This window comes from Mustela putorius, unplaced genomic scaffold (assembly GCF_011764305.1).
Source record: "Mustela putorius furo isolate JIRA1106 unplaced genomic scaffold, ASM1176430v1.1 tig00000196_pilon_pilon_pilon, whole genome shotgun sequence".
Classification (NCBI taxonomy): Eukaryota; Metazoa; Chordata; class Mammalia; order Carnivora; family Mustelidae; genus Mustela; species Mustela putorius.
This window is the reverse complement of record NW_025421310.1, coordinates 12,392,662-12,673,789: the sequence shown is the minus strand read 5'-3', so window position 1 is coordinate 12,673,789 and position 281,128 is coordinate 12,392,662. Positions and strand designations below refer to the sequence as shown.

The following is a 281,128-nucleotide window of genomic DNA, read 5'->3' as shown; positions in this document are numbered from 1 at the left end:
TGCTGAGACTTTGACTTGAATGGGCTACCCAAAATTCCATGCATTTAGAAAACTGGAGGCTCAGGAGCTGGGGGGCTTAGTCAGTTGTCTGGCTCAGGTCATGATCCTGGGGTCCTGGGATCGAGGCCCCCGTAGGGCTTCCTGCTCAGCGGGAGCCTGCTTCTCCCTCTGCCCTCTGCAAAGCAAACATATGCTTTCCCTCTCTCTCTCAAATAAATAAAATCTTGGGGGAAAAAAAATTTTTTTTTCCCCCAAGATTTTATTTATTTACTTGACAGAGATCACAAGTAGGCAGAGAGTCAGGCAAAGAGAGAGAGGGAGAAGCAGGCTCCCCTCGGAGCAGAGAGCCTCACATAGGGCTTGATCCCAGGACCCTGAGACCACGACCTGAGCTGAAGGCAGAGGCTTAACCCACTGAGCCACCCAGGCACCCTTGAAAAAAAGTTTTCAACAAGGGGTTGAGTGGAGAATACATTTTAGCTAAGTTCATAGTTGAGCTGCTATTTTTATTTCTTGATTTTGAAGAGTGGGTTGTTGGTGTTTTATTTACCTGAGATTTCTGTGAAGAGATAATTCGACCCACTTTACAGAGAAGAGGTGTGACGATTTGGCAGTTGCGTGCAGCAGTCATTGGAAGTGGGACCCGTGTTACCAAGTTGCATTTTAAGATTGGTCAAGTAGGTGGCCTTGAGTCCTGCCAGACCCTGGGTTGGGGAATTAGTGGAGAAGGGCTCTGTTATGGGAGCACACTTGACTTAAACTTCCGTCAACATTCCTTTGGGGGGTGGGGGGCTTTGTTAAACCTGAGTCTCCTTGGGGGCTGAAACAAAACTGTGTATGCGTACTATAAGTAACATGCAAAACATTTTGATTTTGTACAAATCTTTGCTATTTGGATATTTCAAAGGATGTGTGTAAGCATCTTATAATTTTACCTAAGTAAGTAATCACCTAGGGAAGTGGAGGTTGGGAAAGGTTTGTTTTTTTTCTCTTTTGCCCAGAGGCTTGCTTGTTCCCCAGCTTGAAGTCTGGAACTTTAGGAGCCTGCCATTAGGTTATCTGGAGGTGATTGCTTATAATCATTGAGATTTCTCTTTTGAAAATGATCAGACAATTTGTACTTACCACATCTAGCCACATTTTGTTTCTTCGGAGGTTTTGGCTTTCTGGATTATCAAAGGAAGATAGGGATGTTTGGGAAAGGTCTGCGACCTTTTGAGGCTGTCGTCATAGGGGACAACTTTCTTGTTCTATGCATCTCCCCGTCTTCTTAGAATAATGTATGGAGGTCTGACTTCCTGAGGCTTTTTTTAAGGAGACAGGCTCACAAAAACACTAAGGTTGTGGAAATGCTGGGCTCCTGTTGGGCATGACTGAGATTCAAAAGAAAATTGTTTTCCTTAATTTTGAATTCTGAGTTATCTCAGGAGACTTCATTTGGCTACAGGTTTGGCAGTTGCATGGTCATATTTGCATGTGTGAGTAGACAGCAGTACAGTATAAACAGTAGTTTCTAGAAGACCACTGATGTAGAGACAGCCAAGGCCTATATGTTTTACTTGTGTCGACCAGGAAGTTGCTAAAGACATTGTAAGGCATTATTGTACTATTTCGTTACTTCAGCCCTTTACACTTTAGGTCCTTTATTTTTTATTTTATCTTATTTATTTATTTGAGAGAGAGAGCAAGCAAGAGAGAGGGAGAGGAAGAAAGGGAGAAGCAGACTCCCCACTGAGCTGGGAGCCCAGCGCAGGGCTCAATCCCAGGACCCTGGGACTATGACCTGAGCCAGACACAGGCACTTAACCACCTGAGTCACCCAGGTGCCCCAAACTTTAGGTCTTTTAAGGTGCCACTTTTCAGCCATGTTCTGTGGTTCTCCTAGCCTTTGGGAAAGAATCCAAACTCTTTGAGAGTGGCTTAACCTGATCTCTGTGTACTTGCCAACACTCTTACCCACCTCTGCCCCCCCACACACCTGAGGGACCATGCTTTCTTCTCCAGAGAGGCGTTTCCATGTTGCCTTCCCCTACTTGAGGTTTTTCCTGAGGTGGAACTTCCTCCAGAAAGGCTTTCCTCAGTCAAAGGCTGGATTTGGGAACTCTGTAATATGCTCTCATAGATACTTACTCATTCCTTCAGTTAATATTTGTGTCAAGCACTGGGTCATAAGATGAGGACAGAGCTTATGTCCTTGTCAGGGAAACTACTCCATACTCACACCTCTTTTTTTTTAAGATTTTATTTATTTGACAGACAGAGATCACAAGGAGGCAGAGAGGCAGGCAGAGAGAGAGGAGGAAGCAGGCTCCCTGCGGAGCAGAGAGCCCGATGTGGGGCTCAATCCTAGGACCCTGGGATCATGACCTGAGCCAAAGGCACAGGCTTTAACCTACTGAGCCACCCAGGTGCCCCTATTCACACCTTTTTAAAAAATCTTTTTATTTGGAAATAACCACAAATTTATAGGAAGTTGCAAAAATTAAAATAGCACAAAGTAGGATCTTGTCCAGATTTACCTGTTGTTAACTTTTTACCTCATTTGTGTTCTTTCTCTCAATAGATACATGTTTTTTTCGGGACCAGTCATTATGGCCTCCCCCCGACCCCAAAGTACTTACTTCAGTGTGTATTTCATAAGAGGAGGGCTATTTGCTCACATGGTAGTTATCAGCTTCCTAAATTTACATTAGTAAAATACTCTCCGTTCATAGTCCAGTGTTGTTAATTGACTTAGTAATGTCCTGTATTTCCCATTCTGGTGCAGAATTCATTTTAGGGTCAGATAATTGCATTTACTTATGACGTCTCTTTAGTTTCTCTCTTTTTTTTTTTTTTAAAGATTTTATTTATTTATTTGACAGAGAGAAATCACAAGTAGATGGAGAGGCTGGCAGAGAGAGAGAGAGGGAAGCAGGCTCTCCGCCCTGTAGAGAGCCCGACGCGGGACTCGATCCCAGGACTCTGAGATTATGACCTGAGCCAAAGGCAGCGCTTAACCCACTGAGCCACCCAGGCGCCCTCTTTAGTTTCTCTTGATCTGGAGTGTTTACCTAGCCATTCTTTGTCTATTATGACCATGATATTTTTTGAAAAGTACAGAGTATGCTCTACTCTCCCCCCCCCCCCCCCCCCCCATAGAAACTTGTTCATTTTTTATCTGATGTTTCCCTGTGATCAGGTTGAGGTAATGCATTTTAGGCCATCACACTGCATAGTAATGTAGCCTCTTGGGGGGGACCATATCTGGAGGACCACAGGATACTTCTTCTTCTTCTTCTTTTTTTTTAAAGAAAGATTTTATTTATTTATTTGACAGACAGAGATCACAAGTAGGCAGAGAGGCAGGTGGAGAGAGGGAGGAAGGGAAGCAGGCTCCCCGCTGAGCAGAGTGCCTCCATCCCAGGACCCTGAGACCATGACCTGAGCGGAAGGCAGAGGCTTAACCCACTGAGCCACCCCTGCGCCCCCAACAGGATACTTTTGTCCGTCTTTGGTGGTGATATTTTTCATAACCCACAGTGTTAATCTGGTATCTCTATTGTATAATTGTGGGGTTTTTTTTCTTTTGTTCCTCTTCCCTTTGCAACTGTTTTTTGTTCGTTTTTTTAAAGATTTTATTTATTTATTTGACAGAGAGAGACACAGTGAGAGAGGGAGCACAAGCAAGGGGATTGGGGGAGAGAGAAGCCCAATGTGGGGGCTCGATCCCAGGACTGTGATATCATGACCTGAGGCAGATGTGATATCATGACCCGCAGGCAGATGCTTAATGAGCCACCCAGGTGCCCCCCCCCTTTGCAACTGTTAAGTAGCATATCAGGAGACACCTCAATTCTGTGCAAATACCCTTAGTATTGAGTGATGATTTTTTTCTGTTCTAGTAGTATGAACTCCAGTTCCTGTTTTGTGCTGAGTTATAATTCATTACTGTATTTAATGATTTTTGTGCTCAAATTGTGCCAGATTTTTCCAGTGGGAGAACTTCTAGCTGGCTCCTGTGTCTTTGTGAGGGGCCCTGTCATTTTTTCTAGGACTTCTTTCCTTTCTTGCATAATAGGATGTTCCAGGCTCTCTTTTACCAACTCTGCTCTAGCCCTTGAATCAGCCACTTATTGGAGGAGCCCTCAGACCCTTGTTTGAGCACTCAGCACCCTGCTTGCCTGTATGTCTTCCTCTGTTAGATGTATTGTACCTCCTGAGGGCACAGAGATGTCACTTGTACTCTTACATCTTCTCTCAGCATAAGGCCTGGCAGATTTACTGGCCGGTTTACTCTACATATCTGTTGAACAAGAAAACTGGCTTTTGCTGTAGGTCGGTGATTAAAATTGGGTTCTATAATTATGGTGCTGATGGGTTTTCTTTTTGTCTCCCCCATCTAGGAAGAAATGTTTACTATTTGGCGATGAGAAGTGGTGAAAACTGACCTCGCACTGGTATACAAACACTATGGGACCTGACAGTCTTGCTGCATGGGCAGCCGGCCCCCACTGATAATGTGGGGCAGCCATCAGGTCCATTGGAAAACACTAATCTGATCTTGGAAGTGGCTGATTGTGGCAGGATGTGTCCACGATGATGATGGCAAGAAAGCAAGATGTCCGCATTCCCACCTACAACATCAGTGTGGTGGGATTGTCTGGGACTGAGAAGGAGAAGGGCCAGTGTGGCATTGGGAAGTCTTGTCTGTGCAACCGCTTTGTGCGCCCAAGTGCTGATGAGTTTCACTTGGACCATACCTCTGTCCTCAGCACCAGTGACTTTGGTGGGCGAGTGGTCAATAATGACCACTTTCTCTACTGGGGAGAAGTTAGCCGTTCCTTGGAGGATTGTGTGGAATGTAAGATGCACATTGTGGAGCAGACTGAGTTCATCGATGATCAGACTTTTCAACCTCATCGAAGCACGGCCCTGCAGCCCTATATCAAGAGAGCGGCAGCAACCAAGCTCGCATCAGCTGAAAAACTCATGTACTTTTGCACTGACCAGCTGGGGCTGGAGCAGGACTTTGAGCAGAAACAGATGCCAGATGGAAAGCTGCTGATTGATGGTTTTCTTCTTGGTATTGACGTTAGCAGGGGCATGAATAGGAACTTTGATGACCAGCTCAAGTTTGTATCCAATCTCTACAATCAGCTTGCAAAAACAAAAAAGCCCATAGTGGTGGTCCTGACAAAGTGTGATGAGGGTGTTGAGCGGTACATTAGAGATGCACATACTTTTGCCTTAAGCAAAAAGAACCTCCAGGTCGTGGAGACCTCTGCAAGATCCAATGTAAATGTGGACTTGGCTTTTAGCACCTTAGTGCAACTCATTGACAAAAGTCGGGGAAAGACGAAAATCATTCCTTATTTTGAGGCTCTCAAGCAGCAGAGTCAGCAGATAGCTACGGCAAAAGACAAGTATGAGTGGTTGGTGAGTCGTATTGTGAAGAACCATAATGAGAACTGGCTGAGCGTCAGCCGAAAGATGCAGGCCTCTCCCGAGTACCAGGACTATGTCTACCTGGAAGGGACTCAGAAAGCCAAGAAGCTGTTTCTCCAGCACATCCACCGCCTCAAGCATGAGCACATTGAGCGCAGGAGAAAGTTATATCTGGCAGCCCTGCCGTTAGCTTTTGAAGCTCTTATACCCAATCTAGATGAAATCGACCACCTAAGCTGCATAAAAACCAAAAAGCTATTGGAGACCAAGCCAGAATTCCTCAAGTGGTTTGTTGTGCTTGAAGAGACACCGTGGGATGCCACCAGTCACATTGACAACATGGAGAATGAACGGATTCCCTTTGACTTGATGGATACTGTCCCTGCCGAGCAGCTGTACGAGGCCCACTTAGAGAAGCTGCGGAACGAGAGGAAAAGAGCTGAGATGAGAAGGGCATTTAAAGAAAACCTGGAGACCTCTCCCTTCATAACTCCTGGAAAGCCTTGGGAAGAGGCCCGTAGTTTTATTATGAATGAAGATTTCTACCAGTGGCTGGAAGAATCTGTATACATGGATATTTATGGCAAACACCAAAAGCAAATTATAGACAAAGCAAAGGAAGAGTTTCAGGAGCTGCTTTTGGAATATTCAGAATTGTTTTATGAGCTGGAGCTGGATGCTAAGCCCAGCAAGGAGAAGATGGGTGTCATTCAGGATGTTCTGGGGGAGGAACAGCGATTTAAAGCATTACAGAAGCTCCAAGCAGAGCGCGATGCCCTTATCCTGAAGCATATTCATTTTGTGTATCACCCAACCAAGGAAACGTGCCCTAGCTGCCCAGCCTGTGTCGATGCGAAGATCGAGCATTTGATTTGTTCTCGGTTTATCCGGCCATCTGACCGGAATCAGAAAAATTCCCTCTCTGACCCCAACATTGATAGGATCAACTTGGTTATCTTGGGCAAAGATGGCCTCGCACGTGAGTTGGCCAATGAGATTCGAGCTCTCTGTACAAATGATGACAAGTATGTGATAGATGGTAAAATGTATGAGCTTTCCCTGAGGCCGATAGAAGGGAATGTCAGACTTCCTGTGAACTCTTTCCAGACACCAACATTTCAGCCCCATGGCTGTCTCTGCCTTTACAATTCAAAGGAATCGCTGTCCTATGTGGTGGAGAGTATAGAGAAGAGTAGAGAGTCCACGCTCGGCAGGCGAGATAATCATTTAGTCCATCTCCCCCTGACGCTAATCTTGGTTAATAAGAGAGGAGATACCAGTGGAGAGACCCTGCATAGCCTAATACAACAAGGTCAGCAGATTGCCAGCAAACTGCAGTGTGTCTTTCTTGACCCTGCTTCTGCTGGCATTGGTTATGGACGCAACATTAATGAAAAGCAAATCAGTCAAGTTTTGAAAGGACTCCTGGACTCCAAGCGTAACTTAAACCTGGTCAGTTCTACTGCGAGCATCAAAGATCTGGCTGATGTCGATCTGCGAATTGTCATGTGTCTGATGTGTGGAGACCCTTTCAGTGCAGATGACATACTCTTTCCTGTCCTTCAGTCCCAAACTTGTAAGTCTTCCCATTGTGGAAGCAACAACTCTGTTTTACTTGAACTACCAATCGGACTCCACAAGAAGCGCATCGAACTATCTGTTCTTTCGTACCATTCCTCATTTAGCATCAGAAAAAGCCGGTTGGTCCATGGGTACATTGTTTTTTATTCAGCCAAACGTAAGGCCTCCTTGGCTATGTTACGTGCCTTTCTTTGTGAAGTGCAGGATATTATCCCCGTTCAGCTGGTCGCACTCGCTGATGGCACTGGAGATGTCCTGGACAATGACTTAAGTCGGGAACAGCTGAGTGAGGGAGAGGAGATTGCTCAAGAAATTGACGGAAGGTTCACAAGCATCCCCTGTAGCCAACCCCAGCATAAACTTGAGCTCTTCCACCCATTTTTTAAAGATGTGGTAGATAAAAAGAACATAATCGAGGCTACTCACATGTACGATAATGCTGCCGAGGCCTGTAGCACCACGGAAGAGGTGTTTAACTCCCCCCGAGCGGGCTCTCCACTCTGCAACTCAAACCTGCAGGATTCGGAAGAGGATATCGAGCCCTCTTCTTATAGCATGTTTCGAGAAGACACATCACTGCCCTCTCTGTCCAAAGACCATTCTAAGCTCTCTATGGAATTGGAGGGAAATGATGGGCTGTCTTTCATCATGAGTAATTTTGAGAGTAAACTGAACAACAAAGTACCTCCACCCGTCAAGCCAAAGCCTCCCGTGCATTTTGATATCACAAAGGGGGATCTGTCTTATTTAGACCAAGGCCATAGAGATGGACAGAGGAAGTCTGTGTCCTCTAGCACCTGGCTACCTCCAGATGGGTTTGATCCTTCTGATTACGCTGAACCCATGGATGCTGTGGTCAAGCCAAGGAATGAAGAAGAAAACATATACTCAGTGCCCCATGACAGCACCCAAGGCAAAATCATCACCATTCGGAATATTAACAAAGCCCAGTCCAACGGCAGTGGCAATGGCTCCGACAGTGAAATGGACACCAGCTCTCTGGAGCGTGGCCGCAAGGTCTCCGTTGTGAGCAAGCCTGTGCTGTATAGGGCGAGATGCAGCCGGCTGGGGAGGTTTGCCCGTTACCGGACGAGCTTCAGTGTGGGGAGCGACGACGAGCTGGGGCCCATCCGGAAGAAAGAGGAGGATCAGGCATCTCAAGGTTATAAAGGGGACAATGCCGTCATTCCCTATGAGACAGACGAAGATCCAAGGCGGAGGAATATTCTTCGCAGTCTGAGGAGGAACACTAAGGTAAGACACCAGTTGAAGCATGAGTCACGGCAGTGGTTCACACAGTGTCTCAGTGAGAGCTGACGGATGATGGTGATGATTTTTCAAGGACGGCTTATTCCAGTAAAAAAGAAATTGGTCTGTGTGTATATTTACTCCCTGACTTAGCATGAAATAAGCAGTGTCTCAGATTGCTACTCCTAGCAGCTCGCAAGTAGTGAGGACCTTAGACACACAGCTTGAGTTTGAGTTGTCTTTGTCCAAAACAGTAGTTAGGAAATTACCAAAGTGAGCAGGTCGTGTAGAGCTTGCCGGTATCCTGACAAGTAGCCAGGCTGGTGACGACATGCTTGTTCTTTCTTTATGCAAACACCAGAATCTAAAATTGCAGCTTCAGTCTCCCAACTGCTAAGTAAACATTCACCCATGCGACTCATAAAAGCTCCTTCTTCCTCTCACTGACCTGTAAAGGTTGCTGCATTTTCTTTTCTTTTCTTTTCTTTTTTTTTTTTTTTAAAGATTTTATTTATTTATTTGACAGAGATCACAAGTAGGCAGAGAGGCAGGCAGAGAGAGGGTGGGGGAAGCAGGCTACCGCTGAGCAGAGAGCCTGAGGCCCTGAGACCATGACCCAAGCCGAAAGCAGACGCTTAACTGACTTGAGCCCCCTAGGCGGCCCAGGTTGCTGCCATTTTAGATTAGGAAAAATTGGATGATGATTTTATTTGCACACAAATCAATGAAGGGTCTTAGGTAAGTAAATGAAAAGTAAGAATCTTGCCAGTGTGAGTTATAAACCTGTCCACCCTTCCCACCCACAAAATAATAAACGTGTCCCCTATTTGTAAAATTGGAGTGCCCTCCAGCTGCGTTACTTTGAGTGAGATGCTGCTGCTGCTGTCAGTGATGGCTTCAGATTATATTTAAGGACCAACCAAAGCAGGACGGGCAGAAAGTTAACCGCACATATGAGTGTCAGACCTGCCATCAGATGTAGGGAGAACAGTCCCAAATGCAGCAGCAGAGAAAACCTCTTTATCTTGTGTAGAATCACAGCGTACAGAGTACAGTGCCCTGTTGCCTTGGGCTTAGGCTTAGGCTTTGAGACAGAACAGGTATTTCCTAACTATTTCTTTTTTCCCCCCTTTTTATATTTTTAAAGATTTTGTTTGTTTATTTTGACAGAGACAGCAAGAGAGGGAACACAAGCAGGGGAGGTAGGAGAGGGAGAAGCAGGCTTCTGGCTTAGCAGGGAGCCCAATGTGGGACTCGATCCTAGGACCCTGGGATCATGACCTGAGCTGAAGGCAGATGCTTAACGACTGAGCCACCCAGGTGTCCCTTCCGCCTTTTTAAGATTTTATTTATTTGACAGAGAGAGATCACAAGTGGGCAGAGAGGCAATCATAGAGAGAGAGAGAGGAGGAAGCAGGCTCCCTGCAAAGCAGAGAGCCCGATGCGAGACTCGATCCCAGGACCCTGAGATCATGACCTGAGCTGAAGGTAGAGCTTAACCCACTGAGCCACCCAGGTGCCCCCACCTCCCGCCTTTTTAGAATAGGGGGAAATAGGGCGCCTAGGTGGCTCAGTGGGTTAAGCCGCTGCCTTCGGCTCAGGTCATGATCTCAGGGTCCTGGGATCGAGTCCCGCATCGGGATCCCTGCTCAGCGGGGAGCCTGCTTCCTCCTCTCTCTCTCTCTGCCTGCCTGTCTGCCTACATGTGATCTCTCTCTGTCAAATAAATAAATAAAATCTTAAAAAAAAAAAAAAAAAAAGAATAGGGGGAAATACTTTGTTTGTTCAGAGAAAGATATCTTGGTGAGACCCGACAACAGGACTACGTAGGTGTTATGTGCTAGCCCACAACCAGCGTTGGGTTACACAGAATGATTTCTCTGCATTGAAAACTTTTCATCCTCTCCTGACCAGGAAACAGCAGAGGACTTGTCTGTGACTTGTCTGAAAACATGTCAGTGATCTTTGGAAGAAAGCTTGCCAAAAGTTTGCGTTATTACAAGACACACCAAATCAGAAGGATCTGGAGTCCAGGCTGTTTTAAGAATTTGACAGTTCTGTTGTAAAAGATCACCTGAAGGCTAGTTCTCCAACTTTTACTGGTTAAGAGGGCCCTCTCAACCAGTAAGGAGGAAGGAGGAGTAAGTTACTCCTTAACCAGTAAGGAGATGGAGGAACATGGTGCCATGGCCCCCCAAGAAGAATGTATTCACTCTGTGTTCCCTGAGAGCATCCGTGGTGCTCCCCAATCACTGTTGGCTGGAGCTTCCAGAATTTTCTTACCAGTGTAGTTTCAGAGAGGGCAGGGCGGTATCATTCTGTGTTCTGTTCCTCTACCCCTCTGAATTGAACATTAGTAAATATTATAGGCATTTGATTTCCCATTGTTTTGTTTTTCCACTTGGATTCCTTCACCTGCCTTCAGTATTTTGTTCTGCGAGGGTTAGTAGTGGGTAGACCCATGGAAAACAGTTCTTACTTAAGAAGTCAGAAAGTAGCCTCACCTCCCCCTGTATTTCCTCAGAGCTCCCCTGTTTAACGATACCGGAATCCAAACATTTTGAACGTTTTGACTTTCTTCTCTTCCTCCACTCCTGATGAAGACTGTTACCAGAATAGCTTATCTAAATGCTGATAGTCTTAATTTGTGGGGGTGTTTGCGCACCTGGGAATTAGGAGGGCGGCATAATAGCACACTGAATTATAACTGATTTTCTGGCTTCTAGCTACATTTTTTTTTTTTTAAGATTTTATTTATTTGTCAGAGAGAGGGAGAGAGAGTAGCACAGGCAGACAGGATGGCAGGCAGAGGCAGGGGGAGAAGCAGGCTCCCCGCCGAGCAAGGAGCCCGACACGGGACTCGATCCCAGGACGCTGGGATCATGACCTGAGCCGAAGGCAGCTGCTCAACCAACTGAGCCACCCAGGCGTCCCTCTAGCTACATTTTTAATACTTGTTGAAGATGATGCTTTTAAGACACATTCCCAGACAAGCCATGCTTTAAAGAGCACACACGGTGGGCTCAGCAGAAAGCAGCTGGTGTCTATGTTTTTAAAGAGCCACTTCCTAACCTAGAACTTCCTTACCCGGGGTTGCTGGGTCAGCACGCAAGAAATGATCCACTTCCCTTCTGTTAGTTATGTGGGCCACACCTCTTCAAGTCAAATAAAAATGCTACCTCTGGCCCAAGAGCAATAGCGTGCCAGAAGTCGGTTCAGGAGTATCCTTTGGAAAGTGTGAGTAAAAGGTGAAATTGTCTTTTCCTGCCTTGGAAAATAGTGCTTTGAAGAGAGTGTTGCTGCTTTGTCATCCTAATGCACAGATAAGCAGAGCCTTTATTCTCTTTCCCACTGGGGCGAACCTCCTATTAAAATTGCTGCCTTAAGAAAGCAGACTGACACTTGTTTTACTGGAAAAGCAAGATACCACGGGGCAGAGAATGCCAAGCCAACCTTTACGTGGGGGATTTGGCCTTTGATTTTTATTGGCATGACAAAGCAATACAGTATTTATTTGAAGTGAGCGGGGAGCCAGTTGGTAATGGAAGGTAATGGAAAGCACACTTAGTGCCTCCTGCATGCCAGACACCACAGGGGAAATGGCACAGATCCTTCTTGCCCAGACCAGAGCTCCCAGTTGAGGCAGCAAAATCTGCATAACTACCGAAAACAGGTGGTCTGCCCAGGGGGCACTGTGTTGGGCAGAGCAGAAATCCCAGGCCCAGGCCAGGGCGGTTAAGGAGCGAGTGCAGTGTGTGGAGTGATTGGGGACTCGGGTTCTGGGGTAGGGGCTAAAGTCCAATTCCAACTCCTCTGCTCCCTCACTGGGACTGGGGGTACAGGATTCCCTTCTCCATATCCCTTGGGCAGAAAGGGAGAACACTGTGGCGCCTTCCTCAGACAGCTGTGAGAAGTGGAGTAAGGTCATGCACATGCGACACTGAGCAGCCTGCAGCCTGGGCAGGGGGTAGGCATGGCGGTGTTGGTGTTTAAGGAGAGCTCCAGGGGTGAGTAGTGAGTAGGATTGAAGCAAAGGCCTGAAGGTAAAAAACGGTCCTGTTGTCTTCAAGGAGAAGAGAGTGCAGGTCTGGCCTAGCCGAGGGCCTGGGGGTCCAGCATTGTCCCTCCCTTTTGTGTAAGTTTTAACCCTGTGTGTTACTGAGCTTTCTCGGCACTGACCTAGCAACAGCCCTAACAACAACAACAACAAAAAGCTATGCTCTGGGTACCAGTATGATGTGGAGAAAGAGAAATTGCCCGGCTCCCTTGGCTGACTTGCTAGATTAGCTCTTTACTGTAAAACTGGAGTCAGAGTGTAAGGGAATCGCTTTCATTTCTGTTAATGAAAGTGCAGACTGTAAAGCTGACTGTCATTCTGGGTCCTTTTCCCAGCTGAACCATTTAGCAACCCACCCTCATAGTGGGAGCCTTCCGCACTCAGCTGAATGAAATTGAAAATCTACGATTGCACTTCAGTGGGGCCCATGAATAGCTGCTTTGTCTGGAAAGAGTTGGTGTTGCACATGGTCTCTGTCTCTCAGTACCATGCGTTTGCAGAGATGAGATCAGGACCGGCAGGGTCTCGTTTTAAAACCAAAAAAACAGCCTGGGGAATCTTGCTCCACAAAATGTGCCTTTTGGGTAGCTCGAGTTGCTGAATTTAGTGTGTTTGACCACGGATTTAAAGAGAGGACTTTATTGGCTATTCACCCTTCTATCTGATGTGCTCTTATCTTTGTGTTTAAAAAAAAAAAAAGACAAAACAGAATGATAAAGAAAATCTTTCACTCACTGTAGCTACCACATGACAAGACAACCTATTGAAAAGCAAACCAATTCAATCACGCATTGTTTGGTCTATAAGGCACCAAGTAACCAGTTTGACAGTTTGTGTCTCCCCCCTACCCCCCCAGTGAATTGGCTTATTTCATTGGATTCAGTGAATCGCCTGGTTGTTGTGGCTTTGTGTGGACACAGCTCTCATTTTGTGAGGCCGAGAACGGAGTTAAAGTTTCTAGTGTGAATAAAAACCAGCTGGGGAATTGGACTGCTAGCTCCCCAGGGAGGGATGTTGCATTTTTGACAGACAAGCTGAATGGTATGAAATATGAGCTCAGTGAGCTGTAAGGCCAAATAAATGCCATGGTCTTACAAATGGGGGGGGGGTGCCTACTTGACCTTGGATTTTCTGATTCCTGAAAGAATTGTTATCTTTAAAAGAAATACTTTTGCCTCCCAAACATATGCTCCTCTATTCAGTTTTGGAAAGGAGCACTTAGTGCACATGGTTTCTTGAGCACCTGTGCACCTGGCTTTGTGCTGAGCACTGTGTGTGTGGTGGTTGTGTCCATCCGGTGTACCGTCAAAGGAATGATGGATTTTAAACATGTGTTGACATGCATTTTGGATATTGCCAGATCGGAGTGCAGGGTACTAAGGCCTTGTAGAGTGAGGGGTTTTTTACCTCACCAGGTCACCAGAGTAGCTGGGAAAGGTCCTCACAGAACCAGTATCTGAACTGAGACATATGGGGTGAGGAGGACAAAGGCAGTGAACATGGTGGTTTCGTAGGGAGAGCTGTTGAGAAAACAGTATGGAACTTGGAGCCCGGGTAGGGGGAACACTTGAAAGAAACCTAGAGAAGCTACTGTAGAGAGCGAGGGCTGCAAATACCATGGGGAGGGTCTTACACTTCCCTCAGTGTACTGCGTGCTTACTGTGAGCCGGGCCTGGTACCCGGCATTGTCCGTTGCCACCACCCACATGAGTGTAGTTACTAGATGGAGGAGTGGAGATTTTTGAAGCCGCTCTTCTGACTTCCGCTTTCAGAGGGCTCTGAGAGTCTGGCCTGCAAGGAAGATGGTAGTATGTGATAGCCAGGCACATATTTGGACCAATCAGTCTAGTTAATTTTTCATTTCAGAGGACTGTGATTATTATCTGAAAAAAATCCATTTCCCCACACTATCCTCTAAGAAAGGCCTGGTGCCATTTGTTTCTGGCTTCAGAGTCTAGTTGACTAGAGGACAAAAAAGGCTTGGAGACACTGAAATAGCCTCTGGAACTTTGAGAAATTGTTTTGAACTGGTGTCACGCATTTTCTTGGTTTATTTTAAGCCTGAAGAGCTGCTGTAGTGTGTTTTTGGTGACAAAAATAGACTGTATTTAACTATGGGCCTTAGCTTACAGCACACCTGTTCTTAAAAAAAAAACTACAATAGGCAACCCAAATCTATTTTTCAAAGAGCAGAGAATTGCTCTGATCATCACTGAACCAACTTGTTCTTGTCCACCACCTAGTGATACTGAAATATCTTGGTAGGAACGCAGAGTATTTCAGCTGCAGTGAAGAATCACTTCTGCTTCCATTGAAAAAGGTCTTCTGAATGCATTTGATTCAGTATTTGAGAGGAGGCAAGCAGGTAAAAACTGACATGGAACTCTGAGAAGTCCAAATCCAGTACGTGTCGGATCAGGCAGGATGTGTGTAAAAAACTTTCCTAGAACTGGTGGGCCCTCCTTTCTAGTTAGCCCCTGTCGCACTGGCTATTCAGTCTGAGACAGCGGCAGGGAGTGACCCAGATTTGCCAGACTTCACACCTTTCTAGAGCAAAAAAGCTGTGGTCTCACTTTATTTGGGGCCTGTGAGGGGATGACATGTCTTTCTTCTTCCATCATGGCAGAGGATTAAGGATGCTAGGAAGGCTGAGACTTTGTGCTACTTCCTCTTCTATCCCTAAATAAAGATGCTCCAAGACAGTGCGTGACTGGGTCATAATACTGACTGCCAGCATGATGGAGCCCAAGTCTAGTAAGCATCTGTGCTTTCGTAACGGGCTTTGCCAGTGAGAATAAGAACGCCATCAGGTTTTCTCTTAAACTTGGGCTTAGATTTTTTTTTTTTTTTTTTTTTTGCAGAGCCAGAAGGGGGAGCACCAGTTAACCAAGCATACATTTAGGGCACCAGTGAGAAACTTGATTTGAAAAGGTTCTTTTGAAGATCTATTGGAAATTATGAGAGAATTATTGCTAATCAGAAAGCTGGAATGTTGAATATAGAATGCAAGAAGGTGCTTTGTGGGGAACCTGTAGTAATGTAGTGTATGGAATCTTTTGGTTTTTCTGACTCCTACCACTTAGGTTTAGTCCAGGGTCTCCCACTACACAACTTGGCAAACTGCGGGCGTGCCTGTATGTGTGTGTGTGTTTGTGTCTCTCTCTCTCGGGCTTTGCTAAAAATCACTCTAGAGAGGGAAAATTGTCCTCGTTTAGAGGACACCGTCCCTGTTCCAGACTACATTCAGCATATGGCATTCGTCCTTTATTAAAGATTTTATTGGGGTGCTTGGGTGGCTCAGTTGTTAAGCATCTGCCTTCCGCTCAGGTTGTGATCCCGGGATCCTGGGATTGACCCCGGGCATTGGGCTCCCTGCTCAGCAGGGAGCCTGCTTCTCTCTCTCCAGCTTCCTCGTGCTTGTGTTTCCTCTCTTGCTATCTCTGTCATAAAAAAATAAAATCTTAAAAAAAAAAAAAAAAAGATTTTATTTATTTATTTGAGAGAGATCACGAGCAGGGGTAAAGGGTAAAGGGAGAAGCAGACTCCCTACTGAGCAGGGAGCCTGATGCGGGACTCAGCCCCAGGACCTTGGGATCATGACCTGATTTGAAAGCAGACACCTAACCAACCGAGCCACCCAGGTCCCTGACATTTGTCCTTAAAAAAAAAAAAAAAAGAAGAAGACTCCAAGAGCTTGTGTTCTTTTCTGTTTTTTATTTCCTTCATTAGATGGGTTACCAAGCATTTAAAAGACTGTGCTAGGTGGTACAACTGTAGTGATCATATTTTCGGACTCTGAAGTCTAGATCAGTAATTTTATATGTATTGAAGGTATTTTATAGAAACCAGGAGAGTATTCGAGGTTGTCAGCTTAGGGTCACTAAATAACTACCTGCTATTCCCACAGAAGATAGAATGTTCTTTATCCAGAAAGAATGGCTGACCTCCCCACTGGAAGTCTTGGGAGACTCTCTTTTACTTTGTGGCTCAGTTGTTAACTCATCTGATACCTAGATCGGCTTCATTTGCGAGGGATGTATCTCATCTCTTACTGATTGGATTATAAATTGGTTGAGAGTGAGAGAGGACTTTGGTTGCAGTATTAGCTCTTCTGCTAGTTTGCTGTGTGACCTCGGGCATAATTCATTTAAAAAGAGAAATGCTAAGATCCTTGCTCTCTGGGAACTGACTCCAGCAGGAACATAGTTGTATGTGTACATAAATGACTGTCCTTTATTTAGTGTCCACACAGTGATGTAGGGAATCGATCACCTCGCTGTTTTTTTTTTCCTTAAAGGGAGTCTGGGGTGTACTGTCGCTATGAATAAGACCTTCTGAGCCTCACCTTCTCATGTCTTCAGGAGGGCAACAAACACTATGTTAGGAGAAGAAAAAGCCTTTGTACACACACAGATCGTCCTCATCTCAGCTGAAGTTAAAAAAATATATAAAGAAATATTGGCGCTGTGCATTATTGGAAACTTGTTTTCATTCAGGAAATTTAATGAGTGCCTTCTGCATGTCAGGCCCTGGAACCCACTCATCTTGCAGCCCGATGGAAGCTTCTCATTCTTTGGCTGGCTTCCTAACCTTTTTCTTGCCTCTGTGGACTCGGAGGGGCCATGGAGTGGGCTTGCCACCCCACAAGCAGGTGACAGATGTTTTCCGAGTCCGACAAAGTTGGGAGTTTCCCTTGATGCTCTTTCCTTGTTTCAGAAGCCAAGGGGCCAGCGGCAAGTTCGTCACTGTTTCTTTGCAGTGCCAAACTGGTGTAAACGATTGGTTCATTTCTTTGTTTCCTTTGCCACCTGGGTATTATAAGCCTAAGAATCAGGCATGTTTTTGAGGAAATTGAAGTAAAGAACAATGGACTTTGTCACTCATTCAAAAAATGTATCTATCCCAACGGACAGATGAAGGTGGCTCAGACTGAGCCAGCGCTTTGTTTTGGTCATGGCATCCCATCATGGAGTTCTGGTAGGGCAGAGAGGGGCTTTGGTGTTCATAGATCACTAGGCCTGGGTCCGGGCTCTCAGTGCTGGGTGTGAATCTCTCTGAGCCCATTTTCTTGCCGATAAAATGGTGCTGATAACCCTTACCTAGAAGATGGTGGTGAGGTTTCAGATAATTGTGCAGAGTACCTAGCAGTCGGGGCCACTCCTAGTTAATCACCAGTTTCCGTTTCCGACCCAGTAAGACTCAACTGAGAACTGCAGATGTGTCAGTTATTCTCAGGGTTTGCTTTCCTCTGGCTAGATGCCTTTTTCCATTCAGCCTGCTATGTGAGTGCCCTCAAAAGAAGATTGATATTAGGATGGTATTACTTTCTCCTCTCCAGGGGCCTGCTGCTCTGAGTGCCCCAGGGATTCCATAATGAGCGACCCATGTCTGACCGGGGACTGAGACAGCTGGCAGGCCACTCAAAAGAGTGGCGTTTCCATCTGACATGTGCCCAGTAACCCTTCAGGTGCCTGATGTGTTGTTTGTTACATCAGCAATCTGGCCCACCTCTTCGTGTGCACCACGACGTCTGATTTCCTTACTGGAAAGGTTTAGAACTAGTTGTGCAAGAATTCCCATCCAAATTTTGTGACACCCTGCAGAGCCCTCAGTTACTTCTCGGAGGTGTTTGGACATTTGGTAAATCACAGTTTAAATATGAGAGAATCCATGTCCTTTAGCAAGGTGAGTTGGTGCTGTTGCGACAGCTCACTCTCCGTTCCCGCATTTTGTACGCTGAATAAATAAAAGCACTGAACTAGATCTTGGATTCTCTGGGGTGAGGGGGATAAGGGCAGTTGTCCAATGTGGACTTCCATGGCAGGATCTCCTTGACAACGGGTGTAGCAGGTAATTCGGTTTCTGCTTTGAGTATTTACAGAGCAGTCCCTTCCTTTTTAAATAGCTGGGGATTTTTTTTTTTAAATTTCTTTTTATATTGGCCAAAATTGCCTATCTGTGTTCTCTTCTTATCTCTCCCAACATAACCCTTTGGGACCATATAAAATGATTTCTTTCAGTGGATAGTTCTGTAGCTATTTGAAATAACTGCATAGGTCTCTCTTCTTTCCTTTTCCAGCTTAAAGATCCCTGAGATTTTATGTGAGGGGGGTCTTTATTACCCTAGAAATTGTCAGTGTACTCATAATCATTTATTATGATTGTCAGTGTACTGACAATCAGGTTGTCAGTGTACTCATAATCATTTATTCCTTTATCCGTTTACTCATTCTGCCTCTCCCGGGAACTTTCAGAGGAAGGCAGCAAATCATAGTGACTCAGAACACAGGTTTTGGAGTCAGAACTGACTTGGGCAAGTAACTGAATTTTTTTTAGGACTCAGCCTCTTCATCTGTAAAATGGGGTTCTTAAAACCCACACGTACAGATCTGTTTTGACTCTGGAATGAAACCTAAAGAACGTAAGCAGGGGTCCGGCGCGTAGTACTCAGTTGATGGAGGGTAAATTTTCTAGCTAACTTAGATTGTTAGAACACACCTCATCTTGTCTTAGTATTGAGAAGGTAGAAGAAGTACAAGATCAAAATTTATTATCTGTTTACTAGAACTCTGGTTAGAAGACCTTAACGGTGATTAGAAAAGCTGCTTCTTTGCAGCTTCTCTTAAAGTTCCGTTTTTAAATCCTTTAATGGTTTATTTGGAAGCATCAGTTTTACTGAAGCATGGTGCTGCTGTTGTGTTAGTTTTGACAGGCGAATTCTGCAGGATTGAGATTGATAAAAAGAATGTCGCTGGAATCCAGACGGGCTTCCTTGTATATTCAGATTCTAGAGCTAATAATTTAAACTGTATGGCATTTTTAAGGGAGACCATAGCTTGACTCATGGTTAGCCAGTTGCGACAGTGTGTGATAACAGAAGCAGTCCCCCCTCTCTTTCCTCAAATTATGACTACTGTCTGCTAGGCCCTGAGCCAGGTCCCACACATTTCACCCTCAGACCCCTCTGTGAGGAGGTACTGTCCCTGAGATGCAAAGTCACTTGCCCAGAGTCACAGGACTTGTCTCTCAGGATTCAAACCCAGGTCTGTTAAGATGTCAACCCTTAAATTCTTTCTCTCTTGTACTTCTTCTAAGTAGAAGATGCCCGAGTCTAGAGAGTCTGGATTGGTTAAATTATCTCATGTAAAGATACATCATAAATCATCGATTTGCTTTTCCTTACTACTTTGGTGAAAAGTCTGGGTCAGAGCCTAGAGATAGCGGCAGTCACTCCCTGCAACCTGAGAGACTGTGTGGCTGATTTCATGGGGAGCAGGACAGGGGCAGGGGTAGGCCTTGTGGAGGGCATGGTTCTCTGGTACTCTAGGATCCATTTCCATTGCACTCATCTTCCTGACTGAATCAGTTAGCCAGCTCTGTGAAGACTGGATTGTCTTTGCCTTTGGGTGTTCCTTACAGATAATGCCCGACCCCAGCCCACAAGGGCTTGTTCCTTCTTTCGTGCACATTTTATTCTCACTGTTCTTTTTTTTGCCACTTGTTTGCACAGGAAGTCCTCAAAGAATCTCAGACTAAACAGGAAGTGATTTGTTCCCAGTATAAATAGAGGTACCAGAAGGAATGAGGATGGGCAGGATAAGGAAAGAGAAATGGTTGACCCTGACCTAGGGAGGTCAGGGTCAGCTGACCTAGGGTGGTCAGGTCAGCTAGGTGGATGTCCCCTTTAGTGGATTTTATACAAAGATCCCCTAAACACTTTTTTTATTTTATTTTTTTTTCATTTGACAGAGATCACAAGTAGGCAGAGAGAGGAGGAAGCAGGCTCCCCGCTGAGCAGAGATTCCTGATGCGGGGCTCAATCCCAGGAACCTGGGATCATGACCTGAGCTGAAGGCAGAGGCTTAACCCACTGAGCCACCCAGGCGCCCCTCCCCTAAACACTTTTTTAAAAATTTACTTATTTGCGAGAGAGAGTGCAGGGGAGGGGTAGTGGGGGGGGGGAGCAGACTCCCTTCTGAGGGAAAAGCCTGCGGTGGGGCTCGATCCCACAGCCCAAGCTGAAGTCAAGAGTCAGATGCCCAACTGACTGAGCCACTCAGGAGCCCCACCCCTAAATGCTTTTAAATTATATAGGTTGTATACATTTGTTAAATCTGCTCTTTTTCTTTTCTTTTTTTTTTAAGATTTTATTTATTGGGGGCACCTGGGTGGCTCAGTCATTAAGCATCTGCCTTCGGCTCTGGATGTGATCCCAGGATTCTGGATCAAGCACCGCCTTGGGCTTCCTGCTCTGAGGGAGCCCTGCTTCTCCCTCTGCCACTGCCCCTGCTTGTGTTCCCTCTCTCACTGTGTCTCTCTGTCAAATAAATAAATAAAATCTTTTTTTTAAATGTTATTTATTTATATGAGAGAGAGTATGTGCAAGAGAGAGCACAAGCAGGTGGGGGGTGGCAAGGGGAGTAGCTGAGGACCCTGGGATCATGACCTGAGCAGAAGGCAGGTGCTCAACTGACTGAGCCACCCAGATGCCCCTATACCTGCTCTTCTAATTTGGTCTCATTAACTTGGAGATGAAACTGTATTGCTGGAGCTTCACCTGAATCCATTTACCTTGATCCTCTTTGGTTAACCTCCTCCTCACATATTTTACCGAAAGATGCTCACCTAGCTATTTTACCGAAAGGCCAAAATTTCAGGTTTATTTCTGTGGCTTTTAGGAAATTGACCATTTGTTTAGAGCATTTTTTCCTCATGTGAGCTTCAAAATAAAAGGATTGATCAGTTTGGGAAGAGTATCTCAGTAGTGTTTATGAGCATGAGCTTTGGAGACAAACCCTCCTGGTTTTGACTCCCAGCACTGGCACTTACTAGTTGTGTCATTTGGGCGGGTGTGTGGGACATTTTTCTCAGTAAAGTGTAATGTCCTGAGGTTTAAAAGAAGTAGTATTTGGGACTTGCTTGGCACCTAGTGAGCCCTCAAATCGTAGTAGGAAGGGACCTGCTGGGCAAGGGACAAAGTATTCTTTTCTTTGTCCTGTTTGATTAGTTGGTTTTACCCTTCCCTCATTCCTAAACGGCTGAGGATTAACCCAGGCCAATGTAGCAAAGGAGGGTCTCCCTTGCAGCTTTCAGCCCCAGCTGAATGCATGCTCTCTTTTCTGGAATGAGGAAATTACTCATTCTCATTTCTGTCTTTTATCTTTTTAAAGATTTTAGCCATCTTTGAGTATATAACATTCATTATCCATGTGGGATGTTTGGAAAACTTCCTGTTTACTCCAGGGCACCCCTGATAAAGGATATGGATAGTCATCTCATTGTTATTAACTAAACATGGCCTGCTTCTTATAAACACCTTTGTTTTGATAATGCAGTCTCACACCAGAGGTGTGACTGTGTGTCAGCTTGCTGGCATCTTGTGTGATATTCGGAGGCTAGAAATTACAAAATTAGTGAGAAGAACGAGTGGGTCTCTATCCTGTTCAGAGTCTTTCCAGCAGTTTCCATACCACCGTGAGTTCCCTTCTAGAAGCCTTACCAATGTTTGAGCTGTTGAGTTGATACTCACTCTGTTTTTGTGCTTTCTTTTCTCTTTCCTATACAGAAACCAAAGCCCAAACCCCGGCCATCTATCACAAAGGCAACCTGGGAGAGTAACTACTTTGGGGTGCCCTTGACAACTGTCGTGACTCCAGAGAAGCCCATCCCTGTTTTTATTGAGCGGTGTATTGAGTACATCGAAGCCACAGGTAAGAGTGCCGCTCAGAACTGATGCCGGCTTTCACTGCCTGCGGGATACTTTCTAGGGGCCTGAGCCATTTGGAGACTCTGGGATCATCTCACCTTAAATGTGAGAGGCTTTCTGAGAAGGAGCTAGCCATCTGGACGGCTCTCCATCTGCGCGTGGTTCTGAGGCTGACATATGGGATCTGTTCAACCTTTCAGTGTGCGGAGCCTCTGGTTCTCAGGACTGCGGCTGCGGCTGGTGTGAGGTGCCCCTCTGAGCTCTGTCAGCTACCTGGCACAGCGGGCAGCCCACTGGTGTGTGTCCTTACGGGTCTGTCAGCTGCTCGAGGGCAGAGGAAGTGTCATCATATTAGCATTGTGTCCCCAGCGCCACACTGGACACAAGTGCTAGTGTACTTTGGCTTAATACAGTGCAGGAATGGTGGTGACCGTTACAGCCCTTGGCCATTGAGCAGGTGCCTGAGATTTGTTACTGACAGATTTTTTTTTTCCCCCTGAGGTCAAAAACCGGAGAGGATCCTTGGCCGTCTTCTGGTCAGGCAGCTCTGTTTCAAGTCCACTGACAGCTTGGTGCTAACGTGCCATCCGTCTTCATGTATTCCACATTGTTCCTGCAGTGACGAGATTTTCCCTGTGTTGAAAACATCCATTTTGTTCATTTAGTGGGATCCAGTGATGTGTCTCTTCCGTCTCTCGTTGGAAACCCTTGGAGCTTCCGTTTTCATGCTGTTTCCCTCGGTTTTCTCACGGGTGTGCTTTCGGAGCTGCTGACTTGGAGAAGCCGGTGTCGCAGGCCCATGGTTCTGTGAGCTGTGAAGCATTGACGGGGGTGCTCAGGAACACAGGCTCACACTAATTCGAAACCAGGGTTGGGGTTAGAGCCTTGCTCTGTGTCTCTCTGATTCCAGTGTTCTCTGTGGCGATGCTCAGTACCACGTGTGTCCCAGGTTCTGCACGCAGTTTCAGCGGTATCCTGTTAAGCTGCACGACAGCGTTAATATTTACTTAGGATGTGCCAAATCAGGGAAAATAAGCTTCAAGTTGAAGCCTGCTAAAGACTTTGTAGTTCTTTCCAGAGTTTTCTCTGCAACACACCAGGGCTGAGTCACAGTAAGCACTTCACCTAATCGTAGCACATCTGCAGCTTGGTTTAGTTCATTCTGTTCCCAAAGCCTTTTCTCCCTGTCCTTCTTTTTATTTTATTTTATTTTATTTTATTTTATTTATTTTTTTTTTTTTTAAAGATTTTATTTATCCATTTGACAGACAGAGATCACAAGTAGGCAGAGAGGCAGGCAGAGAGAGAGAGAGAGGGAAGCAGGCTCCCTGCTGAGCAGAGAGCCCGATGCGGGGCTCGATCCCAGGACCCTGAGATCATGACCTGAGCCGAAGGCAGCAGCTTAACCCACTGAGCCACCCAGGCGCCCCCTGTCCTTTTTGACCCTGGTTTTATGTCCATTTCTCTCTGGCACCTCTCCCTTGGGTAAGGAGAAAATCTGCACAGAGATTTGATTCAGGTGACTGAAGCCTGTACTTGTTGACCTAGCACTTCAGAGAGACACTTTGTGTCAGCTTGGGGGCGGCGGGGGGGGGGGGGGGCATTTTTTCCTGAACTTTTTGTTTTAGACTTACTGGAAAGGCATAAAAATTCTAAGTTTAAACAAATTGAAAGTTAGAAAAATTCCCAGGTTCCTTAAAAAGATTTTACCAGTTTCCCCACACTATTCTTTCTGCATATTTATTTGTATCTTTTTTCTGAAATATTTGGAAGTTTGCAAATCTGATGCACCTTTATTTCTAACTGTCTCTGTGTGTATTTTCTAAAAACATTCTCTTCCATAATCACCAAGCAGCTGTCACACTCAGGACATTAGCACCGACCCAGCACTAACCTACCCAGTCTGTGAATATCTTTATTTCATCAATTGTCCTAGTCATGTCCTTCATAGCAAAACACAAATTTATTTTGGTCCAGGACCTAACCCTGCACCACACGATAGGGTTAGTTGTCAAGCCTCCAGTCTCTTTTAATCTAGAACACTTTAGCCTATCTATTTTTCATGGCCTTGATAATTTATTGTTGTTTTTTTTTTTTTTTTTTTTTAAAGATTTTATTTATTTATTTGTCAGAGAGCGAGCGGGAGCAAGCACAGGCAGACAGAGTGGAAGGCAGAGTCAGAGGGAGAAGCAGGCTCCCTGTGGAGCAAGGAGCCCCATGTGGGACTCGATCCCAGGACGCTGGGATCATGACCTGAGCCGAAGGCAGCTGCTTAACCAACTGAGCCACCCAGGCGTCCCTGTTTTTTGTTTTTTAAAGATTTTATTTCTTTATCAGAGGACAAGCAGGGGAGTGGCGGGGGGCGGAGAAGCAGGCTCCCCGCTGAGCAGGGAGCCCGATGTGGGGCTCCATCCCAGGACCCCAGCATCATGACTCAAGCCAAAGGCAGATACTTCCAACTTAGCCCCCCAGGCGCCACATGGGTCTGATAGTTTTCAAGAATACAGATCATTATTTTGTAGTAGGTTCCTCGTCAGTTTGGTGGTTTGGGGCTGTTTTCTTCATGATTAGGTTCGTATTTGCACCTTGGGCAGAAACAGCAGGGAAGCGATGCTGTGTTCTCGATACATCACACCGTGTGGCGCAGCACGTCAAGTTGTCCGTCACTGGCAGCGTTCGCGCTGATGCCTTGGGGAAGGTGGTGGTGTGCACTAAGCTACTCTTTCCCCATAGCGTTACTCCCTGATTCCTTCAGCATGTATTAGTTGCTTTTCTCCTGTCAGGGGGAGCTTTCCCTTTTCTGGGAGCCTCGTGTGAATGATCTCCTCACGTGGCTCACCTGCCGTAGCCCGAGGTGCAGGGACGTCACCCACCTGTCCTCTAGCTGAGCATGTCAGTGGCCTCGACCTGCCCCACCCACCTTGCTTCTCTCACTCTCAGCCCGTGACTCACGGTTTGCTGTCCACGGATGCACTTGGGCCTCTTCTTGCCCTTCTGCCTGTGAATACTTGTGGGTTTAAGGCTTTACCACCAGCCACTACCAAGCTGTTGCTTTTCTTAAAGCTCTGTGAGACTGGGGCGCCTGGGTGGCTCAGTGGGTTAAGGCCTCTGCCTTTGGCTCAGGTCATGGTCCCAGGGTCATGGGATCGAGCCCCGCATCGGGCTCTCTGCTCTGCAGGGAGCCTGCTTCCCTCTCCCTCTCTCTGCCTGCCTCTCTGTCTACCTGTGATCTCTGTCTGTCAAATAAATAAAAATCTTTAAAAAAAAAAAAAAAAAAAAGCTCTGTGATACTGTGCCACTGTCCACCCTGTCACCAAGAAACCTGCAGGGTCATCTCCAATCAGTTCCCAAGTCTATGTCTAAGTCACTTTTGCTTTGTCATCTCTGAGCTCTGTCTCCTCCATTTCACTTCCGTTTCCCCACCATCACGCTCTGCAGTCCCTCCTGATTTCACGAAGTTCTCTACCAAAAAGCTCTTTCTTTTTTTTTTTTTAGATTTTATTTATTTATTTGACAGAGAGAGATCACAAGTAAGGATAGAGACAGGCAGAGAGAGAGGAGGAAGCAGCCTCCCAGCCCAGCAGAGAGCCCGATGTGGGACTCGATCCCAGGACTCTGAGACCATGACCTGAACTGAAGGCAGAGGCTTAACCCACTGAGCCACCCAGGCACCCCACCAAAAAGCTCTTCTTGCTGTTTCTCTGCCTCCCAGTTGCAGGCCACAGTCTTGCCCCCTCCCATGTATAGTACCGTTACGGCGGTCTGCCTGGCCCTCTCCTCTGTCCCTCTCTCCCTTCATTCTTCCTTTCCTCTCCCCCATGTTCTGATACAACATGCATTAATACAACAAGCATTAATTTTTAAATTGTTTTACGAGAATACAAGCTGAATTTCTTTTATCCCCAATTTTTAAAATTTAAGTTAATATATAATGTATTACTGGTTTCCGAGGTAGAAGTCAGTGATTCAACAGTCTTCTATAACACCCAGCGCTCATCACATTACGTGCCTCCTTAATGCCTGTCCCCCAGTTACCGCATCCCCCCACCCCCACTCCTCCAACAACCCTCCGTTTGTTTCCTAGGATTAAGAGTCTCTCATGGTTTGTCTCCCTCCCTGGTTTCTTCGTCTTATTTTTTCCTCTCTTCGCCTATGATCCTCTGTTTTGTTTTTTAAATTCCACATATCAGTGAGATCATATGGTAATTGTCTTTCTCTGACTGAGAAAGTGACTTATTTCACTTAGCATAATACCCTTTAGTTCCATCCATGTCGTTGCAAATGGCTGTCGTTGCAAATGATTGCATTTTTTTGAAGGCTGTATTCCATTCCATAGTATCCCATTGTATATAGATACCACATCTTTATCCACTCATCTGTCTGTCGATGGACATCTGGGCTCTTTCCATAGTTTGGCTATCGGGCACATTGCTGCTGTAAACATTCAGCTGCACGTTGCCCCTTCGGATCACTACCTCTGTAGGGTAAATACCGAGTAGTGCAATTGCTGGGTCATAGGGCAGCTCTATTTTCAACTTTTTGAGGAGCCTCCATGCTGTTTTCCAGAGTGGCTGCACCAGCTTGCATTCCCACCAGCGGAATTTCTTTGTATTTCTCTGCTTTGCGTGTGTTCTTCGTGTGGTATGAACTGTATCCCGCGTTCCTCCTTGCCTCTGGAACTTGTCCTCCTTCTTCCAAGACCCCCCACCACCAGTAGCCCTTTGAATGTGACCTCCCTGGTAGTTCTCAGGCACATTTCAGCTTGCTGGGAGTAGGCTTTTCTGTTCTTCTGAGTGTGGCACACGATATGCATTACTTGTTGATTAAGTAAGTGGTCTTCAACCTGGAATATCTTGATTCCACTGTTTCTTCCATCCCCTCCTGCCTGCCTGTCTGCCCGCTTGCTTTCCTGCCTTTAAATTTTGTTACATACTTCCCCTCATCCCGCATTAGTTTGTACTTAGTAGAATTTTAGGAGAGAAGTATTTTATTTTTATTTATTTATTTTTTTAAATTTATTTGACAGAGGGGCGCCTGGGTGGCTCAGTGGGTTAAAACCTCTGCCTTAGGCTCAGGTCATGATCTCAGGGTCCTGGGATCGAGCCCCGCATCAGGCTCTCTGCTCAGCAGGGAGCCTGCTTCCCTTCCTCTCTCTGCCTGCCTCTCCATCTACTTGTGATTTCTCTCTGTCAAATAAATAAATAAAATCTTTAAAAAAAAAAATTTATTTGACAGAAAGAGATCACAAGTAGGCAGAGAGGCAGGCAGAGAGAGAGAGGAGGAAGCAGGCTCCCCGCTGAGCAGAGAGCCCAATGCAGGACTCGATCCCAAGACCCCGAGATCATGACCTAAGCCGAAGTCAGCGGCTTAACCCACTGAGCCACCCAGGCGCCCCAGGAGAGAAGTATTTTAAATGTGGTATCTATGAATTTAGCGTGTGTGGCAGGGGGGTTGTGTGCTCTTTTCCCTAAAAGAATTTTTTTCCTCTTCATAAAATTGAGGCATGTTCATAGAAATTCAACAAGTGCTAAAAACTGTGAGAAAGAATTTAAAGATTCATTGACCTTCCACTTAGTGAATACCACTGTTGATGGTCTGCTGCGTTCCTGATAGCCTTATTGCTCTGCGTTTGTGTGTTGGTTTTTACTTTTACATAAGTCAGAGTATGCAGTATGATAGTTGTTTTTTTTTTTTTAAGATTTTATTCATTTATTTGATAGAGAGAGACAGCAAGAGAGGGAACACAAGCAGGGGGAGTGGGAGAGGGAGAAGCAGGCTCCCCATTGAGCAGGGAGCCTGATGCGGGGCTCAATCCCAGGACCCTGGGATCATGACCTGAGCTGAAGGCAGATGGTTAACGACTAAGCCACCCAGGTGCCCCTGCTGCAGTATGATAGTTCTTAAAAATTTTCTAGCATAACTTAGATGAGCCGAAAGAGCCCTGACTTTACCAGCTTATCTACTCCTGTTTTCCTGCAGGAAAAGGATTCAGTGACCTAGAGGTGGATTGGAGGACCATTTTTTGAGAATCACTGCTTTTTAAGCCAGACATTGCTTTGTGAGCATGCTCCCTGTCATTAACTACTTCATGAAAATATGACTTTTTTTCTTTTTCTTTTAATTTGAAGAGCAACATGTTTTAAGTATTCATGAATCGGGCAATGTCCCATCTAGCAAGCAGAGGGGATCTCCCTCAAAGAACATGACATGTAATTGCTGCATAATGTTCTAGGAAGTACCTGGATCACAGACCATTTAAGCATTCCCCTGTTTGGGGACTCTTGTGGCATTTTCTCCTCCTGATGGACTTAAAGAAGCAGATTAGCTAGGACAGGCATTTTGGAGTAATGATACTGAGCTTCAGATCTGCAGTTAGACCAAGTCTGGGATCATTGCTCTGCCATTTGTTCATCTGTAAACTGGGGGTGATAACAGGCCCTGGCTCCATGGACTCCCCCGGAGGTTTCGGGAGACTTGCCTGAGGCGCTGCGTGTGGCCCGCAGCCCAGGCACGGGCTTCTTGTGCTGCTTGTTGCGGCCGCTTCGCCAGCACAGTTGCTGCTGCTTTCTGCTGCCCATCAGGCTCTGCCAGTGACTGGAGATACCTGTAACTTGGCTTTCTCCCCCGCTTCTAAACGGAATGTAGGAAAACCCATTGAAGAGTTGAGAGATTGGTATGATAATGACTCAGTGTTCCCTGGGGGTTAACATTTTGCCACATCTGCCCTTTCTTCCCCTAATTTTAATTGAATTTGAGAATAAGCCATGGATCCCACATCACTTCACTCCTAAAAATCTCAGCGTATATCCCTTAGCTTAAGGAGTTTCTCCTCTATAATTGTAGTGACATTATCACTTTCAAGAATGATAGCGTTAGTTCAGTAGTGTTCCACATGCAGTCCGTGTTCAAGTTGACTCAGGTGGCTTAAACTCTCTCTTACAGCTGAGACTTTGCTCTGAGATCCAAGCAGTGTTCACAGTGCATTTGGCTATTGCTTCCTTTGTCCCTTCAGGTCAGAACAATTCTCTTTGCCTTTTGATGTGTTTTGTTTTGTTCTGTTTTGAATGATAACCTTATTTGAGAAGTCTAGACAGTCATCTGCTAGAATGTCACCTCGCGTGGTGTGCTGTCTGTAGCCCTTCAGCGTCCATAGCCCCCTTCTGACACCACCCATGGTTGCCTCATCGTGCGGCTCCTGGCTGAGCAGAGGCCTGGGACTGATGAGACTTTGTGGAATGATTGAATGAATTATGGATTAGGTGTTTTCCCAGGTCTGACTGACTTACACTGAACTTGCACTTAGGAAGAGCCTCTGCTGACACCTGACCTCTCCATCCCGTCTCCCTCTCTTGCTCATGATAGAAATCGTCTTGGGACTCGTTTCCATGTGGCAGTTCAGGCAGTTCATCTGGCTAATTGGAGAGGACACTGCAAATGAAATGTGTTTGCAGGGTCTGTCCTAAGCAGTTCAGTCGAAAGTCATAGTTTTTGTGTCTGTCTCATACACCTAGGCACTTTGCTTGTCCTGGCACATAAAATACTGCATCATCACTTTCAAAGCCGATGCTTGGGAGCTCACACTCCTGCCTACTATGGTGGGTATGAAATCCAGCAAGAAATCCCGAAAGGAGCCCCTCTCCTTGTGTGCCTCAGGGCCTGGGTTGCTGCCCCCGCCCCAGTCTCACAGCAGCCTTGCCAAAAACCTTCCTGCTGAGACCTTGGGTTCAAGAGGCCGGAGTGTGAGCATTGTGAATGGTGAACCATCCTGTCACCTTAATATTTTTTCAAATTACAAGAATCATCAGGTTGCTCACAGTAAAAAGTTACTATAAATACAGATATAAAATAGAAAGTGACAGTCCTTTACAATCCCCATCTCTGAAAGTAATCTGTAATAGTTCAGTTACGTTTTCTGCTAATACTACCCCCACAAGACATCATGTGCCTACCATTCTGAAGCTTATATTTTGTTTTACTTTTACACATATATACCTTCGGCATCATCTTTATGATTCCATCTCCAGGCCAAATTCATTTTAAATTTGACCTGAGAAGAGGGTGGCGAGAGATGGACGCCAGGGATGGGGTGGGGGCACCTTGGAGAGTCTATGGAGAGAAGCTTTGTTTGCCGGCAACCCCACATTCCAGGGGTGGCCCGCGGCAGGTGCCTGTGACTGCCTTGTATCCTCCTCATAGTTTGTGAGTAAATTGCCAGCTCCTCCTAGACACAGACCATAAGGAAAGGATCACTGCTTTCTCACCTCAAAATTTGCTGCTGCTGCTGTTAGGACCCTGTTGGACCTCTCCAAAGCGCCACATTCTTAGGTCTTCTCCAGCACTGCAAATGGGAGGTTCATTTTGGATTGCATCTGCCTCCCCCCCCCACCCCGAGCTTTCTGACCAGTTCACTTACCCTTGTTTCATACTTCCTAAAATTGGAATGTGTTCAAGAAATGGCCAGGAGGTAGAACAGCTTTTGGATTGATTTGCAGATGCCTTGAGCCCAGCGCAGGCTCAGAGACCATCTCTGTGCTTGCTGTGCTAATAGGATCACAGCTTTTCACTTTCTGCTCCAGTTATGGGATCAGGCTGGAAGCGAGCTTGGATCTTCTGCAGCTGCTCTGGGGTCACTGCTGGAGGTCAGACTGACTTTGTATTTCCGGCTAGAACACTTTCTTCCCCCAGTTTCCCTCCACATGGAAAACTGTCAGGGCAGTGGAGCCCCTGCTTCCCTTCTACAGCAGTGTGACTCCTGAGTAAAAAGAGAACATTGGCCAAGTTAATCTGTGCTCTCCTTTGCAAAGCAGGAAGTAGGAATATTCAGTCCTATCCAGAGTTCATCTCGCCAGAGGAGTTACTTTTAGAACCTACTTACAGTCTTCCTGAGAATATGAGAAAAATTTGTCAGGCTAAGTGTGCCATCTATATACCTCACTGTGGTCGCAGAATGGTTTTAAATCCCAGGTCTCTGGACCAGTTTTGAGCCACAGCGTGGGAAGGGGGAAACATCCACATCCTACAGCAGAGAAACCCCCTGAGGGAGCTTCCAAGTGTCCCTGCTCCTCTGGGCGCTACTGCATGTGTTCCGAGGGCCTGTGGCCTCGCTTGTCAGCCATGAACTAAAAATAGCATTCCCTAGGAATGATTTTTCTGAATAATGTGTAAGACTAAACCTCCTTGGCCCCTCGTTCTATGATCTTTAACCTTTTCCTTTTGGCAGAGTGGGAGGGGGTGGGGCAGCAGTAGCAAAAATGATTTCCCATCTAATAGTCCCTTTCTTTATTGCTTGGCTTATTAAGAGGTGACCAGTTCCTATAGCAAGTGCCACAGAGGGCTGAGAAAAGAAATTGTTCCCAAGGAGAAGCAGTTTCATGTGGGCGGAAGGCCCCTCTTTTACATCTTGAATTATAATGCGGTCAGACCATACGGTATAAACAACTGGTAGGCCATGGTTTTGTTAGTGTATCTTAATTTCAGTTTGTCCCCATTGAACGAGAAAGTCCCTGCAGCCAGGGAAGCCTGGCAGCTGTTTAAAATAATAATGCCAAAGATGGCCTGCCATCATATTAACTCTCCCCGCTTTCTGTTTCTGACACATTATGGAGAGCTTGCTATGGTCCAGGCATTGTACTGGGCACTTGGCATATGCGACCTCATTTCACAAGAGATTGTTTTGTTGCTCGAAGAACCCAGATGCAGCAGGAAGCGGGCCCTTGGGAGGGGTCAGCATCTTTTATCAGCCGTAGGGAGACCCCAGTGTCAGGGCTAGTCTGGCCAGAGAGAAGGTGGCAGCCTTAATAGTCTCTTCCACTGCTCTTAGACCGACTCTCACCCAGGGACAGGGCTGGGGCATGGCTTTTGAAAAGCCATTTTTTTTCTTTTCAAATCTTTATTTAAATTCTAGTTAACATTATATTTCTTTTCAAACCCCTTTCCTTCAGGGCCTGGAATTGAGCCACACAACTTTCATTGCCCACGTTAAGCAGGCTATATGTAATGCAAGAGAGGCCTCTGTATTTGCCTTCTGGGGCACTGCTCCTTGTTGGGCAGCAGAATCAGGTCAAGCTTGACCTCTCTGGTTTAGTAGAATATAGGACACAGCACCAAGGGTTATAGAAAGGTAGAAACTTGGGGTGCTCAGTGGGTTAAAACCTCTGCCTTTGGCTCAGGTCATGATACCAGGGTCCTGGGCTCTCTGCTCAACAGGTAGCCTGCCTCTCTCTCTAGCCTGCTTCTCTGCCTCCTTGTGATCTCTGTCTGTCAATAAATAAAATCTTAAAAAAAAAAAAAAAAAGAATGAAAGAAAGTTAGAAACTTCCTGAGAAGTCACTAGTAGGTCTTAAAAATTTTAGCTTACTGTCTTTTTGTTGGGATTGGGGGGAAGTCTGCAGATTCATTCAACAGATAATTTACTGACTTTATATTAATGAAGCCCCTATTATATGCTAGGAACTGGGTTGAACTAAAGTGTACCCCATGATGTTTGGGGTGGGAGAGTTAGACATAATCACACAAATGCACAATTAATTCAGGCAAGGAACATTATTGGATTTTAAAATCACTGGGGAGGGATGCCTGGGAGGCTCAGCCGGTTAAGTGTCTGCCTTCAGCTCAGGTCATGATCCCAGGGTGCTCAGATCGAATGCTGCATGGGGCCCCTTGCTCGGCAGGGAGCCTGCTTCTCCCTCTGCCTGCGCTCGCTCTCTCTTTCTCTCTGACAAAAAAAATAAATAAATAAAATCTTAAAAAAATAAAATCACTGGAGAATTTAATGAGTGACAGGACCAAGTGAGGATATGGAGCAGTTAGAACCGTCATACGCTGCTGATAAGAATATAAAAGGTAGACTCCCTTTGGAAAACTTTGGCAGTTTATTGGAAGCTAAATGTATACTTAACCATCCTACTCCTAGGTATTTGCCCAAGAGAAAGGAAAACAAAACATATTCACACAAAGACTTGTACTCAGCCGTTTCTAGCAGCTTTGTTCATGAGAGCCCCAAACTGGAAACCACCCAGTGTCTGTCAGCAGGTGAATAAACACTGATCCAGCCATCAACTGGATCACTACTCAGGGGTCAGAAGGAAGAATTACAGTTACATACAGTAGCATGGTTGGATCTTAGAAGCATTATATGCTGAGAGTGGTTCAGGCCAGACACAAAAGACTGCAAATTCTGATTCCGTTTATATAAAGCTCTGTAAATGCAAACTAATCTATAGCGATAGCAGACAGATCAGTGGTTGCCTGAGAGCAAGGAGTGGCCGGAGGAACTGATGGCCAGAGGCATGGGAAAAACGTGGGGATGATGGAAATATTCTGTATCTTGATTGTAGTGATGATTTCACGCACATATGCATATTCAAAACTATCAAATTGTACCACTTAAATGGATATAGTTTATCATATATAAATTATACCTCAGTAGTTAATTTTTAAAACCTTAAAAAAAAAATCACTGGGGAACAGTTCTGAAGGAATTTGGTATTTACATAGTCTCAAAATATCACCCGACATATTAATTACCAAGGGGAAATGTGCCTTTATAATGAAGAGATCTGGGGGTTACCACCTTAACAAAGTGACCAGACCTGGCACCCCTACTGTTAGTTCAACCAAACCTTCTGTGTCTCTTTGCTGAAAATGCATAATCTGAATCTTACCATGAAGAAACAATTAGGCAAGTCCAGAATGTGATAGCTCTTAGAAGACAGCTGGCCTGGACTCAATCAAAAAGGTCAGTGGCATGAAAAAGAAAACAGCTTGAGGGCCTAATGTAACTTCAGCATTTATAACATAAACACGTTTCCCATTCTGATAGCCCAGCAGTAGGACCTTAAGCTTTGGTGTCACCCCCTGGCATCCTGACTTCCGTAGGTAGTAGCCGGCCTTCAGCTTGAACTGGCTAAGCTTTGTTTTTCTGTTCTTCCAAATTGGGAATAAAAATAGTTCATTCAGAGAGTTTTTGAGAAGTAAATGCACTCCTGTTTGTGACGTTCTCTCATGATGCCTGGTCCCCAGGAATCATTCAGTTGGTGGTAGCCGGTATCTTGGCGGCGCCTGTCGCTGACTTGCTGTGGTTGTAGAAACCCAAGCAAGACATCTCCCCAGAACAGTTGGGGATGAGACGGGACAGCGACTAGGGACAGTTTTTTTTAAAACTTCTTATTGTAGTATAGCGTTCGTTAAAGCACAGTACACCCGTCATTAAATTACAGCTCAGTGAACGGCCGCAAACCGAGCACCACTGTGTGGCTGGTTCGGGGGACAGAAGGTGAGTAGTTCCCACAGAACCCTTTTGCCAGGGATCACCACTCTCCTGGCTTCTAACAGCATGGGGTAAGCTTGTCTTTTCGTGTTTTGAAAGTAGGCTCGTACCAAATGTGCGGTTTGGTGTGTGGCTTCTGTCTCTCTGCGCCATGTCCGTGAGAGTCACCCGGCCCATGGTCGAATCTGTAAATTCAGCCATGGGATTGGAGACTGTTCTCCTCGTGTGCTTTTCCATCATACGAGTAATCGCTATCTGTTTATTCATTCTGCTCTTTGTGGACATTTGGGTGCTTTCCAGTTTGGGGTGGCTGTGAATAGCGCTGCTGGGAACATTCTTGTACATGAATTTTGGTGCGTGTTTGCACACTCTTGTGCTTCAAGTACAAAACCAAGAGTGAGGCAGCTTTTAATAATTGATTTCAGCATGTTGAGCATGACGGTTTAAAAGACCTTTCAGTCCCTGAAGGGATAATCATCTGTGAAGCTGTGAGCTAAAGCAGTAAGAGTTCCCTTCACTCCCTATCCGTGCCTTTGTGTTTCGTGTCTTCTAAGGAGCGAGTGTTGGTTCTGGCCAGGGCGGGTGTGGGTCCACAGAGCTGTCTCTCATATTCTTTTAGCAGCTGTATCATTTCTGTTTGCAAAGTGGGTCTGGCTTAAAAGAATCTTGAATTCTTCTGGTACCTTGTGACGTCACTGTTGTCTTTGCCGGTGTTCTGTCTGTGGTTTTGAGTTGAGACTGTGGTTAGCACAGATCGCAATAACCCCATGGCGTTTGCGTGCCGACCCACTGCAGAGCATTGCTCTCTGATTCAGCTTTGGCTATTCTGCCCCGCAGATAAGGAGGTGTTCTTGCTGATACTTACCAGTGAGACTCCAAAATGAAAGGTTCAGCCCTGGGGGCAGTTTGTGAGGGGAGGAAAGGTGAGGCTGCACGAGCTGGGGTGGCTGAGGGCGAGTGCCGAGCCCCAGAGCCACGGCTTGAGGGCTGCGGCTGTAATTCAGCTTGTCTGCGTCGTTTGCAGGTCAGAGGTGGCCCTCATCTTCTCCGCGCAAATGGAAGCCCTCTCTAAAAATGATCTTTGACAGATACTTAGAGCTGTGACCTTCCTCCTGATTTAGCTCGTTTGCCTGGGTAAATGAGCAGAGTGCTTTCTGCGTGGCAGATTTAAATTTCACCACTAATTGAGGGTAGCATCTTGGGGGAGAAATGCTTGCCATTAGATCAGAGGCCTCTGGGAGACAGCCTGGCAACAAACACATCAGGGCCGATGAAGGCAGGAGGTGGGGATGGGGAGAGTACAGGACGCAACTGCTAGTAGTAACTATGGGACAGGCCTCAGAGAAGCCAAGGGAGGACTTCTGTCACACACCCGGGGGGACCGTGTGCACGTGTGTCATGTACGTGTCATGTAGGTTTGGGCAGCCCTTTTCCCCCACTTTCTCTTGTGCCAGAATAATTCTCTACAGGATGAACCTGGAGCAAAGTGCGTGCATTCCGATCTCCGCTCTGCTCCTTGGGAACAAATATTTAACCTGAGCAGTGACTTCATTTTCCTGAGTGTAAAATGGGGATGGTAATGCTCTGAATCGTGGGGTTGCTTCAGTAGGTTAAAGACCTTAGGAGAGTTCCTGGCGGGTCAGCGGGGATAATTAGCCTTCGTGGCTGCTCCCGCTGCTGCGTCTTCTGGTGCTGCTGTTGACCCTGTCCAAAGCACACCCTGGTGCACCCTCCACTCCAGGGAGGCCTCCCTTGAGCCTTGTGGGAGCCCTCGTTTGCCAGGCCCCTCTGCCCACTGGGCCTTGTGCCCTTCACCACCGAGGTCTGGTGGAGGCTTCTCTCTCAGGCAGGGAGGGGGTAGCCCAGTGACTCACTCTCCCTTCCGAGATCCTGAGGGCCAGAGAGCAGAGCAGCTCGCGCGTGGACTTCGAATCGCACCGCGCACGGTTTAAAATCCCAGCTCTGCTATTGCTCTTAACTCGACTGCCTTAGCCTCCGAGCTCTGTGCTTCCTGGGTAAAATGCAGCTAATGGTAATACCTCCCTTGTTAGGATTGCCCAGATTGAATGGGATCGTGCATATCAGCTGCTTGGCCTGGCACGTAGGGAACCCTCAGCAAGGAGAGCCCTCCTTGCTCTTTTGTGCTGAAATCGACATTGCTGGCTGCTTGCTTATCCTCTGATTCTTTCATGGGTTGCTTTTGAATCCCTGTTTAGGTGTTCACTCCTCATGGGCAGCCTCTTGTTTTAGATCTTCCCCATGCTTATTTGACCTGTGATAAAGGCTTGGGAATCTTTTTTTCCGCAGAGCTGTCCTCTCTTCCGTTTTACCTCACTCTTGAGGGAGGTAGTCCCCTGTGCATTTATTTCTCTGCCTGGTTCCAGAGTTCCAGGGACCCAGAGTACTTAGAATTGTGAGGATCCTGTCCTCATTCACTCAGCACTTAAATACTGTGTGCCACGCAGTGTTTGAGACGCTGAGGATACGGTGTTGGGCAAGACAGTTAAAAATCCCTGCACCAGGGGTCCCTGGTGGCTCAGTGGGTTAAGTGTCTGCCTTCGGCTCAGGTCATGATCCCAGGGTCCTGGGATTGAGCCCCGCATTGGGCTCTCTGCTCAGCAGGGAGCCTGCTTCTCCCTCCTCTCTCTCTCCTGCCTCTCTGCCTATCTGTGATCTCTCTATTAAATAAAAAAAATAAAATCTTTCAAAAAAAAAGAAACAACCCTGCTCTCATGCAGCAGGCATTTTAATCTAGTGGGGGAGACAGACAGTAACAAATAAAATATATATAATGAATTTTGGTGATTAGTGCTTGGAAGGATAAAAATGAAGCAGCAAAGTGAGATGTGAAATGTCTGGAGTAAGTGTTAAAATTTTAGATACGGGGAGCTGGGGGAGAGTGTCTTATGATGAGAGCCTGATGGAAATGAGAGAGGGAACCATGCCATTACCTGGAGAAGAACCTTCCAGACAGATAGAAGAGCCAGAGTGAAATTCCTAAGAGTAGAACATTTCCTGGTAAGGGCCTTGGCCTCTACTGAGTGAGGTAAGAAGTCACTGGCACTGGAGAGTTTTAAGTGGAGGAACTGTATTTGGCTTTTGCTTGGTAAAGTAACCCTGGCCACTGCATAGAGAACAGTCTTGACCCTTGGGGATTTGAAGGCTCTTGATCTTCCTTTGCTTCTGCTGATCTCCCTGCATTCTGCGCTTCCTTTCTCTGGATATATAACTAGTTCTCTGTATTGCTGGCATGGGTTGACCTAGATCCTTAGTTTAGACCTGAAAGGATGGAGGTATAACTCAGTGTGGGTAGGGGGTGGGGGAGAGCCTGGGTTAGAGCCAGAACTGGGAGAAAGCAGATGGGGCAGCTGCTGAGCCCGGCTTGCCTTGCCAACTTCCTCTTTCTTCACATTTTCCAGTTTTATGCCTCCGGTCTTTGCTAACACGTCCCCCCAACGTGCAGGGGCACCTAATAAATCCCCACTGTTTCTAAAGCCTTCGCACCCTAGCTATGCATCTCTTATAGCACATTTTGCCTTGAATTAGGATTAATAAGGCCATGAGGGTAGGACCCTTGATTTGATAGGATTTGTGTTCTTCTAAGAGAGACACAAGAAAGGTCTCCGGAGAAACCGAATCGGCCAGCACATTGATCATCTTGGACTTCCCAGCCTCCAGAATCATGAGAAAATATGCTTCTGTTGTTCAAGACCTTCAGTCTCTGGTATTTTATCACGGCAGCCTGAGTAGATGAATACAGATGGCCAGGCCTTGACAGAGGCACCAGAGCTCCTAAGATCCTTGAGTTAGGGGCCAGTTCTTTCTTGGGGTGTGCATCCCCATGGGGCCTGGCTCTCCAGCGACTGCAGTCAGGGATCTTTGTGTTCACGTAGCTAGAAGAGAGCAACTAGGTCAGTAAGAATGGGAATTGAGGCATCAGAGAAAGTCAGAAGGCCTAAGACTGGTAGGAGACATGGAAGAGTGCCACTTGAGAATCCTGGTCTGAAAAGATAAGCTCACTCTTTTGTGCAGGGCCTGGCTCTCAGGTGGTTTGTTTGTTTGAAATGGAAGCGGACTTGGGTATCAGGCAATTGAATCCTACTTTTTCAAACAGAGATGGTGTAAAGGCCCCATGATTTCACCCGTTTGCCTTTTTCACTCTTGGCTGGGGTCCTTTGGCTGTTTGAATTTGGTGGCCTCCCAGCAGTTTGAAGAATAACAAACTCACACAATTTATCTTTTCACCTAAGCTGCAATTTGGTTGAAACAAGACCTTTCTAGTACGTAGTCCAGAGCTCCTGATAACTGCGACTACAACCAGTGTTTTTGCTTTGTGATCTTTTTTTTGGTGTTTCAAAAACCACAACAGAAAACTCTTACTTCTGTTGTGGTTGTCAAGAGCCAGCATTTGGGCTGGTGGCAGCAAGAGAGTGTTTTGTACAAACTTAATCTAGAATGAAGTACTTCGCTTCCTAGGCAGAGAGTGTGTATTCCTCTGTAACCAATAAACTGAGTAGAGGACCCCAACTCTGGTAGATGCAAAATTCTTCGGAGTCTTAAAAATGTAGGTTACATATTGTTGCTGTTTTGTTTTGTTTTGTTTTGTGTTAATATCACTAAAACTAGATCACTAAGGCAGCTGAAAATACATGAACCGAACTGCACTAAATAAAACAACTGTTGATTCTAAGAAGCCCCTTGGTTCTCAGCTGCCCTAATCCATGCGAACTAGCTTTGGGGAAAGGATCACGGGCGGCACAGTAGGGTATTAAAGAAAAGTCAGCCTAGTTTGGAAAATGTGGAAACAGGCTGAGATGCACATCATCTGATGGCAGGAATGTGATAGTAGCAGTTTTAACAACAATAATGAAGAAGATAATTAACACTGTGGAGGCCCAGTCCGGACTGGGAGCTTGACTTCATTTCATCCTTGCAGAGCCCCCGAGGAGCCGGCCCTTGCCCACGCACAGGTAGCCTTGCCACAGCCTTCCTGGCAGCATTTATGTAAGGTCAACAGTGTCTTCCTAATCTGAACATCTCTATTTCACATTTCCTGTATTTTAGGTAAGGAAGCTTTCTCTTCCGCATGATCTCGGAGGGAAGATTTATGCATCATTTAAATAATACAAGCAAGATTACAGGGGAGAACCCCTTAAACCACCTGAAAAAGAAAGTGGTCATCTTTTTAATAAAGTGGAAGTCGCTGTATTCCTGTCAGACTTTTGTTCTTGAAAGATCTGAAGTTTTGAAAGTAAAAAGGAGCCTTAATGTTGCCCCACCCAGTTACGAGCATCATTTAACAAGAAAGCGAATACAGCAGAGCCGTCGAGAATAAGCCGCGGGGACCATTCACTCGGGTGCCAGGCTGGGTTCTGCCACCTCATTAGCTCTGTGATTGCGGGCAGGGCACTGAACTTATGTGAGCCTCAGCTTCCTATTCTATTAAATGGGGTTGATGATAAAAACAGTAATTTAATATGTCCATATGTCCTTCTAGATTTGAGCAGTTATTTCTGCACATTTGGCAAATAGAGTACTGACTAACGGCATACCACGGAACATACTAATGATAGATTTTTAGCTCTTCTTAAAAGCAGACCTCCTAATACTGTTGTTCAGATGGTACTATCCCTCATCTTTTTTTCTTAAGTCTGATTTAAACTATCAAATATATGGCTTAGGTTTATTCATCCAAATAGGCTTTCTCAGTTTCTTCAGATTTGGGAAGTTAGACCTAGTAACCATTTTGGTACAGTGGCAAGGTGACCGGTGCAGGCATCAGAACATCTGACTTTTAGTTCTCATGTGTCATTCACTCATTCAGGCAGTGAGTGAGCACCATCAGTAGTCCGGAAGTTGGGGAATAGCACATGGTCCCTGCGCTGAGGAGTTAAGAAGTGGGAATGGGCGAATAGGTCTAGGAGGAGGGACATGTCTTTGTACAAAAGACTATGAGAACCCAAGGGAGAGAGCTAGAGTCATCTCATCTCTCTTATCCTTAATTCTTCAGTGCAAAGTGGAGCTGCTGTCTGCCTTACCTATGCTCCATGACGGCTGATACCAAAGATCAAAAGGGAGACACATGGAGGGGCGCCTGGCTGGCTCCGTAGCTGGAACACGTGACTCCTGATCTCTGGGGGCCATGAGTTCCAGTCCCATGTTGGGCGTGGAGACTACTTTAAAAAAAAAAGGGAGAGACACACACAACACGTTTGTAAATTATAAAACTTTGTGACTATTCTTGTCTCGAGGTGTGTTGGTCTCCCAGTTTGAGAGGTAAGGTCTTAACCTGTTCTTGAACAGGTATGTGCTGAAGCACTTCTAATCAACGGTCCTGCAGGGTAGACCCTGTCCTGACACCAAGACAATTAGCAGTGATTGGCAGCCATGCTTTCCTGAGCAAGGAGCCGGATTACTACAGCTTTGGTCTTATTTCTTGCATATCTTGCCTATTAAGAGGTTGGCCATATAATCATTACCTGTGCTGTAGGGGCTCCAGACTTTCTGATGTAGGGGGCCAGTAAGGTCCCCTCAGCATTTGGGTGGTAATTTAGGTTGCCAAGCATTTTCTGTCCTGCCAGACAAAGACATTAAAGTTTATAAACTGTCTATTAGACAGATCAGCTGAAACTAATATTACTCTGTATATTAACTAACCGAAATTTAAATAAAAACGTAAAAAGCTCATCCTACCTATAAGACCGTTATTTCGCAAAAGTGAGGAGACTTTATCAACCCAGAGTAGTAGAAAAGATGATTGTAGAATACGAGCTCATCTCCTGTTAACTGTTTTATCGTGTGTTTGTTATGAAATGCAGGACAGTGTGCACTGAAGAAGCAAGTCTCCTTCAGTGTTCTGCCCCCGGCCCCCTAAGCGCATGTGCTCCCTTGCTCTGTGTGTAAGCAACAGGGGTCCTTGTTCCTTGTTGGACTGCAGTGTTTCTTCCCTGCAGAAGATAGTCCTCTGTTTGTTTCACAGCTGGATTTTCCCTTGTTTCTTTTGGCTTCTGGACTTTTGATATATTTAGGAAGGGTTACTCCACTCAGGATTATTTTTGAAAGTCTGCCATAACTTTTTCCTAGTACTTTATGGTTTTCTTTTTACCTAAAATTCATTTTGTGGAAGATGCAGCATTATTTCAGTTGTGACGGCATTGTTGGCTGTATTGTGCGTCATCTGTCTTCCTGCCACAGATTGAAAAACCCCTTGTAGTATATACAGATTCTTCTATTTCTTGGGGTTTCTCTCTGAACCCTCTCATCTCATTGATCTAGCTAGCTAGTTACCCATCCAATCCATGTGCCAGAACTACATTATTTTATTTATTGTAGTTTTATAGGTAGCCACTTTGGGATTTTCTTGGCTTTTCTTGCTTTTGTTTATTTTTCCATATGAACTTTAGAACCTGTTTGTTTAGTTTTTTTTTTTTTTTAAGATTTTATTTATTTATTTGACAGAAATCACAAGTAGGCAGAGAGGCAGGCAGAGAGAGAGAGAGGGAAGCAGGCTCCCTGCTGAGCAGAGAGCCTGATGCGGGACTCGATCGGAGGACCCTGAGATCACGACCTGAACTGAAGGCAGCGGCTTAACCCACTGAGCCACCCAGGCGCCCCCTGTTTGTTTAGTTTTAAAAATAAACCTTTTGTAATCCTACTGGGATCTTCGTAGTTCATACATTAACTGGTTTTTTTTTTTCCCCTAAGATTTTATTTATTTGACAGAGAGAGTGAGCCCGAGTGGGGGAGCAACAGGCAGAGGGAGAGGGAGGAGTAGGCTTCCCGCTGAGCGCGGAGCACCGCACCAGGCTCAGTCCCAGAACCCTGGGATCATGACCTGAGCCAAAGACAGAGGCTTTAGCCCACTGAGCCACCCAGGCGCCCTGTTTATTGTCTTCATATTCAGTGGCAGCCTCACCGGTTGTGAAATAATTGGATTCTCCTTTCTTTTGCTGATCACTTAATAGGCACCGCGCTGCTCTCTTCTACTGTGCACCACGCATTGGGGAAATATGAGGGCAGCCTGTGTTTTACTTGGACTTTTTTTTAAGTTCAGTAGGTTTATTAGGATATACCTTACTAGTTGAACTATAAATCACTTTTTCCTGGAACATAGTGAGCCCTCTTAATCTGTGGATTTGAGTCATCTTAACTTCTATTCTGTGTGTCCTGTACTGGGTTTTCAGCAATGACTTTTCCATGTGTTTTTTATTTCCATAATGGAAAAATATTTATTTCTCTTCTACTTCCCTGACCTCGGCCCTTAAATGTTTTATCTACTTTTTTGTTGTCTCATATCTTTTCCAAGTACTTGTAGCTAGCTCTGTTTTACACACTTTCATGGAGGAGATCGCAGTTTTTGTTTTTTTTTAATTCATGGAAATATATTTTATTTACTACATGACAAAATTTTGTGATATATGTTCTTTGCAGTTAGTTTCTCTTATAACTTCCCTGTTTGCTGGTAGTCTTCTTGGAGATCTTAGGCACTTTTTTGGTAAATTGTGGTAAAACACATTTAACATAAAATTCGCTATCTTGACCACTTTTAAATGTATCACTCAATATGTGCTAGATCCTTTCTCAATTGTCATGCAACTTTGAATGAGGCGATTCCTTCCTCATCTAGAGATTTGTAGAAAATCTTTGAGCAGAGGGCTGGCTTAGCTGGAGTTTTCCTTAAATATTCTGGACGTGAACTGCGCAGTAGCCTTCCTTGCCCTCAGACATCTGGACTCTGTGGCTGGGATCCCCCAGGCAGTCCCCCCGTTGCCCTGCCTCCCTGACAGACTGCTTCCTGTAGGTTTGACCCGTGTGTGTGCGTGTCTCCATGCCAGATGGGTCTGCCTCTGTCACCTAGTCCCTGAGCCAGTTCCCACTGGTTGAAACAAAGGATTGCTGGTTTTGCCCCCTTAGAATGAAGGGGTTACTTCTTCAAAAGTAGGCTTGCGCGCTCTGTCCAGCATCTGGGACAACAGGCTTTCTCTTTCATCACTTTCCCACACCCTCGTCTGACCTTTGCAGCATTGGGCAGTTCTTGCTCACATGTTGGGGTTTGGGGTCACACATGTCTCTGGTTTTGTCAGAGATGTGATGTTTCTGTTTCTCATTCTCCCGGTTGCTTTGTGTGATTCTCTGGTAGAGAAAGGGGTAAAGTGATCTTTTTTCTGCCGCTTTAAAACAAAATACAGTTCTAACTGAAAGCAGTTTAGCCTTCTGAGAAGCTTGTTTTTATGGTTCCTATTCTTTACCTACTGATGAGCACTTCCTCACTGCAGCTCCTTGGGAAATTGCGGCTTTTGGGTCATTGAAAGGTGACCTGATCTTGTGGAGGGAGTGGCTGGGGGTTTTCTGAGAGGGGTGTGTTTAGACCCTTTCCTGACTTCTCTCCATCAACCTGGCTCTTTCTGTCTTCCTCTGATTTTATTAGCATTTCATGTGAATCTTTGCCCTCAAGGACCCATTTCTCCTCACTCTGCTGAGAAGCCTGAGGATGGTGTGTCCTGTAATAGCAGGTGGTGTGTGCTGCGGGCGTAAATGGGAACCGTTCTCATCGTTAGAACAGGAGGCTGTAGTGAGCTTGCAGGTGACAGACCTGTAGAGACCTGGGGCTTTCTCAGGCCTTAGAGTATGGAGAAATTCAGAGATTTTCTTTACTGTTTTTTTTTTTAATGCCCCCCCTTAATTGTTTGTGTTAAAGATTTATTTATTCATTTGAGAGAGAGTGTACGTGCACAGGAGCATGCATGAGCAGGAGAGGGAGAAGGGAACAGACTCCCCACTGCACATGGAGCCAAAACTTGGGCTCGATCTCATGACACTCAGATCACAACTGGAGCCAAAATCAGGAGTCAGTCACTCAGCAGAGAGCCCAATGCGGGGCTTGATTCCAGGACCTTGGAACCATGACCTGAGCCGAAGGCAGAGGCTTTAACCCACTGAGCCACCCAGGCACCCCATCATTATCATTATTTCTGCCGCTAAACTTCTCTTCTGCTGGTGGCCACAGAATACCAGTCAGGTCAGGCTAGGTTAAAGTATCAGCGTTAAAAAGCAGCAGACTTTTTTCTTATCCATGATGTTTTTCCTGAAGGCTCTGGCCTGCCTCTTCCTCACTCGGGGACCAGATGATAGGGGAGCCACGCTCTTGAATGATGCAGGGAGCAAGAGGGAAAGAAGCTTGTGGAGAGTCTCATTACAGCCATTAAAGCTTCACTCCTGCTCCCTGACTTTGCTTCTTTTCTAAGGCATTGGTCAGAACTGGTCACATGGCTTCCCCCACATGCCTCAGGGTGGCAAGGGTGCTCACTCTTCTGGATCCCAGGAGAAGCACCGTTGACAACCACATCCACCTGTCCGTTGTATCGGCAGAGTTGGCAAGTGTTCCCATTTTGGGGTTTGTATGTTTTGCTTTTAGCACACCAGTAGAGTGGAATGTCTGTGTCCAGTTCTGCATAGAACTTCCTGGGTGATCTTGCAGAGTGAAAATATTCTGAGCTAATCTCTTTGCTCTTTTCTGCATGATCTTACTTAATCCCCCTACAGTCCTGTGAGATAGAAACTACTATTTTCCTATTTTAATGATGAGCTGGTATTGAGGAAAATTAAATAATTTGCCCAGAAGTGGCTTAAATAATAAGAAGCAGATTCGTCTCAAATGTTTATCTAATTCCAGAGCTCAAGCTCTTAATCTTATTTATTTGTATCTTAAGGCCTGAGTGTCCCCAACTTTAAAATGAGAGAGGTTTATTAGACTAGCTCATCTAGACAAGGGGCTTGCTGGCTTACAGTTTTGCCCACCTTCTGACAGCTGGCGTAGCAGCCTGTTCTTCTGTACTTTGAAATGCTAGCCCTAACAAGGTTCGGCCTTTCCTGGAAGCAGAAACCCAGAACCTGCAACTTAATAATTTTAAAATGGAAATCTTGTTATGGCATAGAAACATGATCCACGGCAGCACAACTTACACTTCTCTTGTCCAGTTGTAGCATGGACCTTGACAACCACATGGTCATGGTGGCTTGATTGTTTCTGGCCAAAATGTTCAGAGCTGGCGTTCTTTGTGAGTGGAGGGATACATGCACAGCAATAAATCCGGTGCTGTCTTTGGCCTTCTAAATAAATTCAGCAATTAGGAGAATTGATTAAACTTAGGGGCACCTGGGCGGCTCAGTGGGTTAAGCCTCTGCCTCATGCTTAGGTCATGACCCTCATGCTTAGGTCATGATCTCAGGGTCCTGGGATCGAGCCCTGCATCAGGCTCTCTGCTCAGCGGTGAGCCTGCTTCCCCATCTCTCTCTGCCTGGCTCTCTGCCTACTTGTGATCTCTCTCTCTCTCTCTTTCTCTCTGTGTCGAAAAAATAAAGTCTTTAAAAAATAATAATAAAATAGGTTAAACTTAAAAAGTGGGGGTTTTGCTAGGTCTTTAGATTTTCATCTCCTTTTTAAAGCTTTTGTTATTTTTGTTGTAAAATGGGTACTCCTTATTAAAAATAATCAAAGGCACAGTGCCTAGAAATTGTTCATTCATGTACTGTTGGTGGGAATTTAAACAGATATGGCCATTAAAAAAGATCATTTGGGAAAAAAAAAAAGATCATTTGGCAGTAACTTCACAATTTCAAAGTCTTACATCCTTGGTCCTAGCCACTGGCCCTTTTGGGAATTTGTCCTATGAAAATGTTTGCCTTTGCCTCTGTCATGTATAAGGATGTCTTGTTAACAGAGGAGAAGAGCGCATCCATCTGCCAGAGTCCTTAGCAGCTGTTAAAAATGAGGTTTATCTGTCTGTACCAACATGGAACTATGTCCACAGTTTATTTTTTAAAGTGAGAACAGCAGTTGTAAAATAAGGTGTGTAGTATGATCCCACTGATAAGGTAGAAGAAGCCTGTATGTGTGTGTTTATGACATGATGGGGAGATGTCAGGGTGCTTGGCCGCCTCAGTTGGAAGAGCACGTGACTCTTGATCTCAGGCTTGTGAGTTCAAGCTCCACCTTGGGTGTAGAGATTACTGAAAAAAGAAGAAAGAAAGAAAACTGTTTGAAAATAGCAAAGATTTCAGGAGTGTCTCCCCAAGTGGTGCTGGGAGAAGAGGGAGATTTTAGATAGGGGAGTGATGAAAAATAGGGCTTTCACTATTTATGTATAATTTGTGTACTCACTGCATTGCATGAAAAGGAATTTTTTTTTAAAGGTTTTATTTATTTATTTGACAGAGAGGAATCACAAGTAGATGGAGAGGCAGAGAGGGGGGGGGGAAGCAGGCTCCCTGCTGAGCAGAGAGCCCGATGCAGGACTCGATCCCAGGACCCTGAGATCATGACCTGAGCTGAAGGCAGCGGCTTAACCCACTGAGCCACCCAGGCGCCCCGTGTGAAAAGGAATTTAACAATAAATCTTGTATTATCTTTTTTTTAAAAGGTTTTATTTATTTCTTTTAGAGAAAGTTTGCACAAGCAGTGGGCAGGGAGGGGCAGAGGGAGAGAAAGAATGTCAAGCAGACTCCACGAGGAGCCCGGAGCCCAGAGCCCAGCTCGGGGGCGGGTCTCACCACCCTGAGACCATGGCCTGAGCGGAAATCAAGAGTCGGATGCTTAACCGACTGTGCTGCCCAGGCACCCCAGTGTTATGCATTACTTCTGAAAAGATCAAACTATGGGTGCGCCTGGGTGGCTCAGTGGGTTAAAGCCTCTGCCTTTGGCTCAGGTCATAATCCAAGGGTCCTGGGATAGAGCCCCACATCCGGCTCTCTGCTCAGCAGGAAGCCTGCTTCCCCCACCCCCTAGCCCCCACCCCCGCCTGAAAAAGATCAAACTGTGTTGAACTGTTTGAAGTAAAAAACTAAAGTCACTGTTTCATTCCTCACAGTTATCTGCTGTTAGGAGTTTGAATTGCTCCTTCACAGAGACTTTCTCCGCGCGCAAAACACACACACACACGCCTTGCTTTTTTCGCCACCTAAAAATACATTGTGGACAGTTTCCCATATAGGCAGGTGTAAGCTACTACTACTACTTCCTCCTCTTCCTCCCCTTCCTCCCCTTGCTCACTGCATGGTGGTTCTTCGTTTGGACAGACTGTATAATCCATCCACTCAGCCTCCCAGTGAAAGAGTTTTCAGTCTTGTATCATAAACAGTACTACAGTGGCTGTCTGTCCACAGGTGTGTGCTTACGCACGTACGCACACAGCTGTTTGTGCAAATGTGTCCGTAGAATAAATACCTCAGAGTGGACTGGCATGTGTGTACATTTTGTATTTTGATGGGCATTGCCAAAATGCTGTCCAGAGTGCTGGCCATCTGCAGCATATAAAGGCAACACCATAGTGTTAAATGGTAACAGGTTAGAATGAGACAGTACCTTAAAAATCACCTGGTTCAAGGGCTTGTGACCTGGGTGGTTCAGGTCCTGATTCCAAGGTCTTGGGATTGGGTTCCCTGTTCAGCAGAGAGTCTGCTTGCCCCTCCCTCCCTGCATTTCCCCCTTACCCCCACTCGTGCTTGCTCTCTCTTAAATAAATAAAATCTTTTTCAAAATCATCTAGTTCAGCTCTGCAAGGGGAATGATGACTCAGCAAGTCATCACGGTGACTCTTGTGAATATGTTGAACCAGAGGAACGGAAAAGTAGCTATGCTCTTAAAAATCAGAATAGTGGTTATCCTCAGTGGGCAGTAGAGACTGGAAGGGGTCTTCTGTAATGCTGGGAATGCTCTGATTCTTTACCTAGGTGCTATTTATGTGGGTGTGTTTGGTGTGTGAGAATTCATCACTCTACACTTCTCCTTAAACTCACAAATTTGGGGGCACCTGGCTGGCTCAGGTGGTAGAGCATACAATCTTTATTATTATTATTATTTTTAAAGGTAGTCTCCACACCCAACCTGGCGCCCACTGTGGGGCTTGAACTTGAACTCACATCCCTCAAGATCAAGACTTGAGCTGAGATCAGGAGCTGGACCTTTAACCGACTGAGACACTCAGGTGCCCATAGAATACATGACCCTTAATCTCAGGGTCGTAATTTAGAGCCCCATGTTGAGTGTAGAGATTACTTAAAAAAATAAAATCTTCTTTAAAAAATTAACAAATGTTGGGGTGCCTGGGTGGCTCAGTGGGTTAAGTTTCTGCCTTCGGCTCAGGTCATGATCTCAGGGTCCTGAGATTGAGGCCCGCATTCTCAGGGTCCTGGGATCGAGTCCCGCATCGGGCTCTCTGCTCAGCGGAGAGCCTGCTTCCTCCTCTCTCTCTGCCTGCCTCTCTGCCTACTTGTGATCTCTGTCTGTCAAATAAAACAAATAAAATCTTTTTTTTTTAATTTACACATTTACACTTCAGTAAAACACTTTTTAAAGCATCTAGTCCAGCTCTTTCATTTTACAGATAAAATCCGAAGAGTTGAAAGGTTCCCTCTCTCTCCTACCGTATGTAGCTGAGGTTTCCTGAGAGCCTTATCCTTGACACCAGAGCCCTTGCCTGTCTTGCCAAGACTGGACTAGTGATGCTCTTGGCACCCAAAAGTGCTGTGAATGTGTGACAGTGTCTCTCACCTTGAGGCCCCTAAAGAACAGCCGTCCGTGTGTCTGGGACGCAGCTGAGGTGCCAAATGGAGTTTCTGGTTCGATAGCTCACACCAGTGTTTGGGGAGAGTCCCAGCCCGGGGCTGTGGATAGACAGACATGCTTGGGAAGGTTTGCTGCCTGCCGAGGAAGTCCAGTTGTCCGTTATGCCAACCTGCCTCTCACTCGGGATTTCTCTCGCTCATTCCATCGTCTCACTGTGTTCTAATCTGTACTCTCCTCTGCTGCTTCCTGATCGTTTTTAGGCCGGTGTCTGTTTCACATAATTGTATCCTCTTCAGGAAAATTATTGGCTCAAAGTAAAAAGGAAACCGATTTCTGTTTTATCCTTCCTGGCCTCCTGTAGGAGGATAGTAGAGTGGAGGACTCCAGGGAATTGTTTGCATGGTGTGTGGCTACGGGGTGGGAGACTTCAGCATCCACAATTCCTTTATTTTGCTGTGGAGATTGTGTCTGGAAACCTTCTGGGAGTCAAAACATAGTTGGATGTTTGAACACTTCCCGTGGTCAAAAATTGTTGCCTTTGACCGAAGATTAAGGTCTGTTCTGAGTATTGCATACACACACTGTTGACTTGGCTAGCACTGGTGGCCTGTCTTTGTGGAAGCCCTGTTTGATCATGAGTTAGAAATAACGGCTAAATTACAAGAGCCAGCCGTCTTCACGTAAGACAGCCTTGTGAGCATGGTGTGTTCCGTGCCCTGATAATACCAAGAGATTTGTGCAAACTTAGAGTAAGCGTGTGAAGTCCAGACTGGCCTCTTAAATCCTAAACATCCTTGAAAACATGGAGGAAGTGTTAAAGAAAGCTCCTGATTTATTCGAAAGGGGCACTAGTAAATACAGTGGTGGGGGGTAGGACATTGTAGATATAATGGTGAAGTGCTTATTTTGAACCAGGCAGGGCCTTCTCTAGGTGGGCTTTCTCACTAGAGAATTCCCTTGTGAAACCTGCTGCAGCCCCTCGCCCACCTCACCGCTTCCTCCCCCTTTTGTTTCCCTTACTTCCTCCCTGCCTTCCTCCCTTCTGGCCGGGCACATCCATCTGTTCCCAGAGGCCCAGCGTGAGTCCTGCCTTCTTGCTGACTGACCCTCCTTACTGTCTTTACGCATGATTTCACTTTTCCCATCTTTACCTTGTCTCCCTAAATTCTGAAAAGACAGAACAGTGCTGTTCATTTTTGTGCCCCCCTGTACATGGAATTCTGTATCGTGTCACCGGTAGTATGCTTTTGGTAATGACCAATTGCTATGATTCTCCATCGCCCAGACGTCCCCCAATGTCAGACCATATCATCAGACACGAGATTACTTTAAGTTGGAAATTCAATTTCTGAGTTATTTTGTGAACTTGAACAAGTGACACCTTTGACTTCCTTTATATCATAGGTCAATTTCCAGTGAAAAACTGTGACAAATAATTTGCCGGATCTGACTGACTCAGCTGGCTGCCTTTGGGATCGTACTTGCCTGACAGGGCGGTTCGGTTCAGTAGAGGCTTGATGTGGCTTGTTAGAGCTTAGAGGAAGAAGCTTTTACCTTGGGTTCTAAGGTCAGTATGGGAATTCTTTAGGAAGAAACAATAGGCGCAAGCCAGTGTGGACCCATTGTGAGACTAAAAGTCTCAAAAGCTCGCAGAAATATGCACAGTCCCAGTGCGTCTCTGGTGGCCTGTCACAACATAAAGCGTGGATTTAAAGGGATTTCTTTCCCCTTCATGTTTTTATCCAGTGATCATAATACCATTTTTTGATATCCTTCCCCTATATTTTGTGTCAATCACTTTACCAACTATTAAATCCTAAAAATTGGGGCTTTTAAAAGATTTTTTTTTCACAGATTTTTTTTTTACACCAAAATCATGTTTCTAAGTTGTTAGTTTATAATGTGTATAGTCTTTTTTCAGTTCCATTTCCTATCCACCCAGTTGCTCTTTTTACTAGTAAATTCTATAGCCTCATAATGTTTAGGTTTTACTACCCTAAGAGAGTAATCAAGGCCTGTTATATACCAGTTCCCTTAGGTGCTAGAGGTTCAGAGATGAATAGGACAGTTCAGATTGTCCTAGAAGGTCTCTCAGTCTAGCAAAGATTGTAGTCAAGGCCAAGTCAGTAAAGGGAGTAGTTGGTTGGAAACCTTCCATCTTCTCCAGCCCCAGTCCTAGCTTCATTTACATACCAAGTAGCCCCCACCCCCACCCCTCCCAGGCCCACCAGGCAACCTTCCAATCTGACCCTATGTGATGTTTGCTTCTGGATCTTCCAAGGATATTTTTACTTTTTTTTTTTTTTTTTGCAAAATATCTATGTGGATTTTTTTTTTATTATTTTGTCTAGTGTATTTTAGCCATTCCGTTGAAGTTTTTATTTGGTTTATGTTTAAAATGCAGTTGAACATTTTGTAACATATGGTCTTTCAATCTAAGATCATGCTGGTTTTTTCCTCTTCCTGTTTTTATATTTAGTCCTTGCAGTTGTTTGTCTTTCTAGGGTTGATGGGGTGGGGTCCACACAATAAATTCATTTATCAGTCTATAAACGCAGGCACCTGGGTGGCTCAGTGGGTTAAGCCTCTGCCTTCAGCTCAGGTCATGATCTCAGGGTCCTGGGATGGAGCCCCGCATTGGGCTCTCTGCTCAGCAGGGAGCCTGCTTCCCCCTCTATCTGCCTGCCTCTCTGCCTGCTTGTGATCTCTGTCAAATAAATAAATAAAATCAGTCTGTAAATGGGGCCTGTCGAGTACAAGGCGATTTTAATGCTGAGGAGATCCTGAGGACTCCAAAGGCCAGGTTCCGTTGGAGCTATAGATGCATGGAAGAGAACATTAACAGTGAATATAGTTCACTGTGAGGGCAAAACTGTGAGTTTGCCCAGTGTCAATGAGGCTGAGGCATCAGATGGAAACAAAATGACGAGGGAGATCAGTTCCTTGAGCTGGCTTGGTACATGTCAGTGATGGTGGCTAGGCCTGAAAGATAACTTGGATTTTTTTTTTTTTTTTAAGATTTTATTTATTTGAGAGAGGGAGTACCAGCAGAGGGAAAGGGAGAAGCAGACTCCCTGTTGCGTAGGGAGTCCAGCACAGGTCTTCATCCCAGGGTCCTGGGATCATGACCTGAGCCCAAGGTAGACACTTAACCAACTGAGCCCCCCAGATGCTCTAGAACCTGGGTTGTGTAGCAGACACTGGGCGGGGAAGAATCTTCCAGGCAGGGCAAGCGGACTGCACAAAATTCGGGTGCTAGAGGGGAGAGGTGCTGTTCACCACAAAGCTGTGTTGCCCTAGAGTCCTTTGAATGTCAGGCTTTTGGACTTGGCCAAGCCCTTTCAGACTCTGTCATGGATCCCTAGGACTCCAAAGAGGTGCATCTACGTGGGGTTGGGGAAGGCAGGCCACCAGGACCAAGGGTTAGTACAAGATTTCAGTTGGAAAATGGATTCTGTCGTTCCTGAGAAAGCTTGTCAGCCCTCATGGTCATCAGTGGGAAGGCAGGGTTTGAAGGTTTCCGTCTGAGAGAAGTTGCTGAACTTTATCAGCATGAAGCGCTCTGAGTCCTCTCTGTCTCAGTCAGTCTGATCCATCGGTCCTGAGGGTCCCGAATATGGCCCCGCTTTTGCATTTCATCTGCCTTCCCAGTTTACCAGCATGACCTCTTGGTACCTGGACTTTACACTCCTTGGCTTGTGTCCTTCTTGGTCCCTTATCCACATGGCTGCAAATGTCTGTCAGTAATAGATGAGATAGCGTCACCTTCCCTGTTTAAAATTCTTCAGTCGTTCTCCATCACCTCCACGGTAAAGTTTTAATGTTGTTGCCAGCAGGATCCAGCCCCTCCCCATCATCTCTGGCCTCACCTCTGGCCATTTCTTTCATCCGCAAAGATAACATTCAGCCACACACATTAGAACTGTATGCAGCTCCTTAAACTTCTGTGATACTTCTCACCCGCAGGGCCTTCACTTGCAGTTCCATTTCAGAAGTCCCCTCCTGGGGCGCCTGGGTGGCTCAGTGGGTTGGTTAAGCCGCTGCCTTCGGCTCGGGTCATGATCTCAGGGTCCTGGGATCGAGTCCTGCATCGGGCTCTCTGCTCAGCAGGGAGCCTGCTTCCTCCTCTCTCTCTATGCCTCTGCCTGCCTCTCTGCCTACTTGTGATCTCTCTCTGTCGAATAAATAAATAAAATAAAATTAAAAAAAAAAAAAAGTCCCCTCCTGGAGTCCTTCTCTTGAGTCAGGACGCCCCAGCCCATCCCATATTCTGTAGGGCTCTGTGCAGCCCTCTGTGACCACTCACTCACACTGAACTCCAATTGTTTTCTTTCCTCAATAGATCCTACGTTCCTTGAGGGAAGGGATAGGGATTGGGTCTTCATCATTGTATCCTGCAAACCAAGGACACAGGGCTCTAATAAATGGGTATGAATGACCAACTAGTATAGAGACATTCAAAAGACCTCCTTCCTCAAAACTCCCATTCAGTGGGGAAATGGAATTGTATGCACAGAAAAGGAGAAGTAAAGGGGTGCCTTGGTGGCTCAGTTAAGCATCTGCCTTCGGCTCAGGTCATGATGCCGGCGTCCTGGGATTGAGCCCCGCGTCAAGCTCCTTGCGCAGCAGGGAGCCTGCTGCTCCCTCTCCCTCTGCCTGCTGCTCCCCTTGCTTATGTTCTGTCTTTCTCTCTCTGTCAAATACATAAAATCTTAAGAAGAAAGAAAGAGGGCACCTGGGTGGCTCAGTGGGTTAAGCCGCTGCCTTCGGCTCAGGTCATGATCCCACTGTCCTGGGATCGAGTCCCACATGGGCTCCTTGCTCAGTGGGGAGTCTGCTTCTCTCTCTGCCTCTCCCTGCCACTTCGCCTGCTTGTGCACTCTCTCTCTCTGACAAATACATAAATAAAATCTTAAAAAAAGAAAGAAAGAAAGAAAAGGAGAAGTAAAAACATACATAGAATAAAAACCTTGAGTGAGGTTCTAACATCGGAGTAGAAACCAATTTCCCTGTGTTCTTAATGTGAGGTCTAGAGAGTATACTTCTAACAGTCCAAGGAACCTCTGAAACTTCAGAGGGTAGGGTGTTTAAGTAGGCAGGCTTGGAAGGAAAGGAGCTGCAAGTTAGATCAGGGCAAGACAGCAGGTGAATCAGGCTGCCGGGACTAATGGGAGACGTGGTGTCCTGAGTGGGGGTGCTGGCCTTGAAGACTCAAACGCATCTTTCCTGGGTTTGAAGAAATGTCTGAAAATCATTTTAGAATTTAGGGTTTAAAATAACACAGAGAAGGCAGCATTACTCTTTATGGGCAAAGAGTGCTAACCACCCAAATGTCCAGTTGACGAATGGATAAAGAAAAGGCAGGCGCCTGTGTGACTCAGTCGTAAGCATCTGCCTTTGGCACAGGTCATGATCTCGGGGTCCTGGGATAGAGCCTCACATATCGGGCTCCCTGCTCGGCGGGAAGCCTGTTTCCACCTCTCCCACTTCCTCTGCTTGTGTGCTCTCTCTCTCTGTGTGTCTGTCTCTGTGTCAAATGAATAAAATCTTTAAAAAAAAAAAAAAAAAAGAAAGAATGAAAGAAATAGAGGAATATTACTCAACCATAAAAAAGCATCTGTACAGGGGTGCCTGGGTGGCTCAGTGGGTTAAGCCTCTGCCTTCAGCTCAGGTCATGATCTCAAGGTCCTGGGATCAAAACTTACATCAGGCTCTCTCTGCTCCGCAGGGAGTCTGCTTCCCTCTCTCTCTGCCTACTTGTGATCTATCAAATAAATAAAATAAAAATCTTATTTAAAAAAAAGGCATCTGTACATACTACAGCAGGGGTGGACCTTGAAAACAATATGCTAAATCAAGAAGCCAGTCACAGGGAGCACATATCTAAGGATTCCGTGTATATGAAATGTTCAAAATAGGCAAATCTATAAAGACAGAAGATAGAATGATGGTTACCAGGGCCTTGAAGGGTATGGAAGTTTGGGGGGGGGGGGAATGTTAATGAAAATGTTCTTAAATTGATCGTGATGATGCTTACAAAACTCTGTAAATTTACTTAAAAACCACTGATTTATATGCTTTCAGCAGGGCCGTCATATGGCGTGTGAATCGTATCTTCATAAATCTGCCATATGATGGCAGACAGCAGGATGTGGAGGATGGCTGGGTGGGTGTTCCACTCTGGGTTTGTGCTTGACAGTCTCAGGCCCCAGCAGCTGGGCTGGTACTAGAAGGTGGGTCCTTCCAGAAGAGGCCTGCCTAAAGAGGATTCCTCACTGCCTGCTGATCTCTCCCACGCCCTGGGGCTGCTGCTCCCTTGTCACTTTTTGGGCCAGCCCAACCAGCAGGGGGCTGTGTAGTCGCTGTTGAGTCCCAGACGCCCAGAGTGAATGACTGAACAGCAGCAGACGGGCCTTCGAAGAGCATGCTTCCTTCACGGGTGCAAAGACGCAGAGTTGGACCCGCCCACCGGATAACTGCCGGGTAAACTGCTTCTGTAGGTGTCATGTGCCTGAGACAGGCAGTGGGTTTTCTGTCCTAGCCCTGGGTCTCTGAACTCATGCCCTTGATCGAGCTCTCTGCTACATGTGCCCGGCTTGGAGCCAGCTTCTGAGATTACCTCCATCTTTGTTTCTCCTTTTCCCTCTCCATTGTCAGGAGTCCTTCCCTGAATACCCCCGGCCCCCGCCCCGCGCGAGGCCAGCGGAGGTGTTCCTGCCTGGAAGCAGTAGGTTCTCGGCCGCGCTGCACGACCCCGCTACAGTGCTAGCACTGGGTGTCGTCCTGCCACTTCCGCTTCCCCGTGTCCTGCAACACTGCTGCCCTGTGAGGAACTCAAGGGCAAGAACGCTCTCTTCTTTGCCGTCCCCTAGCATGGCACCTCACGTGGCCTAGGCACTTCGGGATTTGTCGAAGGAGTAGGTGACATCTCCCTCCTGGGCACAAAGTTGGTTGAATCAGGGCGGCTAAGGGAATCAAGTCACTAGATGCAAGATGAGTTCTTGAGACTGGGTCACTTGGAAATCTCTTACTGGCTAGAGTCTGTCCCCATTTTTGCTTTTGTTTTTCCTTGCGCAGCTCTTGCAGCGCATACAGTTTTGTTTCACCTCTGAAGGCAGTGGGATGCTCTTGCCACGTGGAGTTTGCTGAAGCATTTGTGGGTGGAGGGACTTAGTGGTATTAGAGCAGATAACCTGGGGGAAAGCAGATTCTCGGACCCCTGGAGTCTATAACTTGAAGGACTGTGCGGACCAGGTGTATTTTTCACTTAGAGGTACTTAACCTAGGGCCTGTGGATGGGCTTCTGGAGATCTGTGAGCTCCCAAAAATCAGTGCAGAGATCGTGTGTGCGTGTGTCTGCCCACGTGTGCGCACCGTGGAAAGACCAGAACCCACAGCCTTATTAGCTTAGTGGCATGAGGGCCGTCTCCTCCCAAGAGGTTAGACAGGCATGCAGCCAAATGTGCGGAGTACCTGCCGTGTGACCCAGTGTAAGCAAGGATGACGCACACCCTCGTCCTCAAGGAGTTGATGGTCCAGTAAAAAAGATTTGGCCCTAAACCACTCAAAGCTGACAAAAGAGAACTCTGTGAGGGCTGGGGTGGTAGAGCTCGGGGACTTAAAGGGTGAGTTTGAGCCTAGACCAAACAGTTTTCTCTTTACGGGGCTCCAGGACAGGAGACCTCATAACTTTGCAGTGATTCCGTGCACCGTGGTGGCCACCGCGGGTATAGTCCACCTCCAGCTTCACTATGCACCTGTCCCCTCCCACTAGATCCTTTCCAAGTGGAGAGTCACTCACTGATCACGCTTGTTCCTGACAAGCAGCAGTAATGGCAGCTAGCAGAAGTGTTTTTATGAGGTAAGCGTAGCTCCTGTCTTTATTTCTGGTGTCTCACCTCCACGTTGTAGATTGAAAATAGACGCCGGCCAGGGGTTTCATCCCTCCCCACAGAGAGACAGCCTAGCATGTATCTGTCTCAGGTCTTCACAGTGATGGTGGGAAAGTCTCCCCGTGTTTGGGAGCGCTTTGATACTTGCTTGCCAATTCTTCAGAACGTACTAACCCCTTCTTGCCTGGAACTGCCCTCCAAAAAACCCCACCAAACTCACACATGGAAAATGGCTGCTAAGTGTTTGGAATAAGTAATATGCATATAATTCCCAGTTTTATGACTGAGAGCAAATTATGAAGTTGCCCTGATGGGAGACAGCAATACAAAAGGCCAGACTATTACTTGAGCTGATTTCTTACAGCTGTTGGTAAATTCCAGCTTCTTTAATCTAATTGGGAAATGCTCTCCACTCAGTCCTCGCAGGCAGCCTGAGCCTTTCACAGAGAGGGGCCATCTGTGGGCAGGGTGGCAGCTAGGACCCTGTGTGAGTTCCTTAACTTCTAAGGCTGTTTCCTTGACTATAAAATGAAGACGGAAGCCACGCCCTTGCAGAGGGTTGTGGGTATTAAGGGAGATATTGAGCACTGAGCACTCCGGCCCAGAGCTCACATCACCAGGCTCAGGACTAAGTGCTTCCATGAGTCTTGTTTCATTCTCATGGTGGTCCTCTGAAATGGATGGGATTTCCAATTTTTGGATGAGGTTCTAACCCAGAGCTGCTACCCTCTTGGCCCCACTGCCCCACTTTACTGGGATAATTTGAAGCCCAAAAAAGACAGTGCCCTAGCAACTCCTGGAGCCGTGGAGTCAGGCCAGCTAATCCTGGACTCTGCTGCCCGCATCACGTGTCCTCCTTCCTCTCTGACTGCACGAGAGCTGTTGTGCTCCTCCTGACGCCAGATCTGGGAGGACTTCTCCAGCTCTCTATACTGACTGCCCGGAGTTAGTCACTGGCAGACTCCAGAGGTTTAAAGACTCACTTTCCCAAGACTCTCCTCACTTCAGACACCAGTTGCAAGTATTGGATCCCCAAGTTACCCACATTTCTCTCTGATTTGGCCGCAAAGGCAGGGATTCCCTCAGCCTCCCCTCCAGATTTAATGGCTCGGTGGAACGACTCGCAGAACTCTGGACAGTGCTGTACTTACTCTCACAATTGGTTATTCGGGATGGGACTCCAAATGGAAGAGATGCTGGGACAGGGGACAGGGGAAGGGGCATGCCACCTTCCCCTCAGCTGGATGTGTTCTCCAACCCAGAAGCTCTCCAGATCCTGTTGTTAGGGTGTTACGGAGGTTCCATTAGGCATAGTTGATTAAATCATTGACTGTGGGTGATTGGGCTCGACCGCCAGCCCCTCTCTAAGGGAGGGGGTCTGAAAGTTCTAACCCTTTAACCAAGACTTGGTCTTTGTGCTGACCAGCACCCACGCTGAAGCTCTCTGGCCCCCACACCCCTCTAAGAGTCACCTCATTATCATAAGCTCTGGCAGGTATGGTTGGAGGGGCTTGCTAGGAATAACAAGACATTCTTATCTTTAATTTAAGGAAATTCCAAGGATTTTAGGAGCTCTGTGCCAGCAACTGGAGACAAAGACCAACTATATTTGCTGTGATACCACACTGCCCCTGCCCTTCCCGTGGGGTTCCTAAGGTTAAGATCTTGCCAACAGGCTTCCTCTGCCCCTCTGTGGGCACCTAGGGTTGAGGTGGCAGCTCTCCTCCAAGGCTGGGAAGGAGCAGCAGGAAGAGCTCACCCCGGGCCTGCTTGCCTCTCATCAGCGTGGGGAGAGCCATCTGCCCATGCTCTTTCTTCCCAGATCACCGTACATTCTTTATACGGTATTAATCTCAAAGTACCACTAATCTGTCTTTACAAGAGAGGAAACAAATCCTGGAGCCCCTGGGCAGAGCCACTCACATCTGGTCCGGATGGGAAGGACCCACATTACAGCTCTTTTTTCTTCGTTTTGTTGTTGTTGTTGTTGTTGTTTGTTTTTTTTCTTAAATATTTTATACTTGGAAGGAGGCAGTTACCCTCAAAAGCCTCCACAGTTCTGTCCATACTCGTCATAGTCACTTTCTGGAGCTGTTGTGGAGATTTGAGGGGCTGGAGCTGTTCGAGCCAATCAGCTGTTTCCCTGAGGTGGGCACAGGCCTCTGGGACTCTGTCTCGGGCAACAGGCAGCTGGTTTCAAGGAGACGCTCCCATCCGTCACTGTAATAGTTCAACAGGCGTGGCTGCAGCAGGAGCACACTTTGCGGGAGTAATCGGCGTGCTCATCCCGCTTTGAGCCAATGGCGAAGTGCTAGAATAGAAGTGCGGTTCCGTCTGCGGGGCTTTATGGGGGGTTCTTTGTTACTTAATCTCTCCCTCCCCCTGTAGTTTGGGTTCGTTAGCGAGTTGCTGTCCCATAATCTAAACAGTTGTCAAACAAAGGTCTCTCCACTTTTTTTGATGACTTCCAGTTGCCCGTTTCCCACCACCCTCCGATCTTCTGCTCACTTGTAAGTCAGACGCAAGCCGCTTGCACCCTAAAAATGCCTGCCCACCGTAAGTCTATGCAGCTTGGGCCTCGGCGCTGCTCGCGGGCTTCTTCAGGACCCAGTGCCCTGAGCAGAACAGCGGGCCCTGGCCAGCTGCCGGGAGCGCCCAGCAGCCAAAGAGAAAGAAAGCTTGTTTCGCAGAGTAATCCTACCCTTCCATCCAAGACATAAATAGTCTGGGTGGAAGCCCAAATCCCTGAGACAGTTCCGACAGGCCTGCCTGGCCCGGCTGTTCCGGTCAGGCTTTCCCTCTCAGCACGGAGCTTAGTTAGCCGTGCTGCTCGGTCCTCAGCTCACTGAGGAGGGGTAGTGTTTGCCCCTCCAGTCAGTTGGGCAGGTTGTTGGGGAGAGGGGCTGGGCCCACGGTGCCCACTCCGCGCCTCTGCAGAGCCCCATCTGCCTGTGCCGTTGAACATGACCCAAGGAGAGCTCCTTCAGCCCTCGATCCCACCCTCTCTTTCATGTGCGCGTGTGCGGGTGGCTTTCTGTCCAGCATGTGGGAAGGGGTGCAGCCCCCTGGTGGGGGACCCCAACCAAAGCCAGACTCTGGCCCTCCCCTATAAAAGTAAACAGCCCAGATCGGGAAGCCGCACACACAACAGCACATGACTGACCTCAGTGAGATAATGCATTTATCACTAAGTTCCCAGGAACTGCGCGGGGTATAGTGGAGGCAGGGAATAAAGGAAGTACATAAAGGAAGGTAGAAGTTGGGCACGCTTGTTTATGAAACCCCTTCTCTGTGCCAGCCAGGCCTAAGGCTTTCAGTTTCCCACATTCCAGGGGCTGAGAAGTCCTGCCAGGATGCCAGGAGGCACGAGGCTTGTTGAGAACACACTTCAGTCCACTTCCTCTTCCTCCCTTTCTTCAACCAGAGAAACCGCACTTTTATTTTCAGGAATTTATTTCTCCTTCCCTCCTTTCCGGGGGTAGTTGCTGAATGCCTTCTTTGGGTATGAGCTACTGGGCCAAATCCAGATCCCTGGAAGGGTCGTCAGCAAACCCTGCGTGCTCCCATGGCCTCCTCGGGAGCAAGGGCACAGCAGCCAGCCTTAAAGCTGCACAGGGACTGGCCAGTTTGTTGGTGCCACGTGAGAAAGTGCAGGGCAAGTGGGGTTTGGGGATTTAAGCACAGACTCTGGGGCCAGACGGCCTGGGTTCAAGGGCAGCCCTGCAGTTTGTTTGCCGTGTGGTTCAGTCTCTCCCTCTGGAAAATGGTACTCCTAATAGTGGTATACCATTCACAGGTGGTTGTGAGGCTGTGCCCAGAAGGTGCACATCAAGTGCTTGTCCCTGAGCCTGGCCCGTGGTGGAAGCATCACGTAAATGGAAGCTGTTACCATAACACACTTCACTTAGATCCAGGGTCAAGGAAACCCTCTTTGTGGGAGCGAGGTTTAGCCAGCCAAAAAAAAAAAAAAATGGAGGTAAAAGTAGAAGGAACAACCTGTAGGAAGGCCAGGAAGCAGGCTCAGGCCACGACACAGGCCATGTGTGGTAGAGTTTGTATTTAATCCTGGATGCAGAGCAGAGGATTGCTACGCAGTGGGGACTACAACCCCCTTTTCTGCCTGAAGATTTTAGGCTTTTAACCTATGAAAATTACTCTTCTTAGCGAGGAAAGGGAAGCAAGGAAAGAAAGGACACTGGGCTGTGATTGGTGACATCTTTGTTCCTTTTATGGTTCATTGGGAATCAGGAACCTGAAAAAAGTTAACCTCTGCCCTCATTAACACTTGGGAAGAATCTGCCTTGACCTCAGGGGCCTTTCTACTTGGGGGCCTGTTGGAAAGGGACTTGGCATTATACACATGGGGCTGGTGGTGACATGTGGTACCTGTGTGCTAGCTCGGGCTGTTTCTTTGTTGGTAGCTCTTTGTTTAGCCAGTGAGACCCCTCATTGTGGTGGTACCAGCTTGTCTCAGAGTCACACAGCTATCACCCCTGTGCCATGGGGCTTGTGTGACTGCCGACAGTCACACCCAGAGCCTCAAGGATGCTCAAATTCTTGGCAGAAGGGTCTCCCAGCTGCTCCTGGCTTGAAGCATTGATTGCTGCTTTGCTGGGTATAGTCTGCTCACCTCGATCATGGGTCACACTCTCCTCTTCCCTCCATCGTGGGCTGCCTGAAACAGACAGCATCAACTCTAAGCTGACCTAAAGCTCACTTTGTCAGTGTTTCTTAAACACATCTGTTGGGATGTGCGTTTTCTTGAAAATCGGGAAAAATACAGAGCCCCTTGTTTGGCTCAGAGCAGGGTCCAGAAGCCCTCTTTCACAGTTAATGGCAGTAAATACATGGGTGGCTTACAAAGGATCAGCCAGATGCTAGAGCCATATGATGCCCCAGACCTGGTGTGATATTTTCATCTCTTCTCTCCAGATCTCTCTCTCCTTTCCTCCTCAGCCTTGAGATTTATGGCATGACTGTGTGTATGTACAATAGCATTGGAAATTTATAAAGCCACAGTGCCTACTTGTGGGGCTAACACCCGGTCAAGCAGTCATAATAGAGTGTTAGTGGCATTCTGTCACGGGGAGAAAGGAGGTCTGGCATTGCCAGAAACAGAACTTGATTGACGAGGGAATTACCAAGGGAAGACAGCTAACAAAGGGGCACTGGCGGGGCCAGAGTGACCCTAGTGTTCGAGTAATAGAAGAGCCAGAAAATCATTCCAGGCACATCCAAAACAGGAAGGCAACAGGGAGATCTGGTAGGGATTCTTTCAGGTCGTCAATAGTAGAATTGCATCGCAGGAATGAAACAAGGACACTTGCCATTGGCTGGCTTTTTTCTCCAGCGAGGAGGCAGCATTTTTTTCTGAAGCTCTTCCTCCTCACCCTCAGAACACTGAGTGGGGTGTGAATGAGAGATGAATGCATAGGCTGCACAAGGGGATCGTTCTCAGAGCCCATGATGGATCTGGCATTTACAGGACATAAGCACGGAGGCAAGGACAAGGGACCGGGAGGTAGCGTCCCAGGCGGTAGAGGCGTGCCGTCCTGACGCGGAGCCCGAGTGAGCCAGTGCCGGGCCTGCCCCCGTTGCTCACCCAGCCCGTGGCCTCAGGCAGATGCCTTAGCCTCGCCGAGCCTCCTTTCGCTACCTGTAAAATGGTAATAAAACCACTATTTACCTCAGAGAGTTATTGGGCGGATTCATGGTCCTCGCGAAGAACTGAGAAGAGTGTCCAGCCCAGAGCCAGGCCTCAGCCAGAGTCGCCTCCCATCGCTACTATCTCAGCCTCGCGCACTAGGTGTGCCACCACCAGCATGACTCGCGGTGACACGCGCAGCCTCGCTCTTCACCATGTCCTGGCAAGAGTCGTGAATACGCAACCCGTCTGTGATGAAGAACCAAGGCTCCAAGAGGTGGGGTGATCTGTCCTCAGTCACCCAGCCAGCTGTGAGACAGAGCCAGGAGAAGAATTGAGGTCACTTTAGTGTGAAAGCCCATGCATGTTTTAAAGTATTTTTCCTTCCGACTGGCTGGCTTGTTTTGGCTGAGCCCTCCGTGCCTCCAGGCGGGCGCTGCTGTTGAGGCTTGTTGAGAGTGGAGCAAGGGGTGAAAAAAAGCGCAGGCATTAAGCTGTGGGCTCCGTTCTGCTGAGGTTTCCCAGCTGTCCCTCGAAGCAGCCTGAGAAGGGAGGCGTTCATCCGTTCGGCGGTCAGGTGCACCCAAGTCAGGGGCAGAATTCGAACCCGTGTCTCCCGGACAGCAAAACTCAGGGGTTCCTCCACTTGCCAGCTTGCTCTCCACTCTGATCATGCGGGCGATAGCTGCTCTCTTATCCCTGTGCTCAGGCCTGCCCCTCGGCCGTGGGCTGGGACCACAGAGGGAAGCGCAGCTGCCCAGGGTGGTCCAACAAGCACATAGCTTCTGCTTTTGACCTCAGGGCCACCCGCCCCTGCACCTACCCCCTCGCTGACATCCTTCATGCAGGTGGGGGGCTGCAGTTCGGTGCTCAGTGCTCTGGAGGAGAGCCTACACCCGCTGCTGGCCTTTCACCCAAAAGGAGGGGATCTCACTCCCCCAGAGGTCAGCCCTCTTCCAGACAGTTTAGATTTTATGGTCAAGGGAGTTGCCTTCTCTCCCGGAGTTCTCAGCACCCCTCTGGCCTTGAAATTTTAGCCCCCCTGAGCCTTCTGAGATGCATGAAAGAGAAGAATGCTCCCTTAGATTTCAGCCCCCAGAAAAGTGAAAAAAAAAAAAAAAAAAAAAAAGTTGTTTCGTAGTTCAGGCCTGTCTGGTGTGGGCCATTGTAGAGTGGCGGCAGCACCAAGTAAGGGTTTTTTGTTTTTGTTTTTGTTTTTTTAAGATTTTATTTATTTATTTGACAGAGATCACAAGTAGGCAGAGAGGCAGGCAGAGAGAGAGGAGGAAGCAGGCTCCCCACTGAGCAGAGAGCCCGATGCAGGGCTCAGTCCCAGGACCCTGGAATCCTGACCTGAGGTGAAGGCAGAGGCTTTAACCCACTGAGCCACCCAGGCGCCCCAAGTAAGGGTTTTTTTTAAAGGACGAAAGTGCTGAGTTTTTAATATCTAAATATAGAATGTAAAAACTAAACAAGGAGTTTGTCTTGGAAGAGGTTATCGATTTGTTGTTAGAAAGGAAACTGAGGAGGGATGAGCCCTGGTGTGAACGAGCAGAGGCCAAGCCTTACCCAGGCCGGCTGCGGAAAGACTCCTGGCCACAGACGCTGGTGTGAGAAGTGGTGCTTGGGATCCAGGAATAAAAACCTGTTTGGACATTTCAGAAAATCAGACACATGCCCAGGCAGGTGATTCTCCCTCTTGGTTTCCAAATTCCTGGTGCCCCTTGTGTGCCAAGTGCCAGGGAGGAGCCGGGCTCAGGGCTCAAATGTGCCAGTTCTTGCATGGGGAGCACCTCAGGGCCAGTGGTGCTGGGCCATCTAGCCTTCTTAGGTCATCAAGAGGGGTTTGAGGAAGACCACAACTAAAGGGCTCTGGAAGGGCACATAACTGCCATGTAGGGGCTCAGTGAACATTCAGTGAAAGAAAGAATAAGGCCCCTTTGCCTTTCTCTTTACCCTTATTTTTTAAGATATTTATGTATTGAAAGAGCACAAGCTGGGGGAGCAGCAGAGGGAGGAGGAGAATCAGGCTCTCCACTGAGTGTGGAGCCCGATATGGGGCTCGATCCCAGGACCCCGGGATCATGATGGGAGCTGTAGGCAGACTCTTAACTGACTGAGCCACCCAGGTGTCCCACTCATTTATATTTTTTAACATTTAATGAAAATCATATGTGGCCATGGATAAAGTTTAAATAATGCATTGAGGGAGGGCCTGCTTATATTACAAAAAAGCACCAATTATAATACTTTTTGAAAAAGCTTTGTTTCTAAAGTAGCCGCTGTTTCTCCTAATATGTGTTCCCCACACCACCACCCCACTCCAGTTTTATTAAACATACAATTTAAGAGTCAGAAATCTTAGAAGTCTGGGCCGTCTTCTAAAATAGCAGTTTTAGGGGCGCCTGGGTGGCTCAGTGGGTTAAAACCTCTGCCTTCGGCTCAGGTCGTGATCTCAGGGTTCTGGGATTGAGCCCTGAATCGGGCTCTCTGCTTGGTGGGGAGCCTGCTTCCCCCCCTCTCTCTGCCTGCCTCTCTGCCTACTTGTGATCTCTGTCCGTCAAATAAATAAATAAAATCTTTTTAAAAAACTAAAAAAAAAAAAAAAAAATAGCCGTTATCAGAAAGTATGATTGGTTCCCTGGCCAGCGGCCTCTGGGGATGTGCCAGGAATGCACATTCCTGGGCCCCAGCGCCTGCGTCCCAGCAGCAGGCCTCCGGGGAGTCCAGTGCAGGGTCAGTTTGGAGAACTGATGATTTCGACCACAGTTGGAGAACACAGACTAAAGTCAGACGGGGTTCAGGTCACCACTCCGCAGCTCTCTGACCTTTGCCTCTCAGTCTCTGCATCCCCGTCCATAGCGTGGGTGAGTAGTGTCCTCTCTGAAGACGCTGTGGGGAGAACTCATGTAAGAACACACAGCGAGCACCAGCAGTATGCGCCTCTCGTGTGGGCAGTGTTCAGGAAGGGACTTAGGATGCTCGTTAGCGATCTTCCTAGATCACGTATTATGGTTTTTAAACAGCAACCCTTGACAAATGACTCTCCGGCGGAGAGGGAGTTCAGAAGCTCTGACCGATGCCAGCGAGTGACAGCCAGAGCTACTGACGCTTCCCTTGCTGCGGTTTCCGTTGCGAGTCGTGGTTCTGTTCCCTAGAGCCATTGGAAGGAGACTGTTCTACAAGGCCGTTGTTCAGGTGTTTGAAGACAGTGACCTTGGCCTTGCTGAACATTCTCTTTTTCTATTCCCAAGATTAACTTTAACACAGAAGATATTTGAAGGGCTTTTTCCAGTAGGGCTTTTTGAAGAAAGGAAAGCAAAAAAAGGCCTAGAGCTGAGACTCTGCTTTGGTAGTAGGTCTTTGGAGATTTCTGGTGCATAGAGATGCCTCAGAGTTTAGGCTGAAACTTCTCGAGTGGACTTGTGGATCTGGAAGGGATGTACAGTGGGGGGCAGGGGGAGTGCCTTTGCTTTATGCTGGCAGGCAGGAGCCAGAGTTGGCACGGGAGTGCGCTTCTGGGAGGGCCCTGGGGTGCGGGGCCCTTGGAGGCCAGGCTGGCTGTGTCCGGCACCCTCGTTCCCAGCCGTGCCCCTTGCCCTCTGCCCTGCTTCAGCAGCAGCCGCCTCCGTGGTGAGCGAAATCTGCTGTAAGGTCTTCATTTTTGTTTAGTTGATGTCTGATTAGTAGCTGTGAGAAAGGGTACCGGCCTGCAAATGATACCTTTCCTAAATTATGTTGTGGTGTTGTGTAGGGCAGGGGAAGAATCGCTATTTTAAAACAAGATTTCATAAAATAAACACGTGTCCCAATTATAGGAAGTACTAAGTTGATGATTAATTGACGCCATGGAGCTGGCCTTGTGCTTTTAAATGCTTCTGCTCTTGTGGTCATCCGTCTAGTGAGGCTTCAGCAGGCCCCTGCCGCCGAGCATTTCCAGAGAGCTGATACGCAGCTTGTCTTCTGCCCTCTGGTGCTGCGGGGGCAGCTGGCCACGAGGAGACCCTGTGGAGGACTCCTCTCCAAGCTGCAGGTCCGAAGTTGCCAAAGGCTGGTGAATGGTGAAAGGCGGCTGTCGGGGTCTTTGGTCTGCGGTCCACACGGGTGGTCTCCACACTGGAGCTCAGGTGCTGTGGCCACTGCTACATTCTCGAGGACTTCTTAAGCTCCTGCCATTTGTGTCTTTGTTGTCTTTGTGCTGGAGGGACGGATACTTGGTAAAGGGAAGGCTGTGTAGAACACAGATGTATTTCCGCCCTAGGGGGTGAAGCCTGGCACCTGCTCACACGTACTTGTCAAAATGGGGATGATGTTGTGTGTGTGATATGTGTTACCTGGGATGGGAACTAGGTAGAAAATTTAAATATGTCTAAGACAGTTTGGGAAAGTCACTGAGAAAAGAGACCATCGTAAAACTTCTAGGCCCATCCCTCTGGCCTTTGAGGACTGACAGCAGCAGCAGAAGTGCCATCTCAGAAGCCACCCAGAATCCCACGGGCCTGCGGGCTTCACTCGGGTGCATCGTGTCTTCTCGGGGGTGCCTGTTTCTGGACCCCAGCCTGTTGGGTAGATGTCACACGTCTGTCTCCTAGAGCCGTGCGGAGGTGCAAGCGTGGCAGAGGGCCTGGACCTAGACTTCAGTGTCCATGCGGTTTGGGGCAGGGGGTTCACCTCTCGGATCCTTGCTTTTCTCACCTGTGTCCTCTCTGTCCCGGAGCTCCTCCCAGGTGGGGCTGAAGATTCAGTAAGTGAGTGAGTGGTTGGTGGATGTGGGAAAGCACCTAGCTCCATGCACGGCATAGAGACACTCTGGAAGGGTGGCCTCCAAAGAGAGACAGGCTACATCCGGGCCTTGGGGCTGGCAAGTGTACATACTTCTCCCTCCCTCCAGATGCAGTGAGGGCAGCTCCTTGGTAGCTAGGCAGGGCACAGTAAGATGTCCTCAGGGCTGGCCTATTGTAATACCCCTTTGTGAGGGGGAGGAGGCCTGTGTGCAGTTAACAACTTTTAAGCCAGAGAATTGATGACTTTGGGTTTAATGTTCTTTAAAGGTCCACGTGCCAGTATTCTGGGGCCCCAGAAATAGGCCAACTGCATCTTCGATCTTGCCTGATGAGTGCCTCTCAGAGGCGCTAATCACAGTGACATCTGACGTTGAGACCCTTGGCTCTCTAGAGCTTACTGATCGCCTTGCGGCCAGGTCCTCACTCTGCTGCCCATGCTGCCGTGGATGTTAGGTGAGGACATGCCCTCTCCTGGGCACGTCCTCAGTGCCCTTTCAGCTAAGCAGAATTGCTCGAAACTGCAGTCTCAGAAGGGGCCAGGTTTGGGTTAGCCATGGGATCCCACTCTGGTCTTCACTGTGACTTCATCATGCTTTAGAATTGTGATCTTAGGAGTGCAGCAGTGGGCTCTCCTTCCTCCAGATGGGGGTGAGGGGGTAGGGAGGGCTCTGTAGCCAGGCTGAGCAGTGCTTCCTGGGGTGTGGGGTGAAAGGGCAGGGCAGACTCTCACTTGATACTTCTTCTGTGTTACTTAACTACATTTTAGTATTGTTTTTAAGTGTTGTTTTTTTTCCTTACCTGATTCTGTATACTAAATCAGAGAAGGACCACAGAGCTAATGGGGGGGGGGGATAGAGTATCTGCTCTAAGAATAGGAAAATCTATCCAAAGATAAAAAGAAAGGGAGACCTCATAAAGAAATTGGTCTTGAAAGCCTGAAATTTTGGGGGGCACCTCTGTGGCTCAGTGGTTTAAATAAAGCCTTTGCCTTAGGCTCAGGTCATGGTCTCCGGGTCCTGGGATCAAGCCCCGGTCAGGGTCTCTGCTCAGTGGGAAGCCTGCTTCCCTTCCTCTTTCTTTGCCTGCCTTTCTGCCTACTTGTGATCTCTGTCAAATAAATAAATAAAATCTTCAAAAAAAAAAAAAAAGGCTGAAATTTTTAAGTTATGTACTTTAAAATATCCAATATACAAAATGAGAAGACAGATAACAAAAAGAAGGAAAATGTAAAAGTATGTAACGTTAACATAGTCAGTTCCTTACTCTTCAGAGGCCTCTTTTAAGTACACAGTGAGAGGGACCACTCATAGGGAAATGAACAAAAATGACAAGAACACAAATAGGAAATTCACAAAGTAAGAAACACAGTGCCAAGAATCTGTTAAACTCACTCTAGCTATCCTGAAAACATAAGGAACGTGATTGTGGGGTATTTTAACAGGGAAAACCTAAATAGACTAACAATAGGATTATTTTTAAAATTATTGTATGCTTCGATGTCTTTTAAAAAAGAGTAATGATTAGAATAAACTCACAGCATACTCTGTAAGTGAAAATGGCAGGTTAAAATACAGTATTATCTCCATTTTTAAAAAAAATTAAAATTCAAGGGGCACCTGGCTGGCTCCGTGGTAGAACATGTGACTCTTGATCTTGGGGTTGTGAGTTCAAGCCCCACATTGGAGCTACTTTAAAAAAAAATAAAATTCAAATTCAGAAGTGCATCAAAATGTGGACAGAAATTAGCTGAGGTACTTACATACAATTTTACTTTTTACAAAAAGTATTTTTAAATATTGAAGTGGGAAAGAAAATGGGGGAGAGTGGGTTGAAGCACATGGGAAAGTTGAGAGTGTTTCACCCTGTTCCTCTGGCGGGTGGGTGCCTTGTGGACTCGCCCCATCTTCACTCAAGTCCAGTCCTCCTCCTTCTCTGCTTCTAAGAAACCTGCTTGTTTCTCCTCAGGACTGAGCACCGAAGGCATCTACCGGGTCAGCGGGAATAAGTCTGAGATGGAGAGTCTGCAGAGACAGTTCGACCAAGGTAAGGCCACAGCCTGGCCAAGCCTTGGAGACTGGAGTCGGTCAAGGCACATGGTTTCAGCCAGTCTTGGTGACTGAGAAAGAGAAAACATTTGGCGCCGGCTAGCCTTGCCCCCGTGCGCACACTGCCATGTGGAGGCAGGGGAACGGGCCCTGTCAGCAAGCAGAGGCAGCGTCCCTGCCAGACCCACGTCAGCCGCCCCCCCACACCCTGTCACCATCCACTGACACTGTTCCAGGTCGCCCCAGGCTGCACCTGGGTCACCTCTGGGGGCCTTGCATCCCTTGCAGTGGGCCCGACAAAGGGAATTCCAGACATCTAATACTAAGTGGGGTTGCAGTCATGGTCCTATTTTGCCGGGGCCCCAGGAATACACATGACTCTCCTCCTCGCAAAGTCCCTGCACGAGAAACAGCACAAGGGCACATGTAAGATCAGCTGAGCACTGGGACCCGGTCTCCCCAAGCTGAAATCTCCTGAGTTAGACTGGCTCTTGGCAGGGACTGCTGTCTCCTAAGCTAGGTCTCAGAGGTCTAGAGCCAGAGAGCCAAACTCTTAAGTCCTAGAACTGAGCACACTACAGGATGAGAAGTCGCGCCCACTGCTGCCAGAAGCAAACGAGCCAAAGCAATAGAAGTTCTCAGATGTCACCAGCCAGAAAGGAAAGAAAGCTGAGGATCCAACTAAGGTCCAACTCAGCATGTGGCAGGGCCCGAGGAAACCAAGCCAGACTCTGAAGCCAGGCAGCCTATGGGGGCCTACAGGACAGGGCAGCACCCAGGAACAGGCATCCTGCCCCCGAGCTCCTGGGGAGCCACAGCACTTGGATGCGCCATGGCCAGTCTCTGTTAGCTGGCGGTGGGGGGTGGGCATGCACTAGGGAAGGGAAAGACCTGTGTATCTTGCAGGATCGGAAGCATGAGGTCAAAATGAGGGTGTAGCCACACAGTTGGGTATGTACTTGTGTATATGCAAGAATCTGTTAACAGATCATACCCCCTCAAAATGGAAACAGCTCATGTCTAACAGTAGGTGATTTCTTGTAAACCAGGAATGCAGTGAAGTATTCAAAAAAAAGTGAAGACCGCAATGCCATAGGCTGAGAGGGGCCAGAGAGAGAAAGATGAGTCTACTCAGCCGCTTTAAGGAACCAAGGATAGAGGCAGCGGTCAAAAGTGTTGGTAATGTTCTGTAACCTGCCATGAAAAGTGAGCCAACCTTTCAGGGAAGTCCTTTGTTTTTTCCAGAGGGGAGGGTGTGAGGAAAATGTAGCATCATATCCCAGCCAGACAAGGGGAGTTGGGTGGCACGGAATGACAGGGTGCAGTTACTCTATACAGAGTATGATCCGGACGGAGGTATGGGGTGTCAGCCTTTATCTGCAGATCTCACAGTTTTCCTTTTTTTAGCAGTGCCCAGGGATGGCACCTCCTGTTCGGTCTGTGATAATCCCTAGCCCTGGCCCCAGGCCCGCCCTCGGCAGCATCCCAGGGTCTTCGAGGTTTCTCTGACTTGCCCCAAGCACTGGGTTTTCCTTTGGCTTCTGTCCAGCTTATAATGCCCTCACTCTCCCAACTTCCTTTCAGACCACAACCTGGACTTGGCAGAGAAGGACTTTACGGTGAATACCGTGGCTGGGGCCATGAAGAGCTTTTTCTCAGAGCTGCCGGACCCTCTGGTCCCGTACAGCATGCAGATCGATCTGGTGGAGGCGCACAGTGAGTACCGGCAGCCCGGGCTGGCCGTGGGGTGCACTGAGGCCGCGCGGCTGCAACAGCATCAGACTGCGTCCTGTGCTCTGGGAGCAGACGCTCTGGCTCTCCAGCTGGGGTCGGAAGGACGGAAGGGCAGGGAACTCAGGATGACACCAGAGGGGCTTTCTAAGGGTTCTGTCAAGAGGGTTTCAGGTTTCCCCAAAACTTCATGAGTTAAGAGCCTGGGTTTGTATCAGCCTTGAGTCACATCCCTGCTCCTTTGCCTGTCCCCAGTGGAGGCGTGGCAAGCACAGCCTTCCCTGACCCTTAGCTTCCTCCCACACAGCCCCTCCTCCTATGTGTGGACAATTAGGAGACATCTAGAGGCAGGACTGTAACAGGCCTTTCTTCTCCCCTCAGAGGAAACCAGACTCTGGAGGGAAAGGGATGGCTTGAGTTGCCCCTACCAGATGATCCCTGGGGGCTCCAGCAGGTTAGCCCCTATGGCTTACTGGCGACCTTTGCGTGCCATCCTGCCAGCCCTGACAGCTATTTCCGCCCTGGCCTGCCGCTCTCGGGAGATGTTTGTCCTCAGTATCCGGAGCCTTCCCAGCAGGCAGTTTTTCCCGGACTTGGTGCTGTGCTGCAGCTTCCCACCTTGTGGCACTTTTTCCCTTTTTCCTGCTTTGCAAGCCTGGTGGGCCAAGACCCCCAGAAGGAGCCATTACTGTGCAGCTGCAGAAGGGAGGGTCTTGGCCAGTGACCAGGTGGGGGCGGGGGTGGGTGGTGAAGGGAGCTGCGTTCCTTAGACCACAGGACCTTAGTCTCGGCTCATCACTGCCCACCTCAAAAGAGGGAGTTTTAAGCCAGCATGATTTACTCACAAGGCTGATGGTGTGGGCAGCAGTTTGGGGGAAGTCACAAACCAGGATTTTAAGTCTTGGATCACAGGCTTTTTAGTGACTTTGGGAAATGGGGGTGCTAACAGCAGCCCAGCCCCAACTGCAGAGGCGCCCCTATCGGAACCTGGCTGCTGCCGGGACTGCAGCACCCCCACACACACACCGCGCCACCTTTCCCTGGTCTGTACTCCTGCGACGTCTGGTCCTGCAAGCTGGGCACTGCCTTGGCCGTACTTGATCCCATGGTCTCGGCAGATCAGAATCTCTCGAGGCTCCGGAACTCATCTGAGCCCGTGAGGGCTGGAGCAGAAGTGCAGAGTTCTGGCACAGTCATGGTCATTGATGGTCTGGCCTTCTTTCCTAGCAGGAGTCCGGCTTTCTCTAGACCAGTTGGATGGGGCTCCCGCTCTGCTCCTGCTGGTCAGAGACAGAGCCCTCCCAGTGATCCCTCCTCCCGCAGGCTCCAGGCTGGCCCAGATGTGAAACGCATGGGCACTCTCCCTCTGGAGCCAGCTTGCTTTCCACCTGAGCTCCCTGGGCGGAAGTTAGGAAGAAAAGGTGCAGGCGCTCTAGCGGGAGGATTCCTGTCAGCATTTGTCTTGACTTGGCGCCATCTAGAGGCTCATAGAGTCCTGGTTCCTGACAGTTCCATTGTTTCTGCAGGAGCTGCTGACATAGCATCCTTTTGGGTTTTGGAGGGGCCTGGGGGGGCAGGGGAGGGAGGTGTTACTGATAGGGAATCAGCTGCACTTCCTAGCGCCGTCCCTGGCTTCCACTGCTGAGGAAGGGAGCTTCTTGCTGCTCCTGCAGCCTGGAAAAGGGTGGAGATTTCTGCTTCCTCTTCCCATTGTGTGTTTCCTGTGCCCTAAGCTAGTCAGCTGGAGCTCCTCAGCTGGGGCTGCACTGTCTTGAACCTGGGTTGGGTGGAAGGTGGGGGGTAAGGGGAGGATCTCGCTGACTGGGCACCTTCCAAGGCCACTGGTGCTGTGCGTGTCCTGGAGGGGGCGGTTCACTGAGCCAGGGACACCAACCAGGCAGGACCAGCATTAGTATTAAGGGACGTTATGAAACGGAGATTCTCAAGCCCAAAAGTAGGTATTCCCAGCCTGGCTGGGTTTCCATGGCAACATCAACTTGACCAGCTCTTCCCACTTAATACCTGAGAGCTGTTGTGTCTGTGTGTTCTGGGCTTGGAAATGGTTTCAGATCCTATCACAACAAATATCAAGGTCACTATCAAATTGTTTTGTTAGCTCCAGAATTTCACAATATTGAATATTGCTGAAAATATGCCCACCAGTAGATACTTGGGATTGTTCGCCAGTGATCTTCCTACCGTACTCAAGGTGACGTGTGGGTGATTCGGAGCTGAGTGACAGCAGCAGCCGCCCCCCGACCCATACCGCTTAGGGAGTGGCATGCTGGGTCTTGACCTTCTGTGCATGAACATCGTTTCTGCTCTCCCAGTGTGCAGGCTTCAGTCACCTGCCAGACAGCAGGAAGCCAACTGAGCTAGAAGCGCAGAAAATGCAGTGAGAGGGAACTAGGGGCAAGGGCTTCATGGAAGAGGTGGCATCTGGGCTGTGGCTTCAGGGAGAACTAGGATTTCAGGAGGCAGAGAAAAGGGCTTTGCATTCCCTGTTCCATCTCACCCGGGCCTTCAGCATCTCTTACCATTTATTCTTGCCCCACGTCTTCCCCTTCTCCCATGACACCGCCAACCCCAACACCACCGAGGGGACTCTCTCCAGTCTGGCCAGCCCCTCAGAGGCCTCTCCGCCGTCTTCTATGCCAGAAGGCATCCTAGAGCTAATGCTGTCCCAGACATCCTGAGCCCGAGGACCTTTGGCTCTAGGGCCTCATTAGCCCCATTACCGCTTCTGAAGCTCTGTGCGCAGTTTAGTCTCTGGAGAAGAGCGGTAGCTTTCAATAGCTTGTTGGGGGGGGTGTGCCCCAGGTTGGGGGGGGTGTGCCCCAGGATACTGGCTCACCGTCTCACCATCCCATCGAGAGGTGGCACGGCTCACAGCTAGAGATGATAAACTAGTTCTGAGATCCTGCTTCCTCTTGTCTATCGAAATGACCACGTCAGTTCACGGGGTGTTCCTCGCTCACAGCCTGGCACCTGCCAGACCCTGTGTAGGACCTGGCAGATGGCATGGACGGATGAGTGTGTGGTCCCTGCCGCCTCGGTCGGATGGGGTAGGAGGCACAGAACAGGTGACGGCAAGGTCCTGCCTCCTGCAGAAAGACACCCAGAATCTTCTATTCCAGGCCCAACAGAGTGAAATCTTGGCCTCAGACTTGTTTCACATGTGAGGGAGAGGTGGGGGGTTCCATGCTATACGGGCCTTTGTGCGCCCCCAAGAAAGTGAGAGGGCCTTGAGGCAGGCTTTTCCTTTTCTGCTGATGCAGGTGTGTAAGATGGTCAAAGGCCATCTGAGATTTTCCTCCAGGCCCTGAGTTTTGTGGCAGCACATCGCAGCCTAGATCCTGGACTAAAGGTGGCAGCAGAGTGCCCCAGCCAGGGTGAGAACAGTGTCTGGGATCACGAACCCTGACAGCAGCTTGTGAGACCTTGGACCAGCGCTCTTACTCCTCAGGGCCTTGGTTGATCTGTGTGCCATGAGGAGTGGCCAGCTTACCTCTAAGCCGTGGCCTCTGCTTCCTCCTGAGTTCTGGGGGTGTTGCTAGTTCTGGATGTGTTCTCAGTCACCTGGTCTGTGTCCGGATTTTGCTGGCTTGGAAATGCCTCTCCAGAACCTATCTTGCTCTCTCGGTGGAGACCTCATTTCACAAGCACAGGTTGTGAGCTAGGGAGGCCCTGGCCCTCTGGAGGTGCCCTCACCATCCCACGTCTTCCCTCGGAGAGGGTCCCTGAAGTTGGAGCGCCCCACAGCATGGTGGAAGGCCAGGGACCCCAAGCAGGCCTGCTAGACTGGGAGATGGCCTGTGCCCGCCCGCCATGCCTCTCCCTAGTCTTCCCGTCGGCGGCTCGGCCTCTTGGCATTTTCTCAGCCAGCGTATAGGAGGAGCCCAGTGTGGTGAGGGCTGGAACGACTCTGAAGTTGTCCCTTAGCACTCTGGCACTGTCCAGAGGTAAGAACCTGGTGTCCCGAGCACCTGAGGGAAGGCTCCCTTGCTTGAGGGAGGAGGTGAGGTCAGTAGGATGGGCCATGAGGTTCACGAGACAGAGGCAGGGCTGGGTTCTGCTCTGAGAGGCTTCCTGTTCTTCTTGACGTCCTCCCGCCACCTCCTCCTGCCAGACTCAGGGGTCCTCCTCACTCGTGAGCACCTGCCTCTCGAAGCCAGCTGGAGAAAAGGAGGGGGGAAGCACAAGGTGGGGGACCCTCTAGGGCCTTGCTGGGCACCTTGCTGCCACGCTACGTAAGGAGGGAGGCTGGCATTCCCGGGGACAGCACGTGAGTTATTGTCACAACAGGCCCGACACTCCCTCCTCTGCTTCCTCCTCCGCCCAGGGAAGACAGCAGCAGCAAACATCCCTGTGGCTCGGTGGGGCCCAGCCCCTGTCACTGCCAGCCCTGCTTCCGGCCTCTAGCCAGGAGGACGAGTGAGGCCCACTCTTGGACGCAGGTGCCCCAGGGGTCAACTGCGTAACGAAAACACACAGCCTCGGCCCATCGAGACCTGGGCCGAACTCGCAGCTGGAAGGGGGTGTGATGGTTCTGTTGAAGGAGGTTCTGAGCCCCACACATGCTTCTCGGGTGTCAGGATAGTCACTCCTCCTGATGAGGGCAGTGAACTTACTGTAAGTAAATTTTGTACTGAAGTTTAACAGGAAAGAGTTTTGAAATTCACAGCCAGTGAGAAAGTAAACTCTCGAGGTTGAACCCTTAAAATAAAGTTTGGGTGCAGAGCACTGCAGGTGATAATGGCCCCCCATAATTAGTTCCTGTGGCTTTTTGGTCATTTTCTACCAGACAGCTGTAGCTGTTAGCAAAACACGATTTTTATCAAGTCCCACTCTTGAGTTGAAAGATTCACCAGTTCCAGGCCCGTGAGCCTGTCAGCCAAAACTCGGGGTCACTCCAGCCCTGCCCATCTTTGTGGCCTCCCTTTCCCTCGCATCCTGCCCCTTAGACTGCCTCTAGGTGCTGAGTGTGTGTCTGTGTGTGAGCTCTGGCTCTCAGCATGTGGCCACACCGTCATCAGCTGCTTGTACAGACAAGGAGTGCACATGCAGAATGTCACACAGCCACAATCACACACTGGTCCGCGTCAGAGACAGGATTTGAACCAAGGACTGCCTGGCTAGGGTTTGGGCTTTGACCCGCCGTGCAGCCTCTCCACCTTGCACTTCGCCATCCCCTCCAGCCGTGCATCCTCCACCTGTCACTCCTGGCCTGGCTCTAGCCAGGCTCCTCCCGCGCTTCCCCAGACTCTGACCCTGGGCCCACATCGCGTACTGCAGAGGTTCTTAGCTTGGAGGCCATAGGTTTCCTAAGGAACATGATGAGTTTGGGGGAGTCCATGAACCTCCAGAAGTTGGAGGCAGAGTTGCACACAGCATGTTTGAGGACAGGCTCCAGAGCTTACATCCATCACAATAGAGTCTGTACCCCAGACCAGTCAGGAACTATCATATTTTTTTAGCAACCCGCCCACTCCCCCACCCCTACCCCCGTCAGGGTGGGATAGCTGTTGTCTTTTCCTGGGCTCAACTGTGGTTTCTCTGGGTCCTAGGTGTCACCTTCAGTTCTGAGAAGTCGGTATAGGGAGGTCTTTCATGCTCAGAGAAATCTGGGCTGGCCCTCCCAGCCCAGGCAAGCCAGGCATGTTCGAGAAGGGCCAGGCAGGACCCCAGGGAGCAGGCATGACCGGCCCCACCGAGGCTCCGCAGCCTGTCAGTGGGGTCTGGTTCCCAAGCCCTGCAGTCTCTCTGGGCCTCACCTTCCTTACCCCCTCAGTGGGCACCGACGACCCCCGGCCTGGTGTGGATGAGCACCAACTTGAGTTAGCCTGTTTTCATGTTCCCACTACATTAGGATTCCGTGATGGGCAGAGAGTGGGCGGTAGTGGGGGAAGGGGGTATGTAGACCCTTTGATGAACTGCATGAGAATTCCCCCACTGTTTGCATCAGCTCCTCCAATAGGGAGATGTGTAGAGGGTCCTTGTGTCTCTAGGAAAAGGACAGAGCCCTGGTCTTGTGACAGACTCCCTCCCTAGACAGTCTGTTGGCGTGGGTGGGTGTCGGCGCTCACCCGTCTGGTCAGGAAGCACACAGGCTTTCTGCATTGGGATGCCTGTCTCCAGGGGCAACCGGATGAGCAAAGAATGGTGTTCTTTATGGCGGGTTCTGTGTGGTCCTTGAGTCTCTTGTAGTGGGGGCCAGGAAGCCCCAGGCACACAGTGCTCCCCTTCAGCAAGACCCTGGGACCCAGAGGTAGGCCTGGCTGCTGGGTCAGTGCCCATTGCCAGGTGTGCCTGCCTTGGGCAGAGGCTTTCGGGGGAAAGACTGGGATTGACCTTGTCTGAAACCCCTGGTCAGTGTGTACCCCGAGGCGGCCCGCAGCCCGTTAGCCTCACCACCTGCCCAGGAGCAGTATCTTACTGTCTTGAGCCCATAACACCCACCAGCCATGGCCACAAAAGTCTTTGGTTTTCTCTTTCCTCAGAAATCAATGACCGGGAACAGAAGTTACATGCCCTTAAGGAGGTACTCAAGAAATTTCCAAAGGAAAACCACGAAGTCTTCAAATATGTCATCTCTCACCTAAACAAGTATGTCCCGGAGCTTGCTCTTTGGTCTTCCTCCAGAAATTGCCAAGGGGGGCCCCCTAGCCACAGAATGAGGTGGGGCCGGGCCGTGTTTTCAGCCTGGCCCGCCAGGGACTGCCACACCTCCTCCTCGGGGGCATGTCTGGCTCCCCAGGGAGTACCCTGGTCTCTTGCCACCACCTCCCATTTCCGTCCTGGTCCTGTCCGAGGGTCCCACGCAGCCCTGAGTGTGCCCCAAGTCCTCTAGTATGTGACACAACCCTGGGCATGATGGCAACGCTGGGAAGAACTTCAAGCCTGGCGAGTAAGTGCAGGACCTGCGGGCAGGCAGCCTGTCCATGGACTGTGTCCCACATTCCTTCACAGACAGAAAAGGTGGGTTTTCCAGGCAAACCTGTTCCTCTCTTGGCAGAGTGGTATTGTACGGAGTTCGAGCTCCGGATGTACACACTCCCTCTCTCATCAGCCAGAGCAGCATGACGCATTTTGGTGTCTGGATGAGAGTCATTTGTGGATGAGGGCATCACATGAGCCAAGACCTCAAGAGCCACTCCTCAGGGGATGGCCTGGTGGTGACACGGGAGCAGATGACCGGCCACAGAAGGTCTCAGACCTCAACGTCCAGGCCAGGCCACAGAGACCTGTGCTTGGGCCTTTTCTGTTTTCAGGTTGTGGCTGGGCAGGCAGGGGGAGCAGTCGGGGTAAGGGTGACCAGGAGCACACAGGGGACAGGGCAGCGGCCCTCTGAACTGCTGACCTCTGACCATGAGTCTGGTGTCTCCCACAGAGTCAGCCACAACAACAAGGTGAATCTCATGACCAGTGAGAACCTCTCCATCTGCTTCTGGCCCACCTTGATGAGACCCGACTTCAGCACCATGGACGCCCTCACGGCCACGCGGACCTACCAGACAATCATCGAGCTCTTCATCCAGCAGTGCCCCTTCTTCTTCCACAATCGGCCCATCAGTGAGCCTCCTGGTGCCACGCCCAGCTCCCCCTCTGCCGTGGCTTCCACTGTCCCCTTCCTCACCTCCACACCTGTCACAAGTCAGCCATCACCCCCCCAGTCCCCTCCACCCACCCCCCAGTCCCCCATGCAGGCCCTGCTCCCTTCCCAGCTTCAAGCCGAACACACGCTGTGAGCCACCAAGGCCTGGAGCAAAAGGACACCTTCTCTCTTCCACGGGGTGGCATTTGGCCTTGAACAAAACCAGGTCCACTGGGGTGGGGAGAGTGTCCCCTCTTCCCCCTTACCTTCTGAAGAAGTCAGCAGGAGCACCAGCCCCAGTCTCCCGAGGGCAGGGCTGTCAGGCCCCCTGAGCCCAGCGCTGCAGACCTGGAGCTGTTCACAGGCAGCAGCCAGGGGGCGCCCCTGTCCTTTGACTTGGACCCTTTTGAGGACTGAACTGGCCAGGCAGTAGCCCCCGTGGCCCTCCACACGCTCACTGCTCCCCAGACCACCCCCTCCACCTGTCCCCACGTACCAGCCCTGGGGCACCCACCCACTGCTTGGACAGAGCCCCGGCCTCCGCCAACAGGAGGAGGCTCCGAGATTTGGGCCGCCCCGGGGCAGGGCCGGCAGCCCCCGCAGAGAACAATTCCCGTCCATTTCATCTGTCTGTTTCTACCTTCATGTCTGCACCCCTGCCCCTGTTAGGGGAGCCTCTGTCCAACAGCCTCGGGAACACACAGGCCACAGCTTTGTCAGCCCAAGGTACAGTGCTGCGAGTGCTGGCCCGCCAGGTCAGGACAGGGAGGGCAGCTCTGCGCCTGGACCACAAGTGTGTGGCTTCCCCTCCACTTCCCACATGGCCGTCCCTCATCACAGGTTTTGGGATACATTCCCTTTAAAAAAAACACTGGAAGAAATGTGGAAAAACCCCTACAATAACTTACAAAAGAAAGAGGAAAACACTACAGACCTCAAGATTGACCCTCCCCCCACGTCTCAGAGAGGCACGCAAATGGTCACAGCGAAACAAGGATGCCGGAGGGTGGTGGCCAGAGGAGCTGTGGGGGTCCCACTTTCGCCCTGTCACCAGGTCCCCTTTCCCCAAGAAGACAGTTAAAGCCCTTGGTGGGAAGCGCTTGGGAGACCCACAGACCAGCCTGAATCCTGGTTTGCCTTGGAACACACTACAGTGCTATGGAAACACTACTCTGTGTGGGGGTGGGCACGTGGGGGGGTGTATGCCTGTTGGAGAGGGCACACCTTGGGGCACTCGGTGCACCTGGGGTTCAGTTTCGTGTGTTTGGTGTTGGAATGGAGTCATCATCCCGGGCCGCAGGACATCCCCAGCCCAGGGGAATTGGTGGGAGGTGGGCGATGTGTGAAGAGTGGTCACCTGTGCCTATGCAGGGACATCCTTTGTGTTCCCAGGACCAGGAGGGCCTGGAGGAGCAAAAGTCACAGAAGCTATCAGAGTCACGAGGAGGGTGCTGGGCCTGCCTGTCACGCTGCCTTCCCTAGCCCTTCCCCTCAGCTTCCAGGCCCTCCCACTGACCGCTGGGGAACTCTTTGCGTGCCCCACCTTCTTTCCCCAGACGCAGCGATCGTGCTAAGGCTGCTACAGCTGCTGGCTGCCCCCACTCCTCGTGGCCAGGCTGTGGCCTCTGCCCCTGGAAAGCCTGCCACGGAGGCACCCTGACCATGGGCTTCGGGGTCCTATAGGCCATGCAGCCTCCAGGTCTCTCCGCACTTTAAGCAACGCCTGTGGCAGGTTTGATGATGCCCTGGGTCCCCTCGGCTGGGTGACAGCTGCCTCAGAAGCCCCTCTCGTCCCACTCTCCCGCTCGGCCATGGGAGGGAAGGGAGGCCCTGCGCTCGCTGACTTCTCCGAATAAGCTGGATACCTTACTGCTCGCGGCTCCTGTAAGCCAGAGCAAGGTGCTTGGGAAACTGTCCCTGCAACTTCTACCGCCTCTTTTTAAGAACACTAGTCAAAACACAAACCTAAGGTACCTGAATGGTGATGGGAGTGCTGGGTGGGGGGGTCTCCGTGGCTCAGCGCCCCAATGCGCTCGGTCGAGGTCGGCAGGAAGGTGATGGGTCATTTGTGACTGCCCTTGGCCCCACAGTCCTGGTGGTCCAGCCCCCTCTGCTCTGAGCCCCAGACCGGTGAGGAAATCACTCTGCTGAATGGATTGCCTCCTTCCTCTAGATCATGCTCATCTACCCGCCCCGAGGCAGCCTCTCAGGGTACCGGGTGGGGGTGCTCCGGGACCACCACCCCTTGTATGAACCGAAATAGAAGTAGCCAGTCCCCTGCCCACCCGCCGTCTCCGTGGGGCCACCCCCCACGCCATTGCCTGCATGCCTGGGCTGTGCCCCAGCAACTGGACAAGCCCCCCCAGCTCCCCACACCCTTTAGACTGCAGATGGGCAGGTGGTGACTCCCGAGTGTGTGGGTGACGGCGGGACACCGGCTGCAGGCCATTGCCCTCACGAAGTAATGGGAGCCCGGCTTCCCCGGGATAGCCTCTGGGCCAGCTTTACCCCATGCCAGCCAGCTTGGGAGCCGCAGGACCCATTCCCCTGGCTGGGTTCGGCATCCTGCCAGAGGCTTAAGAGTGCCCAGGGGGGAGCTGCTGGTTCATGCCCCAAAGAGCTGCTGAAGACAGGAAGCACCAGGGGTTCCTCTTGTTTCCATTTCCTCTGTCAAGTCTAGTTTCTAGTTTTCTACTCCAGACTGACTTGAACTGGGGGATGTTTCTCTGTCATTCTGGGTTGGCGCTCCCATTCGTGGTCATTGTAGGCCCTGGCCTTCAGTCCCCAGCGAGGGGTTAGCACCCGGACCGAAGGGGGCGCCTGGTCCCTGGGGCTGTGCTGGGACAGGCTGCCCTAAATGGGACGTTCCCACTCCTCAAGGCCATCCAGCATGCGAAGCTCTAAAGAGTGCGCTCCCCCACGATTCTCACTGAGCTAGTGGCCCCCGCAGCTCTGGAATTGAGGGAAGGGCAGGCAGGAATCAGCCTTGGCCAGAGTGGGAGAGCAGGTCGGCAGAGGTAATAGGTTTCCACGGGAGCTCTCTCCCCGGCCAGTGTTTGACATCCACAGATAGGACTGGCCGTATTCGGTGGAAATGAACAGCCCTTGGTTGGGAGCAGAGGGCTGATGCCGGCTCTGACCCGGGCACTTCCGCCGTGGAAGGGGTCCAAGATCGAGCGGCATGGGCTTGCGAATCAGCTCTGAATTCTTGGCTGTGTTGCCTACTGGGGATCACACACGGCACATTTATTCCTGCTCTCCGTCGAGTCGTTCTTGCCATCATTTGACATTCTGAAGTGCTGGGAAACACTTGGTACTGTTTCCTGTGTTCTCCACCGGGCTGCCACCTTGGTCTTCTGCTGCAAGGTGGGAACGTGCTGCCGGCTGTGATTCTTCTGGCAGAATTTGTTGGTCTTTGCCACGTGGACAGAGGGTGACATCATAGGAGCAGCGTGCTGTCCACGAGGGGCCCAGAGCGTGTGCCTTCCCCTGGCCTTGCGCCTGGGGCCCTGGTCCCCTGGTCTCGGGGTGGGGAGGAAGGCCTGGAGGGCGGTCCATCCCCAGCCCTGAAACTTGAAAACCACGCTGCATTGGTAAAAACCCTGTCCCTCTGTGCCCCCTTCCCACTCCCACAAGGACAGCTACGCTGCTTTGGGGTTTCTGAGAAAGGAGTGGATACCGTCTCGCTGCCACTGGGGGCTCTGCCCTGCTGCTGTGTCTCCAAGAGAAGGAAGCCCCAGGGACTTGGGCGACTTTCTAGGGGCTGGTCTCCACAGTCCTTTGCAGTGGGCACAGTGTGCCCCGGGGACAGGGACAGCTGGCACTGCACTCGCTCCGAGGCCCCCTGACTCCGCAGACGGTGGAGGAGTCGCTCTCCTGTTGCTTGGCAGGTTCAAGCCACTCGTTTGCGCCTAGGTGGAAGGAAGGACGGAGTCGCTTTGGGACTGCTGGCCAAGGCGGGCGTTGTGAGGGCAAAGGCCCTTCTCCCCTCCGCAGGTTCTGACTTGTGGCCAGGAGGGATCCTGCCCTCCCGGGGAGCCAGGTCTGGGCCCACCACAGTGAGGTTACATTTTCATGTAGAGACAGGGCCTAAGTTATTGTTTCCATAAAAATATCCTGTCCCCTGTGTACATAAAAAAAAAAAAAAACAATGTATGAGAATAAAAATTGTTTGAAAATTTGGAATAGTGCTGCTGCCAGCTTATTTTTCTGGTACTTGTATTTTCACATGTTAAATGATCTTTATATATGTTGAATTAACAAATATTTTGAGTTTCCTGAGAAAAAAGCGTATTAATGGTATTGAAATGTGTTAGTAGTCTGGCCGTGTGCCTAAATTTGTTTTGCAGCAAAAGTGGAGAACTGTATGTAAAGAAAGTATAACAATTATTTCTTTGTATTTTAGGGGCTTTAACCAGGACATCTTCTAGTTGGTGTTAGGAATGTTTGCTTCATTTCCAGACTTTTTTTTTTTTTTAAACACGTCGTGGATTTTTTGAGGCTCCAAACTGAGTAGTGCATGGTCAGCTGTCAAGGCTGAGGCATCTCTGACTGAGGTGGTTTTGTTTGGTTTTGTTTTTTAAAATCATGTATTTGCTACAAAGTATTGTACTCGTCTCAATGGGAATGGTGTAAAAAACTGAAAAGGCCTTATGTGATATGTATCATAGTTAATAAATCAATCTTGTAAAAAACCAAACTTGAGAGAGATGAAGGTGCCCCCCCCCCCAGGGCCCTGAGCGTCCTTCCCGCAACGGGCACAGCCTCAGGCCCCACGGGTCCCCTAGCTCCTCCTCAGAAGCCCAGCAGGCAGGAGGAGTCTGTTCTCTGGCCACAGGGCACCAGACTCCCCAAGCACCCCCAGGAGAAGGTATTGGGGGGGGGGTTGCTGCTCAGGTTCTTTTAGCCAAAGCCCAATGCACAGACCCCTGTGGCCACAGGCACCCAGCAGGCGACACCAAAGTCAGCAGCTCCTGCCCTGCTGTCCAACCCCATGCCAAACTGGTGTCTGAGGCCACAGGGGTGGTGCCAGGGGTTTACTTCCTGGGGGGCTGTGGAAGGTTAACTTCTCTTAACCACCTTCATTCAGGACCGCGCCTCCAGGGACCGCTGGCTCCTCGGGTCCATGACCTTCCTGTCCCTAGTACCTCCTTCTGGCCCAAGCCCCAGTTCCACTGATGGGCAGCCCCACAGCCCCCCTGCCCTCAGTCTTGCCCCTTCCCATCCAACTGCTCCATACCCCAAAGTTATTCCAGAAGGAAGACCTGGCTCTGCATTAGCTATGGCAGAAGTGGGCAGTAGTCCACGTACAAGACCCCTCCCCCTTCCTGTGCCCGCGGCAGTCGTGGCTTGATCAGGACGCCATGGAGCTCGGGCCCAGCACCCCTCCCGCCAGGCAGCTGCTGCCAATCAGCAGGGCACCGGGGAGGCCACCTGCTCGCATAGGCTTCTGGTTGGAGGGGGGAGTCCCTCAAAGAGATGCCCACAGGGAAGCAGGCACTCTGACAGCCATGCTGGGACCCTTCGCTCTGGATCCAACGGGTCTCCCACGCTCCTCCCGGCAGATCCCCGGCGTCAGTCACAGTCACTCACGTTCTCTGAATGCACGTGGTTGCTTGCTACATCCAGGCCTTTCCTTGGGCTGTTCCTCCCACCCCCGCCTGGAATTCCTTCTGTCCTCATGCCCTCAAATGTGAGCTCTATCCGTCAGACCCTCTCCACTCCTCCAAGCTAGCCTTCGTCTAGAAATTCTTCTAACATCCCACAATGATTCGCCCAACATCTATCATTTGCTTGCCCTGAGTATTCATGTGACTCCCCATAAATGCTTCTACAGTGTAGAATTCTCTACAGTGTACAGCTGGTACTAAGTATGTGTGCTGGCGTAAACCTATCTTTTTTTTCTCTAACTCTCCGTGTTTAGGTTGTGTGTGGAAGTATACTTGCAGATCTCGGCCTCCATCCCTCCAAGTGGAGCGCTTCTGGGGGCAGGCTCTGTGACTCCCCCCCCACCCCCCACCACCATGTCCTCCCAAGCTGCCTTGAACTTGCAGGTCCTCGGTTTGTAGATCACAGTGGTCTCGGCCTCACCCTTGATTTGCTTCCCCATCTGTAAGCTGACCTCTTCAGTGTGCGTCTGCAGCCCAGACCTCTGCTCCGAAGCCCATGCTGCTCCACCTGCCTGTGGCCCTCCCACAGCCAAAATCCTGACCATCTGTCCCCTGCTGTCCCCTACAAGCCAGAAACCCTGGAACCCTCCGCCTGTCACTCTCCCTTTCACATCAACCCAGACCAACTCCAAGGTCTGCTTTACCTTCCACATAGCTCTCAAGTCTGGCCATTCTCCGCCACGTTCCCTGTCACCATCCTGTTTGAACCTCGCCTAGATGTCTGTCCCAGCCTTGTCCCTGGCCTTCAGCCCCCCACACACCCCTCTCCCATCTCCTCAGGCAGCCAGAGGGAGCTTTTCAAACAGATCTGGCCCTGCCTCCCCCCCCTTACACCTTCCAGGGCTCCCCAAATCTCTTAGAGGAAAGCCCCAACATTTCAGTTTGCCCACCCTCCCGGGGAGCCTCCCCCCCCATGCACTCCCAGCCTTTCTACTCCTCAGGGCCCCCCCACCTCAGGCCTTCTGCAGGGCTGTCCCCTCCTGGAACACTGTCCTCTATTTCAGCCCACCTCTTTCCTCAGCACAGCCCTCCCCAACCAACATGGACCCATTTGCTTTCCATTTGCTTTCAAGGAAAGACACATTGTCTCCTCTAAGAGCACCATCTCGGTTTGCCACTTAACATGTATTTCCTGAGCATTTACTCTGTGCCAAGTTTGGGGACAAAACTGGGAACTGACTGACGTCTAGCGAAAGAAACACAGCAAACAAGCAAAAGAATGTGTGCCGTATTGTCAATCAAGCAGGGATAAGGAGTTAAGGATGTGGATTTGGGGGAGCAGGAATGCCATTTAGGGTGGGCAGGAAGACTTCCCTCTGGGACCAAGGTGAGGTGAGTGAGTAGGCACTGGCTTCAGGTGCAAAACTTAAGGGGCTCCTAAAAAAAAAAAAAAAACCCTTGGTGCTCACAATTTTAGATAAAAACAATCCGTAACCGTGCTGAGCCGTACTGAAGCCTGAGGCAAAAGGAGAAAGCGGTAAGACCCAGGCTGTAGCCGGGAGCGGGACCGTGGAAGGGCAGAGAAGAGGTCTGACACAGCCGGGCATCCGGTCTCCCTCTGTCCCGCCCCCACTCCCACCCCACCACCCCGCGAAACCCAGCGGTCAGAGCCAGCTCCCCAAGCGAGGCCGGCACCCCGCACAGACTAGGCGCTCACGAGCCCCGCGGCGGAGAATGCGGCCTTGCTGCACGCGGCCACCAGGGGTCAGCAGAGCGCTGCCTGCCCAGCCCTGGCCGAGCCGGGCCGCGAGGGCCCCTGGGTTGGTAGCGGCTTCAGGGAGGGGGCAGTCAGGAAACGAGGGTTAGAGGGACCCACGGGGACTGGGGAGGAGGCAGGTTCTGAGAAATGCAGTTGGAAGCGACCCGAAAAGCAGGGGGACGAGCTACTGCCCGTTACTCCATCCACCCACGGATCCGTTTAGTCATTCCGCCGCAGCGGTGGGGGCCAGGCAACACAGGGCCTCGGAGGGCAGGTTAGTGAGCCCCCAAGTGTGTCCCCAGGGTGCTGGAGAGCCAGAGACGCGGTTTGAAAAGGGAGAGACTGGGTTGGAGTTGCAGGAGCGCAGGGGATTGGAGAGATACAGGCTCACAGGCCCCCTGGCCGGTGTTGATGTAACTGCTGGCAAGGCAAATCATAAAAGCTAAGATGGGGGGACACTTACAAGGCAGCAGGCCTGGTTTTAATCATCTTTTATCATTGCAACTCAATTTTTACACAAAGACGCAGTCGTTATCATTAGCCCCATTTTCCAGAGGAGGAAACTGAGGCATAGAAGGGCCAAGTGGTTTATCTGGACTCACCGGCGAGGGAGGGGCGGTCAAGATTTGAAGGCCAGCTCTCGGACCCAGAAGCCCTCGGTCCTTTCCATGGCTGCCCTTGCCAGTGACCAGCAACAGGAATGGCTTCTCCCACGTTTCTGCAGCCAGGAGCCCCAAATCGAGGTGTTGGCGGGGTCGTACGCACCCCTCCGAAGGCCCTGGGATGGTCTAGATCCCTTGCGGCTGCAAGCTCGCTGTGGCTGGAGGTGGCAGCTCTCCAGCCTGTACCTCTGCCCCTTGTGAGGACACTTGTCGCTGGGGTTAGGGCCCACCCGGATGACCCAGGATGATCTCACCTCGAGATCCTTCATTTGACTACATCTTCAGAGACCCTTTTGTCAGTAAAGTCCAGTAAGATCGCTTTCACCGGTTCCAGGGTTAGGATACAGTCAGATCTCTGGGGCGGGGGGCCACTACACACCCCCTGGCCCTCTTCTCCACGATACCTTCTCCCTCACCCTGCTGTCTCCCCAGCTAGTGCTCAGGCTCTTGCCCTCCCTCCGGGGGGGAATCTGCAGGGTCACGGAGAGAAAGTTCCTCTCTCTCTGGAAGGGGTGCCCTCTGGTTGGGAGAGGCAGTCGGCCAGGCGCCCTGAGCATCCCCACACATGCTTGCTGGCTGTGCCTGACCATCCCGGACCCTGCGCCATCTCTGTGGCTGGTCCTCTAGGCAAGTGGGTCCTCCCAACCCAAGGGGCGCACTGGCGTGTTTGCTGCTTGCTACCGGAAGTAGTGGGGGCCCCCGTGGTCTTGCCTAGTGTCCCCTGGGGGCAGAGGACCCACCCAGCAATGCATCTTGTGTCGTTCCATCGAGGCTTGTTGTCTTTCTGCACCTGTGGATAGGTGACAGGTGACAGGTTGGCCCCTGCCATCTTCTTTGAGTTCTTCCCTGACACTTTGGGTGGCCTGAAGCGGCCAATACAAGGGGCCAGGAGATGGGAGGCCACCTGGGCAGCAAAGGGGTTGAGGCAGAAGCAGACACACAGGAGACATCCAGATCTCCAGCCAGGGACACTTCGATGGGGGGCATTTATGGAGTTGGTGGGTGGGGCTTTACTTTCATCCCCAATTTATTCTTCCTAGTAATTGTCAGTACTTGACCAGCCGACCTAAACTTGTGTGTGCTTGTGCGCACGCGCACACACACACACACGCACGCATGCCTGCTTTCTTTGTTTTCTCTAGCACTTAGCTCCATCTGACATTTTTTTCTTGTGTTCTCTATTGTCCGACACCCCCACTGGGACAGGCACTCAAGTGACAGGACTCCCTGCCTGTCTCTTCCCTGCTGGGGCCTTAGAGCATCTGGTACACACTAGGCACTCCATAAATGTCTGTGGACAGATGGAACAAAAGTAGGACAACTCTGGGGCCAGACTGGGCTGCCCAGGTCCCAAACGACCGCCCATCACCGTTAATGTGCGTTAAATTATTACATTCCCTCTCTCATAACCACCTATGACCTTGTCCCCTTGAGGAGCACATTCCTAGGGCATAGCACCCCCTTAGCACCCCTGGGCCAGGGGACACATCTCCTTCAGGGCGTCTGCACTTTCCAGCAACTCCAGTCCAAACCACCGCCTCCTCTCGTCTCCTCCTCTCTTACCTCTGGTCCTCAGGCAATCCCAGCAGCTCTGCCTTTTAGAACTTGACCACTTCTCCCCACTCTGCTGCCTCCTGGCCTTGCCACTGTCACCTCCTGTCTGGACTTTTCCATCCAGTCACCTCAACATGGCCCCCTTTGGTTTACCTCCCCCAATCCCATAAAGACCTGGTCTGTCTGGTTCGCCATGTTTCCCCAGCCCCTGGCACATGGTAGGTATCCATACCTTTTTTAGGATGGAAGAATTGAATGATGTTTACTTATATACTCTCATGAAATGCATCCATGGTCCAATTAAAAGAATTCTGAAAGCCATACGATGAAAAATAAATCTTCCCTTGCAACCGAGTTGCCTCAAAAAAAAAAAAAAAAAAAAAAAGAACCCATTTCCTGAAATCTCCCTAAATCTGGAGATTATCCGTGTTTTGTTTTGTTTTGAAGTCCACCCACAGGCAAAGAAGGATGACTTGTTGGCTTTTTAATTTCAGTTTCTCAGATGACTGTTCTAGTTTTGCATCTTCTCATGTGTTTGTCATGAACATTTCTTTATGACTTGCTTTTGTGTGTATTGACCTTTTTTTCTGTTGAGTTATCAGTATTGGGTCATCTCCCTTTTGTTATTGATTGGTAGGAACTCTTTATTTATGATAAATCTCAATCTATTGTCTCTTAAATAGTTTGCATCTTTTTTTCCCCCCATCCTGGCACTAGTGTTTTATTTAACATTGTTTACAGCCCCTTGGTAGTCCAAGGTTGTTTATTTTTCCCTTTTATTGTACTTGTTCATTCATTAATGTTTGTTGAAAGAATAAGTGAATGAGCACCTTTGGAGAAATGAGGCTGAGGAACACCACGATTTATAGCAGCCCCTTTCTGACATGTCAGGAGAGAAGGCGGGACCCGCCCACACAATAACAAATGCTCAGCTTTGTTAGTCACTTGTCGTGTGCTATGCACACGTCACATGCATGCGTGCTGGCCCCAGAAGGTCTGGGATTTCTGTCCGGATTACAGAGCTCAGCATATAGTGCTGATAGATGCTCATGAAATATTTGTTGGAATAATTCATTGAGTGTTGACAGCACCCCAAAAGGAATGCCTTGTCGTTTTTTTTTTTTTCCTGTTTAGCTTTTGATAAGAGCGTAACTGAGATATTTCACATATCATACATTTTTGCCCTTGTACTTATTTTTTTTAATTTTTATTTATTTTTTAGTAATTGCTACACCCAGCATGGGGCTCAAACTCACGACCCCAAGATCAAGAGTCACAAACTCTTCCATCTGAGCCAGCCAGGCGCCCCCATATTACCCTTTGAAAAATGGTTTCTGGCATGTTGCAGAGTTGTGGGACCATCACTACAGTCAATTTTAGAATATTGTGATCACCCCACCCCCCCCAAAATCCTATACAACTAGTAGTTGTTTCCCATTCCCCCTATATTACTTTGCTACAGCTGCTTTAACAAAGCATCACATATCTAGGGGCTTAACCTACAGAACCTGTCTCCCGGTTCTGGAGCCCAGAAATCCGAGATCAAGGTGTCGGTAGGGATGGCTCCTTCCGGGGCTGAGCCAGAATCTTCTAGGCTCTCCTCTAGCCTCTGGTGGCCTGCTGGCCATCTTCCTTGTCCCTCGCTTTTGCATACATGTCACCCTGATCTCTGCCTCTGTTCACAGGGCAATCTCCCTGTGTGCACGTCTGTGTTCCCCTCTCCCTGCTTCCTACGGACACCAGTGCTACTGGTTTAAGACCCGTGGCATGACGGTATTTTAACTTGATTACCTCTGTGAAGACTTTGCCTCCAAATCAGGTCACTTCCCCAGGTACTGGGGATTATAGTCCAAATGTATCTTATTGGGGGAGGAATGCAAGCCGACCCATAATACTTCCCTTCCCCACTTCCTAATTGTTATTGTAAACTAGATCGTACAAACGAGAGATTACACAAAACGCAGCTGCCTTGTTGTAGTAATAGTAACTATTACTATTCTCGCCGTCTCCCGTCGGCGGGGAGACTCGTTCTACTGCCCCCCACCCCCGGGCCAACGGTGTCCTCTTCCTCCAGAGTCTTTGGAGAGACTGGGATACCTCCCAGAACGTCACATTCATCGTTCTCTTGATGTATTACTTGCTATTCTCATAGGGCCCGGGATCACGTCCCTAAGTAATAGGTTGTGTCTTTTGCTTGTGTGTGGACCTTCTAAAAATGGGTTCATTCTGCTTTCGTTCTTCTAGTAATTATTTCTTTCACTAGTATTCTAGTTTTGAGATTCATATCAATGTAGCAAGGAGGGTTTGTGTGGTTCATTTATTTGGTAAGGACTGTTAGATTATCCCCATTTTACAGATGAGGATAGTGAGACACAGGGAGGAAAGAAGCTGCCCAAGCTACACAAGTGGAGCCAGAATTAGAACTTAAGCCCACTGAGTCACCTCCTTAAAACTACGCTCTTTGGGCGCCTGGAGGCACTCAGTTGGTTAAGGGTCTGCCTTGGGCTCAGGTCATGATCCCAGGGTCCTGGGATCCAGCCCCGCATCGGGCTCTCTGCTCAGCGGGGAGCCTGCTTCTCCCTCTCCCTTTGACCCTCCCCATGCTCATGCTCTCTCTCTCTCTTTCAAATACGTAAATGAAATCTTTTTATTTTTCTAATTCTTTAAAATTTTTTATTATTTTCTTTAAGATTTTATTTATTTGATAGAAGACACAGTGAGAGAGGGAACACCAGCAGGGGGAGTGGGAGAGGGGGAAGCAGGCTCCCTGCCGAACAGAGAGCCTGAAGCGGGGCTGGATCCCAGGACCCTGAGATCATGACCTGAGCCTAAAGCAGTTGCTTAACCAACTGAGCCACCCAGACACTCCCTAAAATCTTTTTTTTTTTTTTTTTTTTTTTTTTTTTTAAGATTAAACCTATGCTCTCCACTTTTCCACCTCCCACCTGGGAAGAATAAGAATGTTTAAGTAGAAGTCATTAGAACACACACACTTGGGATGCCTGGGTGGCTCAGTCAGTTGGGAAACTGCCTTCAGCTCGGGCCATGATCTCGGGGTCCTGGGATCAAGTCCCAAATCGGGCTCCTTGCTCATCAGGGAACCTGCTTCTCCCTCTGCCTGCTGCTCCCGCTGCTTGTACGTGCTCTTTCTCTTCTCAAGTAGATGAACAAAATCTTAAAAAAAAAAAAAAAAAAAAAAAAAAAGAACACACACACTACACTCTCAGTGCCCACCAAAATGCTTGTTCCTCTCCTTGATTTTCCCTGGGGACAGGGTGCTCACTATCTCCCAAAGGGGCATACTATCCTTCCCATCTCTTCTACCCAGCTGCTTTGAGAAGTGTCTTTAAAGTGGAGTTGAGGCCATGGAGAGCCATACAGATGCAACTAAGTGGTGGGGAGGCCAGGTTAGCAGAGGTGTTGGGTAGGAGACCACGAGGGTCTCAGCCACCGCAGTCTTGGGATCCCCCACCATCTTTTCTCCCCCTCCTTCTTTAGGCCCCAGGTGCTAACTGCTCACTGCTCTGCCTACCCTGGGTGCTGCACCAGCCCTCTTGGTTTTCCCAAACCTTTGCCAAGAGCCTTTCATGAAATGTTCAGTTCCCAGTTGGAGGGCCCCCGCCTGAAACACACAGCCTGGCCCAGAAGCTGTCCTGTTTCTTCCCACACGTGTCCTCAGAGCCGCCGAAGGGTGCAGATACTCCAGGGCCACTCACCCATTTCACAGATGGGAAGCAGAGGCCCTTAGTGGTGTGCATGGGAGTCTATCAGTGACTCTGTGAGTGGTACAGATTTTTGGTCTCAGGGCTTCTCGACATTCTTAGGGAAGACCAAAGAGCTTTTATTTTTGATTGATAAGCCTTATCAGATGTTAAGACAGAGAATTCTTTTTGAAGATGACATTTATTTTTAAACAGAAATCATAAACCTATTACCAGTTAACATTAATCACATTTTATGAAAAATATATTTTCAAAAAAAGTCTTTTCCAATCCACAACGATTTAATGGGAAGGGGCCATTATTTTACACTTTTGCTAATGTCCATCAGGTCTGGTATTCTAGAAGACAGCCGGATCCTCAAGGCTGCTCCTGCATTGAGTCTGTTGTAATACCCTATGCTATGCGCCTTCTAGAAAACTCCACCAGACGCTAGTGCGAGAATGCAGTGAAAAAAGACAGAAAATATCTCCATATGAAAATCTGACCTAGCGGACCCCCTGAGAAGGTCTCGGGAACCAGTCCCCAGGTCATGCTTCAAGAACTTCTGTATAAACTTATTTAATGCTTACACCCGTGCTATGAGGTATATACTAGGTAGGAATCAACTTCATTTTACAAAAAAAAAAAAAATACTGAGGCCCAGAGAGGGGACGTTCTTTGCTCTGAGTCACACAGGAGCACGTGGCAGACCTGCAGCTTGAACCTCAGCAGTCAGGCCCTTCCCTTGACAAAATCTGTGTGTGTGTGTTCTTAAATCAATTGGGTCGCATGAGTGTACCTCTCACGGCCTGGGAGAGCACCAGTCCAGACCATAGAGCCAGGAAGTGAGGTCAGGAGACAGAAGCTGCTAATCTGATCTGGAATCCCCACCCTGACACCCCATCCAGTCTCTCTGGGGATAAACAGGAAAATATTATTGGCTGAAGAGACCAACAATAACCAAGCTATGTATCTCTCCAGGCCTCAGTCTCCCTAGATGTAAAATGGGCTTCATAATAGAACCTTGCTATGGAGAAAAGAATGAGGGAAACAAAAGGGATTCCTGAGCTGTTGGCTGTGGTTGTCATGAGTGGGTTGAAGAATGTTCCTATCGGGGCACCAGGCAGGCTCAGCCGGTAGCTCACGGAACTCTTTTTCCTGTGAGATTTTATTTGTTTATTTGTCAGACAGAGAGAGAGTACAAGCAGGGGAAGCGGCAGGCAGAGGGAGAAGCAGGCTCCCTGCTGAGCAAGGAGCAGGATGCCAGACTAGATCCCAGGACCCTGGGATCATGACCTGAACCAAAGGCAAGTGCTCAATCTACTGAGCCACTGTGACCACACTTGCAGTTGCCATCCCGAGTAGAGAGCTTACTTTAAAAAAAAAAAAAAAAATTAGTTTCTATCAGCCAGTGCACAGGACTGTTCAGAAGTGTGTGCCTCAGTTTCCCCATCTGTCCAACCAGAGGCAGAGCCATGCCTGGTTGCCCAGGCCTCTCTTCCTGCCTGGCTCTCCTAAGACCCCATCTTCATGCACTGCACTGGGGTCTCCTAGGAGGAGCTCAGAGGTTGGGGTTCCCGTCCCTGTGGTGGGATGAGGGGAAGGAGATAAAGTCAGCAGTGAGCTGGACAGTGCGGGAGTCAGGGCCAGGGTCCCCAGCAAGAAAATACGGAAGTCGGGACAGCTAAGACGAAACAGCTCCAACATCCTGTTTTGTAGCTTGGAGAGAGGACCACTCTACCATTGTGCTTTGCAGCCTTTGCAGAAACTGCTTCTGCAAAACGTCCTATATTAAACAACCACAAAGAGTTTGCTATTATCACCAGCAAGGGGCGGTTATGAGATAAGCCCCCAGATGTCAGCCCCAAAATACCGTCCCCACCTAAGCATTAAGCTCGGAGGTAGACGGATAGCCATCAAAACCCTGATTGGCCCCACTGAGCACACCCGGTTGCTTAAGATAGTTCCGCGAAAGAGCTCATAAAACCCCCTACACACAGAAACTCCAAGGGCAACCCTCTCGGGCCCCCTCCCTCTCTGGGAGCTTTTTGCTATACTGCTCAATAGCCTTTGCTTTGCTCCCCATCACTCTTCGTCTGGTCTACCTCTCCTTTTTTGGAAGCTGCGTGACCAAGAACCGCGGGCACTAGAGGAATAGAAATCCTGTAGCAGTAGCCAGGATCCTGATCTCCGGAGGTCTGGGTTTCAGTCCCTAAGAGAGGATAGGTCCGGACGCCAAAGCCTGGCCTTATAAGGGGAAGGGGTCTCGGGTGCGGGGCTTCCCTTCTTGTCGAGGGCATGTTGACACCCCGAAATTCTCTCCTGGGAAAGGAGGGTCTCGAACGCCTGGATTCGCATCCCTTGCGCGGGTACTGAAGGCTAAGTGTCCGCCCCTACAGGGAGCTTGGGTGCGTGGCTGCGCGCCTTGTCCCGAGGGGCCGCTGGAGCACGGGGTTATCTTGGGGGACTAAGGTGCTAGTTCCTCCGGATGGAGTATGGAGACTCCGGTGTTCCCCTCTCGAGATGCGGAAGCTGCGGCTCCGAGGCTCATTCTGGTGAGGGGTGGGACCCCCCGAAGCTGTCGCCAGGGGAGAGGACTCGGACCGCGGGGCAGCTCAGGAGTCCCTCGCTGGGAACCGGCAAAGGCCGGAGAGGCGGGCGCGGGGCTGGCCCGAGGGGGCGGAGACTGGGTGGGCGGGGCTCCGCAGACACCGCCCCCGCCTGCCGGCGCGGTCCGCGCGTCTACCAAGTCTGCGAGGCCGCGGTGGGCGCGGAGAACCTGCCGCCACAGCCCGCGCGCCCCGCGGAGCCCGGCCTGCCCCGGGGTCTATGGGGCCACCCCTCTGCGCCGCCCGGCCGGCCCCACGCCGCGCCCGGAGCCTGCCCCGCGGCCAGGTAAGGGCGCTGTGGGTCCTGCGGGGAGGGGACGCCGGGAGGCAGGCAGGAGGGATCCTGGAACTACTGGGTCCTGAAGAAACAGGGGGCCGAACTCCAGTGTGCGGGGGGGCTAGGGTAGCGGGACGCGGGTAGCCTGAGGTTGGGGGTAGGGGGACACGGATGTTTGGATCCCGGAGATATAGGGGGCTGGGTACCTGGGCACCAAGGTCTAGGGCATCTGGACACCTGGTTGGAGAGGCTTGGGGGCGGCCTGGTTAAAGGGGGCGGGCGGGGGGAGAGGGTATCTTTAACGCCTAGTCCCGGAGGGATGAAGACCTAACTGAACACGTTCCTGCTTCTGGAGGATCTGAATACCAGAACACCTGGGCCCCGAGTGTTGGGTCCATCCTGCGGGCGTCCTCTGGCTGATGCTCTGGCCACTGCGTCGGGGGCTGTGGCTCGCACGCCCGGGTCTTCGCGAAGGAAGTTGTGATTGCGGATATTTGGCGGCCGGGACACATGGCCACACCCCAAGGGCGGGAGGTGGTGGTCCCTGGGCAGGGCATGGGGTGGGGTCCCTGCCCTTTGCCCCCTTACCTCCTTAGCCTAGCCAGGGAAATGGGCGCACCGCGGATGCGGGCACACGGACTCCTGGGATGGACTGGGGGAGCGGATCCCAGGGACAGAGGGCTCTGGGGGCAGGAGCCGGGCGCGCCTGGGCCCCGACGAGGCGCCTGCCCCCCGCCCGCCTGGCTTGGGCATGCTTGGCACGCAGAGCGCGGGCCGGTCGGATCCGTATGCGCGCCGCGTGCGCCTATTGGTATGCGGGAGCCGGCCCGGCGCGGGCGTGAGGCGGCCGCGCTGGCGGGCGGCGCGGGGGAGGCGGCGGCGGCAGCGGCGGGGCACGTCTTCGCCCCGAGCTTCGCCTGGAGCCGGGCAGGGTGAGAACAGCGGGATCCGTCCTGGGGCCTCCGGGGAGGCGAAACTGAGGCACCATCCAGCCCCAGCTCCTTGCTGGGACCCCGAACCCCGCACGGACCTCAGTTTCCCTAGCAGGTCTCCTGGGGGCCCCCCTCGGGCACCGAGCGCTGCCTCTGGCTCCTTTCCGCGGCAGGAGACGCGGGTCTCGAGTCCCGCAGGCTGCTCTGGGCCCGCCTGAGCCCGCCCCCGCGGAGATGGCGGCCCCCTACCCCAGCAGTGGCAGCGGAGGCGAGGTCAAGTGCGGGGGAGGTCGCGGCCGCAGCGTCCCGTGGGACTTTCTGCCTGGGCTGGTGGTCAAGGCCCCTCCGGGACCCTGGTGAGCAAAGCCCCGCCCCCTAGGACCGTGGCCCCGCCCCCAAGGGCGTCCTGGGAGAATTCACACTCAGTTTGCAGCCCCGCCCTCTGGAGCTCGAATTTCTTACCCAGAGCAGCTCAACCTTTGTTCTACAAACAGCCCCCACCGCGTTCCGTTCCCACTGCCCTTCCTCTGAGTTCATACTCAACATTTAATTTCTCCACTCTTCCAGCTCCTTCCCTCCAGAATTTATTTACACCCCAGGTTCTGTCCCCACGGCCGGGTGCAGAATTCACACTCAGGCTCTGCCCCCATCTCCAATGTCGAATCCACTTCTCACGTCCAGCCCGGTTCCGAGGCCCCGAGGGCGGGGCTCCCCGAGGCCGCGGCCCCCTGAGCTGCGCGGTCCGGCTGACGCCCCCTCCGCGCCGCCCGCCCAGCCTGCAGGCGCAGCGCAAGGAAAAGTCCCGGAACGCGGCGCGCTCGCGGCGCGGAAAGGAGAACCTGGAGTTCTTCGAGCTGGCCAAGCTGCTCCCGCTGCCCGGAGCCATCTCGAGCCAGCTGGACAAGGCGTCCATCGTACGCCTCAGCGTCACCTACCTCCGCCTGCGCCGCTTCGCCGCCCTCGGGGCGCCGCCCTGGGGACTGCGGGCGGCAGGGCCCCCGGCCGGCCTCGGTGAGTGCGCATGCGCGGGGGGCGGGGGTCCCAGGGCCCTAGCTAAGGCCAGACAGCGGGACTGTGAGGTGCCCGCCCGCCCTTGCCTAGTTTCTTGGCTGAGAGGGAGCACCGGGTTGGGAGTCAGCCAGACATTTTGTGTGCCCGAACCCGGAGACTTGATAGTCTCCAAGCCTCAGTCTGTTCATCTGTAAAGCGGGCACACGAGGTAGGGGTGATTTCATACATTCTGGCCCAACTAAGCAACTCCCCCCTCAATCCCCCGCCCCGGGAACACCAGGGATCCGACCACTAGCCAATACGGTTATTTTTATTAGGGGAGATAAATCGTTATTATCACAAAGAAGGTCCGCAACTCCATGGGCCGGATGGGGTTGGGGGGGCCGCCTGGGCCTCCCCATCCACTCATGGACAAGAAACCCCCTCACTCAAACTTGAGGGGCCCCAGGAGGGAGCCCAAGGACCCTGAAGTTTGAATTCCCAGTTTGGGAAAGCAGGAGGGAGACAGTATAAGGGGGCAGGTAAGATGGAGAACTTCAGAAAGACTCCTGGGTCCCTGTCCCTACTCGGCCACACACACACACACACCCACCACCAAGCGTTGTGACCCGGGGCAGGCCGCCTGACCTCTCTGTGCCTCCTGAAATGGGAATCCTGATGAAAGTCCACAAGCATACCCAGAGGGCTGAGATGAAAATCAACGAGGTGATGCGTGTAAAGATCCAGGTGCAGTCAATACTTAGTGACTTCTTAGGGTCAGGGGTGACCTTGCAGAATTGCTGGGGCCTGTGGTTTATTAAACAGCTACTGTGTGTCGGCTGCTGCTCTGAGCAGTCAGGATCCAGCAGAAAACAGACTTGATTCAAACACACACACACACACACACACACACACACACACACACCCGACAGGCTGACACCCTAGTAGCCAAGACCCCGTAATGAGATAAACCGAGAACAGAAATAGACATTATGTAAAAATACAGGATAGGTAAAACACAGACACAGAGAGCTAGCTCCTTTTATTATAATTCAACTTTATCGTTGATAGATGCACAGGAGTGTTATGTTACTGTTATTACTTCTGTTTGACTATTATTGCTTCTCTCAACGATGAGAAGACCGTGAATTGTGTTAATCCGAGGTCGCAGGTGACAGGGCGGGGGCACCGCAGGCTACAGTCCCCCCAGAGGGGACCGGTGTCCTTAGCGTGAGGTTGGAGGGGCTCCAATTCCCCTCCTGCCCCAGTCCCAGGGGAGGAGGTGGGGGGAGAGAAAATAGCATTGATTAAGCTCGCAATAAATCACCATTTAAATTTAAATAATCCGGCTTCCCAGGCGGTAATTAGGCGAATTGACTGGCGCCGAGAGAATGCGGCATTAGGGCCGCTGATTACTGTCATTACCGCGAACAACACGTGCGCAGGCGGGGGATAAACATCTTGTCTATTGTCCCGAACGCGGGGAGAGAAAGGAAGGGAGGGGGTGCCGAGGGAGCCCCTCTGGCAGCGGCCAGCTCCCCCCACCACCACTGCCTGGCTGGGCCCTTGAAGGGGACCGGAGCCTGCTGAGGACACTGCCCTGAGGGGCCAGACCGTGGACTTCCTGGGGGCCCCCAGCCCCTACTCCCTGGAGGGCCCCCCTACCCAGGGGGTACCAACACAGACCGTCCAGGACAGTATGTGTTGGAGGTACTGTATGGACTCCTTCCTGTAGCCCCTGAAGTAGGAATTTGGAGGCGTCTCCTGCTTTGCAGGGTCTCCAGCAAGAGGTCAAGTGCCTGCTTCCTTAGTCGCCCCTGGGGGGGAAACTGAGGACAGCATCTTAGCTAGTCAGAGCAAAGCAGGATGCCTCCCACACTCTGAAGGGCCACGTGCTGCCCTCTCCTCCTCATTTATACCAAAATAGCCAATCCATGTCAGACTGTGTTGAGCAGTATATACAAATAATGTGGAAAAAAACAAACAAACCACAAAACGTACTTAAGCCTCTCAAAAAAAACATCAGGAGGAAAAAGCAGTGTTGATTCCCATTTTACAGAAGTGGAAAACTGAGCCCCAGGAGCTGAAGCTCTTTGCCCAGGGTCTCGTCAACCAAGCTGGGCCCAGCTGAGATTCAGACTGGCTTCAGAGAGCACCCTCTCAGCCTCCAGACTTGGCCTTTTCATAGGTCTCTGGGGAGCTTGAAGGTCCCAGTCTCTGGGCCTCAGTCGGCTGTGGGTGAAACAGCACAATGATGTTGAAGGCTAGCCAGGGACCTCCAAGTGCAGGGAGGAGATAGCCTGGATCTTGTGTCAGTGGTCAGGATTCATTCATTCAACACCCACAGGGCACCTTCCCCCTGCCAGGCCCTGTTCTAGTGACACCCTCGGGGACAGGACAAAGTCCCTGACCTCAGGGGTGGGCCTACAGATCCTTCATGGAAGGCCCACTGCCCCCCACCTCTCTGATCTCATTTTTCTACCCCTCTCAGCTCTTCCACTCCCTCCCACCCCTGGACAGACAGACGACAGACAGACAGACACACACACACACACACACACACATATACAGGCTTCCTTGCTGTTCTTCAGAAAGACATTCCTACCTCAGGGCCTTTGCACTTGCTGTGCTCTCTTGCAGGAACTCCCTTCCCTCCAAACATCAGCTCTTCAGGAAGGCCTCCCCCCACCCCACCAGCGCTCCCTGTCTCCCTTTCCTGCCTTATTTCTTTCCAGAGCACCTATTGTCATCTGACACTATTTCTTCTTTCTCTTGTTCATTGTGTCTCTTCCCCTTGACACCTTGTTCCCTAAGTCTAGAACACTGTCTGGGGGCACAGTAAGAGCTTAGGAAGTATTTGTTGGGTGTCTGTGGAACAGAATGAGGGGAAGAGGGTTGACATTTTCATTCTCAGATCAGGCACAGCTATCTGAGGAAGGGAACTTTGAGCTAGAAGGAGGTGAGGAAGCAATCCTTGAGAAAAGCTGGAAGAAAAGCAGTCTTGGTTAAGGGAATAAGTGCAAAGGCCCTGAGGCAGGCAGAATCAGGTTGCTGGGTGCAGGCCACAATAAGGCAGAGAGGAATAGGTGAGGCAGGAGGTAGACAGCAGGGACCAGGTCCTGCAGGGTCTCATGGACCTTGGTGGGGACTTGACTGTTACTCCAAGTGGGATGGGAGCTGGAGGTGACAGAGGTGGCAGGTGTGAAGGTAGAAGCAGGGAGCCCCGTGAGGAGGTGCAAGCAGAGGCCTGCCCCCAGGGAGCCAAGTTTACCCCTCCCCAGAGAGCAAAACTCTCTCTCCGGCCAGTTGAGAGTAGGAGGTGACTGGATCCCCAAGACCTGGGTGCAGCCTTCTCCCCGTGTCCCCTCAGTCCCCGCTCTTTGATGACAACTGCAACAATTTTCTTCTCCAGCAGTTAGGCTGCAGTGAGAAAGGCAGGAAATGTTTGTTGAATGAGTGAGTGATGGTTGGGGCTTTGGATGTGAGGAGGGGACAGATCTGGGAGCAGTAGAGACACACGTGGGGAATTTGGGGGACAGAGGAGTTGAGGCATTTGCTGGGAGAGGGGGGAATGCAGGGGGAGGAGTCTGGGGAGTTGGGTTTGGGGAGGGGGAGGCTGGGGGATGATAAGATGCATCAGCCCGTGATGGGGACCGACCCCAAAGCTCCCGTCCCAACGGGGGAACAGCAAGCCCTCCCCCTGCGCACCCCCGTCCGACATGCCCATTAAGGCTGTTAATTGCAGCCGTTCAGTCTGACCTGGGCTGATCCTGTGAGCGGGAAAATGAAGGAATTAGCAGAAATGACAGGGGAAAATTGCGACAATTAGCAGGCGGCATTGTTCCTGCCTGTCACCCGGCTGGTTCGCTGGTTCGCGCTGCATCTCGGGGGAGGGGTCCCCATCAACCCCCCCCCCCATTTATTGTTCCTGAAGCTCCAGCCAGGGGTGGGAAAAGGGTGCAAACAGCGGGAGGTGCTCCTGGGAGAAGGAGGCGTGGCCAAGCCGGGGGGGAGGGGCTGGGGGCGGGGCTGGGGGCCGAGTCCCGAGGGGCCCGCGGGGGGCAGGCTTTGACCGCCTGGTGTTTTGATGGTCTGGAAATAACAATAGTAATCACACTATTAATACTAATCCCGGCTCTGCGTCTGGGAGCACCTGCCGCGTGCCAGGAGGGGGCGGGGCCCCTTTCTGTTCCTTAAACTGACTGAATGCTCATCCACCCATGAGGTTAGCGCTCTTTGCAAAGCCACTTGACAGAGGAGGAAACTGAGGCACAGAGGGGCAAAGGGACTGGTCCCAGGGCACACAGCCAGCGAGGGCCAGCCCTGGGGCTTGGTCCCAGACCTGGACCCTTGGCACCAGACCTGGTGACCTTCAAGGTCACTGAGTCCCCTGGCTCCCCAGTCTGGACATAGGGCCCCTTGGGAGGTGGTTCTCTGCAGGGTCAGGGAGAGGCTCCCCAGTGGGAACGGGCGGTCTCATTTTCCATGTCCCCTGTCACTCTCTTTCTCTGTATGTCTCTCTGGGCATCTCGTTTCTGTTCTCTCCATCTCTTTGTGTGTCTCAGTCTTCTTCTGTCTCTGTCTGAATTTCTCTGTGACCACATGTCCCTATCTCTTTTAAAATATTTATTAATTTGAGGGGCGCCTGGGTGGCTCAGTGGGTTAAGCCGCTGCCTTCGGCTCAGGTCATGATCTCAGGGTCCTGGGATCGAGCCCTGCATCGGGCTCTGCTCAGCAGGGAGCCTGCTTCCCCCTTTCTCTCTGCCTGCCTGTGATCTCTCAATCTCTATCTGTGTGTGTGTGTGTCAAATAAATAAATAAAAATCTTTTTTAAAAAAGATTTATTTATTTGAGAGAGAGCAGGGGGGAGGAGCAGAGGAAGAGGGAAAGAGAGAATCTCAAGCAGATTGCCCTCTGAGCTCGGAGCCCTACGCAGGACTCAATCTCATGACCCTGAGATCATGACCTAAGCCAAAATCAACAGTTGGATGTAGGGCACCCGGGTGGCTCAGTCAGTTAAGCGCCTACCTTCCGCTCAGATCATGATCTTGGGGTCCTGAGATCAAGCCCCCGATCGGGCTCCTTGCTCAACAGAGAGTCTTCTTCTCTCCCTGCCTGCTGCTCCCCATGCTTGTATTCTCTCTCTCTCTCTCTCTCTCTCTCTCTCACACACACACACACACACACACAAATAAATACTAGAAAAAAAATTGAAGTAACGTTTATATAACATGGAATTCACCATTTAAAAGTGTGGGGGGGGGCACCTGGGTGGCTCAGTGGGTTAAAGCCTCTGCCTTCAGCTCAGGTCATGATCCCAGAGTCCTGGGATCAAGCCCTGCATGAGGCTCTCTGCTCAGTGGGAAGCCTGCTTCTCCCTCTCTCTCTGCCTCCCTCTCCACCTACTTGTGATCTCTGTCAAATAAATAAATAAAATCTTTTTAAAAAATAAATTTTAAAAAAAGTGTACAGGGGGTGCCTGGGTGGCTCAGTAGGTTATGCGTTCGACTCTTGCTCAGGTCTTCTTCTTAGGGATGTGAGATCAAGGCTTCCAGTGTGGAGCCTACTTAAATTAAAATTAAAGTGCACAATTCAGCAGTACTCAGTACAGTCACAGGGCTGTGCAGCCCCCATTCGATCTGGTTCCAAAACATTTTCATTCCCCCCTCCAAAAAAAACACCCCCCCCACATTAGCAGATTCTCCCCATCCCCACTCCCTCCTGCCACCATGACCCCTGCCCCCAACCACCAGTCTGCTTTCTGTCCCTGTGGATTTGCTTGTTCCGGACAATTCATAGATATGGTATCACACAGTGTGTGGCCTCTTGTGTAATGTTTTCACATTTTTTAAAAGTAGGCGCCAAAGAGGCACCTGGGTGGCTCATTCGTGATCTCAGGGTCCTGGGATCGAGCCCTGTGTTGGGCTCTCTGCTCAGCAGGGAGCCTGCTTCCTCCTCTCTCTCTGCTGCTTGCCTCTCTGCCTGCTTGTGATCTCTCTGTCAAATAAATAAATAAAATCTTAAAAAAAAAAGTAGATGCCAAAAAATAATAATAATTTTAAAAAAATAAAGTAGGTTCCATACCCGATGTGGAGCTCAAACTCATGCCCCGAGATCAAGAGTCCCACACTCCACCGACTGAGCCGGGCGGGTGCCCCCATCATGACGTTGTAAGAGTTCATCCGTATTAGAGCCTGCATTTCCCGCTTCCTTCATTTTCCTGGCTGAAAATGATATTCCACTGTATGAATACAGCACATTTTATCTATCTGTCCAGCCATCAATGGACTGTTGAGGTGTTTCCACCTTTTGGCTGTTAGGAATGGTGCCCCTGTGAACATCTGGGAAGGAATATTTGTTACAACGCTTGTTCCCAGTTCTTTGGGAGTCTATACCTAGGAGTGGAATTGCTGGGTTGTGTGGCAGGGGACTGTGTGTGTGACTTTTTTTTTTTAATATTTTATTCATTTATTTGAGAGCAAGCACTAGAAAGAGAGAGAGAGAGCAAGAATGGGCAAGGGGCAGAGGGAAAGGGAGAAGCTGACTCCCTGCTGAGCAAGGAGCCCGATGAAGAACTCAAACCCAGGACCCTGAGATCATGACCTGAACCAAAGGCAGACGCTTCACTGACTGAGCCCCCCCAGGTGCCACCCATGTGTGGTTCATTGAGGACCCTCCATCCTGTTTCCCAGAGCGCCTGCCTTATTTTCCACTCTGACCAGCAACGCACAGGGATTCTGATCTCTCCACATCCCACCATTTCTTTTTGAATTCTAGCCTTCCTAGTGGGGTGTGAAATGACATCTCATTGGGGTTTAGGGGTTTGTTTTTTGTTTTGTTTTTTTTTTTTGAAGATTTTATTCTTGGGACACCTGGGTGGCTTAGTCAGTTGGGCATCTACCTTCAGCTCAGGTCATGGTCTCAGGGTCCTGGGATCGAGCTCCAAATCAGGCTTCCCTGATCAGTGGGGAGTCTGCTTCTCCCTCTCCCTCTGCTGCTCCTAAATACAATTTTTACCAAAAAATTATTCTTAGGTAATCTCTGCACCCTATGCAGTGCTCAAACTCATGATCCCAAAATCAAGAGCCACCTGGTCCACCGGCTAAGCCAGCCGGGCACCCAAACCTGCTTGTCCTTTTTCTGCTGAGTTGCAATGTCCTTTTCTCTTTCTGTATTCCTTTATATCCCTCTGTATGCCTCTCTGTCCATCTGCTTGTCTGTCTGGTGTCTTTGTCTCTCAATATCTGTTTCTTTTTCTCTGGCTCTCTGGACGAATGTCTCTGTCTTTCTGTCATCTCTAGTCTCTACTCTCTACCCTCAACAGCCCTCACTTCACACCACCTTCTCAATCCTTCAAGGCACCGGCACGGATGATAATTCTTTATTTGTTAGTTTCTTGCATGTTGCGTGTTGTGTGCTCTTCATGAGGGGAGGGGCAGGCCCTCCTGGATGCTTCCGTGTCACCAGCACAGGGGCGGCTGCACAGCTGGGGCTCAGGGAGACTTTCCGAATGAATGGGCGGATGGACGGCTCCCTGCTTCCTCTGGCCTCTCTCTGCCTCTGGCTCTCAGCCTGCTTCCACCCCTTCCACCCCTCCCCACAAGCCCAAGTTTCTCCCCGACCTGCCCCCAAGACAGCTCCAGGACTGGGGAGAAGCAGATCTGTAGACTGGCTCGAATATCAACGGCCCCGGCCTCACCCCTCCCTCTGTCCTCAGCCCCAGGCCACAGGGGCCGCGTGGCGCTGGTCTCGGAAGTCTTCGAGCAGCACCTGGGAGGACACATCTTGCAGGTGAGGCCCCGCCCTGCCTGCTGCTCCTTGCTGCCACCTGGTGGCCACCTCCGGAGAGCAGCACGGTTTTCTCCAGCATCCATGGGGGCGGGGGCTCCCACCGCCACGGAAGCCCTCCCGCCCCAGGATTAATCCATCCTAGGTGGAGATCCAGATTTCAGAATGTCTTACCACCTACCCTCTGGACAGACAGATGCCCAGCCCTCCTCTCCCCTCTCCCTGTTTCTCCCCACTCTAGTCCCTGGATGGCTTCGTGTTTGCCTTGAACCAAGAAGGGAAGTTCCTCTACATTTCTGAGACCGTCTCCATTTATCTAGGTCTCTCACAGGTAAGGGCCCTGTGGAAGGCTGCCCGGATGGGCTCAGCTACCCCCTCCCTTGCTGTACATGCATGCCCTTTCTCCTGGCCTCACCATCCCCGCCTGAAAAGTGAACTGGATCCACGGTTCTCAAAGTGCACCCCGTGGGAACCCCAGGAGGTGGTGGTTATGTTAAAGTAACAAGTCAGTTTGAAGAAAACCGATCAGCAGAAAGATCAGTTTGTCAATGAGCTTTTGCCAAATGCACCGTTTTCCCCCAAACTTGCTTAACAATTATAGAGACTTGCAGCCATTGTATTGGAGGGCTTGGGTTTTGGCAACTGTGGGAGATTTTCTGTGGTGTTTTAGTGCACTGGCTTGTGTTTTGTCTTTATTTCCGCCAGCTGTTTCTGCCCCGGCTCCCGCAGCTGGCACTGAGAGCTAAAAGCAGAAACCGCACATCGCCACCCCTGGGGGGCCTGGCTCTTCCTGGTGGCATCTTAGGCCTCCCCAGTCCATTCAGCACAATTTGCTACCCTCCCATCGCTTTGACCAAGGTTTTACCAAATGGCAAATTTAGAAAAGTCCGTGCTCGGTGTTTGGCCTTTGTGAGCACTTTTTCAGTGAATTATTGGAGATGCCTGGAGGAGGAATACGGACAAGAGGAAGGGTTTGGTGGGGGGCATGGAGTAAAGGCTTGCACCTGGTGCAGGGAAGGGTTTGATAAGCAGGAGTTCGGAGGGATGAGGGACAGAGGGAAGCATGTGAGCCCAAACCCAGGGGCAGTGGGAGTTCTGGGAGGTTTCTCAGGTTGGGGGAGGGAGGCATAGTCAGCTGAGTAACTTAGTAGGCGTATTTGAGTGGAGACTGAAAGCCAGAAGAGCAGGGAGGACGCTCGGGCAGGAATACGGGGTGTGGGGGGGTGGGGACCTGGACTGGACTGGACTGGACTGGACTGGGGGAGGTGTGGAGCAAAGGGAGACTGCTTTGGGAGACTTGGGGGTGAACTGGATGGTAGTCTGTCTGATTGAGAAGTTCTAACTCTAAGAGTTAGAAAGCCATTCCACTGCCGTGTATCCTCGTCGCCCCCGCTGCTGGATATCGTGTGATTCATTTCGGGGCACCATTGCTCACTGTGTGGGGTGGCAAAGGGAGGCTGTGAGAAGCAGGCTCACGGCTTCTAGAGAGGAAGCAGGTGCAGAAAATCCTTAATGACCACCAGCCTTGAAGTGAGAAGGCATAAGAGCCCAAGTTTGTATCTCCTTTAAAAAAGGTTAAAAAGGGGGACGCCTGGGTGGCTCAGTTGGTTAAGCAGCTGCCTTCGGCTCAGGTCATGATCCCAGCGTCCTGGGATCGAGTCCCACATCGGGCTCCTTGCTCAGCGGGGAGCCTGCTTCTCCCTCTGCCTCTGCCTGCCATTCTGTCTGCCTGTGCTCGCTCTCTCCCCCCACCTCTCTGATAAATAAATAAAATCTTTGGGGAAAAAAAAAAGGTTAAAAAGGAAAAAAGAAAAAGGGGGGGAAGGTTAAAAGATTCGAATAAAAACACAAAACTGGCTTGGGGCGCCTGGGTGGCTCAGTGGGTTAAAGCCTCTGCCTTCAGCTCAGGACATAATCTCAGGATCCTGGGATTGAGCCCCATCGGGCTCTCTGCTCAGCGGGGAGCCTGCTTCCTCCTCTCTGTCTGCCTCTCTGCCTACTTGTGATATATGTCTGTCAAATAAATGAATAAAATCTTATTAAAAAATAAAAATAAAACACAAAACTGGCTTGAAGCGCGCCTGCCACACAGGCGAGAGAGCGCAAGGCTGAAGCCCGGGCGAATGACCGCGCCCATCTTACGCGCTCCCTGCGGTCCCCTCTTCCGCCGACAGGTGGAGCTGACGGGTAGCAGCGTCTTTGACTACATCCATCCCGGAGACCACTCCGAGGTGCTGGAGCAACTGGGGCTCCGGGCTCCGACTCCGGGGCCTCCCACCCCGCCCTCCGTTCCCTCCTCTTCCTCCTCTTCGTCTTCCTCCTCGCTTGCGGACACCCCTGAGATCGGTAATTCCAAGGGCCCCCAAGAATGCGGCTGAGGGTAGGTCAAGGGACACCTGGTACACGGTAACCTGCCATCTCTTTAAACAAAACCCGCTCTCCTTTGAGCTGTGCAAAGCAAATTTTTGTAAATTGATCAGAAGCTAAACCAAGGCAACAGGTCTTGGCTCCCTAATATTTGCCTAAGCTGCCTATGTTTGCCTGGCTCCCCAAGACTTGAGTTTTAGAAAGACCCCCTCTGGCCGCCAAGTGGAGATGGGTGCCTGTAGGTGACCCCTGGAGCCCGGCTTTGGTAATAATAAAACAGCGCACACTCCCTGGCCTTTACAGGTGCTGTGTCTTTAAGGGCATAGTTTCACTGACTTCTAATCACAGCCCCGCCTGCAGGAACTATCACAGTCTTCATTTTGCACAGGTGGAAACTGAGGCACAGCACAGAGAGGTTAAGTTCATTGCCCCAGGGTCCCACAGCTGTCAGTGGTGAATCTGGACTCCAGCCCAGGTTCTTCTGGCTGCAGCATCTGCGCTCCCAGGCCTTTCCTCCAGTGGAAAATTCCACTCCATGTTGGTGAGGGAGAGTGTTGGGAGAGTACCCTGAAAGTTCCTTTTGAAGTGTTGGGGGCCTGGGATGTTGGGGGACTAGAAGTGAACTTTCTGGTTAAGTAGGATTCGCTTATATTGGGTTTGCTTAACACTAAAAGCCTCCGAGCTATCAGCAGCGTGTGCAAACTTGGGAGAGGTTTGTGATACACGGGAGTCCACTGGAGAGTGGGGTTAGGTTTGCACCCAAGATCCAGGCACAGGTTCGTCTGGGTGTGAGCAGTTATAAGACTATCACTGGATTTATAATCTGTATTTGTGGGTCTTGTTTCTATACCCTGAGCCCCTGCTCTGTGCTGGGGAGGGCTGGGCTCGATGACAGTAGCCCTACCCTCCGGGCTCACAGTCCAGGTGGGGAAGACTGACCAGTCCCTTGAGAATGATGGTCCAGAGTGGTCAGGGCTGGGGTGGAAGACCCCAGAGGCACGCATGACCCAGCCTGGGGGTCAGGGAGGGCTTCCTGGAGGAGGAGCTATCCCACTTGAGACCTGGAGTTTGTAGCTAGAGATGTTGTCAGCGGGAGGCGGTTCTTGCCCTAGTTTTAGGCTGAGAGGTGAGGAGCTGGGCTTAACCCCTAGGGGGCTGTGGCAGCTTCAGGGCAGGGAGGGAAAGGGTTATATTTGAGCTTTAGAGAGACCCAGCTGGCTGTAGCTCAGAGGGGAGGTTGGTATAGACTTCAGTGAGGTCATGTACCCATTAGGCTGTGGGCATGACCCTGTCTGGCTAGGTGTATGGGGGGCAGGAGGGGCCCATGTCTCTTCCTCAGACCCCCTAACCTTCCTTCACTCCCCACCCTAGAGGCCAGCGCGACCGAGGTGCCTCCCTTCTCCCGGGTCCAGGAGCGCTCCTTCTTCATCCGCATGAAGTCTACCCTCACCAAGAGGGGGCTGCACGTCAAGGCCTCGGGGTACAAGGTGAGTGTGAGCTCTGCCGCCCCAGCTTCTGACGCCGGAGTCCCCCCAACCACCTGGGGAGACCTCCCCGCGCGTTCCCGCCAGCCATGTCCTTGTGTCCCAGCACCTGTGGTGACAGCCACAGCCAGGCCCGGTGGCCGCGTTGTGGTCCTCCTGCCCGTGCCCCCCCCCGCCCCCACCGGGCCTCTCCAGGCCTCTGCTCCAACCCCGCCTGCCACCTGCAGGTCATCCACGTCACGGGGCGCCTTCGGGCCCGCTCCCTGGGCCTCGTGGCTCTGGGTCACACGCTGCCCCCCGCCCCACTGGCTGAGCTGCCACTACACGGACATATGATCGTCTTCCGTCTCAGCCTGGGTCTCACCATCCTTGCTTGTGAGAGCAGGTACCGGGGTTGGGGGCCGAGGCGGGCGGATGGGGCCACGCGGGAGAGCTGGGGCTGCGGCAGTCAAAAGCCGAGCTGGGGCGCCTGGGGGGCAGTGGGGGGGGGCACGGAAGAGCAACTGAGGGCGGAGGTACCGGAAGGAGGAGGCTGGGGCGGGGCCGGCGGCGAGGGGGGCGGGGCCGGCGGCGAGGGGGGGCGGGGCGTCCCCGAGGCCCCCTTCGCGGAGCCCCACCTCTCCCCGACCCACATTGTCTCTCTGCCTCTCCTCTCCTCCACTGTCTCGTGCGCCACGGCCACGCAGAGGGGAAAAGGAAACAGGGCCGTCGTCCCCACGCTCGGAGTATTATGCCCATTTGACCCAGGGTTAAACTGAGGCCCAAAGCACTCCAGAGCCTGGTTTTGTACGAGGGTGATTCGAGAGCCAGTCCCGCCTCTTGTCCTCGACCTCCGTGATCGCAGACCCCTTCTCACCTCTCTCTGTCACCCGCTGCCCTCAGAGTCAGCGACCACATGGACCTGGGGCCGTCGGAGCTCGTGGGTCGCAGCTGCTACCAGTTTGTCCATGGACAGGACGCAGCAAGGATCCGCCAGAGCCACCTGGACCGTAAGAACCCCTGCCCTTCAGCACCCCTGGCCTGAGTGCCCCGATCCCTGCACCCTGAGCCACAGTTCAGAGGTGGGGCACGTAGAAAGGGGCTGTGTTGTCTCTCTGAGCCGCTCCCCCCCCCTTAAAAATCCAGAAGGCCCCTGTGCCCAGCTAATGCTCAGTCCTCCTGACTCGGTCTCTTTCCATCTCCCGCTCTGGACTGTTGCCCTGTCTCCTCCCTACTGTCCCTCTCCCTGGTCCTGCCGCCTTCTTCCGCCCCATGTTCCTGTCCATCTGTCTCTGACTGCCTCCAACGGCCCCGGGGCTGGGCCCAGTGCTGGACAAGGGGCAGGTGATGACCGGTTACTACCGTTGGCTGCAGCGGGCTGGAGGCTTCGTGTGGCTTCAGTCCGTGGCCACCGTGGCCGTGAGCGGCAAGAGCCCCGGGGAGCGCCATGTGCTCTGGGTCAGCTACGTGCTCAGGTGAGGGCCCCACAGGGGACTCAGGACCCCTCCACATACTCTGCCATCTCTCCCCAACTTGGGGGGTTGCTCCTCTTCGAGGGGGCAGGGCTTCTCAAAGAGGACAAGCCCAGAAGGCTTTGAAAACAGGAAGGAGACAGGGGGACAGTAAGAGGAAAGGCCCAGAGGTGGGGTGACCTTGCTTTCAGGGGGCAGAGAGGAGTGAGGCAGCAGCTTTGAAGTGGCCTCAGCCCCAGGCAGAAGATAGGGACTGGATTCTGGGGCACTGGGAGCCATGGCAGGGTGTAAGGCTGGAGAACGTCACAGTCCCATCCGGTTTGTGACCAGACCTCCTTGGCTGCTGTGGGGGACTTCACGGGACACGACAGGGGCTGGGAGCCCAGGGCAGAGGCTGGGACAGGTCTGGGAAATGCCAGGCAGTGCGGTGGAGGAGGGGACATGGCTTCCGCTCACACCCCCTATCTCTGGCTTTGATGGCCTGGACTGGGGCTCCTGAGAGAAGCGCCGTCTGAAAGGGGAAGACGCTGAGAGGAGATGGGCACGCAGTACCCAGGGGACACCCAGGTGGTGGTATTCGAGGGGCAGGGGGCATAGGCTGCCCAGGTCTGGCCTCACCAGACAGGGCTAAGGGGCTAGAACCCAGCTTGGAGTCTGAGGTTCCAATGATGAGCCCTAAGTACCATGGGGTGGGGACTCTACCCCACCTGTCTTGTCCCCAGCCAAGCCGAGGGCGGCCAGACCCCTCTGGATGCCTTCCAGCTTCCGGCCAGCGTGGCCTGTGAGGACACCTCCAGCCCTGAGCCGGAGCCCACAGGTGAGCCCCACCTCCCTCCTCATCCCGGGGACCTCCCAGGGAAGGGGTCTCGGGGACCTGAGCTTTCCAGTCTGGAAGCCACTAGCCACATGTGGTGACTTACGTTTAATTAAAGACGAAAGCCTGAGTTTCTTGGTCACCCTTACCACGTTCCAAGGGCTCAGCAGTCTCCCGCAGCCAGTGGCTACTGCATTGGAGCACACAGAAAGGGAATAGCATCGAGGAAAGTTCTGTCGGGCAATGCGGGTCTAGGCTAGCACTTGTCCATCCCCCCTCTGCTGCTATCAAGGGCCAGATCCTTCTCGGCTCTGGGGCCTTGTCCTGGGAACTGTAGGGTACTTAGCAGGACTCCCAATCTCTAGCTGTGGCAACCACACATGTCTCCAGACTGCCACGTGTCCCCCTGGGGGACAGAATGGCCCCAGCTGAGACCCCCAGCTCTAGACCACTAAGCTCAGCTCATTCCACAGATGGGAAGACTGAGGGCTGGGGGCACGCACACGCCGCTCCCTCGTATCTTCCTCTTCCAGAGCCAGAGCCTCCAGGGGAAGGGAAGCAGGCTGCCCCCCTGGACAAGGACGAGGCCCCCCGGAGCCGGGGCAAACGCATCAAAGTGGAGCCTGGCCCAGGGCAGGCTAAAGACCCAGAGGACAGTGGGGACGAGGAGTCGTCTGGCCACCTGGCCCTGCCACGACCCGAGTTTACTTCTGTCATCCGGGCAGGGGCTCTGAAGCAGGACCTGGTGCGGCCTTGGGGCCTGGGGCCTCCCGGGGACCCCTCACCTTCCCTCCTCCATGCGGGCTTCCTGCCACCCGTCGTGCGGGGCCTCTGCACACCGGGCACCATCCGCTACGGCCCCGCGGAGCTGGGCCTTGTGTACCCGCACCTGCAGAGGTTGGCCCCGGGCCCCACCCTCCCCGAGGCCTTCTACCCCACCCTGGGCCTGTCCTACCCGGGGACCACCGGGACCCGGGTGCAGCGGAAGGGGGACTGAGGACTGGAGGGCTGCGTACAGAGCCGGACCCTGAGGGACAGATGGGGCCTGGAGGGCACCGCCAGAAGGCTGAGCTCAGCCCCGTTGCTGGGCCTGGAAAATTAAACACCTTCTCCCTCTCTGTGGCTCTGTCTCCGGGGCCTCGGGGCTCCTCTCTCCTTTTCTTTCTCCTCCTTGGTTCCCTCCGCCTGCCTCCGCTGGTTCCCACGCCCGCCCCTCCCCACCTCCCGCCCCGTCCTAGGAACCACCACGCGGAACATGGAGCCGGCGAAGGGTCAGGTTTTAATGTCTCAGTCCTCAGGCCCCCCGGCCGTCCAGCGCCCGGCCATTCCCCGTGGCCCAGCCACTCACTCTGGCGGTGGGCGGCCTGCTTCATCGGGGCCTTCAGCAGCCGCTGTCCCGTCGTCCTCGGGCACCAGTTCCACGTCCAGCTCCAGCTGACCCATGTAGAGGCCGACGGCACAAGCCCAGAGCAGGCCTACGGCCAGCACGGCCCCCACGCTCGCTGCTGCACCACCCAGCGACAGCTGCATGGGTCCCCGCAGTGCAGCCAGGCCCACCACGTAGGAGGAGCCTCCCCACACCACACACAGGCCGCCCAGCAGGAAGAAGCCTGTGCAGGGGGAGAGGGTGGGGGGAGGGGCACAGTCAGCAGGAGGGAGGGCCTGAGCTCCCAGGCAGGGGCTGCCTGCTGTGGGGCGGCTGGGGGCCTGGGTGTGGGAACCTGATTACCCAGGGGCGGAGCTGGGTCAGGAGACTGAGGTGGGGTTAGTGGATGGGACAAAGTCAAGGTCAGGGTAGGGGTCAGTACAGAGCCAAGCTCAGGGGCTTGAGAAGGTGTCAAGAGGGGGTGTCTAGGATGTGGAGCTGGGCTTCAGGACCAGAGGAAGAGTGGGGAGCTGGGCTGAGAGCAAAAACAGAGCTGTGGGGCGGCAGTGGGACTGGGCTGGGGCTGAGCCAACATGAGGGGCTCAGTCAGGACTCCGTTGAGAAGTCAGATAGGAGGGGGCAAGGACCCAAAGCCCTCCCTGGGGGCACCCACGACGGTGATCCAGTGTCCTCAAAGTACGGGTGGGTGGGTGGAAAGTGAACACAAGTGTGGGGGAGGTGGCTTCTGGCAGGGGAAAGAATGAGGGGTTCTACACTTAACTATGGGCAGGCTGGGATGGGGCAGGGAGGGATCTACACCCACTGGGGAAGATGGGGGCTCTACCTCCCCAGTGGGGGGTCAGGGTGGAGGTCTGCACTCACCATAAGCAGCTTCCCGACCCATGTCACTCTGCATGAAGGAGATGACCCCGATGCCGGATGCCAGGAGGCCATTGCGGAACCAGGAGAGGAAGGCTACAGGAGGGGGAATGGTGGGGTGGGGGGAAGAAGTCAGCATTAGCTCAAACCCTGCCCCCACCCCCATTCTGCCCAATGTTATCCCACCGTGTCATCCCACCCCGGATCCCGGCCTAGTCCTGGCAGCCCTCCACCTAACCTTATCCCCCTCCTCCAAACTGTCGGCTCCTGTCCCCTCTGAGCCCTCTCTCCCAAAGTCCGCAGCACCAAAGAGCCAAGACAGTCTTTAGAATCTGGAGGAGCACCTAGGAACCAAAAATGCAGGACCTAAATCTGAGGGCAGGCAGATCCCAAGAGGTCACCCTGGTCCATGTCCCACCCCCATACACGTGCATCTCCCTCCAGGACAAACTGTTCCCTCACTTAAGGGCGCTCTCCACCACCCCCCTCAGTGTCCCTCCAACATCAACTATCTGCGTTGTCCTTCTTTGTTATTTACATCCATTCAAGACCCTTGTGGGGCCCTAACCGGCTGGTGGGAGTTACAAACCCCACACCCTTACCCCAGCGTCTTATCTACCCTGTCTGCACGGGACGCCCCGCCCGCTGCAGCCTGGATCACCCAGCCCTCCAATCAGCACAGAGCTTTGCTTTTATTGGTTGTTCCTCCCTCCAATTGGGAACTCGCCCCCTCTTCGTGGGGATCCCCGCTCCCGCCTAATGCAGAGTGGTCACCTCCAAGCTGAACTGGCTCTTCCAACACGGACCCCTCTAGTAGGCAACTCCCCACCCCTTAACGCTCTCTGGACACCTCTCTCCCCCAGGCAGTGCAATCTTATAAGGCTGCCTGTCCTAGCCCGACTAACCTCTTGGATCCCTACTGCACCGGACATACAATCCCATCTGCAAGCCCGTCTTTGCGGACACACTGCGCTCTTGCAGCAAGCACTTCCCTGCGCTTACACGGAAGCCCTTCTCGCTCCGGAGCCCCAGCCCAGTTTCCAGCAGGAGCCCTGCCCCCAACCCCCATTCGCGCCCACCGACAGCTCGGCTATCCTGAACCCCGTCTCCCACCGTGACCGACCCCAGCCTCAGACCTGTCTCGTGTGCTTTCCGGAGGAGCCAGGCGTCCGCACGATCCAGCTCGGACACGGGGGGCGGCGAAGCCCCGGCGCGGGGGCCATGGCCGGGGGCGAAAGACCCCCGGGCACCCCCGCTCCGGGGCCGTGGAGGCGGCAGCAGCGCCCCCCGGAAGCGGAGCCGGGCCAGTCGGGCGGCCCGAGCCCACCACCAGCCGCCTCCCATGGTTCGCACTACGGCTGCCGCTCACCACCCCGCCCCTATAGGCCATCCGTAGGCTGAAGAACACGTCACTCAAGCATATTGGCTCACCATTTGGGTTTGTGAACATCACTCAGGCTGGCCCCCACTGTCCATTGGTCAACACCGTGGTGATTCCTCCTCTGTCATCTGTGCCGGTACTGCGCGTCCCTCCTAGCTTCTGCTACTGGACTACGAATCCCAGCGAACATTGCGCCATTAAGAGGCAGGTCTTCAGAAGCTGGGGACACGATGTCTGCTGGGAGTTGTAGTTTTTGTTAAGAACTTTAATTCTCATGGCCAATAAACAAGAACAAAACAAAACTCTGCTTAATGTAGAATCTTAGAAAAATCTGTAAGAGTCTAGAAGTGAAAGTAAAACTTAAAATTAATCCTACTGATGAAGTAAGTGCTAATACTTAGTTGTATTTCCTGCCCTTTTTATCTAGGTAAATGTAAAACGAGATGTCATTTGACTAACTTTTTTCACATAACAATAAGTCGTGAACATTGGTGGCATTGAATACTTTTCACAGCATACTTTCTTACATTAAAAATACTGCTTATTTTGAACACAGTCCAAGATGCAAAAGATAGAAAAGGGTCTAATGAAAAGTAACTTTCACCCCACGCCCCAGCCAACCATCCCCATCTTCCCTTCCATGGCACTAAGTTTAATGGTTCATACAGATGCATTATACGTAGGTACCACAGGGGATCCTCGTTCCTAAGTTGTTTCCGATTTTCCCTATGATAAACAATTGCTGTTTCCTTTCTAGTTGAAACTTATGTCTGAGGCAGGAGGGACCTGATCCCACTGCAAATTTCAGCAGTCAGCTTCTGTCTCTGGGTCCACACATAGCTTTGTATATCTCCCTACTACACTGTGTGGTAATGATCTCTATACTTACCTGTCTCTGCCAATAGGCTGTGAGATTTCAGTGGACTGGGTCCTTGACTGAAACATCTCCATGGCCCCCAACCCAATATAAGTAGGGGACTTGGTAAACAATAAAAACAAATAGATACCACTAGCTTTCCCAGTGCCAAAAATTCTGCTATGCACAGTCTGTGCATGATATCCTTTAATTCTCATTGTAACCCTGGGAGTTACGAACTAGAATGTTCCCTCTTTTATAGGGAAGGAAAAGTGAGATAATACAAGTTGATGTTTGTTGGGCACGAACCATGTAACAGACGCTGTGCTCTTGCTTTACATGGATATAAATCTTCAAAATAGGGGTGCCTGGGTAACTCAGTCTTGATTTCAGCAGAGGTCTTGATCTCAGGATCATAGGTTCAAGCCCTGCTTTGGGCTCTACACACAGCATAAAGCCTACTTGAAAAACAAACAAACAAACAAAAAACCACATCAATTTTATGTTTACAAACTAGCAGGAAACAGTCGCAAAATGAGATTGAAAATAAGTTCCTTTACAATAGTATCAAACCCAGAAATACTTAAGAAATGTTTTAACAAAAGATATGCAAGATTTTGGGGCACCTGGGTGGCTCAGTGGGTTAAAGCCTCTGCCTTCGGCTTGCGTCATGATCCCAGGGTCCTGGGATCAAGCCCCGTGTCGGGCTCTCTGCTCAGCAGGGAGCCTGTTTCTTCCTCTCTCTCTGCCTGCTTCTCTGCCTACTTGTGATCTCTGTCTGTCAAATAAATAAATAAAATCTTTAAAAAAAAGATATGCAAGATTTCTACACTGAAAACTACAAAACACTGCTGAGTCACATTAAAGAAGATCTAAATAAGTGAAGAGATATACCATGTTCATGGATTAGAAAACTCCCTGCTCTCAAGGAGCTTCCTTTCTAGAGGGATAGGCAGAAAATAAGCAATAAACATGCTAAATAAGTAAATCCTTAGGAAAGTCCAAGAGACTAGAGGAGCCCAGAGAGGCTACCTAACCCAGCCTCGGTATGGAGTCAGTAAGGGAGTGCCTGATTTGAAACCTGAACTCCAAGTAGGCATGGACCAGATAAAGCATGATCAGAGGCTTACAGAAAGAATCTGGAGCCCAGCAAAGCTTACAGTGAGTGCAGAAGACTGAACATAAACAATTATTTACCATCATGAAATGGTTTCCTTTCCTTTTTTTTTTTTTTAAGATTTATTTACTTGATAGAGAGACACAGTGAGAGAGAGAACAGGAGCAGGGGGAGTGGAAGAGGGAGAAGCAGACTCCCCACCAAGCAGGGAGCCCGATGCAGGGCTTGATCCTGGACCCTGGGATCATGACCTGAGCTGAAAGCAGACACTTAACTTCTGAGCCACCCAGGTGCCCCAATATATAAAATCTTAAAAAAAAAAAAAAAAAGGATCACACCACCTCCCTACAAAGGTTGGATTGTATCAGGAAGAGATCAGAAACTTGCAAGAGGAGAAGTGACCCCATCAATAGCTATCTCTCTCTCTCCCTTCCTTCCTGAGTTCAAACCTTGCTATCTTTCACCTGGACAGCTGAAACCAGCCCACTTATTGGTCTCCAGAACCCCCTAAGGGTAGATTCTCCACTTATTACTTCAGCAAATATTTATTACCTACTATGTACTGAGCTCTGTTTAAGAAACTGAGGATATGGGAGCACCTGGGTGGCTCAGTCTGTTAAGTGTCTGACTCTTGATTTTAGCTCAGTCATGATCTCAGATTTGTGAGATCAAGCCCCCTGTCAGGCTCCACGTCCAGCATGGAGCCTGCTTAAGATTCTCTTTCCTTCTCCTTCTGCCTTCCCCCTATCTCTCTCTAAACTAAAACAAAACAAACACTGAGGATATAGCTGTGAACTAGACAGAAAAATGACGTGTCCCGGCCCCTATGGGCATGACAACACTGGGCAAGGGAGACAAAGGAATAATTAATATAATCCAGGAAATGTTAAATCCATGCAGAAAATTAATCAAGGTGATGAGGGAGAGAATGACAAAAGTCTATGAGAGCCAGCCTCTAGGAGGATGTCAGCCATCTTTACATTTTGTGTGGTTTCCTTTCACATCCAATCAGGACTGCTCTGTGTGGCCAAGGGAACACTGTGTAAATGACCGACTGTAACTTCCACGGCTGAGTCATAAAAGACATTGCCACTTCCGCCATGCTCTCTTGGATCACCTTCTCTGTGGGAAGCCAGCTGCCATGTTGTGGAACACCCGAGCAGCCTTGTGGAGAAGCCAATGGCCAGCACTAGCTTGCCAGCCACATGAGTGAACCTCCTTGGAAGATTCCTCTAGGCCCTGTCAGGTCCTTGGACGACCATAGCCCTGGCCTGAACCTCATGAGAAGTCCCAAGGCACAACCACCCAGCTAAGCTACTCCTGTGGGTACTCCCTGATCCACAGAAACTATGGGCAATAATACATGTTTCTTATCTTAAGCTGCTGAGTTTTGAGGATGTGACATTGGAGTAGCCATTAGAGTGACAAGGAGTCCTCTATGAGGTGAAGAGGAGGAGGAGGGCTTTAGCATGTGCAAAGGCCCTGCGGCTGCAGTGTGTTTGACATGCTGGAGGAAGTGCTGGGGGGCCTGTGTGGCTGGAGCAAAGTGAGCAAGGGGAGAGGGGACAAAACAGTAAGAGACAGATGAGGTGGATGCTTGGTATCTCAGGGGCCATGTTGAAGGCTTCCTATTTTATGCTAAGTGTGATGAGAGCCAGTCGGACATTCTGACCTGGGTGGTAGCATAGCCTGACGTTCGTCTGTAGAATGTGGTGCTGACTACTCAGTGGAAAAAAAGACTTAGAAGCCAGAGGATTTTTTTTTTAAAGATTTGTTTGAGAGAGAAAGAGAGAGAGACAGTGTGCAGGACTGGGGGAGGGGCAGAGGGAGAGAATTTCCAACAGATTTCCCCACTGAGCATGGAGCCCGACGTAGGGCTTGATCCCACGACCCTGAGATCATGACCTGAGCCAAAAATCAAGAGTCGGACACTTAACCCACTGAGCCCCACCAGAGGCTATTTTAAATGAACATCTAAAGATGTCTCTCCCCAGCTGAAACCCTTCCATAGCTTTCCATCACCCTCTGGAATCTTGGCTCCGAGACCCGCTGGGCCAGGCTGCTCCTCACCTCCTTCAACTCCTACTGAGAAGAGCCTGGACTTTAAGGAGAGGGAGGCCAGCTGGGAACTCTGGAGGGGGTTAAACTTGGGAGGGAGTTTAAATGGGCTGGAACAGCCTGGCTACTGGCAGTGAACCCTAAGCATTAAAGGGGATTAAGTGGAACTGAAAATACTTGAGACACATTTCTCACATTCTTGGCTCGTGGAATGGTTTAGGCTGATGAGAAGGGAGAGAAAAATGAACGACAGCAAGGGGTCAAGGCAGAGAAAACAAATCCTCCTTAAAGAGACAGATCAGAGTGTTGGCCGGCTGCCTCTGCACTTGGGATTTGATTAGTCGTTCTCATACATGACTGTCCAGGAGCCTTAGACGTTAACGCTCCAGCCTCACCCCAGACCAATGCAGGTGTACCTGCAGATGGGAGGGATGACCAGGCATTGGGATCCTTTTACAGAATATATGGGGACTCACCACAAAAAATAAATGGCAATTATGTGGCGTGATGGAGGTGTTAGCTAAGGCTCCAGGGGTAATCCTATTACAACATTGTATATAATTGTGTGTATCTATGTATACATACACACAATTATGTACCAAATCAAATTGTTCTACCTTCCTTACACAATGCTAGATGTCAATTACATCTCAATAAAGAAAATTTTGGGGGGCGCCTGGGTGGCTCAGTGGGTTAAAGCCTTTGCCTTCGGCTCAGGTCATGGTCTCCGGGTCCTGGGATCGAGCCCCGCATCGGGGTCTCTGCTCGGCGGGGAGCCTGCTTCCCTCTCTCTCTGCCTGCCTCTCTGCCTACTTGCGATCTCGTCTATCAAATAAATAAATAATTTAAAAAAATTTTTTAAAGAACATATTTTTATGAAGAGCTGACCCCAGATATCAGACACTGTTCCAACTGGGGCCACAACAATGAAGTGGGGGGTGGGGAGAGCTGGATAAAGCCTTAGGTTTTGTGGCAGGACATTTTACGTCTGGAGCGGAAGGATAAGGCAGGTCACATGACCCAACCATCCAGCATTTATTCGGGTTCCCTTTAAGCCCTGACACACAACTCTAGCATTTCCTCTCTGCGCCCGTGTGCACGGGTCACCCGTCTGTCTTGCCCTGACCAACCCTGAGTCAGGCTGCCCCCTCCCTCCTCTCCCTACCCCAGGCCCCAAACAGCCCATCCTCCCAACTGAAATGCTGATCAGCTTCTCCTGAGACCGGCTGACCACAGGAGGACACATTTCCTGTCAAACCCCGTTGCTTACTACTTCCCCTCACATACGCAGCTTCATCTACTACAAACCCCACTTGCCAGAGGAAAGCAATGCCCTTTTCTCTTTGATTTGGACATACTTGCAGACCTCGGAGGTCAGAGCAGCCTCCCCACGGTGGTGCTATGTCTGTCTGTCTTTCTTTCTTTCTCTATTTATTTTTACAGATTTTATCTTTAAGTAACCTCCACTCTCTGCATGGGGCTCGGACTTCCACCCCAAGATCAAGAGTCACATGCTCTAATATGGTCTTTTTGATTAAAATTTGAATAAAACTTCTCGACTCAGATTCTTTTTTTTTTTTAATTTGACATCTCCAGAAAGTTCTCGTGCCTTCTTCATTAGATTAACTCCTAGATACCTTATAGTTCTTATCACTGCCTACTTGTGATCTCTATCTGTCAAATAAATAAACAAAATCTTAAAAAAAAAAAGATTTCATTTATTTGACAGAGATCACAAGTAGGCAGAGAGGCAGGCAGAGAGAGAAAGGAAGGGAAGCAGGCTCCCCGCTGAGCAGAGAGCCGGATGAGTGGCTCCATCCCAGGACCCTGAGATCATGACCTGAGCCAAAGGCAGAGGCTTAACCCACTGAGCCACCCAGGTGCCCCTAAATGAAATCCTTTAAAAAAAGAAAAGAAAACTCCCTACAACCACCCTCCCCCTACCCCCTCCTCCCAGTAAACACTAATCTTTTTCTGTCTCTGTGGATTTGTTCTGGACACTTCATAGGGAGATGCAATTCTACAAAATGCAGCCTTCTGTGTCTGGCTTATTTCAGTTAGCTTAATGTTTTCAAGTTTTAATGTTGCAGCACAGGTCCAGGCTTCATTCCTTGTTTCAGCAGAATTATATTCCCTTCTAGGAATATAGTACATTGTTTGTCCATTTATCAGTAGATGGCCCTGTGGGTTGTTTCCATTCTTTGACTCTTATAAATAATGCTGCTGGCCGCTGGTATGGCTCAGTCAGTTAAGCATCTATCTTTGGCTTGGGTCATGATCCCAGGGTTCCAGGATCGAGTCCCACATTGGACTCCTTGCTCAGCAGGGAGCCTGCTTCTCCTTCTGCCTCTGCCCACTGCTCCCCCTGCTTGTACTCTGACAAATAAATAAATAAAACCTTTAAAAAAATAATGCTGCTATGAACACACATGTAGAAATTACCTGCTTTCCGTTCTTTGGGGTTTCAGTGGGAAGCAGGGGCCGAAGGCTGGCTGCTTTCCTTGGCTTGCGGTCTCTTTCTAGAGGCTGGAACTCCCAGCCTACCACTCTGATCTCCTGCCTCCTTCTTTTCTTTTCTTTCTTTTTTTTTTTTTTTAAAGATTTTATTTATTTATTTGACAGAGAGAGACACAGCAAGAGAGGGACCACAAGTAGGAGGGTGGGAAAGGGAGAAGCAGGTTTCCAGGTGAGCAGGGAGCCTGATGTGGGACTCGATCCCAGGACCCCAGGATCATGACCTGAGCTGAAGGCAGATGCTTAACAACTGAGCCACCCAGGCGCCCCACTTCTGCCTTTCTTATGAGCAGCCCTGTAACGACCTCCGGCCCACCCAGAAAATGCAGGATCATCTCCCCATCTCACAACCCTTAACCACACTGGCAAATTTCCTTTTGCAAAGCAATATAGCATTCTTGGGTTCCAGGAATTAGGGTGTGCGCTAGAGAGACTTTCAGAAGAGGGAGGCAGGAGAATCAGTAAATAGCAGATGTGAGTACAGGAGCCAGTGGTTAGAGGATCGTAAGGAATGGACCTGGAGCCAAGCACTGCAGAAGGATTCTCAAAGCTGGAGGAGAAGGCAAAGAAATGAATTGTCCCCCCGAACCCTCCAGGAAGAGCACAACCTGCTGACACTTTGATTTCAGATTTCTGATCTTCAGAATTATTTTTTAAAAGATTTTATTTATTTGGCAGAGACCACAAGTAGGCAGAGAAGCAGGCAGAGAGAGAGGGAAGCAGGCTCCCCACCAAGCAGAGAGCCCAATGTGGGGCTCGATCCCAGGACCCTGGGACCATGACCTGAGCTGAAGGCAGAGGCTTCACCCACTGAGCCACCCAGGCGCCCCTGATCTTCAGAATTATAAGAGAATGCATTTGCATTCTTTTTAAGCCCCTAAATTTGTGCAAATTTGTTACAGCAGCAAACACAGTTACCAAGCCTGAGCATGAATACGGGTGACAGCAGACGGGAGGACTGGAGAGGAAAGGAAAGGGAGTGATTTGTAACTGATCCTTTTAACAAGTGGAAAGTCCTGGGCTGTATCTAGGGTTTAGGGCAGCACTGTCCACCATGGCAGCCGCTGGGCGCATGTGCCTTCACTTAAATTTAAACTCACATTAGTGAAAAAGTAAAATCCAGGGCGGGGTGTAGGTGTTTAGTGGTTATATGTGCCCAGAGGCTGCCCTGTAAGACAACAAGGAGAGAAACCATTTCCATCCCTACAGAACATTCTAGTGGGTGGGGTTTGTTGAGAGAATGAGCAACAGAGTGTGTCACAGCAGGTAAAATTACAAGACCAGGGGCGCCTGGGTGGCTCAGTGGGTTAAGCTGCTGCCTTCCGCTCAGGTCATGATCTCAGGGTCCGGGGATCGAGCCCCACGTCGGGCTCTCTGCTCCGCGGGGAGCCTGCTTCCCCTCTCTCTCTCTGCCTGCCTCTCTGCCTACTTGTGATCTCTGTCTGTCAAATAAATAAATAAAATCTTAAAAAAAAAAATTACAAGACCAACCTGAAGAAAGTAAGGAAGAGGGAAGGGAGAAGTTGGCCGAAAACACCTAAAGCTGACATATTTTAAGAGAAACAGGGGCACCTGGGAGGCTCAGTGGGGCTGAGGCTCTGGTCATGACACCGGGTTCCTGGGATCTGATTTAGGCCCAAGCCCCAGCCTGGGCTCCCTGCTGAGCCTGCTTCTCCTTCCCCCTGCTTGCGCCCTCTCTCAAACAATAATAAATTCTTTTTAAAATGTCAACATTAATTTTTTAAAAAGAGGGAAACGGAGTAACCGCCAGAAGAAATAAGAAAGACTGTGTAAGAGATTTTACCTTTCACATCATCTGTCGGGTGCGGAGGGCCTGGGTGGCTCAGTCGGTTGGGTGTCTGCCTTGTGCTCTGGTCATGACCCCTGGGGGTCCTGGAATCGAGGCCCCGCGTGGGGCTCTGTGCTCAGTGACGAGCCTGGTTCTCCCTCGGCCTCTGCCCCTCCGCACCGGCTTGTGCTCTCTCTCTGGCGCTCTATCTCAAATAAATAAATAAAATCTTTAAAAACGAAACGAGGGCGCCTGGGGGGCTCAGTGGGTTAAAGCCTCTGCCTTCGGCTCAGGTCATGATCCCAGGGTCCTGGGATCCAGCCCCGCATCGGGCTCTCTGCTCTGCAGGGAGCCTGCTTCCTCCTCTCTCTCTGCCTGCCTCTCTACTTGTAATCTCTGTCAAATAAATAAATAAAATATTAAAAAAAAAAAAAAAACCCCAAAAACCGAAACGAAACCAAATCATCTATTGGGGATACGGGAATCCAGAGTAGGTGCGATGGACTGGATTGTGTCCTCCCCTGACTCGGACGCTGTAGGCCTAGCCCTCCGTGTGGTTGAATTTGGAGACGAGGCTTTAAGGAGGTGAGGAAGGAGTAGGGTGGGGCCTCGACCACGTAGGATTAGCGCCTTTAGAAGCCAAGAGGCAGGATTGCCTTCTCTCCCTGTGGCTGCAGCTGGGACCCAACCACCCACCGCAACCCCATGCCCACTCTAATCACTCATTGGCTGGGGCGGGCTATGGGGGGCGTGGCCTCCATGCAAATGTAGGGGTGAATTTCAACCCTTCAGGTCTTGAGGGAGTGGGGCTCCCTGCGGTGGCAGACAGTGGATAGGGACCTTCCTCAGCTGGCTACTGCAGCCCGTGGCGTGGCCCCTGCAAACCAGGAGGGACGCCTGGCAGAACCTGGGAACGCTGGTGCGGGAGACTTTAGTGCTGGTCTCCAAGTAGCCCCAGCTGTCCGCCTCCTGACCCCACAGCAGAACAGAACCTCCCCATTCTCCTGGAAGTTCAGCAGGCCGCATGACTCGCTTTAGCCAATGAAAAACAACAGAGGTGGGGCGCCTGGGTGGCTCAGTGGATTAAAGCCTCTGCCTGTGGCTCAGGTCATGATCTCAGGGGTCCTGGAATCGAGCCCCACATCCGGCTCTCTGCTCTGCAGGGAGCCTGCTTCTCCCTCTCTGCCTGCCTCTCTGCCTACTTGTGCTCTCTCTCTCTGTCTGTCAAATAAACAAAAATCTTAAAAAAAAAAAAAAAAGAAAGAAAGAAAGAAAGAAAAAGAAAAACAACAGAGGTGAAATCCATGGCCTTGGAGAAGAAGCATTTAAGGACTGGGGCAAACCTCCATCTTCTCTCCCCACTGTAGAGTGGTCCCAGGGGCGGAGCCTCAGGGAGCTTGGGTCCCTTCCTTAGTCTTGCTACTAGCGGAGTTTCTGGCTGCTCCAGGAATGAGCCACTGAGATTTGCAAGTTTGAATTTCCACAGCAGAACCTTGTCCATCCTCACTAACACAACAAATAAACTCCAAATCTTAACCAAAAAAAAAAAAAAAAAAAAAAGAAAAGAAAAGGTTTCATAGTATTAAGAGTTCCTCACCAGATTCACAACATGGGAAACACCAGTGAGAGAGAAAGCAGCTCATCTACCCGCAGTGGGTGCGTCTCTTGCAAACATTCAGTAAAGCGTTCCTATGGATATTATTTGATGTTTGCGTCTCATCTCTGGTGGAACCTTGTTTATGAGTAAGGGATGATCCTGTGATGGTCAGGAAAATGACTTTTTTTTTTTAAGATTTTTAATTTATTTATTTGACAAAGAGAGAATCACAAGTAGGCAGAGAGAGAGGGGGAAGCAGATTCCCCGCTGAGCAGAGAGCCTGATGTGGGGCTTGATCCGAGGATGCTGAGATCATGACCTGAGCTGAAGGCAGAGGGTCAACCCACTGAGCCACCCAGGCGCCCCAGGAAAAGGACTTTTTTTTTTTTTTTAAAGATTTTATTTATTTATTTTGACAGAGGTCACAGGTAGGCAGAGAGGCAAACAGAGAGAAGAGGGGGAAAGCAGGCTCCCGGCTGAGCAGAGAGCCCGATGAGGGGCTCGATCCCAGGACCCTGAGATCATGACCTGAGCCGAAGGCAGAGGCTTAACCCACTGAGCCACCCAGGCGCCCCGGAAAAGGACTTTTTAAAAGATTTTATTTTTTGGACAGGGAGAGAGGGAACACAAGCAGGGCGGGTGGGAGAGATAGAAGCAGACTTCCCGCCAGGCAGGGAGCCCAACATGGGGCTCGATCCTAGAACCCCCGGATCTTCACCTGAGCTGAAGGCAGTTGCTTAACGACTGAGCGATCCAGGCGTCCTATCAACTCAGGTCTTGATCTCAGGGTTGTGAGTTTAAGCCCTGCGTTGGGCTCCATGCTGGGCGCAGAGCCTACTTCAAAAAAAATCTTTTTAGCGGTGCCTGGGTGGCTCAGTTGGTTCAGCAACTACCTTTGGCTCAGGTCATGATCCTGGAGTCCCAGGATTGAGTCCCGCATCCGGCTCCCAGCTCCATGGGGAGTCTGCTTCTCCCTCTGACCTTCTCCTGTCTCATGCTTTCTCTCTCTCTCTCTCTCTCTCTCTCTCTCTCTTTCTCTCTCTCAAGTAAAATGAAATCTTAAAAAAAATAATAAAATAAAAAGGTTAGGCTTTACAAAGTTTTTAAAAAATGTTTAATTTTATGTTATGTGAATTTCACCTCAATTAAATAGATAAATATTAGAAATCTATATGGGAAGGATTGGCAAGGATATAGAGCAACCAGAACTCTCATTCACCGCTGGTGAGAACAAAAACTGGTACAACTGATTTGGAAGTCTGGCAGTTTCTTATAAAACTAAACATTGATTCCTCACTCCTAAGTATTTACCTGAGAAATGAACACCTATGGTCACACCGGGGCCTCCCGCAAACGTGTTCAGCAGCTGTATCCAGAGCAGCCCCAAAGGTCCCTCAGCAGGGGGAGCAAGTAAATAATTGCAGTCTCCTGTCCTGGGGCTCGGTGCTGGGACTGACCAGGAGGGAATGTGAGGGAACTTTCTCTGTATTCATTGGGGTTTGGGGGACACAGTTGAATGCATTTCTCAAAGCTCCACGAGTGTACATGGAAGTTCTATGCATTTCATGATATGGGAATTGCACCTTAAAAAAAAAAAAAAAAAAGGAATGTGAATTCTGAACTCTGGTTGATGACACACACGCTGTAGGATTTGCGGGGCTGTGTTCTGTGGGTGGAGACGGATGAGCAGATGGCCAAGCCTCTGACAAAGCAAGTATAGGCCCACGTGCACACCTGTAGAGCCGGGGCGGTGGGTCGGGTCAGGTGCCCGAGGGCACTGGCACAGGTGCCAATCCCGAAGCCCCAGTCATCTTGGAAGTAGAAGGTTCTCAACGTGGCTCTTGGCCTCACTCACCGGCCGATGCTCACAGGCTCCTTCTGTTCTCAGGCTCTGTTTTTCTTTCCAACAGTGACACTCAGGGCTCTACCCTCGAGTTGTCAACCAACTCTATGCAGGGGCCCCCCCACAGCCTTGACCCAGAACACCTCGTCCTCCCCAGCGCCATCTCAGTGAGGGAGCTGCCCTCCACTGGGCTGCTCAGACCTGCTCTCCGACTCCCCATCTCTGTCATCCTTCATGTGTCACTGTACCAATTCCTACCTACACCCTGAGTCTCGGGTCCTCTGGTTTCCCAGCCCCCTACTCCTCTTGCTTTGTCTTCCCACCAGGCTCCCTGCACCCCCATCTCGTCCCAGCCAATCCATTTCCCACACCCCTGTTGGAAGGAAGGTTCTAGCCTCCAGTCTGGTCCTTACTCGACTGCGTACTCTCCGCGCTCTTCCCTGCCCATGTCTGCAGCAACGCCTTCGAGGCTCTTCAGGACCTGCCAGCCTCCTGGGTGCAGGTCCCTGCCCCAGCCAGCACGTTGCCTCTGCTGGAGCCCAGGGCCGCCCACCACACGGCTGCTGGCTGCGTCACCACTGCGGCTCTCAACCCCCGTGCCTTCCCGGCACTGCAAGCCACGCGGGTGTTCATGTGCTTGGCCTCAGGATGCCGGATCTTTGATCAAGCACAGAATGTGAGACTCCAGTGTCCCCCTTGCCGGCAACCAACCAGGGAGGGCGGACGAGACCAGACAAGAAGTGTGCTGAGGGGTTTCCAGAAGTGCTCCCTTGCTCACGAGGAAGCCGGGAGAGTTCCTTCCTGGCTTCTGCACTTGGCAGGGTGAGGCAGAGGTGCCCTTGCCAAATCGCAACCAGGAGGGCACGACCAGCTGTATGAACGTCAGCCCAAACCTGTGTGACTGGAGTTCCCTCCAAAGTGACCCACCCCGGAACTGCCCTGTTGACCTTCTCGCTAAGGTGCCAAACTCCCGGCTGTTTAAGCCAGCCGAGTCGGGAGTTTTGAGCTGCAGGTGAAATCACCAACTCACTCAATACGGATGAATGGGGAGAAATTCAAAGATCGCATCCTGAAATGTGGACATGAACTTAAGAGCTTACCAGCTTATACTGGCGACCAGCACAAGGGCTCCAACCCCCCGACCTCACCACCTCCCAGAGGCCTCACCTCCTAACACGGTGGCACGGGGTGCGATGGGGGCATCGGTGTGTTAACGTCTGAATTTTGAGGAGACACACACGTCCGGTCTGTAGGGGTCAGGGCTCCCTGGCAGTCGGCCCAGTTGCCCTGCTTGTTCGCCACCGACCCCTTCCGTGGCGCTCACCATTATGACTCTGAGTGCTGACACTGGCCCAGAGTGGGAGCTTGGAAACTCTGGGAGGCAGGTTCCAATCCTAAGTGCAAGCTGTTTGGAGGCCCCGATCCCCCGGTGTCATCATGAATGTCACCCAGGGGCTGGCCACCGAGAGAGTAGATCCAGGGTTTTTCATCCTGGGGGCGAGGGATGGGGCGGGCAGCATGGAGAGGCAAGACCGCGGGAATTTTTAAAATAACTGCATCCTTTAATGGCAGTAATACAATTATTGGATTAAGAGACCACAGGAGAAAGGGCAGGTGACATTTCTGGAAGACAGATAAGGAGTACAAAAAGGGAGCTGGGACAGTCATGCGATGATCATTGTAAAAATACAGTACGCTATATACATATTTGCACCATCAACTCTCAACTCTGAAGTAGTATTTACACTTTTGTTACAATCCTGGTTAGAGAACATTTTGTTTTTAAAAGCTTGGCCTGATGGCAAATGGAAATTTCGGGGGAATTCATAGTCCCATGAGGTTCTTAGGCTGAATATTCCGACAGGAGGGCTCCAGCGTCTATTTCATCCACAGATTTCGGTTTTAAAAAAGTATTTAATTTTGCTTTTACAAAAGAAAATTTTCAAAGGAGGGAGGGGGAAAAAAAAAACAACCCACAGCCACACTGTGTATTCTCATTTTTACAAACATCCAGGGCTACAGCCCTTTGCTTCAAGGCCAACACGGGTGGCTGAAGAAAAATCTCACTAATGATTGTTTAAAAACAACAAAAACCAAAAAGACAGAGACAAACCAAACCAACCTGATCACGGCGCACTGACCTTGTGGGCTGCCTTCTCTGGCCCTAGCTTCCGGCCCCAAACTCAACGACTGTTTTTTTCTTTTTCCGGGGAGAGGGGTTTGGTCTAAGAACCTGACTCACCTCCCACCGCAATGAGGTGGGAAGGGAAACCCTTCAGCTGGGTCATCAGGTTTCCTCCTTATTAACAAGGAATAGGCGGGGCCTTAAGCAAGGCGGGTGCGGTGATGGGATGAGAAAAAGGCAAGAGACAGCGGGCCCTGCTTCTACGCAAGTGGCCTCAGCCAGGGTCCTGGGGCAGGTGGGAGAACCCAGTGCTGACGTGTCTGCTCCCACCCCGGCTCAGCCGGAGGAGGGAAGCGGGATGCAGGTTTCTGGTTCCACACCCTCCACCTGCAAGCAGGGGTCCTGCTGCGCTCACTCCCGGAGAGAGCCCGGCAAGACCCCCCACTGCCCTGGCTGGTCTCCTGCCCTTTCCTCAAGCCCTCAAAATCCAACACCGTGACACGCCTCTGAACGCACGTACTTGTCAGCTGGGAAGAAAACCAAACGCGCCAAAACCACGGACTCTAAGTTAAACACGGCGCAAGGAGGTTCAAAGCAGCAGGGAGCGCAAACACTGCCAAGAGCGCACCGCCTGGGGCTCCGTCGGCAGCCTCGGGGGAGCGGCCACGCCACGGATCCGTGAGCTATCCGAGGGGCTGGGGCCAGCACACTGGGTGCTCTGGCTCCTGAGGACCAAGAAAGACCCCCAGCCTGAGGGGAGGAGGCGTGACCGCAACCGGACGGGACAAGACAGGAGGCTAATACTGACAGAAAACACGCAGTCTGCGGAGCCTGCCCCCCTGGAGGCAGCTTTGCGGGCAGGCCGCCCCGCACCAGCCCTGCCACCTCCAGGTCCATCTCTCACCCTGGAGTCTTCTGATGCGGGTGGGGGGTGTGGATCTGAGGACGAACTCTGGACGGACGGCAGCGGGGAGGCCGGGGTGCGGATCCGCAGCAGACAGGAGCAGGCACCTCTGCTTCTCCCGGCCCAGGCAGTTTCCAAGGGCTCTGCCTTTCTCTCACATCGTCTCCTCCCTTCGGTCCCTGAAGCAGGTGGTCAGGACCTGCACCCTGTACAGGGGATGGGGTTCTAGAAGCGCCCGGACCTGCTTCCACGCCAGGCCTGCTCACTGTCTCGGCTTCATCTCTCCTCGCTGGCAGGGGCGAGCCGCGTTCAGTGCCTCTGACACCTACAGTTCCCTTTGTCCTCAGGGGCGGGCAGGGGCCAAGCTTTGCCCAGAAAATCCACTGGACACCCAGCCACCAGACTGGGGCTCCAGCCTTCACAGAGTCCCTGAGAACTGAGCCAGGCCAGAGGACGTGCCAGCTGGGGCCGGGGCTCAGGGGACTCACACCTGTTTACATGCAGGAGCCTGTTTTCTTGGTGGGAGCCTGGGTGCCCCGCAGCACTGACCAGAACGGACTGAAAATGGTTATATACAATTTATACGTTGTAAAGAAAGTACTATTAAGAAAAGAGAGAAAAAGAAAGAGAGAAAGCGAGAGAGACATGGAGAGAGGAAAAAAATAAGGAAAAAAAAAAAAACATCCGAGCCCCCCAAGTTCTCAACTCCGGTTGCTGCCCTTCAATATTGCCCTGGGCAGGGTGGGGTGCAGGGAGCACTTGACTCCAGCTTAACACTACTGGCAAAAGGGGGAGGCAGTGGGGTCAAAGCCTTTAAAAACATCTTTCAGGGACCCCGCGTCCTGCTCGCCCTCACGGGCTGGGCTGTTGCCAGCAAATGGGCTCCCAGAGCCCGTCTTGGGCGTCTGTTTCACAGTCCCAAAGAGGGTGGGCACAGGCAGGTTGTGCACGCCGGGCTGGGGCGAGGCGCCCTCTGGTGGCGGGGCGCCCGGGGTGGCGGTGGGGGCCGCAGCGGCCTTGGGCCGGGGCCGGTTGTAGCTGTTGTATCTGTCCGTGGCCGTGGCAGCGCCCCCATCCGCAGTGGGCTTCGCGGACTCTGGCTGTTCCAGGGCGGACTTGCGGACGAATGGGGGCTCCTTGGCCTTGGCGGCAGAGCTCCTGCCATTGCCCTCGGGGCCCTTGGGCTGGGCGCCCGCATCGGCAGCCGGCTCTGCAGTTTTGCCCCCGGCATTGGGAGTCCTGGGGTCGTAGAGGCTGATGCCACTCAGCACACTGCTCTGCCCACTCCCGCTGCCCTGGCCCAGCCCACCGGCAGCCAGCACTCGGGGGTCGTAGGGGGCGGTGGCTGGTGGGGAGGACTCCCCACTGGGGCTGCCGGCAGGAGACGAAGCTTCGGTGGGACCAGACTTAGCAGCCCGGGAGGAGGCAGCAGAGTCTGCTGGTTTCTGGAGCCGAGGGTCAGTGGGTACCTTCCGGACTCGGGGGTCACTGGGCTTATCGCTGGAGCCCGCGGCCGCTGAGGGGCCCGTGGCATTGACTGTCTTAAGGATGCGAGAGAGGAGCTCAAAGTCAGGCAGGTTGGAGCCGGGTGCGCCGGAGTCTGTGGAGGTGCCCAGGCGCTGTCGGGGGTTGGGGGGCCCCGTGGCAGTGGCACGGTGCAGCCTGGGATCCAGGGTGGGCATGGACTGCAGGGCCGCAGGGACAGGGGGCACCGCGTCCTGCTTGGGGATGGGCAGAGGGATCAGGTCCTCGGGGTTCCAGAGCACAGTGCGAGCAAAGCTCGGCTTGCTCAGGGTCACATCTTTCTTGATGTGGCTGAACTGCTGCAGCTGTGACCTCGGGTCCCGCAGCGGATGCCCCGGGAGAGGGTCCAGGGGAATGGTCATGGCCTTCTCCCGCAGGGCCCGTTCCCCTTCTTCCTCTTCCGTAGGGGGTGGTCCAGACCCCTTGGTGCCGCTGGGGCCTGCAGGGCTGGAATGAAGGCCACCTTCGGGTTTTGGGGGGGGCAGGGAGCGAGCCAGCCGAGGGTCGGAGGGCCCTGTGTCTCCTGGGCCAGACCCAGTGGAAGCCTCGGCATGGCGGGTGAGTCTGGGGTCCCGGCTGAGGCGAGGGTCAGCTAGCCGGCCTCCTGTGGGGTGTCCTTTCTGGAGGCGGGGATCCCCCAGCCCACTGTTGCTCAGGTCCCCAACGGAAGCCTGGGGTCTGCTAGATGTCTGCTGCCTCAGGGTCTTCAGGATGGAAGTGACACTGCTCCCGCCCTCGTCCTCGTCACTGGAGTACCAGTTCCCAGTGTCACCTAAGAAAGAACAGAGAGAAGGAGAAACATGAGTGACCAGCGGCAACCACTCCTGGACCCCACAGCAGCCCTCTGGGTGAGTGGCTCCTCTGCCTCTTACCTCTGAGAACCTCAGTTTCCCCTCCCTCCGCGGGCCGCCACAAACAGCGGAGCACCGGGACTGGCAGGTCCCTGGCTAATGTTTCTAGACCTTTCACCACGTGCCAGCAGTGCTCTAAGTGCTGTCTTAGTAATCCTCACGACCACCCGGGAGGTGATGTTATTATCATGCCCATTTGACAGACCAGAAAGCAGAAGTGTGGACAGTGCCACGAGATGGGGGGCAGAGCAGGGACTGGGCTCAGAATCCTAGCCCAGGGCTCTGCCACCTCATCCTCACCCACTGTGGACTGAGGTCCCAGCATGGCAGGCCCAGCCTTGGGTACCTGGGAGCAGCTACCACTGACTCCACTCTCGCTGCACTCAGGGCCCACGGACACTGGCCCCCAGGCCCTTCAAAACGTTAACCACATCCCGGGGAAGGGCAGTCACCGGCTGGGAAGAGACAGGGCCCTGGTGGGCCGACTCAGAAACCTTCCAAGTAGGTGAAGCCGGAGCCACCAAGGGAGGGCACTGTCCGCTCTTCCCACTGTCCCCACCTGCTCCCAGGCTCCTACAAAAGCCATATGCAGCCTCCGGCTCCTGGTTCTAGACACCATTTGTCAGCCCCATTTCCTACTGGGCTGGATGCCACCAGTTCCGCGGTGTGGCACCGAGCAACCTGCCAGCTGTGACGGCTAATTATCACTGGTTTATGTCAGCGACTTGCTGTCATCTGCTGACTTCCTGAGAACGTGGTCTAGGGCAAGGGGAGCTGTGAGCATCAACTCTGAGTCTCTTCTGAAAGGGCGCAGAAGGGAAATCCTATCAGAAATCCTGCTGTCTCCTCCAGGGACCAGCCCACCTCCCTCCTCTACGGGATCAGTGTCTCTCCTGACCCCCAAGACACAAAGGGCAGCCCTGACTTCCAATTTTCTTGGGCACAGGCAATGCAGAAGCCCCAGCCTGGCTTCACGGCCCTGGGCAGGGGTCCTCCCTGACCACAGGCTCCTTTCCAACACAAAACCCCACCTAGGCATCCCCCACCTCTCCACTGCACAGTGGCCCAGGGGGGCCTGTGCCTGTCAGGGGACGCCCCTGCCCCTGGGGAGGACACATGCCTTCCTCATTCTCCCGGTCCTGCTTGCTGCTCTCAGCCAGCCTCCTCGCTCTCTCCTCCTCCTCCTGCTGCTTCTGCTGGATCCTCAGGTACAGGGCCCTCTGGGCTGAGGGCAGGAAGTCGGGGACACCGGCGCCCGGCTTCGGCCGGCCTGGGGGCCCTCCCTCAGAGAAGCTGTCGGGCTCCAGAGGGTGCTCGGGGAAGAGGTGCTCCCCAGGCTCCCCCGGCAGCTCTTCGTAGTGCCCGTAGTCTTCTGTGGCAGGGAAGAACCGAGGGTTCATGTCGGGAAGGGCCTCGCGGCACCAACGCCAACCCCCTCTGCGCCCCTCATTGGTGAACCACCCCCAATGGTGATGGGTGATGATGTGTAGCCCGTCCCTCCCCCCCACCACCCCAGGATGGTCCCCACAGAAAGCCCAACAGCAAGGAACGGAGTGGGCAACGAGGGTGTCCCCACCCAGGATGCAGCCCCTGAAGATGGGGTTCACAGCATAATTTAGTAATGCGGGCAAATGCTCATGAAGTGAAAACAGGACAGAACGTTAGACAGATGTTTACAAAACGCAAAGAACAGGCTGTGAAGACAGACAGGAAACAGTCCCTCTGGGGGTGAGATTTGGGAGAGAGGGCGGATGGATTCTTCACTTTTGACCCCACGCGTTTCTGACCTCTTCTAATTACTGGCAACGAGCATTCATTTTGTGGTTTCTTTGTAACAATCAGGAAAAAAACACACCACATCTCATAGTGAGCTCATCTTACAAGCTCAACCACGGCAAACGAAGACTTATAAACAAAAGGCAATAACCAAACTCTGGCTACGGCCACAGGTCAAGCCAGAGGCTCCTGGCAGATTCCTCCTCCTCCCTCCTTCCTTTCTGGGTCCCCGAGCTCCGCACACTGTTCCTAAGTGCGCTGCTCCCACACAGCATCTAGGAAGCACAAGGCAGAAGGGTCTGCCTTCACTCCTGAGAGCGGGCAGGTGCCTGGCCTCAGCCGCTGACCTCCACAAACTCCAGCCACAAGAGAGCCCAGGAAGGGTAGCTGTGCGCAGAGACTGTGTGTGTGTGCGCTCTCGCTGAGACAGACTGAGACAGACGAGGTCTGCTCAGCACGGCCCCCTCCCAGGATGCTCTGCAGTGAGGAAGTGTTCTGTACTTGCACTGCATGACCCCCCCACCACTGTCCTATCCCCCCGAGAGTCTGAATGTGGCCAGTGCCGAAATTTAGGTTAAACTTAAAGGGTTCAAAGGATTTGTGAATATTTCATCCACAAAGCATATAAAGCGGAAAGTGAAAGGTCACCTCCTTTTAGCCCCTGAACTTCGGGACACATGAACTTGGTGGCAAGCCTATGCTGGGCGGCCCCGCAGTGCAGAGCTTGGCACGCCCTAAGAACAAAGGCCCCAGGTCCCCCTGCACACAGCATGCGGCCCTGAGGAATTCCTCGAAAGCTAAACGACTGCGAACACAGGAGACACCACCGAGTGACATGCTTTAAAAGGGTGGATTTCCTGATACGGGAATTAGAGCGAGTTACTCTAGAGACACCTGCTGTCACCAGCTTGCGCACGTGCTTGCCCTCCACAGCCACACCCTTTCCCACATACATTATTACATGGATTTAAGAACAGCTCTGAAGCTCCAGCTCCTGGCGCTGATGCCCCCGCAGCTGCCGCAGCTTGCGGACCTCCCCGATGCCCTTCCAGATCTCCACCCGGCGGTCAGATGGGCGCCTCTTGCTTCACAAGGCAGCCAAAGTGGGGTGCTCCCCACCCACCACAGCTTGGCTCTCTCCAGCAGACTCCTGGCACCGGGATGGCCTAAGCCTCCAGCCAGGACCCAGCAGCACCAGCTCCTTCCCACCCTATAGTGCGTGTCCAAGGAGGCCCACTGGAACCCCAGGCACTATCTGCACACCATGAAGCCCAGCCCTGCCACTTCCTGCCCCATTGCCACCACCTTTGCCCAGAAGATTCCACAGCAGCCCAGAAGCTTCCCTGACTCCACTGCAGCTCCTACCCGCCACCCTTGAATGCCTCTGCCTGCTTCCTAGTGTTCTCCCCATGAGGCCACCTCGTCTGAGTCTCATGCAGGGACCTGGATCCCCCAACTTCCCTCGCCGAGCTATGCGGCTGCTCTGCACTTGGGCCTCCTCCCCTCTTCAGAGGCCTTTGCCGACTGTCCCCACACTGTTCCCATCTACTAACGCTCCTGACCTGTCTGGCCCCACCCTCTAACACAAACACCTGCCAGGCTTTCTCGAGGAACGATCGATGCTGAAATGAGCTTCCCCGTTGCGGTCTGGTTCCCTCAACTACAGTGCAGCTGAGGCAAGGACCACGGCCGCCCTGTGGCAGCAGCAGGCACACCCCTGCCCCCTAAAGGCCACGGCACAGCCGGCCAACCCCTCGTCTGGCAGGCACGAGTCGTTACCAACACATGCTCTTGTTTAAGTAAGGAAGGAAAGATGGAAGAAAGATGGTGAGTCACGGGGACAGAACAAGCAGAGGCACAGGGCCAACACCAGCAGCCCCAAGCCCAGAACTGTCTGGAAAGAGGCCACTCTGGAGAGAGTGCCTCCGCCTCAGAGCCCAAAGCCCTCCACACCCACCCCTCTGATTTCCCATGGTCCCAATTCCAGGCACACCCATCAAAACGTGTAAAACATTAAATAAATTACAGCGATAAGATCACAAGACTCCATTCAACCTCAACAGGTAGTGAATCCCCCCGTCACTGAAAACGTGCAAGCACTCATGGGACAGAGATGGAGTTGGATTCATGCTCTGAAAGACTCAGACGGAAGCAAAAACCCAGGTCTTCCCGACTACGTCCCCAAAGCCCACTGCAGCGGCCCCCTAGGCCCCCAGCCCGGCCTGCGCACCTGCATCCCCGAGGAGTCCTGGCTCCATCTCCATGCCCTCCTGCTGCTGGTAGAAGTTCTCATAGAAGTTCTGGGATGGCGGGATGGGGGGCATCATTCCAGAATGTGGAGAGTCTCCAGGACCATAGGGCATCATTGGGGGACCACCAGGTCCCATGGGTGGGCCAGGGTTCATGCCAGGGCCCATCGGCATGTCGGGGTGCATGTCGGGGTGCATGTCGGGATGCATGTCGGGATGCATATCGGGATGCATGTCGGGATGCATTGGGCCCCCCATGGGCCCCGGGGGGCCCATATTGGGCCCAGGGCCCATTGGCCCTGGGGGTCCTCCGGGTCCAGGGAACCTAGGGAGAAGAAATGACGCTCGTGAGAGGGACTGTGGAGCAAGAACGGTGGCCACACTAGTAGGAGACACAGAGACATCCACAGACATCCACGCAGCTGGTCACAAAGGGCTCCAGACCAGGCTCATGGTGACAGGCCCCCAGCATAAGAGCCTGGCTGAGGCCAGAGCCGCCCCCAAGCCTAACTCGGGGGGTGGGGGGACCTAGGGCACTCACCTCACACCAAGCTTCTCAGCCAGCTGGCCCGTGGGCCGCACCACGATCTCAAACAAGGAGGGGATCTTCTTGTTGTACATGTCCTGCTGCAGCTGCTGGGGGGACAGCGGCTCGTGCACCGGCATGGGCATCTGAGGGGGCCCAGGGGGTGGGGGCGGGGGCGGAGGCGGGGGCGGGGGACCGCCCTGCATGGGCCTGCCATTGGGAGAGGTTGGGGCTGGGGGGCCGGGGGGCCGAGGTGGGGTGGGCAGGAGCCCCACACCCGGGGGCGGCTTGGGCAGGGGGTTGATGCCCTGCTTCTTCAGTTCCTCCACTTCCTTCTCATCCTCAGCGCCTGCTTCTGCATCGTCAGCCAACATCTGCATGTGAGAACAAAGGGAGACGTAGGACACGTGCTTCCCATGTAGGGAGCCAAAGTTTCTCAGAACACAAAACCTCAAAACACGAGGACCCTGTAGCCCTCACAAGCATAAAGACAAGGAGCACAAAGCCTCTTTGGCGTAAGAATCATCATCCCACGCTGCTGTCCCACCTGCTCTGTGACCCCTGGCGGCTGGGGGGGGGGGGGGACGCTGCTCCTATTCACAGCAAAACATGCGGAACACAAAAGGTACTAGTTTTCCCTTCTGAAAAATTCAGTGGCATTAAGTACAGACATAAGGTTATACAACCACCACCTGTACCAGTTCCAGAACCTTCCCGTCACCCCAAAAGAAGGCCCCGTACCTGTTAGCCGTCACTTCCCCTCCCCACTTTCAGCCCCCCGCAACCTCTCATCTGCTTGTCATCTCCGTGACCTGCCTGCTCCGGACAGGTCACACAACCAGACTCTTGACCTGTGGCCTCTGGTGACTGGCTTCTTTCACTGGGCACGCCCGCTGGGTTTATCCACGCTGTAGCATGCTACAAGGGCTAACATGCCATTGTCCCGTTGGAATCCTATGGGCCTCTCACCACACTTGTAATTAGACCCCGAATCCCTACCCTGAGCCACAGGGCCTGACAGCAGGGCTGGGTGTCTGGGAGGACAGGGCCACACCCCTCGGCTTCACTTGCTTCCGCGGCGCCTGGGGCTCCTTGACCCTGAGGACCCGGCCTCATGCCAATCCCGGGGACAGCTGAGTTCTTTCCTCTGCGGTACCCAGGCTGGAACCAGCTTTCTTCCTGAGTGTCTGTCTTTCCCTCTATTCTTTTTTTTTTTTTTAAGATTTTAATTATTTATTTGACAGAGAGAGAGACACACAGCGAGAGAGGGAACTTAAGAGGGGGAGTGAGAAAAAAAAAGGGGGGGGAGTGAGAGAGGGAGAAGCAGGCTTCTAGCTGAGCCGGGAGCCTGATGTGGGGCTCAATCCTGGGATCATGACCCGAGGCCAAGCAGATGCACAATGACTGCGCCACCAGGAGCCCCTTTCCCTCTATTCTTTTTTTTTTTTTTTTTAAGATTTTATTTATTTATCAGAGAGAGAGACGGAGAGAGAGCGAGCACAGGCAGACAGAATGACAGGCAGAGGCAGAGGAAGAAACAGGCTCCCTGCTGAGCAAAGAGCCTGATGTGGGACTCGATCCCAGTCCTGTGATCGTGACCTGAGCCGAAGGCAGCTGCTTAACCAACTGAGCCACCCAAGCGTCCCCCTCTATTCTTAACGGTAGTTTGTGTCCCCCAATGGTGGGGTCTCTTACTAAAGGTCAACTCAATGTGACTGTCCTGATGTTCTGCGTTCACTGCTGGACCACCATCAGCACCCTTCACAGCACTGCCTGAGCTCTGTAAGCCTGTATGTGTAGTTGTCCCCCACTGACCCCGGGCAGAGGACAGATGAGATGAGCTATTGGAGCAGAACGTCTCACCAATTAGGACCCTGCGCAGAAAGTTAACACAGCAGTCTTGGCTGCTTTCCTTGGAAGGCCTGGGGCTGGTGTCTGGGCACCTAGATTTCAGGGAGAGGGATCCCCTAACATTCCCTAACTAATAAGAGGTGCTCACTGTGCCTAAAGTGTTCACATGGACAACGTGCTTGCCGCTGAAACATACCATGTCATCTGGGATTCTGGGATTTGGGTGCACGCCAGGCAGAGGCAACACCCTGGGCATTGACCAAGCCCTGACCATGCACCCCCATTTGAGAACATTCCTCAAGTGCTGTCACAACCTGAGGGTTAAAAGCATGGCCCTCGTGACTACACGGGGTGAGGACTCTTGGAAGACGGTGCCTGATTTTTCCAGCCTCTGCCCGTGGTGGCTACCTGCTTGGTCCTGTGTCATCTTGGGACCTGAGCACAGACACCTCAGTGCATCCTAACATGGGGCTTAGAGATGGCCCATCCCTAGCTAGTGTCTCAGGGTCGGCCCTACCCCAAGACCACCCCCTGCTCCTGCACCCGAGGCCAGCGGGAGTGCGGGCAGTGGCAGCAGGGCTTCCAGGAGGCTGTCAGGTGCTCCCAGCTTCTCTCTCTCCTCAATGTCAGAAGCAGTACCTGTGCCCAGAGACAGCAGGGTCCAGGGGTGCTAGGATACTCCAACAACCAATCAACGGGAACCTTTTGTCCCTTGGAACCCTGCTGATTCTAGGTGCGGTCCAAGTGGGAACCGGAACCACATTTAACAAACGCCTAGAGCAGTGCGAAGACAGTGTGTTGCTCTCAGCGGGGAGCCAGGCCGGCGCAGACCCCGCAGGCCTCAAGGCCCCCACATTCTGCATGCTTCCTGCCCAGCGAGGTGGCCCCTCTGGGTCCTGACCCGGGCGGGCAGCTGCTGCTGGCTCAGCGTCCCTTGCTCCGCAAATGCCCCTCCTTTTTCTTCCTGTCACTTGGCCAGGGGTCACCTGCTCACTGAGCCTTCGTAAGTCAGTTTGTTGGAGCACCTCTGGGCTCCCTGCACATTCCCACCAGCGCCCCAATCCTAGTGTGTAATCAGAATCCGCCCTAGGACTGGATTCATCTCCTAGCTGCTGTGTCCCTAGCGCCCAGGCCAGAGTCCGGCAGGAGCCTGGCACCGCCTCACCCCTGCTGGACCAGCGAGCAAGGAAAGCTAAGAGCCGCATCTCCCTCTGCATTCCCAGGACTTCAGAGCAGAGGATGGCAGAGGTGAGGGGTTTGGGCCGTCTGGGGGCACAAAGTCAAAGCTTCAAAGCTTCAGCTGGCCTGGCTCCGCTATTTGGTGTGATTTTCAAGGGGAAGGGGTCTCCCCTGCACTATCACCTCACCTCGGCAGTATGCAGGGGAGACCCCAGCCCCGAGGTCCCGCCTACCCTCAAGCTTCAGTCAGACCCATCTACCTGCAGGGCTGCAGGTATCCGCTCTGCCCCATGGCGCTTCAGTCCTGAGCCTTCTCCCCCTCTACCGGCCACGAGTGGGGTTCTTATGAAGGATGGCCCCTCTACCTCCCGAGCCCCAAGACAGGATCAGGGTTCCTCTCCCACACGCTGTTCCTGAGCTATTGCCTGGACCTCCCAAACGGCCCACCTGCCCTCTGGCCAAGACTCCACCCCTGCCCCCAACTCCTGTGGTCTCTAGTTTCCCCGCACCACTCTGCTCACCAACAGCACAAACCACCACCAACATGGCCACACGTCTGTCCCTCGAGATCCTTCCTTCAATGGCAACTCAATGCCCTCAAACAGCAGGCAAAACCTGACAAGGTTACACCTCATTCAACAGGAACAACTTTGACCACAACTTCCTCCCCTGCTGTGGACGGGAAGTGGCCACAGGCTCTGGCCACTGAAAGGGCCACACTGCCTGGCCTCCCAAACTCGCACCCAGCAGGCCCCGCTCCATCCCTCCTCCCAGCACTGCCTCGATGCTGTTCTCTTCCTCAGGGCCCTCCCGACCCCTGCCTCTGGAGACCAGGCTTCTCTGCACCACCTATCAGCTGGAACGTCCCTTTCTCCTCTCGACCAACAGCTCTGGGGAGCGAGGCTACGGTGGTATCTGTGCCACTCTTTGCCACCACATACTGGGCGTTTAATGAATTCGCGATTAACACCAGGAACTGGAGCTCTGGCCCGATGGCTGGTCTCGGTAGGGGCACTGCTGCTCCCCAGTGAGCGGGCCTCCCCAGAGCTCTTACACCTCCTTGGGCCCTGTACACTCGGGACTTGAGCTTCTTGGTAAACAGGGCTTCAGCTCTCCCCGCACAGCCTGCGGACCACACAACCCCAACCCCAGGACTTCGCTTCCCTCATCCCTCACTCAGGCCTCAGCCCAGGACCCAACTGGCTCCCGATGCTCATCTCCTTACCCAGCATCTCCCACCCTGGGCCATGCGCGTTGCTGCGAAAGCAAGGAATGACCCGCAATTGAGGCCAAGACAGTGACACGTGAAACATATTAAAACAACATTCCTGCCAGAAAAACTGAACCCAAACTGTCTGCGCAGCCCTTGCCCAGAGACGCAGAGAGAGGCACGTCTGTTCCAGACCTCCTGTGCATCTGTTTCCAGGCCTCTCCGCCAGGAAGACAGGGGTACCCAGGACCCTCTCACCAGACGAGACAACCAGGGCCCACCTCCACCAGGAAGGATCCTGACTGATGCCAAAACTTTCTAAAAGTCAACAGCAACCTCTCAGCAGAAAAGGACAGTCATGCCTGCAGACACGCAAAGGCACGCATGAGCCAAGGCTCATCAGGCCAAAATAATCCTCTCGTATTAGTTGGCTAAAAATCCCAAGTTTCTGCCCTAAACTGGAAATCTGACAAATCTGCTCCACTAGTAACCAGACAAACTTAGATCATCCGGTGGCCCCGGGCAGCTCAGTCGGGTAAGCGTCAGCTTTCGGCTCAGGTCATGATCCCAGGGTCCAGGGATCGAGCCCCACACCCGGCTCACTGCTCAGCGGGGAGCCTGCTTCTCCCTCTGCCCCTCCCCCTGCTCATACTCTCTCTCTCTCTCAAATAAATTAAGTCTTCAAAAACAAAACAAGGGACGCTTGGGTGGCTCAGTTGGTTAAGCAGCTGCCTTCAGCTCAGGTCATGATCCCAGCATCCTGGGATCGAGTCCCACATCGGGCTCCTTGCTCAGCAGAGAGCCTGCTTCTCCCTCTGACTCTGCCTTCCACTCTGTCTGCCTGTGCTCGATCTCGCTCGCTTTCTCTCTGACAAATAAATAAATAAAATCTTTAAAAAAAAAAAAAAACAAAAACAAAACAAAACAAAATCTTAGATCATCCATACGATAGAGTACTACTCAGCAACAAACAGCTATGAACTATTCTCAACAATGTGAATTCCACACGCATTATGGCAAGTGAAACCAGATTCAGAAGATTACACACACATGTGTTTTTAAAAGCTACATACTATATAAACCTACTCGCAGAACATTTTTTTTTAAAGATTTTATTTATTTATTTGATAGAGATCACAAGTAGATGGAGAGGCAGGCAGAGAGAGAGGGGGAAGCAGGCTCCCCGCTGAGCAGAGAGCCCGATTCGGGGCTCGATCCCAGGACCCTGGGATCATGACCTGAGCCAAAGGCAGAGGCTTCACCCACTGAGCCACTCAGGCGCCCCACTCAAAGAACATTCTTAAAAATGCAAATTATAGGGACAGAAAATGGGTTAGTGGTTACCAGAGGCTGGAGAATGGGGATGCTCTATAGGGGCACAGAGTTTTGGGGGTGATGGCGTGAATTTCCTCTCTCTAGATGCCAGGGTGGCTGTGTTTGTCAGAACTCACAGACCTTCACACTAAATGGGGAATTTTACCAGGTACAAACCATACCCTGACAAACCGAACTATAAAAAAGTGAAGCAAAAGGAACGATTTAAGAGTAAAGAACCAAAGAGCATCTGGGTGGCAGGGGTTAAGCGTCTGGCTTTGGCTCAGGTCAGGATCCCAGGGTTCTGAGATCAAGTCCTACATCGGGCTTCCAAGGAAGCCTGCTTCTTCCTCTGCCTCTATCTCTGTTTCTCAAGAATAAATAAAATCTTAAAAAAAAAAAAAAAGAGTAAAGAACCAAAATGTGTACAACTTACTCTCAAGGTTCAAAGATGCACAGGCGTATATAAAATAAATGGAATCAAGTGACAAAGCAAATGAGGCAAAATATTGCTAACAAAGGACTTCGGGTGGGGAAGCAAGCACGTTTCCAAACCTGGAATGGACGGCTGGAAACCCATGTGTTGCACAGACAGAAATGTCTCTGAGAAGTGGGAAAACAGAGCTGAAGAAAGGCAGGAAGGAAGAGGAACACAGACTTTCCGGGAGAGGGTGGCCGAGGCCCAGGTGCGAGGGGCACCACAGCCTGCACCCAGGGGCCACCCTGGATCCCCAGACCCCAGCCCTGGCTGACAAGCTGCAGCACGAGGGCTGACCAAATGCCTTCATTGGGGTGAACCTAGGTCCTTCTCAGAATGTGCCCTCCGTCTCACTTTCTGACCCCTGAGATGCAGTTCTGGTATGGTTTTTTTCAGGTTCAACAACGCTTTTTCACCTATTGAGACGTACTTTTAGATCAGGGAGGATACTGATGCTTCCAAAAGGTTTGCAACTGGAAGCTGAAATGTGCGATCCTGGCTTTCTTTGGGTTTTTTCTGAGGGCAGCTAGAGCCGGACTGTCAAAGTGGTGGTCACTGGCCACGTGTGGCTACTGACACTCGAAACATAGCCAGTCCAAACCGACACGGGCTCTAAGTAGAAAATAAGCACCAAATTCCAAAACCATGGTAGCAAAAATAATAGTAATAATAATAATACAAAATGTTTTACTAACTTTTCATTATTACTTGCTGAAACAATACTTTGAACACAGAGATAAGATACCTTGCCTGAATTCAACTTCGCTGGTTTCTTCCTACTTTAACGAAGCTTAAATCACATGGCTTGGTTGTGGTCGAGTTCCTACTTGGACAGCACTGGCCTGGAGCACCAACTCTGAACGTCCAGCAGGGGGCAGTGCTGAGCCAGTGACTGTTAGGCTCTCCACGTGAGAAGGGAAACCATGACCTTCCCCACTCCTTACCCTGTCAGATCAGCAGGCTCCTGAGATCTACTGGATAGAAACCCCATTCCTAGGGTACCAAGCTCTCCAGAGGGCCTGGTAAGAGGAGAATTTTTCCCACTGCACTGCCCGTGAGCAGTGTGCCTTCTTTTGCTCTGCCTCTCCAAGGCTTCTCCCTGAACCCCGCGCCGCCTCAGCCACCACTGAAACAGGACAGTCACCGATGGACTGCCTCGCGTGCCCCTCAAAGCCTCCATCCTTGTCATTCTCAAAAGCCCAGCCAATCCCCTCAAATCTTCTGTGCACTGGAAGGCAGAAAGCCTTCATCTGGAAGGACCCATGTTCTCTTTCTCTCTCTCCCTGCGTGTACATTAGGAACCCGAGGACAAGAACTTGGGGCCCCTGGAGACTGCACGACTCTTCAGGGAGAACCACCAATACCAGGAGGGGTTTCCAGCTGACTGGGGAGCCTCACACCAGACCACAGAGGCCTCTCTCTCCTGAGAACCTCTAATTTCCCTGAAATAGAATCCTTAAGCACCGGGAGGAAACATTTGACATTTCCATCAAAATACAACCCACCTTCCCGGGCATCAAGGGCTCTCTAAAAGATAACTTACAGTCCATATCTGCAGGCAACACTCCTTTTATGTAGAACCCCACTCCCCCATCCCCCCACCCAGCAAACTGCCCTGGCTGGAGTGAAGACACGTGCGCGAGGACCTCAATTCTCCCCACAGAAAAAAATGCAGCCCCGAACCCTCCGTAAACAGCCTAGCTCCCAATCAAGGCAGGTGGGGCATCTGGTCGCGGCACAGAAGCCAGGGGGACAGACAGGCAGGCCGGTCAGGTCAGTGGCAGGTGCGCCCCCCGGGCTCCCTTGGAGGCAGCTATATGGCCCTAGGCTCCCTGCCAACCTCTGACATTACCTTGTCCAAGAGCTCTCTGGTCTCCTCCGTCAGGGGGTCATGGGAGAACATGCAGTCATCACCATTAATGCAGTTCCCAGTCGTGTGGTACAACTTACAGGGAAAATCACGTTCACAGCGTATTAAGGCAAAAAGCACTGGCTCCCGGAACCCACCCGAGGGCAGAATCCAACCCCCTTTGTTTTGGAGATGAAGAAAGGAAACCCAGAGAGTTAAAGTGACCATCTCGGGGTTGCACAGCAGGTTGGCAGCAGACTGGAGTTGAGACCCTGGTTCTCGAGACTCCTACTCCGGAGAGCTTCCCGCCCCACCACACCAGCCTTGGGTCCTGTTGTCTACAGATCCTCACTGGGCAGGAATAATGAAGGTCAATGATTTGCCTAAACTTGCACAGCCTATTGGAAAAACCTCCGGAAGATAACAGACAAGAGTATGGCCAGTCTTGAGAGTCTGTGTACAGAAACCAGGAAACGTGTGTGTATCCGCTTCCTCATCTGCAGGATGTGGACAGCGGCTCCGCCACAAGACAGATGTGGAGGTTCAATGAGACCGAGACATACCGGAAGCTTGGCCCGGCGCTGGCACAAGGAGCCGGCACACGCGGCGAAGGTGAGCTGCCATCAGCAGCGAGGAGGGAAGAGGTATGAGCCCTGCATCCCGTGAGAGGTGAGTACCAAAGGATATCGTGCATGTAGGGGCAGTTCTCAGCCCTGGCACAGAACCCGGTGATGTAAAACTTGCACAGTTCTCGCTTCTTTGGTAGCTCGATGTCGTGGCTGAAATTACAGTGATCTCCCTGGAAAAGAAGAAAGGGAAAGGTAAGTACGATAGCCCTTGCCAAAGCCCACCTGCAGCCTGGCAGGGACCAACGACACGAATCCCCACACAGGGAAGGGCAGGGCTCACTGATATGGCTTCCCACCAACTGGAAAGTTCTGACGCGGCGTATGCTGCCTTCTCTTGTGCCCACGACCCCATTCCTCTGGGCTCTACTCCACTGGCCCTTGGCACTTCTTTCTTATTCTCCCCCTTCTCCCTCTTCGCACCTATTCACTATTTTTCCTGATTTGCTGCGTGGCGGCCAGTATCCAGCACTACGCTTCTTCCTTCCTAACACGACCTTCATTTTGTTGGGGAAGAACGTATCCAGCCAAAAAGGTACATCCCCCAGCCTCCCTGGAAGTCCTGGCCAATATAATGCAGGCCAAAATCCCCAAGGGAGGACAATGCTGCCTCAATTAAAATAAATCCCTCTAGCCATCTTTCCTCTTAGCCCTCGGATGGGACAGCCAGAGGCACAGCAGCCACTGTGGAACCATGAGGACAAAAGCCACATGCTCAAAGATGGCGGACACTCTTAAAGTATGAAGCCCCCCAGAGTGCCAATGACCAGGGCACCAACCTCCTTCAGCGGGATAACGTCTGAGTGTTTACACTAGTGGAGCTCAGTCTGCCATTATGCACAGTCAGACACACTCAGGACACACACCCGGGCGGACAAAATACGGAAACCATTCTGTATAGTGGGTCCCCCTTACTCCCCAGAGTAGCTACTCGTCTTTCTGCAGATCTACTGCAAGCTTCTAGAACACCAACTGAAACCATAACGAGGAGCATCTTATAGACACATACATTTGTCTCAAATGTGTAATTTTTTCTATGGCCTACACCTGGGTGCAGTGGTCCGTGGGCATGTGTGTGCCCGGATCTGCCCATCGCCATCATCCGTGAACAAAAAGCTGGCTGGCTGAACTCATACCCAGTTACAGCCTCAGAACTCTGGTCATCGGCCCAGCTTCTAGTGCTGAACTCTGCTGTGAAACTCAAAGCTGGCCTGATTCCCCCAATTCCTCTTCTATCTTAATAATTCCCTTTCTGACGTTAAAGTTCAGTAATTAACCAAGATAGATTTTGTCTTCGGTATCAGTATCGACCTTAATACGTTTGAGGCCATTTGGACTGGCTTAAAATTCTGACCTCCCAAACCAACCAGAAACAAAAACATCAAAAAACTATCCAGAGAACGGAGTCTCACTAGTCCGTCACTTCCACCCTTATCCGACTGCTGCCTCCCGTTATGGTGGCCTGGAGAACATTCCCAGAGGCGTGAGCATCCTCTATGGGGCTGCTGCCCTGCCCCAGCACACAGGTACTTTAACTGGCCCCTTACCCACGTACACCGCCCCTCCACGAAGTATTTGCAGATGACTTTGCCTTTCTTGTCAGACTGCTGGTGAGGCTTGTCATGGTCACTTCTCCGGTAGCTCCCACCACCATCCTGTTAGGGACACAGAGTGTGAGCGTAAAGGAGGCTGAGAAGGAGGGGGTGGGGGACGGCGACGCTGACTGGGAGAGACGGGGTCTGAGGGACTGACAGGAAGAGAAGCTGGCCAGCAGGGACGAGCACTCCCTCGACAGAAGCGTCTTCATGGAAGAGGAGCAGTGACCAGCAGGTCACGTCCAACACCAAGGCGGAGCAGGGTCTGAGCCCGTGGCATGGAGCACCGGCACTCAGACGGGAAAAGCTCTTGCACCTGGTACAACACCACTCACCCCTGCGGGAACGTCCCCCAGAGGCAGTGTGCACACCTTCCTGTAAAACCACCAGGCTCGCCGGACGGGTCACCAGCAATGTGGCCCCCTGCCCCCCGTGAGATGAATAGTACTCATCAGTCAGCGGGGAACAGTTGTTGGAAGCAGGACAGGATCGGCCTCAGAGGCCGACTCATCAGAGACCAAAAAAAAAAAAAAATCCAAGAAGGGGCTTTGGCTAAACACACTAGATCCGGGTGAAGGGTCAACTCACGCCCATGTCCTCGTCATAGAAATCGTCGTCATCGTTCATTCCGCCCTTGTTCATTCCTCCTCGGCTGCCACCTCGACCACGACCCCGGCCCATCCCTTTCCCTCGACCTCGGGAACCCCGGCCACGGCCTCGACTTAAGCCTGCAGAGGACAGAGATGGCATTCACCGACTGCTTCTCTCCAGGACCCAAATCCAGCAGCCACCGGAAGGTGCCCCTTGGGTCGGCGCCACCTGGGCCCCTGCCCACCTCGTCCTCGGCCATCCTTGGACCGGCGGTACTGGTTCAGCTCCTTGGAGTACTCGTCATAGTCCTCCTCTCCCATCGGCTCCTCACTTTCTGCATACTGGATTCCCAGAAGGAGAGAAGGCAAATGTCATGCGGGGACCAATTAGCCCTGTCCCTAACTGTACTCTCTGCCCACACACTCCTTTTGGTTCATGCAGGTCAACAGGAGACTCAGATGGGCAGGTGAGCGACCGGGGGCCGCCTGCCTCTGACCCCCGCTTCATGGGCCACAGCCACAGCGGGGGTGGGGGGGGTTCTAATGCTCTCCATCGCGGTCTTCCCTCCTAAGGACTCTCAGTTCCTGGGGCAAACCCACCACGGGGCCTCCTACACAAGGGACAGCTGTGCGGCTGTAACAAAGAGCAGGCTCGCTGGGGACTGGCACGGAAAGGTCTCAGGCGGGGACAGACGATGAAAGTGGAAGTTGTACGCGTGCGCATGTGTATGTGGGGGGCGTGCATAAGCAAGCACCCGACTGCAAAGGCCTAAAACTTTTCTAGAAGACACTTGGGAAACTTGTGTCTGGGAATGGGAGATGTCTTCATAGCTTTGGTACCTTCTCAATTTGGAACCGTATGATTTCCTTTATCCAAAATAAGAAACAAACGTCGAAACACACAACCCTGGCATGAAACACTCTCCTTTCGCCACAGTCACAGTCTTACAGGCTCTCCCCACCAGCCCTCCCACCTTTCCCCCGGGGGCTGGAGGAAAGCTTACTTCCATCTCCTCTTCATAGAAATCTTCTTCGTCCTCTGGGTGGTCTCCCACGGAGCCTCTGCCCCTTCCGCGGCTGCCTCTGCCCATGCCTCGGCCTCGAGACCCTCCGCGGCTGCCTCGACCCCGGTACCCCCTGCCACGGCCTCGGCTGCCTGCGGGAGGATTCAGTTGGTGAGCGCCCCGAGTGGGAGCAGATGCCGCCAGCAAGAGAGAGCCCGTTTTCTGACCAAGGTCAGTCATCTCCTCCTCGAGTCTTCCTAGCAGCTCAAGGCAGCTGGTCCTATCGCCCCCCTGACTTTCCCACATGCCCTCAGTGGGGGGCCTCAGGCCTCAGCATCCTGGGTGCGCGCCTGCCACACTGTCACAGGGGCACCTGTCCAATGAGAGCTGCACTCACTGTCCAGTACTGTGGCCCAAGGCACACATGGCTACGGAGCCCCTGAAACATAACCAGACTAAGACATGCTGTAAGGGGGGACCACACATTGTATATACAGCACTTTGTTGAAAAAGAAAAAGAGAGGGGGCGCCTAGGTGGCTCAGTGGGTTAAAGCCTCTGCCTTCAGCTCAGGTCATGATCCCAGGATCCCGGGATCAAGCCCCGCGTCGGGCTCTCTGCTCAGCGAGGAGCCTGCTTTCCTTCCTCTCTCTGCCTGCCTCTCTGTCTCCTTGTGATCTATCAAATAAATAAATAAAATCTTAAAAAAAAAAGAACAAGAAAAAGAGAGGGCGCCTGGCTGGCTCCATCATCAGTTATGCATCTGCCTTCAGCTCAGGTCATGATTCCAGGGTCCTGGGATCCAGCTCTATATCAGGCTCCCTGTTCAGTGGGAAGCCTGCTTCTCCCTCCTCTTAAGCACGCGTGCTCTCTCTCTCTCTTTTTTCTGTCAAATAAATAAAATCTTTAAAAAAGCGAAAAGAAAAAAAGAGGCAGCTCTTTCTGCCCACAGGTCCTGGCCCCGTCCTTTAATAAAACCACCTCTTTGCAATAACAACAAAAAAGACAACAAAGAGTGAGAAAATATGAAATACCACATCTGTTTGGCTAATGTGTTAAAATAAGATTTTGAATGTATTAGACATATAAAATATACTGTTAAAATTAACGTTTCCTTTTACTTTTTCAATTTTTTACCCCTTTTTACATGTTTAACTTAACTACTAGAAAATTCTAAATTATGTGCAGACTTGCATTAAGTTTTCTATTGAACTCTGGTCTAGAATCTCCCCAAAGAACAGGGCTTGTCCAGGGAGGTGTCCAGGAAAGACTGCCCAAGAAAGATTAAATGAACAGCCACTCGACAATGAGCGGGACCTTAGGCAGGGCTAAGAACCGCTGAGCTAGAAGATCCTGTGAGCCCTCCTCCCTCGTGGGTTGCAAAACCTTGAGGGCAGGAGATGGTTCTAAGAGGCCCTCTCCCGGCATCCTCCTAACTGCCACAGGTTCAAAGTTCAGAGGTGTGGCAGTTCCACCTAGCAGTGCGAAAGGAGTTGGGAAGCTGGGGGAGGAGGCTGGGGCAGCCAGCTGTCAGTTATCCTCTCAGCACTGCATGACGCCCGTCTCTCCTCCCACACGCCAGGCCTGGCCGAACAGGTCCAACCTGCTCCACCATGCATCGCCCCAGCACCCCCACCCCATCTGCTCCCACGCCCCGCAATGGCCACAGGGCCTCACCTCGGCCCCGGCTGCTGCCTTCCTTGGAGCGCCGGTACTGGTTCAGTTCTTTGGTGAAGTCGTCATAGTCCTCCTTGCCCAGGTCCTCCTCCTCGTCGCCCTCGTACTCCCCGTACTGCTCGTTCTCGTAGTCCTCGTACAGGCCATAGCCTTTGCTGTCCAGCTTGGAGTAGGCCTTCTTGGGCAGGGATGTGCTGTGCGACGGGGGGTACTGCTGGTGGGACTGACGGGGAGAGGGGGTGAGCCGGCCCCAGGGCCCTGAGTCCAAACTGCCAAGGTCCCCGCTGTCCCCTAAACTGACCCATCTGTCTGGGTGTTTCTGCCATGGGCAAGACCTGGCTCCCAGCCACTTGGGGGGTACTAGGTCCCACCTGAATGAGAGCTGGGCATTGGACCCACATGTTTCTGTGCTTCAGAAAAGGCCATGGCTTGTAAGAAAATAGACATGCATAGACACCACGATAAGAACTGGCAAGGGAAGAGAAGGGGGTATTTCCTAAGGATATAGAGCAATCTTATTTGGGGAGGAGGCCTAGTAGGCAACAGGGGCGTCTTTTTTTTTCTTTTAAAGTAATCTCTATACCCAACATGGGGCTCGAACTTAATCCTGAGATCAAGAGTTCCATGCTCCGGGGTGCCTGGGTGGCTCAGTCAGTTAAGTGTCTGCCTTTGGCTCAGGTCGTGATCTCAGGGTCCGAGGACGCAGCCCCGCACCCGTTCCCTGCCCAGCAGGGAACCTGCTTCTCCTTCTCCCTCTGCCCCCTCCCTCCTCATGCTTGAGCTCGCTCTCTCTGATAAATAAATAAAATTAAAAAAAAAAAAAAAAAAAAAGTTGCATGCACCATCAACTGAGGAAGCCAGGCCCTCCAAGAGGGGTGCTTCTTGGTCAAAATTTTCTTGGGGGCAGGGGCACCCGGGTGGCTCAGTGGGTTAAAGCCTCTGCCTTCAGCTCAGGTCATGATCACAGGGTCCTGGGATCCAGCCCCGCATCGGGCTCTCTGCCTGCTTCCTCCTCTCTCTCTCTCTCTCTGACTGCCTCTCTGCCTACCTGTGATCTCTGTGTGTCAAATAAATAAATAAAATCTTTAAAAAAAATTTTTTTTCCTTGGGGCCTTAGAATTCAAGTAATGACCTACTTGGCACCCAAACTAGAAAGCCATTCTGAATGATGCTTTCCAAACTGTGCTAGTGCCAAGCGATACGGATGAAGTTAGATACGCAGACACACACGCAGACACACACACAGACACACACACACAAAGGAAAGGCACCAAGACCACCTTCAGTAGGTAAATGGATAAAACCAGCTGTGGTCCGTCCACAGTGGAGGATTATTCGGCAGTTAAAAGAAACAAGCCCATGAGCCATGGGGCTATGAAAAGACCTGGGCAAACCATGAACCCATACTGGTAAGTAAGAGAAACTGGTCTGAAGAAATTAAATGCTGTGACAAGTCTGGCTATCTAACATTCTGGAAAAAGCAAAACCACAGAGACAGAAAAAGGTTGCTGGTTGCTTAGAGGCTCAGGGAGGAGAGGGGAGATAAAGCACAGGGGATTTTTAGAGAACTGAAACTCTTATATGATGATCTATACAAATGCATAATGTCAAGCCTTTGTCAAAAACTGAAGAACTGGGGCACCTGGGTGGCTCAGTGGGTTGAGCCTCTGCCTTTGGCTTGGGTCATGATCTCAGGGTCCTGGGATCGAGCCCTGCATTGGGCTCTCTGCTCAGCAGGGAGCCTGCTTTCTCCTCTCTCTCTCTCTGCTTGCCTCTCTACCTACTTGTGATCTCTGTCAAATAAATAAAATCTTTAAAAAAAAAACAAAAACAAAAAACACAAAAAAACTGAAGAACTGCAAAACACAGAGAGGAAACCTTAATGTAAGCCACAGGCTCTGATTCCTAACAACACGTGGCAACTGTCTCAGCAATTACAACAAAGGTACCACACTAACAGAGCAGAAACCAGCTGGGGTGGGTAGGGCACTATCCACTCAGGGTTCTAGAAACCTGAAACTGCTCTTCGGGTGCATGGGTGGCTCAGTAGGTTAAGCACCAGACCCCTGCTTTCAGCTCAGGTCATTGTCTCAGGGTTGTGGGATCAAGACCCCACTGGGCTCCACAGGGAGTCTGAATGAGGGACTCTCTCTCAATTTAAGTTGGAAAAAAAGAAACAAAACTATTCTAAAAAAAAAAAAAAAGGGATTAATTTCTAAAACTCCACACTCATTACGAAGAAAACGAGAAAATACAAAACATAGATATGCAGACACTGGTGACTACGTTAGCAGACCTTAAAAACACCTCAACCCCAGGGTGCCTAGCCGGCCCAGTTGGCAGCACATGACACTTTTGATCTCGGGGTTATGAGATCAAGCCCCACAATGGATATAGAGGGGACTTAAAATCTTAAAAAAAAAAAAAAAAAAAAAAAAAACACGCCTCAGGGGTGCCTGGGTGGCTCAGTGGGTTAAAGCCTCTGCCTTCGGCTCAGGTCAGGTCCTGGGATTGAGACCCGCATCAGGCTCTCTGCTCGGCAGAGAGCCTGCGTCCCCCTCTCTCTCTGCCTCTCTGCCTACTTGTGATCTCTCTCGCTGTGTCAAATAAATAAATAAAATTAAAAACAAACAAACAAACAAAAAACGCCTCAGCCCCTAGTTATCAATCAAAGCTGTGCTGTGCCCTGCATTCCTTGTCTTGGTCAGGTTTAATGTCTGAGTCCCTGTTAGCAGATCAAGGTCAACGACAGCACTGTACAGTAATCACCTGTTAGGATGGACAATGGGATACTTAGGGTATGTTTTAGAGCTACTAGCTTTAAAAGCATTTTTCATGAAAACTTGAAAAACTATGTTGATTTCTCTTCTCAGAGATTTTGCTGGGGTGGGGACAAACAGCCCACAAACCAAATACTTCAACCACGTATCTAAGTTCAGGGTTACGACAGCATAAACGTCTGACTTCTGCCTCCGCAGCATTTGAGATAATTTACTCCTGTAAAACCATTCCATTCTCTAGCTGATTTTCCAGGAAAGGTCATTTCTGAATAGGGGCAGACAGCCGTACTAGGGATAAACCAGCAGGTTTCTTGGGACGGGGACATCCTCAGTCCCGCCCGGGTCATGGGAGGAAGGGTCTTAAGAGCGTGGCCAATGGAAATCGGCCACTGCCTGGGCTCCAACCCCTGCTCCTGAGCTATAGGGCTGGGACCTGGCTGGTTTCCTAGCTCTGTTTCCTCACCTGTACAGTGGGGATAAAAACAGGATGTCATCTTGCAGGCTTAAAATCCATATAAAGTGCCGTGCAAGAGTGCTCGGCACACAGCAAATGCTCGGCAAACACAGGCCTGACCTCACTCCCAGCTCCGCGGGGCCCCCCCGAGCAGCAGTTACTCACCGGCGCGTACGGAGGACTGTACTCTCGGTACTTGCGGTGCCCCTTCTCGCTAGGACTGAAATCCGAGTCATCTGAGAAGTCCGAGAAGTCATCGCTGGAAGAAGCGTGGCGCTGTAGTGACAGGGGAAGTGAGCTCAGTGACTGCCGCGGGCTGGCCCGCTGGCAGAGTCAGCCTGGGGACAAACCCTGCTCGAATGTGCCGAAGGGCTCTGCGCTCTAGAGAAACGCCTCACCTGGGGGCATTGAGTGGCAGTAGAGCGTGAGCTACCAACTCTTTAAGGGGAAAAAAAAGCTCTTTATCTAATTTGGGGAAGGAATAAATGACACTATTAAGAGTGGCCTCTGGCCTATGCGACCAGCGTGGCCCGGGGGCTCTCAGGCCAGGCCCCGTGCCATGTAGCCTGGCCCCAGCGTGCCCTCCTGGACCTACTTTGTGCTTGGATTTCCTCCTCTTCTTCGACCTCCTCTTCTCCTTCTCCCGCTCTTTCTTCCGCTTCCGCTTCAGTCTCCTGTGCGACTTCTCCTCATCTGAGTCGCTATGGTGCTTCTCCCCCTTTTCCTTCCGGCTCCTCTCAGGCCCTCCGGAGGTGTCCTGGGTCTCCTCGGCCCCATCATCTTCCAATTCACCTTCTTCCAACTCACCATCTTCCCTATAAACCAACCCCAAAGAAATATGAACCCAGGGTGAACCCAGGGTGTGAGAGGAGATGTCCACAGGCCCCAGGCTGCCCGCCGCTGACAGGCACACGGAGCCTGGCTGCTGTGAGGGAGGCCTTCCTCAGGAGGACATAAGGGCCACTGCCTCTCGTCCCAGCCCGCACCCTCCCCCCTCAAAAAAGGGCTGCGTCCGCTTTCATATCACCTGGCTGGGGGTGGGGGGAGGGAGCAACACATCGGAACTTAAAAGTACTGACACTGAGACCAGCACAACTCTAAGCCACGATTTCTCAAAGTGCTCCAAAGGACTAGGGTTCTAAGAAGAAAGGTGACAAGGTTCCGTGGTCAAATGAGGTGAGGAAAGTCCCATCCTGGGGCTTCACAGTGCTTAATGCTCTAACAGAAGTTCCCAAATGTTTTACCATCAAGAAACCTGTAAAACCCTGTGTTCAAGCATTTCCAAAGCTTACTCGCCACAGAGGCTGCTTATCTCAGGGGACACGGACCAGCCACAGTCCCCAAGTGCCGGGGTGCATGGTGGCCTGAGGTCACTGGTAAGCCCTGGGAGCTGAGGCCCAGTGGAGACAGGGCCGTGACTCTGAACCAGGTGCGGCCCCCACGCTCCAGGGTCCTACCCATGGTCAGGCCTGGACTGCGCCTGAGGATGTGAAATGTATTTTACCAAAGCCCCATAAAGAAGTGCGAGTGATCAGCTCTGGTTTCAAGTCTGAGCCACACCCTTAGCTGCACAGCTCTATGCTGTGGAGTGGGGGGCAACCAAGCAGCTGGGGAAGGGGAAGGGGTAAGGGAAGGGTCCCAGACCCCTCCTGAGGTCCTCTCCTAACAGCTGTGAGAGTACCCACAGAAGGGGTCCCCCCACCCCACGGCTCTGAACCCAGGGATCCCTTCTGGCTCCCCTTCCTATTTTGTCACTTCCCCCCTGTGACCCGCATCCCTACCCTAGTACTTGAAAAAATAAGAGCACTCTCCAGACACTGCCAACAGGACATTCTAAATGTCTAACTATCTGCAGGGTGGGGTGAAGGTGTGGGGATACATTGGGTTAAGGAGAAAAGCAACTGGAAAAAGAATCCAGTTTTTAGCCAAACCCACGGACACATTCTCGTACACAAGTACAGGAGTTGGTTGAAAAAAAAATAAATTAAGTTTTCAAATCTTTTAAAACCTCCCAGAGTTCCTGCTGTATGACCAGGGAAGGGTATGTGTGAGAATATGAAAGATCCTTCCTTCTCTATTAATTAAGACCGCAAATGAAGATGGAGAGAACATAAATAGTGGCGTAACGAATCTGGGACCCAAATGGCTACCCACAACAGAACGAATCCAGGCAGCAAAGACCTCACTGCTCAGACGAGACCGGGGCCAGTGTGAGAACAAGCCCACCACGTGAGTGGGCGCCCAGTACCCCTGCAGGGGGCACACTGAAGAAACACCACACTGGTGATTCTCCCAGAGGCCCTCGCGCCATCCCCTCTGTCCAGATGTCAAGGATGCAGACAAGAGGAGGCTCTCTTTATTCTCATTCCCAATTCAACGGGGTCGGGTCAGCTTATAACCCAAGTGGTCCCAAACTCAGATACCCCAGCAGAGGTCAAGGGCAGCTCCCACAGACACAGTGCAGGACACAAAATTTGCTCTGATGTTTCAAAGGAAAACAAGACAGGAAGGTGACCAATGGATGCATCGCGTGGCTTCCTTGCAAACCGCCAAGTTGGGGGGTGGGGGAGTCAGCCCCACAGGAAGATGTGGAGCAAAGCTGGGAGGAGCCAGCATTCCTCACAAGTGAGGCACCTTCTGGCAGGGGCTTGGGTGCAGCCTACGGAACAGGGTGTGGGACAGAGCTGCCTGGGCTGCAGTGGCCTTGCCCTTAGTCAAAGTACGACCAACTGGGGAAACTGGTTTCTGTGAGCCAGCCAGCCAGAGGGAGTGGCTGTTAAAGGGCAGCCTGGCACACTCCCTGCTGCCTAGAGCTGTGGACACCCCGGGGAGGGTGGTATTATTACTGGAGCAAACATGATGCGTGTTCCTGCTGGAACACCGTGGGCAGGCCCAGTCGCCACACCCCAGGAGAAAACACAGGGAGATGTGGCCAGACCACACATACGGACATTACGGAGCAGAGGAAGGCCCAGAGACAAACCAGAAACATAGGCAGACCTTCCATGAAGAAAAGCTAAAAAGAGCATCACTCTTGACAATAGTCTGGACAGGAAAAAGGGCAGAGGGACATGGTGAAAATTACCCAGAAGCCCAGGGCAAGCAGGGGTGAAGGGAACACGGGAAGACAAGAATGGCCCCCAGAAGCCCCGGTTCCAGAAAACAAGGTTCCAATAGCAAGACCCCTTCAACCCTCTTGTTTCCAGAAAGGAGGATTTCAAAGGGAGAGGAGGTGAAGGGACTTGTCAGAAGCAGACAGCCCAGACACTCCCTCACCCCCGCCCACTCGGGGGGAGGACACCAGGACAGGGCAGAGAAAGGTCCTGCCCAAAATCAGTGGGGGCCACCGCCCCTGTCCTCCTGCCACACACCAGCTTGCTGGACAGCGCAGGCCAGTCTCTGTCTAACACCTGGGGAAAGGACACAAAGACCATTCAAGCAACTCCAAAGCCTTGATGGTGGCCAAGGATGATCCCAGAAGGCGGCCTTTTCATTCCAAAGCACTTCCCAAAGCAGGGAAGGACAGCACTCAAATCCGCCCTATGAAGACCCTGGGCCAAGGAGCGAGTCTCTTCATTCCAACACCTCCGGGACACCTGGGCTCAGTGACAATCTAGCACACAACTGTTTATAAAATGGGGGTGAATACTCAGAACTTTGTTTCCTGAGACGGACCTGGGAGAAACTGAGAAATACACAGTATAAAAACCAACAGGTGGTGACTTACGAAGGGAAACGGGAGACTGGAGGGGACAGAGACGGGGACACTCCAGTGACCAGTGTGCATTCTCGGCACCATCCGGCCATGCTGTGCTCTGAAGCTTCTCAGAGCCCTGGGCTGACCTCTGGTCACCCGCAGGGTCACCCCTATGCTACCACGGGAAACTCACAACTCGCCGCCCAATGTCCTGCATGAATACGGGATCTGTTTCAAGAGGAGAAAGAGGACAAAAAAAGACAAGACGACCAAACCCGCTGGGACCGGGGCAGAAATCCTGGGGGGCACAGACACACCCTGCACGAAAGCAGTCTCCACAAACAGCAGCCTGGCTTCAGTGGTGCCACTTCCCAGACAGCCAGCAAAACCCATGTCAGAGTGGGATTAAACACCGAGGGAGCGCGCCTAATAGAGTGTGACATAATCCCTCAAGAAAAGTGGGGGAAGCCCCGTCGCGCTAATCATTTCAATCTAGACCTGCCAAACCCTCTTGAGACCAGCATGCAGGAGAAAGCCTGCGGCGTCAGCCGGAGCCGGGACGACCTTATTCCCAGAGCCTGGACTGGCAACTTCCCAGCATGGCTGCCCTGGGGTTGGCCTGCCAGGGCCATTAGGGACGGGAAGCCAACCAAGCCGGGGGACTGCCTTGGAACCGGCACCCAGGAGGGAATGGGCAGAGGCCAACGACTTGCCGAGGGTCAGAGCAGTCTCGTGCCTCCTGGACCAAAGCTTCCAGGGCATTTAAATTTCCATTCACAGAGCTGGTGACAGCCAGCTCCTCTTCTCGGGTCAAAGACCAGATCTGGACGCCCATTCTAAGGACTGCCCATTTGGCCACTCCACGGGGCACGTTAGAGTGCTGAATTCATCATACACCATGGGCTTGGCCAAAACAGAACTGGGTAAAGAAACCTCAGGATTCAAAGTAGGCGGGCCCTAGCCACCAGCCTACAGATTCGGGCACGGGGCTCTGTCCTGCCAGCCGAGTGACAACCAGCTCTGCTTGTTCCCTTAGCAGCGCACGATTAACTTAGCCTTGGTTTTCCCATCTGTGGAATGGGATAACTGTGGTACCTACAAGGATTTTTCGGGTTAAATGAAATAACATGGGTAAAGCCCTTGACACGAGAAAAGTACCAACTACCAAATGAAAAGCAGCTACTGATTTCAAGAACCAGCTACCATGAGCGTGCCTCTGCATGGATAACCCTGAACTGGCCCAGATGCTCACTGGAAAGCGTCCCCCCCCCCACCTTGGGGGCCACCGCTAACTGCTGGCCAGCTAGTCCCCACTTCACTTGGCCCCACCGCGCATGCACAATCATCTCCCGACAAATCCCGCTGCTGAAACTGACAAACCAACATCTTCCTCAGCTCTGATCTAGCTGGAAAGAGAAAGTAACCAAGTGGCTGACCCTAAAGTATCCAAGTGGCCCCCTAAAAAAAAGGGCACCTGGGTGGCTCAGTGGGTTAAGCCTCCGCCTTCAGCTCGGGTCAAGGTCTTGGGGTCCTGGAATCGAGTCCCACATCGGGCTCTCTGCTCAGTGGGGAGCCTGCTTCTCCCTCTCTCTCTCTGCCTGCTTGTAATCGCTCTCCCTCCCTCTCTCTCTCTGTCAAATAAATAAATAAATAAAATATTAAAAAAACAAAAACAAAAACAAATGAAGCTGCCCAACATGGAAATTCTCTAGACAAGAGATCTGGATGGAAGCTGCAAGGCGCCCGGGTTTGTGGCTCAATCTGGTTTACGAAATAAAATGGGGGAGGGGAGTGCGCCCAAAAAAAAAAAAAGAAAAGAAAAGGTGGAAACTCATGGGAACAGTGGCTGTTACCTGAAGATCATGAGAGCCCTTGACAAGAGACGGCTAGGTTAATGTGAAGGTCAGGGTTATGATCATTAACTGCCCAAGCGCTCAACAAATTGCCTGGGTAGGCTCTGAATGACCTATTAACTAGGGACAAAATTATAAAATTACAAGGAGGCTCTGCCTCTTCAAATGTCTAACGACAGGCCTAAACGCAGAAGTCCCCAAAGTCCCCAAATTGACGTGTGGGGTAGTTGTTTACTAGGAAGGAGTGAAGGCACAGAGCCTTTTCCTCCACTGACAAGGAGGTGGGACAGCCCCAGGGGTGGGGAGGAACCTCACTGAGGGATTTTCAGAGGCAGGAAATTCTTGAAATAAGCCTCTGGGTCTTGCACATGTTTTTCAGTGTCCTTACTACCTAGGTTCATCAACCAGAAATCGAGAACAAATGGGCTGTGTCTCCGTTTCCCTCAACATTCTCAGGTGGGGTCGCAGGAGACTGTGACATCACACCACGGTAACATGGTAACATGCCCACATCACAGACACCACCTCACCCGAGCAGACAAGCACAAACCAAGCAGGGGAGAAGAGAAGCCTGACAACCACCAGCACCCCGAGTCCCCCACTTCAACAACGTGAGTGGAAGAGCCTGCCCGGGGTTGGGATTCAGCCAGGAACACACCTACCGCCATAACCGAGAAATGTGAACCAGGTCTGGGTATTTCAGATACTGAGTAATTACTGTTAATCTTGTTAGAGAGAATCACGGTTTTGTGGTTCTATTTTTAAAAAGATCTTTAAGCTAGAAATATGCGCTGAAGACTCTGCAGGTGGGATGAGGTGAAATCTGGGATCTGCTTTAAAATACCCAGGGCAGGGTGCCTGGGTGGCTCAGTGGTTAAGCCGCTGCCTTCGGCTCAGGTCATGATCTCAGGGTCCTGGGATCGAGTCCCGTATCGGGCTCTCTGCTCTGCAGGGAGCCTGCTTCCTCCTCTCTCTCTCTCTCTGCCTGCCTCTCTGCCTACTTGTGATTTCTCTCTGTCAAATAAATAAATAAAATCTTTAAAAAAAAAAAATAAATAAAATAAAATAAAATACCCAGGGCAGATGGAGGATGTAGGGAGACGAAGCAGAACCGGCAAAATGTACATAACTGTTGAAACTGGGTGGGTGATGGTCCTTCTCTCATGAAAATGCCAGAAAACTTCCACAGTAAGTTATAAAAAAAAAAAAAAAAGAAAGAAAGACAGACAAACAATGGCCTGGGTGGGGACCACCTCAGCAAGGTGCGGAGAGGTTGTCAAGGAAAGCAGAGAGCTAGAGTCTGGGGTCAGGGAAAAGGGGGTGGGGGGAGGCTTCTTCATTCCTCATCAAGTCCTTACCTCTTGCCCTGATTTCCACAATGACAAAACCTGCCTGCCTGAATACATGAGGGTCTTAGACACCAAAAGCAGTAGGAAGTATTCATTACAAACATTCTGTATTAGCAACCTCCAAGCCAGGTCCCATACTACTGAGCTCCCGTCTACTTGTCTCACACCAAGGCTTAGTAACAAACCTACATGGGTCGTGGGTCCTCAGCATGCCCTTTTACAGAAAGGCTGGAAGAGAAGAAATCTGCCTGTAGGGTCAAGACAGGAAGAAACAAAACTGGACCAAGTCCTGGGCTCTCCGGCTCCAGGCCCAACTCAGAACCTCTACCTTTGAGATAATTAGAAATTATCTGAAAGAGAATTAATTCAACGGGCCAGCCGACAAAATTTCTGCCCTGAAATTCGTAACTAGGCTGGCAAAAATAAGACTGATGCACAGAAAATGGATTAAATGAAACAGTATCCCAAGAAAGGCCAAAATGAAATATTAAGACTGGGCGAGGTCCTTAACACTCTTGTATCGGGGGGGGGGGGTTTTTCAACTGCAAAGTGAGAGGCGCCCAGGTGGCTCAGTTGGTTGGGCAGCTGCCCTCTGCCCGGGTCACGACCCCGGGATTGAGCCCTGGGTCAGGCTCCCTGTACAGCAGGGAGTCTTCTCCCTCTCCCTCTCTCATGTAAATAAAGACAATATTTTATAAATAAATAAATAAATAAACCTGCCAAGTGAAGGCAAAGACAGAACCTCTGAAACAGATGAATCCTCACGGGAAAAATTCCCTGAGACCATGTGACTCAAGTGCTTAGCACTACCCTGGCCCAGAATAAGTCTTTAGGAGGAAAAACTATTAGGAGAAAAACCTCTATTTTCCCTCTATTAGGAGGAAAAACTGTTATGTGAAGACACGAGGCAAATACAGTCCTTCCAACATCAAATACAGGTAACTGAGACATTCAGAACTCTGACCAAAGCCTTTGGATAGTTCAGGGAATGAGGACACAGAAAGGTCCAAGGAATCCTAGCCAAAACCCAAGTAAAGGGGCTTCTCTCCAGAAGGACAGAAAGCAAGGGGAATCCCAGAGAAGGAAATTCCCGAATCATCCAACACCAGAAGGAATGCTTCATCCCAAAGGGTGCAGCGTCGTACTAGGGTCAGTCCAAGCACACAAACTCTTTTGGAGCATTTCTGCAGAGCTTCAAACCCATTGAGAAAAAACCTGGCCTGCCGGAGGAGTCTTACGGAACCAAGGGGCATTTCCTTTGCCTGAGCGGCTCCACTCCACTCCCACTCTTAACACGGCTCCTGTTCCTGATAAAGATCTCTCTCTGATCCAAGTTCCTCCTGTCAGATAAATCTCTGAAACTGGCTTCTCGGCAACAGTTTCCTTTTTTCTTTTTTTAAGATTTTATTTATTTATTTGACAGAGAGAGACACAGTGAGAGAGGGAACACAAGTAGGGGGAGTGGGAGGAGAAGCAGGCTCCCCGCTGAGCAGGGATGATGGAGGGCTCCATCCCAGGACCCTGGGATCATGACCTGAGCTGAAGGCAGATACTTAAATGACTGAGCCACCAAGGCTCCCCACAACAGTTTCCTAATCACCTTCTCACACCAGCCATACTTTAGACTGCTTACAGCTGGAAAGATGCTGGTTCTCATCCAAAGAGGCCTGATTTTTTTTTTAAAGGAGGTCTGATTTCTATTATTCCCGAAAGGAAAATCAAATCACTGAACTAGGGAACCAAGACTCTTCTTGTCTGTAACTTTTTCTGGAGAAATGTTTGGTTCCACTCAACGTACGTTCAACTAAGACAAAGGATGTATTTTCAACTCAAAAGAAGCTGGGCCTCGGATGACTAAGATTCTGTGTTCACACACCGCTCAAGAGCTGAAGGAGAACTGCAATTACCCATACGCAATGCTTTGTGAACTTCCAGGCAACTGTGGGCTCCCGGAGGGCACAGCAGAGGCTGGCAGTCACCTGACTTTCCAAGGGCGCAGCACAGGGCCAGGCTCAGACTGGCTGGGCCCCTGTGATGTATTCCACACAAACGCAGCAGCAACCTCAGCACTGCACACCCTCGTGGCCAGCTGCATCAACACGGACACTGGACAGTAACCTGGATCACCGTAAAACTCTAAGGAGGTGATGGAGGTCTTGTCTTTAATGGAAAACTCATTTGCTGAGTGTTTCTCGAGGGCCCCAAGAGGCCAGAGGGGGACAAAAGCCTACACGTCAAAGTGACCAGCCGTCAAGCACTTCCCAGGGAGGGGGCCCACCTCTGTTGCCAAGAAGCTAAGGTCCCTGGGGCTGCTCTGGTGTGCCCCGCAATGGCAGGGAGGGCCTGGAATCCCAAGGAAACCTAAACCCTCGTGTCTGTTAGGAAAATGAGGAGAGCAATAACCCAAGCCACCTGCAAAGGACATCGAGCCAATGTCACTCAAGTCTGCCCCGGCTCCCCGGGGTCGGGCCCTAAGAGGGATGTGTCAGCTGTGATCGGCTTCCACACTAGCTTCAAGAAGTTTCCGGCTACTTCTAATAAATGAAAATCCCTTAATTTTAAGATTCGGAAGGCCAGGCTCGGGGCCTCTATGGGCAGTGGAAGGAGTGGAACACAGGGCAGACAGAGCTACAGGGTCATGGAGGGACAACACAACTCTCTCTCTCTAAGGCATGCTTTTTTGTTTGTTTGTTTTTAAATAACTTAAAGTAAGCTCTACACCCAAGGTGGGGCTCGAACTGACCACCCCAAGAGCAAGAGATGCATGCTCTACTGACTGGGCCAGCAAGTCGGGACCAACTTTAAAGGAGTACCTGTATTCCCTGCATGCCTTCCCACCACCTCCGCCACCACGACAGAAATCACGGCAGCTGCTGGGTAGGTAGTAGGTGCATCACAGCAGAGGGTGGGAGCAGCCTTCTCTTTAAAGGGCCGAAGAGTACATACTGTAGGCTTTGAGGGCCACAAAGTCTCTGTCCCAACAACTCAACACTGCTGTTCAACACAAAGGTAACCACAGACCTTATAAATCAATGGGCGTGGCTATGTTCCAATAAAACTTTACTCCGAATTAAAAAAAAAAAAAAAAAAAAGCCAGGTGGGCAGGCTTTGATGGGAGAGCCACATTCTCTCCACCCCTGTCCTATCAGAAGTGACTTTTAAACTTTGACCTTGACCCGCATCTCCTCCTTTACATTCCTCTCAAACTAGTCTTCAGAATGTTTCAGGGTTTAAAACTCCACCGCATTCTGCTTTTTTCTCATTTCTTTGTGTTTCAAATGCAGGAGACAAATCAATACATGGGACTTTGTAACCTACTAATGACCGCACACCGCAGTTTGAAAATGTCAGCTCCAAGACGCATTTGGGTAGAGAGCTGGGGTCTGGGTACAGGCTGCCCAGGGTTCTAATTCTAACTCTGTCTCCACACCCCTTAGCTCTGTGACCTTGGACAAGTGACTTCATTTCTGTTTCCAATTCTCATTCTCAGCGTAGGGCTGAGGCTGAGCTATCACACTGGAAGCACTTTGAAGGTCCCTGGCAGGTCATCCCTGCCCTTCTTATGACAAGAGACCCTGTCACATCTTTGGGAAGACTAAGTCAATGACTCACGAGTATCACATCCACGCTGTCTACCGCTCCCCATCACCTCTCTTCCAGAAGGGGACCGACCCCAGCTTAGAGGAAACAAATGGAAACCCATGCCCTTCTAGGCTTTATGCTTCCGGAGTTCATGGCTTCCGGGATCACTCGACAAGGACGACAGGGACAAGGGAATCTGGTGCTCAGCGAACTGGTGGATCAGCCTGTGACCCAGCCACTCAGCCTCACCCTGCAGTTCATTTTTAAGGCACTTTCTTCTCAGGTGGGTACTGAGAGCTGCCACAGGGGCAGCAAACCCTTGACCCTGACCGTGGCCAGAAGTTGCAGGCGTCAGACACGGGAAGGAAATCCGAGGCCTGCTACAGGCAGTAACAACCTTTGCCCAAATCTAAATAAAGTCCGCAGGAGAGAAGAGCACGCTGCACACTCTGAAAACTTTTCTGCTCCAAGAAAAGCACGGGACAAGCCTGACTGCTGAATGAACAAAACCTTGACTGACTCAGCCCAATTACGGAGGGGCAGGGGAATTGTGGAGCTGGGACAGGCCTTGCTGCCTTCTGGAGACTCTAAAGAGCGATGGTCAAGGACTAAGATTAAGGGGATGAGACCAGTGAGCAGTGGGTTAGGTGCTACAGCCCTGTGCGCTCAGCTCTCAGGAAGCCTACCACAGTCGGAGCACAAGTACGGATCCTAACTGCCAAAAACGAACACGGGAAGGTCATCAGCATAAAGCTCAAGATACCAGGCTGTTCCAGCATCTGTAATAAGGGTGCTGAGAAAGCAAGACATGCTTTAAGATGGTTTCCACAAAGTTTCCACCCCGATCTGCTCCCTGCAATGAAATAAACTGGCCAGAAACCTGAGCTGGAAGATAAACCGACTTCCCTCAAAAACACAGATGTTAGGCTTGCTTCTGTTTACACACCAGACAATAAATTCTCAGGTGTTTTTTTTTTTTTTCCTTTAGTAGGGACAGCAAAAAGCTAATGAAACCAAGATTCGCTGAATGCCAGGCATTGTGCGGGTGTCCATGTATGCCCACTTGACTGCGGTGACCCTGAGAAACGGCCGTTATCCTTAGTGCCCACTGTAGGGAGAGCCAGGCCTGAACACAACCTTATCTGTCTCCAAAGGCCACACTGTTCCTTCCTATCCTGTTGCCACCTCCCGCGTTCAGATGTCACCACTTGCCTTACAAATAGGAGCTGAGTCACCAATTCACACAGATATGAATGCAGCAAAATAAGTAAATAAAATACACACGGAGGGAAAAAAAAAGTACGAGACAGATTCTCTATTCTGAGCAATTTCGCCAAGAGACACAAACTACGCTCCCAGCAAATGTCCTGTACTAGAATAAAAAATTATTCCAACAGCAGGATGTGACTGGGTTTACATGAACTGAGGGCGGGCCCGTGTCTTCGTTTTGTCATCAACTGATTGAGGCAGAAATGTGAAAATTGCCCACGTAGGCTCCTACCATTGCTAAGAAACCCTGCACCCTTTTTCCAGGACCGCTGTCTTCGGCAACCATCAGAGCAAAATCACTGCATCGCAAAGATGTGGCTGATAAATTTGGAAAGCCCAATCCGGGAAAGTCTCGCTCCCCGCCGACAGTCACGGTTTTACTTTGGACTTAACCAAATGAACTTTAGAGGCCCACCCAAACAGGCAGCTTTTTCACTCTTTCCAGTTGGTTTTAATCATGAAACCAGCCTCAAATCATTGATTCTGACAAGACTCCCATTACCAATGAGCAGACAGCTCCTGCAGAGGCTTGAATCAACTTCCTAAATGCCAACTACCAGGAACCCCAGAAATCAGCCTTTTGTCTCCCACTGTGGCAGAAGCTTTGTTGCCAAGGTACAGGCAAGAACCTTGCTCGCTTAGAAACGCAGCCACTCACTCACTGTTTGCCCTGACTCTGTCACTCAACTTCCTACCCCAGGGTCAAAACCCCCTGTTCTGGTACTAGACAATTTCGTCCACAGGGACCAAAACCTAGAGCTTTCCACAGAGGTGGGAAATTAGTAATTTTCACCAGGCAAGTATTTGCCGTAACTGGACCTGGCTTCTAGAAGATGGTTCTAGGGACTTAAAAGCGACAAAAACCTAGCGGAGGGGAACAGCAAATAAGGCCACCCTGAGACATCCATCCCTCCCCTACTGGGGCAGGGGAAAGATCTAAGAGAAAGGAGCAGAAGTGGAGGCATTATTTAAGGATAAACTACTAAATCAGCCCAATACGGAATTGTCTACATTCAACTGGATGGAAACAAACTCAGAGTCAACCATTCAGCTCTAATGGGCCAGGTAGGCCAATGGCTGGGAAAGCCTTCATTTCCACAGGTGCAGAAGTTCCCCCTTGGGATCAACCTTCCTGGCCAAGCAAAAGCCACAGGGTTGTCCTTCTAGAATAGCTCACTATACTTAAAAATCTTGACTTGTCAAGAATCAAAAACTTTACCTTCCAAGCAAATAGAAACCCAATCTGGAAGATAGAGGACAGTCTGTGAATCAGAAAGCCCTGTTGGGGGGGGGGGGAATCCTCATTCTCTTTTGAAGAACAAATTTGAGGAGTAAAAAATGAAGGGGTTTTAGGACCAGAATATCCCTGTTTTCAGGGTCACAATTGGTTGTATTTCTACCAGGATATTTTAATTTGCTTTCCCATTAAGCTTCTCCCCAGAGAATATAACAATTTTAAAGATTTCAAGTGTCTAAGAGGTGCTGTTAAATCAGGGATTCTGAGTGACACCCTTTTTTTTTTCTCTTTCTTTGCAACATCCATTAATTTGAATTTTAACTAGTACTGGTACATCAGTTTAGGGGGAAAAAAAAGGCAGTACTGTGACATTTCAAAAACAAAGACTATCGAAGTACAGTTTGACATAATTACTGGGGCTTCTTGGTTTTCAGGAGAGGAGAGTCCTTTGAAAACGGAAAAAAAACAATAAACCCTTGTGTTGATATGCCTGAGTACTCTCTAAATGTTTGGGATAATACTTTTAAGTTCAATGAATGACTGCTAAAATTTTCACTTACAAAAGAAGTAAAGTTAAACAAGCATCCTCCGACAACTTAGTCGCCCTCGAAACTTGGAAGGTTCCTCTGTTAGCATCCAGTTTCTGCACTTGGCTCCTGGAGGAGGAATTTCACCAAGGAGGGAAAACTTCAGATAAATGCAGTCCGTTTTCAGCTGACCCTGTGCACTTGATCGTGTGTTCAGTTTGTGCTTCAGACATTATTTTTTTTTGCAGGATACTGTACTGTGTGGACACTTCTTCCTCCCACAACTTGTTTTACATACCTAAGATCACCACTTCATAGCAGTTAGGTTGTGAGGATATGGAGAGAAAAGAATAAAACCAGTGGCCCCACTTAATTGCAGTTTACGGTTCCTCATCCCAACGTAAGTGAACTTTTTTTTTTCTCCTAAGAATGGGGGGAAAAAAAAAGGAAACAGGATCTTTCGGAGGGGAAAACTGGGCTGTGTGTTAATAAAAAGTTTTCACTACCAAAGTACATCAGGGACCCAAAGTGGGCAAGATGGAAAATGGAACTTCAACGTGTTTTGTTTTTTAACGGAAGAACTTATGCTTGTAAAACACATCAGAAGTAGTATTTGGTTCTGCAAGTCATTTCTGTTGCTGTTTTTATCTTGTATGTGTTGGTGGGGGGGGCAGGGGGCTGGAGGAAGTGTTCTCTCCACCATGACTGGGCGTGTTTGCATCAACTTTTCACGGTCAGGCATGTGCTTTCGAACAAAGGAACAGTGGAGACAGAGAGAGGAGATTGGGGCTTGACACGCGTTACAGATTTGGTGCTTAAACAGTACTTACAAATGACTTGCTTAATTTAAACGTCCATCACCATAAGAGACATTGGAGTAAAAGGAGCAAATTGAATCTACTTGAACCACAATCTTTTTTGGGGGGGGGAGGAGTGGGAGGGAGGGAGGACCTTAACTCGAATGCAAGTATCATAAACCAAATTTAGTTAACCTCGTCTCCTACAAATGGACCTGAAGTATCCACTTTCTTCAAAGATGAAGGCTGGAGACAAAGCAATGGACAGAAATGGAGAGAGGGATACCAAGAGCTTGAAAACATGGGCCTTTTACGTAAGTTTTTGTCACGTTACAGTAACGCTTTTTTTTTTCCTTTGAGAAAACTGTGTACGACAAATTAAAAAAACTAAAGATCAAAAGGATGTGCAAGTCTTAAAGGGTTCAACTGGGTTTAGAATCCTGATTTGAACATATAAATTCACTCAAGCATCACTTTGGTCTAAAGGCAGGAGGAAGGCAGGCAGGAAAGGGACAAAAAGAGGGAGATAATTGAATTACTCAATAAAAGAGGCTACTTACCATCCCAACCCATTGTAAGACATACACTTCTGACATAAGAGAACTCCTTAGAGGTCGAATAAAGCGTGTAAGCACCTTTGAGTAATGCACCTGCCCCCAAGAGAGGGCCCGGAAGCCCAACGTGGGCTTAGCGCACAGACCTTTGCTAATCTGTTTATTTCCTTGAACTGGAAGCAGGCTGCGATGGGCTGCGATTCCCAGGACGATACATTTAATTAGAACAAAACAGAAAACAAAAAAAAAAATTTTTGTAAAAGCTCACCAAACTGCTGCACTTGTGTCTCTGAATGTGGGTGGCATTTCTTTTAAAAGGCAAAGTATGGTCTGTGAAGGAGAAAGGGAAAAGGGGAGGTGGAAGTGGGGAGAAGGGGCCGTGGTACCTGGCAAGGAAGCCCTAGCTGAGACCCCTATCTAGGGGAAGATCCTGAAAGCGATTCCCCAGCCCCGGCTGCTGTGGGGCAGCCATCTGTCCAGCGCGATCTCTTCCCCTCCCCACCCCCACTCCTCCTCAGACTGCCTTTCCTGCCGGTGGAAAACCTCCTTCCATTTCCAAATCCACTCTCTAGACACCTCTTCCCCTACCCCACCAGGAAAGGGAGGGCAAACCCTGCGCCCCAAACCCCTGGAGCAAGGGAGACCGAGGCCCCAATCTTGCCCTGAAATGCGCCGGGCTGGCGCCTTTATCACCTTCCAGAACAGGGCGTGGGGCAAACCCATTTCGCACTTAATAAAGGGGAAGGGGGGGGCGCTCCCTTTCACCCCCTGCCAAAGCACAAAAAACCCTCGTTTTCTCTCCCGGAAGGGATGGCGCCCCATTTTAGCCCGAAAGAGGAGGGAACCCCATGAGAAAGAAGAGACCAACTTCCTCTCCCCTCCAAGGCAGGGAAACCAGACCTCCATCCCCCCCACCAACCCCGCCAAAAACGCAGCACCTACCTACGAAAAACGAGAGGACCCCTGCCTTTAAGAAAAACACGGGGAAGGGGCTTCTCCCCCAAAGAGGGCAGGGGCTTCCATCAAGGGAGCTTGAGATCCGGCCCCCCCACCAATTTTGCTCTCTAGGGTAGAGCTAGGAAACACCTCCCGCCAAAAAGTGCGAGTGCCCCCACCCGAAGCACCCCCCCAAAAGGATGGAGAGAAAACTGAACGAACCCCCACTTTCTGCCTAAGAAAACTAGGGTACCTCTCTAAGTAGGGCAGGGCACACCTCCCGCAAAAGAAAGGATACTGCCAGGGACTGGGAGACCCCAACTCCAAACCCCTAAGAGCGGGGCTACTGCTCGAGATCCCCCCCCCCCCGCCAAAAGGGTCCGGGAGCCCCTCCCCCATCCCCTTCCCCGAAGCCAGGCGACGGGCAGGCTGGCCGATGGCTGCCAGCTCCGGGCGCTGGGGCAGCCAGGACCCCCGTGAGCCTTCGCAGCCCCCCCCAGCGCCCCCTCCCCAGGGCGGGCGGGCGGGCGGGCGCGGGGGTCCGGGGGGCGCCTCCTCACCTTCCCCTCAGCATGGCGCCCAAAAAAGACAGAGCGAGAGCGAGGGAGAGCGGGCGAGCGCCGCGAGGGGGGGGAAACGCATGAGGCCAGGAGAGAAAGCAAGCGAGAAAGAGCGAGCGAGCGAGAGACACCCACCGACCCCGCCCTTCCTCCTCCTCCTCCTCCTCCGCTGCCCGGCCCAACATGGCGGCCGCCCCCCTTCCTCCTCCTCCTCCTCTTCCTCCCCCCGGGGACGCCGCCCCGGCCGGGCCGGGGGCCTGACCTGTCGTCAGGGAGCGGGAGGCGGTGGTGGAGGAGGTGCGGGGTGGCCGGGCAGGCGTCGGGGGAACACGGAGGAGGCGAAGGCGTTGATGGCGGCGGCGGCGATGGCGGCTGCGGCGACTCTGATGGTGGCGGCGGGGGGGTCCCGGGCGCGGCCTCCATAGTTCCTTTGGGGGGGAGGGGATGTTAATGCACGAAAAAGGACTGCTTGGGCGTGGCGGGAGGGGCACACTTCAGCTCTGAGGGCTCCTGATAGGAATGGGTATATATTTTTTCGGTTTCGGAATCACCTCTGCGCCGACCTCCGCGTAGGCCGCGCGGCCTAGGCCTTGGCGGGCCGCTCGCCGCCTTTCTTCGCAGCCCGCCCCTGGGGTCACTCGCTCACGGGCGCGGGGCCCTCATCGGGGCGAGAGCCCCCACACACACCTCCCCCGCGGGCCCGGAGGTGGGGGACCCGGGAGACACGGACACTGGTGGGTGGTTGGGTGTAATTAGCGCGGGCCGCGCGCGATGGAGCAAGCGAGGGGAGAGGGGAGAAGAGGAGAGCGAGCGAGGGGGTTAAAAAAAAAGGATTTTAAGGAGAGAGGAAACGGGCCGCGGAGACGGGCCGACTGTCTGCCCGCCCTAGGTGCCCCGGCTGCTCGGCCCCCGCCGCAGTCAGAAATTCACACAAAATGGCGGCTCAGCCCAGAGGAGCCTAAAGGCTGAGGCGGGAGGAAGGGCGAGGTGGGAGGGGGAACTGGGAGGCGGAGGCGGAGGCGGCGTCACGTGGAGGAGAGGGGCAGAGGCCCTCTCCCGACCGCCGGCGGAAAGAGCCGAAAGCCGCTGAGCGGGAGACTGGGGGTAAGCGGAAAGAGCCGAAGTGGCGATGGGGGTGTGGCTAAAGGATGTATGGAAAGTCGTGGGGACCGGAGATAGCCGAAGTGGACGAGGACCGGGTTTGGGCGGGGGAGAAAAACAAGGAACTGAGACGATCCGGAAGGAGCCGAAGGCGGCGTCCGAGGTGGGTGGCAGGAGGCGGAACTAGCCGAAAGAGGGATTTAGACGGAAAAGGCCGAAGGGCGGGGCTCGGGAGGCGATTCGGAGTAAAAGAGTGGGAAATTCGCCCGAGAGCAAGCGAACCGAAAATCGCCAGCTTGAGGGAAGGCGGGAAGAGCCGAAAGTTTTAGGTGGGAGAGTGGGAGGAAAAGGATTCGGGCTACGAAGAGAAAAAAAATAACCGAAAGCTGGAGGCCGAGTGCCCTGAGTTGTAGGTTTCCGGAGTAGGGGAGGATGGAGCCAGGCCGGCCCGGAGCTGACGTCATTAGAGACCTCGGTCGGTGACGTCACTCTGGGGCGGTGCGAAAGGGGCGGACCTCGGTACTGCCTCCAGGAAGTTTCAGAACTTGGAGCGCGGTACCGGGAAGGCTCACTATAAATGCTCCACAAGAAAGCTATTGACCGGGTTCAACCAGTGTGCAGACGTAAAGTCCTTTGACCCTCACAGCTATGCAGTGAGGAACTGATACTCCCATTCTGGCGATGCAAACTGATTCCTAGTGTTTAAATAATTGTTAGTATTAGACTCTCTATGTCTAATAGTATAATAGTATTAGACATAAAGAGAGTCTCAGGAATTTTAATCAGTGCCGGCATTCCATTGCCTCCTCCAAAAATTCGTTCAGTCCTATTTACATCCAAGGCTCTTTGTTTAGTGCTTTTATGAGCTTCTTGAAAAGTGCCAAGCTCCGCGATAGGAACATTCTATCTCCCTGGAGCTGAAAAACCCATAACGCCCCGGGGTGGCCAGGGAGGCTGGGAGGGACTGGTGATTAGAAGGGAGACTCTATTATTTGGAGGGTGGTGGCGCCCTGGGCAGAGTTGTTCAAGTTGAGATAGGAAGGAGAAGAGAAAGTTCCAGAGGGCGGAAATAGTTTATTTCAGACCTGGCCAAGTGAAGGAGCATTTAGGTTCCAGGAAAAGGAAAAATAAATATTAAAAAATGCCTCCGGGCCCCTGGATGGCTCAGTGGGTTAAAGCCTCTGCCTTTGGCGCAGGTCATGATCCCAGTGTGCTGGAATTGAGCCCCAAATCCAGGTTTCTGCTTAAGCAGGGAGCCTGCTTCCCCCACTCTCTGCCTGCCTCTCTACCTACTTGTGATCTGTCAAATAAATAAATAAAATCTTTAAAAAAAAAATGCCTCAAGCGGTGTGAAAGATAAACCTGGAGGTGAAGGCACCAAGTCACTTCCTGGTATATTAACCCTACCAAGCAGAAGAAATTGTCCCAAACGTGGTCTGCAACTTAAGCTTTTTGTAAGAGTAATTTACAAGCTCTTTCAGTGAGGTAATTTGCTTTTCTAATAAAAATATTGAAGCCGTTTGTGAATGAATTTTGATGGTATGAAATTTGTCCTGAGAAACCAGTGGTCCACCCGCTTAAGAGCAGACTGCCTGCCAGTCAAGACTCACAACCTTCAATCTTTTTCTTTTCTTCTGGATCTAGTCTATAATCTCATGATGATTAATTAGCCATTCTCTTCCCCCATCAAGTGTCCTTACTGTGAATAAATTTTCTAATTCAGCCACAAGAGATCTTTTTTTCCCCTTTAACGCATGGTTGTAATAAAATGTTGGCACATGCTTTTAACTAAGTTGTCCAGAAGTTTTCTTTAATACAAGATTAGTAAAGCAGGGCTGTAAGAATGGAAAAGAAAATGCTGCAAATCCTCTTTCCTCTTCCGTGCCTTGATTTCTGAATGCCCTATGTTCTAGTTATGGATGAAACAACACTGGGTGAGAACTTAGACCACATGGAGGACAGGACCCCGTCCTTTCAAGCTGTGGTCTCCAGCTGGTGCCATCTCTGAAGCTTCTGCAGGCCATTCCAGAATTCTAGACGGCCATCTGCTTTTAGGTAATGAAGAAAATGAGGGGCGCCTGGGTGACTCAATGGGTTAAGCATCTGCCTTGGGCTCAAGTCATGATCTCAGGGTTCTGGAATCTAGGCCCCCCCCACCCCCCCATGGGGGCTCTCTGCTCAGTGAGAAGCCTGCTTCCCCCTCTCTGCCTGCTTCTCTGCCTACTTATGATCTCTGTCCAATAAAAGAAAGAGAAAGAAAGACAGACAGACAGACATTTAAAAAAAAAAAAAGGAAAGAAAATGAGAACATCAGCAAATCCCGTGAGGCAAAAAGACTTCACGCTTTTTCAGTGTTCCACTAGAATACTGTCTAATACTGTCTGTCACACCCTTCTGACATTCTAGATATCACTTTTTTAAGATTTTATTTATTTATTTGACAGAGATCACAAGTTGGCAGAGGGAGTTGGGGGAAGCGGGCTCCCTGCCAAGCAGAGAGCCGGATGTGGGGCTCGATCCCAGGACCCTGAGATCCTGACCTGAGCTGAAGGCAGAGGCTTAACCCACTGAGCCACCCAGGTGCCCCTAGATATCATCTTTTTAAAAAAATTATTTATCAGAGAGAGAGCACAAGGTGGGGTGGGGGGAGAGGGAGAGAGGGCAGAGGGAGAGGCAAAGGCAGACACCATGCTGATCCCAAGAGCCTGGTATCATGACCTGAGCAGACAAAGCAGACTGAGCCACTAAGCGCCGCAGCCTTAGAACTTTCTTGGCTGATGAGTAAGAGCAAGAAGATTGCAAGTTTTAGCAACTTGACCTTTGTTTTAGTAAAGAAACTATCCCCCAAATTCCAAAATTCTTCCTCTGGACCTCCAAAATGTCTCTAAGCTTGGCAGACACTTATATTTTTTCCGAGACAAAATCTGTAATGGCCCTGCATCTGACCAATGCTTCCCTGGTGCCTCTTTCTACTCTGGGAACATCATGTTTCTGGCAAAGGATTTTATTTTTCTACTTACGGGGGTGGCTCTCGGATGTGTTCCTTTCACCGTAAATGAGGGGAGCTTTACACAGAAGTCATTACACCATGTGAAACACCAGAAGTTGGCTCCAGCCTCTGGAAATAACTAAAGAAGAAAGGAGGAGACTGTTGGCCAAAGAGCAGCATTATGGTATGTGGGATCTTGCTGACTGCCAACGCAATAGCTATTTCCTTTCTTTCTTACTAATCCAACCCTGGGTAGGGGTAATGAAGTCCAGGCTAGATCATTGCATCTGCTCTGTTCTCAAGGAAATGATGTTGCCCCCTGGAGGACAGTTTGGGAATTATTGTGGGAAATTTGTGTTTATTTCCAGGTTGTCAAATGGTTCCAATGCGGACAGTATTGCTCCCTCCAGAGCGTTTTGGAAGTTTGCAGGGACTTTTTTGGACATCACAATAATGAAGGCTTGTTACTGGTGCTGGAAAACAGGGATCTGCAACATGACCTTGGTAATGAATGATCCTCTAATGAACAAAATTAGTGATAGTTTTTAAATACTGGAAAGAGGGGTGCTTCGGTGGCTCAGTGGGTTAAAGCCTTTGCCTTCAGCTCAGGTCATGATCCCAGGCTCTCTGCTCAGCGGGGAGCCTACTTCCTCCTGTCTGCCTCTCTGCCTACTTGTGATTTCTGACTGTCAAATAAATAAATAAAACTCTTTAATAAATAAATAAATAAATTCTGGAAAGAGCTGGTATTTCTTTTAAAGATTTTATTTATTTATTTATTTATTTGACAGACAGAGATCACAAGTAGGCAGAGAAAGAGGAAGGGAAGCAGGCTCCCTGCCAAGCAGAGAGCCCGGTATGGGGCTCCATCCCAGAACCCTGGGATCATAACCTGAGCCAAAGGCAGAGGCATTAACCCACTGAGCCACGCAGGCACCTCTGGAAAGAACTGTTTTACTAACTTATACTAAACTATAATGCTGGACTTTTCCAGTTGTGGAATTGTGTGCATAGCCAGTTCATGTCAGACCTGGGAATTTATGAGATGTGTGCTACCACCTTTGGGGTAATGAAAATGTTTTGGGACTAGAAAGAGGTGGTGGTTGCACAATCTGGTAAGTGTACTGAACACCACCAAACTGTTCACTTTAATTTTTTTTTTTTTTTAAGGGAGAGAGAGCAAGGGAGGAGCAGAGGGAAAGGGAGAGAGAGAATCCCAAGCAGGCTCCATGCCCCTCGAGGACTGGATGCAGGAATTGATCCCAGGATCCTGAAATAGTGACCCCAGGTAAAAGCAAGAGTCAGAAGTTTAACTCACTGAGCCACCCAGTGCCCCTGTTCACTTTATTTTTTTTTTAAGATTTTATTTATTTATTTGAGAGAGAGACAATGAGACAGAGCATGAGAGAGGAGAAGGTCAGAGGGAGAAGCAGACTCCCGGTGGAGCTGGGAGCCTGATGCAGGACTCAATACCGGTACTCAGGGATCATGACCTGAGCCAAAGGCTTAACCAACTGAGCCACCCAGGCGCCCCTGTTCACTTTTTGTTTGTTTGTTTGTTTTTTGGTCACAGATTTTTTTTTCCTGTGATGAGAACTTTTTTTTTTTAAGATTTATTTGACAGAGAGAGATCACAAGTAGGCAGAGAGGCAGGCAGAGAGAGAGGGGGAAGCAGGCTCCCCACTGAGCAGAGAGCCCGATGGGGCTCAATCCCAGGACCCTGAGATTATGTCCTGAGCTGAAGGCAGAGGCTTTGACCCACTGAGCCACCCAGGCACCCCAATTTATTTATTTTTAAAGATTTTATTCATTAATTTGTCAGCACGTGCGTGCGCTTCCTCCCAGGCACATGCCCAGAAGCAGCAGGAGAGATAGACAGAGGGAGAAGCAGGTTCCCCACTGAACAGGGAGCCCGATGCTGGACTCCATCCCAGGACCCTGGGATCATGACCTGAGCTGAAGGCAGATGCTTAACTGACTGAGCTCCCCAGGCATCCCATCCCGACTTAAGCATTTTTTTTTAAGTTTATTTATTTTTAAGTAAACTTTACACACAATGTGAGGCTTAAACTCACAACCCTGAGGTCAAGAGTCAGGGGCTCCATTGAGCTAGCCAGGTGCCTGCATATGTGTGTGTGTGTGTGTGTGTGTGTATACATGTATATATATATATATTTTTTTTAAAAGATTTTATTTATGGGACGCCTGGGTGGCTCAGTTGGTTAAGCAGCTGCCTTTGGCTCAGGTCATGATCCCAGCGTCCTGGGATTGAATCCCACATCAGGATCCTTGCTCCGCAGGGAGCCTGCTTCTCCCTCTGACTCTGCCTTCCACTCTGTCTGCCTGTGCTCACTCTCACTCTCTCTCTCTCTTACAAATAAATAAATAAAATCTTTAAAAAAAATAAAAATAAAAATAAAAGATTTTATTTATTTATTTGACAGAGGGAGATCACAAGTAAGCAGAGAGAGAGAGAGAGAGAGAGGAGGAAGCAAGCTCCTTGCTGAGCAGAGAGCCTGATGCGGACTTGATCCCAGGACTCTGGAATCATGACCTGAGCTGAAGGCAGAGGCTTAACCCACTGAGCCACCCAGGCACCCCATGTGTGTGTATATATATATATATATATATTTTAATATTTTATTTATTTATTTGTCAGAGACAGAGGGAGAGAGAGCAAGCGAGCACAGGCAGACAGGCAGGCAGAGGCAGAGGGAGAAGCAAGCTCCCTGCCTAGCAAGGAGCCTGATGTGGGACTCGATCCCAGGACCCTGGGATCATGACCCAAGCTGAAGGCAGCTGCCCAACCAACTGAGCCACCCAGGTGTCCCAATATTTTTTAAAGATTTTATTTGACAGACAGAGATCACAAGTAGGCAGAGAGGTAGGCAGAGAGAGAGGGAGGGGGAAGCAGGCTCCCTGCTGAGCAGAGAGCCGGACGTGGGGCTCGATCCCAGGACCCTGGGATCATGACCTGAGCTTAAGGCAGAGGCTTAACCCACTGAGCCACCCAGGCGCCCCATGTATGTATATATATATATATATATATATATATATATATACATGTATTTTTAAGTAAGCCCTACACCCAATGTCGGGCTTGAATTCACGATTCTGAAATCAAGAGTCGTATGTCCCACTGAGCCAGCCAGGCACCCCTAATTGATGTTTTATTTTTTAAAATATTTTATTTATTTATTTGACAGAGAGAGAGATCACAAGTAGGCAGAGAGACGGGAAGCAGGTGCCCTGCTGAGCAGAGAGCCCGATGTGGTGCTCGATCCCAGGACCCTGAGATCATGACCAGAGCCAAAGGCAGAGGCTTAACCTGCTGAGCCACCCAGGTGCCCCCTAACTGATGTCTTTTAAACAACCCTATGAGTCTTTGGTTCTAGCAGGAAGGGCAGGAAAAGAATTGAAAAACACCACATGGATCTTTGCTCCAGGGTTCTCCGCTCTGACTGTATTTTAGAATCATCTGGGGAGCATTTTGTAAAAATCCCAACGTCTCAGCTCCACCCCAGACCAATTAATCAGTCTCTGAAGGTGGGATCTGGGCACTATATTTGCTGCAAACCTCCCCAGATAATCCTAATATGCAGGTGGGACTGGGAACCACTGCCTTGGTTAATGGTTAGCAGTCACCTCGGTGGAAGTAATTATGTAATTCTGAAACCCAGGGGCCTGATCTATGGAATCACTGCTTTCCACTCCCTTGAAGTGAACAAAAATCTCAGTTTGGGCAGCTTCTCTGATTAGCTGTTGCTGAAAAACAAGCTGCCCCATGGGTATATATGCCATGGTCTCCACAGGGTTTCTGAGAGATATTTGTAGACATTTGTTTATAGCAACATTATTCACAACAGTTGAGAGGTTAGAAGCAACCCAAATGTCTACTGAATGGATGGATGGGTAAACAGAACGTGGTGTTTACTTCCAATGGAATATATTCATATTCAGCCTTGTAAAAGAAGATGGAGGGTTAGCCTGGTTGGCTCAGATGATTAAGCATTCTGCCTTCAGCTCAGGTCATGATCCCAGGGTTGTGGGTTCGAGCCGCTCATCGGGCTCCCCGCTCAGTGGAGAATCTGCTTCTCCCTCTGCCTCTCCCTCTCCCCCAGCTCATGCTCTCGCTTGCTCTGTTTTTCTCTCTCAAATAAATAAATAAAATCTTAAAAAAAAAAAAAACCTGGGGTGCCTGGGTGGCTCAGTGGGTTAAAGCCTCTGCCTTCGGCTCAGGTCATGATCCCAGCGTCCTGGGATGGAGCCCCGCATCGGGCTCTCTGCTCTGCGGGGAGCCTGCTTCCTCCTCTCTCTCTGCCTGCCTCTCTGCCCAATTGTGATCTCTGTCTGTCAAATAAATAAAATCTTTAAAAAAAAGAAAAAACTATCTCTAAGAACGGGAGATACTGCTGTAGCCAACTGTGCAAAATGCAATGGGATTTAGTGAACCCCCCTTTGTTGTTATAATTATTTCTTTAGTTGGCATTATTTAACCCTGGAAATATTTGGAGTTAAATGTAGAAATTGTGAAGTGGCTCCGACCTCTGGAATTAATGTTTTGGTTTAAAAGGAATTTGTGCATATTTGGATTTTTATATGCAGGAAGTGTTTAAGAGAACCTGGCCTACTGATGCTCAAAATATTTCCCTGCACTGATTCTTTTTAAGACTAGAAAGAGAGCTCCTGCTCAAGAGAGATCATAAGCTGGGGGAGAGGCAGATGGAGAGGGAGAGGCAGACTCCCCACTGAGCAGGGAGCCTGACTCAGATGGATCCCAGGCTGGATCCCAGAACCCTGGGATCATGACCAGAGCCAAAGGCAGACGCTTAACTGACTGAGCCATCCAGGCGCCCCGGTTTTTCCCTGCATTGATTTAAAGACCTGGAGTGACTGTGAAGTTGTTTAGTCAAAAAATGTGTGTGTGTGTGTGTGTGAGAGAGAGAGAGACAGACAGACAGACAGAGAGAGAGGATGTGCCAAAACTTCAAGTTAATGAATCTAGACAAAGGATGTATGAATATTCATTGGGCTGTTTTTCTGTAAGCTTAAAAATCTTCAAAATAAAAATCTATGGGACACCCGGGTGGGTCAGTTGGTAGAGCCTGCAACTCTTGATCTCAGGGCCCCATGTTTCCTGTAGAATTTACTTAAAAATATATATATATTTTTTAAATGTCATAGGGGCAGCTGGGTGGCTCAGTCAAGTGGCTCCCTTAGGGCTCCCTGCTGGGCAGGAAGCCTGCTTCCCCGCCTCCCGCTCCCCCTGCTTGTGTTCTCTCTCTCTCTGTCTGTCAAATAAATAAATAAAATATTTTTTAAAAATTAAAATAAATAAATAAAATAATAAAAAGTTAGGGACGCCTGGGTGGCTCAGTCTGGTTAAGTGTCAGTTAAGTGTCTGCCTTTGGCTCTGGTCATGGTCCCAGGGGGTCCTGGGATGGAGGCCCACATTGGGCTCCCTGCTCAGCGAGAAGGCTGCTTCTCCTTCTGCCTGCTCCTCCCATGTGTGTGCGATCTCTCTCTCTCTGACAAATAAATAAAAATAAAATCTAAATAAATACATAAAGTTATCAAATAGTGTCAACTATTCTCATTGTGTTCCTGAACTTCAAGGCATCTGGACCCTTATCTCCTCCTATAGATGAGGTCAGGGGTGCCTGGAAGGCTCAGTCCTTAAGCACCTGCCTTCGGGTCAGGTCATGATCCCAGAGTCCTGGGATCGAGCCCCTGCACCAGACTCCTTGCTCTGCAGGGAGCCTGCTTCTCCTTCTCCCACTCCCCCTGCTTGTGTTCTCTCTCTCATTGTGTCTCTCCCTGTCAAAAAAATAAAATCTTAAAAAAAAAACAAAAACAACAGTAAGGGGTAAGGTTGTGGTTGGAGGCTGGATTGGAGATCAGGAAAGGAGTTAGGAACGGGCCTTTGCGGGGGACCAAGAAATATTTGGAAGAAACAATACAGACTTGAAGAGGCATGTGCCTCCCAGACATGATCATTTCAAAGAGAACCTCAAATTATTCTAAGCAAAGTGATGTTTACTCTGGACTTGTTCCTTTAGCTGACAGGATCCTGATATTTTATGTTCTCTATTTGCCTCAAAGTACAACGGTCATATACTGTAATTAACAAATAGATTACCAGTGGCTCCTGCGTGGCTCAGTGGGTTGAGCCTCTGCCTTAGGTTCAGGTCCTGGGATCAGGGTGCTGGGATCAAGCCCTGCACCGGGCTCTCTGCTCAGCAGGGAGCCTGCTTTCTCCTCTCCCTCTGCCTGCCTCTCTGCCTACTTGTGATCTCTGTCAAATAAATAAAATCTTTATAGATTCTCAGTTTTATTTATTTATATATTTTTAAAGATTTTATTTATTTATTTGACGGGCAGAGATCACAAGTAGGCATAGAGGCAGTCAGAGAGAGAGAGGAGGAAGCAGGCACTCCTCTCATCCCAGGACCCTGGGATCATGACCCGAGCCAAAGGCAGAGGCTTTAACCCACTGAGCCACCCAGGAGCCCCAAATTCTCTGTATTAAAAAAAAATCATTCATGATCTCGTTTCTTTCTTTTCTTTTTTTAAAAGATGTTATTTACTTATTTGTCAGAGAGAAAGAACCAGGGGAGGGAGAGGCAGGCAGAAGGAGAAGCAAGGAGCCCAATGAGGGACACAGTCCCAGGACCCTGGGATCATGACCCAAGCCAAAGGCAGATGCTTAATTGACTGAACCACCCAGGCGCCCCAAGCTGCGTGTTTCTTAAGGCCTGGATGGAGAAATTGGTTCAGCGTTTATTCCTTCCAAGCCGTCATAGAGTACAGATTCAAGGACGGGGATTTTGATTCCCCCACTCAATATCGTTGAAGAATACCAAAGGATTGAAGAATATCAAAGGATTTGTGGGCGTGTTTTATTTTTTAATTTTTCAGTAAGCTTGAGGCACAACGTGGGGCTTGAACTCAAGACCTCCAGATCAAGAGCCGCATGCTCTACCAACAGAGCCAGCCAGGTGCCCCAGATTTGTGGGCCTGTTTTAAACTTCCCACAGAGTGTGTGTAGGAGTAAGGGTCAAGGAGATACCCTCAGGGAGGCAGAGTCAGAAAGAATGAGAGGTGCCTAGGTGGCTTAGTTGGTTAAGCAGTTAAGTGTCCGCCTTTGGCTCAGGTCATGATCACAGGGTCCTGGGATTGAGCCCTTCTATGGGCTCCCTGCCCAGAGGTCAGCCTTCTTCTCCCTTTCTGTCTGGGCCCCCTCCTTGTCTGTCTCTATCAGATAAATAAATAAAATCTTTAGAAAAAGAGAGAGAGAATGAGCTTAAATTCTGGGTCACAGCAGGTGCAGCCATCCTTCCCACCTGGGGTTCTTCCCATGTTTTGTTATTTGAACTTTATTGACTCTGTAAAGCTCAGCAGAAAGTTTACATTCTCAGAATATCCTTTTTCTGACTCCAGCATGAAGTCAAACACTGTCATAGCTCTTTCTTCTTTTCCTTCACAGCACTTCACAAAGTTTCTATTTATATTTATGTGGCTGTTTTATCTCTTCCACTGGATTATGACTGTCCTTAAAAGCAGAGGTATGTCCATTTTTATCATTATTGTATCCCTGGGGCCTGGCACAAAGTCAAAAACATGGTAGGGATATGGTAGATATTTTTCAAGACTGTTTAGTGAATAATTCCTTTGCTGGTAAAATACTTCCTGTCTTCCTTATTAGCTGGTCAGCACAACACAGGGCAGATCCATGTTTCTTTTGTTCACCATATTCATGTCCTTATATTGTCCTCTCCTATAATGAATACAGCTGTGTATGATCCATGGGATTTTACAGAAGTGGCAGTGTGTGACTTCCAAGGCTGAGTTATAAAAGACATTGATGGGGTGCCTCATTTGGTAAGTGTCTGCTATCGGCTCAGGTCATGATCCGGGATCCTGGGGTCCAGTCCAGCACTGGGCTCCCTGCTCCGCAGAGAGTCGGCTTCTTCCTCTGCTGCTCCCCCTGCTCATGCTCTCTCCCAAATAAATATGTTAAAAAAAAAATAAAAGACATTTCTGCTTTCACCTTGCTCTCATGGATCACTCAGTTTGGGGGAAGCCAGCCCCCATGTCATGAGGACATTCACAAAGCCTGGCGGTTGTGCCCATGTGGAGTGGAATTGAGGCTCCCAGCCATCAGCCCATGTCAACTTGCCAGCCATAAGGAGTGAGTCACCTTGGGAAGGGATCTTTTATCACAAGCCATCAGATGACTGTAGTCCCAGCTGACATCCGACCCCATGCTCATGAAAGACCTTGTGCCAGAACAGCCCAGATAAGCTGCTCTGAATCCCAGACCCACAGAAACCATAAGAGATAATAACTATTTATTGTTAAGTCTCTAATTTTTTACATGATTTGTTCACATCTATAACCAAGAGTAAGCATTGGCCAAACATTTTTTTTTTTTTTTTGAGTGATATTGTGATCTTGGATGAATTCCTACCCCTTTCTGAGCCCCAGAGTTGTGGTCTGTAAAAGGGGATGAAATATCCATCTCTGAGGTTCATAGAGTATGTACCTCAGGGGCAAGATCGGAGCACATGGTAGAAGCTTAATATATCTCCAGAAGTATACCTCCAATGAAGCATGTGAGCCACACCACCTGGGTTTGAATCCCAGTTTCACTACTTCTAAGGTAAGACTTCGTTCAGGCTACTAATACTTAACTTTCCTGGACCTTAGACCCCTCAGCTGTGAAATAATAGTAACAAAAAACCAAGGGGCTGGGAGGGGGCACCTGTGTAGTTCACTGGGTTAGAGCCTCTGTCTTCAGCTCAGGTTATGATCCCAGGGTCCTGGAATGGAGTCCCCCATCGGGCTCTCTGCTCAGCAGGGAGCCTGCTTCCCCCCCTCTGCCTGCCTCTCTGCCTATTTGTGATCTCTGTCTGTCAAATAAATAAATAAAATCTTTAAAAAAAAATTTAAAAATCAAAACAAAAAAAATTCTAGGGGCACCTGGGTGGCTCAGTGGGTTAAAGCTCTGCCTTCTGCTCAGGTCATGGTCCCAGAGGCCCTTGTCAGGCTCTCTCTGCTAGGTGGGGAGCCTGCTTCCTCCTATCTCTCTCCTCTGGCTGCCTCTACACCTACTTGAGATCTCTGTCTGTCGAATAAATAAAATCTTAAAAAACAAAACAAAAACAAAACCCAAGTAATCTCATAATCTCATAGAGAAAGAACTTGGGCAAAGCCCATTTTAACTCTGTGGGAAAGCAGTTACTTCTTTTTTACAGGGCTCTACCGAGCCTAGCACTGAGATCAATCGTTGACACATAAATGCTCAGTAAGTATTTGTTGAATGGATAATAGAAAGACTGCCTGAGGAAAATAGGTATAAGCTAATACTAGCCTACAAGACCCTACTGGATGTACCACTTGCTTCATCTACGATTCCACCTCTTACAACCTGTCCTTCTCTCTCTGCTCCAGACACCTTGCCCTCTCCATAGTTCCTCGACTATGCTAGCACATTCCAGCTTCAGGGCCTTTGCACGTGCTCTTTGCCCTGACTGGAAATGCTCCACCTCCTAGTTATTCTTGTTTATTCGATCCCTTCAGATCTCTATTCAGTATCACTTTCTCTGAGAGACCTTCTCTCTGGCCACTCCTGCAACCCTGAAGGTCTGTATCTGCCTTTATTTTTCTCCGCAGCATTTATCACGGCCTGATTCCCATTCTTCTTTGGGCTCCCCTCAACAGAACGTAAGCTCCATGAGGACAGGGCTTTGTCTATTTTATTTTTTTATTTTTATTTTTTTAAAGATTTTATTTATTTATTTGACAGAGAGAAATCACAAGTAGATGGAGAGGCAGGCAGAGAGAGAGAGAGGGAAGCAGGCTCCCCGCCGAGCAGAGAGCCCGATGCGGGCCCCGATCCCAGGACCCTGAGATCATGACCTGAGCCGAAGGCAGCGGCTTAACCCACTGAGCCACCCAGGCGCCCGGCTTTGTCTATTTTATTCGCTGCTCAAAACACCCCCAATTCTGGGATTTCAGCAGGTGTTAGATAAATATTTGCTGAATTAATAGCCCCATAAAGCTACATTTGCGTATCTGCCATCTCGGGTTGCTAAACCGCGCCATTTTGGGGCCAGAATTGGCTGAAGCCCCGTCACGTGACGAACAGTCTCGCTGGCCCGCCTTTGAGGCTAGGGAAGTCCACGTGGTCCTGGGCTCTAGGGGCGGGGCGGGCCGTGGAGGAGGTCCTGCGCCGGCGCGGTCCCTGGCGCAGGCGCAGAGGCGGCCCGGGCGCGCGGCCGGCGGCGGTTGGCGGCGTGTGGGGCCGGCGGGTGGTTGCCGTGGGCAGGACCCGAGTGCAGGCAGCTAGAGCCGGCGCCATGGTGGAGAAGGAGGAGGCTGGCGGCGGCATCAGCGAGGAGGAGGCGGCGCAGTATGACCGGCAAATCCGTCTGTGGGGATTGGAGGCCCAGAAACGGTCAGGGCCAGAGCGGCTTGTGGGGCTGAGGGTCTGGAGGGGGCGTCTGGCCTGAGGCGTTCGCGGCCCTCATGGAGCCGGAGGATCTGATTTGAAGCGAGGAGGCGGGAATTACGTGCCCTGGGAGGGCGGCCTTCTTGAGAGAACTGGAGGGGTTGGTTAGGGGTGTTTCTGGAAGATGTGGAAAGCGGGGGCCTCTCAGGGTGGTGGGGAGGGTCGTTCCGAGGGAAGCCTCTGGAAGCGGCGGTGGGGGAGTCCTGAGGGATCAGGAAGACTCAAACTCAGGGACGCAGACGCCCGAAGGGAGTGGTGGTGGTGAGCGGTTGTCGAGTAGGAGGGTGCAAGGGAAGGATGAAGTGGGGGCGTAGTTCATTCATTCGGAGATTGTGGGAACCTATTCTCTGCTGGACGCTGGGGAGACTACCCACCGAACAGAGGCGAGCTTACATTCTTGTGGCTTCGAAAGGATGGGCCACCTGGAAAGAATGAATGTTTTTTGAGGAGTTTTGGAGCCAGTTATTTCTACTGAGAATCTTTTTTTTTTTTTTTAAAGATTTTATTTATTTATTTGACAGAGATCACAAGCAGGCAGAGAGGCAGGCAGAGTGAGAGGAGGAAGCAGGCTCCCTGCTGAGCAGAGAGCCGGATGGGGGGCTCGATCCTAGGACCCTGGGATCATGACCTAAACCGAAGGCTTCAACCCACTGAGCCAGCCAGGCGCCCTCTACTGAGAATCTTTTTTTTTTTTTTTTTTTAAAGATTTATTTATTTAATTTGACAGACAGAGATCACAAGTAGGCAGACAGGCAGGCAGAGAGAGAGAGGAGGAAGCAGGCTCCCTGCTGAGCAGAGAGCCTGATTCGGGACTCCATCCCAGGACCCTGAGATCATGACCTGAGCCGAAGGCAGTGGCTTAACCCACTGAGTCACTCACCCAGGCGCCCTCTACTGAGAATCTTGAGAGGCCGGGAGAGACTAGGGGCTGGAGCTATCCGAAGAGGTTGCTTATTCCTAGGAACGGGGGTGTGTCTTGAGAGGACTGGACACTAGGGTTGGGGATACCTGGGGTACTTAATAGTTATTGGGGGACATGAGGTCAGATATTCATTGGGCACCTGCCAGAAGCACTTTTCTAGGCACTGAACATATATTAGTGAACTGGATGGACTTCTTGCCCACATGCAGGGTACTTTCTGGTGGGGGAAACAATAAACGTAAATAATATAATAGGTAATGCAAGTGCCAGGGAGAGGAAAACTGTAGAGTATTGACCCTCACACCAGGGTCAATAAAGGGTGCTGAGGTGGGAGAGCTATTTTGATAGGGAGGCCGGGGAAGGCCTCTGAAGAGGTAACATTGAGCCTCAGACCTGTGTGAAGGAAAAAGAGCCATGTAGAGAGAAAACAGCTGGTGTACAATCCTGGGGGCCGGAGCTTGCTTGGCAAAGGAGAGAAAGAAGCAAGGTGGTGGAACGAAATGAGTAGCTTTTTTATTTCCAGTGTTCTGGGAAACCCCCTGGAGAGTTTGAGCCTAGGAATAAAGTGATCAGGTTCGCATTTTATTTTATTTTATTTTTAAAGATTTTATTTATTTATTTCACAGCAAGAGATCACAAGTAGGCAGGCAGAGAGTGAAGAGGAAGCAGGCTCCCTGCCAAGTAGAGAGCCTGATGTGGGGCTCGATCCCAGGATCCTGGAATCATGACTTGCGCCAAAGGCAGAGGCTTAACCCACTGAGCCACCCAGGCGCCCCATCAGGTTTGCATTTTAAAAGGATCGCTCTTGGGGTGCCTGGGGGAATGGCCTGCAGAGGGAGAGGGAGAATCAGGCTCCCCACCGAGCAAGGAACCAGATGCCGGGCTCGATCCCAGGACCCTGGGATCATGATCCAATCTGAAGGCAGATGTCTAACCGACTGAGCCATGCAGGCGCCCCAGGACTTAGGTTTTAGGTGGTTATTCATGTCTAAGTAGAAGTATGAATGGTTGAGTTCAGAGTTGAGGTCTGATTGGTCGGGAGGTATGTGATGTGAGTCCAGAGTACAGTTAATTGATCTAGGGTAAGGAGGCAGGCAGGTGGAGAGAATTTAGCTTGAGAGGTGGGAGTTTCTAGAATTTTTTGGTGAAAGAGAATGTGTGTGTGGGGGGAGTGAGGTGGGGTGAACCTGAGTTTTCACGCTTATTTCAGGTGTGTGGGGTTTTATGCAGTTGGAGGGGGCATTGTGAGGTGTCAGCAAGCATTGGTCTGAGGATCCAAGGGGTCTAAAGTGGAATATTGGGAATTAAATGGTGGAAATGGGCTTGAGGATTATAGGTGGGGCTGATTGGTTTTAGGGACTGATATTTGAAGTAGGTTTGAGTGTTAGGAGGTCCAAAAGGGTTGGGAAAGAGATCCTAAGTGTATTAGGAGGGCTCATGGAAAGGGTGGGGGCAGCAGGTGGTTTTAAGGTAGGGCAAAGTTGGTGAAGATGAAGCTGAAATATAGTGAGAGAACTGTCCCAGGAATGGTTCCTCTGAGGAGCAGTGAAGAATGGATGGAAGCTGCTGAAGAGGAGATGGCCTACGGGACAAATCAGTCAGGGTATGGAATTCTCGGGAAATGGGAGTTATTTTGAGGGAGTGGAGAGGTACCGAATTCAGTGCAGAACCTGAAGAGGATTGATTGAGGGTCCTGGGAGGAAAGGAAGGGGTTATCATTAATTTGGATATCTGTATTTATAGACAGTCTTGGAGAGTTTGTTAAAGTGCCTTCATGTCCATCAGCTCCTATCAGCTCTGAAGTAGGAAGGGCAGTGACTTCCCCTGTACCACCGGAAAGAGGCTCCACAAAGCAGATTGATTTGCCTCTAAGGAAACTCCAGATGGAATAGGAGAACTCTGGAGTCTGGGGTTCTTTTGTAAAATAGAAGGTGGCCTAGGAATCAGCCGGTTGTGTTCTGGCAACATTTTGTTGCTGATTCTGTGTGATACTGGATCTAGGTGATCAGAACTGGAAAGGAGAGTAATGGCCTAGAGATTAAAAACTGGGTGATATCTTTCATACACTGTTTTAGATTTTTTGAAATTAGTTGCCAACATTTAAAAGTTTAGAGAATTGGCCACATTTGAGACCATTTGAGCATCAAAAGGAAAAAATTGGGGTGCCTGGCTGGCTTAGTTAGTGGAGCATTGACACTCTTGATACTGGGGTTCTGAGTTCAAGCCGTATGTTAGATGTAGAGATGACTTTTAAAAATCAAGTGAAAAGAAGGAAGGGAGGAGAGAAAGAGAGTGATAGATGGACTTAATAATACTTAATCATTTAGAATCCATAAGGCCAAGGAAATATTCAAACAAAGAAATGAAAAACGAGTTTGTTGTCTTTGGAAGTGATTATTAATAATGTGCTTTCTGTGAAGTAAGAACTTCAGTGTGTCACCTTGAAGTTTTCTTGCTGACTGTATTTTAGCCTAATCATGCTTTCAGAGAGTAGAGGAACAAATTAAAGAACACTGAGGTTATGATTAGATGTCTAGGATGCAGGACATTTTGCAAGACAACTGTTCTGGTTCTATTCCAGAAGTCAATGTCATGGAAAAAACAAGGGGAGGGAGTGTTTTAGATTAAAAGAGCATAAAGAGGTGAAGCCACATGTAAGATGTAAACCTTGCCTGGATCCTGGTTCAAAAAGAAAACCCGTAAAGAAGCATCTTAGACAGTAGTGGAAATTTGAATAGTCAGTCCTATTAGGTGATATTTGAGAATTATTTTCTAGATGTGGTAATAGCACATCTAGAGATAGCACATTCTAGCAGAATGCAAACTATTCTTTTTATTTTCTGTGTGTTTTAAGTTTTTATCATGGGAAGTTGGGAAAAGGGGGGTGTCTGGGCTGCCTTTCGGGTTGGGTCATGATCCCAGGGTCTTGGTATCAAGCCCTGCATTGGGCTCCCTGTTCAGCGGGAGGCCTGCTTCTCCCTCTCCCACTTCCCCTCCTTGTGTTCCCTCTCTCGCTGTGTCTCTGTTGAATAAATAAGTAAAATCTTTTTTTTCTTTTTATATTTTATCTATTTATTTATTTATTTATTCATTATTTTATTTATTTATTTATTTATTTATTTGACAGAGAGAAAGCACAAGTAGGCAGAGGAAGATAGAGAGAGAGAGAAGCAGGCTCCCTGCTGAACAGAGAGCCTGATGCGGGGCTCGATCCCAGGACCTTGAAACCATGACCTGAGCCGAAGGCAGAGGCTTAACCCACTGAGCCACACAGGTGCCCCTAAATAAGTAAAATCTTAAAAAGAAAAAATAAAGTTGGGAAAGAAATGTGAATCTCTTCCCTCCCACTGCACCCCAGCCTCATGCCCCAGTCTGGCAATTTCTGATTTCTGTCTTCTCTTGAAGAATAGAAAAGTCAGACCTTCCACATTGGTTGGAGCTAAATAGGGACTGCCTCTGACATGGCACAGCATTCTCTCTCGGGATCCTGCCTATCAGTTTAACTTCACTCATTTGGCATAATTGCTTGGCTCCTGTCAGCGTGTGACTTTGCATTTCTTGCTATGGGACATAGCCCTTTTTATGGATGAGGTTCAGAACAGACTCCCAAGGTCATGGACCAAATAGAAGTAGGAGTTGAATCTAAGTCACTCAATTCAGGTTCATACCCCCCCCACCTCCAGATCATTTTTGATAATAAGGGCTCATTTTTTCAGTCAAATTAGTGTAAAGGACGGTGTTGAAGCTGGAGCTGTGTATGTGTTCAGAATATGTGCTTCAGCAGTTTCTGCATTGCCTTTCCCAAGGTAGGGCCATCTGATTCTTCTATCGCTCAATAGTAGTTTGTTTTCCCCTTATCTAAGCATGAGGAAGGGGGGGAGGGTGACTCAAGAGAGGAAAGTAGATGAGGTACCAAGAGGACCAAGTAGAGAGGACCAAGCGGTTTGTTGTTGTTGTTTTGTTTTTTTTTTTAAGATTTTATTTATTTATTTGACAGATCACAAGTAGGCAGGCAGAGAGAGAGAGAGGAGGAAGCAGGCTCCCCGCAGAGCGAGTCTGATGTGGGACTCTATCCCAGAATCCCAGGACCATGACCTGAGCCGAAGGCAGAGGCTTAATCCACTGAGCCACCCAGGCATCCGAGGACAAGTGTTTTATAAATGTCTGATAACAAAAGGGGTTTGACTGGTCTTACTAAGTTTCTAGTGCTTGCAAGTTTGTGGACATTTAGATGTATTTGTTAGATGAAATGACTGTACTTTGCAGAGACAAAGGAAATCAAGAAACCTGGGTTCTAAGTTCCCAGTTCTAACCAGCTCTCTTGACTTTGGGTCAGTCACACATTTTGTTGGCCTTAGTTCCACATCTGCAAAAAGGAGGGATGAGGGTGACTATATATATACACACACACACACACACACACACACACACATATATATATATTTTAAGATTTTATTTACTTATTCTACAGAGATCACAAGTAGGCAGAGAGACTGGCAGGGGGCGGGTGGGGAAGCAGGTTCCCCACTGAGCAGAGAGCTTGATGTGGGGCTCAATCCCAGGACCCTGAGATCATGACCTGAGCCAAAGGCAGAGGCTCAACCCGCTGAGCCACCCAGGTACCCCAGGTGACTACATTTTTTTTAATTTTTAATTTTATTTATTTGACAGAGGTCACAAGTAGGCAGAGAGAGGCAGAAGCAGGCTCCCCGCTGAGCAGAGAGCCCGATGCGGGGCTTGATCCCAGGACCCCGAGATCATGATCTGAGCCGAAGGCAGAGGCTTAACCCACTGAGCCACCCAGTTGCCCCCAGGTGACTACATTTTTAAGGACTCTTTCAAATCTGAAATTTTGACTTTACAAAAAGGGACCTCAAAAATTTCTGTGTGTTCAGGGTGCCTGGGTGGCTCAGTGGTTAAGCGTCTGCCTTCTGCTCAGGTCATGGTCCCGGAGTCCTGGGATTGAGTCTGCATCCGGCTCCCTGCTCCGCGAGAAGCCTGTTTCTCCCTCTCTCACTCCCCGTGCTTGTGCTCCCTCTGTCGCTGTGTCTCTGTCAAATAAACAAATAAAATCTTAAAAAATTACCATGTTTTCAGAGACTCATTATGCAATTCTGCTGCTGTTCAGAAGAACTTCAGTTGGTTCTGCAGGCACCCATTTGCTGTAATAGTAACTGAGGATTCACTGTGTTGTGGAGGCCAAACCTGATCGTCTCATGTAAGGACCAGTTTATTGTAGTGTTGCTAGCGGTTGATGGAGTTTGAATCTCAGTGGCAGAAATTCTTGTTTAACCTTGGATATACATTCCTTCTCTGTGCTTTCGTTTCCTCATCTGTCAGATGGAGATGATAGAATCTATATTATAAGATTGTTGAGAATTAAATGAGATAATGCGTGGAGGCACCCAGCCGGCTCAGCTGGAAGGGGACTCGACTCTTGATCTCAGGGTCGTGAATCTAAGGTCTACCTTGGGTGTAGAGACTACCTAATAAACAAAGACACAAAAAATGAGATAATGCATGAATAGTGCCTATGCTCAGAAAGCACTCAGTAAATTACAGCTACAATGATTTGACAAGTATAAATCATAAGCAACAAAAGAAGGGAAGCTACATAGGAAATAGGTTGAGATAAATAAGGCAGATGTAAAGTAAACATCAGTGGGACAAATGGAGACTCCAGAAGAATGAGGAAGATTGTAGGGGCAACAGTCTTAAGTTCTGTTTTGGATTCTGGAAGACACTGAAGGAAATGTAATGAATGGGCAGTTAGATGGAGCAAGATTGTAGATTTAAATGAAAAGTACTTTACAGTTAGTTAAGTGAAGATGAGTTTTCTGTCTGAAGGAGAAAATGGTCTGATCTGCCAAATGTGTTTGGCCTCATCATTTACCTGGTTGCACTGACTAGAAATCTAGACATTCTTTTTTTTTTTAAAGATTTTATTTATTTATCAGAGAGACAGAGAGGGAGAGCGAGTGAGCAGGCAGACAGAATGGGAGGCAGAGGGAGAACAGGCTCCCCGCAGAGCAAGGAGCCCGATGTGGGACTCAATCCCAGGATGCCGGGATCATGACCCGAGCCTAAGGCAGCTGCCCAACCAACTGAGCTACCCAAGCGTCCCAAATCTAGACATTCTTTATTCATTTGTGTCCATTATTTCTATGTCCCATCTGTTGGCAAGTCCTGTCAGCTCCGCTTCATACTATCTCAGTCACCTTTCTTCCTTTTTTTTTTTTTTTTCTTTTAAAGATTGTATTTATTTATTTTACAGACAGAGATCACAGGCAGGCAGAGAGAGAGGGGGAAGCAGGCTCCCCGCTGCGCAGAAAGCCTGATGCGGGGCTCGATCCCAGGACTCTGGGACCGTGACCTGAGCTGAAGGCAGAGGCTTTAACCCACTGAGCCACCCAGCTGCCCCCCCCTTTTTAAAAAGATTTTATTTATTTATTTGAGAGAGAGAACATGAGAGTGGGGTGAGGGGCAGAGGAAGAAGCAGTCTTCATGCTGAGCAGGGAGCCTAATGTGGGACTCAATCCCCGGACTACAGTATCATGGCCTGAGCTGAGTCAGTCGCTTAAACTGACGGAGTCACCCAGGTGGACCAACCTTTCTTCATTTCTTTTTTTTTTTTTCCTTTCCTCATTTCTAAGTCCAGCTTACGCTCATCATCTCTCACAACACCCTCAGTAGTCCCTTCAACTGTTCTCTGTTCCACTCTTGACTGTATAATCCAGTCTCCATACAACAGCCAGATTGATTAAAAAAAAAAAAAAAATCAGATCACAGCCAGTTCTCTCCATAAAGCCTTCCAGTGATTTCCTCTTATATTCAGAATAAAATCCAAAGCTTTTAAAATCCATTGCCTTTCATGCCCTGCCTTGTCTGATCTTGCCTGCATCTCCTTGGTTCACTTCATTCAAGTTCTTGATTCTTTCTGTTCTCAAATATGCTGAACCTCTCTCCGGCCTGGAGACTTGGTGCTTACCCTACTTGAAATAGTCTTTTTTTTTTTAAAGATTTTATTTATTTATTTGACAGAGAGAAATCACAAGTAGATGGAGAGGCAGGCAGAGAGAGAGAGAGGGAAGCAGGCTCCCTGCTGAGCAGAGAGCCCGATGCGGGACTCGATCCCAGGACCCTGAGATCATGACCCAAGCTGAAGGCAGTGGCCTAACCCACTGAGCCACCCAGGTGCCCAATAGTGCCTTTCTGACAGAGTTTTTTTTATTATTATTACTTATTTGTTTATTTATTTATTTAATTTGACACAGAGAGCACAAGCAGGGGGAGCATCAGGCAGAGGGAGAGGGAAAAGCAGGTTCCCTGCTCAGCATGGAGCCAGAAGTGGGGCTGGATCCCAGGACACTGGGATCATGACCCGAGCCCAAGGCAGATGCCCAACCGACTGAGCCACACAAGCGCCCCTTTCTGGCAAGAGTTAATACACATACATTGCTTAGAACAGTGCTTGGCATACAGTTAGAGTTCAGTAAGTGTTACCTTTTGTTATCTTACTCTTTCTAATGGCTACCTCGTTTTCCGTGGTGCGTGTGCACCAGAGTAGTGTGGCCTCAGAGCCCACTATCTGAATCGCTCTCCCTTATTATTGTCCAAATCAACTAGCCGATTATTATCCACTTCCTAGCTATGTGTCCTTGGGTAAGCGTGTCCTTGGGTAAGCTAGGGAAATTCTTTTTTTTTTTAAAGATTTTATTTTCATTATTTGACAGAGATCATAAGTAGGCAGAGAGGAAGGGAAGCAGGCTCCCTGCTGAGCAGAAAGCCCCAGGACCATGGGATCCGGACCTGAGCCGAAGGCAGAGGCTTTAACCCACTGAGCCACCCAGGCGCCCCCAGGGAACTTCTTTGTGCCTGTTTTCTCAGCTGCAAAGTAGGGATAAGGAGATACCAGCTCATAAGATTGTCATGAGTATTATGTAACAGTACACAGAACGAGTGTGTAGCATGGGGCGCCTGGGTGGCTCAGTGGGTTAAAGCCTCTGCCTTTGTCTCAGGTCATGATCCCAGGATCCTGGGATTGACCCTGCTTCAGACTCTCTGCTCAGCGGGGAGCCTGCTCCACCCCCCACTCTCTCTGCCTGCCTCTCTGCCTACTTGTGATCTGCCAAATAATAAAAAAAAAGTGTGTAGCATGTGGTGAATCTTCAATGTATGTTAGCTATTATTATTTTATTATGTACCAGATTTATGTAATTCTGGTGATGGACACTTGGGTTTCTTTTGGTGTGTCTATTCCATACTGTTCCAGTAAAATAAGTTGTAAGCACATAGATGCTAGGTATACGATGGTTTCTGGAACTTATATTTAAAAGGAGGTGGCAGTGAACATATAAACAAAGAGTGTAATTCCAGATAGAAGTGGATGCGGACATAAATTGGGATTAGGTGGCCAGTGTGGACTTCTAAGGTGGTGAGTTGAGACCTAAAGAATTGACTACTGGTCAAGTTTTAAGGCGGGAGCTGGGGTGTAGGCAAACAAGCAGCTCGAAGAGTGCGATGAGCCTGAGATGGGAGGGGTTCCCAGGGCTTTAGGTAAGGAACTTGCAGGGGGAGCCACTGAACAGTTGGAGCAGGAGAGGGGCATAATCTAATTTAAAAGCTCTTTCTTCCTGAGTTGGGGGTAGCAGATTGTAGGGGGCTAGAGTAGAAACAAGGAGGCCAGGTATAAAGCTGTCGTAGTTCCGTAGGGGAGAAATGGTGGTGGCTGTGAGGGTGGGGGGAAGTGGGTGGGTGCTGCTGCTGTGAACACATCAGTACATGACCTGGGTGCACACCGGAGGATTTCCGCAGCATTCGTTCCTAGAAGGGGAACTGTTGTGTCAGAGTATGAATAACACTAGCTGACATTTACTAAGTGCTGACTGTGTGCCAGGTCCTATTTTAAGTGCTTTTTGTGTAATTGAGCCATACATTAGCTGTAAGCTCAGGACCTCTAGCATAGTTAAGGATTAAAAATACAAACATGATATTCAGTGTTGATGGCAGCTGAATGAAAAAAACATCCCAAGCAGGGCCTCCTGCGTGGCTCAGTTGTTAAGCATCTGCCTTAGGTTCAGGTCATGGGATCGAGCCCATGTCGGGCTCCCTGCTCAGCGGGAAGCCTGCTTCTCCCTCTGCTTGTATTCCCTCTCTCGCTGTCTCTCTCTCTCAAATAAATAAAATCTTTAAAAAAAAAATGGGGGGGGGTCCTGGGATCCAGCTGTAGGGCTCCCTTCTGAGCAGGGAGTCTGTTTCTCCCATCTCCCTCTGTCCGTCCCTCCACTCACGCTCCCCCCTGCGCCCCACCCTGGCAATGAATAAATAAGTAAAATCTTTAGGGGAAGGGAAGCAGTCAGAGTCTAGAGTTCTGTAGGATGTAGGAATTGTGGAGAGGCCACGTGGCTAAATGTGATTTTTGTCAGAGGCATTTATAGGTTGCAGTGCTCTAAGAGCTCAGAGGAAGGGGTGCTCACTTGAGTCGGCTGCGGTAAGAAGGACTTTTTGAGGAAATGGGATTTGAATTGGGTTTTGAAGTCTGGGGAAAAGCTCAACTAGGCCTAGAGAGGAGGAGTGTATTGCAGGTGTGTAGAATGTGGTGATCTAAAGTTGGCAGGTGGGAGATGGTCCTGGGATGGAGCCCCTGCATTGGGCGCTCTGCTCAGCAGGGAGCCTGCTTCCCCCTCCCCCTCCCTCTCTGCCTACTTGTGATCTTTCTCTGTCAAATAAATAAATTCTTTCTTTATTTAAAAAAGAATTTATTTATTTGACAGAGAAAGATCACAAGTAGGCAGAGAGGGAGGGGGAGGGGGAAGCAGGCTCCCTGCTGAGCAGAGAGCCTGACGACTCGGGGCTCCATCCCAGGACCCTGAGATCATGACTTGAGCCGAAGGCAGAGGCTTAACCCACTGAGCCACCCAGGCACTATTGTTATTATTATTATTTTTTTAAGATTTGTATTTATTTAAGAGACAGGGATGGGGGTGTGTGGGCAGGGGAAGCTCTGCCCACACCCCCCCCAGTAGGAGGAGGGACAGAGGGAGAGAGACAGGCAGAATCCCTGCTGAGTGTGGAGCTCAGCGACAGATCCCAGGACCTTGAGATCATGAGCTGAGCCTAAAGTCAGCCGCTTAATAGACTGAGCCACCCAGGTGCCCCTTGTTTCTTGTTATAAGTAGGCTACAAGTCCAGCATGGAGTCCAGTGTGGGCTTTGAACTCACAGCCCTAAGATAAAGACCTGAGCTGAGATCAAGAGTCAGACACCTAACTGTCTGAGCCACTCGGGCACGTCACTGAGCCCTTTTGTAATTAAGGTAATGGGATTGAGAAGTTCAGTAAGTCCAAGTAATACACGTTGAGCATCTGTCATGTGCCAGGGATAATGCTAGATGCGTTTGCACACACATTTTGACCGGTTGTCAAGGGGATTAATCGACATGAAGTCACAATTGGTGTCCCCATTTTACAGCTGAAAAAACTGAAGTTTAGAGAGATTATGCATTTTGCCCAGATCACCCAGTTGGGAAGTGGCAGAACCAGAATTCAGAGCTAATTCTTCAGACCTAGAGGTCATTTAGTGATTGGCAGTGTCCTATTGCTGAAGGAACAGTGAAGAGAATAGAGTGTGAGAATTTAGTGGGTGTAGGGATTAGGAGGCCTATTGTTTGAAGATACAGTTTCCCAGGGGAGAGCTGGGCTATTCCAGCTGTATCTTTGAGGTAGTGGAGCAGCCACGCAGGACAGAAACCCTGGAACTTGGCACCCTGGAATTCCAGGTGGGGCAGTGTCGGGTCCAGGTAAAGGGAAGACTTAGAGATTAACAGTGACAGCAGAAATCTGGAAGGTACAGCTAAATGCAGTCAACCTTTTTGATGTCAGAAGGTTTGGTATGTGTACTGTATTCTTTTTGGAAACATGGCCTATTAAATGTGCTGATTCTGGAGGGATAGGAGCTCCTCTGGAAGGACATAGCTTTTCTTCCTCCTTCTGCTCACTGGTATAAATCTGTGATGAGTGAAGTACTCATTGCCAGTATCTCTGTTATTTACCTTGCTTGTATCTTGTAAGCCCTCTTCCCGGTTCCCTCCTTTTTTAGGGAAGTGGGATTGTCTCTCTAAAGGCTTGTGTCTGCTAGCCTGTGGATGGCAGTGGAAAGGCCCCATAGAAGAAAAGCCATAATGGAGAAGCTGAGACCTGGACATACGCCTTTGAGGGAAATACTGTCAATATTCCGTCCCTGCTCATTTTACCTTTGGGTTGTATTAGCGAAAGAAATCCAGTGTTTGCGAATTTGAAGGATGAGTGCGGCATCCTGTTTTGTCAGCCACCATCCTCATTAAAGATCTCTAGTCTAATTACATGCAAGTATCCATAATTATTAGAACCATTTTTAGAAGAGCTGCTTCATGTTCTCCTTAATATTAGTGCAAGTTGAAAAGCTACTCATTTCATAAATTTTTAAAAAATTTTATTCACTTATTTGCCAGAGAGAGTGAGTGAGCAAGCTCATGTAAGTAGGGGGATGGCAGGCAGAGGGAGAAGCGGGCTCCCCGCTGAGCAAGGAGCGGGATGGGACTCCATCCCAGGACCTTAGGATCATGATCTGAGCCTAAGACAGCTGCTTAACTGGCTGAGCCACCCAGGTGTCCCCAGACTTTTTTTTTTTTTTTAAAGATTTTATGTATTTTAGAACACATGCATGAGTGTGTGGTGGAAGAACAGAGGGGGAGGGAAAGGGACAAGTAGATTCCTCGTTGAACATGGAGCCCTCTCAAGGTTTGGTCTCAGAACCCCGAGATCATGACCTGAGCTGAAATCAAGAGTCAGTTGCCCAACTGACTAAGCCATCCAGGCTCCCCTAAGTCCAGACTTTTTTGGTTTGTTAGTTTTAAGATTTTGTTTATCCATTTGACAGAGAGACATCATAAGCAGGTGAAGCAGCAGTCAGAGGGAGAGGGAGAAGCAGACTCCCCACCGAGCAAGGAATAAGATGCGGGACTTGATCCCTGGACCCTGGGATCATGACCTGAGCCGAAGACAGAGGCTTAACTGACTGAGCCACCCAGGCACCCCCCCCAGACTTTTTGAGATAGCTGGACCTCTGACTACCTTTCTTAAAATCTCAATCTTTTTTTTTTTTTTTTAATATTTTATTTATTTACTTGACAGAGAGAGATCACAAGTAGGCAGAGAGGCAGGCAGAGAGAGAGGAGGAAGCAGGCTCCCTGCTGAGCGGAGAGCCCGATGTGGGGCTCGATCCCAGGACTCTGGGATCATGACCTGAGCCGAAAGCAGAGGCTTTAACCCACTGAGCCACCCAGGCACCCCTAAAATCTCAATCTTTTGTGACTTTATAGACTAGGATGATCAAACACTTTCCAAATACACCCTCTTTAATGCCACCCTGTTTTTGCTCATACTACCCCTTTTCACCTTTTCTTCTGCTGCTCTACTAGTCCAAGCCTTCATTCTCTCTTGCCTTAACTGTGACACCCTTATCCCTCCAGGAATCCGGCCCACCCCTGCCAAGGCTTTCTGTTGTGCTTAGATAAAATTCAGCACTTACAGTGCTTGTAGGAGCCTTCGTGATATGGTCCAGGTCCACTTCCTACCATTCTTACCTTTGCTCACTGTTCTTCAGCTACTGTCCTTTCTGGCCCTGAAACATGCCAGGAACTCTTCCGCTTCAGGCCTTTTATACTTGCTGCTTTGGTACTTGCTCTTCTCCCAAATATTTGTATATTTGCCCTTCATTTCATTTTTATTTTTGCTCAGCACCTTCTCAGAAAGGTCTTCATGATCCGTCTGAGTAAAATAGCATCCTCCAACACTCTTGATCTATATCCTGCTTGATTTCCATCACTTCTTTTTTTCTTTTTTTCTAAGTAAGCTCTTCTGTGCCCAAGTAAGCTTGAACTTATGACCCTGAGATCAGAGTTGTTCTACAGGCTGAGCCAGCCAGGCCTCCCTGATTTTCATCACTTTTTGACATCCTATATCTCTGTCTGTCTCTTCCATAAAATAAAAGCTCCACAAGGGCAGGGATTATGTCTGTCTTGTTCACTGCTCTATTTCTATACCTTAGAGGGGTGCCGGCATAGTAGGTGCTCAGTAAATATTTGTTGTATGAATTGTTCTTTGCAGGATGGATCAGAGCCTGTCTCTTTCCTGGATTTTATCCATGATGCTTCTTTGCATTTAATGAAAACCAAAATTACTTCGCTGTTATTGTGACTTGTTCTGTTTTTCAATAATTCGGTGAAACTTTCACTGTTCTCTGTCACCTGGTTAACAGTGTCTGCCTTACAGGCTGCGGGCCTCCCGGGTGCTTCTTGTCGGCATGAAAGGACTCGGGGCTGAAATTGCCAAGAATCTCATTCTGGCAGGAGTGAAAGGACTGACCATGTTGGATCCTGAACAGGTGAGATGTTGGGCGACTTCCTCACTCTTCCTTCATGGTCTCCCCTCTTCAGTATAAAACACTTGGAGGTGTTGTGAATTTCTGGGTGCCCCTGCAGGCTTGTGAAACGAGGGCTGGCATTAGTGGAGCTGTGGCCTCACGGCCCTGGCACGTCCTAGGTGGTCAGCTCCTATCTCCTGTCTCCTCCTTGCGCTTTAAAGCATAGTTAGTCTCTCCCTTGGAGGGTGACTTTGAGGAGGAGAGGGGTGGTTTTCTACTTCATACGTATAAACCGCCTGCGTGACTACTTAAAATTGCACAAAGCCTCGGGGCTTTGTTATGGTGTAGCTGGCTGGCCTTTACCCCGCCGTGATCCTGCTTTAGAAGGTTTGAGATGCGGCTCAGGACTATGTAACATTTGAGAGGTATCTCAGGAGAGCTTCATGAATTTGGAAAACAGTGGGTGGGAGAGAATGGATGCAGACTGCTTAGCATGGTGCTTACACATAATAAACATCTGATAATAATTCTATGGCATACCATTTAATTGAAGATATGGTAGTCATTCTCATCTCCTATGTAGATTTCTCTGACCAGTTTTTCCAAGGTGAAAATAACTTCTTTCTCTTACATTCTCATGCTTCAGTGTTTTAATTTTCTTTTATGGAAAATTCCAAATATATGCAGAAGTAGAATAACATTGGATACCCCATCTATATGACTTCTACAGATAACAGTATTTTTTGGGGGGGGTCTATTTTTTTGGACAGTATTTTAAAGCAAATTCTAGAAATCATGTTGTTGTTTAAGATAAAATACTCGAAAGATTGTGTCATCACATGATACTCTTGGTGTCTTTTCTTGTAGGCGATGAACATGCTAAGTAGCCACACAGTGAGATGTAGGCTCTGTGGAAGAAAGCAGATGTTGATGAAATTTTTTAAAGCTCATCTGTCTGGGTTTCAGGAGAAAAGTAGTATCAGGATTTAAAAGAAGTTCTCCTGCAATGAAGAGAAATGTGGGTTGCCTCACTTAATATCAATCACAAATTGATTTTTGATTTGAATTAAAAACCTTCTAAGGAAAGAAAGTTCTTGGAAGCAAACTGCCTGCAGAGCAGTTGCCCTGATGACATCTCCCCAACCACAGTGCCCCCTAGAGGCTTTTGGAGAGAGAACTTGTTTGCCGTTTAGAGAGGGTCAGAGCAGAGAGAGCCAGGGAAGGATGGTTCCTAAATGTGGAGGCCTGTAGTCTGGGAAACTGAAACCAGATGGGGATGATGACTTCCTCATCTGGTTGCAGGACTCAGAGAATGGGGAATGATGATAGAATACTGAGGCGTGACAGAGTGCTGTTACTGCTGCAGGACAGCGATGGGTGCCACCCAGTGTTGGAGTGAACAGGCTGACTGTTACCCCTGCCGTCTTCACTTTGAGGACTTGCAGTGCCTTCCATGTACTGAAATGAAATGAAATGCCTAATTCCTCTGACTGGTTTTCAAGACCTAATATAGCGGTTCTCCGTCCCATCTGTGGTTTGAGTATTTGGGGGATTTGTTAAAAATAAAGGTTCTTGGGGCTCCTGGGTGCCTCAGTGGGTTAAAGCCTCTGCCGTCGGCTCAGGTCATGATCCCAGGGTCCTGGGATTGAGCCCCGCATCGGGCTCTCTGCTCAGCGGGGAGCCTGCTTCCTTCTCTCTTTGCCTCCCTCTCTGCCTAACTTGTGATCTCTGTCAAATAAATAAATTAAAAAAAAAATCTAAAATATAAAAAATGTTCTCCAGGTGAGTCTAAAAGTCAGGGAGAGTTGAGAACCACTTGCTTCATGTAAACTGGGCCCAGTCAGCTTACCCAGCCTGACTCTTACCTCATAAATTTATGGACACACTTTGATGGTTCTGCCTTTTGGAATTTGCTTGTGGTTTTTTTCCCCCTGACAAGGAACATCCCAGGGAGACTGTGCTACCTAGTGCAAAAGCTCTGGAATTTTGCAGATTTGGACTCAAATCCCACATCTTCAAGCTGGGCGAGAGGCTTTATTAACTTCTCAGGGACTCAGCTTGCTAATTAATTAATTATTTAATTATATTAGTAATCTCTATATCAAGTGTGGGGCTCAGACTTGCAGCTCTGAAATTAAGAGTCTCGTGCTCTGCTGACTGAGTAGGCCAGGTGCCCCGCAGTTTGCCCATCTATAAATCAAGGATGTTAATTCCTGTCCTTCAAAGTTCAGAGTGTTTTGTTTACATCAACAAATATCCTAGAGTACCTGTAGGCTACCCTGTCTAGACACTGGTGATACAAAGATGCACAAAATTGGGTTCCCATTCTCAAGATTTCTTTAGAAACCAGAGCAGGCTCCTAGACTCAGGTTGTGGTAGGGGGACATGAAAGGCTTGCTGGAGCTGTGATCTTAGCTGTGATCTTAAGGAACAAACAGAGATTTCTCAAGTTGAAGGGTGGTGTTTTAGGCGGAAACATTAGCAGTGGCATAGAACAGCATGGCAGAAGTAGAATATAACAAGCAGTGCTATTTGGTATTTTTAGAATGAGAAGCCCAAAGTGGTGTGTGTGTGTTGGGGGATTGCAGGTTGTCGGTCAATTCCAAATCATGAAGGCCCTGCTAGGAAGCCTTGCTTGTACTCAATCTTCTGGGCAGTAAGGATTCGTTAAAGAGTTTCAATATGGAATGGGTGACTTGGTCAGTTTCAGGCCTCCTGTAGAACACTAGTCACTGTATATGATCTGTACAAGATAACGGGCTGAAGACCACCTAGAAGGCTGCTTTAGTAGTTTAGGTAAAAAATAAAAAGGGTCTGAATAATAGCACTAGTGGCAGAAAAGACAAGAAGCACACAGAGGTGATAAACAGGAGGTGGTAGAATCAGTGGGATCATACACGGGAGCATAGGGAAAGCAAGCACCTGTGGATGCTTCCGGCAGGTGTTGGATACTGTGCTAAGAGCTGTAGTTGTATCTCATTTAGTCCTCAACTCTGAGATGTAGAGATTGTCATCCTTATTTTACAGATAAGAGATCTGAAGAAAGGGAAGTGAATTACTGGCCCACTCAAGGTCATAGTAGATGGTGGTATGACCAGCACCCCGGACTCTTGGTAGAGCCTGTGCTCTTAGCTACATCATCGGGTGGCTGTTATCAAGGATATAACAAGACTATAAAGATTGGGGTTTCTAGCTCAAGTAATTGGATGGGTGGTTGTTGGGCTCATCAACTGACCAGAAAATAGAGGAGTTGAATATGAATATTCAGGAGGAGATATCTGGTGGGCAGTTAGACTCTGATGGACGAGGAAGCAATCTGTGCCTGTAAGAACAGTTCGAGATATGCCAGCAGAAACTAGAGGTAGTGAGTTTATGGAGCTGTGGAGAACGGAGATATGAATGATTCTGAGATGGAGTTCGGTGGAAACCATACCCAAGAGGGTCCACGTGGAGACTGGCTGTCCAGTGTGGGAAGAATAGAGTGGCACTCATAGAGCGATTATAGAAAGTGTACTGCTTGTCTTACCCTCACTTCCCCTGTGAATCCCATACCCTTGCTTGTGCTCACGCAGTTCAGTAAGTGGCTGAGCTAGGATTTGAATCGAAGATTTGAATTCGACTTGAATTATTCCAGAGTCTTGCTTTTTTTTTTAAGATTTTATTTATTTATTTGACAGAGAGAGATTACAAGTAGGCAGAGAGGCAGGCAGAGAGAGAGAGAGGAGGAAGCAGGCTCCCTGCTGAGCAGAGAGCCCGATGCGGGGCTCAATCCCAGGACCCTGAGATCATGACCTGAGCTGAAGGCAGCGGCTTAACCCACTGAGCCACCCAGGCGCCCCTCAGAGTCTTGCTCTTAAACCAGTATGATGTCCACCTCTCAGTGTGTAATGAGATCCGTGAAGAAGTAGGACAGCATGGGTCAAGGATACTATACTGTTTGAGGGCTGGCCTTGAATGGGAGGAAGACCAGCTCATTTTCTTGAAGAAAAGGTGGTAAGCGATAGTTGGCTGGAGGAGAGGAGGGAGATTGCTTGTATTGTCTTGGTGAAGGTAGCAAGGTCATACTAGAGATTAATTATTAAATTAGATATTGGATATGTGAAGAAATGCTGTGAACGGAATGGAATCTGTAATTGTATTGGCAGCTATTAGGTGATTTTATTTTATTTATTTATTTTTAGAAGACTTTATGTATTGGACACAGAGAGAGTACAAGCAGGGGGAGCAGCAGGCAGAGGGAGGGGGAGAAGTAGGCTCCCGCTGAGCAGATAGCCCAATGTTGGGCTCCATCCCAGGACCCTTGGGATCATGACCTGAGCTGAAAGCAGTCACTTAACCGACTGAGCCACCCTGTCACGACCCTGTCAGGTGATTTTATCATCTGTCTTTGAGGCTCTCTGCTGACATCCAGCCTTGTGGGTGAAATCCTCCATTTACTTAAGCCCTTCTCATCTCTCCTCCTTTCTGAACTTTAATTGAATTTAAGAGTTAATTTCAGGCATTCTTAATTGTGACTGATTTTGGCACTGGTCTGATTTTATTTATTTGATAGAGCACAAGCAGGGGGAGTTGCAGAAGAAGAAGCAGACTCCCCACTGAGAAGGGAGCCTGCCTCGACACTCAGTCCCAGGATTCTGGGATCATGACCCCAGCCGAAGGCTGATGGTCAGCTGACTGAGCCACCCAAGTGCCCTAGGGACTGCATCTTTTAAACTACTATTGTTGGGGCGCCTGGGTGGCTCAGTGGGTTAAGCCTCTGCCTTCGGCTCAGGTCATGATCTCAGGGTCCTGGGATCGAGCCCCGCATCGGGCTCTCTGCTCAGCAGGGAGCCTGCTTCCTCCTCTCTCTCTGCCTGCCTCTCTGCCTACATGTGATCTGTCAAATAAATAAACAAAATCTTTAAAAAAAATAAATAAATAAACTACTATTGTTTGTCTCCAGATGTTTAAAATTGGGAACATAGTAGGTATTTGGAAAATTCTTTTTTTTTTTTTTTTTTTTTTTTAGATTTTATTTATTTATTTGTCAGAGAGAGAGAGAGCAAGAGCGAGCACAGGCAGAGTGGCAGGCAGAGTCAGAGGGAGAAGCAGGCTCCCTGCGGAGCAAGGAACCCGATGTGGGACTCGATCCCAGGACGCTGGGATCATGACCTGAGCTGAAGGCAGCTGCTTAACCAACTGAGCCACCCAGGCGTCCCGGTATTTGGAAAATTCTTAACCACTGACAATTTTATCATTTTTTTAGCAGTTACAAATTTAAAGAAGAAAGTGTGGACTTTTCTGTTTAGAGTGAATTTTCTTTATAAACACAAGGGGGTGCTCTTTAACTATCAATGCCAAGTAAACAAAGTTCAATATCTTTACTTAAAGCCTCTGAAGGAGTGTAGGGAGTCTGCATTAGGCAAATTCCTGCAGGAACAATAATACAATTAGATGGTAGATATTTTCGCTATCCTTGAAAACTGACTGGTTTGTTGTTTTCAAGAATTTGTTTTCTCCCTAAAATTCAGGTATTAAAACAGTGCTATTTCTAGGTATCTCCAGAAGACCCTGGGGCTCAGTTCTTGATCCGTACTGGATCTGTTGGCCGCAACAGGGCTGAAGCCTCTTTGGAACGGGCCCAGAATCTCAACCCCATGGTGGACGTGAAGGTGGACACTGAGAATATAGAAAAGAAGCCAGAGTCATTTTTCACTCAGTTTGATGCTGTAAGTCCCATAAAGAGTGTAAAATCCGTAGGTTTAGTACATTGCAGTCTTGAGTCTGACATTGCCTCGTGTATGTGCCTTGCTAGCGTGGTGCCTTTCCGTGTTGACTGTGTTGGTAGTGGATGCAGTCTGTTGGCTCTGCTGTGGCTGTTTGTGACTTGCTGTCTGCTGGTTTCTTCTTTGGGCATATGTTCCCTCAAGACCAGGTTTCATCATTGGTGTTTGTACTCCTTCCAGCATCTTTCCATATAGCTTTGATACATTTTACTGCAAGTGTTTTCTCTGGAAAACAAGTTGGTGGTTAATTTCTGTAGTAGAGGCATTTTTTTTTGTTGTTGTTAGAAATATCAAACTACAGCTTGTGTTTTGTCTTAAAAAAGAGCACACCTGATCTTGGTCTATGTCTGTCTCTTTCACACAGCCACTTTGACCATGTTGCCATGGATAACTAGACACATTCCCTGTAGTCATAAGCCAAATGAGGCATATCCAGCCTCATTTGGTTTCACTGCCAGATCTATGCAGAGGTGAAAGGATAAGTTAAATTTTGTTTCAGCACTTGTGACCTTTCAGACATGGTTCCCTGTACCCAGGAAAAGCTAAACAAATGTTGGGTAACCGTGGAATAGTCACAGATGATCTGCTTGGTTTTTAAACGAGAGGCCCGTTACACGAGAGGTTAGAGTCTGGGCTGGGTAGTTTGTTTTTCCACACTGTTACATTTCATATGTGCATCTGTTCAAATGTGTGCTTGGAATGATGGATCATCTGTGCGTTTTGTCTTTTTTTTTAATTTAATTCATTCTATTTTGTAACTCCCAAGTATTGGAACATTTTCTGTTTGGACATAAGTCTTCTCTTCATTTCTTTATCCATAGTAACCACATTTGGTTAATTCTAGGTGTCCCTTGCATTTCTAGCACTTAGAGGGTTGGTTAGAACCCAAGCCCGGGCTGGTGGGTTGTATAAAGCATGTGCATGGGGTGTGGATAAATGCCTCAGGGGCCTCGTGTTTCTGGCCTCTTAGATTTTACCCTCATTTTTCACTCTGCAGGGTTCCATTTGGTCAACGTTGCATGTTCAACTGTGGCTGTCTTGCCTTTTAGACTTGATTTTTTTTTTTTCCCCTTGGGTGTTTTCTGTGTTCAGAAGAAAATGTGCAGTTTAGAAGTTGTCTTCGTGACCCTTATCCCAAAGGTTTTCCTGAAAAGATCGTGTTTTATGCAGTAAAATTTAGCTATTTGCAGTACCTCCACTTTTTGGAACGCAACCTAGAGGCCTCAGAGCAACATTGATAAGTCTGTTGAGTGAATCACCAGTTCATTGTCTAGGTCTGAATGGAAGGTCACTTGGTGTGTAACCTTTTCTTTTGTCCTTCAATTCAGATAAAGTTGCACGTTGAAAACTGTGGAAAACTGTGGAAAAATAATCTCAACATGACTTGTTTATCTTCTTTACCTTAACATATCAATCAAAAGAAGGGGGGAAAATGCCCTCGAATTTCATTGTGACCCCTGGGTGACTTAAAACTGGTTGTACTTCTCATGATAGCTTATGCAGATTTTAACAGGTTAAATAATTTAGAAATAACTTACGCTAAGTTATTACTGTCTTCTTCCTTTTCACGAAAACTTTGAGATGTGGTTTATATGTGTTCATAGAACAGGGGAGATAAATCCGCGGAATGGCCTTACTTTCTAGTTAAACCCATTTGTTTTGATTGCAGTAAGTGGAGGTCTCGCAATTTACAGTTTTAGTGAAACCTGCAACTTTTCTTTTGTCTTCTAACCATAGGATCCAGAGAACCTGTTATACCAGTTGGAAACTGGCTTTAGACATGCCCAGAGAGACTGTTCACCAAGATTTATGTAGACATCAGGGCAGTGATTCACAGTTTGCAAAACTCACACCCCACCAATTCTTCCTTTCTGCAGGTTTGCCTGACTTGCTGTTCCAGGGATGTCATAATCAAAGTTGACCAGATCTGCCACAAAAATAGCATCAAGTTTTTTACAGGAGATGTTTTTGGCTACCATGGATACACATTTGCCAATCTTGGAGAACATGAATTCGTAGAGTAAGTTTTGGGAGAGGAGGGGAGAATGTAACATTTTCAGAAAAAAATACAATTTTATTTACCAGTAGGAAACAGCCCATCTAAGGAAAGTATGCTTAGAACACTTGGAAACCAGTTCATTAACAGCTTACTGATTATGTAGGTTGTGTGTTGAGAATTATAGCAGATGTGCCCCCCCTTTCCCAAATGATGGTCTAATCTAAAGTGGAGTTCTTCCGGCAGTCGAATACACCCGGTGGGTGTTTGGGCAGCCTGGGCTTCGGGTGGCAAAACCACACCATCTGATTAGGGAAGGCTTTCTTACTTGGATTGTAAACACGTGCACCTCAGTTTTGGCCTCTGTGTTTCCAGGTTGATAATAAAATGAGTACAAAATAGCCAGGTGGGTAACTCTGAAGGCACAGTCAGCCAGAGTCTGTCTTGGGAAAGCTTCCAAGTCCAGAGACTGCGCTGGTGGAACAAACAGACCTTATCCTCTCAGTTTGAGTATCAGGGTTGCAGAGCGTGGTGCTTCTCACATGATGGGACCTGCAGTGTTTGGAACTTAGAGCTTCTAGATGAAAGATGGCAGATAATACCAGTATTGTAAAACTACCTGCGGTGGGGTTTTGGCTTTTATTTCTGACTACCTCCCTTGCTAATAAGAGGTAAAGAGAGGCACTGTGTGGTAGGTGAAGCTCCCTACCAAGGGTCAAGAGTTGCTTTCTTTTGTTCAGTTTCTTAGGCAGATCGCTGAAATTGCCCTGGTCTGCACATACCTCTTCTGTAAAATCGAGATCTGGGAAGGACAGCCATGTTCAAGATCTCTCGTAACTTTGGTGTTTTATGGCTTTCAGAAACTCTGTAGTGTTTCGGGCACGCTGTAAATGGATGAAGAAGGCATACTGGAGAAAAACAGACCCAGATTTTTTATTTTTTTAAAGACTTTATTCATTTATTTGACAGAGATCACAAGCAGGCAGGGGTGGGGGGAAGCAGGCTCCCTGCTGAGCAGAGAGCCCAATGTGGGGCTCTGTCCCAGGACCCTGAGACCGTGACCTGAGCTGAAGGCAGAGGCTTAACCCTCTGCCCCATGCCCAGATTATTTTAATGTGAGCTCACCATGGCAGAGGGGAGAAATCGAAGTTTGGCTCTATTTCATGATTCCAGTGAAATTTATAAAGACTTTTTGAGAGCTTACCTTGTGCTGGGCAATGTATGCTAAGCAATTCATTATTTCTTATCTTAAAATAATTCTGTCAGGTATTGTTATTCTCACATACCTGATTGATCAGGTAATCATTAGCCACTTTGGGATTGGAAACCACTCAGCTATACCTGACTGCAAAGCTTTTGCGCCCCCCCGTTTTTAAGATTTATTTTAGGGAAAGAGCACACATTGGGGGAGGAGGGGCAGAGGCAGAGGGAGAGAACCTCAAGCAGACTCTGCTGAGCTTGGAGCCTGACGTTGTTTTGATCCCATGACCCTGAGATCACGGCCTGAGCTGAAATCAAGTCAGACACTTAACCCACTAAGCCGCCCAGGCGCCCCAAGCTTTTGCTCTTAGCCACCGTCCCATCACGTGAGCTGGTGAGGCTCTTCGGCGTGATTCAGAGAGTAGAGCTCAATTCCTTCCCTTGTCACCCTCTAGGGAGAAAACCAAAGTTGCCAAAGTTAGCCAAGGGGTTGAAGACGGACCTGATACCAAGAGAGCAAAGCTTGATTCATCTGAAACTACTATGGTCAAAAAGGTATGTGTACTCTGAGGGGGGAATGATCAGAAGCCTTGGGGCCTTATGGGGGACAGGCAGTCACAACTGCAAGCAGGACGAGCAAGCATGTAGTCTTGACGGGAGGGGCCCGGACAAGCCGGGCCAGTGCTTGTCCTACTCAAAGAGGGGGTGGCTGCTGCTTAGTGGGAGCCAGCTGTTGCCATGAAGGAGGATGGATGCAGTGATGCCAGGTATCAGTTTTTAACAGAGTCAGAAATAGATTTTTTTTAATAGGTTCTGTCCCAAACTATTTTTTCCCCCACACCCACCTGCCCCCCTAAACTTTTTTTTTTTTTTTAAGATTTTATTTATTTGGAGAGAGAGAAATTACACAGGCACGCACAAGCGGGGGTGGGGGCTGGGGGGCAGCAGGCAGAGGGAGAGGCTCCCTGCTGAGCAGGGATCTGGATGCAGGACTTGATTCCAGGACCCTGGGATCATGACCTGAGCCAAAGGCAGATGCTTAATGGACTGAGCCACCCAGGTGCCAGTCCCAAACTTTATTTTTAAGCAGGCTCCCTGCTGAGCAGAGAGCCCGACTCCGGGCTCCATCCCAGGAACTTGGGATCATGACCTGAGCTGAAGGTAGAGACTTTAACTCTCTAAGCCACCCAGGTGCCCCTACTGCCAAACTTTTTAACACCAGCCAGCCACCTACTACTTTGGTTTGAATGCTCTTCTTTCACCCTGCAGAGGCTAAAGAGAACATGCCTGCAGGGCTTACTTGGTGTGTGGGCCGACGGGGGGGGGGGGGGGGGGGGGGGGGGGGGGGGGGGGGGGGGGGGGGGGGGGCTCTGGTATCTGGAGCAGTAGCAGAACTGTTACGGAGCAAAGGCCATGCCTCTTGCATAAAAGAAAGTTTTTTGGATAGACAGACAATTTAGGGAAATCCTACCTAAGTGGGCAGGAATATAGTTTAAAGTTTGAATTGTTTATGCTTTTCTTCTTTAAGATGAAGTTTTGGGGTCGGCTTTCCACCAGATAACCTTTTAGGAAGAAAGTCCTCAATGTTGACAAGTGTTATCATCCATTGTGTACTTTCTAACATAGTTTGTAGGGACGTAGGCTGTACTGGAGTTGGCGCAGAGATTTAAGTTCATTTTACAGCGAGAGAAGGGGCAGGGACTCGGCAGGAGAGGATCTTCTGAAGCTGGTGTTGGAATCTGAGAAGGGGGTCACGCGATGGGGGAGACAAGATGAAGGGGCCAGAATTGGTTTTGTCCAACTGAGGAGAGAGATGACCGAGCCCATATTTACTCTTTGCTTTGTAGATTTAAATGTGGAGAAAGAAAAACAGCTGGTCAGAGCTTCAAGTTAAAATTGCTCTAAAGGGGGGATTCTAAGAGTGCAGAAACCACAAAAAGAGACTGCAGAAACCACAGAAGTGGAACTCTTTGAGTTTCCAGCAAGGCTGGGCCGGAGATTTTCGTTTTCTTGCTCTTTATGTTTGTATTGGAAGAGTTTGATTGCTGTGAGTGTGATACAGAGGAATTATTAAGCCCTAATTTTAGTGTCTATTCACAGGACCATAATTACCCAGAGTGAACATTGGTGTTTTGGCCAAAACTTGGGTCCTTTTCTTCCTCCCTTCTTTTCTTTCTTTTTGAGGCCCAGTCAAGCTTTATCTGAATAGCCCCGAGAGTTTGGTGGGGGGAGATAAATTGTTAACTAACGGAGGAGTACAAAAGCAGCTTTGTGGGTGCTGTCAATTTATAAATCACACCCTCTTACAAGTGTGACACTTGGCCTTGGTGTGAAGGGTTTTATGGCTTAAGGGCCTTCTCTGATTGAGGCGGGTCTTTCACATTCAAATGGAGAGAGCTCCCAGCTTTGTTAGCCCTTCACAGCTGGACGCTTCCCCTGGACTCAATACTGATGGTGCCCACTGGGGTGGATCTGGAAACCGCTCTGGGGAGCCACTTTATGGAGCTATGAGGGGAATGTGGGCAGCCCAGCCAGGCACCCGGTGGCCTTTGCGTACCATTCCTTGGGCTCTTCAGTCACAGAGCTCTTTGTGCGGCCTCTTCCTGCAGGGGCCGATTTTGAAGGTATCAAAATATTCCCCAGCTGACATTGTTAGTCAGCTGTTTCACTTGGACAATTCAGGCCTGGATTCCAACCTCGAGCCCTTAAGGTTGTGAGGCATTCAGTGCATTCCTGATGACAATCCCTGGGATTCCAAACCTTGTCTTTGTGCGGCCTCACTAAGAGCACTGTGGAAGGACGGGTGTGAGCTGGGTTTGGGCTCGGGCTTCGCCACCTCATAATAATAGGCCTCATCCATTTTGGCAGAGACTGCTCTGGGATTTTGAAGTTTTCTTCCAACTCAGAAATTCCTTGATTGAGATTATGCCCCTTCGCCTGAATTGTACAGAATAAGTAGTTGGGTTATGCTCAAAGTGCAGGATGGTGGGGAGGCAACCACTTCCTGTTTCCTGCGAAAGGCTTCTGGTTAGGGTTCCCTCCCCGCCCCCCCTTTCCTTAGGTTCAACCAAATGTTGTATAGCCACTTTTGCTTCAAGGTACACATTGTGCTCCTAAATTAGAAACGTTAAAAAACAAAGAGGAAAAATAGACCTGTGGTTTTCACACCGCTTAGGAGGATACTGGGCCTTTCTAGCATATGTGTCATCATGATAAATACGAGAGTGGGAAAATGTGTAGCCCAGAGGTAGGTGCTCAGTAAGTAGTTGGCTTCCTGTGGTGCCCAGGAAAAGTCATGAGACAGAGTTCATCAGAATCAGGTCTCGGGCATAAGTTTAATAGAGACATCAGTACAAAGTAGGTAAAGGAGAGTAGTTTTATAAGGTAGTTTTATAAGGAAATGTCCAGAAAGATTTCTCAGAGGAAGAATTGTGAGAATTGGCACATGAAGGCAGGTCTGCAGAGCCAGGACTGGCATTTAGTCACAGGAAGTGGGATCAGCTGAAAGGCAGACATTGGAACAGAATGACTCTGGCTTCCTTTACCCCAAAGCAGCCAGCTCATTCTGTATCTTTGAAATGCAAGATGCCTACTGTGTGCGAGGCATTCTCTTGGGTGCAGGGAAGCGCATCCAGTCCTGTTGTCTCCTTAGAGCTGCTGCCGAAGCTAAGAGAAGTTCCTTGACTTGCCTGAGCTCCCGTGGTCGCGTAAGGTGGAGTGGAGGGGGAGGACAAGCCACAGGCTTGCCCTGCCGCCTAAAGTGTGAATTCCCTTAGAGTTTCTAGGATAATTTGAAGTTTTATGGTGATGATGAGATAAAATATGTGAAGATTGGGACCTTTCTGGAAAAGCCTTTAGGGTACAAGGCCACCCTCATGCTCCCTTGCTGCTGCTCTGTTTCTTTACTGTTAAGGGCTGCCAGATGCGAGTAGATGACCGGGAGTGGTTACTTTCCATCACGGCTATTTATTTATTTATTTATTTTTAAAGATTTTATTTATTTATTCGACAGACAGAGATCACAAGCAGGCAGAGAGGCAGGCAGAGAGAGAGGAAGGAAAGCAGGCTCCCTGCTCAGCAGAGAACTCGATGTGGGGCTTGATCCCAGGATCCTGGGATCATGACCTGAGCCAAAGGCAGAGGCTTAACCCACTGAGCCACCCAGGTGCCCCTCCATTACGGCTCTTTAAAAATTAAACACAACATAGGATTTGTTCTTGACATGCTAAGAAATACAGATTTAATTTTACCTCTGTTTCTGAAATAGTAAGGGACTAATTTGGGCACCGTTAATGCTCTTGTCATGAATCAGTTGTAAAATTCCACAGTTGACGAGTGATTCATTATTTTGATCCCCATTTCGGAGCAGTTTGTGGACGACTCATCTCTTGCCCCCAAGCTGAAGGGAACATTCCAGGGACTGACCGCTCTCCTTCTTCACCTTGGTTCGTGATGCTGAGGGATCCTGTCAGTGTTTCCCCGTCAGAGTCTAGGCTCTTGAAGGGCTAGGCACTTTTGTTCACCGCTGTGCTCCTGCTGCAGTTCCTGGCACAGTCCCCGGGAGATGTCTGGTCACTATGTTGTGGCTGCTCCTGCCACATCATAGGACAGCTTTGGAGATCACTGTCATTTTAAAAAAGAATTACTGAGTTGACTTTCTTTGTGATCAACCAAGTGGGTTAATTAACCGCCTGGCACATTAGTTGTTGTGGTTTACGTTACCTGAGCTGGGCTGAGAGAACAGAATTCTGGAGAGGACAAGGAACTTGGCCAGGAATATTAAGAAGTAGGTCATTGGGTTCCCTAGACCAGGGACCTTTAGGCCAGAGGTGTTCAAAGCCCTGCTGATTGTCCGAATCACTTGGTTTGGGGAGGGGGACAGGAAAGACAGGGTGCATCTCGCAGAGCTGGGTAGAGTGCCGACAGCAGGTTTTCCAGGTAGGACAGATATGGCAGGGAGGCTGGTGGCGGTGGGGGTTTGGCATTTTACGCTTGAGGCAAGAGGTCTCTCCCAGCATCAGAGCACAATCCAGTGTATTTTTTATTGTGATATTTGATACTCTCAAATAATATGACATCAGTACAAATTAAAGATTTTTTTTTTTTTTCATTTGAGAGAGAGAGAGAGGGAGAACATGAGAGGGGAGGTTAGAGGGAGAAGCAGACTTCCTATGGAGCTGGGAGCCCAATGCGGGACTCGATCCCAGAACTCCGGGATCATGACTTGAGCCGAAGGCAGAGGCTTAACCCACTGAGCCACCCAGGCGCCCCAACAAAAAAATCTTTAAAAATAGATACATAAATCTTTGCTAGCATGATCAAGGTCCACTGGCTGTCCCTCTCCAATATAAGTAACCTCCGTCCTCAATTGTGGTTCTCATTCCCACCCATTTCTTCTTACTACTTACGTATTTCCCAGCAATATAGAATTGTTTGGTATGCTTTTTAACATCTTAAAAATCAGGTTTAATATATTTTTTTAAAGATTTTATTTATTTATTTGACAGAGTTCACAAGTAGGCAGAGAGGCAGGCAGAGTTGGGGGGGAGATGCAGGCTCCCTGCTAAGCAGAGACCCCGATGCGGGGCTTGATCCCAGGACCCTGAGATCATAACCTGAGCTGAAGGTAGAGGCTTCACCCACTGAGCCACCCAGGCGCCCCTCAGGTTTAATATTGTATATGTGCTGCCACCTGCTTTTTATTTTTTATTTTTTTAAAGATTTTATTTATTTATTTGACAGTGATCACAAGTAGGCAGAGAGGCAGGCAGAGAGAGAGGAGGAAGCAGGCTCCCTGCCAAGCAGAGACCCCAACTCCGGGCTTGATCCCAGGACCCCGAGATCACAGCCTGAGCTGAAGGCAGAGGCTCAACCCACTGAACCACCCACATGCCCCGACCACCTGCTTTTTAAGAGCACCATTATGTTTGTGAGGCCGTCTATTTGTCTGCAGGTCTAGGGCTTTGCTCTCCATTGTGGTTAGCCACTAGCCACATATGGCTATTTAAATTAGAATTAACTAAAATAAAAAATTTTCTTCATTCTCCTAGCCACATTTCAAATGCTCACCAAGCATGTGTGGCTATTGGCATTTGTATTGTGAAGCCCAAATACAGATTCAGGACATTGCCATCATCATCGTGAGTTCTCTAGGACAGCCCTGCAGGACGTTATGTCTTTTTTTTTTTCCCCGCTGTAGAGTATTGTGTGAAAGCATTATTGTTTATCGAATCTTTTATTGATGGGCACGTGAGCATGTACGGTTTTTTTGTTACAAGTGGTGTCACAGAGAGAGAGAAAGTGTGTGTGTGTGTGTGTGTGTGTGTGTGTGTATGTAGATAATCTCTCTGGGTAAATGTGTGATTTCTCTGGGGTGTATACTTAGGAGGGAAATTAGGGTACGTGCAGTTTCAACTTAACCAGACCTGCTAAATGACTCTTGAGTAGTTCTGTCAGGTCACAGTCCAGAATCAGCAGTATGTGACGGTAACATTTGGTGACTTCAGGCTCTTTTGCCACTCTGCTGAGTGTGACAGCTTTGTCTTAGGATTGCAGTTGTCATTCGTTAGAATGCTTTTGAAAACTATAGACTCCTTTGAGTAGGTGTGGAAGTCCAACCTAGAAATCTGGTTTTCAAAGTTGTTTCAATTCTGATTCACATTTAGCTTTACAGCCAGAGCTGTATCCCTTGTTATAGATGTTCAGCTTTTTAAAAGTAAAGTGTGTGGGGCACCTGGGTGGCTCAGTGAGTTAAGCCTCTGCCTTTGGCTCAGGTCATGATCTTGGGATCGAGGCCCACTTCGGGCTCTGCTCAGCAGAGAGCCTGCTTCCCCCCTCCCCCCGCCTGCCTCTCTGCCTACTTGTGATCTCTCTGTCGAATAAATAAATAAAATCTTCAACAAAAAAATAAAAGTAAAGTGTGTTGGGACACCTGGGTGGCTTAGTTGGTTGGGTGTCTGCCTTTGGCTTAGGTCATGATCCTCAGTCCTGGGATCAAGTCCCGAGTTGGGCTCCCTGCTCCGTGGGCAGCCTGATTCTCCCTCTGTCCCTCCACCCTTGTGCTTGTGCTCTCTGTCTCTCTCTCTTTCTCTGAAATAAATAAATAAAATCTTAAAAAAAAAAAAAAAGTAAAATGTGTTTACAGTCCCAAATGTGGAAAATACAGAACAAGTTGAGATAATGTGAACCCTGCTCCCCATTAATGACTGTCGTGTTCCTTTCAGTGTTCTTTCTACTCGTTCACATATGTGATGAAGTTGAAATTTTAATGAACATCCATTAGCACACGCGAGTCATACATAGTGATCTAATCTATGTGATGGAAACAAGTACCATCTTCTGCTTTCTTCGTGCAATGTATTTCCCATAAGCCTGGGAGCAGATAGTCCACTTTGGAGGCTCTGGCTTTAAGAGGCTGTGTCACTTCTCTTGCCGCCTTGCCTCAGTCCATCAAACCAGCTCATGTTGTAGTGAGGGTTTTGCACTTGTCCACTGTTCGGAGTGGCTCAGCACAGCCCTGCAATTTGACGGCTCTCAGACTGGGTGGGAGAATTCATCTTTTGTATTTACTGTCGGGCTTTTTGGCAAATGAAAAGCAGATTGGACCCTATCAACTCACGGATACTTACTGACATTCTGTTCTGTGCAGTGCTGCTGCGTCTTCCACTGTGGTCCCTGCTTCAGGAAGCTTATCCCCATCTGGGGAGAGGTGTAAGAGGGCTTCTTATTAGTCTTAACTAGACTATCAGATTGAAATCCTTAAGGCTCAGAATTGCCAGGAAAGGAAATGGATAGTGGAGGGAAGTCAGTCAGGCATTATACCCAGAGGGATCTGTGATCTGAGGGCGGGGAGAGCAGGGAGGGCTGAGTGAGGTGCAAAAGTGACCTGTTTTAGGGTGTTCGTTGTGGTGGTTGCAGCTGCCTGGCAGATATTGCTGGGGGCTTTTCGTGAAGACCCTTCATTTTCTGAGGATGCTGTTAAGCATATTTTTCTGGTTATAAATCCAGTGTCCGTGAGGTGGGTAAGACGGGTACCACCAATCTGCATTTGTACGTACTATAGATTAGGGGACATCATTTTCGGTTATTTATTTATTTTTTAAGTTATATCTACATCCCACATGGGGCTCAAACTCATGACCCCTAGATCAGTATCGCATGCTCCACCAACTGAGCCAGCCAGGCACCCAGATGAGGATAGGCTTTAGGTAGTTTGAACCAGAAAAATGGGACATTAATTGGAGGCGGAGTGCGGTAGCACAAGAAGCATTGAACAGCCACTATGACCCGAGAAGGATAAAGACCAGGCCAGCTAGGGAGACTTGGAGACATTCGGAATTTAGCTTTTTTCTAAAGAGCCCTTCTGGTCATCAGTGTGTCTCTGTTTCTAGCTTTCATATTCCTAGTTCCCAGGAGAAAGAATCTGGTTGGTGTGGCCTGAGCCATGTGCCTGCGTCTGGCTTTGTGTCATCTGTAGCTGGAGGGCTGCTACATATTTCAGACAAGGTTTACTGGGATCCTCCTCCCCAAATTTCAGAAAACTTCCCTAACGGTTGCCTGCCAGAGACAGGCCTAAGAGAGGTAAATTCATTTGTCTGAGTTCACAAGTTACAGCAAAATTTCAGTGAGTTCTGCCCTTTGACTTGGGGAGGAAAGAGGGCCTCTGTCCTTGGTCCTAGCGCTGTATAAGGTCCCACTCTGGTCTCCTTCCAGCCATTCCCCTAGTAGAATGAGGATTCCATGGAGTTAAAGAGATGTGTTCACCTGGGCCCATCTCCCCTACTAACCCACCTCTCCAGTTCTGGGCCACATTGTGGATGCTTGGGACTCCTGGAATCTCCTTGCCCAGACAACCCCAGGCTTACTTCCCAGGCTTTTGTGGGCTTTTTCCCTCATCTTCCTCCAGAGTGCAAACCTTGGCAACAATGTCCATGTGCCTAGGGCTGAGGAGTAGTTGTTGTAGTGGGGGAAGGATGGTCTGGGAGGCCACACTCAACATGCAGAGCCTCTTGAGCTGTGAGAGCCAGAGGGGGGAGGAGAGAGGGAAAGAGGACCACCTTTTGCAGTGCACCCCATTCTGGCACAGAACTCCCAAGGAGGGTGAGAATTCCAAATTTGATCCTAGTCTTCCAGGTAGTAAGAAAATATATTTGTTAAGGCAAGAGAATATAATATACTTTATTTTTTAATAGCCTGTTCGTATGATTTATACTTACAAATATGTAGAAGTGGTATATGGGTTTCCATTTGTACTTTCACCCCAAGCCCTGAAAGTTTAGAGGTGGGCCTTCGTAGGACTGAGACCATGAAACAGAACTTTTTTTCCTCGTTTGTCATAGCGTCGTGACCTAACAAATCAGTGGATTCTTAGCCAGGTGAACTACAAAAATTCTGAATTAAAATCTTGGTAGTTTATGAAACCTCATGAGAGTTTGTTTTGCTCATGTGATGGCATTCCCAGACCATACTGCTGATGGCTTGATCTGTGTTGTGAGACTCCTTAAGAAGGGTCGAGCAGTCTGTATCAAGCAGTAAATGTCACTCAGGGGCTGTTTGACTTGACTTTTGAGGTCAGACAGACTCATTGACCAAAAAGTTGGAGGACAGTACAAACATTTCGTCTACCAATTCTTACAGTGGATTGAAATCCCAAAGGAGTGATTATGGGGACATAGAAAACCTCCTTAAAAACCGTATGACTGTTTCATCTTCACTAGGTGCTTGAGCTTTCATCTGTCAGTTCCATTTTGGTCGTTAGCAAGCAGCGTCAACTGCCTGGGAGCGGATAGGTCTTGGTTCACTTAGCATCCTAATTATACTGTCGTCTCTTTTCTTTCTTAAATATCTGGGGCGTTTGTTGGGGGAGTGGGGTGGGTGTGTGGTATGTATATGTGGTGAAAGAAGGAGGGAGAAAAAGAAACCCATACCTCAGGAAGTTTGAATTTATACATACTCACATACCATCTTTTTTTTTTTTTTTTTTTTTTTAAGATTTTATTTTTTTCAGAGAGAGACAGTACAAGCATGAGTGGGGGGAGGAGCAGAGAGCGAGGAAGGAGCATGGAACCTGATCATGACCTGAGCTAAAGGCAGACACTTAAACTGACTGAGCCACCCAGATGCCCCCATCTTTTTTGTTTGTTTATTTAAGATTTTATTTATTTATTAGAGAGAGAGTGTGAGGAGTGCACATGTGGGGGATGGAGGAGAGGAAAAAGGAGAGAGAGAATCCCAAGCAGATTCCCTGCTGAATAGGGAACCTGACTGGGCTTGAACCCAAGACTCTGGGATTATCACGACTTGAGCCGAAGGCAGACGCTTAACAGACTGAGCCACCTAGGCGTCCCACACGTAGCCATCCTTTTTTTTTTTAAGATTTTATTTATTTATTTGACAGAAAGAGATCACAAGTAGATGGAGAGGCAGGCAGAGAGAGAGAGAGAGAGAGAAGCAGGCTCCCTGCTGAGCACAGAGCCCGATGTGGGACTCGATCCCAGGACCCTGAGATCATGACCTGAGCCGAAGGCAGCAGCTTAACCCACTGAGCCACCCAGGCACCCCCCACACGTAGCCATCTTAAACTTCGTTAAAGTAGCTAGTGCTGAGAACCTTTTTTTTTAACCTGAACCATCTGAGAATAAGGTTTCAAACCATGCTCCTTTTATCACTCCCAAATATTTCAGTCTGTGTTTTCTCAAACAAGGCATTTTCTGTAGTCACAAACCAAACTTCAAAATCCAAATTCAAATGGATACATCACTACCATCTAACCCTGAGACCCTATTCAGATTTTATCGGTTGTCCAATCATGTCCTTAATGGCAGAAGGATTCAGTTCTGGATCATGTGCACATCTAGATTTTCATGATGCTTTTGAAGATTACAAGCCACTTGTTTTGTAAATTGTTCCTTAGTCTGGGTTCGTCTGCTGTTCGGTCACGATTAGATTCCAGCTTCACACCTTTGGCAAAAAATACCACAGCAGGGTTGCTCCTCATCCCATCCTGTGGTGTGCTTCTGGTTTCCATATGCTGCTTTACTGACACTGGTAATTTTGGTCATTTGAGTAGAATTATGCTTGCCAGATTTCTCCTTTGAAAACAATTCCTCTGGGGCGCCTGGGTGGTTCGGTGGATTAAAGCCTCTGCCTTTGGCTCAGGTCATGATCCCAGGGTCCTGGGATCGAGCCCCACGTCAGGCTCTCTGCTCAGCAGGGAGCCTGCTTCCTCCTCTCTCTCTGCCTGCCTCTCTAACTACTTGTGATCTCTCTGTCAAATAAATAAATAAAATCTTAAAAAAGAAAGAAAACAATTCCTCTTTTCCCTGTAATTTCCCCTCCAATAATTTTTGGAGAATTTTTTTTTTTTTTTAAAGATTTCATTTATTTATTTGACAGAGAGAGAGATCACAAATAAGCAGAGAGGCAGGCAGAGAGAGAGGAGGAAGCAGGCTCCCTGTCGAGCAGAGAGCCCGATGCAGGGCTCGATCCCAGGACCCTGGGATCACGACCTGAGCCGAAGGCAGAGGCTTTAACCCACTGAGCTACCCAGGCGCCCCTGGAGAGGTATTTTGAAAATACATTAATAACCTCATTATTCATCAGACTTTATCAGATTAGCTGATTTTAGATCAAAGACTAAAGGATTCTAGTTCATTTGAAGTGTTAAAATCTCTTACTGTTGGGATGCCTGGGTGGCTCAGTTGGTTGGACGACTGCCTTCGGCTCAGGTCATGATCCCGGAGTCCCAGGATTGAATCCCACATCGGGCTCCCAGCTCCATGGGGAGTCTGCTTCTCCCTCTGATCTCCTCGCTCATGCTCTCTCTCACTGTCTCTCTCTCTCAAATAAATAAATAAAATCTTAAAAAAAAAAAATCTCTTACTGTTTATTTTTTTCCATAAAGTGTTCCAGTTTGACCAGTGGGAGCTCCTTTATGTTGGTTGGCTCCTATTTACTCGGGACACACCCCCATCATTCTGTGCACACTTTGTTTCAGGTGCAGTAAGATGTTTGGGGCTCCTATCATACTCTTCCTGCATTAGCCGTGAAATCTGCTGTTTCTCCAAAGAGAAATGTTTCTCAGTGGGGGGTTAGAATCCCAAGATCTGGGGGTTAGGTGTACTGACTGTTCTCAGGGCGTCATCGCCTTGATGCTTTGTCTGTGGACGTGGCTGCTCAGTATTTGTACACATGTACACACAGGCTTGTGTCTGCACTTACTTCGGTGCTGTATATATTGAAAATGAGTTCATACTAATAACCCCACCACAGGCTTTATTATGGTTTTTTTTCCCTTTCCGCAATTCTAATTCTCTTCTCTGACAGTGAGAAACCTATGTTCTCTATTTTCACTTGTTGCAGAAGTCCTTGGTGGGAGTGAGTCTCCCAGTCTACCACTACCTGAGCCGACCCCCGCCCCCGCCCGCCCCCGGTTGCAGGATGCCACCTTTCCCACCCAGCTCTGCTCTGTCCCCTGCAGCCGGTCACCCAGCACCTCTACACACTCTTCCCTGCCCTTCCTAAGTGCCAGTGGATGGTTTCTGGACTGAACGATTCAGGAAAGGAAAAGGAAAGTCACTTTCTTACTCATATTTAATTATTTATATTTTAAAATATAGATACAGAATGGCATTTTTTGAGATCATTTCATTTAGCTTTAATAGGTTACAGCCATGCTTCCTTTCACTACAGGCCTTTTACAAATGCCTTCTCCAGCCCCACAGCCTGGAGATTTTGTCTCATAACCGTAGCTTGTGTTTCTTGCTCTTATTTATTGTTATTTTTATTCTCAAACCATTGTTCTGATGAGACACATTTAATGTTTTTGTTGGCTATAACAATGTTTTATTGACTATCTGTAGACACACAGTCTTGTTCACTTGTGCAAAAATTTCTGCAGTGTGAGCACAGCCAGAGTTAAAGCCAGAGTGGAACTGGGTCTTTAGCTTTGCTCTGACTCCTTCCGGTGCAGGGAGTGTATGTCACTCGTCGCTGTGTCCCCAGCGTGCAGAGGTGCACACAGTAAGTGCTCAGTTAACATTTATTGGGTTTGCGTGGTCCTCAGCTGCTATTAATGAACAGTAAGCCTTAAATAATGACATTTCTCCTAGATGGTGAGGAGCTACTGCCTTGCGATTTAAAGCTAACATTTTTCTCCCTAAGCAATTTTGCCTTTTTCTCAACAGAAGGTGGTCTTTTGCTCCGTTAAGGACGCACTGGAAGTGGACTGGAGAAGTGATAAGGCGAAGGCATCTCTGAAGCGCACAACCTCGGATTACTTTCTCCTTCAAGGTGAGGAGCCCGAGCAGAGCGTCCCAGTGGGCGCTTTGTGCTTTGCTTTCCGGAACTGCGGCTGCAGAGTCCAGGGCTCTCTTAATGTTTGTCCCAGTCTAGTTCTTCACGAGCTGGCTCTCCGTGACCACTCGAGAACATCCTGTTGGCTGGGCTGGAGATGTGGCCCCTCATTGAGCTCTGCATAAGCCTCACCCGTTCTCAGGAGACGGGGGTAGAGATGTCGCTTTTATTTGTCAAATTTGCAAAGCACCTTTGGTTGCATTTGGATAGTCTTCAGCCTTCCTTTCTCCAGGGCTGGGTCTCTGCGGACTCCAGGAACACCCCCTGCCCCAAGTCAGGACAGATGGTGGCTGTGTGTGATAGCGAACACAGTTCCTCTTTCCGCAGGCACTATGTATATTGGTTCAGAAGGAAAGATGTAAAACTACATAAAACTTCCTTAATAAACTGAAAAATCAGATGAGGCTAGGAATGAAGCCTTCCTCCTGTAATTAGTGGTGTTAGCCAGGTTGGGTTGGGGAGAGTTGGGAGAAACTAGTTTAGAGCACTTAATATCCATTTGTCTAGAAATCATCCAGTGTGGGGAGTTAAGGGAGGGCATCCAGTGCGTTAGGTAGGAATGAGTCTTAGGAATGAGTGTGCTAGGATTCAGAAAATACTCCTTTGGATGAGGACAGGGTCGCAAGGCAGTGCTGTCTGTAGTCCAGCCTGAGCATGGTGCATGGGCCTTTGGGAGAAGCTGATCGCTCTGCCTGACACATCGAGAGCCCTCAGTAAACAGTAGCCGTTAATTTGCAGTTTTGGGGCTTATAACCCAAGTGGTTCTTATTGCTGCTTGTACTGGTATTTGAATTTACCAAAATCTGGTGATTCTCAACCGAAGGTGGTTTTGCTTGCTGGGGGCATGAGCAGTATTAAGGCATTTTTGATTGTTCAGGCTATGGGCAGGTGGAGTGGGGTGAGGTCAGGCATGTTGCTAAATATCCATGGCACGGGACAGCCCCTGTGGCAAAGAGTTATCTGGCCCACAATATTACAGTGTCAGTAGTGCCAAGGGCAAGACATCTGTTCTAACCCTCTGCATTTTCTCGAGTATTTTCTCCTCTGAGCTCATCAACGCAGCGCCCTTGTGGGTGGGAATTCTCCCCAGTTTGGTTCCTTGAGGTGAGAAAACAGAGACCAGGAGAGGCTCAGTGTTTTACCTGAGAGAATACAGGTTGGCCACGGCAAAGGAGCTGGGGCCCTGAAACGCTCAGGTCTTTGAAGCTTAAGGCGGTGTGAGACACCTGGACGCAGCAGCCTACCTCCATCGTGCTCTCTAGGTGTTGGCTTATGGAATCCTCCCTACAGCCATGTGGGCTAGCTGCTGTTCCCCCATTTATAGGTGTTTTAAAAGATACAGACGGGGGTGCCTGGGTGGTTCAGTTGGTTGCGCATCTGCCTTTGGCTCAAGTCATGATCTCAGGGTCCGGGGATAGAGTTCCATATTGTGATCCCTACTTGGCGGCGAGTCTGCTTCTCCCTCTCCCACTCCCCCTGCTTGTTCTCTCTCTCTCTCTCTCTCCCTCTGTCAAATAAATAAAATCTTAATAAAAAGAGAAAAAAAAAGACAAGGACACCTGGGTGGCTCAAGCATCTGCCTTCAGTTCAGGTCATGATCCCAGGGTCCTGGGACTGAGTCCCACAGCCAGCTCCCTGCTCAGCAGGAAGTTTTGGTTCTCCCTCTGCCTGGTCTCCTTCTGCTGCTTGTGCTCACTTACTCTTTCTCTCTCAATCTAATAAATAAATAAAATCTTAAAAAAAAAAAAAAAAAGTCAGGGGCGTCTGGGTGGCTCAGTGAGTTAAAGCCTCTGTCTTCGGCTCATGTCATGATCCCAGGGTCCTGGGATTGAGCCCCATGTTGGGCTCTCTGCTCTGCGGGGAGCCTGCTTCCCTTCCTCTCTCTCTGCCTACTTGTAATTTTTGTCAAAAAAAAAGATCTTTTTTTTTTTTTTTCTTTTTAAAAAGGACTGATTAAGACCCAGGCCTGTGGCCATCCCTGCCCTCAGGAGCCCAGGACTGAGGTGGGAGGCAGCAGTATGGGGGAAAGTGTAATTCACATCAGGCCGCTGCTGGCCGGCACTGGCAGATGTTACAGGGGCAGGGGATGTAGACAAGAAGCAGTAGCCTGAGCAAGAAGCAGTAGCCTTGTTACTGACCCAAATGGCCGACTTGGTGCATGGTTGTTCAGAACAGGAGCTTTCGAATCAAAACATCTGGTTTTTCAGTCCTGCTTCTGTCTTTTTTGTTTTTTTTTTTAGGTGGGTAATGTTGAACCACAGAGTTAAATTCCCTGAAGCTCACTCATATTCCTCTCTGTCACAGTGTTAATAGCACTTGCCTCAAGGGCATTTTTGTAAGGTTTGGATAGTATGCATACACTCTCAGCACAGAGCACGGAAGTCCTAGAGACCTGTGTTATCTGTAAAGTTGTGGGGTTTTGTTTTGTTTTGTTTTGTTTGGGGTTTTGTGTTTTGACACAAGTACTTTGCAATTGTGTAGAAATTTTGGGATTGACTCCGTTTCCTTTATTTTTTATTTATTTATTTTTAAAGATTTTATTTATTTATTTGAGAGAGAATGAGTGAGAGCATGAGAGAGGAGAAGGTCAGAGGGAGAAGCAGATTCCCCAAGGAGCTAGGAGCCCGATGCGGGACTCGATCCTGGAAGTCCAAGCAGGATCATGACCTGAGCCGAAGGCAGTCGCTCAAGCAACTGAGCCACCCAGGCGCCCTGACTCAGTTTCCTTTAATTCCATATTTGAGTAGGTATTACCATGGCAGCAATCCTACTAGATTTTAATTTTCTGCTTGTGACATTTTGTTGGATAATACATCCCATATGTTTACTTTTCTAAACGGCAGTCACTACTTTTTCAGTTTCAATTTCAGGGCTTCAGGTTTGGTGATTAAAATGATGTTCGTTAGTCAGTAGTCATATAAATTTTTTTTAAGATTTTATTTATTTATTTGATGGAGATAATAAGTAGGCAGAGAGGCAGGCGGGGTGGGGTGGGGGGAAGCAGGCTCCCTGCTGAGCAGAGAACTCGATGTGGGGCTCAATCCTAGGACCCTGGGATCATGACTTGAGCCGAAGTCAGAGGCTTTAACCCACTGAGCGACCCAGGTGCCCCCCAATTTTTTGTTACAGTAAGAAACACATACCATGAGGGCACCTGGGTGGCTCAGTGGGTTAAGCTTCTGCGTTCGGCTCAGGTCATGATCTCAGGGTCCTGGGATTGAGTCCCTCATCGGGCTCTCTGCTCAGCAGGGAGCCTGCTTCCCTCTCTCTCTCTGCCTGCCTCTCTATCTACTTGTGCTCTCTCTCTGTTAAATAAATAAATAAAATCTTTAAAAAAAAAGGTATAGTAAAGAGACACATACCATGAAATTTACTATCTTAATGATTTTTACATGTATGGTTTTGTTGCAGTCATGGAATTATAAAAGGAGGCAGGCCCATATGCCCTCTAGGCCAGGAGTGGCAGGAAGGGGCTTTCTGCTCCTCCCTCCACACCCCTCACCTGTGGCGTGCGTGGCTGAAGGACCCTCATCGATGGCTGGCAAGCCCAGATCATCAGGCCACTTTCCCCAAACCTCAGAACCCAGTGGCACAGGAGGGGAAGTGACTTGCCATCATCATAAAACAAATTAGTGGTAGAGTCTACGTCTCAACCAAGTTCCCTGACTCTGCCAGGGGCTAGTTCCTTCATACCACTCCAGTGCTCTTTCTGGCTGTTTGCGGATATCCAACACAGCCTTTCCTGAGCCTCTCTCTGCAGCAGGTGACAGGTTCTAGGCTTTCTTGTGTGGTGTCATACAACACATTCCTAGTGGTGATTTTTTTTGTTCCGTTGGTCTCTCTAGGCTCTGATGCATCTTCCCAGAGAGGCTGGAGCTACTGGGAGTGCCCCAAATGCAGTGAGCCAGAGGGCCTGGTTTGGCTTCTGGGAGCTTCTCTATGAATGCATACTTAATTTTATTAATGCCCTCCACTGCCTGCTGGGCTGAAGTTCTGGAGGTAGAGGGAAATGGCTGTTGTGATCTCTCCCAGGTTATACCAGCAGCTTAGAATCCTCCGCTTATAGGTATGAAGTTGATTCTCTGTGGGTGTGTCATCTTGATCTTATACCCAGGGAAATACTCCTTTTGATTTTCTGCTCAGCCATTCATGGAGCTATGGGATTCTCCTGTAATTTGACCTTAATGGATTTATGCAGCAAAGCATAGCAGCTTCCACATGTGAAGTTGCCTTCTGCAAATACACTGGCTGTTAACTGTCTTTGTGACTTCAGGCAGATAACTTGCTTTTCTAGGATTTTGTTTGCTTGCTTATAAAATGGTAAGACTAAGTCAGCCAGCCTGTCTTGAAAAATAAAATGTTTTCTTTTAAGATTTTATTTATTTATTTGACACAGAGAGAGAGAGAGAGATGCCGAGAGAGAGGGAATACAAGCAGAGGGAGCGGGAGAGGGAGAAGCAGGCTTCCTGCTGAGCAGGACCCTGGGATCATGACCTGAGCTGAAGGTAGACACTTAATGACTGATCCACTCAGGCGCGCCCCTCTGAGTCCAAATAATCAGTGAATCTAATAAAATACCCTTCTTGTGGCTTGTATTTCTCTTTTATATTTGTATCTTTTTTTTTTTTAAGATTTTATTCATTTATTTATTTGAGAGAGTGAGTGCATAAGTAAGGGGAGGGGCAGAGGGAGAGAGCAAAGCAAACTTCCCCCTGAGCAGGGAGCCCCATGTAGCGCTCAATCCCAGGACCCTGGATCATGACCTGAGCTGAAGGCAGATGCTTAATGGACTTGAGCCACCCAGGTGTCCCTCTACTTTTTAGACTTATATAACTTTATTGATTTATGACTTACACCAGAAAACTTAGTTTAGGGGCGCCTGGGTGGCTCAGTCCTTAAGCGTCTGCCTTTGGCTCGGGTCATGATCCCAGGGTCCTGGGATGGAGCCCCCCTCATCAGGCTTCTTGCTCAGCAGAAAGCCTGGTTCTTCCTCTCCCACTCCCCCTGCTTCTGTTCCATCTCTCAATGTGTCTCGTTCTGTCAAATACATTTAAAAAAAAAAAAAGGAAAGAAAAAAAAACTTAGTGTAAGTGTATTTCTTTTAATAAATTCTAGAAATTTTTGTTTGTTTTGGGAAGGGCTATTTTTTAAATTTTTTAAAATTAATTCATTAATTTAAACAATATCCTCCACATAGTCCAAAAGTTTGATTTTAATTAGAACCATTCTTTTTGCCCATGGCAGTAAAAGTAGAGTCCGAGTAGAGACTGATGCAGTCTCATCTCCTGGAAAAACCACGATCTTTGGAGACTGACAGAGCTGAGCTCAGATCACAGCTCCTCCCCCTTATCAGCAGGCCTAACCTTTGGTGTATGAGCTTCATTCAGATCTGGGTTCCTGACTTAGGACTGAGGGGCTAGCAGACAACTCTGCCTTCCCTTGGCTCTAAGAGAGGTACTGAGATGGCGAATATGAAAGATGAGTGCCGGGCACAGCTTCTAGACTGTTTAGTATTTTCCTTTGACTCTTCCGAACATATTCCAGTCACATGTTGAGGAGGAGGATTGGGTTTGTTTGTTTGTTTGTTTGTTTAAGTTTTTATTTATTTATTCCACAGACAGAGATCACAATTAGGCAGAGAGAGAGGGGGTGGGGGAAAGCAGGCTCCCTGCTGAGCAGAGAGCCCGATGCGGGGCTCCATCCCAGGACCCTGGGATCATGACCTGAGCCGAAGGCAGAAGCTTTAACCCACTGAGCCACCCAGGCTCCCCGATTGGTTGGTTTTTTAAGTCGAGGTTTGCACACCTGAAATTGATACAATTCTAAAATGGCCTTACTTTTGTTATTATAAAATTAAACACTGCTAACGTCTGACTTCCGGAAGTAGGATGGCCTTGGGGAGTATCCAGGTTGAGTGGTCGACTTTTCAGGCATTACTGTGGTTTTCCTGTGGCGTGTAAGAATGGTTATTGAGTACTGGACACTGCTTGCTGCTTTACCTGGCAATGTGCTAAGCGTCTGACATATTCTCAAGTTATTGTGACAGCCTTCAAAATATAGTTGCTGTCCCATTTTCTTTGAAGAGACCAAGGTTGAGCATGGTTGTGGCTTGCTTGGGCATATGCTTGGTTTTATAGACAGAACCAGGATTTAGACCATGAAGTCTCTTTGATCCCTGCACTGTGTTCCTCACATCTATAAATGCACCTCCGAGCTAAGTAATTTTGTTAAATTTCAAATCAGGAGCCCTGCATGTTAGAGAAATAGAATTACCACCACAATACAGAAAACCCTGGTTCAAATATGTATTAGAAAGATTATCTGAATTCTGACCCAGATAGTCTTTCTTCTCCCCCAAGAGACATTTGAGTTTTATGTTTTTGAAAAAAAGGGGGGGGTGTGTCTTGAAAGGGCCTATCTTGGAAGTTGATTTAACACTTATAACCATGCATGTGTGTGTGTAAACCAGACTGTTAAGCCAGTTTCACTCTTTACACTGGATGGTCTTCAGTGGTACGGAAAGATCTCAGAGCATGTATAGAGTTACCTCTTATGTCTTGTTGGCTGTGTGATGTATTCCTTTGGGTGTAGCGTTGTTTGTGACCAGTTTCATCTTGAAAGGTATGGAAGTTGTTTTCAGTTTTTCCTGGTCCTTGGAATCTGTTCCCAAGAACCTTTCTAGGAAGGTGACCTTTACACCTAATGATGCCTCGGGAGTTCCTAGTAAGGACACAGTGCCTGCTTGGCTGTGATGCACACCCGAGAGACCTCCTAGGGACCCTGAGTTTATTTCACTATCGCCCAGCAGAGCACACAACACTTACTCTGTAAGTAAGTATTTTTTGCCTGAGTGACTGGTTGTTGCTTGTCTGGACATTTGGCCCACTCTAGAGTGAGAGCAGCCTGCCCCACGGTGTCCCTGCAGGATCTTCTTGCCTGCCCTGTTCTCTTGGCACCCTTCAGACTCGATTCCAACATCGTGCTGGCCTGGCCCTCACACGTAGGTGTTTTACTGCCCCATTCACAATTCAGCCCCTGGGGAAGCAGCTGCTCTGTGGTGTGTGCGTGTGCATTTGCCTTGTTTGGGTGTCGAGTGTTTTTCCAGTTTACCTAATAAGATAGCGGCCAGACTGCATGCTTCCTGCTGCATTTTTCCACTATCTTGAGAGTTGGCCTCACCATCTGTGAGCAAAAGGTCTCATCTTTTTATTATTCTCCCATGGCATGTTGCAAAACATTAAGCATGAGCTGGTTTCCTGTGACAAAAAGTTGACTTTGATTTGTTCTTTTTGAGGTTACTGTGAGTTTATCATAACAGGAGTGCTAAAAATACCGGGTCTAGTATGGAAACAGCATTCACTTACCAGCATGAACAATAACACGCAGGTTTAGCCCAGAGCAGGAAGAAACGGGCTTTATCGCAAGATGAGAATACTTAGCATAGAATCCTTGGCAACGTGAACTTTCTTGAAAGTTCTCAGTCTCTGTTCTGATGAGTTGTGGAAAAGTACTTGGGCCATTTTTGAGCCACAAAATTAAAGCTGAAAATAATCTTAACCAAACATTGTTTGAGTACCTGCTATATGCCAGGTCCCTTGCCTGGGAATCCTCGTTAGATCCTTGCCAGTGGAAGAGAGAAACACAGACCATTCTCCCTGTGAGGAGTAACAGGGCTCTGGAGAAGGCTGTTGTGTTGTCCTGTTCGGTTTCTCAGCTTCTGTGAACTACTTCATAATAAACTACCGTGGAGCTCAGGGAACTGGGGGCCTGGGTCTAATTGGCAAGCCGAGGAGTCTTCACAGAGGACAATACATCTGAGCTTGCTTGTAAAGAAGAGGGATTTGCTAGTGACTGGAGAGAGGCAAGGTGATTGCAGGCAGAGGTGCGGATCCTTCACGGGACCAGTGGTGCCAGGACCATGACACAGTGAGGCTGGAGAGATCATTGGGGCCCTGCTCTTTTTAGCCTTTTATTCTTACAGTTTTCTTTTTTTTTTTTTTTTTTTTAAGATTTTATTTTTAAGAGGTGCCTGGGTGGCTCAGTCGTTAAGCTTCTGCCTTCAACTCAGGTCATGATCCCGGGATCCTGGGATCGAGCGCCGCATCGGGCTCCCTGCTTGGTTTGAAGCCTGCCTCTCCCTCTCCTACTCCCCTGGCTTATATTCCCTCTCTCTGTGTGTCTTTCTCTCTCAAATAAATACAATATTTTAAGAAAATTTTTAAGTGCTCTCTATTAGCAATAATCGCGCCTCGGATAAACCTCATTGGCTACGATACTGCCACTGCGCAAAGCTTTAAGTGCTCTCTATACCCAGCGTGGGACTCAAACTCACAGCCCTGAGATCCAAAGTCACATGGTCTTCCGACTGAGCCAGCCAGACTCCTCTAGCTTTATTTCTTATAGCCGATCTTTGTCCAACTGATAGGATACCAGAATTTACTTGGGGAACGTTTGAAAAATACAGATTACCTGGTTCTAGCCCAGATTTATTGTATCAAAATAACTAGCAGAGCCTGGCATCTCTATATTTGTAAAGCTCCCCCTCTTCTGAGTCCCCAGCCAGTTAGAGGGCAACTGCCACAGGGTGGGGGTACTCATGTGCTTCGTCACAGCTTTGAGCTCCTTTGTGTTCTTACTTTTACAGCATATTTAGTATTTATTTCAAATGAGGCCATTACTACACTGAGGCAGGAAAAAGGAACTGACCCATGTAGCTTTTGAATATATACCCTCAGACTAAAGAAAAAAGAACTATAAACAAATACTGAACTCTAATTAGTAGGTTTGTTTTTCACAGTGGTATATGGGTTAGCAATTCTGAAACTAGTTACTGTTCTAGAATGGAGCAGATAGGTAAATATTTTGTGGATAATGAGAGTCAGTTTTTTTGTTTTTTTTAATTGCCAGAAACGGGAGTTCCTGTAAGTATGGAAGGTGGGAAAGGCTAGAAGGAACCCTGTGAGGTCAGGTGGGCATTGGAGTCACCAGATGAACTCATGGTTTTTCTGTGCAGATACAGACATAGATGTGTAGATGCGTGTGTCTTCATGTTTATGCGTATGTATTTCCTAGTTCTGTTTGTTGAGAGGGCTTAGAAGCAAGGGTACTCTGGTAGCAAGCCATGAGTACACCTCAGCCCAGATCCTGCCTGTTAATAATCTCATAAGAACCATGTTGAGAAATGACTGATGCTGGGGCTTGGGTGGGAACATCACAGGTGAGCTTGTAATATCCTGTTGTGCCAGAAAGTAAGGATGTGCTTGAAGAATGATGGGTCATGTCAGAGGAACGCAGGAGCCAATTTGAAGGGGCTCCTCCTGGGGAGATCTGGGACAATTGGAGGATCAAGTAAATAATAGATTGTAACTCATGAAATAAAGAGCCCATGACTATACTAATAGGTAAACAAATATGTAAATAAATGGGGGTGAGAGGAATGGTGTGTTTTTTGTTTTTTAATTTTTTTTTCTAATATTTTATTTATTTATTTGACAGAGAGAGACAGAGCAAGAGAGGGAACACAAGCGGGGGAGTGGGAGAGGGAGAAGCAGACTTCCCACTGAGCAGGGAGCCCAACACAGGGCTTGATCCCAGGACTCCAGGATCATGACCTGAGCCAAAGGCAGATGCTTAACTGACTGAGCCACCCAGGCACGCCCTGTTTTTGTTTTTTCAGTAGAAGGATAGAGTAGGAGCGGTGAAGATTTTAAAAATCTGTATGTGACCATCACCATGGCAGTAAAAATTGTTTCAGTCAAGAATCCTTGGGCGGGGTGAAGATTTTCGGGTCAAATCTGTATGTGACCATCACCATGGCAGTAAAAATTGTTTCAGTCAAGAATCCTTGATGGATGCTAAAATGAACAGGAAGGTTTGTTGTGAAATAGAAGAGATAATCTCTTCCCAAGCTACTTCTTAACTAATTACAGAGAGACTTTAGAGAACCCTGGTGGATTGTGCCTCAACCGAGAGATCAAAGTTGATATTCCGGGAATGGGAGAGAAAGAGCTCATGCATCCAGAGAGGGCGCACTGGGGAGGACACGCCATCACGCCAGATTCCCTGTCCAGAGTGCGTAGTGTGAGTCCGGTTATGAGGAAGCGTCAGACCAGCTCGAATGGAAGAATATGCTGTGAAGTAAATTGTTTGTTCTCTTCAAAGTATCACAGAGAACTGAGGAATTCTTGTTCCAGATTAAAGGAGAATAAAGATGCAAAAACTAAGTAGAATGGAGAATTCTGGATCGAACCCAAGAGTAGGGGAGGGTTTTTATTTCTTTGGCTCTCAAGGACATTAGTGGGACAGTTGATGAAATTTGAAAAAGGTCTGTAGATTAGATATACTCTATCAATGTTAATTTCATGGTTTGTGTAATTGTTTCAAATACTCTGAGGTATTTGGGGGCAAATGCTGGATCGTTCAGGAAGAAGAGTATGTACAGATACAGAGAAATAACGATAAATGTGGTAGAATGTTAACTTTTGGGAAATCTGGATGAAGTTATACAGGAATTCTGTGTACAGTTTTTCTGTATGTCTAAAATTATTTCAGAAGTTAAAAATAAGGGCACCTGGGTGGCTCAGTCGGTTGGTTGAGCATCTGACTTTGACTCAGGTCATCTCCAGGTCCTGTTATCCAGCCCTGCATCAGGCTCCCTGCTTGGCAGGGTGTCTGCTTCTCCCTCCCTCTTTCTCTCTCTCTCTCTCCCCTTCTCCCTTTGCCACTATGTGCTTGCTCCGTCTGTCAAATAAATAAATGAAATATTTTTTAAAAAGTTAAAAATGAGCAAAAACAATCTCCAAACACACTGCTTCTCAACTCCTAGAAAAATGCTGATTTGGTAGCTGATAAGTAATATTTGCAAAGGGCTTACTGATGACATCTGCAGGGTCCATAGAAGGGCGTATTTTAACAGCACATCTTTATCATCTCTTCTGATGGTGGGGGGGTCTGAAGCTGGTCTTCTGTAGGTACAGTTCGTCTGCAAAAGAGCTGTAGAGGTTCCCTAGATTTTCAAGGGTGCCTAGGGACCCTTGCTGTGGGAGATACACCGCACATCACCAAACAACAAAGCCTTGATGAATCAGGTAGGAGATGATGAACCAGTCTCCCTGGCCTCCACTATGGGGCTTTGCTCTGCAAAAAAGAATTTCCTCTGTCGAACAGTAGTGGGAGGCAGACTGTAGGGGGTATATTTGCATGTAAACAAGTTCCATTCACCTTCTGTCTGGAGCTGGGTAGGAACTTACTAAAAATACAAGTGGGGGCTTGGAGGCAGGTACTGGGGGGACAAAGGGCATAGATATAGTGGTGGCTTCTTGTAAGTCACTTCCCCCTGCTGAGCCTTATTTGTTGTAGGGTGGATTAAAGATGAGGTGCTCTAATGCGCTGTCTATGTATACCCAGAGCCAGAATGAGTGTTCAAAGCCAGTGCTCCAAAGTGTTAGCTTTGTTCCAGCCTGTTTGCCATTTTCTCTTCAGCAGAGCATTCCTGAAGTTCACATGGTTGATTGGCAGCTTCTTTCACCTAGAGTCCCAGCCCCGCCTTCTGTGTGGTGCTCTCTGGGACCCGAGTTTAGATGGACCCCTCCTGATCTCCCTCTCTCCCTTTCAGATGACCGTGAGTTTTCCCGTAGGACTACCTCTCACCGTAGGACTGCCTCTCTCCGGGAGCCTTCATCAGTGCTGTGGCGCCTTTACCAGCCTCTGCCTTCAGAGCTCCTCCTTCTTATCCATTTTCAGTGACCAGACTAATCTGTCTAAAAACTGAAACCCTTCTGTGAATCTTTTTTGCCATCAAGATACAATTTAAACTTTGTGGCTTGGCATTCTAGACCCGTGACCTGCTGATTTCTTTTCTCCTTTCCATTCCCTCTGCCGTCCGTGAACCCTACACTTCTACTTAACTACTTGCTGTCACCCCATAGCGTCATCCTTCTCATTTCTTTCTTTCTTTTTTTTTTTTTTAAGATTTTATTTATTTGACAGAGAGAGACATAGTGAGAAAGGGAACACAAGCAGGGGTAGTAGGAGAGGGAGAAGCAGGCCTCTCGCCGAACAGGGAGCCCGATGTGGGGCTCGATCCCAGGACCCTGGCATTACGACCCGAGCAGAAGGGATCGCCCAATGACTGAGCCACCCAGGTGCCTTAACCCTCCCCATTTCTATACACATTTCCATTTCTTCTACCTGGAATACCCTACTTTAGCCCTTCCCATTTAACCGCCATTGCTCAGCTCCAGTGCTAGGTCCAGGAACCTAACCCCCCTTATCTGAGTTGGGTTTCCTTCCTTTGTAATCCCCATGCCACCGCCCAGACAACAGAGCTGACTTGAGGACTGTCTTCTGGGCCCCCTCGTCTCTTGACTGTCCCAACAGTGGCCTGATGCAGAACAGGGGCTTGGTCAGTGTGGGTCGATTGATTACTGAGGCCACCTGTGCCACATTTGAGGAGTTTTGCTAATTCTTTTTTCCTCTTTCTTTTTTTCTCTTCCTTAGGATTTTATTTATTTAATTTGTCAGAGAGTGAGAGAGCACAGCAGGGTGAGTGGCAGGCAGAGGGAGAAGGAGACTCAGGCTCCCTACAGAGCAGAGAGGCTTATGCCGAACTCGATCCCAGAACCCTAGGATCATAACCTGAGTTGAAGGCAGACACTTAACGACTGAGCCACCCAGGCATCCCTTATGAAATTTTTTTTAAAGATTTTATTTATTTAGGGGCGCCTGGGTGGCTCAGTGGATTAAAGCCTCTGCGTTTGGCTCAGGTCATGATCCCAGGGTCCTGGGATCGAGCCTCGAATTGGGCTCTCTGCTTAGTGGGGAACCTGCTTCCCCCTCTGTCTCTGCCTGCTGCTCTGCCTACTTGTGATCTCTTTCTCTCTATCAAATAAACAAATAAAATCTTTAAAAAAAAAAAAAAGAAAGAAAGAAAGAAAGAAAAGAAAAGAGCCTTATCCCCCAGTGAAGGGCCCTGGCCTCACCAGGTACTAGCAGAGATAGGAGCTGCTGGTTGTTAACAAGCCCTTGCTCCCTGGACCCAGGGGGTTCTCCGTCCTCTATACGCTTACAGCACAGTCCCGCAGCCAAGTCTAGAACTTACAGGTACTGTCAGTCTTATGGCACAGTGGGGAAAAGGAATCAGGCAAATTAGCACCATCTAGGCAGCTTTACAGGAGCCTAAAATAAACTAATGAAGCCACAGGTTAAGAATTAGCAAAATTCTGGGGTGAGTGGGTGGCTCAGTTGGTTAAGCATCCGACCTCGGCTCAGGTCACAATCCGAGCATCCTGGGATGGAGCCCCGCATCCACACTGGGTTCTGCTCAGCAGGGAGTCTGCTTCTCCCTCTGCCTGCCCCCCAACTCATGCTCTCTCGTAAATTTTTTTAAAAAAGATTTTGTGGGGCGCCTGGGTGGCTCAGTGGGTTGGGCCTCTGCCTTTGGCTCAGGTCATGATTTTGGAGTCCCAGGATCGAGCCCCGTTTTGGGCTCCGTGCTTTCTACTTCCCTTCCTCTCTCATTGCCTGCCTCTGCATACTATCTCTATAAAATAAGTAAATAAAATCTTTAAAAATATATATATTTATTTAGGGGCTCCTGGGTGGCTCAGCCATTAAGTGTCTGTTTTCAGCTCAGGTCATGATCTCGGTCCTGGGATCGGGTGAGCAACCTGCTCAGAGGGAAGCCTGCTTCTCCCTCTCTCGCTCTCCCTGCTTCTGTTCCCTCTCTTGCTGTCTCTCTCTCTGTCAAATAAATAAAATCTTTTTATTTTTTTAAGACTTTATTGGGGTGCCTGGGTGGCTCAGGGGTTAAAGCCTCTGCCTTTGGCTCAGGTCATGATCCCAGGGTCCTGGGATCAGGCCCCACATCGGGCTCTCTGCTCAGCAGGGAGCCTGCTTCCTCCTTTCTCTCTGCCTGCCTCTCTGCCTGCTTGTGATCTGTCAAATAAATAAATAAATAATCTTTAAAAAGAGAAAAAGATTTAATTTATTTATTTGACAGAGAGAGATCACAGGCAGGCAGAGAGGCAGGCAGAAAGAGAGGGGCAAGCAGGCTCCCCACTGAGCAGAGAGCCCAAAATGGGGCTCGATTCCAGGACCCTGAGATCAGGACCTGAGCTGAAGGCAGAGGCCTGACCCACTGAGCCACCCAGGTGCCCCCTGGGCTCTTTTCTAAGGTGACTAATTGTTCTCAGTTCGTAAATCTAGCCAGACAAGTTTGGGGTTCACGTTTTCTTTCTCCTGTCAGTAGAATGTTCTCAGTCACCTATGCCTTGAAGTCTCTAGATTTGGATCTAGAAAGAAGTTTAGGTCCCAGCTGTGCTATGTATTTCTTGACCTTAAGCAAATCCCTTTACTTCGTGTCCTCTGTAGAGATGGAGAAGTTTTAGAGAACTTTGTCCTCGCGATGATCATATATACAAGAGCCTTCAAAGTAGTTCTGTTTCTCCTTTTTTAAATTGTAAAAGTGAGACAGATTAGTAAAATATATGGGTAACTTAGAGGAAACTGCCATTACTTGTGTTTTCGCCTAGAACTTTTTTATTTTATTTTTTTTTAGTTTTTAAATATTTTTATTTATTTATTTGACAGAGATCACAAGTAGAGGCAGACAGAGAGAGAGGAGGAAGCAGGCTCCCCTGAGCAGAGCAGAGCTCCCCGAGCAGAGAGCCCGATGTGGGGCTTGATCCCAGGACCCCGGGATCATGACCTGAGTCGAAGGCAGAGGTTTTAACCCACTGAGCCACCCAGGCGCCCCTAGAACTTTCTTTTTTAAAGGTTTATTTAACTTTTTAGTAACCTCTGCACTCAGCCTGGGGCTCAAACCTGTAATCCTGAGATTGAAAGTCGCATGCTCTTAAATGAGCCAGCCAGGCGCCCCTAGAACTTCTGGTATTTTATACCCCATTTTTCCTCCTCTCTGTGTGGAATCTTTCGCAAAGTATCTTGATGGTGGATGCTTTGAAATAATTTTTTTCCTGTTGTAGACTAGAAAACTTACTTCATACCTCCCGCTTCAGTTCTCCCTGCCCTCACCACACTCCTTACTTACGTCCCTGCTGTGATGATTTGTAATTGTCTTTGTCTCCAGGCCTCAGCTTGATTTGGTGATCAGTTCTGTTCAGAAGGAACTTCTTATTTTAGAATTTGAGACCTTTGCACACCGGGTCAAGGGCAGCCATTCCTGTTGGGGTCTGGCATTCCCCACTGGGTGTTTTGGTGTCCAGCAATGACAAGGACCACTGAGGAGAAGATGGCCACAGGGAAGTGGTTTCTGATAAGGGGGTGGCTGTCAAGTACTTGTTGATTTGCTGCTGTCATGACCACAGATGTTTAAAAATAATTTGTAGGAAGGGCAAAAGAAAAAAAAAAGGCAGTGGTTTTTTTGGTGGTTGTTGTTCTGTTTGGGTTTTTTGGTGCCACTGCCTTATCAGTGGTAGAGAACACAGACCGCAGCCATTCAGAAAGGAAGGCAGTGCCATGTGAGAGAAGAGAGGTGAGGGGAAGGGCAGAGGTGACCCATAAGTGCAGTCTAGTGCCTCAGGGCCATCAGCGCATAACCTGGTGAAAAAACCGTCCTGGTGAGGCACCTGCTCCGCTCTTCAGTGTGACAAGTGGGCATAACCCTGAGTCTGCCTCATGGGCCACAGGGATCAAACGGAGCCCCGGCCCATGTTGTACATTCATAATTGTCGATTAAGGGCTTTACATGTGTCACAATCCCATTTATCTTCATAACTCCCTTGGAGAGCAGATCTTACTATGATTGCCCAGTGTCCTGGAAGGACACGGACTGTTGGGCAGACCAAGTCATTTGTCCAGGGTCACCAAACCTAGTAAGTGTCTAAATGTTGCCCAACGCAGTCAGGTTTTAATGACAGCTGAGCCTTGAACAACACAGATTGGAAATGTGCAGGTCCACGCACATGAATTTTTTATTTTTATAAATATAGTACAGTACTGTAAAGTATATTTTCTCTTCTCTCTGATTTTCTTTACAACATTTCCTTTTCTCTAGTTTATTGTAGGAATACAGTATGTAACAGTTACAACATGAGTATTTTTTGTTTGTTTTTTTAAGATTTTATTTATTTATTTGACAGAGGGAGAGAGATCACAAGTAGGCAGAGAGGCAGGCAGAGAGAGGGGGAAGCAGGTCCCTGCCGAGCAGAGAGCCTGATGCAGGGCTCGATCCCAGGACCCTGAGATCATGACCCGAGCTAAAGACAGAGGCTTAGCCCTCTGAGCCACCCAGGCACCCCTAACATGAGTATTTGTTAATCAACTGTTTCTCTTACTACTAAGGCTTCCGGGCAGCGGTAGGCTCTTAGTAGTGACGTTTTTGGAGAACCCAAATTATATGTGGATTTTCGAGTTCATAGTTGGAGTGAGGGGTCAGTGCCCCTAAACTCCTGTGTTGTTCAAGGGTTGACTGTATTAGCATTACCAGTAACGGCATTATGTCCATTTTAACAATTCTGAACTTCACAAGAGCCCTGGGACATTTCCTTATTCCAGTCTGGCAGATGGGAACCTGACGCCCCCAAGAGCAGATTGCAATAATGGGCTGCATTGTCAGCGAGACCTGCCTGCTCGTTTGCTTTGCAGCCCTCCATCTCCCCCCCCCCCCGCCCCCCGCATTAGCCTGTGTTGGAGCTCCTCTCGGGCCCCCAGCCCAGCTGCAGTCCTTGTTCAACGCCTCCCATCTTTTCTCTGACTGTCAGACAACAGTCACGGGAATGTCCTGTGCCATCTTCACTCGGTGAGAGTGGTTGGCAGAGAGCAGCAGATGCCCAGAGTCAAGGTCATGTGCCACTCAAGTGCTGGGTTAGAGAAAAGCCCCTGTCTCCCTGCTGCTTGTGACCAGGCAGGGTGAGTGTGAATGCAGAGGGCTCTGTCAGAACAGCTCTGTGAGTCGAGGGCGCTGTCGGTGGAGCTGGTAGAGAAAGGGCCCAGAGGCAGGGGGGCGGGGGGGGGCGGCTGTGGATCATCTCTTGCCCTCTGTGTGATTGTCTCTGTGTTTCACAGTTGCTTTGTCCTTTTCTTTTTGCAAGTTGCAGTCTTTGCATATTAGTCAAAGTGTTCTACTTCAAAGGTAAGAGTCAAGCTCAGGAATCACTTCACATTTTCTAGAGGAGAACCCGTATTTGGCCAGACAAGAGTCTGACCGAGTAGTTGGCATTATTCTAAACTGGTGGGCTCTGGGGTGGGAAGCCAGATCTATCTGAAGTGATTTTTATTTTGTGAACTAGGGTGTCTCCTATCTTGTCTATACTGCTAGGGAGGCGGTATAGCATTGAGGTTATGAGTATGGTAACCTTTGAGTGTCCCTTGTGACCCTGACCCTTGTGACCCTGAGCCTCTCTGTCCTCAGCCTCAGTTTCCCACCTCTAGAATGGGGTGAGAACAGTTGTACCATATTACATCATTCTGCTTTATTTTTATATAGTGGAGTGCATTCCAAATACAGGATATTATAGGACTTCTTTTTTTAAGGTTTTATTTAAGTAAGCTCCACACCCAGTGTGGGGCTCAAACTCACAACCCCTAGATCAAGAGTGACACACTTTACTGACTGAGCCAGCCAGGTGCCCTTGTAGAATTTTTTGTTTGTTTGTTTGTTTTTTAAAAGATTTTATTTATTTATTTGACAGAGATCACAAGTAGGCAGAGAGGCAGGCAGGCTGAGAAAGGAGGAAGCAGGCTCCCTGCAGAGCAGAGAGCCTGATGCGGGGCTCCATCCCAGGACCCTGAGACCATGACCTGAGCTGAAGGCAGAGGCTTACCCCACTGAGCCACCCAGGCGCCCCGAATTTTTTGTTTTTAACATAAATGTTGCCAAAAACATAGTACCAAACATGCTTTTTAAAAAAAAAAAAATTTTTTTTTTTTTTTTTTAAATTTTAGTTACTTATTTGACAGAAAGAGATCACAAGCAGGCAGAGAGGCAGGCAGAGAGAGGAAGGGAAGCAGGCTCCCCGCCAAGCAGAGAGCCCGACGCGGGGCTTGATCCCAGGACCCTGAGATCATGACCTGAGCCAGAGGCAGAGGCTTTAACCCACTGAGCCACCCCGGCGCCCCTAAAAAATTTTTTTAAGATTTCTTTATCTTTAGAGAGAGGGGGTGGAAGGGAGGGGCAGAGGGAAAGAATCTTTCAAGCAGACTCCCTGCCAAGTGAGGAGGCTGACAGGAGGCTTGATCCCACAAATCAGGAGATGGTGGCCTGAGCTGAAACCAAGAGTTGGATGCCTAACCAGCTGAGCCACCCAGGTGCGCCTGACTAAAATCTGCTGAAATATAATTTTAATAGATGAATAATATTCTAACCTGTCAATATGTTTTATGTAACCATCCTACTATCTGATGTGAAATTATTTTCAGATTTTCTGTGGTATAAATAACATGACAGGGACCATTTATATATAATTCAATCACTGGCCAAGGGGCATGACCCTTTGTAAAGATCCTCTGTACCACATTTTCTTTTGGTTTACTGAGCATTTACCCTCCCACCAGAGCTCTGTGACAAAGCAGTTCCCTCTGCCTTCTTGATTAGGTGAGTAATCTTGGCCTTTAATTTGGTAGGCAAAACCCGGCATCTTGTTTTCAGGTCACTTCTGAGAAATAGCATTCCCCCACCCCCACCCCCAATCCGTAACTTCTATGCGGCTGTTTCAAATTCTTTTCAGAAGAGAGTGAGATGTAAATAACATGAGACAGTTTTCTTGTTCTGTTTTGAGCTGTTTTGTGATGAGGTCCCACACCAGGTTTCACTGGAGAGGTGAAAGGGTGGCCAGGGCTTGGAGCTCAGAGGGGGCATTTCAGAGCGAGTCCTTTGGGAGGCCACTGCAGTGGTGAGGCTCTCTGGAGAGTGAGATCAAAGTAGTGTGCGGCCATGGTGACAAGACTTATGAACATGCCCTCTGTGGATGGCTGGACCTGGGACTGTCTGGGTCACTTCTGGGTCCCCAGCACAACTCAGCACAGGTGGAGTGCGGGTGCTCAGGAAGTGTTTGTGGATGGAAAAATGAATGAATGAATGAATGAATGAATACATGCACACACCTACTTGTAAGTTTCTGTGGTTAAAGAGTGAGGTACAAGAAGGGGCAGGTAATGTGGAACTGAGCTGAGCAGATGACCAGGCACCTCAAAAGGCAGAAGGCTGCGAGAGTCTAACTCACAGTGACTTCCCTAAAACATCACTGGCTTCCCCAACCCAGCTCTGTCCCTTCTTTGAGCTTCATGCCTGCGGGCCGGCTTTTCTGCACCTTTAGCCCTCAGATAGGCCTTGAAAGCCAGATTTCATCTCCTTTCTCTTGTGAGGACACATGTGGTGCATTGTATATGGTTTTTTGTTTCTTGCTGGACTTTCCAGATCTGCCATGTTTGTAAGGAACAGATCCATCTTGGGTATGTTTAAAACTCTATTCAATTCTCTTAATAGAAGAGCAGGCCTGTTTAGGATGGGTGAGGATCCTGTGTAGTTGTTGGGAGCCCTTCTCCCCACTCATGTGTGACCGCTTCCCATCCTTTGCCAAACACTGAAGCTTCCCACGGAGTGGAGATTTTCTCAGTGCCCACTATAGGGCATGCCCTGTGCTGGGCATTAAGTAGAGAATAGTGAACAAAGAGGATACGGTTTCTGTCCCACGAGTGCAAAAATCCAGCTGAGGAGACAAATTCGGTCCTTGTACAAGTGAATTTACACGAATGACTGTAAAATCACATGCTGAGATCCGGGCATTGGAGGAAAGCGGGCAGGGGATGTGCTGCGGACCAGGATTGCTCAGAGCCGAGTCCCTGTAGTCCTCGGAGTGCACAGCTAAGTTAGTGAGGGTGGCAGAGTCAAGTGGGGAATTTTGACACAAAGTCTGTCCTGTTTCTCTGAGGGCGTGCAAGCTGAGCTTACGGCGATTGTGGAGGAGTGGGGGTCCTGGAGTGCTGTCCTTTACGCCGTGCTCACGCTGCACCTGGCACTGTCCCTGATGCTTTATGGGGACTGCTTACTTCCCTGAGTCCTTAAAACCTGTAAGGGAAGTGCTCTTATGATTCCCATTTTACAGAGGCGGCTCAAGGATATTGTCACGTGCTCAAAGTCACAGTAAGTGGGAAAATTGGGATCCAGCCCAGGCAGTCTGGCTCCAGCGCTGTGGTCTCTACTGCTGCTCCCTGCCCATTTCAAAACCCCCTTGGCTCTGAGGAGCAGCATGTGGATGTGCCGGGGGTGAGTGTGCCCAGGGTCAGTGTTCAGGCCTGGTGGCCAGTGGGGACAAGCTGGTCCACCCAGTGAGACCACCCCGTTCCATCCAGTGATGCTCTCAGAGTGCCTTTGCTGGTTCCCAGCTTTTGTTAACTCTGTATGTGGTTTTGTCACCTTCCCTGAATGCTCTGAGAGAGCAGAGTATGCGTTTTGCTTTCCCCTGTGCCGCTCAGGGCCTGGCACAGTCGGTGCTCATTATGGATTTATGTATTTGTTTTTATCGAGATGTACTTGATCTATAACACTATATTTCAGGTTACAACATGATTTGATATTTGTATGCACTGTGAAATTATCACAATAATTCTAGTTATTACCATCCTTGGTATGTATGTATTGAGAAGAACAGTTGATCAACCTTGAGACCTCATGTTTTGGCTTAAAAGGCTGTGGGGAGTAGGGGTGCCTGGGTGGCTTGGTCGTGTTCAGGATCTGACTTAATTTTGGCTCGGGTCATGATCTCAGGGTTGTCAGATCAAGCCCTGCTCAGTGCAGAGTCTGTTTAAGACTCTCCCTCTGCCCCTCCATCTGCTCAAGCACTCGTGCTCTGTCTCTTTCTCAGTAAATAAGTAGATAAACACAATCTTTAAAGGGGGGGGGCTGTAGGGTAGGAGGATAACTTTCCTTTTTTTCTTTCTCTCTCTCTCCCTTTCTTCCTCTCTCCATTTCTCCCTTTCTCTCTTCTTTCTTCCTTTCGTTTTCCTTCCTTCCTTCCTTCCTTTTTCTCTTCTTTTCCTTTCCTTTCTTTTTTATATGTGAGCCAGGAGTCCAGCCGATCTTCAGGCCATTCTCAGAGATAATGAGTCTCCACTAAGTGAGCCAGCCTGGGGAGAACAGGTCTGTGGGAGTCTGGAGAGCTCCAGAGAGATTGGAGCAGGGGTGTCAGGTACAGAGAAGCTTTTAGGTATCAGGCATAGGAGGTTTTGTGTAGATTTGTTTTTTTTACCCCCTCACTTGAGCTATTTTGGGGGACAACAATTGATTTAGGGCTAATTTGGAACATTAACTTCATTTTCTCCCCTATAAATGTGCTATTTTGGGGGGGGCTTATTGATTATGCTAAATATAATTCTGTTTAAATGTAATAGAAATTTGTAGAAAGAAATACAGTGATTAATAGTACTGCTTTCCAGATTTCTGTTACAACACAAATCTGATACTCTGATTCAGTTTAAATTTGAATTTGAATGTTAATTTCTTTTTATCAAAATGGTAGTATATTCACATGTACATAGTTTTTTTCCCTAACAAATGAAAAGGTGCTTGGTTTCTCCTTTTTGAAATTTGCCTTTTTGCATTACACGGGCAAGTCCTGAACTTGGGCAGAGACACTAGCCTATCATCTGTAGCGATGAATGTCATTCCCTTAGACTTTAACAACCTGAGTTAATTAAAAGGTTCAGATGAAGTTAATCAAGTTTGGAACTCTAATTTTGTGCAGTGTTTTGATATGATGCGATGAGTCATCTTTTGGCAGAGCAGCTCTCCATCCCTGACAATATTTGATCTTAACAGAACAGTTTTATAATCTGGAAACTGGTGAGGAGGTGCACTTCAGGAGTGCAGAGTCAACAGTGGGGTGTGTGTGTGTGTGTGTGTGTCTGTCTGTCTGGCGGTTTGGGAGGGGTGAAAAGCAGAACAAAGAGGAGAATTTAATAAGCAAGAGCTTGTTAAGGGATAGGGTCAGTTCTGGGGCTGCTGCCTGTCCGGGACATGGGCTTCTCCCTGTCCTCCCCACCACTGCTGACTGGAGTGCTGACATTTGAAAAAGAGTGAAAAATACAGCTTCTGTTTGCTTTGCTGCAAGTAAGTGGCCGGACTGCCTGGCCCCCTTCCCAGAGGCCGTGAGAGGACTTCAGATGCGGTCAGCGAGGTATCTGGACGGTGCCAGCCTGCCGGCCCTCAGCCAGGCGGCCTGCACCAGGACCAGGCAGGGGGCCCAGAGCAACAGCAGGGCCAGCTGCTGGCCGCCTTTGCTCTCCTCCTCTTCGCACCATCTTATTTCTTTCTGGGGTAGAGCTGCTCTTCCACTCTGAAGATTGATGGGCAAGGTTTTGTATGGCCTCTGCCTCCACTTCTCACCCCCCTGAACTAGCAACTTAAAATTAATGGAACAGTTGGGAGAGGGCAGGGCCCATCTGGAAAATGTATCTCACAAAAATGTGGTTGAATAGGAGTCCTCCTGAGGTCAGGGCAGGGAGCCAGACCACTTAGAATCCTTAGGCCTGTGTTCCTGATTGTCTTAACATTTCTCCTGGATTCGATTAGGGTTAAGAAACACGGATTCTGAAGCCAGATCTGAGTTGGCATTTCTTCCCCACTGCTGATTACTGACAGTCACATTGACCAAGCCACTGCATCTCTTTGAACTTCAGTTTCTTCATCAGTGCAGCGGGGAGCACAATACCTATCTCACCGGGTCGTTGAGGACAAGCGTCAATGCCCATTAAATGTTTAGAACAGTGCCTGGCATGCTGTAGGCACTCTTTGTTTTCCAATTATTATAATGGTCTGAGCTTTGTTCCAAGAGCTGTATTTTTTAACCAAAAGATGAAAAGCTTTTGTGGCGGACCTGGAAAAATGATCCCCTCCCCTCCGTCCCTCGTGACAGTTGGTGCTTCTGTTGCAGTGACACAGAAAGGAGAGGATCACATAGGAGGTGGCCTAGCGCAGTTCCCACACAGTTGCCACCGGGCCTTGGGGTGTGCAGTGCGAGTAGCTTGCTCTCAGCATTGCCTCCGTCATTGCTCGGGAGACACAGATACTCATTCTGGGTCTGTCCTTATGTACTCTCGGGAGTGATTGACAGGAATAGTGAAGACATTCAATACAGTCCGCCCAGGGTATCTTCTCTTTTGGGCCTGACCAGCAGATTTCCAGATTCCTTTGTCTTAACAGGACATTGGTCTAAAGTCTTTTCTCTGCCCTGCCCCCAAGTGCTTATTACTTGATTGCATTTATTTCCTCCAGATTGGAATCCCAGCAACACATCTGCCGAGTTAAGTGAGGTTTAGGGGACAGCGGTTTGGTCTTAGACAGCATCCAAATGGTCATCAGCTCTGAGTTGGCTGCCAAGTGGTCCAGTAGCTTTGAAGATTCTATGAGCTGTGTCTTTTTTTTTTTCCTTTCTTTTTTTTTAAAGATTGTGGTTATTTGAGAGAGAGCACACGGGGAATGGGGAAGAACAGAGGGAGAGGGACAAACAGCCTCCACACTGAGTGCAGAGCCCCACATGGTCTCAATCCCATGACCCGAGTTGAAATCAAGAGTTGGACACTCAACTGACTGAGCCACCCGCGTGCCCTGGAGCTGTGTTCTGAAAAAGAGGAAAATTGGGGCACCTGGGGGACTCAGTCATTAAGTGTCTGCCTTTGGCTCAGGTCGTGATCCCAGAGTCCTGGGATCGAGCCTCGCATCGGGCTCCCTGCTCAGCGGGAAGCCTGCTTCTCCCTCTCGCACTCCCTCTGCCTGTGTTCCCTCTCTCGCTGTGTCTCTGTCAAATAAATAAATGAAATCTTTAACAAGAAAAAGAAAACAAGGAGAAGGATGGATTCCTTAGTCCAGGGTGGCTTCCAAATCCTTGAATTTTTAAAGAGCCTCGTAGCAGTTAGATCATTTTCCAGTCCACCTTAATTTTTAGGGAAGAGCCCCTTGTACAGATAGAGAGTATATTGTTGAACAAGTTCACTTTTCCAGTCAGCAGTTCTCGATAAGACTTGAAAGGAAACACTTCTTAAACTGGGAAGCCCCTTTGGGGCCTGAGCTACTGTCCCAGAACACTAGCCCCCATCTCTGTCCACCCGCACTCAAAGCGGCAATGTCATGGGTTGGGGGAGGCATTGCCCTAGAGATGGGGCTCCAGGCCAGCTCTGTGCCACCTTGGGGAGCTTGCAGGGAATAAGGACATCATGCCCCCAGCATGCAGTGAACATCTTGGACAAGGTGTGGTGGCAGTAGAAGGTGCTGGTATTTTAATCAGTCTTGGGCTCCTGCCTGTGTCTTTTTGTTGGGGTTAAAAATTCAACCCCTATTAGGCTCTCATTACACAGTAGCTCTGATTTGCTGCCATCATCTGAACCTTTCCTCTGGTTCACAAGCAAAATTAAACATTCGTTTCTAGAGGTTGACATAATTATTGTACCGAGGGAGGTTTTGTTTATAATGACCTGCCTGTCTGATGAGTCTGAGCATTTGGCTGACCTTCTGGCTGAAGCAGCCCTTTGAACTGATGCCTAGAACGCATGCCTCCCGATCCTGATCTGTCTTGTGGGTCGTAATTGGGTCTTCTCTCTCTGCTTGAGGCTTCTCCCCTACTTCCCTACCCCTATATTCACACACATGCGACCCAGTTACTACTTCCTTTGGGAGTCCTTGCCTGACACCACCCCACCGAGGACATCAGATCCTCTTGTTACGCTACTGTGGCACTCGTCACAGTAATTCTAGTTTTGTAATTTTCAATTGCTGCTCTGTGTTTGTGAATAAATGAAAGTAGATTATCTTTCACTTGGCCCTCCTTTTAATTAATGTACCAATTTCTGTGTTTACGTTCTCAATATCTGTAAGCATTTGTTAATGAAAAGACTTGGTGGTGGGGGGGTGCATGAGTAGCTAAGTTGGCTGAGTGTCAGACTCTTTGATTTCAGCTTGGGTCATGATTTCAGCATCAGGGAATCAGGCCCCACGTTGGGCTCTACACTCAGCATAGAGCCTGCTTTTCTCTCTCCCTCTGCTCTTGTTCTCTTTCTCTCTCTCAAATAAACAGAATCTTAAAAAAAAAGAAAGAAAGAAGGACTTGGTTTTTAACCTGCCTCCTTTGCCTTTCTTAGTGCTCCTGAAGTTCCGCACAGATAAAGGAAGAGATCCTAATTCTGATACCTTCGGGGAAGATTCTGAGTTGCTGCTCCAGATTCGAAACGACGTGCTTGACTCCCTGGGTGTTAGTCCTGACCTGCTTCCCGAAGACTTTGTCAGGTTAGTCTCGGTGTTTATCACAGGTTAGCCTGGATTGATAAATGTCTGCTTTCAGCGTTTGCCTTAATTTGCGCAGATCCCTTATTAAGAACGAAAGTACCGAGAAGAGACTCCTTCGCCACATTCTGCCTACTCCCATTGGTCTCTGATATAGCACCATGTGTGAAACCGGAAGAGAGGTTATCTTTTGTCATAGATCATTTATATTCATATGGCTGAAAGTTCAAGATAATGTGAAATCTATATACACTCCTCTCTGCCTTTCTCTTTTCACTTTGCATTATCTTTTAGGACTATTTCCAGATCGGTACCTAGATTCCTCCTCTGTGCCTGCTGCCCTGTGGTGTTTCAGCACGGGAGCACCGCGGTTTATTGAACCCGTCCCATACAGACTCCGGTGGTGGCCAGGCTTCTGTTACCACATAGTGCGGGGCCTTGTGCGTATCATTTTGTAGGTGTGCAGGTACAGCTGCAGGATCCGTCTCTGGAAAGGGAGTGGCTGGGTCAGAAGATTGTGGTTTTATCATTTGGTAGGTTTGACCCCATTGCCCTCCATGATCACTTAACCAGTTTCTGCCGTCAGCAGCAAGAGCATCCGTGCTCCCAGCTTCCACTCCCTTGGATCCTGAGATGCCTTCGCCCTAGGCGACCAGTCTTTTGCTCTCCTACTCAGCGGGTTTAGGATTTAATAGGAAAGGTCCAGATGGTGACTGTGTCAGGAACCCATATCCAGGCTGTTCTGGGATCCTGTCACATTCTTTCAGTGTCTTTGGGAGGAGGGTGTGGAAGGCCTCCAGCTGGAGGTGCTAGTGATGGCAGCTGGACTGAGTTTATTGAGCAACAGTTATGTCCCGGGCATTGTGGTCGTTCTCTTCTGGACATGATCTCCTTCACAGCAACCCATTTTACAGGTGAGGAAAAGTTAAATCAAAGCTTGGAGAAGGGAGCACCTGGGGGGCTCAGGCAGTTAAGTGTCTGCCTTCAGCCCAGGTCCTGGTCTAAGGGTCCTGGGATTGAGCTCTGCACTGGGCTCCCTGCTCGGTGGGAGCCTGCTTCTCCCTCTCCCACTCCCACACCTCTGCTTGTATTCCTCTCTGGCGGTCTCTCTGTCAAATAAATGGGTAAAATAAAAAACAAAAACAAAAACAAAACAAAAAAAATTTTTCTTTATTATTTGAGAGCATGAGGAGGGAAGGGGCAGAGGTAGAGGACAAGCAGACTCCCTACTGTCCCTACTGAGCAGGCAGCCTGACATGGGGCTTGATCCCAGGACTCCAAGATCATGAACTGAGGCTAAGGCAGATGCTTAACTGACTAAGCCAGGCAGGCACCCCCCGTACCACCACATTTAACTGTCAAATTCATCCCTTTAAGTACGCATTATTATTATTATTATTATTATTATTAAATTCTAACTGTTTTCCCGTTAAAATGAAGACACTGATGCTCAGAAAGATATTATCACTTACCCAAGGTTTTATTATATAGTCCACTATATCTATACATATACACATATATAGTATATAATGATAGAGGTCACACCCAGGTCTTAACCTCACTGCTGCCTTGGTTTCTTTTCAACAATAAAGTTAATCAGGGTCCTTTCAACAATAAAGTTAATCAGGGTCCCTTCTGTTCCTAGTCCCTACTTAACTTTACTTGTGTCTGGGAACCTTATTTATTTATTTATTTGACAGGGAGAGAGACACAGTGAGAGAGGGAACACAAGCAGGGGGAGTGGGAGAGGGAGAAGCAAGCGCAGGGAGCCTGATGCGGGGCTCGATCCCAGGACCCTGAGATCATGACCTGAGCAGAAGGCAGACGTTCAATGACTGAGCCACCCCCGCGCCCCAGGGGAATCTCATTTAGACCCTACCAAAGCCCAACCAGTATAGGCCCAGCAGTGGGCCTTGAACCACCTGCCAAGCCATCAGCCAAAAAGAGGCAGCCATTCACAGCCATTTTAGGTTGACACTGTGTAGTCAGGGGCTGAGATGCTGCAGGCTGCAGTGGGGTCCCCGTCTCCTGCTAACAGCCAGATATGCGTCTGTTGGGGGAGGAAGATCGTGTGTAAGAAGCAAGTGGTGTCCGCTCTGCGCTTCACAGTGGGAGGCGGGGCTAGGCCACAGGCTTGCCCGGGGCTGGGTGCCTGGCTGTGAGTATGCATTTTCGTGAACTGATTGGGGCACCTTGAATCAAGAACGGCTTGCCTGTGCACTGCAAGCCTCGCCTCCCCAGAAGGAAAAAGCCGGAGCCTAACTAGCTGCTGGCTGGTTTTCTCTCCAGGTGTTCTCTCTGCCGCCTCTCAGCAGAAACCACTTTCCATTGTCCAGGCCCTTGTGCGCTCAGGCGCTTCCGCTGCCCTGTAAGTAAGAGGTGTTTGGTGGCCTCGTGGAGTATCTGTGGATAGATAGGTGGAGATGAGGCCTGAGATGGACCCGGGATGCTGGCAAGGAAATGAGCCGCCGTCTGGCAGCTGAGCTACCCTCACAAATTGCCGGCGGCCAGCTCTGAGCAGGGTATGCCCACTTGAATCTGGAAAGCTGTGCACAAGCCTTCTTTCCTCTCATCTGTCTGTGTTCTCAGACACTGTCCTTTATGTCAGGTCATTTTTTCTCTTTCAGAAAGTTTTATTGCTTTTCTGATTATGAAAGTAACAGTTTGGGAGCACCTGGGTGCCTCAGTTGAGCGTCTGCCTTCGGCTCAGGTTATAATGCCAGGGTCCTGGGATCGAGCCCCACATCAGTCTCCTGCTCAGTGGGAGTCTGCCTCTCCCTCTCCCCTGCTGTGTTCCTTCTCTCACTGCCTCTCTCTCTCTGTCAAATAAATAAAACCTTTAAAGAAAAAAAAAAAATAACGGTTGCCCATTTCCAGAAAGTATTAAAAGAACAGGATCATTCATGGTCCCACTGTTGAGAAGTGGCCACTGGTAATGTTTCAGGGTTTTATCTCAGAGGCTTCTCTATTTACTTTTTTTTTTTTTTTTTTAAGATTTTTAAATTTAATTTAATCTATTTATTTGACAGAGAAAGAGATCACAAGTAGGCAAAGAGGCAGGCAGAGAGAGAAAGGGGAAAGTAGGCTCCCCACCGAGCAGAGAGCCTGATGGCAGGGCTGGATCCCAGGACCCTGAGAGCGTGACCTGAGCCGAAGGCAGTCTTAACCCACTGAGCCACCCAGGCGCCCTTCTATTTACTATTTATTCATAATTTTTTTCTCTTTTTAAATATCAAAATGAGATCATGCTTAATATATAATAGCCTTATTTTTTTCAGCATATCATGGGCCTGTTTGCGGCAAACACACAGATCAATAGCCTCACTGGTGCTTCCATGTCTCATTGTGGGATAGCTGGTAATTTAATTTACTTAACCATTATGTTGGTGGGTGTTTAAGTTATAGATACTTTGTCACTATTATAAACATTCATAATTCGTATATGTAATATAACTTTTATTGTTTAATACTTTTTTAATTTGGCAAAGTATACACAATATAAAATGTAGGATTTTAACCTATTTTTTTCTTTTCTTTTTTAATTTTTTTTTTAAGCAAATTATGCCGTGTTTTGTTTTGTTTTGTTTTGTTTTAAGATTTTATTTATTTATTTGAGAGAGACAGGGAGAGAGAGCATGAGTGAGGAGAAGGGCAGAGAGAGAAGCAGACTCCCCGTAGAGCTGGGAGCCCGATGCGGGACTCAATCCCGGGACTCCGAGATCATGACCTGAGCCGAAGGCAGTTGTCCAACCAACTGAGCCACCCAGGCATCCCTTTCTTTTCTTTTTTAATTTTTAAGTAATCTCCATACCCAGTGTGGGGTTCAGATTTACAACCATAAGGTTAAGAGTCTCATGCTCTGCCCCCTGAGCCAGTCAGGCGCCACCATTTAAACATTTTTTTTAAGGTTTATTTATTTTAGAGGGAGAGCCTGGGAGGAGGGGCAGAGGGCGAGAGAGAGTCCTGAAGCCTACTTTCCACTGAGCACAGAGCCCAGAGCAGGGCTCAGTCTCACCACCTGGAGACTAATGACCCAAGCTGAAACCAACAGTTGGCTGCTTATCTGACTGAGCCACCCAGGCGCCCCAGACCATTCTTAAATGTACATTCGAGGGCACCTGGCTGGTTTAGTTGGTGGAGTGTACAACTCTAGTTGGTGGAGTGATCTCAGGGTTGTGAGTTTGAGCCCCACATTGAGTACAGAGATTACTTAAAACCTTAAAGGGGCGCCTGGTGGCTCAGTAAATTAAAACCTTTGCCTTCGGCTCAGATCATGATCCCAGGGTCCTGGGATCGAGCCCCGTATCTGGCTCTTTGCTCAGTAGGGAGCCTGCTTCCCCCTACCCCATAAGCCTGCCTCTCTGCCTACTTTTGATCTCTTCCTGTCACATAAATAAGTAAAATCTTTTAAAAAAATGTTCAATTCATCAGCATTAAGTTTATTCACATTGTTGTGCAGACATTACTACTGTCCATTTCCAGAACTTTTTCCTCATCCTAAACTAAAAATCTTTGCTCATTAAACAATAACTTCCCATTCTGCCTTCCCCCAGCCTCTGGTAATTACCTCTGTTCTGCTTTCTGTCTCTATGAATTTAATTAGTCTAAGTATTTCATGTAAGCAGAATCCTACCATATTTATCCTTTTGTGAAGTTACTGTTTTTTTAAATTACAGAAATAGTATGCATGTTATGGAAAATCTGATATAGTACCAAATAAATTCAGAGATGAAAATCACTCATAATTCTATTACCCAGGGAAAACCACTGACCCTTTGTTATTATATCTTCTTACACATTTTCTTAGAATATATAAAGTCAACAAAATCCTTTGCAGATTTTTTTTAGAAGACCTATATAGTCATTCACAAGGGTGTTGGGAAAAGGCGCAGTCTTTTTAGGAAGCAGTTTGGAAATACATATCAGGAGTCATTACAGTGTTCTCTCTTGGGCCCAGTCATTTTCCTTGATAATGAGACTATACCCTGAAGAAATCATGTGAACCAAGTATTTCTGGTACAGAGGATATTCATGGGCCGTGTGGGATGACTCAGCAGTTAAGCGTCTGTCTGACTCTTGATCTTAGTTCAGGGCGTGATCACAGGGTCTTGAGTTTGAGTCCTACGTGGGGCTCCATGCTGGTGTGTAGCTAAATAAATATATATATATTATCATATTTAAAAGTGAAATTGGAAAGGCATTAAGGAGTTAATTACACAGAACAGTGCACAGATAAATGTTTATTATGAAAAGCGCCAAGCATATAGAAAAATAAAACGAATCAGACAGTAGTGAATATACTCAAGTAGTTAGCTTCAGTTGTTAATATTTTGCTTTTTCTTCTAGGGGAAGGGCCATACTGATGACGTGATGCTTAAGGATGCATCCAAGTTGTCAGTTGCATTTGGTTCTGACTCTTCTCATCTAGGAGCTGGCACACTACAGCTTGCCACCTGGTTTTGTAAATAAAGTTTTATTCCACACCTACTCATTTATGTATTATCTGTGACAGCTTTTGTAGAGTTTTTACAACTCTTTAACAGCAGACTTAAAGAGTTTAAACAGGGACCATATGGCCTATAAAACCAAAAAAAATTTATTGTCAATTACTTTACAGAGAACATTTTCCAACTCCCAATCTAGAACAGTTTACCACTTTTTTTTTTTTTTTTTTTTTAAGTCGGCCAGTTAAATTATAGAATGTCCTGTATTCTGGATTCATGTGATTGTTCTTCAATTGGTGCTTGTTTTGCCTTGTTTAATTTTTATTATTTAGATTTGTTTCCTTAGTGGTATTTTTATTTATTTTTTTGTCAGTAGGGTTTGTTTGTTTGTTTGTTTGTTTGTATTTTTGGTGGTTTTGTTTGTTTGTTTAATCATACACAGCAGGGTACCTGACTGGCTCAGTTTGAAGAGCCTGGGACTCTTCATCTTGTGAATTTGAGCCGCGTTGGAGGTAGACATCCTCTGTGTAGAGGTGACATCCATACATACATAAGAGATGACATGAAATCTTTTTTATTTTTTATTTTTTTTTCCTAAAAGATTTTATTTATTTGACAGACAGAGATCACAAGTAGGCAGAAAGGCAGGCAGAGAGAGAGAGGGGGGGGGGAAGCAGGCTTCCTGCGGAGCAGGGAGCCCGATGCGGGGCTCGATCCCAGGACCCTGAGATCATGACCCGAGCCGAAGGCAGCAGCCCAAACCACTGAGCCACCCAGGTGCCCCGACATGAAATCTTTTTAAAAAAAAAAAAAAACTTATATACAGAGGTGCCTGAGTGGCTCTGTCGGTTAAGCGTCTGCCTTTGGCTCAGGTAATGATCCCAAGATCCTGGATTCAAGTCTTACGCCAGGCTTCCTGCTCAGTGAGGAGCCTGCTTCTTTCTCTCGCTCTCTTGAATAAATGTTCTGTGAGTTGTATGTGACGGGGGGGGGGGTGTTTTGTTTTGCTTTTAAAGATTTTATTTGGGGGACCTAGGTGGCTTAGTGGGTTAAAACCTCTGCCTTCAGCTCAGGTCATTGTCCCAGGGTCCTGGGATTGAGTCCTGCATCGGGCTCTGTGCTCAGTGGGGAACCCGTTTCCTCCTCTCTCTCTCTCTCACTCGCTGCCTGCCTCTCCATCTACTAGAGATCTCTGTCAAATAAATAAATAAAATCTTTAAAAAAAGAAGATTTTATTTATTTAAGAGAATGAGTAGAGTGGAGAGGCAGAGGGAGAAGCAGGCTCCCTGCGGAGCGAAGAGCCCGATGTGGGACTCGATCCCCAGACCCTGGGATCAAGGCCTGAGCCAAAGGCAGACAGTTAACCAACCGACCCACCCAGATATCCCAGGGTTGTTTTTTTTTTTTTTTTTTAATATATAAATTTTGTTAGTTAACATATAGTGCAATGTTAGTTCCTGGAGTAGAATTCAGTGATACGTCACTGACATATAACATGCAGTGCTCATTCCAGCTGCCCCTTTAATACCCCTCACACATCTATCTCATCCCCCACTCGTCTCCTCCGTTGGTTCTCTATCGTTAAGAGTCACTTACAGTGGGGTGCCTGGGTAGCTCAGATGGTTGGGCTTCTGCCACAGCTCAGGTCACAATCCCAGGGTTCTGGGATCGAGCCCCACGTCAGGCTCCCAGCACAGCGGCAGCGGGGTGGGGGTGGGGAGGTCTGCTTCTCCCTCTCCCCTTGCTTGTGCTCTCTTGGTCTCTCTCTCAAGTGAATAAATAAAAACTCTTTAAAAAAAGAAAAAGTCACTTATGGCTTGTTTCCTTCTCTGTTTTTTTTCTTTTCCCCCTTCCCATATGTTCGTCTGTTTTCTTTCTTAAATTCCACATATAAATGAGATCATACGGTATTTGTCTTTCTCTGGCTGACTTATTTCACTTAGCAGAATACACTCTAGCTCCGTCCACGTCATTGCGTGTGGAAGAAAGCATTCTTTTTGATGGCCAAATAATATTCCTGTGTGTGTGTGTGTGTGTGTGTGTGTGTGCGCGCGCGCGCGCGCGCCACACATCCTCTTTACTTGTCATCAGTTGATGGACACTTGGGCTCTCTCCATAGTTTGACATTGTCGATAATGCTGCTCTAAGCATTGGGGGGCGTGTCCCCCTTCGAATCTGTATTCTTGTGTCCTTTGGGGAAATACCTAGTAGTGCAGTTGCTAGATCATAGGTCATTTTTATTTTCAACATTTTGAGGAACCTCTAAACTCTTCTCCAGAGAGGCTGTACCAGTTTGCATTCCCACCAAGAGGGCAAGAGGGTTCCCCTTTCTTCACATCATCACCAACACCTGTTATTGCTTCTGTTGTTAATTTTAGCCGTTCTGACAGTTGTGAGGTGGTATCTCATCGTGGTTTTGATTTGTATTTCCCTACCGATGAGTGATGTGGAGCATCTTTTCATGTGTAGCCATCTGGATGTCTTTGGAAAAGTGTCTATTCATGTCTTCTGCCCATTTCTTAAGTGGATTCTTTGTTTTTGGGGGTGTTGAGAGTTTGGTTACGTTCTTTATAGATTGTGGATACTAACCCTTTATCATATGTGTCATTTGCAAACCCCTCCTCCCATTCCCTAGGTTCCCTTTTAGTTTTGTTGTTTCCTTCACTGCTCAGAAACTTTTCATCTAGATGGAGTCCCAAGTTTTGCCATGGCTGAGGTCGGGGAGGTTTATGCCTATGTTCTCCTCTAGGATTTTTTTTTTTTTTTAAGATTTTTATTTATTTATCAAAGAGAGAGGGGGGGAGGGGCACCTGGGTGGCTCAGTGGGTTAAAGCCTCTGCCTTCGGCTCAGGTCATGATCTCAGGGTCCTGGGATCGAGCCCCGCATCGGGCTCTCTGCTCATTGGGGAGCCTGCTTCCTCCTTTCTCTCTGCCTGCCTCTCTGCCTACATGTGATCTCTGTCAAATAAATAAATAAAATCTTTAAAAAAAAAAAAAAGAGAGAGAGAGAGAGGGGGAGAGGGCAAGCACAGGCAAACAGAATGGCAGGCAGAGGCAGAGGGAGAAGCAGGCTCCCTGCCAAGCAAGGAGCCTGATGCGGGACTCGATCCCAGGACGCTGGGATCATGGCCTGAGCCGAAGGCAGCTGCTTAACCAACTGAGCCACCCAGGCGTCCCTCTAGGATTTTGATGGTCCTTCATCCATTTTGAATTTATTTTTGTGTATGGTGTTAAAACGTGGTCCAAGGGCGTCTGGGTGGCTCAGTCGTCTGCCTTTGGCTCAGGTCATGATCCCGGGCTCCTGGGATCCAGCCTCGCATCAGGCTCCCTGCTCTGCTGCTCCCTCTCCCTCTGTTCTTCCCACCCTTGCTTGTGTTCACTCTGTCTCAGGATGTCTCGCAAATAAAATCTTTAAAAGAAAGAAAGTGGTCCACTTTCATTCTTCTGCCTGTTGATGTCCAGTCCTATCACCCGTTTGCTTAAGAGACTGTTTTTTCTCCATTTGATATCCTTTCCTGCTTTGTCAAAAGATTAGTTGATCGTATAGTTGTTGGTTGTTTTGTTTTTAAAGTTCCATGAATTCAGGGGCTCCTGGTTCAGTTGTTAGGCGTTTGCCTTCAGCTCAGGTCATGATCCCGGGTTCCTGGATCGAGCCCTGCATCAGGCTCCCTGCTCAGCAGGAAGCCTGCTTCTCCGTCTCCCACTCCTCTGCTTGTGTTCCCCCTCTGTGTCTCTCTCTGTCAAATACATAAAAATCTTTAAAAAAAAAAAAAAATTTCCCTTGTAGTGCGTTGATAACAAGGCAGCTGATCTTTTCTCTATCCCTGTAGCTCTCCCTTATCCAATAGTGTAACATAAAATGCAGTCATTCAGCAAGCATAACTTTTTGAGTCTGGCTTCTTTCACTTAGCTTAATTCACTTGAAGTTCATCCATGTTGTATGAATGGATCGCTCATTTCTTCTTGCTGCTGAGCAGTCGTCCACTACATGGATGTACCAGTTTGTTCACCAGATGAAGGGCATTTGGGTTGTTACCAGTTTGGGACAATTAGAGACTAAAGCCACTATAAACATTTACGTGTTTTCATGTGAGCATAAGATTTTATTTCTCTTGGGTGTGTAGAACTAAGAGTGGAATCGATGATTCATATGGTAATTCTATGTTTAACGTCTTGAGAAACTGCCAGACTGTCTTCCACTTTACCAGTCCACCAGCACTTTGTGTGGCTTCCAGTGTCTCCACATCCTTACCAGCAAGTGTTTTTGTCTGTTAATTTAACCTTAGTGAGTAATAAATTGTATTTCACTGTTGTTTTGATTTGCATTTTTTTAAGATTTTATTTATTTATTTGACAGAGATCACAAGTAGGCAGAGAGGCAGGCAGAGAGAGAGGAGGAAGCAGGCTCCCCGCTGAGCAGACAGCCCTATGCGGGACTTGATCCCAGGACGTGGGATCATGACCTGAGCCAAAGGCAGAGGCTTTAACCCACTGAGCCACCCAGCTGCCCCTGATTTGCATTCTTTTAATAACTAATGATGTGTAGAGCCTCTCTTCGTGTGCTTACCGGCCATTTATATATGTTCTTCAGCAAAATGTCTATTTAGATCATTTGTCCTTTTTTAATTGGTTTATCTTTTTGTTGTTAATCATAAGACTTCTCTGTAGAGGAGCACCTGAGCATCTGGCTCAGTCAGGCATCTGCCTTTGGCTTGGGTCATGATTGCAGGGTCCTGGGATAAGCCCCACGTTGGGCTCCGTGCTGAGCAGGGAGTCTGCTTCTCCCTCTGCTTCTCCTTCTGGCTCATGTTTGGTGTCACTCTTGCTCTATGTCTTTCTCAAATAAATAATCTTTAAAAAAAAAAAAAGTTCTCTGTAGGATCTGAATACAAGTCGTTCATCAGATACATGATTTGTAAAAATTTTCTCCTATTCCATGACTTGTGTTTTCATTCTCTTTGATGTGAAAAGTATCCTTCGAAGCGCATGTTTTTAATTTGTATGACTACAGTGTATCTGGAGTTGTTTTGTTTTGTTTTTTTGTTTTTTCACATGTGCTTTTCCTAATATAGTATTTAGGAAGCTTATTGCTTAATTTGTAGTTTCAGCTATTACATTTAAAAGGTCCTATAAGTCATTTTAAAAAGGTTTTTTTTAAGATTTTATTTATTTATTTGACAGACAGAGATTACAAGTAGGCAGAGAGGCAGGCAGAGAGAAAGGAGGAAGCAGGCTCCCCGCTGTGCGGAGAGCCCGATGCGTGGCTTGGCTTGATCCCAGGACACTGGGATCATGACTTGAGCCAAGGCAGAGGCTTTAACCCACTGAGCCACCTAGGCGCCCCACCATAAGTCATTTTTGAGTCAGCTTTTTTTTCTTTTTTTTTTTTTTTAAATTTCTTTTCAGCATAACAGTATTCATTGTTTTTGCACCACACCCAGTGCTCCATGCAATCCGTGCCCTCTCTGATACCCACCACCTGGTTCCCACCCTTGAGTCAGCTTTTGTGCATGATGTGAGGTAGGGGTTCAGCTTAATTCTTTTGCATGTGGAGACCCAATTATCCAGTTCTATTTGTTAAAGACTTTCTTCATGGTCTTTTCACCCTTGTCAAAAATCAGTTGACCAGGGGCACCTGGGTGGCTCAGTGGGTTAAAGCCTCTACCTTCGGCTTGGGTCATGATCCCAGCGTCCTGGGATCTAGCCCCACATTGGGCTCTCTGCTTGGCAGGGAGCCTGCTCCCCCCTCCTCTCTCTGCCTGCCTCTCTGCCTACTTGTGATCTCTGTCAAATAAATGAATAAAATCTTAAAAAAAAAAAAAATCAGTTGACTGTATATGTAGGTCTTGTTCTGGATTTTCAAATTTCTGTTTCACTGATATATATGTCTTTCCATATAGATAAAAGTGCCACAGTGTTGGGCGCCTGGGTGGCTCAGTGGGTTAGGCCTCTGCCTTCGGCTCAGGTCATGATCTCGGGGTCTTGGGATTGAGTCCCCCTTCGGGCTCTCTGCTTGGCAGGGAGCCTGCTTCCTCCTCTCTCTCTCTCTACCTGCCTCTCTGCCTGCTCATGATCTCTCTCTCTCTCTGTCAAATAAATAAATCTTTAAAAAAAAAAAAAAAAGTTACCACACTGTCTTGATTGCTGTTGATTTGTAGTAGTAGCAGCAGTAGTAGTAATAAGTTATAAAATTGGGACATGTGAGTTCTTCAGCTTTCTTCTTTCTCAAGACTCTTTTGACTTGTCTGGGTCTCTTGCATTCCCAAATGGATTTTTAGGATGTAGAAATTTGCATTTCTACAAATAAGGCAGCAAGAATTTTGGTTAGGATTGTGCCAAATATATAGATTAAATTTGGGGAGTATTGCCACCTTAACAGTGTTAAGTGTACTGATCCATGAACATGGGATATCTTTCCATTTATTTATATCTTTTGTTTTTTTTCAACAATGTTTTTTAGTCTACAGGATATTAGTTTTACAGAACTATTGTTAAATTATTCCTAAATATTTTATTCTTTTAGGTGGTATTGTAAATGGAGGTGTTAATTTCATTTTCTGAATGTTCATTTCTAATGTATAGAAATACAATTAAATTTTTGTATATTGATCTTGTTTCTTGTAGCCTTGCTGAATAAATTTAATAGTTAGAATAATTTTTCTGTGGATTCCTTAGTATTTTCTATATGCCACATCGTGTTATCTGTGAATATGTATTTTCTTCCTTTCCAGTCTGGCAGTCTTGTTTATTTTTCCTTGACTGCTTTGGCTGGAACCCCTAGTACAATGTCGGATAGAAGTGGTGAGAGCAGACATCCTTGTCTTATTCCCGATCTTAGGAAGAAAGCTTTCAGTCTTTCACCATTAAGTACGATGTTAGCTGTGGATTTTTTCATGGATGCCCTTTATCAGGTTGAAGGAATTTTCCTCTATTCCCAGTTTGTTGAGTGTTTTTATCATGAAGTGGTGCTGGATTTTGTCAAATGCTTTTTTTTCTCCTCTGTCACTTGAGATGATCGTGTGTTTATTGTCCCTTTATTTGTATAATATGGCAATACTACATTGATTTTTCAGATAGTATACCAACTTTGCATTCCTGGTTGTAAATCCCACTTAGTTATGGTGTATAATCCTTTCTGTATGTTCCTGGTTAGGTTCTCTAGCATTTTGTTGAGATAATACGCTTTTTGAGAGAAAAAAAAGCAGAATATTAAATTGTATAGTCTGATTGCACAGAATATAGGAATATTTTTTAAAGGAAGAATATTTCCACATTTGATTATCTTTGAGTAGTGGGATTATGAGTGACCAGTTTTTCTTTGGTATAGTTTGTTCTCTCTCTTTTTTTGGATTTTGTTTGTTTATTGACAGAGACACAGCGAGAGAGGGAACACAAGCAGGGGGAGTGGGAGAAGGAGAAGCAGGCTTCCTGCTGAGCAGGGACCCTGATGTGGTTGATCCCAGGACCCTGAGCCAAAGGCAGAGGCCTAATGACTGAGCCACCCAGGCGCCATTGGTGTAGTTCTCTATTAGTTTTATGTTCTCTAAAGGAATTTGATAATCCAGAGGAAAAGTTAACCTCCGTGGTTGCAGAGATGGCAATGCTGGTCCCGCCAGGGTGTGAGGAGATGGGCAGCTTCACACGGTTGGTGGGAGTTGAAATGGTAAAGCTTTTCTGGAGGGGATTTTGGCACAGTGTGTCAGGACCCCAAAATTCTCTATTTAGGAATTTGTCATAAAGCATTTACTGAACACCGGGCATCTGGGTGGCTCAGGCAGCTAAGTGTCTGCCTTTGGCTCAGGTCGTGATCCCAGGGTGCTGGGACCAAACCCCACATCAGGCTCCCTGCTCATTGGGGAGCCTGCTTCTCCATCTCCCTCTGCCTGCAGTTCCACATGCTATGCTCATTTGCTCACACTCTCTCTCTCTGTATCAAATAAATAAATAATCTTTTTTTTTTTTTAAGGAATTATTGGACACCTATGCCAAAGATGTATGTTTGCAATGTTGAGCAGCTTAAATATCCATCAGTAGGGTACAGAGCAGAGTGAATAATGATTATTATTACTTGGATTTTAAATTATATATGTTTAGATATGTGCATTTTTTAAAAAATGCACATTTTAAAAATTTACCACATTTACCACATTGGGAATATTGGAGGTGTCTTCCAGTGTCTTAGGGAAGCTTTCCCTTTAACTTCTCTGTGTTCCACTTTGCTCATTTAAAAATTACCTTCTGTGTTCAGTGCTGGGAACTGGCAGAATTCACTTCCTCTAGGGAGGGGGTGGAAGTGGGTTGTCCTACCCAGGAGCAGTAATTTGGAGGGGCAGGTGACGGTATTAGCTAAGATTTGTCCTCTGGATGCCCCATCCCAGCCCACAAGGGTTGGTATCTCTGTGAGTAGCAGAGGCTTTGTGCCCCCATGCTTCATTACAGGCCCCAGCTTTCCCATGCCTCCTGCATGTTAACACAGGCCTTCTCCCTGACAGTTGTCTGGGAATAGCAGAAGCCCGCTGCCCATTGTGGGTAAGAAGAGAATTGCGAGAATGTGACCAGGACACTGAAACATCTGATATTTGTTCGACCTTATTTTTAGGAAGCACGGATATAGTGTTTCCTTTAACTTAAACAAAAAAATTGTAACTTAAACAAAAAAACCTGAAACAATTAATGCCCGCCTCGCAAGGTTCAGAGGTCTTTCCCAGCTACCTCCTGGAGCCGATTTCGATTTCACGCCTTGGTGCCAGCATTAGGATTGGTGTCTGAACTGACTCCTCCTGGTAGGAGGTGTTTCCATTCAGGCAAGCCCACTACCGACCTTTGTCAGATGTCCTCCCAGCCTTCCTGTTCCTCGGGGCTCCAGTTCATTTGTCTTCTCTTCTAGGTACTGCTTCTCCGAGATGGCCCCAGTGTGTGCAGTGGTTGGAGGAATCTTGGCCCAGGAAATTGTGAAGGTAAAGAGACCCTTTGGAGCCGAAGATCATTGCTCCACCATGACCTTGTCCGTGAGCCAGCTGGGAGAATCCACGGCCGCCTCGGAGGGCTGCCTGGTTTCTCTGACCCCAGTCATTCTCATTTCATGCCCTGCCTTTTTCCCTTCTTCGCCTCTGCACGTTGTCCTGTTCTGTCCAGCCCATGCGGATGAGCATACGGCAGTGATCTTTGCACGTCTCCTCTGTGCTGAGCCCAGAGCTGGGCACGGTGTCCTTCAGGTCCTGCCTGCAGACTCTCCCCGGACTATAGTCGTGAGCTTCATGGTACTTAGGGGATGTGCTGTGTGTTCTGCTTCTCACAGCTCTGTGAAATGGATATTGTCACGATCACCATTTAAAGTGGGGCGGGGGACACACTGAGGCCTGGAGATGGGTGCCAAAACCTGTGCTCTTAACTCCTCCTTGATGTGGCTTTTCTCTGTCCGCGACCGCGGCATCAGAGCTCCCTCCCATTGATGCGCACAGCCGGGGCGTGAGTTCAGAAGGGGCACCCAGTACCAATGGGGCATGTGTACTGTCCCAGCAGCCCCACAAGGCTCCGGAGAGGGCGACCTCTGACCACATTAGGTTTGGTGTCATTGTCCCTCTCAGAAGCGAAATATTTCACTTGGGCTTACGTAACCAATAACGAGCACGGCCAGCCTTTTGAGTCTCTTCTGGAATATTTTGGTCGTCGGAATGATAGCATGTCCCCAGATACTTTCTTTGGGGCTTTAATATTTGCCCAAAGACTCTCAGTCTGCCTTTTGTAGGTTCTCGACTGCTTCGCTAGATTTGCGATGATGGTTTGTCCTTTTCTTTCGTGGAGCAGAGTCGTGCCTAGTTGAGTGATTTTCCATGCTCATTTATATGATGTGTTTGAGTTCACGGGGACCATTTGGAGATCCAGCTCTCGCTACTCTGTCTTGAAGTCAGTAAATTTGCTCTAGAGACATTTGACTGAATTTGATAGTCCTGCCTTCTTTAAGGCTCTTTTCTCTTTCTCTCTGTATTTCCTGATCCTTTTCTCTGGACCAAATTCTCTCCCTAAATCCGGCTTTCTATGTCATAGGGAATAGGGACTAGAGCCCCAAGGAGATTCAGAGGGAGAAGAAGAGAGGGATGCGATGGCCACACCTGTTTCCTTTCATGCCTTCTGCTTAGTTCAGACTGCTGTGAAAATCCTGTGCCCAGTCTGAGAAGTCTGCTGTGGCTGCTCAGGAGACTGTGGAGAAGGATTCTGAGGCCGCCTATGGACAGACTCAGGAGGAGGAAGCGCCATGATGGGAGAATCATAAGGGAACATACTCATTTTTGTAGCCTGCAGTGACAAAAACAGTAACAGTGCTTACTGAAATGCCTACCCTGTATTCTTCACAAGGATACACTTGTCTTTTCCTCACAAGAGCCCTCTGAGGTAGGACTTCTGTGAGCACCTGCTACGTAAAGGGAGAGCCAAGGTGCAGACAAGTGGCGGAGCCAGGAGCTGAGCCCAGGCAGTCTGGTCTCTGGGCCTGGGCACTATCTTTGTGCCTTCAGCCTCACATTGTACATCTCACCAAGAAGCTGCTCCCTGCGATTTTCATGTGGGATGGAGATTAAGGGTCAGGGCGGCTGGCCTTGACCCCATTGTTTGCGGTGGCTTTCCTGCGTCCCAGTCCTAACCTCTAATGCGGCCCCCTCCTTCCTGCCTGCTGGGGACAGCTGTCACCCGCATCTTGTTTCTGTTTATCCCAGACAGCCAGAGGACTCTGCATTCTTGGTTGCTGGGTGTGTTTGGAATCTCCCCCTACCCCCATCTTGCTTGGGAAGCACTTTACCTTTTGCCCCATGTTCACCGCATGGCCTGGTGTCTTGTCCCCACCACCCCCGCCTCTTAGTGAACATGATTCAGCCTTCAGCCAGCTGGCACCAGGGTCCCACAGTCTGAACGCTGCAGGACCCTCCCCCTCTCCTGAGGACAATCTGACCATCCGTAACAAGTAAACTAGGGGACGGAGGGCAAACGTAATTCCCTTCCCTCCGAATCCTCTTGGTTTTCTTCCTTCCATCATTCCAAACACCACATACTCCATCCATATCCCCTTCCTGTCATGCTTCCTTAGGTGTCAGTCCTCCTTTTGTCTCCCACTGTCCCTGCTCGGCCTCCCAGTCTGCCGTATAGTGCTGACAGTGGTGGCAGCGGCACTACTGGCTTCTACTGTGTCATGTCCTATAACTTGAGTCCTAGGGTCTAGGAGTTCCGAATGCGGGCTCTTGGGCCCTTCCACCTGGCTGGGTGCTTGGGGTCCTCAGATTGTGGTAAGGGTCCCCGGCTCCTGGTGGTCCTGGCAGCTTGCACTTTTGGAGAATTTGTCTCAAGCTCAATCACATCTCCTGTTCACCAAAAACTGTAGTAGGCACATGCTCTTGATTTGCCTTTTTGCATGTGAGCCCAGAGAAGCGGGCCTCTGTCTTAACCATGTCTTAGAAAACTCAGTACCTGCTAGGATACTGGGCACAGAGTAGATGCTCTAGAAGTTTTCCATGGACGGATGGATGAATAACACTTGAAGGCGGTGTAATTGCTCCCGTTTTACAGAGGAAGAAACAGGTTGAGATTGATGCTCGATTCAAAGCGAAGTTCAGGCTGTTTGGAGTGCATTCCTAACCTTGTAGAAGCGGTTCTGCCCCGTGAATGACAGGCCTTTGAATTCTGCCCAGGGGTGCGCTTGGGCGATGTCCTCGTCTTTAAATGGCAGCCCTTTTTGAGTTAAGAACCTCTTAGAAAATTCACTGACACCCATGAGTCCTTTCTCCAGTACACACATGTACACACATGATTCAGCACCTGATTTCAGGAGGTCTAGCTGCACCTTTAAAATGCCCTGTGCTTCTCTTAACCCCACAAGTTAATCACCATTTCCAGGCTAAATGGCACCTCGAAGGTTTTCTGGATCCCAGCCAGCCCTGGCCTGTCTTGCAGACAAAGGCAGGCAGCATGTCTCCTTCTAGAAGATCCACGTCTGGCTCTTCCAGTGTGTCCCGCAGCTGGTGGGGCGCCGTTTCACATGGCTCAGGAGCAGCATCTCTCAATGCCGAGGACAGCACGTGTGCTGTTTTCATTTCACACGGGGAAAATGAGGTTCGGAGAGGCTAAACGATCTGTCCAAAGACACGAGTGATTGGGGACAGTGCAGAGAGACGTGGCAGTCACAGTTGTGGCTTAGACGTAGCCAGTGACCCCCTGAGGAGAAGAACCAGCCTCTGTTGAAGACTGCTGCCAAGTTCTAGAAGATCTGGTTGGGTTTTTTTGTTTGTTTGTTTGTTTGTTTGTTTTAGATTTATTTATTTATTTATTTATTTATTTATTTGACAGAGAGAGATCACAAGTAGGCAGAGAGAGAGAGGAGGAAGCAGGCTCCCTGCCGAGCAGAGAGCCCGATGTGGGACTCGATCCCAGGACCCTGGGATCATGACCTGAGCCGAAGGCAGCGGCTTAACCCACTGAGCCACCCAGGCACCCTAGAAGATCTGGTTTTTGAGGGCTTTTTCTTTTTCTTTTTTTCTTTTAAAGCGTCTGAGCTGAACCCTTGTCTTGTTTTTCTTCCCAGGCCCTGTCTCAGAGGGACCCTCCTCACAACAACTTCTTCTTTTTTGATGGCATGAAGGGCAGTGGGATTGTGGAGTGCCTCGGCCCCAAGTGAACCCAAGACTTGGCTATCCTGGAGATACTGACCTGCAGCCTGACCGCACGTGTGCCCTGTCCCCTCCCCCCGACGAAGGCTGCTCCAAGTGCGGGGAAGTGAGGCCACTGGACTAGTACAAATCATTTCCCGCGAGCAATGAGCTTGTCCAGATGTGCGATTTCCATGCACCAGCAGCTGCTCAGCAAGGGGCTTAGGAACCGGTGTCTCCATCCCACACCGTCGAGGGCTTCGTGCCAGCGTCACCTGTACACCCCCTCTGACGCATCCCCCTGTCCTGGGGCCACCACAGCATCACCAGTCCTTTGAGCTTCTGCAGGAGACGCCTGCCAGGGACAGGCACACCTTGTTGCTTGGGATCCTCTCGCCACCTCCGTGGACTCATTCCCTGCCTGATGTCGTGCGGAGAAGAGCATGACTCCAGGTGGGGAACGAGGCCGAGCCGGGTGAAACTCTAGTGGAGCCGCAGTTCCACGTGCAGACAGGTGCCCCAGAGAGGGAAAGACAGGGCAAGTGGAATGTGTTTCCTCCAGAGTTTGAGATCCTGAAAAACAACAGGTGGCCTCTGGTGTGCTGTTCTTAAGTTTTAGTTCAGGATTAGTTGGGTTTTAGCCTGGATTTTGGAAGAGAGGAAATGTTACCAGAGTTCCCTTGGACATTAGGGCGAGACCTTGCAAAGTGAGTATTAGCGGGAAGACTTGTTTTAAAAAGGCAGATTCCAGGGTGTCACCTCCTGAGGATTCTGAGGTATCGGGGCCCCAGCTAGGACATAGGAGCCTGTCTTACCAGAGCCCTGTCCACCCCCCATCCCTGATGCAACTCAGATCGTCCTGGAGCCCGTTGCTTTCGAGGGCTGTGTCAGTCCTTCCTTTACCCCCCAAATTGCAGCTTTGTGTTTTGTTTTGTTTTTTTATATTTTCTACGTTTCCTTGGTTCTTTAAGAAGGAATGATAGAAATAAAGTTATTTGCTTTAGGATTTGTTTATTTATTTATTTTTCCACATTACAAGCGCCTTCCGGTGATGAGGGAGTGATCCTATCAGTCGCCTTTTCTAACCTAAAGAAAAATCACTGGATGCTTCAGTGTGATGCAGAGACTCCTCCCCTCTGTCACCATTCCTGCCACTGTTTTTCTGGGTAATGCAGCAAGAGTCAGGTGGCTCAAATTCTAGATTGCGTAGAAGCTTCTTGTTCCAACTGTCTTGTGTCTAATTCAGTTCAATAGTGGCTATTCTCGGTGACAAGAGTTGAATTAATGGGGAAGAAGTAAAAGATGCGATATGATCCTGCCTTCTGTGGGGATCCCCTGTGCAGCAGGCCCTGTGTGCGGTCCGAGTGGGCAGGGGCTCCGTAGGAGAGCTAAGTGACCCTTCAGTCATGTGCCGCAAGTTTCACAGCTGGCAGGGGCCAAAGCCTTCACTGATTCGGGATGGCGGGTTTGTCTTTGAGTTGACAGCCCGCGCGTGCTCCAGCTCGCACCGTCGTCCTGGGGTTTCTCTTTCTTGTAAAATTGTGTGAGCTGTGAGTCTGGCCAGTTAGAACAAACTCCTTTCCTATCTCAGTCCTGCTGCAGAGGAAAAGAAAAGAGAAAGAATAGGTCTCCACAGAGAGGAGGCACTTAATTCCCTGACCCTCCCTCGGTCTCCTCTCCTCCTCCCCGAGTTAGGCTAAGACTGTGTTTCTGGAGGAGCCCCTTTCCTGACCCCATCAGTGTCAACTCAGGGGCACCAAGGGCAGTGTTTTTAGCAATGACTCTCACCCTGTCTTTGACAGATGGAGCCCACGATACCCTTTTACTTTGCAGTGTGGGGCCTTGGTCACAAGGGGGAGCAGGTGGGTCTGGATGGATAAAAACAAAATTGTCATCACAGGATCTTCCCGGAAGCTTCTCAAACTTTTCCACCCCTGTACCTTTCATGGCAGAAATCGAGTCATCGGAAAAGACCCCTTGGGAATCTGGGGTGGGCGCTGGAAGCTGCCAGCCCCAGGCGAGAATGGTCTTTATTCTCATTTCTTCAAATCTCATATTCTCCCATGTTCGACGTTCGTTTTTTTTGTTTTTTTTTTTAAGATTTTATTTATTTGCGGGGCGCCTGGGTGGTTCAGTGGGTTAAGCCGCTGCCTTCGGCTCAGGTCATGATCCCAGGGTCCTGGGATCGAGCCCCGCATCGGGCTCTCTGCTCAGCAGGGAGCCTGCTTCCTCCTCTCTCTCTGCCTGTCTCTCTGCCTGCTTGTGATCTCTGTCAAATAAATAAATAAAATCTTTAAAAAAAAAAAAAGATTTTATTTATTTGAGAGAGAGACAGTGAGAGAGAGCATGAACGAGGAGAAGGTCAGAGAGAGAAGCAGACTCCCCATGGAGCTGGGAACCTGACGTGGGACTCGATCCTGGGACTCCAGGATCATGACCTGAGCCGAAGGCAGTCGTCCAACCAACTGAGCCACCCAGGCGCCCCTCAACGTTAGTATTATCGTAAAAATAGACTTTGCCGAGTCTCCGGGAAGAGCACAGTGATCGTCCTGTGGCTTCTCATACCTCCAGGAGATTCGTAGCTACTTGGGAAGGAGGATCTAATCTGTGAAGGTAACGAATATTTTCGGGATGCTCAAGTTTCCAAATGAGAGGAAGGGGGCTGTCTTTGGGGCTGCCAGGTTTCTCTGCTCCGTACCCCACTTCTGTTGTCTGAGGGTGATATCTAGTAGCCAGACCCTGTTAAGTCGAAGCCTCAAAACATTCTAGTGGAATAGGTGCTACTCAAAAAAAACGAAAAAAAAAAACAAAACATGCAAAGGTTAACATTACAATGTTAAAAAGCTCTCAGTCCCATCAGAGCCTCACGTTCTGTGGTTTTCCTTTGCAGTGTAGACGCTTGTCAGTTTCTTGCGTATGTTTTGGTAACTACAAATGTGTGTGTCTGTTGAGGTATGTCCTGGTTGCCCTTTGTAGATGGAAGAATGGAGGCTTGGGTTGGAGTTGGCAAGTCAAAAGAGTTTAATAATAGCTAACACTTTTGCTCGCACGCCTGCCTGGCCCCTTTCAGAATGCTTGCACTTCAGCTAAATTGTTTGAACCCTCACAGGAGCCCCGTGGGGGTCAATGCTGCTGTCGTGCTCATACTGCAGAAGAGGGAACAGCCTGCCCCAACAAGGAAGGGGCAGAATGTGGGCTGACGGGGAGGCTTCTCCACAAGACACTCAGTGGACATTTACTTAGTGGCACCTATACTTGTCAGAGACTCACGCTTTACCTTCCCAAGGTTCTGAGATCTAGTAGTCGCCCCTGAAAACCTAGCAGGCAGGACCGGGTGGCACAGAAGGACAGGTATATTTTGTTTTTAAGCTCATAGTAAAACGTTCAAGTAATACACACATACAGGGGTGAAAAGAACCCTCCCAGCTGCCTCATAGGGCCTGGCAGCTCAATGTCGGCCACATAGCAGGAGCAGCCGACTTCCTAGCTAAACTCGGGATTTGGGGGAGAAAAGTGAGATGCTTTTTGGATATGTTAGCTGTATCCACTTTCATACATACCTCCCAGAGCTCACTCTTGGCAGCGTTTGACAGTGAATCTTTCCAGACTGTCAGGTTTAAGCCCAGACCACACGACTTGCTATGTGACCTTGGGCAAGTGACCTTTTTGTGCCTCCGTTGCCCCGTGTGTGAAGCAGGGTAATCGCAGTACACTGCTCTGTTAATGTGGGGGTCGAATGAATACATTCTTTGAGGAGAAGTTGCTCCGTGTTAGCTGCTATTATGCATAGCTTTCTCTGCAAATTGCCTTTTCTCACTGTGTCTTGGAGATCCTTGTCAGTGCGCTGGACTTTGAATTCCAAAACCACAGATGAACCCGTAAGCTGTTTGATCAGTCTGCTGTTGAGTGACATTGAGCTGTTTCCCTTTGCACACCCTTGGGAAAGACTCCCCAAAGCCTGAGGCCACGGTTATGTACAGAGTGTATAAATGCACTTGATGTTGTTTCCTTCCAAAAGACTGGCGTGGTAGTGTTTTTTTTTTTACATATCCTTTGTTGTTTGGATAGATAATAGGTGTGCGTAGTGCAGAATTGAAAGGTTTACAAAGACATGCAGACGTAGTTTTTAAGGAAGGAAGATGCAACATAAACAATGAAAAGTAAATCTCTCCCTTCCAGAAGCAACCATTGCAGAGTGGAATTACTGGAGGCGGCTGAGGAGTGCCGGTCAAGTTGGGATTAGTTTGCTGGGGCGGGGGGGGGGGCACGGTTTGCCAGTGGCAGAGGTTTGGCTCTGGACCTCATTTGCCGGGTGCTCTGAGCATCTGCTTTGCTAAGCCAGAGAGCCACTCAGCATCTTGGTTCCAAGAGAGGAGGCCAGCAGAGATGACTTTTCGTGTTTCCTTTCCTCCTGGAAAAACTAATCCTTCTCTTATTTTATTTGAGTCCTGTGGACTTTGCAAATAAAATATGGCCGTCACTGACTTGGACTGTCCCTGGGTCTGTGGTTCTTTCCATCTACCCTGTGTAGCGGAGTAGGGTTCTCCACTTTCAAACCTAAAAAATAATAGGTTTAGGGACACCGGGTGGCTCAATAGGCTAAGTCTCTGTCTTCAGCTCAGGTCATGATTTCAGGGTCCTGGGATCAAGTCCCACATTGGGCTCTCTGCTCGGTGGGGAGCCTAAAAAACAAAATAGGTTTAGGTCTGTCAAAATACAGAAGCTCTGTTTCTGGTGTGGTGGAGTAAATTTCTAACAGACAACCGACCCCACCCCTCTGCAAATAAACTATATATTCTAGACAAAATGCTAAAAACAACCCCCCCCCAAAAAAAACCCCGAAACTACTGGAAGGCTCTGGAGAGTGCTCGAAAGCAGGCGGATTTGGGGGAGAGGGTGAGTTGAAAGTTGCAAGAAGAGCTCACCACAGGGTGAGTTGTCTGGTGTATGTTCATTTCTGGTGTGTGCACCCCGAGGGCGGGCTGCAGTCCCGGCACAGCCGGGCAGCCAAGACTCAGGTAGAAAACCAGCTGTCTTCCTGGCCTGAAGAATCAGAGGACAGAGCCTAGAGGAACCACAGCAACTGGAAAGGAGAGCGCCAGGGAGGTTCCCTTCCCCCAAGTGACCTGTATAAATTCAGCCCAAGTCTCTTGCTGATCACCAGGCTGTGGATATGTGGGGCTGACTGCGAGCATGGCTGAAGCGATCCAGATTTACACCATCACCCCCTACGGTAAGTTGAGTCTAGCAAATACAAATATCCCTACAGCAAGACCTTTCACATTTCTTTGGAGGAATATAACAGAATCCAGAACGTCTACAACATTAACACATCTGGACACAAGGCAGAATTACCTAATACACATAGAATTAGGGAAACGCGACTCATTCTCAAGAGAAGAGACAAGATGACCAAGAGAACCCAAGTGTTAAGGGGGCACCTTGCTGGCTCAGTGGGTAGAGCATGCGACTCCTGATCTCGGGTTCATGAGTTCAAGCCCCATGTTGGGTGTGGAGCCTATGTTAACAACAACAAAAAAAACAAGTGCTCGGGGCGCCTGGGTGGCTCAGTGGGTTAAGCCGCTGCCTTCAGCTCAGGTCATGATCTCAGGGTCCTGGGATCGAGTCCCACATCGGGCTCTCTGCTCAGCAGGGGGCCTGCTTCCCTTCCTCTCTCTCTGTGATCTCTTCCCTTCCTCTCTCCTACTGTGATCTCTCTCTGTCAAATAAATAAATAAAATCTTTAAAAAAAAAAAAAAAAACAAGTGCTGGAGTTAGCAGGCAAGGACTCTAAAGCAGTTATTACAACTGTGCTCATTGAGGTAAAAGTGTAATGTTGAAAAATAGGAAATCTCAGCAGAGAAATAGAAAAATGTTAACAAAATGGATGTTCTAACACCAACAATACAATATCTGTGATTCTAAAGATCCACTGGTAGACCTAATAGAATGGGGATGAGAGACTCCATGAGTGGGAAATATATTAATGGGAATTCTCCAGTCTCAAAAAGAGACAAAGATTTTTCAAATAAAGTCTTGAAAGCAGCTGACAGAAATAACACATTACAAGCAGGGCAACCATGATTCAAGAAAACGACCCCAGAATTTTATAACCAATGAAAAAGTATTTTTCAATACTTGAAAAACAAGTATTTTCAGATAAAAGAAGACTAAGAGAACTTGTCACTGGCAGAAAGTCACTACACAAAATGCTAATGGGAGTTCTTCAGGTGTTCGGGACATTATCCCAGGAGAAACTTGGAACTCAGGCTGATTGCTTGGAACTCAGATTGCTAGACTATCTAGCTGCTTCATTTCTTTAAAATGTATATGGTTTTAAAGCAAAAGTTATGGGTCGCCTGGGTGGCTCAGTCTGTTAAGCGTCTGCCTTCAGCTCAGGTCATGATCTCAGGGTCCTGGGATCAAGCCCTGCATCGGGCTCTCTGCTCAGCAGGGAGCCTGCTTCCTCCCTCTCTCTCTGCCTGCCTCTCTGCCTACTTGTGATCTCTGTCTGTCAAATAAATAAATAAAATCTTTAAAAAAAAAAAAAAGCTATGGATGCCTGGGTGGCTCAACTCATTAAACCGCTGCCTTCCGCTCGGGTCATGATCCCAGAGTCCTGGGATCGAGTCCACATTGGGCTCCTTGTTCAGCGGGGAGCCTCTCTCTGCCTCTGCCTGCCACTCTGCCTGCTTGTGCTCGCTCGCTCTCTCTGACAAATAAAATCTTAAAAAAAAAAAAAAAAAAAGTTATGCCATTGCCATGAGGGGTTTGTGAGTGGAGATGTAAGCCATGTGACAACGACAGCACAGAACAGTGGGAGGAATGGCAAGGATGTGTGGCCTGAGTGGTGGTGGATTCTGCTGGAAGTGAAATGACACCATACGGACTCCAGACAGACCAAGAAAGAGTGCACCTGCGGGCGTCGTCCCTAGAGCAATACTAGAGACCAAACTGCTGAGAGTGAAATCCCAAAAATAACTGGAAAAAAGTATTCAAATAATCCAAGAGAAGGCAGGAGAGCGGAAACCAGAACGAAAAGGGAAAACAAATTAAAAAATCTATAGACCTAATTCCACTATAACAGTGATTCCACGAACTGTTCCTGGAAAGGAGAAGCCCTAGGTTGCCCGCGTGGGAAGCATTCTCTGCTGAGGAGCAGCCAGACCGAGGGCTGGGTGTGAACGCCCCTATCCTTGGCCTCTGTGCACAGTGTTTAAGTCCCAACAGAAAATACAGAGATTAATATAACAACACCCAGGTACCTGCCACCATTTTGCCACCCGCTTTTTTTTTTTTTTTTTTTTTGCTCACTGTTACTTGTTATTTATGGGTAGAGTTCTAGTTCATTCCGGCTACCCCCTGTCCATTATTCTGTTGCATGCCTAGAGCAGACTTGAGACCCTTTCAACTCCTGCTGGAGACGTAGAGTTGTTTTCTCAAGTTGCCAACCTTTGGACACTCATGCCCATGCATTTCTAAGGGAGGGCACCCAGGAAGCCAGTTGCTGGCACAGATAATGCCCCTCCCCTGCTTGACAAGCTTTTGCCAGATTCCTTTCCCAAGTGATTGTGCCCGTTTACCCCGATCCTTTAGAAGGGTCATAGCTTGAGATGCTCTTCGTCCGGGAGGGTGGGGACAAAGGCAGCCTGATGGCTGACACGCGCCCTGGGATTCCTGCTGGCGCTTCTTTAGAAGTTTTAGGTCATTCATTCATTCCCCAAACATGGAGCTTCCAGGATGTTCTTTATCCAGTGGGGATAAAGTGAGGATAAAGCACCAGAGAAACCTACCCCCTGCCTTCAGAGGCCCTGGCTGACTCCACTAGTGGGGCGTGGGACTCTTGGCCTCAGGCTTGCGAGTTCGAAACCCATGTGGGGTGCGGAGATGACTTGAACTCTTAAACAAGACAAAACGAAGCTCCGCTCTTCTAGGGCTTTGCTTTTATGGGGAGTTGTATAGGGATGCATGGAGGCCGGGTGTATACAGTGGTGCCCGTGCTCCTCAGCCTCCCGTTGGATACAGCTGGAGAGCCTGATGGGCTCTGTGGGTGGACTGCCTCTCCCACCTCCACCTCATCCCAGAGAGGGGTCACGGAGGCTTGGACCAGACCACGCCGTGGGGAAAGAAAGCAGAAAGAGTATCCACTGTTCCAATCTGATTTTATTGAAAAGGAAACATACAAAAATCATGTACAAAAAAAATTAACCAAACATGTACAGAAAATTCATTCCGGTATCTACAGCAGCGCATATACAGTATTTTACAGGCTGGGCCATCCCTCCCCGCTCCCAGACTCCTCCCTCTTCTGCGATTTCCCCCCCTCCCTGACTCCCCATCTTCCCCCCAGCGCTTTGCCCTGGGGACTAAGGCTGGGGCGGTTTCCGCCAAAATATCCCACCCCCCAAATGAATGCCAGTGGTCACACGTGCTCTCTCTAAACCTATGCAATGGGATTGATGGGGGCGGGGGGTGGTCATGGGCAGAGCACAGGATTCACAGTCTGGGCCCCTCCTGGCCACCCCCAGATGAAGGTGAGGCAGGCATACCCACCACCCGCCGGCTGGCTCAGGGAAGATGGCTGGGCGCTGGGCTGGGGCAGCCATCAGAACCACCCCATTCTCTGGCTCCAGGAGGCTAGTGGTCACGTTTGGCTCATTTGCTCTTCACGGGCCCCCTCCCCAGGAGGAGGGGGGGAAGCACCAGGGGCCTGAGGCTAGGCCCAAAGTGAAGGAGCACTGGGAGGGAGGTTCCCCCCGCCCCCAGTGTCACCCCTGCAGCTGGAACGGGCAGCCAGCACCAGCAGCCTTTCCTGAGATGGTGGTGGGCGGCAGAGACGGGTGGCTCCGTCCCCACCCTCTCCGTCACCGCTGCCTTCAGACGCTGAGTCCGTCAGCCCTCTCTCCCCTGGCTTCCCAGCCAGGGACCCAGGAGTCCACATCTCCATCAGTGTCCCCAGGCTAGGCTGGGACTGGGGCTGGAGTGGCGGCCCTGGCCCGCCCCTGGGACGGGCAGGGCTGGTAGTCCAGTATGCTACATGGTGCAGAAAAAGTCCCCCGCGCTGGCCAGAGCATCAGGAGGTGGGAGGGTCCTGCCCCCCAAGTCCCTGACGTCCACCGGGCGGGTGCAGGCACCTAATTGGGCTCCATCTCTGGGGCTCCACGGCCCCTGGGTAAGGGCAGGAGTCCCATGATGAGATTGTACAGGACCCTCCAGGGGGAGGGGCGGTGTCGCTGCTGCTCTTCTTGTCTCTAGGGAGAGGGAAAAGAGGAAGTTAGAGTGGGCTTCCGACAGGGGGACAGGGGTGTGTGGGTGATTAGGCCCAAGGGCCAGGATGAGGGAGGCAGGTTCCTAAGGGTAAGCTACCAGCCTTCAGCGGTGGGCACTACCATTGCTGACTGCGTCCATATCCCCGCTCCTCCCCCCACCAGGGTCCAAGTCAGTCACCTCAAGGGAGGACAGCGTCCTCATCTAGAACAGAATAGGATGGACGGCAAGGTTGCAGACCCAGTGTCCTCAGCACAGTGCCTGAGCCCAGCAAGTGCTCCCCTAGTCTCCGGACCAAAATCAGCCAGGACTGGGGGGTGGCAGGATTGGGGGGCGGCTGGATAGCAGACTGTCCTGCCCTCCCCTCAAAGGCTGGGAAGTGACAGAGAAGCCTATAGTCTCAGTGATTCTAGAACGATCTATTCTCAAGTCCTAGGAACAACAGTTCACCTTCTGTGCTGAGGCTGCACGGAAATCTGTGCAGGCAAAGCTAACCCGTGCCCTCTTTCCAGCAACAGGAAGAAAGTTTGCGGTGGCCTCTAGGACCCTCTCAGTTCCACATTGCTAGGCAAGTGAGAACGAAGGAAGCCACATGGAAGAAAAGACTCCCCCTACCCCCAGTACAAAGGAAAGGTAAGCTGTAGCTCTCTCCCATTCCCTATCCTGAGTGCAGGGCCAGGCCCACTGCTAACAGGCAGAGCCCCCCTGGCCTCATCCCCGTGAAAGGATGGGAAGCTCCTCCGACCGATGAGAACAAAGTCAGATAAACCATCCTTATGACCCTAGTGGGTTCCAGGCTGTGGGATGCCCTGTACCAATCCCCGCCCTCTCCTTACTCCCCACCAACTCTCGAAGCTGGTTGGTAGCAAAGGGCGCATGTCAGAATGGCATCCGCGGGAAAGCCCGCCAATGTTTCACTGCTTTGGGGTGCTGCCCAGCACAGTCATCTCTGGGAGCAATCTAGCAATCACCAGGTAAAGCCAAGCAGCCACGTCTGTACTGTGGGGTACACACAAGTGCACCAAAAATGTGTATCCTCAGGAAGAAACCAAAACCAAAACGAACAAACAAAAAACAAGCTGATGAAATTTGAAGCATTCTTTTTTTTTAAATCCTAAATACCCATCAATGAGAAAATGAACAAGGATACTGTATGTTGATCCAACAGAACGCTACAGAACAGCGAAAACGCTTTGCCCACACGGATCAATCTCAAAGTCTAATACAGGAGGGGAAAAGTTTGGAGAGAAACACACCACATCTCGTATATGTAGTCCCAAAACATCCCGCCAACCTAAGCATTGTTTGTGGCCTGATCACTAGCCTGTAGAGGGATCAACACCTGCGGAGTCATGGGACACGCCAACTTAAGAGGTTTCCTTTGGAAAGGAGAAGAGGGTTGGGGGGGGAGCGAGGGGCTTGACAACATCCGGGTTTTGTTTTTCTTTCAATAAGCAAGCAGCGCGGATGTAATATTCAGATTAGAGCTGGGTGCTCGGCGCCCTGATATTTGCTATTCTCTATTCTACGCCATAAGCTCCCAAGATTTTGTCTTAATCAGAGGCCGAGCCGCGGGCTTGGGGGCGGGGCTTCCCGCGGGGGCGGAGCTCACGGCCCGCCCCTCCCGGGCCGCCGGGGAAGCTGTGTGGCGCGCTGCAGGCCGCGCGCGCCGGCGGGTGGGAGGGGCGGGCGCGGCCGCGCCGCCGCTGCTGACTCACCGGCTATAAATAGCCCGGGATATATGAGCCGCTCCGCCGAGCGCCGCCCTCAGTCCCCGCGGCCGCGGGCCGCGGGCGCGCCGCGGCGCTCGAGGCGGTCCCGGCCCTGACTCGGCTTGTGCCAGCCGCCACGGCGCGGTCCCTTCGGCAGGTCCGCGGGCCCGCCGACCCTCCCACCTGCCTGTCCCCAGCGCGACCCCGCCGCGCCGGGCAGCAGCTGCCGCACATCTGGCGGGGCCCGCCCGCAGCCCCCTCCGGGGCGGGAAGTCCCACCTGCCGTCTACCCCGCCCCCAGCACTCACCCGCCGCTCGTACAGCGCGTTGAGGTCGTCCGCCATCCTCCGCAGCTGGGCCCCGATCTCCCGGGCCCACTGCTCCTCCTCCCCCCGGACTCCCGGGGCTGCCTGGGTGGGGCCGCCCGCCAGGGCCCCCGGGGCACTGGGCACCGGCGATTCCAGGTGCGGCTCCGCCGGCGAGAGTGAGGGCTGAGGACCTGGGAAAAGCCGGGAAGAGGGGGGCGTGGTCAGCACCCACCACCCCTGTCGGGCCTGAGGCGGCCCCGGGACCAATTAGCCAGGGCCCGCTTCTCCCTTTTCCAGCCTCCCAATTTCCTTTCTGCTCCCCGCCTCATTTCTAGCGATTCTGTTTTTCCCTTCCAAAAGCCAGGTTTCTCGGCTTCCGCTCCCCAGGCGCCAGAAAGCAGGAGGATGTCCTGGGGAGGCCTCTCTCGGGGTTACCTGGCTAGCCAGCTTACCCCTCTCCCCCACTGCCCGTGTTAGTCTGGAAATCTCCCTCTTATCCGACCCAACTATTACAAAACGGGACCAAATTTTGCCTGTTCCACTTAACAGATGGGGAAACTGAGGCCCACCCTAAGAAGTGGCCCAAGGTCACATAGGGATACGGCGACTGACTACACGCAGTCACAAGCCTCAGGTCTCCTGCCCTCTGGTGTCCAACTACAGCGAAGCCACACCCCCGGATGTGGCAGGGGCACGGAGACCAGAAGGCCAGACTGGCTGCCTCCGAGCGAGCCCGGGCCTGGGGGGGCTGGGATTCGGGATATGCCTTCCTGCCCCACCCCTTCTGGGCCGCCCCGCAGTTATCTGCCTCTCTCCAGAGCCACACCAGGTCCTGGCGAGGGGGATCCTCAGGCCTAAAACGGGGGCCTCAGTTTCCACAGCTGTGTCTGTGGTCTTGAAATCGGGCCCCCTCTTGCCTCTGCTGCTGGGGAGCCCCACCGGGGAAGTTTTCTCTCCCCTGATCTCCCCGGGCTCCAGGTTCAGGGTGAGGGGTTGGGGTGGAGAGGGAAAGCGGAACGATCTTCCCTACCACCGAGCATAGGCTGGGATGGGGCTGGCAGGGCACCACAGGGTTAACAGCCCATCCGGCAGGGGACCTTTAACCCTTCGCTCCCCAAGACTCACTTTCCCACTCTGGCCTCCCCCACCCCCACTTTCCCCACACAATGGCCCCTCCCCCTCTCCTTCTTCCTCCCAGACTGCGGAGAGGGCGGCCCTGGCGAGAGATGCAGATAAAGGCAAAAGGCCACCCCCCAAGTCCCGAAGTGACAGTCCTCTCGCTCTGCCCACACTCCCTCCAACTATCGTCCTCTGGGAGGTTAAGGAGACCCAGACTGGGGGAGGTGGGGGCTGGGAAACAGCTGCTGCCCCGGCCCGGAAAAGGCCGTGGGCTGCAACTCGGGGACTGCAGTCAGATTCCAGGAGGGACTTCCCACCCCGCCTCCCCCCACCCCCAGCCTCCCACTCAGTCTTCCTGCTTCTTGCAACACAAAGACCACACTGGCCACACCCTCCCTGTGGCCCGGCCGGCTCGCCACCTCCTCCCCCCCGCTCGCTCCCACTTCTCCAGTTCCTCAATGTCTCTTTCCTGGCTCCCCGCATCCCAGGGCGCCCGTGTGGGGCGGCACTCACCGTCGGGGCGCGGGCCTCGGGGCCGGCTGCGGGGACCCCCAGGCCAGCGGGGGCCCCCCAGGGCGGCGGTGACGGCGGGAGGGGCGGTAGGGGCGCAGAGGTAGGCGGCGGGCAGCAGGGCGGGGGCGGCGGGGGCGGCGGGCAGGCCGGGCTCGCAGAGGCCACAGGACACGGCCGAGGGCACCAGGCGGCTGAGGGGAAAGGGGCGCGGGCCGTCGCGGGACAGGCCCTCTACGGGCTCCGGGGAGCTGCCCTCCTGGCGTGCTCGGGCCATGGCGCTCCCTGGGGCCTGCAGGATAGGGGGAGAGGGGTGAGGTCAGGCAGGCAGTGCAGGGGGCACACAGGACACCCCCACTCACTCCTGCACACAGCCACCAGCACCTTTGGGGCGCAGGGGTCCAGGGAAGGTCTCCCAACACACAGGGCCCAGACGGGCAGCTGCAGGCAGCTGCGATGGTCCCACAGAACAGATGGCCACCAAGGGTCTGTTGCAGGGCCCCCCAGGTGGGGACCGCCTCCCATGCACGTGGTGATGGGAGCCCACGTCGGTCAAGGAGGCACAGGACAGCTCTCACAGCAAGTCCAAGGGCTCACACAGGACTCAGATGGAAGAGTCTGTCAGGAGTGTGTGTGTGTGTGTGTGTGTGTGAGTGTGCGTGCAGGAGGGGAGACAGCCTCAGAACACAAACTCACCCAGCCTGGGAGTCACCCAGAGCATGGGCTGGTGGAGCTGACTTCCGGAACACGGCGATGGCCATGCACAGGGGCTCATGCAGGACCTCAATGGCAAATACTACTTCTGGGAGGGGTGAGGGAGGTGGTGAAGGGTACATGCCACACAGGTAAGGGCTTCCTTGGGACTGGCCAGCCTGACCTCCCACCTCATCTCCCATTGGCACAGAAATGGTTCTGATCTCTGAGATTGCTACTCAGTACAGGACACACATATGCACACACACACACACCCTGACCAAAACGTGGACATACACATACACACAGACCATCAGAATGCAGACGGGCTGCCACAATCCCAGCCCCTCCATCCCTGTGCACACACATACACAAACTGTCAGAACCCACTGACCCACTGTTGATATGCGCGTGGACACACACGCACAATGCAGCCATCGCAAACACAGAGACACACCACATGGGCACTGTCCCCCTTCTCAGACACATGCCCCTCCCCCCACACACATACACACACCCACGAGGTCAGACCTGCACACCTCAGGGCTTACACAAATACCAACACCCCACGGACATCCGTGGACATACACAGAGACCAACACACCCGAAATATGACCCCTCCATCACCAACTCTCAGATCCCGGGACGCATGGAAATGAGGCACATACACACTCCTGTCATCAGACCCAGACGCGTCAGCACACACGCCGAAGAGCAGACCTCAGCTAACCCTCCACCACCAACCTCAAAACACCATCCCCAACTGTCAGCCTCGGACACACATGCACACACGCACACACCCCAGCCAACTCTAATCCCACACAACCGTGGCAGCGCGCACACCTCAGGCACCCACAGAAAACACTGGTCTCACGTGACCGACATAAACACTCCACACACGCAGCCCACATGACACACATGAGCCAGCCGATCACAGAGACAAGCCCCTCAGACCCAACACACACACACACACACAAGACACACACAGGCTCAGACACAGCCCTGGACTGCCAGTAACACCCACTGACAGCACCACATAGACCCCACCGAGTCCTCAATTCCCAGACTCGGATGCCAGACACACAAGCCAAACACAGCCTGAGACACCCCCCCACACACACACACGCACGCGTGCTCACGCACCTGGACAGAAAACAGCCACTGCGCTCAGCAGGCATACCATCGCAAATGCTTAGCTGAGACACATGCCCTAGAGATCGACACAGACAGTACACACAGTCAAGACACACAAGCACACAGAAACAGCACATCAGGCAAGACACGCGCACACAAACCCTCACACCCAGCTCACTCAAGCAACACACAAACATCCCAGCCACATACTGTAGCTCAGCAGGCAACACAGACCCAGGGAATCAACCCCAAACAGCACCCACTGACAACTCTCACAGAGCACACAACACACACACACATACACACACACACGCAGGTACACCACGCATAAACAGCACCCAGCCCTCGGGCACGGCATACACAGACCATCGCACAAACACACATGGGGAGACTCAAACACACACCCCGACCGGCCACAGCCCCAACATTCCCCCGGACTGACACCTCCACCCCCTGCGGACCCCAGTACTAACTCGGAGCCAGACACATGCACACACCCAGGCGAGACACCTGCAGATCCACAACCCCGCACACGCGCGCTCCCACGGCGGGCCCAGACGCCCCCCTCTGCTGTCACAGCACACCCCCCCCACCCCGCCGCCGCCACGTGCGCCCGCCCCGCCCGCCAGGCGAGCGAGGGGCCAATAACCGGCTGTTGCTGGGGCGCAGCCCCCGCCCGCAGGAGCCGCAGACTTCACGGCCCGCGAGCCGCCCCCCCCACGTCGCCGCCCCCAGCGGGCGCGCGCCTGGGGTGTGGCCGCCTCTACCAGCCGCCCGCCCCCCCCCCCCGCGCGCCCCTCCCGGACTGCGGGGGCCGGGGCAGTCGGGGTCGACTCACTTCCCCGGGCACGCACTGGCCGCCAGGGGGCGCTGCCGAGCCCGCGCCCCATTGTTTGTAAACAAACCCGCCGGACCGCTGAGGCACCTGCGCTCCCGGACCCTTAGTGCCTCCGGCCCAGCGACCCCAACCCGGGGTCGTTCGTGGGATGGAGGGTGGGAGAGAGGGAGGCAAGGGGTGGGGATGCAGCGCGCTCCCACTGCTCTCCCAGCGCACTCCTGCCACCTCCTCCAGGGAGCCCACCCGGCCTGGCCAGTCGCGGCCCGCGGGGACTCGGGGTGCGCACACTCACCCCGGGGGCATGAACACGCCGGAGGGGGCGGTGATGGGGGGCGGGCGGCTTCCTTCGAGAGGGCGCGCCCGCCTAGCGCCGCTCGCTGCGGCGGCTGCTGCTGCTGCGGCGGCTGCTACTGCTGCTCTAACTGCAGTGGCGGCTGCTGTGGCTGTGGCTGCTGCTGCTCCCGCTCGGGCTGTTGGCGCGTCCGCGTCGTGGCCCCCGCTGCCGAGTCTGCTGCTGCCGCCGTCGGTGCCGCCGCCGCCGCCGCCAGGCGCCCGCTCGCATGTGGCTCGCGCCGCGTCTCAGGCCGCCCGGCGGATCCCCTGCCCGCTCGGCGGCCGCCCCGCCCCGCCCCCGCCCGGCGGGTCCCACGCCCCGCCCCCTCGTGACGCCACGGCCCCGCCCGTCCACCCGCCCGCGGCGGACAAGTCGGGACTTGCAGGCGCGCGCCGCGCCCCCCTACCTCCGCGCGGGGGTTTCCCTGCAGCCGGGGGCGGGGCGGGGCCTGGCCCGCGGCGAGGAGGACCGAGGCGTGCCGACCGGGGCCGCTTGGCCGGCGGGACAGCCGGACACACGCACTGACACACTGACACACTGACTGGGACCCGCAGACACACGCGCCTAGAGACGCGTACGCCAACTGACCGGCTGGCGCTCCAGGGTACACAAAGTCACGTGCTGACAGGGCCACGGCGACAAGCCACTCTCAGGCGCACGGCCACACTCGCACAAATGCACCCCCTGGACCGGGCAGCGGATATGCCGGCTCCCACGCTGACTGGGGCGCACAGTCTTGCACCCAGACACAACCAAAGAGACCGGCTAGCTGACAGGGTCCCCGGGACACGCGGACGGACACAAGGAAGGGGCTGTGTTGCACAAACGCGCACACTGATAAGCACAGGGCACCCACAAACTGTGTTCACCAACATTGCCACGGAACGGGCACCCCAGCACACACACGCAGTCACGGTCTGAGGCTGAGCGCTTCTCGGGAAACACACGCTTCCTGATAGGTGCAGGTGGACACGCGCGCGCACACACACGCACACACCTGTCACAGGGACACCTGAACACAGAGCTTGATCTAGGTGACGCTCCTACAGGGACACACACAAACGCACCCACCCACACCAGTTCACAACTGGCTCATTACAGCTGTCAGTAACTGACCTCAGGGATACAGATCAAGTCAGACACAAACAAAAACGGACCCCCCAGAACAGTCCCGAAGCACACCTGTCACAGGTTCCTGGTAACTGGCCCACTGCCGGGGACACTCTCTGGAGCAGGCACACCTGGCCACACTTGCCACAAATCTGGCTGGCAGGGGACTCAGGGCAAGAAGGAAACCCCTAGCACCAGATGGGACATGCCCGGGCAGGCTGCCCCTGCGGGCTGTGCTAGCACCCTGCCTCCTGGCTTTCACTTCCCTTTCTCAGTTACTCCTTGCCGGTCTTTCCTCGCTCTGCGGTGGTGACCCCATCTCCTTCCCTCTCCCCAGGACTCAGGAGCTCAGGCACCTATGCACTTTCCATTCCCTCTATGTCACACCTCTAGCCCAACCTATGAGCCACGAAACGGGTCACACAGGGCCAGTCATCTGAGCACCTCGGGAGGCATGGGCTGGCTGAGAAAGGATGCCAGACCTGAGCGGAAAGTGGGCTTCTCCAGGTTCTCGGACTTACTTTGTTCCCTCCGGGCCCAGATCCCCCCATGTCCCAAGAGGAGCCGGAGGTGCACATCTGTGAAATCTTCCTACTTTAAATATAGGGGAGTTGGGGGGGGGCCTGGTTGGTTCAGTTCCTAGAGGACGTGACTCTTGGTCTCCAGGTCTTGAGTTCAAGTCCCGCAGTGGGTGTAGAG

At 49.7% G+C, this 281,128-nt stretch overlaps 6 protein-coding genes, 3 long non-coding RNA genes and 1 pseudogene across 25 annotated transcripts in view; 6 read left to right on the top strand and 4 right to left on the bottom strand.

The window, feature by feature from the left end:
- Window positions 1-83,239, top strand: part of ARHGAP35 (Rho GTPase activating protein 35) — a 125,903-nt gene extending 42,664 nt beyond the window's left edge. The window contains exons 2-7 of the mRNA XM_045077133.1: window positions 4,386-8,262; window positions 21,879-22,023; window positions 69,136-69,213; window positions 70,800-70,931; window positions 77,447-77,552; window positions 78,337-83,239. Of these exons, the coding sequence (XP_044933068.1) occupies window positions 4,579-8,262; window positions 21,879-22,023; window positions 69,136-69,213; window positions 70,800-70,931; window positions 77,447-77,552; window positions 78,337-78,694 (4,503 nt within the window). The 5' untranslated portion in view covers window positions 4,386-4,578 and the 3' untranslated portion in view covers window positions 78,695-83,239. The remainder of the gene's footprint in view (window positions 1-4,385; window positions 8,263-21,878; window positions 22,024-69,135; window positions 69,214-70,799; window positions 70,932-77,446; window positions 77,553-78,336) is intronic.
- Window positions 83,240-94,531: 11,292 nt separating this feature from the next.
- On the top strand, window positions 94,532-111,659 carry NPAS1 (neuronal PAS domain protein 1). 4 transcript variants are annotated; one of them, XM_004767506.3, is made up of 12 exons: window positions 94,532-94,720; window positions 95,817-95,999; window positions 96,419-96,654; window positions 104,351-104,424; window positions 104,663-104,752; window positions 106,596-106,767; window positions 108,160-108,275; window positions 108,500-108,657; window positions 109,155-109,261; window positions 109,579-109,726; window positions 110,446-110,540; window positions 111,071-111,659. In XM_004767506.3, exons 2-12 carry the CDS (start codon window positions 95,878-95,880, stop codon window positions 111,532-111,534), a joined length of 1,782 nt encoding a protein of 593 aa, XP_004767563.1. In that variant the 5' UTR covers window positions 94,532-94,720; window positions 95,817-95,877; the 3' UTR covers window positions 111,535-111,659. The 4 variants fall into 4 exon arrangements, with proteins under 4 accessions (XP_004767563.1, XP_004767562.1, XP_012919547.1 ...); XM_004767505.3 differs by having other exon boundaries at window positions 95,759-95,999; XM_013064093.2 differs by having other exon boundaries at window positions 95,756-95,999.
- A 138-nt stretch (window positions 111,660-111,797) lies between these two features.
- Window positions 111,798-114,166, bottom strand: TMEM160 (transmembrane protein 160). The gene is made up of 3 exons (XM_004767507.3): window positions 113,919-114,166; window positions 112,786-112,878; window positions 111,798-112,147 (listed from the first exon to the last, which is right to left on the bottom strand). The coding sequence occupies exons 1-3, from the start codon at window positions 114,124-114,126 to the stop codon at window positions 111,882-111,884; spliced, it is 567 nt and encodes a 188-aa protein (XP_004767564.1). The 5' UTR covers window positions 114,127-114,166; the 3' UTR covers window positions 111,798-111,881.
- Window positions 114,167-127,478: 13,312 nt separating this feature from the next.
- ZC3H4 (zinc finger CCCH-type containing 4) lies at window positions 127,479-169,550 on the bottom strand. Of its 11 annotated transcripts, none has more exons than XM_045077123.1 (16): window positions 169,121-169,258; window positions 167,631-167,692; window positions 166,045-166,140; window positions 153,093-153,312; window positions 152,663-152,773; window positions 149,264-149,486; window positions 147,589-147,740; window positions 146,830-146,926; window positions 146,583-146,722; window positions 145,947-146,054; window positions 144,461-144,572; window positions 143,777-143,886; window positions 135,908-136,266; window positions 135,348-135,691; window positions 132,462-132,713; window positions 127,479-131,262 (listed from the first exon to the last, which is right to left on the bottom strand). In XM_045077123.1, the coding sequence occupies exons 2-16, from the start codon at window positions 167,666-167,668 to the stop codon at window positions 129,743-129,745; spliced, it is 3,882 nt and encodes a 1,293-aa protein (XP_044933058.1). In that variant the 5' UTR covers window positions 167,669-167,692; window positions 169,121-169,258; the 3' UTR covers window positions 127,479-129,742. The 11 variants fall into 11 exon arrangements, with proteins under 11 accessions (XP_044933058.1, XP_044933057.1, XP_044933056.1 ...); XM_045077122.1 differs by lacking the exon at window positions 169,121-169,258 and adding an exon at window positions 168,859-168,987; XM_045077121.1 differs by lacking the exons at window positions 166,045-166,140; window positions 167,631-167,692 and adding an exon at window positions 169,410-169,550 and having other exon boundaries at window positions 169,121-169,286.
- LOC106007315 lies at window positions 158,396-167,395 on the top strand. The gene is made up of 3 exons (XR_001182008.2): window positions 158,396-158,735; window positions 166,260-166,411; window positions 167,048-167,395. It is a non-coding gene; the product is annotated as an uncharacterized LOC106007315 (long non-coding RNA).
- A 325-nt stretch (window positions 169,551-169,875) lies between the features above and the next one.
- On the top strand, window positions 169,876-181,684 carry LOC123391182. Its single transcript, XR_006605820.1, has 5 exons — window positions 169,876-170,122; window positions 171,873-172,014; window positions 173,317-173,452; window positions 180,435-180,513; window positions 180,741-181,684. It is a non-coding gene; the product is annotated as an uncharacterized LOC123391182 (long non-coding RNA).
- Window positions 181,685-183,201: 1,517 nt separating this feature from the next.
- SAE1 (SUMO1 activating enzyme subunit 1) lies at window positions 183,202-264,410 on the top strand. Of its 2 annotated transcripts, XM_004767502.3 has the most exons (9): window positions 183,203-183,407; window positions 197,693-197,804; window positions 203,318-203,491; window positions 205,426-205,568; window positions 207,200-207,299; window positions 219,929-220,034; window positions 245,187-245,331; window positions 259,660-259,729; window positions 263,341-264,410. In XM_004767502.3, the coding sequence occupies exons 1-9, from the start codon at window positions 183,310-183,312 to the stop codon at window positions 263,431-263,433; spliced, it is 1,041 nt and encodes a 346-aa protein (XP_004767559.1). In that variant the 5' UTR covers window positions 183,203-183,309; the 3' UTR covers window positions 263,434-264,410. The 2 variants fall into 2 exon arrangements, with proteins under 2 accessions (XP_012919386.1, XP_004767559.1); XM_013063932.2 differs by lacking the exon at window positions 203,318-203,491 and having other exon boundaries at window positions 183,202-183,407.
- Window positions 228,277-228,390, bottom strand: LOC123391307 (annotated as a pseudogene).
- Window positions 246,566-251,144, top strand: LOC123391180. The gene is made up of 3 exons (XR_006605819.1): window positions 246,566-247,696; window positions 248,607-248,685; window positions 250,675-251,144. It is a non-coding gene; the product is annotated as an uncharacterized LOC123391180 (long non-coding RNA).
- Window positions 264,411-271,549: 7,139 nt separating the features above from the next.
- BBC3 (BCL2 binding component 3) lies at window positions 271,550-280,607 on the bottom strand. Of its 3 annotated transcripts, none has more exons than XM_045077117.1 (4): window positions 280,502-280,607; window positions 276,324-276,612; window positions 274,692-274,882; window positions 271,550-272,655 (listed from the first exon to the last, which is right to left on the bottom strand). In XM_045077117.1, exons 2-4 carry the CDS (start codon window positions 276,595-276,597, stop codon window positions 272,539-272,541), a joined length of 582 nt encoding a protein of 193 aa, XP_044933052.1. In that variant the 5' UTR covers window positions 276,598-276,612; window positions 280,502-280,607; the 3' UTR covers window positions 271,550-272,538. The 3 variants fall into 3 exon arrangements, with proteins under 3 accessions (XP_044933052.1, XP_044933051.1, XP_044933053.1); XM_045077116.1 differs by lacking the exon at window positions 280,502-280,607 and adding an exon at window positions 279,278-279,602; XM_045077118.1 differs by lacking the exon at window positions 280,502-280,607 and adding an exon at window positions 277,017-279,271.
- Window positions 280,608-281,128: the final 521 nt, after the last annotated feature.

Excerpts from the sequence above, each read along its gene's own strand:
- ZC3H4 (XM_045077121.1), bottom strand. The coding sequence starts at position 169,281 with ATGGAGGCCGCGCCCGGGACCCCCCCGCCGCCACCATCAGAGTCGCCG. Across the intron at positions 135,692-135,907 it reads GCTGAGAAGCTTGGTGTGAG|GTTCCCTGGACCCGGAGGAC; the intron begins GTGAGTGCCCTA and ends TCTTCTCCCTAG. Across the intron at positions 131,263-132,461 it reads GGACCGGGAGAATGAGGAAG|GTGACACTGGGAACTGGTAC; the intron begins GCATGTGTCCTC and ends GTTCTTTCTTAG.
- SAE1 (XM_004767502.3), top strand. The coding sequence starts at position 183,310 with ATGGTGGAGAAGGAGGAGGCTGGCGGCGGCATCAGCGAGGAGGAGGCG. Across the intron at positions 205,569-207,199 it reads GGAGAACATGAATTCGTAGA|GGAGAAAACCAAAGTTGCCA; the intron begins GTAAGTTTTGGG and ends GTCACCCTCTAG. Across the intron at positions 207,300-219,928 it reads AAACTACTATGGTCAAAAAG|AAGGTGGTCTTTTGCTCCGT; the intron begins GTATGTGTACTC and ends TTTTCTCAACAG.
- TMEM160 (XM_004767507.3), bottom strand. The coding sequence starts at position 114,126 with ATGGGAGGCGGCTGGTGGTGGGCTCGGGCCGCCCGACTGGCCCGGCTC. Across the intron at positions 112,879-113,918 it reads CCGGAAAGCACACGAGACAG|CCTTCCTCTCCTGGTTCCGC; the intron begins GTCTGAGGCTGG and ends CCCCTCCTGTAG. Across the intron at positions 112,148-112,785 it reads GGGTCGGGAAGCTGCTTATG|GCTTCTTCCTGCTGGGCGGC; the intron begins GTGAGTGCAGAC and ends CCCCCTGCACAG.
- BBC3 (XM_045077117.1), bottom strand. The coding sequence starts at position 276,597 with ATGGCCCGAGCACGCCAGGAGGGCAGCTCCCCGGAGCCCGTAGAGGGC. Across the intron at positions 274,883-276,323 it reads CCGAGGCCCGCGCCCCGACG|GTCCTCAGCCCTCACTCTCG; the intron begins GTGAGTGCCGCC and ends GGCTTTTCCCAG. Across the intron at positions 272,656-274,691 it reads ACGCGCTGTACGAGCGGCGG|AGACAAGAAGAGCAGCAGCG; the intron begins GTGAGTGCTGGG and ends CCCTCTCCCTAG.
- NPAS1 (XM_004767506.3), top strand. The coding sequence starts at position 95,878 with ATGGCGGCCCCCTACCCCAGCAGTGGCAGCGGAGGCGAGGTCAAGTGC. Across the intron at positions 109,262-109,578 it reads CCGCCAGAGCCACCTGGACC|TGCTGGACAAGGGGCAGGTG; the intron begins GTAAGAACCCCT and ends GGCTGGGCCCAG. Across the intron at positions 109,727-110,445 it reads TGGGTCAGCTACGTGCTCAG|CCAAGCCGAGGGCGGCCAGA; the intron begins GTGAGGGCCCCA and ends TCTTGTCCCCAG.